Source organism: Homo sapiens, chromosome 6 (assembly GCF_000001405.40).
Source record: "Homo sapiens chromosome 6, GRCh38.p14 Primary Assembly".
Taxonomy (NCBI): domain Eukaryota; kingdom Metazoa; phylum Chordata; class Mammalia; order Primates; family Hominidae; genus Homo; species Homo sapiens.
The window spans coordinates 80,469,488-80,757,845 of NC_000006.12; the positions used below are offsets into that span (position 1 = coordinate 80,469,488).

The window sequence follows — 288,358 nt, forward strand, 5'->3', positions numbered from 1 at the left end:
CCTCCCAAAGTGCTGGGATTACAGGCGTGAGCCACCGCACCCAGCCAACAAAGTTAATTTTTTAAAAATAAAAAATAAACAATTAATATTTGTTGGAGATAATTAGATAGGTATATTTCTAAATATATATATGTGTATAGTATAAAACAATAATCTCATTAAATCCTATACAAATAATAATCCTGCTTCTGAAGCCTGTAGACCCAACCTGCTAGCTTCAGAAATAGAACATTACTGGTAACTTAAAAACCAGTTTCTAGTCATTCCCCACTGCCTTCTCCTCTCTAGGCCCCAATGATTACCACTATCTGGAATTTTCTGTATGTTATCTTTAAGCTTTACTTTACAATTTTAAAACATACGCTTACAACCCTGAGAAAGTATTTTTAAATTTTATATGGTTTCATTACTATAGAGGTGGAAACATGTTTTCTAAATGTTGTCAATTAGAATATTGCCTTTCACACTTAAATCTTTAATCTGCCTGGAATTTATTTTTGTGTGTGGTATGAAGCAGAGATTAAATTTTATTTCTGCTAACTGCATATCAAATTAGCATCATTGATTGAAAAGTTATCTCATTAACCAGAAGACGTATCTCCAGGAAAGCTGCCTGGATCTGGTTGGTGAAGGTTCCAGAAGTGAAGCATCCAGCAATTGGAGTGGCTCCAGTGGCAGCAGCCCGCTTCAGCACAGCTGCTGGCTGATATTCCTGGAAGATTTGACACTGACATCAGCTGGGTTTTCAATGGCATGAGCCACCAGCAGAACTCTTCCCAGGTCCTCTTCAGAGTTATAATTTAAATGCCATCACTTTTCCTCTTGCAGAGGTACTGTTCCATTTGCAAGTCAAGGCTGATACCACCTAAGTAAGTTCCTGATGTAAGGAATTTGAGAACATTCTCCTCCTTCATCTACAGAGCATCAAGCGCTTCACACATTGTGAAAGTTTCCCTTTGTGTTATGACAGGAACCCAAGATAAGTTGGTATGAGTTGCTCTCTGGTTAGCACAAACAGGCTATACCTTTTTTGTGTCTTTCCTTTCTTCATCAGTCATGTTAGAAACTTACTGGTCTTATTAGTCTTTTTGAAGTGCCAACTTTTGGCTTTGTTAAATCTTTACATGGTACATATATTTGTTAATGTATTAATTTCTATACTTTATGCTTTCCTTCACTTTTTGGAAATTTCTGTCCTTTTTCTAATATATAATGCTTAATGCTTCGCTGGTTCATTTTCAAAATTTTTTTTTTTTACTATAAGTATTTAAGGCTACAAATTTATTTCTAGAAACATTATTGTGTGTATTGTACTAATATTTGGTTGCTGTTTCATTCTAAATATTTTTATTTCCATTAGCGTTATTTTAACTTATAGGTTATTTACATTTCTTAGTTTCAAAAGCTTGGAGAGTTTTAGTTGTGTTTTTGTTATTAATTCTAATTTATTTAAATTGAAGTCTTAATGTATAATCTATATGATACTGTGTTTTGGAATTTTTTGAGTTACTTTATGGTCAAGTATGAGATCAAATCTCCTAAATGCTTTATGTGTCCTTGAAAGAATGCGTGTTCTCTACCTTGATGAAATGTTCTGTGTTTTTCCATTACATCAAACTTATCAATTGTGTTTGTAGCAAAGACTGGTTAAAGGTTCAACAATCCTATCTCTTTTTCTTGGATGCAAAGGAAGACTGCAGTTCTAAGTCTTCCTTCAGTTGAGTTAGGATTCTATGACAGCATTCTGTCCATGAGAATAACGGGCAGAAGTAACATAAGGCACTTTTGTCTTTGTCTTTACAATGTCATGAAAGTTCTTCCTTCTTTCTCATTTCTTTTTGGCCAGTTTAATGCAGAGGACCTAGTAGGCTCAATAGAATTCCAATGGGGCCTAGAAGATGACAGTGCCATAAAATGGAAGAAATCACAATTTCTTAATTCTTGATGACTAATATGAGGAGAAACAAACTTCTATTGTAAGTCACTGAGGCTTCAAGATTTACCTGTTTCTGCACTGTTTCTACACTGTAACCTATCATAGCCTGATTAATACAGTGTTGTTCAAGTGTTTTATGTCCTCAGTGACATTTTATCTGTTAAATCTAGAAATTACTAAAAAAATGCTAAATATTCCACTCTGTTAGTAAATTTTCCAAATTTCTTCTTGTATTTCTGGTGCTTACAAATATTTTCAATTCCTATTTTTTATATTTTTAGGTGCATATAAGTTTAGAATGATTCTATTTCCCTGGTAAATCTAGTCTCCTCTCATTGTATAGTGACTTTATATTTCAAATAATGTCTTTGCCTTATAGTTTATTTTGTTTGATTGAAATATAATTATTCCCACTTTATTTTGGCTAGTATTGAAATATATCTTTTTCTGTGCTTTAACTTTCATCCACTCTATCTTTTAGGTGTATACCTTCAGCATATAGATATATTTTAAAAATCTGTCAACTATTTGTGTCTAAATGGTGTTAAATTTATTTATATTTACTGTGGTTTAGATAAATTTGGATTTATTTATGTCATCTTAGTTTATCTTTTCATGTATTTCTCTTTTTCTTAGTTTCTAAAATCCTCTACTACCCTTAAAAATAGATAAATCTAAAGTTTTCTTTTATTTATATTCTTTTAATGTCTATGAGTTTGGAAGAAATAGCATCTTTTTTCTGCCTATAACACATTCTTTAGAATTTTCTTTAATGAAGTTCTCTTAGATTAAATGCTCTCAGGCTTTGCTTGTTTATAACTTTCTTAATCTTATTATTGTTTTAAAAGTATATTCTTGTTAGGTATCAAATTATATATTGAAGTCTCTATTTCTAGGAATTATGGATTGGGTTGTATAAACCCAATCTTCCCTCTGAGAGTAACTAAAAAAGCTGGGTAAAATATAAAACATGTGTTTGAAGGCATTAAAGAGGTACTGAAGCAGCCAAAATGTGAGTGGTCAAGATCCAGAAGAGAAGGGAATTGAATTGAGGTGAGCCAAACGTTACTCACTACTGTTCTCAAAGCATTTGATGAACCAAAGCTGAGAAGTTGAGCAAAGCTTTTGTTAGTCTCACAGTTCAGGGCTATGAAAATCATATACTTTAGAGTATTCATTAAAAGAATAGTAAATAAATGTGCCACAAAAAACAATAGAGGAAAGAAAGTGGAAAAATTTTTTTAACACAAAGAAGGCAAGAAAGAAGTAAAACAGGAAGACAGAACAAGAGGAATAAATAAAAATAAACAGTAATATGATAGATTTAAAATAAAATGTCAGTGTTTACATTAAATGTTAAGTGGACTAAATATTCTAATAAATGAGTAATATGCTGTAGAGAAAAACAGAATTCAATTATTGGCTGTTTTTAAAAAGATATGCCTTAAATATGAATACACAAAAAGGTTGAAGATGAAAGAATTTAAAACAGATGTAACACATAAACACTAATGATTCTAGTTTGACATTAATTTTTTATTAACATAGTGAAGTTATTTTATTTTCTTCTAACTTCCACTGCTGCTGTTGAGGAATCAGTTGTCATAATTGTTGTTCATTTGAAGATGATCTGTATTTCTTCTCTGGCTGGTCATAAGATTTTTTTATGGCATGCCTAGATGTGCTTTTCATTTCATTTATCTTACTTGATATCCATTACCCTTTCTGTAACTATTAACCAATTTTTAGTTTTGTAATTATTTTCCCCATGATCCCTTTAAATGTTTCTTCCATTTAATTTTTTGTCTCTTTTTTCTACAAATATTTAAGTGGATATTGAACTTTCCTACTTTATTTTCCATGTCTATTAGCTCTTTATCATATTTTCTATTTGTATATTTAGATGTGCTACATTATGGAAAATTTAAGATAATTATTTGGTTAATTTTATTTTTAGCTATAGCAATTGTGTTGTGCATTGAGTATTTTACATGTTGTTATAGTTGTTATTTTTAAAGTTTTATGTTTTTCATTGTATGTTCTCATAAGTCAGAGCTAACCTGTGAGGACTGAAAGGCATAGTAATTATACAATGGACTTTGGGAACTTCAGGTAAAGGATAGGATGAGGATGAGGGATAAAATACTACCCACTGGGTATGGTGTACACTGTTCAGGTGATGGGTGCACCGAAATGTTAGAAATCACCACTAAAGAACTTATTTGTGTAACCAAACACCACCTGTTCTCTAAAAACCTATTGAAATAAAAAATATAAGGCTGGGCGCGGTGGCTCATGGCTGTAATCCTAGCACTTTGGGAGTCTGAGGCGGGTGGATCATGAGGTCAGGAGTTCGAGACCAGCCTGGCCAATATGGTGAAACCCATCTCTACTAAAAATACAAAAAGTAGCTGTGCGTGGTGGCGCACACCTGTAGTCCCAGCTGCTCAGAAGGCTGAAGGAAGAGAATCGCTTTAACCTGGGAGGTGAAGGTTTCAGTGAGCTGAGATCGTGCCACTGCACTCCAGCCAGGGCAACAGAGTGAGACTTTGTCTCAAAAAAAAAATTAAAAATGAAAAAGTTTTATGTTTTTATTTTTCAAGACTTGTTTTTAATAATCTCTTTTTCTCTAGTCCATATATTAAATCTCAGATTTTGTTTCTTTAAACGTATAAAACGTGTTTAGGTGATTCTGTTACCTGAGTACTAAAGTAACAGAATTATCAATTCTGAGTCTCAGTAACCTTGCATTGAAATGACAAATTTCCACCATTCCCACAACATTCATGTGCTTCCTGGAACCTCAGAATATAATCTTTTTGGCAATAAGGTGTTTGCAGATGTAATTAATTAACTCAAAATGAGGTCCTACTGAAGTAGAGTGGGCCATAAATACAAAGTGATTGTTATCTTTATAAGAAGACAAGAGAAACACACACAGAGAAGAAGTTGTGAAGACAAACACGTGAGGAGAATGCTGAGTAAAAATGGAGGCAGAGATTGTATTCTTCTACAAGCCAAGGAATGCCAAGCCTTGCTGGCAACTACCAGAAGCTAGGAGAGATCCTCTCCAATAATCTTCAGAGAGACATGACCCTGCTGATACTTTGATTTCAGACTTGTGGCCTCCAGAACCACAAAAACAAATTTCTGTTATTTTAAGGCAAGTTTGTGGTACTTCATTATAGCAGCCCATGGAAACTAATGCAAACCTCATTTGTAAAATGATTAATACCAATTCATTCAAAAGAGCTAATATGAGGATTAAATGAAATAATATATTACACATAAAGTACTTTGTCTTGTCTGTCCAGAAAAAGTGCTCAATAAATGTTAATTTTTTTAAAATTTGATTTTCAAACACCTCATCCCTGTGACGGTCTTGGATCTTTTTCGTTTCTTTTCTTTTCCTTGTCTTTCCTTTTTGTTCTTGTTTTTGTTTTTTGTTTTTTGTTTTGAGATGGCGTCTCGCTCTGTTGCCCAGGCTGGAGTGCAGTGGCATAATCTTGGCTCACTGCAACCTCCGCCTCCCAGGTTCAAGCAATTCTTCTCCTGCCTCAGCCTCCTGAGTAGCTGGGATTACAGGTGTGCACCACCCCATCTGGCTAAGTTTTGTATTTTTAGTACAGACGGAGTTTCACTATGTTGGTCAGGCTGGTCTGGAACTCCTGACCTCAGGTGATCCGCCCGCCTCGGCCTCCCAAAGTATTGGGATTACAGGCATGAGCCACTGCGCCCAGTTGCATCATTTTCTTTATAGTGCAAAAACATACACAAATGCACAACACACACACATCTAAATATCTGCATATATACATCATACATATTCACATGCAACTTACTCTAATTGCCCTTCATTCATACCTTGTTCGATCCTCTCCACATGATCTCAGCATCTCAGCTATGCACCCATTGAAGCTTTCCATATTTTTTAAAACTATGTATCTGAGAGCTTCTCAGTTTCAAATCAGATTTCATGAAATGGAATATTGATATTTTTCCTTCAAATAAAAGAAAAAATACTTTTTTATAATAAAGCTACAGAAATAATAAGTTCTGGTGGAGGAAAAAGGTTTCATATATAGTTAGTGCTCTCTTGGCTATTTTTATTACTCAGAGAAATCTTGTCACAGACATTTTTTTTCAGAATTAAAAAAAAAAAAAAACCTTGAAGCAAGGAGCGGAGTATTATGAGAAAAGTTAATTTTAATTTTCTAAGTCCCAACATATTGAAGTTCCTGTGAATCTAAAATAAAAGTGTGCTTTGAAATAAATTGTAACATGAATAAAGAAAATGAATGGACATTTGGATTGAATTATGTTATTTTTAGAAAGTGGCTTTTTTCTTCCTTCCTGTTATTTCACTGTGGATTTTAGTGGGCAAAGCATGAAGAAAACCCTGTGTGCTGTCATGGAGCGTAAGTACTTCTTCACATCCCACCTCTTCAAAGATATTTTGATACTTTGAAGATAATTCTAGGTTTAGTATATAAATGAAGAGTAAAGTCCTAAGCTGGGCAATAGCATCTTAGTTTGAAGACAGATTAACTCTAGACTGAAATCAAATAGGAAAAGAACCAGAAAAATTATCATTTTAGTTATGTATTTTCTATCAAGAGCATAATTTTTTTCTTTTCTTTAAGGGCTCAATATCATCATGTAATTACATAGTATAGTCATGTACTATAGCTCAATCTACAGAGTAATATTGCTTTAATGACATCGATCTAGAAAAAATGACTCCGTTTAAATAATCAGATCGACTAATATTCACAAAGAATCTTTAGAAGAATGGTAGAATCAAATACTCTTTACTTGTAAATATATGACTCTTAGAAATTAATTAATTAATTTACTCATGTATTTATCAAAAACATATTTATTGCATGCTCACAAAAGAACCTGTACTAGGTGCAGGAATATAGATGGGGAGAAAGACAATATATGAAAGAAGTAAGTAAAATATAAAATGTGTTAGATGGTGATCAGTGATTTGGAGGAAAATAAATTTGAGAAGGCGGGTGGGGATTCTAGGAGTATGTTGCAATTTTTGAAAGGAGGGTCAGAGAAGGTTTTACTGAGAGATGTCCATTGAGTTACCATCTGAAAGAGGGGAGGACATTTTCACATGAAGTTGTTGATGAGGAATTTGAATTTCTAAATATGAGTTACAGAAGAGAAGCCTGAATTGGAGGTAATGCACACACATATATTTAGACAAACTTATTAGAGTGCCCTCTGTTGTTAAGCATTTTGTATTTATTTGCAGAAGATACTGAAACTCTAGACCAGCAATATAATTCCAGTTTATTCTGAAGGTTTTTCTTTACCAACCTATAGTTGTTCAAGAACTGGTTATAATAATTTAGACAAAGGCTTCAATCACAAGCCATTTAGATATATTAGGGTAAGTATGCCCTCAGATAGCAAGTATATAATTGTGTTGTGGCTTCAGGTGTAGTCTACACTTCATAGTCCTGGAAACTTTGTGACATGTCCTGGTTCACTCAAAATGACAGGAACCTTAAGCAAGGCACTGTATTACCATTGCTACTGAGGGACTCCATCTGCAACATAAAAGGATTAGACTAAATGTTTTTTACAAAGTCACTTTTGGTTCTAATATCCCATGAATATATGATATTTGCTTTAATTCCTTTGTGAAGTGTTTTAAATTGTTAGCACATTGCCTAATTCAGCAGATTTCTCATGAAGAATTTTCTTTGCTCTTGTTAGTAATGGATCTTCTTTATATACTTTGGTTACAGGGCTTCTCTTATTGAAAGAACAGTTACTTACAAATTTAAGTCTGGACTCAGCAAAAAATAATGCTATATTGGACGACCTCAGAATATTTTATAGAGTGCTTATGAGTTTTTCTGTCTTGTTCTGTCTTGTTTAAACCAGAATTAATGCAGACCTAACCCATTTTTAGATCGTAGACGTTCATTAAATTTAGAAAGATTTGAGGCTTTTAGGGCCTTGAAGATAAGTATTATTTTCTGGTTCATTCTAGCTGTTATCATTGTTAAAGTAGTCTCCACTTTGTCAACTTCTTGAATTCCATAAGGCAGACTATAATCTTTCTGCTTTGTTTGTTTCTACTTCTCATCACCACTTTGCAAGTGTATTTCTGTCATTTGAAAGTAAAGACATGTACACTTGCTGAGCTTTAGAAGTACAGGATTTTTTTTTTAGTTATCTCTGGTTATTGCTTTTCTTCGATGTGCTATCAATAATGCAACTGAATGGTGATATTCTTCTCTCTCTAACAAGTGATACATATCACTGGTTGAATCAGGAGAAGCTACGTTTAGGAAAACATGTGTTCCAAGTAGTATTGTGGTGGCCAGTCACATGCTTTAAATCCTCCCAGGAAGTTTACATTCCAGGAATTATTGAGAACAAGAAAACCATGTCTCTTAAAACATTAATGAAGTCAGGAAGCTCCTTTAACAGGTTGGCAAATGGTAAGTGCTTAATAAATACTAGCTGAATTTATTATTGAATGAAATAAATAGCATACTTTGTATACTTTTATCCACTGTTAATAAACGTGTCAGGGCAAACTCTTTTTTACATTAGATGTATTCCTTGTCACTCTATTGAATACATTTTGGTAGAATGGGTGACTTTAACTTGCTTGAAACTTTGTATTCACATAGCAATTGTGGTGGTGGCCACAGAATATTTTTCATCCAGAATGAATTCCTGAGATGTTGAATAAATCAAGTGACCTTCCATTTTACTCAAAGCCTGGCAAACTGAAATGGAGAGGTGTAGACACTTCAGGCTTAAAGGCTACAAACCTATCTTCTTGGACTTTGCAACCAAAATAGACTTGAAACAGAATAAAAATTCAAACAGTATGAATCACTGTGTTGTATTATAAACTCAAGCAGAAATGGGAGGAGAAAACCTTACAGAGAGAATACACTGACATGTAAAGAAACGATGACATAACAATAATGATGATTACAATAATCAGAAGTAGTATTTGCTGTTTATTAACTGCCTGGCACTATATTAAGCATTTTCAGAGATTATTTCACTTAATCCTCACAACAAACTTTTTAGGGAGGTACTATTGTTATCCTCTTCAAAGAAGGTTTAGAGAAAACTTGTATCATCTCTAACAACTTTTCCTATGGTTACATAGCTAGGAAGTAGTAAAGCTGGATTCAGAAACCTATGCAGTTATCCACTATAGATTTGTGACTTAAGGAAGAGTTCTAAAAAACTAGAAATCAAGAATAGAATTAATTATATGAATGAACACATTTATTGGAAGAAACAACAGAATTGATAGTGTTAAAAAATTTGAATCCCAGCACTTTGGGAGGCCGAGGCGGGTGGATCACGAGGTCAGGAGATCGAGACCATCCCGGCTAAAACGGTGAAACCCCGTCTCTACTAAAAATACAAAAAATTAGCCGGGCGTAGTGGCGGGCGCCTGTAGTCCCAGCTACTTGGGAGGCTGAGGCAGGAGAATGGCGTGAACCCGGGAGGCGGAGCTTGCAGTGAGCCGAGATCGCGCCACTGCACTCCAGCCTGGGCGACAGAGCGAGACTCCGTCTCAAAAAAAAAAAAAAAAAAAAAAAAAAAAAAAAAAAAATTTGAATCACTGATGTGGAGGACCCCTTGAAACTATTACTATAAAACAAAAAGGTAAAATATGAAGGGACATGCTGATGCAGAGGTCAGTTAATGGAGATCCAGCCTAAGAATTACATATACTTCTGAAGAAGTCACAATTGAGACAGAGGATAAAGAAAGATATTTGAGGTGGAATGTTTTAAGGGTAAAAAGACCTAGAAATACAAATCAAAAGGACCAGTTAAATTCCAAAAAAAAAAAAAAAAAATTAATGGAAATACACCTTATCTCATCCTGTAACATTTTGGATTTACAGAGTTTATTTTATTTTATATTTTACAAAAGGCTTTTACAAGCATCTTTGTATAAAACTGAGGCTGACATCAAACTTCACCACCCTGACACTAAATATCAGAAAACTATGAAGTAATCTCTATAGAGTCATCTATGAATGAAGACAAGAGAGAAACATCATTTTCCCATAGGTTCAAAAAACTGTATAAACTATATACCCTCTTTAAAAATTACTTGAAGCTGTACACTAACTCATCAATACAGGATTTTAAGATGAATGAACTCAATGAGCATTTTCTCCCCTCTATACATCTATTTGAATAAAACAAATCACAATGCTGGAAATAATATATGTGAAAATATGCTCACCATTGTATTATATATTACAGTCAAAAATTGAAAATAACCAAATATTTCCTATTAAAATAACATGAGATATCATTCAGTCATTAGACGATGTCAGAAAATACTTTTTCAGTTTTCATGGTGTGTGATCTCAATTATGCATGGACAAATGCATTGAGCAATAATTGAAATGGTTAATATTAATTATATCTGGGGTGGAGAATATTTGTCTGGTTTTTAACTTTTTTTATTTTTCACATATAAGACAATACATAACAATGAAAAAATAGAAGAAAGGAGTAGGGATTGGTACTCTCAAAATTAGTTTGGGATTTATTTAATAAAAAGAAAACCCAGACATCTATATACTGACCAGGATTGACATTGCACTGAAACTTTTTCAAACAACCTGCAAAAGTGTAAGTAATATAAATCTTTCACAGGCCACAGGTCACATGTCTCTGAGATCTCTGGAGCAAAGTTAGCTTTGGCTACCAAGCTTGGAAGAAAATGTTCTTCTTTTGAAATATTTGCTATATTCTTTCCTCTACACTTCATTGTTTTTCCTTCTAACTGAATTGGAACTTTCACTGTAGTTTCCTTCAACCTTGCAATTTCTTCAAACCGTTTGGAGGCTAACATCTCAAATAACAGTGAGATTCCCAATAGTTAACTTCATAGTAACTTTCTCAAAGGTAAAATGTGCTTTCATCCAAAGTCTTCGGGATTGCTCCACTTTCAGCAGAAATCTTTCCTTTCAGTGATATTTATATAACATAAAAATTTGCTTTTTTATGCAGAAATATTTTTCAAATGGACCAGTTTATATTCCTTTTTCTAAACTACTTATGCAAAAAATGTATCATTTGAATGAAGTATGCCAAAGTATCTGCTCTTCCCAGAAATATTGCAAAGGATTTGTTGAAATGATGCACTGTCATTCCAATCCTACTTCACATCCCACACATTCATAAAAGGTAATGACTGGGTGGAGGTCAGAGGCAGAGGAAACCAGACAATGCTTAGCCTTTATGTTGATCTATAGGGCCTTAAAGACATATGTGACTAAACAGAACAAATTCTGCAACAACAACAAAAAAAAAAAACCTCAGTATTTTCTGAGTATCTTTAAAAAATTTCTCAGTTTCTGTTATTTCAGTGAACTGTTTATATTTCTTCCCTAATAATATTTTTTGCCATGAATAGGTTTTTCTCCTTTTTATATCTTAAGTGTCTGGTTTTGTACTTTGCTGGTAAATGTCACATTTCACTTCTGTTGTATTCCTCTCAGTTTCACATCTTCTTTCTTTTCCTCTCTAACCTAGCAATCCTATATACTAGCAGCTAACAAAAACACTGAAATAGTGACTTGATGCTCTTAATAAACTCTGCCAAACTATCCCAAGGCAATGAATTTATGGTACTATGTAATTTCTTTACACTTATGCCATGTTAAAACAAAAACAAAAAGCAAAACTGAAGCCACATGTGAAGGTCTTTTTGAAGGACTAGAGGCATTTATTGTTAAATACTTGCTTTATTGTCCATGAAAGTAATAAATTGATATCTGTTTTCTTTGGAGTCTTTTCAGACGAAAATATCAATATTGCTACCAGTTGTAAAAGTCCTATGATTTGTATAACACTAAGACTTGAAGTTGATATTGAAGTAATTTGCTTTTTTAAGGCAGAATAGTATAGGGGCTAGATTCATCGACTCAGGACCCAAATTACTTAGATTTCAATCTGTCTCCCTTTCACTGCTTTCTAGGCATGTAAACTTCATACAGTTATTTACCATTCTGTGCCTGTTTGCTTGGTTATACAATGAAGATAACAATAGTTTCCACATGATGGTTAATTAATATAAGGCACTTAGAAGGTTGCCTGGTACATGGTAAGTTACATATGTCCAATACAAAATTATTATTAAAATTAGGATTTTCTTAGAATGCTCTAGGAATTAAAAGTGAATTAATTAATTAAATGAAATTAATAAAATCTATAGAAGAGTTGTTGCTATTTTTTTTCTTTTTTGAGACACAATCTCACTCTATGGCCCAGGCTGGAGCACAGTGGTGTGGTCTCAGCTCAGTGTAACCTCTGCCTCCTGGTTTCAAGCGATTCTTGTGCCTCAGCCTCCTAAGTAGCTGGAATTACAGGTGCATGTCACTATACCCAGCTAATTTTTGTATTTTTAGTAAAGATGGGGTTTCGCCATATTGACCAGGCTGGTCTTGAACTCCTGACCTCAAGTGATCCACCTGCCTTGGCCTGCCAAAGTGCTGGGATTACACGCGTGAGCCCCCTACAGAAGAGTTGTTGAGAGTAATACTACTCAAACTTTACGCTGAGAATTATGTAAAATGTAATACTACAATCATAACAGCTTACACTTTATTGTGTACTACTTATGACTTTAAAAAAATTTTCTTCTTTACAAAAGTGTTTTGATTTTTTTACATTGCACTGATTGATGCACCCCCTTCAAATACACAATTTCTAACAGTCAGAATTAGAGGAGGCAGTGTCATGAACAATGGTTTAATAATATGCAGGCACTGTACTCGTGTATCTAACTATACTGAAATTTGCTGACACTGCAAGTCAGCTATACTTAGGGCAATTCTGGGGGCATCTAGATAGTCTCTATCCTGATGAGAACAACTGGTTGTTCTAGAGCAAGTTTGTCCAACCCATGGCCCACCAGCCACATGCGGCCCACGACTGCTTTGAATGCAGCCCAATGCAAATTCCTAAACTTTTTTAAAGCATTATGAGATTTTGTTGAATTTTTTTTTTTTTTAAGTTCATCAGCTATTGTTAGTGTTAGTGTATTCTATGTGTGGCCCAAGACAATTCTTCTTCCAATGTGGCCGAGGGAAGCCAAAAGACTGGACATCCCTCTTCTAGAGTATAGATAGGATGTTTAGTTTATCCCTTTGGTCAGCTGAATGGTGCAAGAAAAGAGTATACATAGCCTGTATCTAACTACAGTAGGTATTCAAGCTTATTATCCTGTCACAAGTCCATAAAGATGAAGAATGGATCATTTGAGAGTCATAGGGTCAAAATGGCCAGAATGCAACTGTGATGTTGCACTGTGTAAAATCAGGTCAACTGTCCTGCAGGTCCTTGGGTGTCTATAAAATGAGACAATTCTTTTTTTTTTTTTTTTTTTTTTTGTGAGCAACATGGCTGTTTATTTCACCTGGGTGCAGGCGGGCTGAGTCTGAAAAGAGAGTCAGCAAAGGGAGATAGGGGTGGGGCCGTTTTATAGGATTTGGGAAAGTAATGGAAAATTAGTCAAAGGGGGTTGTTCTCTGCTGGGCAGGGGCAGGGGTCACAAGGTGCTCAGTGGGGGAGCTTCTGAGCCAGGAGAAGGAAATTCATGGGTTAATCACTCAGTTAAGGTCGGGCAGGAACAAATCACAATGGTGGAATGTCATCAGTTAAGACAGGGCAGGGCCTTTTCACTTCTTTTGTGATTCTTCAGTTACTTCAGGCCATCTGGACGTATACGTGCAAGTCACAGGGGATGCGATGGCTTGGCTTGGGCTCAGAGGCCTGACATTCCTGCCTTCTTATATTAATAAGAAAAATAAAACAAAATAGTGTTGAAGTGTTAGGCGGCAAAAATTTTTGGGGGTGGTATGGAGAGAGAATGGGCGATGTTTCTCAGGGCTGCTTCAAGCGGGATTAGGGGTGGTGTGGGAACCTAGAGTGGGACAGATTAAGCTGAAGGGAGATCTTGTGGTAAGGGGTGATATTCTGGGGTGGTTAGAAGAAACATTTGTCACATAGAATGATTAGTGATGGCCTGGATACGGTTTGTATGAATTGAAAAACTAAATGGAATAAGAGAAGGAGAAAAACAGGTATAAAAGGACTAAGAATTGGGAGGACCTAGGACATCTAATTAGAGAGTGCCTACGGAGGTTCAGCATAGTCCTGCCAGCAAAGATTATTTATTTACTTCAAGAGTTAAGAGTGGCAGTTTGAGGATAGCACGAGGAGATATCAGTTGTGATGGCTTGGAGAAACAGTGTAAACCGGCAGTATAAACAAGAGCAGGGCATATATGAGTAGTTGAGAACAGTGAATAGGAGTATGACTAGACAGAAGATAGTAGGGATGACAAGTTATTTGGGGGCACAGTCGAAGTTGGTCTGGTGTCTGGAATGAGACTGGGGCCTAATAAAAAGGAGCGTCTATACAGGAGCTCAAATGGGCTGTACCTTGTAGCATTCTGAGGACAGGTCTGACTTCTGAGAAGGGAAAGTGGTAAAAGTATTGTCCAGTCCTTTTTAAGTTGGTGGCTGAGCTTGGTGAGGTGTGTTTTTAATAGACCATTAGTCTGTCACTGAATACTAAGAGCCTGAAAAAATGCTCGGCTGATTTGACTAATAAAGGCTGGTCTGTTATCAGACTGTATAGAGGTGGGAAGGCTAAACTGAGGAATTGTGTCTGACAGAAGAGAATAAATGACTGTGGTGGCCTTCTCAGACCTTGTAGGAAAGGCCTCTAAAAGTATTAAAGCAGCGGCAGCCGCTGCAGGCAGACATGAGGGCTAGGCTAAAACAGTAAGGTCAAGTTGTTTGGACAGAAAGGCTACAGGGTGCGGTCCTGGCTCTTGTGTAAGAATTCTGACCGCACTAACCATGCCTAGGAAGGAAAGGAGTTGTTGTTTTGTAAGGGATTGAGGTTTGGGAGATCAGCTGGACATGATCAGCAGGGACAGCACGTGTGTTTTTACGAGAATTATGTCGAGATAGGTAACAGATGAGGATGAAATTTGGGCTTGACTGAAGTAATGGGGGTTGTCTGTGAAGCCTTGCGGCAGTGCAGCCCAGGTAATTTGCTGAGCCTGATGGGTGTCAGGGTCAGTGCAAGTGAAAGCGAAGAGAGGCTGGGATGACGGGTGCAAAGGAATAGTAAAGAAAGCACGTTTGAGATCCAGAACAGAATAATGGATTGTGGAGGGAGGTATTGAGGATAGGAGAGTATATGGGTTTGGCACCATGGGGTGGATAGGCAAAACCATTTGGTTGATAAGGCATAGATCCTGAACTAACTTGTAAGGCTTGTCTGGTTTTAAGACAGGTAAAATGGGGGAATTGTAAGGAGAGTTTATAGGCTTTAAAAGGCCATGCTTTAGCAGGCGAGTGATAACAGGCTTTAATCCTTTCAAAGCATGCTGTGGGATGGGATATTGGCATTCATCGGGGTAAGGGTGATTAGGTTTTAATGAGATGGTAAGGGGTGCATGATCAGTCGCCAAGGAGGGAGTAGAGGTATCTTATACTTGTGGGTTAAGGTGGGAGAATACAAGAGGAGGATGCAAAGAAGGCTTTGGATTGGGAAGAAGGGCATCAATGAGATGCGGCTATAGTCCAAGGAATAGTCAGGTAAGCAGATAATTTGGTTAAAATATCTTGGTCTAATAAGGGAACTGGGCAGGTGGAGATAACTAAAAAAGAGTGCATAAAAGAGTGTTGTCGGCCGGGCGCGGTGGCTCACGCCTGTAATCCCAGCACTTTGGGAGGCCGAGGCGGGCGGATCACGAGGTCAGGAGATCGAGACCATCCCGGCTAAAACGGTGAAACCCCGTCTCTACTAAAAATACAAAAAAAAATTAGCCGGGCGTAGTGGCGGGTGCCTGTAGTCCCAGCTACTGGGGAGGCTGAGGCAGGAGAATGGCGTGAACCCGGGAGGCGGAGCTTGCAGTGAGCCGAGATCCCGCCACTGCACTCCAGCCTGGGCGACAGAGCGAGACTCCGTCTCAAAAAAAAAAAAAAAAAAAAAAAAAAGAGTGTTGTCTAAGTTGGCACCAGAGTTGGGGAGTTTTAAGAGGTTTAGAAGCCTGGCTGTCAATACCCACAACAGTTATGGAGGCAAGGGAAACAGGCCCTTGAAAAGAAGGTAATGTGGAGTGAGTAGCCTCAGTATTGATTAAGAAGGGGATGGACTTACCTTCCACTGTGAGAGTTACCCAAAGCTCGGCGTCCGTGGTGGTCTACGGGGCTTCCGAGGTGATCGGGCAGCGTCAGTCTTCAGCCGCTAAGCCCAGAAGGAGTCAGTCAGAGACCCTTGGGCCAGAGTTCCAGGAGCTCTGGGAGTGGCTGCCAGGTGAGTCGAACAGTCCGATTTCCAGTGGGGTCCCGCACAGATGGGACACGGCTTAGGAGGAATCCTGGGCTGCAGGCATTCCTTGGCCTGGTGGTCAGATTTCTGGCACTTGTAGCAAACTCCTGGGGGAGGAGGTTCTAGAGGAATGCCTGGCCGCTGCGGTTCAGGCGTTTGGAAGTTCTTGTGTGCTGGAGATGTGGCTGGGGTTTGTCTCACAGTGGAGGCAAGGAATTGCAACTTTTTTCTATTATTGTACACCTTGAAGGCGAGGTTAATTAAATACTGTTGTGGGGTTTGAGGGCCGGAATTTAATTTTTGGAGTTTTATTTAATGTCGGGAGCAGATTGGGTAATAAAATGTATATTGAGAAAAAGATGGCCTTTTGACCTTTTAGGGTCTAGGGCTGTAAAGTGTCTCAGGGTTGCTGCTGAACGAGCCATGAACTGGGCTGGGTTTTTATATTTGATGAAAAAGAGCCTAAATGCTATCTGATTTGGGATAAAGAAAAAGGAGCATTAACCCTGACTATGTCTTTGGCTCCAGCCACCTTTTTAAGAGTAAATTGCTGGGCAGGTGGGGGAGGGCTAGTCAGAGAATGAAACTGTAAGTCCCACCAGGTGTGAGGAGGGGAGGGGATAAAAAGATTATAGGGTGGAGGAGCGGAGGCTGAGGAAGAATTGGGACCTAGCTCGGCCTGGCAAGGAGGGGAGAGGTCAGATGGGTCTGTAGAAAAGGAAGATTAGAAAGACTCAGCGACGCTTGGGGTTGGGACTGAGGGGACAGGCGGGAGGGAAAGAAGGAAGATTTGGGATGAGTTGCACTGGGCACAGAGACTAGGAAGGGACTGATGTGTAAAAGAATGCCTGGATGTCAGGCACCTCAGATCATTTGCCCATTTTATGACAAGAATTATTTAGATCTTGTAGGATGGAAAAATTGCAAGTGCCATTTTCCGGCTATTTGGAACTACTGTCGAGTTTGTACTGGGGTCAAGCGGCATTGAAGAAAATAAGGCATTTAGGTTTTAGGTCAGGTGTGAGTTGAAGAGGTTTTAAGTTTTTGAGAACACAGGCTAAGGGAGAAGAAGGAGGAATGGAAGGTGGAATCTTACCCATAGTGAAGGAGGCAAGCCCAGAGAAAAGAGTAGAGACATGGAGAAGGAGTTGGGGGTTCTTGCCCTCCAGAAAAGCAGAGAAGGGGTTGGGGCATGGAAATAAGGGATTGGGGCACAGAGATAAGAGGTCAGGGTGTGGAAATAAGGGATTGGGGTGCAGAGATAAGAGGTTGGGGTGTGGAAATAAGCGATTGGGGGGTTCTTGCCCCCTAGGGAAGCGGGACTTGCCGCTAAGGGTGAAGGAGAAGGGGTTGAGGGGTACTTGCCCCTGCCCCAGGAAAGGCAGAGAAGGGGTAGAGACAAGGAGAGAAGGGGTTGGGGTGCTTGCCTCTTCCCCAGAAAAGCAGGACTTGCCGCTAAGGGTGAAGGACCAAGGCAGGCGTCCCTGTGTGGTCTGACACCCTTGAAATGTGGATGTATAATCACAGAGGCATCCCTGCAATGATTAAACACCAAGGGAAGCCTGCCTTCCCAGTCCGTGACTGGCGCCAGAGTTTTGGGTCCACGGATAAAACGTGTCTCTTTTGTCTCTACCAGAAAATGAAAGGAATTGAAATTAAGATAAGGGAGAGACTGAAGTGTAGCGCCAAGATTGAAAGGAGAAAGAGGTTGAGGGATAGTGAGGGAAGTTGGAGAAGAGAGTAAAAAGAGGCCGCTTACCGGATTTGAAATTGGTGAGATGTTGCTTGGGCTGGTCAGTCTGAGGACCTGAGGTCGTAGGCGGATCTTTCTCACGGAGCAAAGAGCAGGAGGACGGGGGATTGATCTCCCAAGGGAGGTCCCCCAATCCGAGTCACGACACCAAACTTCATGCACGTCTGTATGAAGAGACCACCAAACAGGCTTTGTGTGAGCAACATGGCTGTTTATTTCACCTGGGTGCAGGTGGGCTCAGTCTGAAAAGAGAGTCAGCCAAAAGGAGACAATTCTAATAACAATTCTATAGATTTAGTTCATCTTATAATTATTTATCCTCATTTCATATACAGATATATAGAATGCCTTACCTAGTGGATTACTCTTGATAAAAATGGGATTAAAATTTTAAGTCTTCTACTCTTGATTTGTATTTATGTAATATTTTTTACACTTTTTGATGTCTTTCCTTTAATGATCACACTGCACCTTAGTTGGAAGTACCTGGAAACTCTTAGTAAATATGTGTGTTTTGTTACTGAAGCCTTTTTTGGAAAGATTAGATATTACAATTATTTTGTCTCCTTTGGAATAGAGTCTATTTCACCTGCAAGATGTAGCAAAGGAGGAAGAGAATAGAGAGAAAAAGAGAAAATTAGAGGGGAATGGAGGTGGATCTTAAAGAAAATATAGCAGGAAATTTCTCTTGTCTGTGGTTCCTTCTTTGTTCATTCAACCAACATTTAAAAAAAAAAAAAAAAAAGACCTGTTCAAGAAATGAGTTGTAAACCCTATGGACTGTCCCCAAGGGGGCTGTCATGCATTGAATAACTTGTGATAAACGTTACCATGGCATCTAACACTTTGTCAGAAATCAGTCTTGTTGGCTAGGTGCGGTGGCTCATGCCTGTAATCCCAGCACTTTAGGAGGCTAAGGTGGGTGGATCACCTGAGGTCAAGAGTTCCAGACCAGCCTGACTAACATGGTGAAACCACTGTCTCTACTAAAAATACAAAACATTAGCTGGTGTGGTGGCAGATGCTTATAATCCCAGCTACTCAGGAGGCTGAGGCAGGAGAATTACTTGAACCCAGGAGGCAGAGGTGGCAGTGAGTGGAGATCATGCCACTGCACTCCAGCCTGGGTGACAGAGCAAGACTCTGTCTCAAAAAAAAAAAAAAAAAAAGAGAAAAGAAAAAGAAATCAGTCTTGTTAAATGTAAAGATAGAATTATTGATTTAGTCCAGAGAGGAATTTTTCAGACTTGAACTTTATGAAATCCACAGAAGAGGTTGTTGGGAGTGATGATATCCAAACTTTATATTGAGAATTATATAAAATTTAATACTGTAATCATAATAGACAATACTTTATTGTGTGCTACTTGCCCCTGATTGTGTGCTAACAATTCTATAAGTTTATTTCATCTTATAGTTACTTAAATAGAAACACAGGAAAGAGAGGAGCTTACCTGGTGTCAGGTAGCCAGTCAGTGGAGTCAGGGAGGTAGGTCTTCCTAACCATGATATCTAAAGCATGTCTCAACAGGAACCCTCCCTCTCTGGAACTTGGCCTTGTTCTATATCCTTAATTTAAAACTCATTTATTGATTTATTTACGTATTTACTTTTGTCTCAGTGATACTATTTTGTAAGTCACACAAGAGCAGAACAGTGCTTAGTATCTAATAGGTTCTCAGTAAAATTTTATTAAGTGAAAGAGCATTTAATAGTTCTTTATATGATCCTTAAAATATTATATAATACACATGGGTTATATCCATTGTGATTGTCAATTAATGTGTCAACTTGACTGGACTAAGAGATGCCCAGATAGCCAGTTAAACATTATTTCTGGGTGTGCCTCTGAGGGTATATCTGGAAGAGATTAGCATTTGAGATAGTAGACTGGGTAAAGAAGATGCCCTCACCTAAACAGCTGGACATCATCCAATCCATTGAGGACCTAAAAAGAATGAAAAGCAGAGGAAGGGCAAATTGTCCCTGTTTTCAAGATAGGATATTCATCTTCTCCTGCCTTTGGACATTGGACCTCTTGGTTCTTAGGCCTTCTGACTTCAGAACTTACACCAGTGTTGCTATCTCTCCCTTTCTGGCTTAACTGATCGGATAATTTCTTGGCTTCCATAATCTGTAAGCCAATTCTCCTATTGTTTCTCAAGAACCCTGACTAATACACTCATGATTTTGTATTATTTTCTTTCAAATAGAGAAAAAGAAACGGATGAGAGAAAAGAAGAGACCCAAGGACCTAGTATAAACTTTGAATTCAAAGCTAGATTTATTTTTCCTGAAAGCCCATTCACTTCCCTCCATTTATGCCAATAATCTCTCCCAGGAAACATCCTTGGAGCTATGCTAGTAAAATATAGTAATAACAATTGAGGAGGATGAAACCAAAAGTTTAATCATCAATTAAAACATGTAAATAACTGGAAGGAACTGATATATTTTTGAAAAGTGTCATTTTTGTCTTGGTATTAGATCAGTCTTGTTCCTTTGGACTGCCAAACCAGTGATTGACACCATCCTGTGATTTATGCCTCTCAGCTGTGCTTCTGAGACACCAATCATGCAAAAACCACAAAACCCACATTTCTCATGCACACAGGTTGTGACCAGTTATTTGAATCAAATGACAGATTTATATTTAGTGGATTGCTCCTTATGCATTTCATACAGTTTGCCTGATATAGAATAAAAGGTGAAAAGTGTTGTATATATTTTTTATTACCTTTTCTTTAAACTTTAACTTCTTGACCTTTATTTTCTAGGAGAAGAAATAATTATTTAATATAATAAAGTGGCAATTTTCTCCCAGCCCCGCCACAAAAATAGGACATTTGGCAGTGTCTGGAGACATTTTTGGTTGTCAAAACTAAAGGAAATGCTACTGGCATCTAGTGGGTAGAGGCCAGGGATGCTGCTAAGCATCCTACAACGCACAGGACAGTCCATCTAACAAAGAATTATCTGTCTCAAATGTCAGTAGTGCCGAGATTGAGAAATCTTGATATATTACAGTGATTCTGAATCCATCTTCTATTTTGTCACCTTCTCAACTTTCATATATAGAAATTTGGAAGTTCTTTTTATTAGTACATTAGAAAATAAAGCATAAAATGAGTCTGGATTCTGATTTTTCTCCTGCTGTTTATTTTCTTCCTGTTTCTTAACTGATTTTGGACATAGAATTCAATTCTATGTAACTTCAATTTCTGTATTTAGAACACAGATTATTATTTTTCAAGTTTGTGCTATGATTGCTGAATTATATTTTAAAAAACCCTTACAATCATTTATATCTTGTTGAGAAAGAATGATACAAAGTGGATGGAAAGGGTTATTATATGGTAATACCTATTCAGCATTCAATGAATAAACTCTTTGATTAGTGAAAACTTAGTTTGAGAAATTTATAGCATTGAGGACGTATAGATGTTATTTATTTTTACCTGAAGATTTTTGAAGTAATATTCAAGCTGTATTAAAATATGGAACATTTAGTGTGATTCTATAGTCTCGTTTAAATGGCATTCAAAGAGAGATTAAAAATAAAAACATGAATAAACAACCTAATTAAAAAATGGGCAAAAGATTGGAATAAACACCTCACCAAAGAATATATAGGGATGTCAAACAATCATTTGCAAAGATACTCAACATCATATGCCCAAAGGGATTGCAAGTGAAAACAATAAGATACAACTACACACTTATTAGAATGGACAAAATTCGAAACACCGACAGCATCAAATGCTGGTGAGGACGTAGAACAGGAACCCTCATTCATTACTGGTGGAAATGCAAAATGGTGTGATCACTTTGGAAGACAGTGCAGCAGTTTCTTATAAAACAAAACATACCCTTATCATATGATCCAGCAATAATGCTCCATGATATTTATCCAAATAAGTCAAACATTTACATGTATGTATTAACTAGTACATGAATGTTTATAGCAGCCTTATTCATAATTACCAAAACTTGGAAGCATCCAACATGTCCTTTGGTAAATGAATGGATGAATAAACTATGGTACATTCAGACAATAGAAAACGATACAGAGCTAATAAGAAATGAGCTATCAGGCTAGAGAAAAACATGAAGGAATCTTAAATGTGTATTACTAAGTGAAAGAAGCCAATATGAGAAGGCTGCATGCTATATGTCTACCTATATGACATTCAGGAATAGGCAAATCAATGAAGACAGTAAAAAGATCAGTGTTTTTCAGAGGTTAGGGAGCGGGAGGAATGAACAGGTAGAGCACAGAAGATTGGGCAGTGAGCTGCCATGTAGAATATTATAATGGCAGATATGTGTTATTATGCAGTTGATCCTTGAACAACATGGGTTTGAAATGCACAGATCCACTTATATAGGAACTATTTTTTCAATAAATATATTGAAAACATTTTGGAGTTTTGTGACAATGTGAAAAAAACTCACAGGGGAACTGTGTAGCCTCAAATAAAACAATTAAGAAAACATTATTTTATGAATGTTTAAAATATATATGTAGATACCACTCTATTTTATGATTTACAATCATTAAATATACACAAACATATTATAAAAAGTTAAAATTTATCAAAACGTATGCATACAAACACTTATAGACCATACATGGTGTCATTCTAAGAGATAACAGAAGTAAAGATGCAGTATTAAATTATAACTGCATAAAATTAACTGTAATTATTTTATTTTATTTTATTTTTTTATTAATATACTTTAAGTTTTAGGGTACATGTGCACAATGTGCAGGTTAGTTACATATGTATACATGTGCCATGCTGGTGCGCTGCACCCACTAACTGGTCATCCAGCATTAGGTATATCTCCCAATGCTATTCCTCCCCCCTCCCCCCACCCCAAAACGGTCCCCAGAGTGTGATGTTCCCCTTCCTGTGTCCATGTGTTCTCATTGTTCAATTCCCACCTATGAGTGAGAATATGCGGCCTTTGGTTTTTTGTTCTTGCGATAGTTTACTGAGAATGATGATTTCCAATTTCATCCATGTCCCTACAAAGGACATGAACTCATCATTTTTTATGGCTGCATAGTATTCCATGGTGTATATGTGCCACATTTTCTTAATCCAGTCTATCATTGTTGGACATTTGGGTTGGTTCCAAGTCTTTGCTATCGTGAATAATGCTGCAATAAACATACGTGTGCATGTATCTTTATAGCAGCATGATTTATAGTCCTTTGGGTATATACCCAGTAATGGGATGGCTGGGTCAAATGGTATTTCTAGTTCTAGATCCCTGAGGAATTGCCACACTGACTTCCACAATGGTTGAACTAGTTTACAGTCCCACCAACAGTGTCAAAGTGTTCCTATTTCTCCACATCCTCTCCAGCACCTGTTATTTCCTGACTTTTTAATGATTGCCATTCTAACTGGTGTGAGATGGTATCTCATTGTGGTTTTGATTTGCATTTCTCTGATGGCCAGTGATGCTGAGCATTTTTTCATGTGTTTTTTGGCTGCATAAATGTCTTCTTTTGAGAAGTGTCTGTTCATGTCCTTCGCCCACTTTTTGATGGGGTTGTTTGTTTTTTTCTTGTAAATTTGTTTGAGTTCATTGTAGATTCTGGTTATTAGCCCTTGGTCAGATGGGTAGGTTGCAAAAATTTTCTCCCAATTTGTAGGTTGCCTGTTCACTCTGATGGTAGTTTCTTTTGCTGTGCAGAAGTTCTTTAGTTGAATTAGATCCCATTTGTCAATTTTGGCTTTTGTTGCCATTGCTTTTGGTGTTTTAGACATGAAGTCCTTGCCCATGCCTATGTCCTGAATGGTAATGCCTAGGTTTTCTTCTAGGGTTTTTATGGTTTTAGGTCTAATGGTTAAGTCTTTAATCCATCTTGAATTGATTTTTGTATAAGGTGTAAGGAAAGGATCCAGTTTCAGCTTTCTACATATGGCTAGCCAGTTTTCCCAGCACCATTTATTAAATAAGGAATCCTTTCCCCATTGCTTGTTTTTCTCAGGTTTGTCAAAGATCAGATAGTTGTAGATATGCGGCATTATTTCTGAGGGCTCTGTTCTTTTCCATTGATCTATATCTCTGTTTTGGTACCAGTACCATGCTGTTTTGGTTACTGTAGCCTTGTAGTATAGTTTGAAGTCAGGTAATGTGATGCCTCCAGCTTTGTTCTTTTGGCTTAGGATTGACTTGGCGATGCGGGCTCTTTTTTGGTTCCATATGAACTTTAAAGTAGTTTTTTCCACTTCTGTAAAGAAAGTCATTGGTAGCTTTATGGGGATGGCATTGAATCTGTAAATTACCTTGGGCAGTATGGCCATTTTAACGATATTGATTCTTCCTATCCATGAGCATGGAATGTTCTTCCATTTGTTTGTATCCTCTTTTATTTCATTGAGCAGTGGTTTGTAGTTCTCCTTGAAGAGGTCCTTCACATCCCTTGTAAGTTGGATTCCTAGGTATTTTATTCTCTTTGAAGCAATTGTGAATGGGAGTTCACTCATGATTTGGCTCTCTGTTTGTCTGTTGTTTGTGTATAAGAATGCTTGTGATTTTTGTACATTGATTTTGTATCCTGAGACTTTGCTGAAGTTGCTTATCAGCTTAAGGAGATTTTGGGCTGAGACAATGGGGTTTTCTAGATATACAATCATGTCGTCTGCAAACAGGGACAATTTGACTTCCTCTTTTCCTAATTGAATACCCTTTATTTCCTTTTCCTGCCTGATTGCCCTGGCCAGAACTTCCAACACTATGTTGAATAGGAGTGGTGAGAGAGGGCATCCCTGTCTTGTGCCAGTTTTCAAAGGGAATGCTTCCAGTTTTTGCCCATTCAGTATGATACTGGCTGTGGGTTTGTCATAGATAGCTCTTATTATTTTGAAATACATCCCATCAATACCTAATTTATTCAGAGTTTTTAGCATGAAGGGTTGTTGAATTTTGTCAAAGGCCTTTTCTGCATCTATTGAGATAATCATGTGGTTTTTGTCTTTGGTTCTGTTTATATGCTGGATTACATTTATTGATTTGCATATATTGAACCAGCCTTGCATCCCAGGGATGAAGCCCACTTGATCATGATGGATAAGCTTTTTGATGTGCTGCTGGATTGGGTTTGCCAGTATTTTATTGAGGATTTTTGCGTCAATGTTCATCAAGGATATTGGTCTAAAATTCTGTTTTTTGGTTGTGTCTCTGCCCGGCTTTGGTATCAGGATGATGCTGGCCTCATAAAATGAGTTAGGGAGGATTCCCTCTTTTTCTATTGAATAGTTTCAGAAGGAATGGTACCAGTTCCTCCTTGTACCTCTGGTAGAATTCGGCTGTGAATCCATCTGGTCCTGGACTCTTTTTGGTTGGTAAGCTATTGATTATTGCCACAATTTCAGCTCCTGTTATTGGTCTATTCAGAGATTCAACTTCTTCCTGGTTTAGTCTTGGGAGAGTGTACGTGTTGAGGAATTTATCCATTTCTTCTAGATTTTCTAGTTTATTTGCATAGAGGTGTTTGTAGTATTCTCTGATGGTAGTTTGCATTTCTGTGGGATCGGTGGTGATATCCACTTTATCATTTTTTATTGCATCTATTTGAGTCTTCTCTCTTTTTTTCTTTATTAGCCTTGCTAGTGGTCTATCAATTTTGTTGATCCTTTCAAAAAACCAGCTCCTGGATTCATTAGTTTTTTGAAGGGTTTTTTGTGTCTCTATTTCCTTCAGTTCTGCTCTGATTTTAGTTATTTCTCGCCTTCTGCTAGCTTTTGAATGTGTTTGCTCTTGCTTTTCTAGTTCTTTTAATTACGATGTTAGGGTGTTAGTTTTGGATCTTTCCTGCTTTCTCTTGTGGGCATTTAGTGCTATAAATTTCCCTCTACACACTGCTTTGAAGGCATCCCAGAGATTCTGGTATGTTGTGTCTTTGTTCTCGTTGGTTTCAAAGAACATCTTTATTTCTGCCTTCATTTCGTTATGTACCCAGTAGTCCTTCAGGAGCAGGTTGTTCAGTTTCCATGTAGTTGAGTGGTTTTGAGTGAGATTCTGAATCCTGAGTTCTAGTTTGATTGCACTGTGGTCTGAGAGATAGCTTGTTATAATTTCTGTTCTTTTACATTTGCTGAGGAGAGCTTTACTTCCAAGTATGTGGTCAATTTTGGAATAGGTGTGGTGTGGTGCTGAAAAAAATGTATATTCTGTTGATTTGGGGAGGAGAGTTCTGTAGATGTCTATTAGGTCTGGTTGGTGCAGAGCTGAGTTCAATTCCTGGGTATCCTTGTTGACTTTCTGTCTCATTGATCTGTCTAATGTTGACAGTGGGGTGTTAAAGTCTCCCATTATTAATGTGTGGGAGTCTAAGTCTCTTTGTAGGTCACTCAGGACTTGCTTTATGAATCTGGGTGCTCCTGTATTGGGTGCATATATATTTAGGATAGTTAGCTCTTCTTGTTTAATTGATCCCTTTACCATTAAGTAATGGCCGCCTTTGTCTCTTTTGATCTTTGTTGGTTTAAAATCTGTTTTATCAGAGACTAGTATTGCAACCCCTGCCTTTTTTTGTTTTCCATTTGCTTGGTAGATCTTCCTCCATCCTTTTATTTTGAGCCTATGTGTGTCTCTGCATGTGAGATGGGTTTCCTGAATACAGCACACTGATGGGTCTTGACTCTTTATCCAATTTGCCAGTCTGTGTCTTTTAATTGGAGCATTTAGTCCATTTACATTTAAAGTTAATATTGTTATGTGTGAATTTGATCCTGTCATTATGATGTTAGCTGGTTATTTTGCTCATTAGTTGATGCAGTTTCTTCCTAGTCTCAATGGTCTTTACATTTTGGCATGATTTTGCAGTGGCTGGTACCGATTGTTCCTTTCCATGTTTAGCACTTCCTTCAGGAGCTCTTTTAGGGCAGGCCTGGTGGTGACAAAATCTCTCAGCATTTGCTTGTCCGTAAAGTATTTTATTTCTCCTTCACTTATGAAGCTTAGTTTGGCTGGATATGAAATTCTGGGTTGAAAATTCTTTTCTTTAAGAATGTTGAATATTGGCCCCCACTCTCTTCTGGCTTGTAGAGTTTCTGACATGAGATCTGCTGTTAGTCTGATGGGCTTCCCTTTGAGGGTAACCCGACCTTTCTCTCTGGCTGCCCTTAACATTTTTTCCTTCATTTCAACTTTGGTGAATCTGACAATTATGTGTCTTGGAGTTGCTCTTCTCGAGGAGTATCTTGGTGGCATTCTCTCTATTTCCTGAATCTGAATGTTTGCCTGCCTTGCTAGATTGGGGAGGTTCTCCTGGATAATATCCTGCAGAGTGTTTTCCAACTTGGTTCCATTTTCCCTGTCACTTTCAGGTACACCAATCAGATGTAGATTTGGTCTTTTCACACAGTCCCATATTTCTTGGAGGCTTTGCTCATTTCTTTTTATTCTTTTTTCTCTAAACTTCCCTTCTCACTTCATTTCATTCATTTCATCTTCCATTGCTGATACCCTTTCTTACAATTGATTGCATCGGCTCCTGAGGCTTCTGCATTCTTCACATAGTTCTCGAGCCTTGGTTTTCATCTCCATCAGCTCCTTTAAGCACTTCTCTGTATTGGTTATTCTAGTTATACATTCTTCTAAATTTTTTTCAAAGTTTTCAACTTCTTTGCCTTTGGTTTGAATGTCCTCCCATAGCTCGGAGTAATTTGATTGTCTGAAGCCTTCTCTCAGCTCGTCAAAGTCATTCTCCATCCAGCTTTTTTCCGTTGCTGGTGAGGAACTGCGTTCCTTTGGTGGAGGAGAGGTGCTCTGCTTTTTAGAGTTTCCAGTTTTTCTGCTCTGTTTTTTCCCCATCTTTGTGGTTTTATCTACTTGTGGTCTTTGATGATGGTGATGTACAGATGGGTTTTTGGTGTGGATGTCCTTTCTGTTTGTTAGTTTTCCTTCTAACAGACAGGACCCTCAGCTGCAGGTCTGTTGGAATACCCTGCCGTGTGAGGTGTCAGTGTGCCCCTGCTGGGGGGTGCCTCCCTGTTAGGCTGCTCGGGGGTCAGTGGTCAGAGACCCACTTGAGGAGGCAGTCTGCCCGTTCTCAGATCTCCAGCTGCGTGCTGGGAGAACCACTGCTCTCTTCAAAGCTGTCAGACAGGGACATTTAAGTCTGCAGAGGTTACTGCTGTCTTTTTGTTTGTCTGTGCCCTGTCCCCAGAGGTGGAGCCTACAGAGGCAGGCAGGCCTCCTTGAGCTGTGGTGGGCTCCACCCAGTTCGAGCTTCCCGGCTGCTTTGTTTACCTAAGCAAACCTGGGCAATGGTAGGTGCCCCTCCCCCAGCCTCGCTGCCGCTTTGCAGTTTGATCTCAGATTGCTATGCTAGCAATCAGCAAGACTCCATGGGTGTAGGACCCTCAGAGCCAGGTGTGGGATATAATCTCGTGGTTGGCCGTTTTTCAAGCCCGTCGGAAAAGCGCAGTATTTGGGTGGGAGTGACCTGATTTTCCAGGTGCCGTCTGTGACCCCTTTCTTTGACTAGGAAAGGGAACTCCCTGACCCCTTGCGCTTCCCTAGTGAGGCAATGCCTCGCCCTGCTTCGGTTCATGCATGGTGCGCGCACCCACTGACCTATGCCCACTGTCTGGCACTCCCTAGTGAGATGAACCCAGTACCTCAGATGGAAATGCAGAAATCACCCATCTTCTGCGTCTCTCACGCTGGGAGCTGTAGACTGAAGCTGTTCCTATTCGGCCATCTTGGCTCCTCCCAACTGTAATAATTGTATACTTGCTACATTCATCTTGTGTGGCCTCCATGATCTCCTCATTTTCCTTAGTGTTCAGCAGCTCCTCAGGCAGCACCATATTAATGAGGCACAGGACTTTTGTTGGGTAGCTGCCTATCTGCACCTGGGAGCACATCTGGCATGGCACTTAAAAAAAATGTTTAATGAGGAAATTCATCTAAAAAAATATGAAACTGCCACAGACAGTAAGAGAGCGATGGGGCCATGAGGCTGGAAATGGGTCAGGGGAAGACTACAGAAGAAAGAATCAACTACATTAAGTAAACATGGAGAAGATCAGAGAGGTCCAGGGGCAAGAGAAATGGAACCATGATCCTGGTAAGGATAAGGATAAGGCATTGAGGGCCAGACAACAAAATTCAAAATAGTTTGGCTGTAAAATATAAACACACTATGTTTCTAGTGTGCAGAAGGAGAGGAGGAAGGGGATATAAGGGAGAAGGAGAGGCTGTTTTAGAAGATATGGGGGTCCTATTCTGTCCTTCTGTGTACCCTATCCCTATCCCAACCCTTTCCTTCTGTGCCTGTGTGGGTGCATGTGTCTGTGTGGTCCTGTGTGTACACTTCCCCAGTTCCCTCCCTTCCCTGACCCTCCCCAAATCCCTTCCTTTCACTTTTTTTTTTTTTCTGAGACAGTTTTGATCTGTCACCCAGGCTGGAGTGCAGTGGCACAATATCTGCTCACTGCAACCTCCGCCTCCTGGGTTCAAGCGATTCTCCTGCTTCAGCCTCCCAAGTAGTTGGGACTACAGGTGCACACCACCACATCCCCACCAACTTAATTGTTTTTATTTTTTTCTGTTAAAGAAATGCTTTATTAACACAAACACACACAAGACAATCTATAAAGAACTAAAATATTTAAATATCTGTGTCATAGTAAACAGGTGCTAATTCAACATCCAGGGTTGGTGAAATGCTTGAAAGAGACTACAGTGGATTGGACTCTCATGGTGGAGGCAGCATCTTCACAAGTGAAGGGGAACCCAGCTACAACAGCTTTTAAATTCCCTCTCCTCTTCAAGGATCATAAGAGGCATTCCATTCAAAGGAATGTGCAATCTGGTGCTCTTCAACAAGGTGAAAACTCTCAAAATCCAATTATTCCTGTTCTCTGATGATATGATCTTATAACTAGAAAAATCTAAAGACCCCACCACAAAACTCTTAGATTTGATAAATGAATTCAGTCAATATCAGAATATAAAATCAATGTACAAAAATCATTAGCATTTCTGTACACTAATAATGATCTAGCTGACAACCAAATGAAGAAACTAATCCCATTTAGAATAGCTACAAAAAATTAAAATAACTATAAATATATTTAACCAAGGAGGTGAATCTCTACAAGGAAAACTGCAAAACACTGATGAGAGAAATTGTAGTTGACAGAGAAAAATGAAAAAACATTCCATGCTCAGGGATTAGAAGAATAAAAATCATAAAAATGACCATGCTCCCCAAAGTAATCTATGGATTCAATGCAATTCCTAGCAAAATATCAATGTCATTTTCCACAGAATTAGAAAAAACTATTCTAAAATTCATACGGAATCAGAAAAAAAAAAAAGCTGGAGACCTCACACTGCCTAAGTTCAAATTATACCATAAGGCTATAGTAATCAAAACAGCATGATACTATAACAACAGACTCATAGATCAATGGAATAGAATAGAGAATCCAGCAATAAAGCCACACATTTACAGCCAACTGATCTTTCACAAAGCCAACAAAAACATACACTGGGGAAAGGACACGTTTTTCAATAAAGTGCTGGGAAAGAAAAATTGAATCACCATATGCAAAAGAATGAAACTAGACCCACATTTCTCACCATATATACAAGAATCGACTCAAGGTGGATTACATATTTAATTGTAAGACATGGAACTATGAAAATACTAGAAGGACACTAAGAATAAACTCTAGTAAACATTGGTCTAAGCAAATAATTTATTACTAAGACCTCAAAAGCACAGGCAAAAGAACAAAAATAGACAAATGGGAGTTAATTAAATGACAAAGCGTCTGCACAACAAAAGAAATAATCAACAGAGTAAACAGAATCTGCGAATAAAATAAAATATTTGCAAACTATGCATCTGACAAGGGACTAATATCCAGACTTTAAAAGGAACTCAAGAACAGCAACAAAAACCAAATAATCCCATTAAAAATGGAGAAATGACATGAATAGACATTTTTAAAAAGAAGACAAAGAAATAGCCAACAGGCATACTCAGAAAACTAATCATCAGAGAAATGCAAATTGAAACCACAATGAGGCCTCAACTTATATCAGTGAGAATGGCTATCAATAAAAAGACAAAAAGTAAAAGATATTGGCAAGGATGTGGAGAGTAGGAAACTCATATGTCATTGTTGGGAATGTAAACTGATACAACCTCTATGGAAAAATCTATAAAGATTTCTCAACTAAAAATAGAACTACCATAGCCAGCATAGATAGCCAGCAATCTTACTACTGGCTATATCCCCAAAGGAAAATAAATCCTTATATCAAAAATACATCTTAATCTGTATGTTTATTATAGTGCTATTCACAATTGCAAAGATATGGATTCAGCCTAAGTGTCTATCAACATATGATTAGATTAAGAAAATGTTATATATACATATATACATATACATATGTATATGTATACATGTATAGATCATGAATATGCATGTGATTTATATGTATATATACATATAGATACACACCTATATACATATATACACAGATATATATATATATCATATATTCTCACTCATAAGTGAGATTAAATAATGTGTATACATGGATGTAGAGTGTGGAGTGACAGATAATAGAGACTCCGAAGGATGAGGGAGAGGAGAGAGAGTGGATGATGAGTAATTACTAAATGGGCATAATGTACATTAATCAAGTGATGGATATACTAAAAACCCTGACTTCACCACTACACAATGTATGCATGTAACAAAATTACACTTGTATCCCCAAGTTTATACTAAATAAATAAATAAAAATTTGGGGCCAGTCACAATAACTTACACCTGTAATCCCAGCACTTTAGGAGGCTGAGGCAGGTGGATCGCTGGAGCACAGGAGTTTGAGACCAGCTTGGGCAACACGATGAAATCCTGTGTCTACTAAAAATACAAAAAATTAGCTGGACATGATGGTACGCATGCAGTCCTAGCTATTCGAGAGGCTGAAGTGGGAAAATCACCTGAGCCTAGGAAGTTAATGCTGCAGAGAACTGTGATCACTCCAGTCCACTCCAGCCTGGTCAACGGGAGTGAGACCCAGTGTAAAAAAAAAAAAAAAATTACCTACCGACTATTGCTATTTTGGTGAGCTCAAGTGTTGAGAGAATCCACTTAAAAATAATGTTTGTCACTAATCGTCTTTGCTTGGGCAGTTCGTGTCTCCAGTAAACTGTGTATTGTAGTAAAAAGTACCTTCTAGTCATTCTCATGTGTTTTTCATCATGTTTAGTGCAATACTGTAAACTTTGACCAGCACCATGGGACCCATAGAAAGTGCCAGTAGTAATGCTGGAAGTGCTCTCAAGAAGCAAAGCCATGACATTACAATAAACAGTTGAATTGCTTGATACATACTGTAGATTGAGGTCTGTGACTGCGTTTGCCCACCATTTCAAGATAAATGAGTCCAGCTTAAGGGCCATTGTAAAAAAAAAGAAAAGAAAATTTGCTGCACTGTGCCATAGGCATAAAAACCTTGCACTTTTTGCAAAATACCTTTTTATCTCATATTCAAAATGCAGCTATTATGTGGGTGCAGGAAAGAAAGGCATACCTGGAGACCCTGATATGATATGAAAAATGAAGTCATTGTATGGCAACTTAAAGCAAAAGAAAGGTGAAGGATCTAAAGTTGGAGAATTGAATGCCAGTGAAGGATGGTTTGATAATTTTAGAAAAAGGCAGCTTTAAAAATGTTAAGACAAAAGAAGCAGCAGCTTCTTCTGACTAAGAGGCAGCAGAGTTTTCAGACACCATTAAGAAAATCATGGAGGAGAAAGGATATCTGCCTGAACAGGTTTTTAATAAAGACAACATTGCCCTATTCTGGAAAAATAAATGCCAAGAAGGACATTTATTACTAAGGAAGGGAAGTGAACACCAGGATTTAAGACAGTCTGGGATAGGCTAAGTCTACTCTTTTAAACAAATGCATTTGTGTTTATAATCAGGACTACTCTTATCTATAAAGCTACTAAATCATGAGCCTCAGAGGGAAAAGATAAACACCATCCTCAAGTCCTTTGGTTGTACCTTGAAAAGGCCTGGACAATGAGAACCCTTTTTATGGATTGATTCTCTCCCAGAAGTCAGAAAGTACCTTGCCAGTAAGAGGCTGCTTGTTAAAGTTCTTTTGATATTGGACAATGCCCCTGACCATTAAGAACCACATGAGCTTAATACCGAAGTCATCGAAGTGGTCTACTTGCTCCCAAATGTGTCTAATTTAGCCTCTAGATCAGGGAGTCATAAGGATCTCTGAAGCTCATTACACATGGTCCTCTATGGAAAGGATTGCCACTGCTATAGAGGAGAACCCTGAGAGAGAGAATATAATGAAATTTTGAAAGGATACACCTTTGAAGTTGCCATTGTTGTTGTAGAAAAATCCATAAAGGCCATCAAGCCCCAAACAATAAACTCCTGCTGGGAAAAACTGTGTCCAGATGTTGTGCATGACTTAACAGGATTTATAACAGAGCCAATAAAGGAAATTGTGAAAGAGATTGTGAAGACAGCAAAAGAGGTTGGGGGACGGGGTGAAGAGTTTCAAGATATGAATCTTGGAGAAAATCAAGAGTGAACAGACATCACACCAGAAAAATAAACAGATGATGCCCTGATAGAGATGAATACTTCCAAACCAGTGCAGATGATGTGAAAGAAGATGTAAAAAAAGAAGCAGCACTATAAAACAAATTGACATTAGACAATCTAGCAGAAGGGTTCTGATTATTCAAAACTGCCTTTGATGTCTTTTACAGCACAGACCCTTCTATGACACTGGCACTAAATCTAAAGCAAATGGTAAAAGGGTTGGTGCCATGCAGAAACATTTTTAGAAAAATGTCAGAGAGAAATTATATGTTTTCATAAAGTGACACCATGTACCTGCCTCTACTGCCTCCCCTTTCACCTCCTCCACATCTTCTACCCCTGCACCTCCTTTGTCCTCTGCCTTCTCCTCAGCCTACTCAATGTGGAGGCAATGAGGATGAAGATCTTTATGATGAACCACTTTCACTAAATGAATAGTAACTGTATTTTCTCTTTCTTATAACTTTCCTCAATAATATTTTATTTTCCCTAGCTTACTTTATTGTAAGAATACAGCATATAATACATATAGTATTCAAAATATAGGTTGACTGTTCATATTATTGGTAAGGTTTTGGGTCAACAGTAGACTATTAGTAGTTAGGTTTTTGAGGAGTCAAAAGTTACACGTGGATTCTTCACTGTGCAGGGGCCCCATACCCCTAACGCATTGTTGTTCAAGGGTCAACTGTATATTTGGCAAACTCATGGAATGTACAGCACTATGGACTTTGGGTGCTGATGGGCTAATGTAGGGTTATTGGTGATAACAAATATACCACTCTGGTGCAGGATGTTGATAGCAGGGGAGGCTGTGCATGTGTGGGAGTATAGGGTATGGGGGAACTCTGTGCTTCCTACTTGATTTTTCTGTAAACCTAAAACTGCTCTAAAAAATAAAATCTATTTTATTAAAAAAGAGCAAAACATAGAGATCATTAAGGACAAGAGAAAATCATATTAATTGAAAGAAATTGAGACTGTTGAAAGAGGAGGGAATCTAGAATTTGGAAACTCTAGCACAACAAAATGCCAGCTAGACAGGTCTTCATCTTCCAGGTGATATATAAGCACTAAGTGACCATAGTGCCCAGCAGGCTCTGACACTGGCTAAAGGGTTTTCAACCTGATCCTTTGAAGAATTTTCTACTGTTTAATAGGTCTGTATCTCCAAATTTATAAGTGAAATCAATGAGTAAATTCTACATGTGTGTGTATATAATTTTAAAATTGATTTAAAAAAATTGTATAAAATCAGATAAATTCAATGTATTAGTTCTTACATTTATTAAATGATAAAAATCCACACATATTTTATGTTTTTATAATTGAACTATTATTATTTCCTCACATATGGATTCACCATGATAAAAATGACTAGATATATATTTTTGGAAAAGCAGTGGTTCTTACACATGGAGGGCTTTTTCAGACAGATTGCTGGGCCCCATCCCCAGAGTTTCTGATTCAGTAGGTCTAAGGGTGGGACCTAACAAGTTGCATTTCTAATAACATGTTGCTGAAATTACTGGTGCAAGATCTCACTTCAAACACTACTGACATGTAATTTTAGTGTTGAATAAAGTGATTTCTCATTCATGAGTTATTTAGTCTTTGTCACAACCCTGATCAATGCACATTATTATTCTCATTTTATACAAGTAGACTCTGAGCCTCAGAGGGTTAAACAGATTTCCCAAGATCACTCAAATGATGTGTCAAAAAGAACAAGAGGGAAGTCTTTTTTGTACCTACAGTTTTCTGGTATCCTTCCTTTGATATCTAGGGTTATCTCTAATATGGCATTTGATTGTACTTTATTTCAGAAGGCGGAGTTTTGGTCTACATATTATTTCCTCCATTATTTACAGCAAGTGCTATATTTATGCCTGAGTCGGCATTTTTACTACTTTTTCACTCATGTGTAAAACATTGTCTGTGAATGGAATAAAAGCCTTTATAATAATAGAATATAAATTTCAGAGAGGGTGTGGGTAAAATTTTTATTACTTGTTTTAGACACAGCGGCACTTGGCCCTGTGTCATATGTTCAATTATTACTAAGCTCTCTTTATAACTATGAACTTGAATGTCAGAGGTTGAAGCAAAAGAAATTTGGAGAATGAAAGTGAATTAACATTTATTCAGGACCTACCTGAGCTAGATACTTTATTAAGCCTATTCTCTCACTTTTAATAAGGACAGAGGGAAATTAGAATAGAGGAAGATATGAATATGCAGGTAAAATTAAAATATTATTTGTGACAAACTAAACAAATTTTAAGTTTCAATATATAAAATATTGTCTATGAATGGAATAAAAGCCTTTACAAAAATAGATCCAAATTTCTAATATACTATAATTCTGATTCAAATTAAATACTGATGGATCCACACTTTCTGCAATATCACTTTGCAAAGCAAAATTATGCCAGTTGACTCCTGTCTTCAGAGTTTGAGAGTTCTATTTCTTCAAGTCTATAGTTTTAAAATTTTAAAATTATATGTATATTCATATTTATTTCCAGGCACTCTGCCTACTTTTGTTCTGGTCTTTCCATGTTTTCTTCTTTTTCTTTTTCCCTCCTTCACTGCTTGAGTCCAACACAAACGATTCCCTTTCAACGCACGGTTCTGCTCATTATTTAAGACGGAAATATGGCTAAAAAGGCATTTTTCTCATGCTATTTCTAGGATACCTCAAATTCAGCCTTGCTTCTAGTCCAATTCTTATGGAAAACCCAACCAACAGCTTCTGGAAAACCTAACCAGCATCTCCAGCAAAACAAGTTTATATTCCGTGGCCCATTTACCATCTACTCCAGTGAAAAACAAATTGGTTGGACTGTATTGCCATTATAAGACTATTGTAGCAGCAAATTTTATGGAATAACTCAACCGTAATTACAAAGAAAAACCAACATAGCAATAAAGCAATTTTAAAGAGTATTTCTTATTTAGCCCAAATTTTCTATTCTCGGAAAATGGTCATCCTAAACCCAAGAAGGGTCAGCACTGGCAGGAGACAAGCAACAGACTGCTGATGTGTTTCTTAAAAAGTCACGGTCTTCACAGGAAGACTTGACTCTAGGCTGTAAAAATGTATTCTCAAATTTTACAAGAAAAAAAGTCTCTCCAGAGTGGTGAGAATGTAGAATATGTTCTCACAAGATGGATCTTCCAGGAGTATAAATGGGTGATTGCCCTTTATATGCAAGGTTGCCACTTGTCTTAGGCAGGCTTGTAGTTTACATATAGACACTGGAAACACAGAGCTCACTATTAAAACAAGAACTTTAGTCTACAAATAGCATAACTTCACCCCCATTTGGTCTGGTGGGGCAGTGAGTGTGTTGGCACCTTTTTCTTTCATCATTGGCTCATCCGAAGTTCATGACTAATTGCTTAAAAAAATGCAATCACATTTTTAATGTATTTAACTAATTTTCTTCTTTATTATTCTGATAACCTTTTATTAAATGCCTTTTTTGTGTACAGTTGGCATTATAAAAAAATTTTCATCATGATACCATTGAAGCTTATGGTTGAAATTTCCTGGTCTATGTTAGCTTTAAAATAAACTCACACTGCCTTCTCAATGAAATAGCTTTTTTTTGGTTTTGACTTGGCATTCATCATATATTCATGGTTTTCATATCCATTTTTTTAAATTTTTGCCTTTTAAAAAGTTTAGCACAGAATTAACTATGCTGAGATGTAAGGATGTGTTTGTTCTAGCAGTATGAAAAATACAACTAGACCTGTCTTTTAAAAGGAATACCAGTCTCAGATATTTCTTTATAGCAATGCAAAAACAAACTATTGTGAGTCAGTCGTGGAATTGCTGGATTGTCTGGCTTTGAATTCCTAGTTAGCCTCAGTTGCTTATTTTTTAAAAAATGGGATTATATAAATTGCTATTCAAAGCATCATTTTGAATATTAAATGTGAAAATATTTGTTTTGAGCAAGCCCTCAACAAAGAATAACTCCTTCGTATACAAGTTACTTGGTTCAGTGGTGGTATTGTTTTAATTTATATTTTAAAATTCTATGGCAATCAGAACCACTCTAGTATTGCCCTATTTTTCTCTTTATTTCTTTATTTCTCCAGACTTCTGATGTATTTCTGTCATGATGCAATTTGACAAGTAATTAATTTGTTGATGCCTAGGGAGGAAGGCAGTTTCCGAGCCCTCCCAGGACACATGGGTCTTCGGCAGAATTGGTCCCCACTTTGCTTTAAAGGGACAATAAAGGGAAAGCTGGGTCTTCAAAATCAGGTATGAAAATGTTAGGAGATGGATTAGTTTTGGTTCATGCATGTTAGTATGTAAGTGACATTGCCTATCCTCTCAGGGCATAGGATCCACCTATATAGAAATAATTGAGCAGTCCACCCAGTTTGTTGACCTAGCTAGACTTTGAGAACAGGACTGAATTTTGTCCAATTTAGGGGACAATGAGATTGCAGGCCATGAGAAAATTTCAGGGTACAAAAATGTTAAGGGAACTTTGCCATTAATCTGAGTCAATGTCCCATAAATGTATGGGCAATGTATTAGGAGGACAAAAGGGCAGTGTGGTGATTGGAAAAGTGGAAAGAATGTGTGCCCCTGTTTTTTTCCTCAGACCTCTTTGACTCTGCTGGCCCATCTCCTGTAGAGTCCTGTTCCTCTCCCAGAACATTAAACATGGGGATTTCCAGGGTTCCTTCCTTACACCACTGCTCTTCTCACTAAACACACTCTGGAATGATCTCATTTACTCTCAGAATCTTCATTACCACCTATATCTCCCTTTCAGATATTTCCCCTGACAAACACATTCTTCATTCCAACTGCTGGTTGTATTATTTCTGTCAATGAGTTTCATGGGCTGTTCAGTCTCAGTGCATGTCACATTAAAATCTTCATGGTACCAACTCAGCAAACTCCCATCTCTGTAGATTCTGTGTTATCACTGTGCATCTATTTCTCAACTTAGAATTATCTGTGGCTCCCTCCTCCCCTTCAGCTTCCACATCCATTAGGACCTGACAATTTTACTTTTTATTTCTTGAATCTTTGCCTTCTAGTATATGTCCAACTTCCATGCATTATCCTTTTTTTTTTTTCAGTAGCCTTCTAACTAGATCCATTCTCCACACAGCCACCAGAATGGTGGATCTGAAATGTAAATCTTATTATGTTTCTCTCAGCCATAAGGTAAAGTTCAAATCCTTAGGGTGACACAAAAAGCCTTCCATGATTTGCTACTGACTGAACACTCATGGTCCATCCTGGGTGCTCCAGTTTTATGCAGCAGCTTCTGGGCCTCTGCACATAGCAAACTACTTTTCTGTATTGTTTTTTGTTGTTGTTATCTCCTTGGACTTTTGTGCCATTTCTTACCTCTCCACCTACCTAAATCCTACAGCTTTTTAAAATCTTAGTTGAGATGATCACTTCCCCCAGGAGCCTTCATTGTATTGATTTGCCATTTAAGTTCTGTTATCATTTGTCATTCATTTGGGTTCTTCAGAAGCAATCTATCGGAGGAGAATTCATGGAAAATTGTTAAGAAGCATTCCCTGGAAAAACCAACTGAGAAATGAGGAAGCTGGACTAATAGGGAAAAGGAAGCAGACAGATAAAAGTGTGTTATCAAGCAAAATTCTACAGACGGTAACTTTGGCTCAGTCTCACAGGGAAGCTCTGAAAAGAAAAAAGTGTAGGTCACACCTCAGAGTTGTCTTGATTGGCATGAAGGAGATGAAGTAGTTATAGTTCTGCTCCCTGCAGTTATTGTTAAGGGCTACCCTCCAGTACAATGTAAATTCTCAGCCATTTGTGTAAACAGGCAAATGTGTACTGGCTTGTGTGAGTGAAAGCACATTTCACAAGAGTTGCACAATAATGGTAAAGAGGTCAAGGGAGTAAGACTGGAGCATCTGTTCCTGGATTCAATTCTTGATGGTTCCATAATATTGCCATATCAAAAAAGTGAGGCTTATTTGGCTTGTCACAGCCTGGGAACACATACTGCAAAAGGGACTGTGGGGTATTTCAATAAGAGAGGATGGGAAGGGGCTTTTTATAGGGTTCAGGCTTGTGCTGAATGGGTCTCAGGAGGGCTTAGGGAAGTGGTCATCAGGTTTCTATTGATGCTGTTGAGGAGCAACAGCAGTTCAGCAATTGGATACCTCAATGATCTTTGTTTGAGAGGCAAAAGAATGCAGTAGGGCTGAGATGTCATTGGTGGGAAAGCAACAGTTGACTCAGAAGATGTAGGTATAAAATGACTAACATTTGTGGACTTGGAGCTATAATGAAAACATTGTTTTCTATTGACCTTGCTCAGGTATAATTGAAAACATTCTATTAGGAGAAGCACAGTTTAATTATCAGCAATGTTTATTTTCACTTTCTTATCAATCATCACCATCATGAGTTAGTCCATAAATCCTACTATACAGGGAAGATTAAACAACTAACATACTACTTAACTTCGGGGGTTTATGGTTTAAAGTAATTTCCTCTCAAACAGAAATTCTGACAAGCTTGTAATATGTCACAATTGCTTTACCGGGTGCTAAAACACTCCAGTTTATATTAGGTGGTTACTTTCATGCGCGTCCATGTGAAGACACCACCAAACAGGATTTGTGTGAGCAACGAGGCTGTTTATTTCACCTGGGTGCAGGCGGGCTGAGTCTGAAAAGAGTCAGGGAAGGGAGATAGGGGTGGGGCCATTTTATAGGATTTGGGTAGGTAAAGGAAAATTACAGTCAAAGGGGGTTGTTCTCTGGTTGGTAGGTGTAGGGGTCACAAGGTGCTCAGTAAGGGAGTTTTTGAGCCAGAATGAGCCAGGAGAAGGAATTTCACAAGATAATGTCAACAGTTAAGGTAGGAACAGGCCATTTTTACTTCTTTTGTGGTGGAAAGTCATCAGTTAAGGCAGGAACTGGCCATCTGGATGTGTACATGCAGGTCACAGGGGATATGATGGCTTAGCTTGAGCTCAGAGGCCTGACATTCTTGTCTTCTTATATTAATAAGAAAAATAAAACAAAATAGTGGTAAAATGTTGGGGCAGCGAAAATTTTTGGGGGTGGTATGGAGAGATAATGGGCGATGTTTCTCAGGGCTGCTTTGAGTGGGATTAGGGGTGGTGTGGGAACCTAGAGTGGGAGAGATTAAGCTGAAGGAAGATTTTGTGGTAAGGGGTGATATTGTGGGGTTGTTAGAAGAAACATTTGTCATTTAGAATTATTGGTGACAGCCTGGATACGGTTTTGTATGAATTGAAAAACAACGGAATAAGAGAAGGAGAAAAACAAGTATTAAAGGTCTAAGAATTGGGAGGACCTAGGACATCTAATTAGAGAGTGCCCAAGGAGATTCAGCATAGTTCTGCCAGCAAAGATTATTTATTTACTTTAAGAGTTAAGAGTGGCAGTTTGGGGATAGCACCAGGAGATATCAGCTGTGATGGCTTGGAGAAACAGTGTAAACAGGCAGGGTAAACAAGAGCAGGGCATGTATGAGTAGTTGAGAATGGTGAATAGGAGTATGACTAGACAGAAGATAGGAGTTTTTTGAGGCACAGTCCAAGTTGGTCTGGAGTCTGGAATGAGACTGTGGCCTAATAAAAAGGAGCGTCTATACAGGAGCTCAAATGGGCTGTACCTTGTAGCCTTCTGAGGACAGGCCTGAATTCTGAGAAGGGAAAGTGGTAAAAGTATTGTCTAGTCCTTTTTAAGTTGGTGGCTGAGCTTGGTGAGGTGTGTTTTTAAAAGACCATTAGTCCATTCTACCTTTCCTGAACACTGAGGACGGTAAGGGATATAAAGGTTTCACTGAATATCAAGAGCCTGAAAAACTGCTTGGGTGATTTGACTAATAAAGGCCGGTCTGCTATCAGACTGTATAGAGGTGGGAAGGCCAAACTGAGGAATTATGTCTGACGGAAGGGAAGAAATGACCACGGTGGCCTTCTTAGACCTTGTAGGAAAGGCCTCTACTTATCCAGTGAAAGTGTCTACCTAGACTAAGAGGTATTTTAGTTTTCTGACTCAGGGCATGTGAGTAAAGTCAATTTGCCAGTCCTGGGCAGAGGCAAATCTCCGAGCTTGATGTGTAGGAATGGGAGGAGGCCTGAACAATCCTTGAGGGGTAGTAGAATAGCAGATGGAACACTGAGAAGTGATTTCCTTGAGGATAGATTTCTATGATGGAAAGGAAATGAGAGGTTCTAAGAGATGGGCTAGCGGCTTGTAAGCTACATGGAAGAGGTTATGAAATGATGACAGAATAGAATGGGCCTGTGAGGCTGGAAGGAGATATTTTCCTTGGTCTAAGAACCATTTGCCTTGTGTGGGAAGAGATTGATATGTGGAAGTTTCAGCGGGGGAGTAGGTGGGAGTGACCGATGTAAAGGAGAGAAACTGGCTGTGAGGGACAGAAGTTGGAAAGCTAGCTGCTTGTCTAGCCACCTTATCAGCATAAGCGTTGCCTAGAGCAATGGGATCTGATGCCTTTTGATGGCCTTTGCAGTGAATGACTTCAGCTTCCTTTGGAAGTAAAGCGGCCTTAAGCAGAGTTTTTAATTAAAGAGGCATTAATGATGGAGGACCCTTGCGTAGTGAGGAAACCTCTTTCAGCCTATATAACAGCATGGTGGTCCAGAATATGAAAGGCATACTTAGAGTCAGTATAAATATTGATGCGTAGTCCTTTTGCAAGAGTGAGGGCTTGAGTTAAGGCAACTGGTTCAGCTTGATGAGAAGTAGTGGAGGGAGGCAGAGAGGTAGCCTCAATGATAGATGTGGAAGATACTATAGCATAGCCTGCCTTTGCTGGTGAGTGGCGATTAGGCCTGGTGGAACTGCCATCAATAAACTAAATGTGATCAGGCTGAGGAACAGGAAATAAGGAAATATGGGGAAATGGGGTGAATGTCAGGTGGATCAGAGAGATACAGTCATGAGGGTCAGGTGTGGTAACTAGAATAACGTGGGAGGCCAGATTGAAGTCCATGGCAGGAACAATGGTAATTGCGGGAGACTCAACAAAGAGTGAGTATAGCTGAAGGAGCCAGGAAGCAGAAAGTATATGCGTCAGGTATGAGGAAGAAAATAGATTTTGGAAGTTATGAGAACTATAGAGAGTGAGTTGAGCATAGTTTGTGATTTTGAGGGCCTCTAAAAGTATTAAGGCAGCGGCAGCTGCTGCACGCAGACATAAGGGCTAGGCTAAAACAGTAAGGTCAAATTGTTTGGACAGAAAGGCTACAGGGTGGGGTCCAGGCTCTTGTGTAAGAATTCTGACTGCACTAACCATGCCTAGGAAGGAAAGGAGTTGTTGTTTTGTAGAAGGGATCGAGGTTTGGGAGATTAGTCGGACATGATCAGCAGGGAGAGCACGTATGGTTTATGAGAATTATGCCAAGATAGGTAACAGATGAGGATGAAATTTGGGCTTGACTGAAGTAATGGGGGCTATCTGTGAAGCCTTGTGGCAGTACAGCCTACATAATTTGCTGAGCCTGATGGGTGTCAGGGTCAGTCCAAGTGAAAGCGAAGAGTGGCTGCAAAGGAATAGTAAAGAAAGCATGTTTGAGATCCAGAACAGAATAATGGATTGTGGAGGGAGGTATTGAGGATAGGAGAGTATATGGGTTTGGCACCATGGGGAGGATAGGCAAAACAATTTGGTTGATAAGGCGCAGATCCTGAACTAATTTGTAAGGCTTATCTGGTTTTAGGACAGGTAAAATAGGGGAATTGTAAGGAGAGTTTATAGGCTGTAAAAGGTCATGCTGTAGCAGGCGAGTGACAACAGGCTTTAATCTTTTTAAAGCATGCTGCAGGATGGGATATTGGCATTGATCAGGGGAAGGGTGATTAGGTTTTAATGAGAAGGTAAGGGGTGCATGATCAGTCGCCAAGGAGGGAGTAGAGGTGTCCTATACTTATGGGTTAAGGTGGGGGGATAGAAGGGGAAGACGCAAAGGAGGCTTTGGATTGGGAAGAAGGGTGGCAATGAGATGTGGCTGTAGCCCAGGAATAGTCAGGGAAGCAGATAATTTAGTTAAAGTGTCTCAGCCTAATAAGGGAACTGGGCAGTAGGGATAGCTAAAAAAGAGGGCTTTAAAAAGTGTTGTCTAAGTTGGCACCAGAGTTGGGGAGTTTTAAGAGGTTTAGAAGCCTGGCCATCAATACCTACAACAGTTATGGAGGCAAGGGAAACAGGCCCTTGAAAAGAAGGTAATGTGTAGTGGGTAGCCTCCATATTGATTAAGAAGGGGACGGACTTACTTTCCACTGTGAGAGTTACCTGAAGCTCGGCGTCTGTGATGGTCTAGGGGGCTTCTGAGGCGATTAGGCAGTGTCAGTCTTCAGCTGCTAAGCCAAGAAGATCTAGGAAGGAGTCAGTCAGAAAGCCTTGGGCCAGAGTTCCAGGGGCTCTGGGAGTGGCTGCCAGGTGAGTTGAACAGTCCGATTTTCAGTGGGGGTCTGCACAGATGGGACGTGGCTTAGGAGGAATCCTGGGCTGCGGGCATTCCTTGGCCCAGTGGCCAGATTTCTGGCACTTGTAGCAAGCTCCTGGGGGAGGCGGGCCTGGAGGAACACCTGGCCACTGCGGTTTAGGCGTTTGGAAGTTCTTGTGTGCTGGAAATATGGCTGGGGTTTGTCTCACAGTGGAGGCAAGGAATTGCAACTTGGAAATACGTTGCTACTTGGCTGCCTCTACTCTATTATTGTACACTTTGAAGGTGAGGTTAATTAAGTCCTGTTGTGGGGTTTGAGGGCTGGAATTTAATTTTTGGAGTTTTATTTAATGTCAGGAGCAGATTGGGTAATAAAATGTATATTGAGAATAAGACAGCCTTTTGACCTTTTAGGGTCTAGGACTATAAAGCATCTCAGGGTTGCTGCCAAATGAGCCATGAATCAGGCTGGGTTTTTATATTTGATGAAAAAGAGCCTAAACACTGTCTGGTTTGGGATAAAGAAAAAGGAGCATTAACCTTGACTATGCCTTTAGCTCCAGCCACCTTTTTAAGAGGAAATTGCTGGGCAGGTGGGGTAGGGCTAGTTGAGGAACGAAACTGTAAGCCGGACTGGGTGTGAGGAGGGAGGTGATTAAAACATTATAGGATAGAGGAGTGGAGGCTGAGGAAGAATTTGGACCTAGCTCTGCCTGGCGAGGAGCAGCCTTGGGAGGAGGGGAGAAGTCAGATGGGTCTGTAGAAAAGGAAGATTAGAAAGACTCAGTGACTTTTGGGGTTGGGACTGAGGGGACAGGCAGACAGGAAAGAAGGAAGATTTGGGACGAGTTGCACTGGGCACAGAGACTAGGAAGGGACTGATGTGTAAAAGAATGCCTGGACGTCAGGCACCTCAGACTGTTTGCTTATTTTATGACAAGAATTATGTAGATCTTGTAGGATGGAAAAATTGAAAGTGCCATTTTCTGGCTATTTGGAACCACTGTCAAGTTTGTATTGGGGTCAAGGGGTGTTGCAGAAGAAAATAAGACACTTAGATTTTAGGTCATGCAAGAGTTGAAGAGGTTTTAAGTTCTTAAGAACACAGGCTAAGGGAGAAGAAGGAGGAATGGAGGGTGGAAGTTTGCCCATAGTGAAGGAGGCAAGTTTAAAGAGAAGGGTAGAGACACGGAGAAGGGGATGGGGAGCAGCCCTGGGCTGCAACATGGGTGAGCAGCCAAAGCAGGCGTCCCTGCAATTGACTTGCCACCAAGGGAACATGGGTGAATGATGAAGGCAGGCATCCCCGCAGAGATCAGATACCAATGAAACATGGGTGAATAATCAGAGAGGTGTCCCCGCAATGATTAAACACCAAGGGAAGGCTGCCTTCCCGAGTCCGTGACCGGCGCCTGAGTTTTGGGTCCATGGATAAAATGTGTCTCCTTTGTCTCTACCAGAAAATGAAAGGAATTGAAATTAAGAGAAGGGAGAGATTGAAGTGTGGCACCAAGATTGAAAGGAGAAAGAGGTTGAGGGATAGTGAGGGAGGTTGGAGAAGAGAGTAAAAAGAGGCTGCTTACCGAATTTGAAATTGGTGAGATGTTCCTTGGGCTGGTTGTTCTGAGGACCTGAGGTCGTAGGTGGATCTTTCTCATGGAGCAAAGAGCAGGAGGACAGGGGATTGATCTCCCAAGGGAGGTCCCCCGATCTGAGTCACAGCACCAAATTTCATGTGTGTCCATGTAAAGAGACCACCAAACAGGCTTTGTGTGAGCAACAAGGCTGTTTATTTCATGTGGGTGCAGGTGGGCTGAGTCCGAAAAGAGAGTCAGGGAAGGGAGATAGGGGTGGGGCCATTTTATAGGATTTGGGTAGGTAAAGGAAAATTACAGTCAAAGGGGGTTATTCTCTGGCGGGCAGGTGTGGGGGTCACAAGGTGCTCAGTAGGGGAGCTTTTGAGCCAGGATGAGCCAGGAGAAGGAATTTCACAAGATAATGTCATCAATTAAGGCAGGAACAGGCCATTTTCACTTCTTTTGTGGTGGAATATCATCAGTTAAGGCAGGAACTGGCCATCTGGATGTGTACATGCAGGTCACAGGGGATATGATGGCTTAGCTTGGGCTCAGAGGCCTGACAGTTACTATCAGGAGACTTTAGGCAGAAGGTTGGGACTGACAATCAGGTTGATGTGGCAGTCTGGTGCTCACTTAATACTCCACTACTCTGCGTGCTTGGAGGTGGAAAGAAAGCAAACAAAACATTTCTTTTTTCCAGATGGGCCACATTTCCAAAGTTATTTTCACTGGCTTATTGGAGCTAAATTATCATTAAGGTCCCTGCACAAAACAGATACACTCAAATTGAGTAATTGGAAGGAAGTATAATAAAGGGGTCAGTTGAAAAGATGTGGGCAAGGAAAACCATATGGGAAGTCAGGAACCCAGAACTAGTGGAGACTGTTATTCCTAGGCCCAAAGGAGTAAGGGAAGGAAGTGGTGATAGAATCTAGAGACAGAACAGAATGTCTGGAAAAGGCAGGCTAACAGAAAAATGATCTTCATTCATGGGATAGAGCAAGCTGAGGTGATCCTCCCTCCAAGAAGCCAGGGGAAAAAATGCTCAGCTTTCTCTATCCCATGAATGAAGATCATTTTTCTGTTAGGCTGCCTTCTATGAAGAGCTGCCTCCTATGTCTTACTGGTGCTCTCCACTGGCCAATACAACAGGAAGCCAGAAGGCAAGGGGACTCTTTGAAAAGGTCCCTTCGAATCAGCCTCCTGGAACACAGAGCAGGATGGATCAGGGTGGAAGTGGATCTGAAATGGTAGATGGAAGAAATCTGGCACAGCCCATCTAGAGTGATGATAGAATTTTCTTGGCTGTTATGGATCAGAGGTCTCTGAATCTGCCTTCATCTGAATTGTCATATTTATGTCAACAAAGAAGAATATGAACCAAGTTGGCCCATGGAAAGTTTGGCAGTGAATAACAAAGTTCTGGGATCTGTTGCCTTTGACTATAAACTGTTCTGAAGATTGTTGGAATAGCTTAAAGCTCACCAGATTGCTATGTCTCTAATTATAGGTAAAATAGTAGACTTGCAAAAAAAAAAAAAAAAAAAAAAGAAACTTAGATTGTACTCATCTGTGAATATGATGACAACAAATGTACCTATGCATTGCATCTAGTTATTTCAGCAATATTTGTATTTGGGCCATTTACAGTTGTTTATTAATATGCCAAGGGATTGCTCCACAGGTAATTCAATGATGTCATGGCACGTGAATTTGCCTAAAGTTTTTCAACAAACCTTGACATATCTAAGTAATGTCAAGATCTCTACAAAAAAGACACTTGTGCTCCACATACAAAATTTAGAGAATGCTGTTTTGAGTTGAGAGCTACATGAATGAAAAACACACAAAGAAAAAGCACTTAGCAGTTTTCTCATAGGCAAATTTCATTGTTAAAGTCTCAGAAGCAGTTGAGAATAACAGGAGGATGGTTGTTGGGGGGAGGGTAGGGTGCCATTGTGAACAGCTATTCTGGAGATCAGCGGTAGGTAAATTAGGCAAAAGGACCTGGGAGAACACATCTACCTGGAGCAATGTTGTCTGCATCAATATCAACATCACCTGTTTCTCTACCTATAGAGCAAAGGAGCAAAGACTATGCACATGAAAGAATGCTGATAAGCACAAAATGACTCAGGTGAAAGTCTCCTCAGTAACAGAGGGAATTTTTTTGAAGTCTCAGGACAAATACAGTTGCCAAATTTCTATAAAATGAATAAAATTCAATTTCAAGGAAAGATTGAAATAATTCAGTTTAGAGAGGTCAAGAATAAGGAGGAAAAATAAGTGTGACCAAAGCAAGCGATAATATGGAAACTGGAAAATAAATATTACTAAGAATTCAACAGTGTATCAGGCTTCTTTTTAGAAATATGTGGTGCATGAAATATATTATGGAGGCATGACCAAAGGATAGAAAAGCTTTCAACAATGTTAATCCATGTTAGCCTTTGAATGTCATGTGACCCAGGGCAACTGTTTGCATCTATTTGGTGCCAGTTTTCTTATCTGTGAAGGCCAGAGTTGGAATTGTTAACCTTGAGAGATTTTTTTTAATTCTTATTTTCATTTTTTACCGTGTAGTCCATATGGTCAGTAAAGATTTTTCCAATGTTAAATGTATATTACACTAAATAACCCTGTTTCCTGCTGAAGACTCTAATCTTTATTGATTTACTTAATTAGGTATAACTCACAAAGAGGAAGTTTGTAAGTGCACAAATCTCAAGTGGAGAGGTCAGTGAATTTTTACTTGCATCTCTCTAATCACCACCCGAATCAAGACGGAATATTTCTAGCACCTCAGAAGGTTTTCCTGTGCCCCTTCCCAGTCAATACCCTCTTGACTAGTAGTCACCTAGTCTGACTTCTATTTTATTTTATTTATTTATTTTTGAGACAGAGTTTTGCTCTGTTGCCCAGGCTGGAGTGCAGTGGTGATCTCGACTCACTGCAACATCTGCTTCCCAGATTCGAGCGATTCTCCTGCCTCAGCCTCCTGAGTAGCTGGGACTACAGGCATGTACCACCATGCATGGCTAATTTTTGTATTTTTAGTAGAGACAGGGTTTCGCCATATTGGCCAGCCTGGTCTCAAACTCCTGACCTCAAGTGATATGCCAGCCTGGGCCTCTCAAAGTGCTGGGCTTACAGGTGTGAGCCACCCTGCCTGGCCTGACTTCTATTTTAGTAGTTGATTAATTATTTGCCTGTTCTTGAATTTTATATTCATAAATCACAAAGTATTCAAACACACTATTCTTTAACTTAGTCGTTAGTGTTATTCAAAGTAGATAACCTTTAGGTGTAATTGGTATTAATAATCTTATCATGATGCTGTGTAACTTTATGGGCTCTTTACATTTTATACAACTAAGGTGATCCTCTCTAACTTTTATTTATTGTACAGCTAATTGTGTGGTTTTCTTTCAGATGAGAATAGTATCCATTCTCAAATACGACTGTCCAATTATCACTCAAATGTCAAAATCCATTTCAAGTCTACTACCTCTGGAAAATCTTTTTCTAACTATTTCAGTCCACATCACTGCCCCATTTTCTTATCTCTATGTTGTTCTTAGTCTATACTATTTACCATGTATATTAATTATATAGTACTTTATATTTTATTTATCTGTTCCACATATTTGTGGTATCTTCTGTCAAAAAAATTGCATGTGCCAATGAAAAGGCAGTTTCATCTGTTATTTTTTAAAATCCTGGAATAATAAAAATACCACAGAATAGAAATGGTTGACAATGCATGCGTGTGTGTGTGTGTGTGTGTGTGTGTGTGTGTGTGTGTTTCTCTCCATTGTATAGCCACAGTATGAAAATGTGAGCACTGGAGTCAAACGGCCTGAGTTTTGATTGAAGCTACCATTTATAAGCAGTGGATTTATGGGTAAGTTACCTAACTCTTCTAAGCTTTGATTTACCATCTGTAAAGTGGAGGTCATGGCAAAATTTAACAAACAGGTAAAGTGCTCAGGACTTTTTGTCTTAATGAGGCATTTAGTCTTATCATACTCTATTCCAAAATCACCTTTTATATGTGGTTCTGTCACATTTTCATGAACATCGCTCTGGTCTTAGAACTGAGCTAGTGAACTGTGTTTAAGTGCTTGTCTCTCAAAAAATTGTTTTAGAGTGACACATTTCAGATGATCAGTTAAAGAAATAACTCTTTTTCCTACTTTTAGGCCTGTATCAATTGGTTTTAATATAAGCTACTAGCAGGAATTGCCACTACCTTCTGATGTAACATTTACTAACCTCCTGTTAGGTTCCAGATTGGCGTGTGTGCATATGTGTGTGTTTTGGGGAACGGCATTAGGTTTTTAGTAGATGAAATATGTAATGTGTAACTAGTTAATGGAAATGACATGAAATATTACTACTTGAATTTCTAGAATAGCTTTTTCTAAAAGGATTCTTCAGTGAAATCTTTGAAACAAATAAAATTAGAAGTAAAATATTATTAAAATAGTGTAAAATATGTCTTTTTTTAAGTGACTTTTAGGCATAGACTCAAGGAAATGAGATATTTATTTGTATTCAAAACTGTAGTGCGACTATAATTTGGTTAAAGAACTCCTAGAGGAGTATTAGTCCAACATATGTTAGAAAATAAGGGAAAGCCATTCTTTTGAGGACTGTGATTCAAATGATTTACAGTCTTGTCTTCATGTATTCTATGTAAGTATTGACCATTTAAAGTTAAGCCTTGAAATGCAGGGAGGATGGAGCACACGCCATCACATACTGTTGTGGTTACAGTAGTGGGTAACAAGCCTGTGCCATAGATCTTCTCCTGTATCAGCCTTCTGTTCAAGTCAACATATCATTAAAAAGAAGATCCCCCAAAACAGCAAAAAATTTTTCATGGACTCCAAGATGAATGTAGCTTTCTTACCATATTAGAACTAATTGAATTCTAATATAATACCCTGTTTCTCTCATCTGTTCCAATTCTTGGGTATTCACATAGCAATTTTGGTCATATTTTGGTAATGATGTAGATTTATGGAGGCTCATAATAGATGACTCATACAAAATCTTTTTTTTTCATTTCTGGAATCCTCTTGGCATGACTGCCAAAACTCAGCCACTAATAGAACATAAATATAGAGTGGCTATGTTTCTATTTCTAGAAAAAAGTGTAGTAAACTATAGTACTTAAGACATGGGGGTGGTTGGATTTGGGTATTTCCAAATCAGCAAAACATACTCATTTGCAACTTTTTAGGGTCATTTTCATTCTGAGTTTATCTTGGTGTTTTGTAATAACATGGCTGGCTTTGGCAATTCCATTTATATACACATTCTATATTTTTTCTTTAATTTTTTTCCTACTTATTCTTGGAGAAACTCAATTGGGTTCTAAGAACATTTTGAGAAATTTGGAAGTGTAGAGCAAATATATAAAACTTTAAAATATCCTTTTTATTAAAAGGATTTATTTATTTATCCTGCTGACAAAATTTTAATAGCTCTTTCTCCAAAACATTTAGCACTTGCTGTTTAGTATGTTTGCTGGGCAATATGATATTAAAATTGGAATTAGGTCTCATTTTGATATCTTGCAATGAAAATAAATCTTTTGTTTTAAGTAAAAGGAGGATCTGTTTCAATCTGTGAAATAATACAGAGAGCAAGGAACGTATTAACCTAAATATGTAAATTCAAATTTGCCATTAAAATGTTTATTCTTAACTTTTTATCTAAACCCGAAAACAACCATGAACCAGATTCCTTCATTTTTGGAAATGGAAGAAAACTTGCTTTTTTAAAAACTGAGATTTATAATCCCTTCATTATTCACCAAATGCTTAAAACTGAGAGCCCGCTATGTGCCATATGCTTTAAGACCCAAGGATTCAGTGGTAAGCAAAACAGATGCAGACGCTGCCCCGGCCTCCTGGAGCTCACAAAAGAGTCACACATTTTCTTCATGTCTTCTTTTATCTTGCAATGCAATGTATACATTAATTACATGTAATTGACTATTCGATACAATACTATGTAATGCATTCTTAATCATATCACGTACATGATGATGATTCAAGTATACAGTTAATGAAAATATTATGCTTAGTCCTTATCAAATGCTATTTACAGAAAAAAATCTGTATAGAAACTCCCAGTGTTCTTGAATGCTTACATTTTATTGCTATCAAATAAAGATACAAATAATTGCTAAAAATGACATCTATAAATATTTATAAGTGAGACATTATGTTTGTGTATCCTAATTGTATTTTAAGCATACACAGTTTAATCAAAAGCAGACTCTAAAATGATAATTAATATAACTGACATTGCACTAATGCAAGACATTTATAGAAGGTACATTTATCAAGTTAAGCACATTTATAACACATGTGGATGCTGGATAATTAAAATAACCTTTGCATGGAAATTTACTTTAGAAACTAACACAGGAAATCTTTTAATTTTCATGTTTTGAATAATTATATTGGAATATTCTTTTCTTCCCAGAAGTGGTTATTTCATTTATTTTTCATGGGAATTTAATGGGTTTAAATTTCTTCTTTTTCCAGATATGTTAAGGAACTAATAGGTACTGTAACTCTGATCAAGTGCTTTATTCCCAGCTCCAAAATGTTTAATAATTTTTGAATAATATTGATTGTGTTTAGTTTTTGTGTTATATTCCCTAATTTCTATGACTTTTATTAAAAAGATGAGTGTTAGATTTTATACATATATACTATGGTGGACTAGTGACATACCACCCCAGTCTGTCTTCTGGATTACAGGAATTATTCTTTTAGCTGCTGATAGTGCTGCTGGAAGAAGGTCATCAGCTATCAATCCTCTTTGGGGATGGTATCACATCCCCTGTCTGAAGCAGCCCACATTCAAACATCGATCACTGTAGAGTAGGAAGACCTAGCCAGTCTCTGAAGGGCTTTTTAGCTTCAGAGCAACCTGTGGGGTCTGCTGAGGCTGTTGCTGTTGTTGGTATTTCAGGGCCACTGTTAAACTCTGCTCCTTACCTCTGCTTTCCACAGGTATTGATACTAAGAGCCCTCTCAAATAAACACTCCATTTCAGAGTGCGCTGTCTGAAGAAATCAAGCTTGGAATGTGCCCACTGACTCAGAAGTCAAATGTCATTGTGTATTGACAGTAAATTCAAGCAGCTATTATTGCATTGAAATGTATTCTGGTCAGTTAATCGATGTAAATATTAATGAAGATATAGAATTTTTATTTTACTAATATTTTTTGATTTTTTAAAACAATCAGCTTCTTCACTTAATCATGGTTAGCTAACGATTAATTAAAAGCAGATGAACAATATGGCAAATAATTGATCTCAACAGAAAAATAAAACAAATCCATAGAAGTCACGTTTTTCTTTTGTGAAAGCCTTTGTACTATTTTGACCTGCTGATTTAGCAGGCTGCAGTCTGATTTTAAACAAAGGAAAAAAAGATGAAACAGACGCTTGTTAATCATGCCGGAACTTCTAAAACAGCTGTTGCTATGGGAGATATTGTCCCAGTATTTCTTTTGAATTTTACATGAGGACATTTACTCCCTTTTCCTCATTGCAAATTACAGGAGTGATTTAGGTAGTTCTAAGACACACAACCCCCTTATCCTCTTTGAATGTAGAACATTGCTATTTGGCATCCATTTGAAGGTAATGCCTTTTCAGCAAAGCAAGGAAAAGTCTATGAACTATAATTGCTCACTGCAAACGTGCTTTATTATTAACACAATTTCTCAAGAAAGCTGTAAAGAATGGAGACTGTGCTAAGGGAGTTAATAGAGAAATACCACTATTTCCTTAGCCAGTTTTTCCAGGTGCTGCCCCTGTCAAACAAAATCTATAGTTTCAGAATAGCATAACCCCTACACATGTATCAGTGGTCAAAACCAGAGCGGTGAAGCTCATCCAAGAGAAACAAGATTAAAAATTCAGCAAGAGACAGAAATCTGGACGTATACCAAGCAACTTTTCATCAGCATGTCTGCCTGAGAGGAAACATTTTCCAGTGTCCTCCTTCCTTTTTCTTTGAAAATGAGCTCAACGGCCGTGTTCCCAGGCACTATAACAAATGAGTTGCTTCAGGCACAGAGAGGCATTAATAAATGATGTTATTTGTTAAAAGTAGCTTAGATGTCCCGCTCCCTCAAGTCAATGTCAAACCCAGTGAAACAACAGCTCTAACAAATTTCTCTGTGGTCCACATTGGGTCTTCGGTGTGTTTTCTTTTATGGCGCAGGAGGGTCAGGTGGACAGGGCAGATGTGGTGGGGTGCAGGAGCTCTACTATTTATGCGGACCTCTGTTAAGGAAATGGCAGAATTTCCGGAATTCTTTAGCTACTTCCTCTTAGTATTTGCCACTTTCTCTCCAGCTGTGGATGCCGAAGCCCTTGAACAAAGGCGCAGAAGGCCCAGAGCCAGGAGAGGGCGCATCCCTGAGCCCGAAGCCGAGGCGGCTTCCACCTGTCTACAGGAAACACAACACCGCTTGCAGTTGGAAGGCTTGTTCTCAACCTACTGTTATATGGCTTGAGCCGTTAATCCGCCCCTATCACACAGGAACATTCAGAAGTTAGGGACATTAAAAACACACAGGGTTCAAGTGTTTTGCACTAAGCTTGTTTACAGGAAAAGGAGAGCCTGGTGAGTCATCCTTCTATTTTCAAATGGAAACTACCAAGAATTTGTGAGTGCACTTTGCAACTCTATGCATTTAAATTGATCAAACATTAAATATTAATGTGAATGACGTGGGAGCAGAATGCCGTTTACCAAGTAACTACGATAGAATGATTTTAAAGGTATTATGAGAAGGTGGGGAATTAGAAAGATACTTTGCCTTAGCTGTTTTTATTTTTATCCACCTGGGTATAGGAGGACTATTCAGTATTTGGTAGGGAGCAGGGTAACAGAAAGGTTACCATCATCAGTGATTCTAAATTACAGCAAACCCATTGCAAGTGGCAACAGACCATGATACAGGCTGTAGCTTAAAACAGGAAAAGGAAGTGGGGCTGAAGGAGGAGAGAGGAAAAGAAGAGCATTAACACTGGTGGAGGATTCAAGAGAAGCCTTGCTGCCCTTCTCTGAACACTCTGTCACTCTCCTTCCAGTGAGGGTGCTACACAGTTATTTTAAAGCTATGCCATTCTACACCTTTGCAGAACCTTGCAGGTTGCTGTCATCAGCTAACTGGGTGAGCTTGTCTTCTGTGTATCCATTCAAGTGATGTAAATACTGAACAGAATGGACCTTGTGGTATGTGTCTAGGAACCTTCCTCTAAGGTAACACTGTTTAATTAATCAGTATTGCTTAACATAATTTGTTTAATAAAATATAAACCCTGCTAATTTGCTTCAATTCAATCCACACATCTTCTGTTGTCTTCAAGATCAAGACTTGCCAAGTGGCTTGCTGAATAAAGACACACTTTGCCATTTTCAAGTCAAGAGAGTAGAGAGCTAAAGCACAGACTTTCAAGCTAGCCTGCCTCAGTTTTAATCTTGGCTTAACTATGTACAGTTACTGTATGTCTTTGAGCAAGTTACTTTTCTGTGCCTTAGTTTTCTTATCAGTAAAGTGGGGATAATAATAGTTTACACTTCGAGGGTTTCTGTGCGGATGAGATGAGTTAGTGACAACTGTATATGCTTAGAAAGCATGGAGTCCATAGTCAGTACTGCCCAAGTGTTTGTTCTTATTGTCATTGTCATAATCATCATCGAGTGATCCTCCCCAAACAGTGATCACATCATAGTCTGTTGGTATTTAACCTATGTTTACACCCAGTGATTACTATTCTACATCTATATGTCCTTGGGTAGATTACCTAATCTCTCTGATCCTCAGGGTTTTTTTTCTGTATAAAATATAAATGAGAATATGTGCACACAAAATGATGTGTACACAAAATGAAGGTCTAAAAATCATTGTAGAGTTTTCCTGCAAATCTTCCCTTTTGAGGCATCTCTCTTTTAAAACATAGAATATATATATGTATATATATGCGTAGAATATATATATATGCATAGAATATATATATAAAAGCATAGTATATATAGATAGATATATATATGGGCTACAAAATGCTCAGCAAATATAATACATGCAGTGAATATGAGATATCTAAACTATGTGTTCTTCCAAATACAGCATTAATTTGCTGAAAGCTTTTTTCTCCAAGTAGCTAAATTTGTCAACACTTTGGAAAAAGCAAGTGAATCTGCCACATCATTATCTACATCTATATGTCCTTGGGTAGATTACTTAATCTCTTTGAGCCTCAGGTTTTTTTTTTCTTATAAAATAGGAATGAGAATATGAATTTGATATGCACAGCATATCGAGTAATTATGTTTCTTCCACAATCTAAGCACTAGAGATGTTTTATTCAACATGAATAAAACAAAGTCTTTGCTGTGATGATAAACATATGTAAAAAGTACGTAGTATGTTAAGTGATTTAAAAATGTGCCATACAAATGTAAAGCAGAAAAGAGGCCGAAGAGTGATATGGAGCAGGAGCAGCAGATATGATAGCTTTTCTAATAGTGGATGTTGGCATGTTTGAAAATTCTTGGTGTCACAGCTCTAACACTATGAATTTTTTCATCAAAACTGAAAGGTGAAGAAATCTCTTTAAAAACTGTTCACTGGCACATGAGGCTTTTCTCCAAGCAAAAAGCTTCTTTTTGAAGCTACCACAGAATGGCTTCTGACATTCTGGAAACCAGAGCACGGGCTTTTGCGGGACAATTGTTCCAATATGCCCCCACGTAAGGAGCATGGCTGGCCGTATCCTCAGGAAAAAGATATTTTCCCATGTGTTCATGGCTTCAGTATCTCTTCACGACAAAAGAAGATAATTACATTTTTATTTTTTTCAGTAATTAATTGTTTGCTCTGAAATCACTCAAACTTGTTTTGTTTTTTCTTTTTGAGATGGAGTCTCACTCTGTTGTCCAGGCTGGAGTGCAGTGGCACCATCTTGGCTCACTGAAACCTCTGTCTCCTGGGTTCAAGCGATTCTCCTGCCTCAGCCTCCCAAGTAGCTGGGACTACAGGTGTGTTCCACCATGCCTGGCTAATTTTGTTGTTTTTAGTAGAGAGGAGATTTTGCCATATTGGCTAGGCAGGTCTCGAACTCCTGACCTCAAGTAATCTGCCATCCTTTGCCTCCCAAAGTGCTGGGATTATAGGGATGAGACACTGAGCCTGGAAAATCACTCAAATTGAACACTAGAATTAGAATTACCAGTGTTTTTTATGTAGATACCTTCATTCTCATCTGGAAACTCTTGTAGCTGGAACATCAACAATGCACTGAATTACCTGTATTTCTCCCCTTTAGAACTTTTCCCAGAGAAGTCCAAATGTCCTTGGACATTTTCAGTTATCATAGCTTAGAAAAAAGCACAGTCCTTAAGAGACTGGTAACTGAAAATTATTTCTGGGCTATCAGATATGCTTAATAAAAGCTTCAGTAAAGTCAACGACTTCTTTACAGCACACGTGATCTTAATGTGGAAGACATTTTACATTTTTCATCTGGCAAACCCTATGCAACACAGTTGGAATTATTCTTCAAGAAGTGTCAGCAAGTTGCTGAAATGAATCAGGGCTAAGCTTTGGTCACAACTTGTCCATTTTTAGGTTCTCTGGGAACCAAGTTATCTATGACTGTATAGAAGAGCCATGAGTGACTCTTCCCTCAGTATTCTTGCTATTTCACCTTTTGCTCCGTCCTTACTCTTTTCCAGTTGAAGAGCTTTCCATGTATAAATCAAAAGTGGAGGTTGGTCCCAGAGATTGGACCTGAATTAAAATCTGTTTTCTATATTTTCCTTGTCAAATGGGATTGTCTGAATTTCAAATCATGTTAGTTTGCTTACTCTGGCTAAATTTCTTATTTCTTTTGTTGATTAATTTTTGATATTCGATCATAGTTGTACAAATATTTTCAATTATTTCCAAATATTTGATTTAGTTTTTGGGCAATACACTGGGTTTCCCCTCCAAATTTATGAGCCTTGTCAATATTATCCAGAACTTTGATGTCTGAACAGGCCTCCCATGAAGAATGTTCTCCTTGGCTTTACTTTTGAATGCACTCTATGAAATAGCATGCTGCGTTTTTAGATTTGTCACTCATACTAAACTCCACATCCACATACTAGTTAAGCATATATTTGGACAGTTGAATTATATACAATAATTGTTGTGAGCCTTATCAAGGTTAAAGTTCACTTGTGTAGAGGAAACATTTTAAAACACTCTAAGGTCTTCTTAAGTTTGAGCAACACGTGAGTAAGTCATTACCACCAATAGCCTATCTATTCAGTTTCAGTGCTGTTTTTATAAGTACTTTCTATTTGGGCTTTCAAAAATGTAAGTGGGATGAGAGAGAGTAAACAGTCGTTGTTTGTTCTCTTCCAGGATCAGATTACATGATAGTTGCTTAGTTACTGCTCTACACAGTGTACGTACCTTTATGTGTAAATACAGATTTCAAAATCTCTACAGATGTACCCTGGGTCAGAGAGGTTTTTAGCAGATCCAGAAAATGCGTGGTCTTGGTTTCTCACAAAAAGGTACCGCCAAACATGTTTGGTAATAGGAATGTAAATAGTGAAACAAATCTACCGAGAGTAATCAGAAAAGAAAAGAACTTACTTGATTCCTAGAACCCAACGTACAAAAAGGCAAAGCTAACTGGAAAATGCCTCAGGTGGTGCATCATGTCTACCAGGTGCATTGTGTGACACTGTTTGCTTCTCTTTAGTACTTTTTCCATTAACTCCATGAAATATTTATAAACAACCATCTCCCTTTTCAGTACTGCCAATTCATTCTGTTCAGAACTAAGTCATTTGGTGCTAAGTACCCAATTCTTGCCATGGTGCTCCAGGGGCCAAGAATGACTGAGTTTGGTTTCAATAATGCCTCTCTTAGTATTCCATTCCTACCAGTGATGTTGAGAGCCAGAGAATTGGGAGACAGAGCTTGCAGGGGATTTCCTTTCTGTTCTTGTTCCAGAGTGGCTACAATGAAGATAAGATAAACAAGCAACTTCTGTGCAAGGCACTGCCCACTAGTGTCTTGGTGAAAAGTGCTTCTGAAAGTCAGGGACAAGGGGGAGAACTGATGACTACATGTGTTCCTGGTTAATTTCCCTTAATTACCACCAGATCAGCCTTGTACCCTGTCCCTTGTTTGCACTCAGAAAAAAGTTTCCTTTACAAATGTTTAACCTGAAAACTTTTCAGGTATAAAAAATACCTACAGCACACCACAAAGGCTCAACTCTGCCAGCACCCACCGCCCAAGGGCTTTAGGGACTGCTTATAGATGTTTATTTTAAAAGTTTAACCAAATGGCTGAGAAACAACTATTTTGAACCTCACCTATTCTTAAACAGATTGTAACTAGATTACAAGTAAAAACCCCAAGAAGCTGTCTTTAAATTAGTTAAAACTTGTATAATATCCAAGAAATTTATAGAAGTTAATTCTCCATTTCTCTCTCAAATTCATTCATTTAATTTATTTTCATAATTGGAGAAATCAGCAATTTTCCTATTCTGTTAGAATATCTATGAGATAATGATAAAGAGAAAAAAGTTAATCAAGTGGAAGAATTTGCAGAGGGATATTAGGTTCAGAAATAAATTATTTCAACATGTGAGGTTTTTACTGGGCTGCCAAAGAAAATCTATGGAGTAGGTCACAAGAATAGAAGCAGTAGCTAGTAGGCTTAAGTTTCTTGGTTTAGAAAAAGTTAAGATGGGTGTTCAGATATTACATTTTCTAAGAAGTTGGGTGGTTTGGAGAAGAATATGTACTTACAAGTTTAATTTCAAGAAACAGATTTTGGAAAACTTGATTAGAAGTAAATTTAACAATTACTAATCTTTGTCATTAATAATGGCTCACATTATCTTTCACTATATTTTATTCCAATATTTTAAATTATAAGTACTGGGCTAGAAGGAAGAAAATTGGGTTATAGTTCGATTTTTGACACTAACAAACAATGCAACTTTGGGAAAATTCATTTAACTTTTAGAGGCCTCAGTTTTCACTAAATGTGAACATTGCAATGTCTAATTTATGTACTTTCTAGCCTTCCAGCTCTAAAATTTACTCAAAGAAAAGTGAAGATATTTTCACCATCACTTCAGGTGTGTCCTCTAATTATATTTGGTTAGAAATGGTACCAACTTCTCTGAATGCTCTGTAGTTATTGCAAATTTGTGCTATTCAGATAGTAAACTTTCGCTCCTTAAACAAAAGTTTGAGGGCCACTGGTTCTATGAACTAGATGCATGAATTTGCATGCTTCAAACTCGAGTGATTTCTCAAGGATAGCAAGGTTTTACAGCAAAATTTACATTTATTTCTTCTGTAGCCAGGAAATCCTTTCTGCAAGAGTCTGATTTAAGTGATATTTTTGTTGTTGTATATTCTCTAAAATTAAGTTTTGAAAATACAATAGGCTTAGAGGACAACTAGTAAAACAAAATGAAAAACTTCATTACATTCATCCTGGAAATCAAGTACCAAAAAAGAAGGCACTAAAACCTTGGGATAAATAATAAGTAGTAGTTTTTAATTATTTTTAAACTAATGAACTTAGAGACTAAGAAAAGCTTTTGAAATGTTATATAGGCTCACCTACCGACAGGCATTTGCACACACATATTTACATACAATCTGAAGAGGTCCAAAAGGGAAAAGAACTCTATTAGGGTATCAGAAAACCAAATAGGCCATCTCTAAATTTCAGTTTTTGAAGTAAGTTTTGTTATCTGCATTCGACATTAGAGAGAAAAAACAAAGCAAAACAATGACAACTCTTAATTGTCCAAATAAGGGAAGAGTTTACCGGCATAGATAAATACAATCAATGGATAATTCTCAAATAATTTTTCTTTGATTTTGTAAAACTCATTTTAGCTTGTTTTGCCTTATGCTGATGTTGAAATCTGGGCATCTTGAGAACACACCAGTTGTTGGTTAGCCATATATGTGGTAAGTTGCTGGAGCAAATCCAGCCTGAATATTCTGTGAATGGTCTACAAAGTGTGAGCAATATATGTGGATAATTACGAGCTTTCAACAGGTTTTTATGTATTAATAAACATTTACTCCGAGGAGAAATCTGAGCACATTAATAAAGGCTGCAGTCAGTCCCACAGAGATACATATATTTTACCACAGCATGTGAATAGACTTTGAAAGGTGGCTGCCATTTCTCCTTCCAGATTTTACAGATGAGAATAATCTACAGTTAGAGGCATAGTATTCTGCTCTGAAATGGCACAGGATAGAACACAAGAAAATGTCTGGCCTTTCTCTCTCTCACTCACCTTTTACTTTTCTCTCCATTTTGATGTGGTCACTTTCTCATCTCCGATTCTGAAAACAATTTTAGTGTGGGTCTTACTCAGTGTGTTGTTCTGGAGAAATCACGGGGGCACTCAAATGTAATGCTGAGTCTGATTCTTGTTGGGCTCATGGTCAAGCACAGTTTTTAAATAGATGAAACCATTTTTGAGGGTTTGTTTTGATAATACTTATATCAATAATTTCACCCTTACAACAACACTCCTTAGTAGGTATTATTAACAGTGTTTATGAAGTGCAAATCAGGTCCCCAAGAAGCTAAATTATCTGAGGCCACTAGGATTGTAAGTGACAGAGCCAGTCCCAACTAACTGAAAATTTACATTCCCCATATATATATTTAGTTTCAGCTTATTTCAGTCTTTGGGATATAGTAGATGCTCAGTTACTATTTAGTGAATGTTGTTTGAAGGATATAGGTAACTTCAAAACTACACTAGCTTCCTGATGTGGCATCTAGCCAAACACATTGCTGTTCATCCTCCTCCATTCCCAATTAGATATTGAGCTTCTGTGCTCTTTGAAGCAGTGTGATGGACTAGACAACTCTAGCTGGAAACTTCATGTCTTGGGATGTATACAATTAAATGACTTCTTCAGTAATAAACATCTTATTCTTTGATGTTGTAGATACAATGATTTAAGACCTCTACATGTGACTTTTAGATAATAACATGTCTTTTAATCAAACAATGGGAGATAGGTTTAAAATACACCAAAGAGTAGCTGAGCCATTTATATCCTGGCATTGCATAATCCTACTTGCTACTGATGTCTTAAATAATTAAGAAATATTAAATGTTGACACTTTATAAGCACATGTAGTTTTTTTTTGTACTAGTAATTATTTTTTAATCCTGGAAAACATTAAAGTGATTGCAACCAGCTTTCACGTATTGAGTTTTCAGTGAAAATTTAAAGCAGCGATCTTATGTCTGAACTTTACAATGGTATCTATGTTAGAAAGTTCTAGAATGACTTCCTGTTATGTTTTTAGGTAAAAACTTCAATAATGTTATAACTATTTTTAATTTAATAGGCATATTTAACAATGGTCATTTTTACTATTGCTTCAAATCTTTAATCTTCTGAATTTATTGATGTTTATGTAAATAATGGTGTACACTAAGGAAGTTACCAGGCTTGGGGTTCTTGAACATACTGAATCCTTTTTCACATTCTTCTTGCCTTGGTTGTTGGCGTTCTGCCTGGATTAAAAAGAAAAAGCAAAACCAGAAACCATAAGTGAGAGACTCTTCATAATTCTATAACTAGTTAAGTGTGTGTGTGTGTGTGTGTGTGTGTGTGTGTTTGTGTGTTTGGTTTGAATTTCTGCTCCTTAGTGAACTGGGTATAATCTTTGACTGCAGACTGAGTCTATACATTTCAAGCCTTTCTTCTCCCTATATGACTCACATAATTCCTGTGTTGTGTGACATGGGAATGCTTATATCCTATAAGCCTGCACGTTTGTGTCAGAATCATAATTGACTTGGCACAATGGATGAGAGGAGTATTTAGGGGAGCCATTTCTATGCTATGAAGGAGAGCAGTATTCTGAACAATATGTAGAAGTGACTGTGAATCACATAAATATAGCCTAGTAAGCCCAATAAATGCACCCCCAACTTCTTAACTGAACTGAACCACAAATACTCATGGCCACTACCATGAGGAGGGGAAGTTAGCCAGCGGGGAAACTAAGCAGAAAGAGGTAGAAGGCCTACTAATTGAGGTTAAAATATGCCATGTTTGCAAATTTTATTAAAAAATATGACTATGTGAACACACTGTTAATCCCCCCTGCCAGGGCCTTGGAGGGATCCTGTGTGTGTGTGAGGAACCCTGAGGTTTTGGTTTCATTAGCTTCACAGTAAATCCACTTCTCTACCCCCAGACCCACCCTTTTCTCTAATGATGTGGTCTTTTTTCTCCATAAAGACTTTCGTAGTATGTTGTTTGCACCTGTCTTACAGAGGAAATTAACTTACACTGCTTTCTTTATAATACTTAAGTGTGTGACTATACATACACACATACGTATATACATCAATTAACTATTTATATACCTCTTTTTCTAGTATTGATCTTTTTGAGCATAGCTACTGTGAAATGCTTATTTTTGCATTCTATGCAATAGTAGGCTTTTTGAATAAATCTTTCTTCATACATATAAATTTATCCATCATTGATGGGCAAAGACGTGGACATTTAAAAAGGCCTTTTGATATAAATTTCACTATCATCTTCCAAAAAGATTATTTCTATGTACACTTGTACCAGCGGTATATAAGAATTATTGTTTAATCACATTCTACAAAGTGACTGATATTACTTAGGTTCCAAAATAACCCCATTGTATACATTTATTTGGGATAATTTTTATTTTTGCTACATTGAGTTTTGCTATTGGGCATCATACTACATTTTTTATGACTTAAGTAATCTTTACATCTCTCAGGGAAGTTTAATAGTTTTATTTATGTTTTAAACATTCATATTAAAATTTTCTGGCTATTTTATATTTTGTTGCTATTGTGAAAAACATCTTTTTTCTCTTGAATTTTTTATATCATCATTGAGGACATATAAAAAATTATTAATTTTGTGTATTTACTTAGTAGTTACTTATTAGTTATTTTCACTTGTTAATTGTAATAGTTACTCAGTTAAGAGATATTATTCCAGGAAAAGATTATTCTTTTGGTTAAGGGCATTTGGATATTAAGCTTGACCAAAGCTTTTTTACCTTATATAATTGTAATCTGATTATTCTTTAAATCTCTTATATGATAAACTATATATTTATTCATATTGAGTCATTATTACATTTCTTAATCTTTTTTGGCCATAGTTTTTTATTTGTTTAATATTCTGCTGAACTAGCTCCTAAATATAATGTAGGCAGGGATGTAGCTACAAGAATGTTTGTTTATTGCAGAAGTGTATATGAAAGCAAAGATTTATAAACAACTTGAATGTCCCAAACTAGATATTACTTAAATAAATTAAGGCACATATCCCCAATGGAGAATAAGCAGACAAAATGATGTTATAAAGCTATATTTCCTAATATGTTTACATTATTTGGTAAAATAGTAGTAAATCTTGAATGAACTCATTAAAAGCACATTTGTATGTGTGTATGTAAGTGTTTGAGGTCTGTGAACACATTTGTGTGTGAATAAGTGGGTCTGTGTGTGTGTGTATGCATGTGTATACGTACACTTGGAAAGATCTGTGCTATAACTACAGCATGAGGTTTCTCCAGATAAAGATTATATTATGTTTTCATATTTTTTTTAGAAAAACTGATGTTATAGATTTTTTGCTAAAAATTGCATATACTCAATATGAGAAGTTCTTCTAATATCTCAACCCAGAAGTGAACATTGCTAACAATAAGTTAACATCATTCCATATATCTCTTCTGTATAGTAAACATATAATTAGAAAGATATATTAGCAGATACTATGGCTATATTGTATATGTCCCTCCAAAATTCATACATTGGAACTTAATCTCCAAGGCTGTATTATTAAGAGGTGAGGCCCTGGGAGGTGATTATGTGGAGCCTCATGGATGGAATTAATGCCCTTATAAAAGAGGCTTGAGGGAGCCACCTATCACCTTCCATCCCTTTTACCATGTGAAGACAAAGCTTTTGGCCCCTTGTTCAAGGTGCTGCCTTGGAAGCAGAGCCTGAACCTTCACCAGATACTGAATTTGCTGGTGGCTTGATCTTGGACTTCCCAGCCTCCACAACTGTGGAACAATGAATTTGTTTATAAATCACTCAGTCTGAAGTGTTCTGTAATAGTATCAGGAATAGAGTAAGAGAGTAGAAATACCTTTAAAATTTTGATCATATTCTATATGCTATTTAATTTTATTTGTTCTTTGCATTTAAGAAATGATGATAAATTAAGTAAAATTGAATGGATTGCTCAACATCAGACTGTGGTTCTGCATTAGGACTTCCAGGAAAAAATCCATGGACTGGGTGGCTTAAACAACAGAAATTTAATTTACTTTCCCACAGTTCTGGAGGCTGGAAGTCTAAGCTCAAAGTGTTGGCAGTTTTGGTTTCTCCTGAGGCCTCTGTCTTTGGTTTGCAGATGGCTGCCTTCTTGTTGTGTTCTCACGTGGTCATCTGTGTTGTATGTGCCCTAATCTTCTCCTTTTATAAGGACACCAGTCATACTGTACTGGGGCCTACCCTAATGACTCCATTGTAACTTAATTGCTTATTTAAAGACCCTACCATCAAAACAGTCACATTCTGAGATTAGGAGGAGGGGAAGGATACACAATTCAGCCCATAACAGGTTCTTTACCAAAATATATTATAATCCCTTAACCTTTGAGTTTCTTTCAAGGGTTAAGAAAAAATGATTGTGTAAACATTAGGATGTGGGAATATCTTTCTAAAAATTATATATTAGTCTTGTATGCTTACACTTCTTCCTACCACCTGTTAGTCATATATATATGTGTATATATATATTGCTTTTACACCGTCAATATTTATATTATTTTGCAGTAAGTATAATTCCTATAGTCATTTAAGTTTAGTTCTATATTTGGATTGATTTAGTGCTCACCAACAGTCTTATCATAGTTTCTCCATTTCATGTATTGCCCACTTTCTATCATCAAGTAGAATTTTCAAGGCAGGTCCATAAGTACTGCTATCTTTTGAATTATTTCACATTGGTGGCTATGGGTCTACTGTCTCTCTCCGAGTTAGACTGACTGGGAGCACCATTTTCGGGTCTTATTTTATTTTCCACAGGTGACAAACTGGTTACTTACCAGTTTCTCCAGCCAACAGAGAAATTTTTTCCCAATAAAATTGGATAACGTTAATTTTGTTGCTGGAATTCAAAAGTTGGGAGAATTAATACAAAAGTTTGGATTTCTGAATTTTCTTGAAAAAATCAATGATGTAGTAATATGACATCCTGTTAACTACATTTTTCATTTTCTCAACAGAAAATTGGCTGTGGCTACCTTGTTTTGATAGCACATGTATGCTCTCCACTTCACTGAATCCAATCTGTTTCAATAACTTTTATATCTTGTCTCATCCTTATAGGCATTAGAGTTGGCAACTCCAAGCTCAGAATTTTTTTGACATTGCACTATCATTTCATGGCACTGAGTACTGGACTAGTCATTTTGCTGTGGCTTTTCCAGTCATTTCTTGGTGGGCTTTATTTGCATTTTTTTTCCTCAGGAAGTTCTCATGCATAATGTTTCCTAAGTTCTCTTATATTTCAGAATGTCTGAGTGTTGCCCTTATTCCTAAACTAACATGTCTGGCTACAATATATCTTGAAAATTTTTTTTTTCTTCAGGATATTCTGTTAGAAATAGATAATTGGTGCTGTTAAGAAAAGTCAGCAGGGAGACAAAGGATCTCTCAGCAAGGCCATTTTTACTTTCTGCAGAAAGGGTGCTCCTTGCAGATTGAACAATGGCAAGAGCACACTTCAACAAAGGGACCCAAATGTGTATCCCTTACACATTTGGGTCATCCTCATTGCTGTGTCCTGCATCCATTGGCTGGAGCTGGACCTCACAGTCTTAAGCTGATACCCAATTTTCTAATAACCTAAAACTTTCCTAAATAGGTAAGTGCAAGGGAGAACAAGGAAGGAGAGGAAGTTGCTTATGAAAGGTTTAAGGAAGCAATAACATTTCCAAAAAAGGAAGGGACATAAGCTATGAGCCAGGACTTGCCTGGGCCTGTCCAGACATGTCTGAGTGAGGCAAAGCAACTAACTGGGCTAAAGTGTAAGAACTAATAGTTGATAGGAGGCTTTAGAGTAAGAAGCTATTATTTCTAGTGTCTATTATTTTATTTTTAAACCAAGACGAGCTTTGAAGAGGAACTTTTCTACTTTCTACATATTCTATATATTTGTTCTACGATTTTCTGGGTTAATTTCTTGCTGTGGGGAGATCAGCAACCAACCTGGTTTCCTCCCTTTTATTTGACTTGTTCTTTCTGTCTGGATGGCTGAAAAAAATATTTCCTTGTCCTTGAATCTTAATAACTTAATCAGATAGTCTGCAGTGTTGATGCTTCTGTATATATTTTTTTCCTAGGTGACAAGGTCTGTCCTCTACTGTGCTTCTCTTTAATTTCAGAGATTTTTCTTTTTAATATTTTTATTTCTTGTTTCATTTTCTTGGGTTACAATGATAAGGACATAAAATATCCTGTTACTTTGCCCTCTATAAGCTTAGTTCTAATTTGTTAATATTATCTCAGGCCTTTCCTCAATCCCATTAATATGACATTCAGCTTGTCTTTTTTCTTGCTATTTCTAATTTATCAAATAGACATGTAATGGTTCTAATGATGTTGTTGGACTCTCAATTTATCTCTGTCATCTTCCTTTATATCTACTCCTGTTGTTTTATGAGCTTTCATATTTTTGGCTTCCTATTCTAAGTTTTGCACACTGTGAAGCAAGTTCGAGGAGTTTATTCTGCTCTTAAATACAGTTTCTTTCCATCTAGAATTTTGCTGTCTCTTTTGTATGCCATGTCAGTTTTCCTCTCTGCATTTTTGTTGCAGTTATGCATAACTGCAATGCCATTTCTTTTAGTCTGGCTCATGCTTACTGGGGGCAGCTCCCAAACTCTCTCTTCGCTCTGTAAGTGTGTCTGAGTGAATTCTGTAGGATACTTTTGCCACTATGTCTCTCCAGTTTGTCCTCTCTCAGAGCTGTACTCTGACGCCTGAGTATTGCTATTACTCAATTTTTCTCTAGCCTCAAGTCATGACAGTGGAGAAGGCAGAAAGCTTAGGCTCTGCTTTTTCTTCAAGTTGAGTAAATTTTCTGTATTACAATCAACTCCATCAAACTAGGAATGTGTTCTCTTCCTACTCACTTCAGTTCAATCTTCTGATTTGTGCGTGATGCCCTGAAGCGTATGCTTCCAGCAAGGAGAGTTTGTTTAGGTTATTCATTTTCCTTGTTTTACTTACACATTCTTCCAGCAGCCTTTTGTGTATACACCTTAGTTCCCAGTCAGAACAGGAAAAGATAATGATTCCTATGGGGTTTACCCCCATTACAGTTAATTGGGGTAGAGGTGACATCACCTTCTGTTTAATTTGTCAGCTTTTGGTGCTCACAGGTTTTTTGTTTGTTTGTTCCTATTTATCTACTCTTTTGTTTTCATGTCTGCAACTTACTGCTGGTGTTTTTTAGAACCCTCTCTTTTCCCCTCCCTTGCTAGTAGAGCGTAGAATGACACTCACTGAAATTTTTTCTCTTCCTCTATTGAGTACCTTTGGTAGGGGTGCTTGCATAGCTGTTTTCCTGACTCTTTCTCCAACAGCCTACTTCTTCAGCTTCTCCTCATTTTTAGGAATACCATTAAGACTTTTGAGGTGTTGATTAATCATCTACTTTTCCTATCATTTCTTCTGAAAGATGCAGATTAGTTTAAAAACTTCCTGAACCAAAAAAGCAATTTTTATTCATTTGTTTGGCACTTCTTTTCAAAATTTGTGTTTTGTGTTTCTTGTTCCTTTCATCAAGTGTTGGGGTAGGAACATTCTCTTCTCAGGCTTATCTCTACTGTCTCACCTTGGAAGTCTAAACTATCTTTCCATTTGTTTTTCGTTTTATCTTTTTTTTATGAGACAGGCAGATATGTGTTTATTTGTTTAAAATTTTTTTCTACTGTGGATATATACTGCTTTGGTTAAATTGTTTAAAAATTTAAAACAATCTATCTTGAAATAGTTTTTATATCATTTATTTAGACTTGTGTAACCACTTTAATATTTTATATCATTTAGATTTATATAAGTATGTTTATAACACATTATATTATAATTTCTATTTGAACTATTTATAACAATTTTGCCACCAGAGTTATGCTAGTTTTATATAAAGATGTGGGAAGTTGAAATAATTTTATGTATTCTGAAAATATTTAAACAGCATGATACTTATTTATTAAATTTTATATTGAATTTACTGGTCTCAGTGGTTATATCAGAGGTACATTTTGATAACTGTTTCATTATTTTTCATGGTTCTTAGCATATTTTTGCTCCTTGAAATAATTTTGATAATGTCTTAGATAATCTTATATTTAACCTAGATTTTTCCATTTTTCCACTGTAGTAATCTTATTTCCATCACAGTAATTACATATTTCCTTTATAGTAATTTTCTTTTTTATTATTTGATTTCCATAAGTGCATATCAGAATACTTTTCCCCATATTTTTAGCTGGGTAAATGTTGTATTTGATTATATCTTTATAGCCTTTAGAAAACTACATTTTCACCATAGTTTTTTAGCTTTTTGTATTTTAGAGGGGAAATTTGAGGCAAGTATCATTTTTGTGCTTGTGTGTATTACGTATATACATTTTGTATCTAGACTTTTATACTTGCTTTTTTTTAAATAAAAATAGGTATGATATATCATTATTTCTCTTCTTGATGGCCCTTTTTTAAAATTCAGGAAACTTTTCTTTTGTAATATCTTTGATTATTGTTTTTGTCCAATTTATTTACTTTTTCTCTGAGTAACAATTATTTGAATGTTGGTTCCATAGTCTCTGTCTGCCATATCAATTCTCTTTCCTCCATCATTTTCCTCTTTTTTCCTCATATTCTACATATTAAGAGTGCTTCTTAAATGTGTTATTATATTATTATTATATCATTATTTTCAATTTCCAACATATATTTTACTATTTGCCACTATCAATGTGCCTGACAGTTTTCTACTATTTTTAAAGTTTTGTGAACCCTACTGTTTTAAAGTTTTTTGAAACTCTCATATTATGTTTATTTTAAATCTCATTCTAAAGTTTTTACAGCTTAACTTTTGCACTTTTTATAGCTTTCTGCTCCTGTGTCAGAGACTACCTTTTTTGTATCTTTTGGGTGATGTCAGAAAAACAATAGTATCACAACAAGAACAAAAACAACAACAGTAGCAACAACAATAAAACTAACACAAAAAACCCCCACAACAACAAAAAACCCAGCAAAGAAAGAAAAACAATTTGGTTAATTTTTCAGATATTTTTCTGTGCATTATAGTAAGTAGTTGTCAGAGGTGAACTTTTCTTTCCTGTCTTCAGACTCTGTATTAATAAGGGTTCTCTAGAGTGTCAGAACTAATAGGGTAGATGTATATATGAAGGGGAGTTTATTAAGGAGAATTGACCTACACAGTCAGGAAGTGAAGTCCCATAATAGGCTGTCTGCAAGTTGAGGAGCAAGGAAGCCAGTCCAAATCCTTAAAACCTCAAAAGCAGGGAAGCCAATGGTGCAGCCTTCAGTATATGGCCAAAGGCCAGAGAGCCCCGGAAAACCACTGGTGTAAGTTCAAGAGTCCAAAAGCTGAAGAATTTGGAGGCTGATGTTCAAGGGCAGGAGGCGTCCAGCACGGGAGAAAGATGAAGTCTGGAAGACTTAGCAAGTCAGCTTCTACCACCTTCTTCTGCCTGTTTTATTCTAGCCACTCTGGCAGCTGATTAGATGGTGCCCACCCAGATTGAGGGTGGGCATGCCTCTCCCAGTCCACTGACACAAATGTTAATCTCCTTTGGACATACCCTCGCTGACACACCCAGGAACAATACTTCGCATCCTTCAATCCAATCAAGTTGACACTCAATATTAAGCATCACAGACTCAAAGGTCTATTTCTTTCTTATCTCATGCATTGCTTTATAAGACTATAAGGCTGTTGGACCTGGTACACATCTTAATCTCTAGACTGTAGAAAGCCTTCACCTAACTAGGGTAATTATCTTCTGTAGATTCTATCTTCTCTTATCCTCACAACCTGAATCTTTTTGGAAAAGCTCTATTTTGTAAGATACATACTGCCATCAAGGATCTTTTTCCCTTTGCCTTGGTTTTGCTTGGAGTGGTGTGATGGTCATTATGATCACACATAGTTGAGCTCCCAGCAATCAGTCTACATTTGCTCAAACACCATCCCCAGAAAAGAAGAGCGTAATAACACATCATTGTTTTCTGGGGATGGTGTCTGAGCAAATGTAGATTGATTGATGGGACCTCAACTATGTCTGATATAAGAAACAGCACAGTGGTGGTAGAGGATTGGATGCCCAGATATCATGTCCATGTAGCTGGCCAGAGAAAGGAAGAATGGCAGAAGGCCATGAAAGAAACACTCCCAGTTGAGTCAGTTCCGAGGGACCTACTTAAAGTCTGACAAACATTTTCACTATATGTCATGAACAGAAATTAGCCCTCTCCCTACACCCAAGTGTAAGAGTGTCTGGGTATGTAGCCTTTTGTTTTGGGTGGCAATATACCCAGGGAAAAATAAGGGTACTGAGAAGGATGGGAGAGAACAGGTCTTTCTGTAGGCAACTGGCTATCTTTGTCATAACCTAGGTCTTAGTGAGTTGGGGCTGACAGCAGAAGGGATTAAAAAGTACTTTATGTTATTAACCATAAACTACAGGAAGGACCAGCATGATCTCAGTCATCATTTTATCTCAGGCTTACTTATTATATTCCTTATATTATGTTCAAATTTCTTCCTCCTCCTCCAGCAATGTTAGGGTGACTGCTATGTTGAAAAGAGACCACAAACTGTTAAAGTCTCAAATTGCATGCCTCACCTTTCCACACCCTCCCTTTTGCAGGCCAAGTTGTTCATTCTCTTCTTTTGGGGCAATACCTAGCAGATTACTCATATGAGGATTAGTCAGCCCTTGTTCCCTGATGCCACATCCTCCCCCAACCAACTACCATGTATCAAAGAGTCCTGGGACTCCCACTTTTGTCTTTTCTGTTACTAGCACACTTAATTTCCCACTCACCATCTTCCTTCTTGCCTCCCACTCTGTTCCTACTAATAGTGTTAATACTATCAACAGCAATGACTAGCATTTTTATTGTTCTTCTTACAAAGTTCCTTCTCATATTTTTATTTTTATCTCATGTGCACCTCACAGCCATCCTGCTATATTTTTTCAATTTTCACTAAGGCATGTATTTTAGAAGGTTGGCAATTAAACAAATCCGTGTGAGTAACGGGTAGAAATGTAAGTCCAACCCAGGTCTCCTAACCTCACATCTCATGCTCTTTCTATCACACTATGCTGCAAGTCACACCTCTTGTATATTGTCTCCCAACAGCAGCAGTACAAATGATAAAAAGTCCTGGATTAGTGGGTACATGAGAAGGAAGGTTACAAAGTGCACTAAATGGAAATGGAGGCCATGAGGCCCAAATAGTTGGAGATGATCCTTGCTACAAAGTAGGAATGAGCAGTGACTATTCGTGCTTAAGGACACATGGACTTCAAAATACTCTTTCCTCTTACCAAAATGTTCCTGGAACTGGACAATATTAATAGGACAAACACTGGAGAAGTTCACAAATAATGAACAGCTGCAATAGCAAATCTCTCTTCCACCAGAGTGTTTTATCAGAGCTCGTGTGCTCCTGGCTTAATGCTTAATGCTTCACCAAGGGAAGCAATTCACGGGTGGAAGCAACCATGCAGATCAGAGAAGATTAGTTTTCTTTCTTTCCAGTGGTTTGGGACCTCATAGAATAGCCTCAGATAAAAGAGGAAGCTGCAGGCAGAAAGCCATGAACTCCTGAGCCTGACTGTAGAAGACAGGCGAATAGGTGGTAGAAATACAGTGATAATTTTTCCCAAGGGAGTTAGACAGCTTTTTAGTGAATGAAAGAAGCACAGCACAAATTAGTTCAGATCAAGTTTTCAGCTTCTAAGCTTGGGTTCCTCAGGCTATTTCTTGACTTTCTTTGAAACCACTGAAATCTGTAATAATACCCTAAGCTTCTGTTTTATTTTAGCCACCACATAGGCTATACTCAGATGTAAACATATTTGTCTAATTTAGCCTCAGTCCAGTACATTCAACATTTTATCAGGAAGTTACAATTTTACTGCTGTGTCCAGGGAGTGGTATGGAGGGTAGAGCAAGTGTATTAGTCAATTCACACACTGTAGTAAAGAACTACCTGAGGCTGAGTAATTTATAAAGAAAAGAGGTTTAATTGGCTCACGTTTCCACAGGCTATACAGGAAGCATGGCTGGGAGGCCTCAGGAAACTTACAATCATGGTGGAAGGCAAAGGAGAGGCTGGCACGTGCTACATGGCTGAAACAGGTGGAAGAGAAAGAATAAAGGGGAAGGTGCCACACACTTTTGAACAACCAGATCTCTTGAGAACTCTATTATGAGAACAGCAAGGGGCAAGTCCTCCCCCACGATTCAATCACCTCCCACTAGGTCCCTGACCCGATACTAGGGATTACAATTCGACATGAGATTTGGGTGGGGACACAGAGTCAAACCATATCAGCAAGGAAGAGGGCTGGGCCCTTATGGATATATATATAGACTTGTGAGAGCTTTATATTTGGTCAGTGTGCCATTTACTCTTCTATACAATGTGGCATTTAATCATCAGTGTGATTTGCACAGACTAAAGATAGTAGGGCTGGATAATATTTTAAGACAATAATGTACTTGTTTCTGTTATGTATTCAGTTATTTATTCATTCAGCCATTCAGCAGATATTTACTGAGTGCATCTATAGTGTGCCAAGCACTGTTTTACCTGCTAAGGATACAACAGTGAAGAAGACTAGCAAAACAATTCTTGTCTTCATGAAAACAGAGCATGCACTATACTCAATTCCTGATGAATAGCCAAGAGGAAAGCATAAAACATCTTTGTTTTCCATTAACCTCAACTATGCTCACAAATGCGAAGCCTGCTGTACCATTGACCCAAATAAGTGTGTTGTTTGGCCTCCACAGTTAAAAAATTTTTAATATTAATGCTTTTTGAGGTTCTTTCCCTTCCCAGTGTACAGCACTCTCTATCAGTCTTTATTCTATTACAACTGTCTTGCTTCTCCTATTTATTCTGTTCCTATGTCTCCTGTAAGTGTCAGACTCTTAGGATTTGGGCCTAAATCCTAAAAATTGGAGAACTATGAAATAAGTAAAAGTGAGAAAAACATTTTTAAGTCCCAGAGAATTACATGTACAAGCCGGGGAGTTTGGGCGACCCCAGTCACAAACTGAAATGGGATTCCCCTCCAGCCTGTAGGGGGAGAGGAGCAAATAGTCTGTGAGCGCTCGAGCAGTGGCAACTCTGCTTCCTGGGATGGAGAACCCAGAAGAATCTAGCAGGGAGTTGCTCTGCAGTGCGTTTAGTCAGACTGAGCCATAGATGCTTCATAAGAAAGTCTCATAGTAACAGTGTGAGGAAGCAGCTGATAGGGACAGAGCCCACGGACATACCGAGGATGACTCATATGGGTTGAGGATTGACACTTGATGAACACAGAACATTGAACTCCACACTGTGTCTGGGACTAGTCTAAGATTTCTGAGCCATATCCCAACCCTGGGGGAGAGCGGAGACTTCTCAAATAACTGAGGTTGCATTTTCCCAGCTGGGATAGCGCTTGGATTCAGCAATAAAGTTAAGTACTGAATAATCGGGAGAATGGTGCTTCCTGTACACTACAGTCAGTGGAATGAAATTCACACCTGTTTTGCTAGCTTGTAGGGGAAGCTTCTACCACTTTCCATTAGGGTAGAGGATGGGAGGACTGGAAAATGATCATATTTTGAGATGCAGGATGGTTTTTCCTTGTAATCTATATGTCTCAGTTGTCATCTTTTAAAGGGCTTGGTATGTGACCTATCTTTCCCTTTTAAATTTTTCTGGCACTTTTTTCTTATCCTGTAGGCTCCTTCGTTCTCATATCTCTTGGTTCAATCTGACTGCATGGAGTATTTTCAAGACCATACTCTCCATAGATTAGCTATGGAGGCAGCCCTTTGTTTCTACAGCCTCACAGGCTCAGCACCTTTCCACAGATCTCTCTCCTGGCTCCTGTCCTCCTTCTCCCTCATGCTTCCAAGCTTCTCCACTCTGCTCCCTCTTTAAACCAGAGAAGTCCAAAGTGCAGTCCCCAGGCCAGCAGCTCAGTAATCCTGGAGTCTTGTTAGACATGCAATTTCCAGAACCAGCTCCAGACCTACTGAATCAGAAATCTGCAGCTGGAACCCAGCCTGCCAGGGGACTTGGAGGCTTGCTTATATTTGAGAATTTCTGTTCTGAAAGGAAACACTAAGAATGTAGCATCCTGTGACAGGCAGCAAGAAAGCCTCCCCCAGAAGTGAACAAAAGTGTCTTGTGAGGAGTGTTGCTGTCCTTTATAAAAAACAAATACACTGATGTCCATTATTAAGTTTTCAAGCTCTCTTTTATAAATTCCAACCAATTCTCTCCACATCTAAATCAAATTTAAATGTTTTGACATTGTGGGTAACTTTTCAAGAAAATCCTAAAATCTAGAGATTTCACTTTACTTTTAGTCCTCTTTGCAGTGTTGTTTCAATTGATTTTCCATTATGTCATGTGTATTTTCATGGCTATATATGGTGGATATTATTTGATTGTCTTATTGGCCTGAAAAAAAAAGAAGAAGAAGAAGAAAAGAAAGACTTGGCTTTGTAGAAAGCATGTGGAAAGTTAGATGGAAATTCTTATGTGAAGTGTTGCATGATTACTACAGGTTTTCTTCTGGTAATTATGCATGCTCTTTATGAAACTCCTCTTTTAAAAAGTGCAGAAAGTTGAGACTTAAAAAATCTGAAACCTGGACAAATTTAATATTTCCAACAAGAGAGTCAGTGATCAGCAATACTTTTTTTAGCTTCTGTGTTTGCATAACATGTAAGATTTGCTGCCTGCTCATTTACATTTTCACTCAACAGTCTAACATGAATGGAGTGTTTCACTTTTTCTCAGCCAGTAAAGTATTGATTCTGCATCACAAGGGGAAAATATAAATGTAGGTCTTTCAAAGATGACCTCAACCACAATGTTAGAAAATTGCTAAGTGTTAGAAATCTTAAGTATAGTATTGGCAGAGAACAAAGGTTCACAATTTGGGATGCATAGTGTAAAATCTTTAGGTTCTATTTTTAATAGTCAAACCAAATCAAAATGGTGGGGCCAGTTAAATCTCTGTTAAAAAAACAAGACCTTTAAACCTCCAGTGTCATACATTTGAAAAAAAAAAAAAAAAAAAAGCAGGGTCAACGATCTACATAGATAGTAAAACACAAATCCTGAACATTCCCAAAATTGAAAATAAAATTCCCAGTGGATCAGTTATGGCCTCCGAAACAAATCTGCTTCCTCAATTCCCCAAGAATACTGAATCTTATTGGAAAAAAATGAATTTAGTAGAATACTACCTCTGTAAATGTATTATGCAAAAATCTCACTCCTTTTTTATAGGTTCATTATGAAAAAGTTTCACTCCTATGGTATAGGTAGTTCATTTCTGATTACTATGTCCTTTTATTTTGTAGCAGTAACCACCCACTCAGTAATTTCCATGCTGATGTGAATTGTATTTTAACTTGTGGTGCTGTTTTATATTAGTGTGCACTGGCTCTGTCTTCTCCTTTCATTTCCTTGAGGGAAGTATAGTATTTAGACAGCAAATTATTGTTTTAAAACAAGGGATGGGGTTATTGTTAAGGCATAGTGAGAAGATTTACTTTATTAATCAGACTTGGTTTGTTCTGAAGCAGTGTGTCCAAAAGGAAGCCAAGTAGAAACATCCATGTTTTAATCATAGGAAACCTTGATATTGTTTGTGCATGAATAAATACATTAAAGGAAAACATGTGGAGTGATCATGTTTGAGTTTTTCCTTATGGTGTTTGCCAACATGAGTAATTATGTATTAGATGTTAAATCAGGTTGAATTTCCAATTTGACATTGTCTCTTTCTTTGTTTTCCCTCATTTCCTTCTTTCTTTCCCACTACCCCCACACCACTTTGTCATCTGATACATTTATTTGAAGGATGTGGGCATCATCAAATTAAAAAATGTGTTACCTACTAGCTGAATAACTGAGCTTGGTATAGAAATATGAAATTGAAGAGGAATGGGTCCCTATGAGTAAACAGAAGTGCAGTGCTCAAGGAGCTAACAATTTAGTGGTGGCACAGACATGGACACAAAGAATCATAACACAGTCAGAATGTGCTATAATAAAACTATAAATATAGTTTTAATGGAACCATTGCATGAAACAAGAGGGAAGGCATACGTTTCTTTATAGAAGAAATAGCTTTGAGCTTGACCTTAAAATCTGAATAATGTTTGAAAGATGAAGATGGAATAAAATGCTCTATCAGATGAAGGTAACAGAGGTGGGTAAGTGTGCAGATAGAAATGCAGATGTCATGAATTGTGGCTGTGGAAGATGCATTAATATAAAGAAAAACGTCAGACCATAATGAAGACTCTAATAAAGCGATTTTAACAAGACCAAAAACAAACTAAGTGAGTGACAGAATGCCTCAGTGAGGGAGGTCATGGCTCTGAGATGGTCACTTATACCCTCCTACCCAGCTCCTCCTCCATTCCAGTGACAATGGGGCTGTTCTGGTTGAGAAATATATTGTCTAACCTAGAGGCCAAGAAGCAGAGATGATAATAAGGTGGTGGGTTCCAGGAAGAGTCAGCTGTATAAATCTGTTTATAAAAAACCTGACATGGTTTGGCTGTGTCCTCACCCAAAATCTCATCTTGAATTATAATCCTTATACTCCCCATAATCTTCGTGTGTCAAGGGCAGGATGAGGTATAGGTAATTAGATCATGGGGGTAGTTTCCCCCATGCTGTTCTCGTGATAGTGAGTGAGTCTCATAAGATCTGATGGTTTTATAAGCGTCTGGCATTTCTCTTGCTTGCACTCACTCTGTCCTGCTTCCCTGTGAAGAAGGTGCTTTCTCTTTGCCTTCCGCCATGATTGTAAGTTTTCCGAGGCCTCCCCAGCAATGCAGAACTGTGAGTCAATTAAACTTCTTTCCTTTATAAATTATCCAGTTTTGAGTATTTCTTCATAGCAATGTGAGAACAGACTAATACAACACCAAAGCATCCCAAAATTTCAGGCCACTATTCATTAATCAATTAATCTGTTACTCAGAATGTTTGTTTTATATATTATTTGTCCAAAGCAGTTTACTTCAGGTTTAACATTTCTCAAGCAAAATAGCCAGATTATTGAGCTAAATTTTAGAATTAAATTTACTAGATATTTTGGAATCATGTAAAACCAGCCTATATAAAAAGCATCTTCATCAGTGAGTTGGCTGGAGTTATTGTTAAACAAAAGCCATAGCACTCTGTCATGGGGTTGAATTTAGTTTCCTACCACATTTTTTTTCAAGTGAGTCACTAAAGCACCATTCTGAACCCACAATATGTTACCAACAAAAGCACTTCTTTATTTTTCTCTGGTTTCTCTTTGCAGCCAAGCAAATATCATATTCATCAGCAAGAAATCCCCAAATACCAAGCAGCATACCAGCATCTGCTTGGGCCACGGATTCAGGACAGATTTCAAATCCTGGGAGAGAGACTTAATATCCTCTTCTTCTTGGGCATGATCTAGAGCAAAAAATGATTTCACTGACCCATGTCAGTCTTAACACTTTGTTTCTCAGAAACAGACAGGGATCTCCATCAGGTATTATTTGTTGAGGATGTCTGTATATAGAGCATGAAACAGGAAACTGGCCTTTGCTGTATGCAGAAATAAATTTCTGGCCTTGGAATAGCCTTGTCTAAAACTCTGAAAGTGAGCATTTCTGCTGAGGTTTATTCTGAGTGTTTACATGTTAAGATCAGATGAAACCATTTTCCTTTTCCAAGTCAAGACTACTCTTTTAGAGGGCCAGTAAACACTATTTATCTTTAGCAGTGCATATTGCAATGATAAAAATTTAGTCACTTACCCTTATCTGACAGTCCAAGTCTCCATGTGCATACACATTGATAGAGGAGTAGTTGCCAATTACTGAATCAGTTATCGATGCGCTTTGACGTCAAATGGCAGCAACATAGTTTCCTTTACGGTGAGCTTCTGAGCAGCAGCTTAGGACAAGGAGGAGACCAATAGGAATTCCAGGAGAGGGTGCGGCTGCACGCACATCCACAGTCAATGCTTAGAAAGCCTGATGCAGCCAGGAGTAACTTGCACAAGAGCAGATGTGGGCTTTTGTCATACTTAAAACAATAGCTTTGCTCCCTTCTAATAACAAAATAAGAAATCCCCTGAGTCTTTAGATGGAAGAACATAAATTATAGTCATATTTTCCATATTTTAATAGTTCACTGTTTAAATCAGGGTAGAATTAAAACTCAACATCTGGAGACAACATCCAAGAATATCCTAGATTATTTTTTTCCTGGCAATATTATGCTTGCTGTGTCTTTAAAACTTTCCTCACAGCATAAAGAGATCTATGATTTTCTGGAGAATACAGTTTTCATTATTTTCCCTTTAGAAAGGAGAAATTTTTAGCCAATGTTGACAGTTAAGGGTCCTTGGAAGGCTTTTTGGTTCATCCTCTTCTTAAATGACTGGAAGATCTAGATTTTCAAGTTCCACAAAACTAAGAACGTCCGACTTGCTTTGCTTTCTTATATTTTAGGCTAGAGCTCTGTCATGTAAATGAGATGGGCTGAGGTTCAAACCCAGGTTCTGTCTATCTAGCACAATCGTGTGAGGGCCTAAGTCTGTATGGGTGTGTTTATTGCTGCTCTTGATACATGAAGACAGAGAGATATAAGTTGCAGATATGATCATATTACTCCTTTTCTTAAAATGTGTCTTTGGTTCCCCTTTGCCTACAGAAAAACATCACAATTTCTTGGCCCAGTTTTCAAGCCCTTCTAATCTATGCAGCTTCACCCTCATCACATCTTCTGCTTAAAATTTTACTTAATAATTCTTAAACACTATGTGATTTCCCTTTCTTTCTGTGTCTTTCCCTCCATTTTCCACCCAATGCAACTTCATTAATCCTTTCAGGGTCACTTCAAATTTCTCTCTCCTTGGGAGCCTTCCTTACTTTATCAAGTAGAATTGACTGATGCTTTCTTTGGCCCACACCCTTAGTTAATATCACTATTCTTACCCTTAAAGAATTACTCTGTATTTATTGGGCCATGGTCTATTTAATCTAACTGATTGCTACTTGCTTGAGGGAAAAGATTGTCTTAGTCATTTTCAATGTCTTTGGCATGCACAGTGCCTAGAAAATGGTAGATTTTTTTTTTAAATCAGTGGTACATAGATTGATGCTGGTCAGGTTTTCTGACATTTAAGCTGTTAAATTTGCTTCATTGGCACATGGTATGATCAATGTTTCTCAATGCTGATTGCTCACTGCAATCACATAGATTTGGATTTAGTTAGTCTTCAGTGGAGCCCAGGGGGTCTGTAGTAATAATAGCAAGTACTTATATAGCTCTTACTATATAAGGCATTATTTCTGACACTATTTTAAGCACTTTATTTACATTAATTTATAAGCATTTTTTTGAAATCTATGGTTGAGAATCACTACAGTCTGATTCAATGACAAGAAACTATAATCACTGAGATTGAAGTAGAATTCTGATACACAGTGATAGAACTAAACCAGTTTCTTTTAGCAAAGCCAAATAAAAATATATTTACTTGTTTTTGTTTTTAATTAAAGGAGTAAAGTAGCAGTCTCAATGTGTACAGTGTGATGAGTTGTGATTAAACTAAAAATAATTTTTAGTGACTGAAGGAAGAATTGAGATTGACCAAGGAGATGTTAAATGTTTCCAGCTTAATGTCCAGTTCTCATGAGACAGCATTTTACTAACCAATTTGCCATAAACATTTGTCTTTGCTCACTGGACGTTTTCACTTTTGAAACAGGGGGCTAATTTAATATGACATCTTTGCAATTACTTGAAGCATAACATCTGGAGAAAAAGAAACAAACGATTTAAGTGAAGCAACATTAAAAGAGGTTTACTAAAAAATGGTCCTAAGTTAAAATAGTAAGTTTAGAACATTTAAGTGGGGATTTTATGTATTATATTTAATTATGAAAAGAGTATTTTCAAACTAAGTACATTAATAAAATAGTTTACATTTGTGTGAAAATGTATTTTTCCAGTTTTCTTAAGGAACGTTACTCATATGATTTAAGCCACCTTCAGTACTGTTCATAACCTGCTCTCTAGTCTTTTTTGTCATGGGTAGTAACTATCTGGGGCAAGTGGTGCAGACAGTAAAGGAATTTACCAAGACCGTTGTAGGTAAAGAAAAGCAGATTTATTAGAGAAAGTATGAAAATACGTGGCAAGATTGCAACAGGCAGGACAGCAGAGAAGAGGCTGCCTGCAAAGAGGCAGGGGCTGGAGGGAAGTTTTATTAAGGTCCTGCTGGAGGAGGGCTACATGCAAGGTTGTTGTGCCCTCAGAATGAGGTCCTTGTGCCCTCAGGTTATTTGTGGTTAGCCATCTCTCAAAACAATTGTTCATTGTTCTTCCCCACCTGGGGACCTCCGCCACCTGGGTCTCCTTCCTTGTTATTGCTTATTTATCAAGACTCCACATTCTTGCTGCTTTTTCTTTCTTCCCATCCATCTTTCCCACGTGCCCAGTCATCTGTCCTCATCTGTGTTTGGAGGGTTAACTTCAGTGAAGTAAGACAGACTTGTCAGTGGGTCTGGAATAAACCCCACCATTATATAATACATAGACTTTTGTGTATGATTGAATTTTCATGATATTCAGAAACTATTATAACATTATTTTTATGAGTTCAGAAGATAAGTTTATAACTTAGATTTAAAAATCCAATGGGTCTAGTCATTGTCTTGTGCTTTTAATATTGAGTATTAGCTGTTACTGAATGATTATGTATAAATGAGAAGGAGTAGATCAGCATTCAAAATTATTCTCTATAAACCAGTGAGTTGAAATCAACCAGGGTTGATTTCAACTCACTCCTCACAACTCACTACTCACTCCTCAGGGACGTCTGACAATATATAGAGACATTTGGTGTTTTCACAAATGTGGGGCAGTGCTAGTGGCATTTAAGTGAGAGACTAAGTGTGGTGATAAAAGTCCTGCAATGCACAGGATAATCCCCCACAACAGACTTATCTGGTCGAAAATGTCAATAGTGCTGAGACTGAGAAACTGGGTATAGTACATGGCTAATGTTTGGTCTATTGAAAGTAACTGAAATACAGTCATGCACCACATAATGACGTTTTGGTAAACAATGGACCACATAAATAACAGTGGTCCCATAAGATTATAATGGAGCTGAAAAAATTCCTCTCCCCTAGTGATGATGCCATTATGAAGTCATAACACGATGCATTACTTTTTCTATGTTTAGATACACAAATACTTACCATTGTTACAGTTGCCTGCAGTATTCACTAGAGTAACATGCTGTACAGGTGTGTAGCCTAGAAACAATAGGCTCTATCATGTAGCCTGGGTGTGTAGTAGGGTAGGGGTCCCCAACCTCCACACCCCCATTCTGCCAAGACCGGTAGTGGTCTGTGTCCTGTTAGGAGCCAGGCCACAAAGCAGGAAACAGGAGGTCAGTGGGCCAGTGAGCAAGCATTACTGCCTGAGCTCTGCCTCCTGTCAGATCAGCAGAAGCATTAGATTCTCATAGGAGCGCAAACCCTATTGTGAACAGAGCATGTGAGGTATATAGGTTGCTGCTCCTTATGAGAATCAGGGAGGTGGAACAGTTTCATCCCCAAACTATCCCTGTTCCTCCCCTTCCAGGTTTGTGGAAAAATTATCTTCCATGAAACCAGTCCCTGGTGCCCAAAATTTTGGGGACCACAGACAGGTTTGTGTAAGTACACTCCATGATCCCACAACAAAGAATTCTCCTAAATTTCTCAGAATGTATCCTTGTGATTAAGCAACTCATAACTATATATACAAGCTAAGTTCATTGAAAGTATTAGCCACAGAGATATATTAGCTTCCATGAATAGGCTAAAGTTAATCAAAGTTGAAATTACGTAGACAATTAAGATGTAGAATAATCTTTCAGAGATTACTGAGTCTTCTTATTACATAAAAATTTACTGTGTTGACTTTTGCTTAAATAAGTGAGTCCAATTCTCCATAAAATATAGTTTAATAATGCAGAAGCTTTTGTAGTGGTTGTATAAACGTGGTTGTTTTGGATTGGATTCACATGTGGTTAAGCTACATGTTTCTATGGTTTCACTGGATTTCAGGTTTTACCTTACGAAGTAATATTGGTAAATGGAGGGATAGATATAAGGTGATTAGCCTGCTAATCAGATGTAATGTTGGAACTTTTTTCTCTGCTTTTAAAGTTTTGTACAGATTGGACTCCTATACTTTAAATCAAACTACTTATAATCCAAATGATTTACAGAAAAACTCTGCAAGGTGAGGTCAGTATGTGCTTCAGGGCCAGGGCAAAAGACTTTACTCTGCCATTTATTTCCACTGTTTTGTTTGGCCTTGTCCAAAGAACCAGATGGATAAGCAGGACACATATGGTGTCTGAACTGGCTGGAGCTCCCAGCAGGCCTGAGCTGTAGACGCTGTGGCCTGCTGCTCTGCTTTTATGTTTGAGTTCAAAATTCTCATACTCTTTTGTGCAGGGGTAGAGGCCCGGCCCATTGAAGCTCAGCAGGAAACAGCCACTCTGAAATCCAGAATGCTCATCTAGAAGGAAAAGACCTTCAGCAACAAAAGCCCTCTCGTCTATAATCTGCTTCTTTTCCTTTGTGCCAATGATTTCCTCTCTCAGGATCAAAGAGCTCTGTAGGGACACAACTCCTGACTCAACCCTTCGAGCAGTTTCTGTTTTGAATCCAGGTTTGGGTCTCTGGGTTGAATTTCCTTCTGGCTAGCCTTGTGACCACTCCTGGAGACAGATAGAGAAACCGCTACAAGGATTTGTAAAGACCAGAAAACAAAGGCCATCTTTCATGTTGACAATAGTAGTTCTGAGCCAGATGGGAGGTTGGGCCTAGGACCATTGTCTTGTGATTAGTGTTGAAAAAATCCTGGTCCTGTCTAGGGCTGAGCCACCTCAGTGAGATGGTGTGGGTCAGGTCACTAATATAATTTGTTCCCTTTTGCTTGTATTGTTTTTGAGGGTCATGATAACTTTTGCATCTTACACAGTGGTCCTGCATTTAGGAGGCTGTAGTGGTTTTATAAGCTTATAATTGGCTATAAGCCAGACTTCGGAATCAGAAAGATTAGTGTTGACTCATGGTATCTATCATATGTTAGCAGAGGAAGCTTGAAAATTATATAATCCCACTGAGCCTCAATTTTCCCATCTGACAAATGGATATAATAGTCCCTATATAACTAGGTCAAATGAGATGTTATATTTTGTTGTGGTAAGACTATACACTACAGAGTCAGACTGCTTGGGATTGAATGCTGGCTGACCTTGGACATATGCTTCAGTCTTCTGTGCTCTGTGGACATAATAATAGGATAAAGTAAGATGGCTCCTATTAAGATTAAGAGACTACATATGTAGAACACTTAGAACAATGTCAGGCATCTTGTAGTGCTTAAGAAAGGCTAGCAAATTATTATTGTGTAGGTGAAAATACTTTTTTCAGTAGCAGAGAAACCCTTTTGTGAGTATGTATTTATTACATACATGCATAACATTTATAGGTGTATTACATAGAAACTCTTTTTAATGCCCTAAACGATTGTATTATCTGGATAATTTCTCAGTCTTCTACTATAATGGAAAGTTATTTCAGATATATATGGCCACTTGGAAAGCCAGATCGGAGTGTCTGGTATTGTTCTTTTTTTCATTGTTATTAAAAACACTTACTTCGCATTTTATACAGGGCAACCTGAAGTCTGCATCATGACCTGACAGTTACCAGGGGCTTATACTGTGTTCATCTCAACAGCGTAGTTCTGGGGATGGTAGATCTACAGAAACACAGGCAGGAATTTGGAGGGAAGAAAGGGGCACAGAAGGAATGTATCTTAATCCTTTCTTAAAGAAAAGGCAGCAGAGCATTCTGAGTTTCTGAAAACCTGTGCAAATGGGGCTTCTAAGACAAACACTGTACTGTGAGTGCTTGAGGTAGGACAGGAAAACGATATTGATAAATAAGGGAGCATTTTCTTGAGGCAGAGGATGAAGAGGAAGACTTACTATTTTTAATCCTCTCAACTCCAGGACCCAATAATCAGAGGAGACCATGTCCAATCTTGAATCGTTTTCTTGTTCCAAAAGAGGTGCTAATACTCCTGGGATCAGACCCTGAAGCTATCATGCTATCATTCCTGAGTCCCTGTTTATGCCCCACAGTACCTTAGAAGGGCAGGGGAAGGTCAGAGGGTAGTGGCTTGTGTTCTGTGGAAGTAAAATATTTAGTTCACATTAAGCACTGATAAAAACCCAATGACTGGGACCACATATCAGACAGAACTGTTGAAAGAGGTCTCTGGTGAGGACCAAGATGGGGAGGTCCCAAACATCCTTACCTTGAGGTGCAACAGGTGTAGAAATTCTGAATGGGGGTGAGTATTAAAATAATGGGAAACAGAACACTCTGAGACCTTAATTTTAATAGGATGGTTTTGAAAAGAGAAATCACATCAAACACTGGGTGCCAGTTACAACAAACATTCCTTTATGCTCACCTGGTAGCATAAAAAGTTGCCAAAGCATGTCCAGCTAATCAATAGGTCTTGCTAGGAGGTGTTAGTGTGCAGAGGAGAGGGCTGAGGGACTTGGTACAGCTGATTATCTAACATCATTCCTATGGAAACAGAAAGGGAAGAGTCCTGGCTTGCTGGCTTATTGTGCACTTGGCAGAGTAGAAGCAAAATCTCAGAAGTGACTGCACATTCTCTGCAACCAGCTTTGACCCAGGGAAAGAGGAGCCAGATTCTCACTCTGAGATGGTGTGGGGGCCAAACTTAACCCATTACACATGCATTAGTTGTGGTCATTCTGCAGTTGATGGGCAACTCATACCAGGCAAGTGAAGGGAGTTGGTTAGGTTTTTCATCTTTTAAGCTTTTAATTTACATTTTAACCTCAAATCTATTATCAGTGCCTCAGATACAATTTAATCTTAAGTCTTTAAAGACCCCTTAAAACCAAAGTAGACTTTTTTTTTAAAGTGTCTTCACTTTCTGGTCGTCACTTTTCCCCCAGTCTCCAGTTTTATCCCAACTTAGAGTCCACAAACTTATCAGACCATCTATGTCTTGGACTTGGGCCTTTCTAGAGGGAATCCTAGTGCATGACTTCAGATGAGCTGTGCCAGTACACCCAATGCCTGAGACACTCTGAACAGAACAGTGTAGTAATTCATTTCCATCATGCCATAGTACTGGAGCAGTACCCCAGGGTGTGTCTACATTGGGCCAAGGATTCTTGGCCTTGCCATTCTCTAAGAGGATATTAAGCACAATCTTGTGTAGTTGAGCAACCAAGTTAACATGGGGTCATTATGTGGTGTTTCAGAGCAAACTCTCACAGCAGGTACCTCGTGGATCAATCTTCTTTAGCACTACATGGCCATAGTCTGGAATAACTTCATCTTGGGTTGAGTGTGTTCCAGGTGTAGTCTCATAATTTCTCATCTGCCACATCTTTGCCAACTGCCTTCTGTAGTTAAATTAGCCAGACAAGCACTTCCTGATTTGCTAGTACATGTAGAGGGCCTGTCAATCCATTCATGGCTGTTGCAAAGGACAGATAAGGGCTTGAAGGGGCACTGCCCAACAAGTTGCTGATATAGGCACTTACATTGCTGCCCTCATGGTCACTGTGGATGGTTTGATACAGATGCATGAGCTCAGTGAACTAAGCATCAGTATAGCCTAACATGTTGGTGAAATTGTGGGGCCAGTGCAGCTTGGAGTCAATGTCCCCAACATTTTTGCCCTTTTAGTAGAGATTTTGGTAGATCTTTGCTGCAACACAGGTAGCTTTGTGATCAGATCCACACAGTCTTCATAAATCAGCTCCCAGTACTTGATACCCTCTGCATATGCTCAGGCAGTATTACTTTCACTGTTGAGGGCTGTAAAGGCTGCACTGAGCTGAGACATGGGATGTATATTGGTGGGAAAGTTGTCCAGCATCATGACCACGTGGGAGGGTAGAGCTGTCCTCTTTGCCCACTTTTTTGAAAGCCAAGATGCCTGTTTCCTCTGTTGGGATCTGTTCAGCCACCAGCAGCTGAAATAAACCCTCCAGCAGGGTTTCTTTCTTACCCTTAGGCTTGGGTGGCAGCTTTTGGCACTCAGGGACACTAAAGCCTCAGAAATGGATGCTTTCATTAGGATCAAGAACTGATGTTTCATATACCAATCCCTTCTTGCCTCTCAGGCCACCATACATCATGCCCACAGTGTTTTGGCCCACCACCCTCTTGCCACATTGCTGTCTGGAGATCTTAATTCTGGCCTGCTCCTTGGGTATGAGGTAAGCTGATATGTCTTCCAAATTCCTGGAGGAGGTACTGGCATGCCAGGCAGCAAGAACAAGACAAGATACGTCCTTTGTTCCCAAGAACTGGGTGACAGTAGTGAGTAAAGCCATGGTGGGCCAACTCTGGGCTCTGATGGGCAGAGAAGGAAGGAGAGAGCTGTGGCAGGAACAGGAGCCTATGTTGCTGCACCAGAGGCCATGCCAATGGGTAGACAATGTTCTTGTTCTTTAAAATGAGGCTCATGCCTGTAATCCCAGCACTTTGGGAGGCCAAGGCGGGGGTGGATCACCTGAGGTCAGGAGTTCGAGACCAGTCTGGCCAACACAGTGAAACCCTATCTCTACTACACATACACAAAATTAGCCAGGCGTGGTGGCAGCCATCTGTAATCCCAGCTACTCAGGAGGCTGAGGCAGGAGAATCACTTGAACCCAGGAGGCAGAGGTTGCAGTGAGCCTCTCGTGCCACTGCATTCCAGCCTAGGTGACAGAGTGAGACTCCATCTCAATAAATAAATAAATAAATAAATAAATGTGACTAAAGTTTGAGAAAAGTACAAATACACACAGGCACCTTATGATAGAAGTAGATGGAAATTAAGTTTGATGAATGCAGCAATTGAAGAAAGGCCATCACAACTCAGGACTATTAGAAACCCTTGGCTGTAGGTGTGCCTGGAAATTGAAGGTTTGCCACACGACTGCAAATCATCTGCTATACAATTGGCAACTTACACTGACATTTTCTTCTCTGATGCCATTGTGTTTGTCTATCCCAGGAGGAACCCCCGTGTATCGTCCCTCCCAACTCTTTTTCTCCCCTTGACCCAGCCGTTCATTTCTAATTCTTTTCTGGATTACTCTGGCAGAGACACTAAGCACATTTACATAATGCATATTTTAAAAAGCACCAAAAGGAAGATCTATTTACTCTTACAATAGACCCAATTCTACCATTTGGTTGTTCAGTCCACAGCAGGACATTTTCTGGTTAATATTCTGACAGATTAAACAAAAGGAACAGATTGCTGGCTTGTATTTTTACATGTATCTTACGAAATCTATTTGTTTGAAAAAATGAAAAAACAGAAATGCAAAAATGATTATGAAAACCAAAACACTTCATATCTGTATGCTACCAAAGTTTCATTTCAGATAAAAAGGCTACATGTTGTTGAATTGATTAAAAATGATTCACTGAGAAAATATACATATGATGGCTTAATATTCCTTCCTAAGTTTAATTGGGTTTAGGTTATAAACAAATGCTAAAATGAACTGCAAATATTTTAAAGATAATTTGTATAAAAATATATTTAAGGAGTGTAAAACTCAAAAAGATTTCATTTAAAGTTTAGCTGACGGATGTTGCTTTATGTTTCAGTAAGCTAAAGTAAAAAGTGGTTGATATCACAGATATTTTATAGTTCATTTATCAAAATAAATTCATAAAAAGTTTTACCTTGTTCTCATAGAACTGAAATGCTTTAGTTTTTTGTAGGAGTATGTAAATTCTTTCAAATCTAATTGTAGCATCAAAATTAAAGTATGATGAAGACCTGCAGAACTTCAAGACTTCTTTCAAAACAAAAAGCATATTTAAAATTGTTCTGAGTTTTTCAGTTCGTTTGGCCTGGGCAGCTTCCTGCATGTCTTGTCATAACTCCCATGTTAAATTTAGTCATATATTCAGAAAATGGAGAAAAGTACTCACCACTGGCAGGTGAAAACAGGAAATAAAAATATTGACTTGGGATGTTCCGACGGCCATTAATGAAAGGATTGTAGTTCCTAAGGCCACCATGATTAGGAAAGTGGGCATAATTACCTCATTGGGCACCCACTTTATTCCAATTCATGGTGCCTATAATTTCTGGTTATGTGAGTAACATGGCAAAATAGATTGTATTGTAGTGAATTTTTTTAAGTGTCTCTTAAAGATCTTCTGTTTTTAGAATCACAAAGAATCTTCACTCTTCCATTTCCTCTCTTTTGGAAACACCTGGGATTTTTTGGAAATGCCTAGTCTTTCATTCTGATGCTTTAGTTCTAAACAAAATGAGCACACACCTAATCACCGATGGTACTGTTTATCTGGAAGACCATGCTGTTTCGGATCTCATAGGACCCTGAACTAGAATTGCTATAAAAATGGATATATTTATATATTTGTTGTTGTTGTTGTTGTTGTTTTGTTGTTGTTCAGGTTCTGATTAGAACACTAAGATAAATTATTTGGAAAAAATTTCTTCAAGAGAAAGGTATTCGTCTAGGAATCATCTATCAGAGAGTTACCATGTATGAAGTACTGTGTGCTAAAAGAGAGAAAAATAGTGTTTACATGTTATCTTGGAAAGTTAAATTGATGGAATTTACTGAGAGGTGACGACTTTTGCTTTTAGAAAGATATAAAGGCAATTCGCCATTTACGTAGCAGTTTTCAAGGCTTATGGCAGTCTGCATCAGGCACTTACACTGAATGCACTTTGATTATGGTATAAATCATTCAGACTGTGTCCATTTTGTTTGAAAGTATTGTTTATTGAATACATTGCCTACAGATGATATCAGGGAAATAACTTTTGTTATAAACCATAACTGATGGATTAGATGGTAAGGCTTAGTTCCAGAGGAGGGGGTTCCAAGATGGAGTTTCAATTAACGCAAGAGGGTAAGACTTGGAAGTTCTTGTGAGCGAGGCATCTTAGGGGAACTATAAAATCCACCCCTACTCTGGCTCCACTCCTACCAGATAAAGAGATGCTTGGAACATGAGATCCTGGAGGATTTGTCTCTTTCCTGGGGCCTGAAAAAATGAGTATGAATACTGCCTGACTACATTGTAAGGCACCACTGTGCCTGAGCACGTTATAAGGCACCAATATATTTGGCTCTCGAAAGGGAAAATAGTTTATTTATAAGCCAGTTGTCCCTGAAGAGTTCTCCCCATTGTGATAAGGGGATGCTAGAAAGTGGGTTGGGCTAGTGGCTGCAGAACAGGTGGACACAGTGTCTGCCTGTGTTACCCCTAGTGGAGGGATGGTCCTGCCTGAGGTCAACCACCAACTTAACACCAGACACCTCCACCCACTTCTCATGACTAGACACCCCAGGGGAGGGAAAAGGCCAATTCAGAACTAACTGAGTTTATGCCTCACTTGACCGAAAAACTTTGAAGTGGCTGAGAAAAAAAAAATACGTGGAATTGACTTAATTAAGTTTCTGCCATCCAGCAACTAAGCTCAATTATAAAGACAAATATTATTTTACATATCTGATTTTTCTCAGCTAAAAATATTGTGCTGACAAAGATTGCTGTAATTTCAGTAAATGTGCTCTATTTCCTATGTGGATGTATAAAATGATTTTGGAGCATTTATTTGATACTAGGATCAGCTTCATAGATAGGATTGTAAACTATTTTATAAAGTCCCTTTAATGGATTAATAAGGAGAAATTAATTACCATATGTTGATATGCTCAGAAATGTTTACGTAACCTATTAGTTGATTGGAAATTTTAAAATAATTATGTTTCAAGTAAGAAATCACCAATAGCAGAAGTTCAACAATATCAATTACAAAAACCTTCAGGATTTTGCCTGTCAATTTCTAGAAATGCTCATTTAAGGGAGCAGATTCTATTCTGTGAATGCATTTAGAGTGTTTGGGGCTGATTGTATGACATCCTAACTTTTTTCATAATTGTAAGACCATTGAGAGAACCATTGAATTACATTTTTGAATTAAATACTTTTTTCTTTTTTTTTGCTTTTCTTACTTTTTAAAGCAGTTGAACTTAATCTTTTATTGCTCTAAAAGTATGGCTCAAGTAATTTGTAAGGATTTCCCTTACGGATGTATTTTTTTACATACCTGGTAATCAACTATTTCTCCAAGGGTTTTGGAGACATCAACGTTCTGAGTATGGCTAAGACTTGGGTGGTTTTACCCAATCACAGAACTCCCTGTGTTCACTATAATGCATATCATAGATCTAGGTTTATGTCTAGACAAATTCTTTACTCTGAGACCTCAGTGATTGAGAAGGTTGTTTTGGATTTATGTAGCCTAAAGTAACTAATGATTGTGCTGCATAATTTTTATTAGGAATCTGTTACATGTCCACTCATTATCTTTCTTACCTTTATCTCTTTTTATCTGAGTTGATTTTCAGATACATTCTTTCTTGGCAGGTATTATATTATGCTCATTGCTGAAATTCCTAAAGATTACTTCCTATTGCTTTTCAATTATCATTAATAAATTTGCGTGCAATGTTATAGGAAACTTAGGATGGGTGGTGTTTTTAACAGGTTGTAACCTAAGCCTGAAAAGGCTTGTTGTGGAAAGTTTTAAGAAAAGCTTATGTATTTTTGACATATAATAAACTGCAAACATTTAAAGTGTACAATTTGATATGCTTTGCAATAGATACATACCTGTGAACCCACCACTATGATGAAGATAATGAACATATTCATTATGTCCCAAAGTTTCCTGTGCCATGGTAATACCTCCTTCCTGCCTTTCCCTGTCCCTCTTTTCATCCCCACGCAACCACTGATCTGTTTTCTGTGACTATAGATTACATTTTCTAGAGTTTAATATAAATGGGATTGTACTGTATGTACTGAAGTTTTCATCTTAATTCTTTCATTGAACATAAATATTTTGAGATTTGTTACATGTATTGATAGTTCATTTCTTTTAATTGTTTTTTCCCCATTGTATGGCTATATGACAATGTGTTTATCCACTCATCTGTTGGTGGTTATTGGAATTATTTCCATTTTGTGGCTTTTACTAATAAAGCTGCTATTAAGTCATCATATGGACATATGCTTTTATTTTCCTTTGTAAATACCTAAAAGTGGAATGGCTGGATCTTATAGTAGGTGTAGGTTACACTTCTTAAGAAATGGCCAAACTGTTTTCTAAAGTGGTTGTGGCATTTTACATCCTATAAGCAGTGCATGAGAGTTGTAATTACTCCATATTGTTGACAATCGCTCACTTGGTATGGTAAGTCTTTTTAGTTTTAGCTATGTAGTGGTATCTCATTGCACTTTTAATTTATACTTCCTTAATGTTAAATGACATTGAAACACTTTTCCTGTGCTTCTTTGACATGCAGATATCTTCTTTTATAAAGTATTTGTTGAACAATTTTGCCTATTTTAAAATTTTTACATATATAACTCAGAGATTCCAAGCCCATTCATACATTTGGTTATTCATTAGAAATACTCACAGGACTCAGAAGCAGCCGTAATCCTGATTATATTTTTTTAGTGATCAGCAATGGAAAAAGATACGTCAGGTAGTCTGGAGGAATCCCTGCACAGACTTCCAACATTTTCTCTCTCAAGAGGGATCACACAGAAATGCTCCTCCTCCACCAGTGAAATGCCCCAATATATGTGTAGTGTTTTGGCCCAGGAAACCTTGTTTGAGACTCAGAGTCCAGAGTTTTTATTTGGGGCTAGTTATATAGCTACCCTTTGCTGGTGTGGCCAGCCACACGTAGCAAATTTCCAGAAGGGAAGCAAGTATTCACCATCAACCACATTTTCTTATACAATCAGTGTAGGCAAGCTGGTACAACAACACTACAGTAACTCATGTAGACAAAACAGACTTATTAACATAGAGAATATTCTGAAAGCCAAGTCCTCAGATGCCAGCCAAAGGCCAATTCTGCAAGCAGACCCATCTAAAGATAGTAACCCCCAAAATGCTACGTTATCTCTCTCTCTCTCTCTATACACACACACACACACACACACACACACACACACGATTTTATTTTCACCAAAATAATCTTGTTATTGTGGGATATCAAGAAGAAGTGAGAATATGGTAAACCAGAAAAAGTCATTATGTTGGAAAAAGTAAATAACATAAGATACAGGGAAGCACAACATCTGGGAATGTGGTATTTGCCTTGGTGCCATAGCTGCTGGGATTTGAGTCAGATGTAATTTATAATAATTTGGTAAGGAATCCAGTTTCACCCAAAGATAGAACTTGCTTGATCTGATTGGAAAGTGAGGCTGAGAATAGGATGAGGTTTATAAAAACATAAAACTTTCTTCCGGGTTGTTCTTCAGCATGACCTGAAGCCCAGGGGACATATTGGAGGCAAGTTAAGGAATGAATTCAGTGGAGGGGGGTTACCACTCTGGTAGCACCTCAATCCCAGAAAAGAAATCTTTGGGATGAACATGGCATGCTCCCTCTGGGAGGCTAGATGGGTGCCTTTGGGGACATGAATCTTTCTACATCAAGCAGTGTTGCCCTCTTGAGCTTATTTTGATTAGTGCTTATTAAACTGCTTGTCTTAAATTCTATGTCCCACCCTCTTTACCCATGAAAGCTTCTTGTCATATAATAAACAATGACCTCCCCAACATTCTGGTGGTAAAAAGTACTTCCCATGAGGCTGTTTTTCTTTTTCCAGAATGTTCCCCAGTGCAAGCCAATGGGGTATGAAGGAGAATGAGGATGTGTGTAAATTAATAGTTCAATCCAGGTGGGCAATGTTCTACTGGTCTATCTTAATCCAAGGACAGGTTTTAGAGTATGTGGTGGAACTGACTACTGGAATCCTTCAGGCTACATTGTATAACTGTTGCTTTTCTTAATTTGTTTTTTGATAGCCATGTAAAGCCTTTCCACTAGGTTCAAGATTAGGCTTCCTGAAAAGTACTTGAAGAATAGGTATCAGATAAGTTCTTGTTAATAGGTGAGAGGCACTGGCTTTGAATTTATATTATTATGTGAAAATGAAGGCAGTCGAGAAAGACAGTTGTCTAGTCAGGGTCACCCCTCCTTAGTGAGAGGATGTGAAGTTACATTAAAGGTAAAGTTACAGTAAAGGTAGTTAGTTAAGAATGGATAAAGGGACTAATTGAAATTTGTCTTTGATGAAAATAGTAGATATTTAGTTTATGGGCTGTCACCTGTAGTTTGATTATGCTGCTACATTTTTTTAGGTCAAATTATCAAACGTAAATTTTCTAATTTTACCTTCATGAGAGATATGGATTTTGTTATCTGTATCTTTTGGAATTGTGTTAAAAATCAAACAAACAATTCCTATAAAGCTTCTCACCCCTGATGCCAAACATTGGTTGAGGTAACCTTATTTATTGAATGCTAACTTTATTAAATGAATATAATTTCTATCAGTGCCATAATTATTATTGTGCTTATTGTGAGTTATTGATATGCTTAGTGCCTAAGGAGCAGAAAGCCATGTAAAGATATTTAAAAGCTTTCAGGTCTTCTACTAATACAACACTAACCATAGTCCTGAAATATTTTGATATTACATTCCAGATATGAAGAGAGTCTCCACACATCTATTTAGCATGTTACCATTTCAAATATTACTTTCATCTTTTTAATGGAGACAAAGATGACTCATCGGATTCATTTACTTTCATTAAACTACTTCATGCTTCTTGAGATCAACTGTGGCAAAAGTGGAGGAAAACAATTTTCAAAGACAAAGAGTTGATGTTAGCAGTGAGCAGCAACATCAAGACCATGTCTATATTGGCACAAAGTGAAGTAAGGATCTGGTAATCAAAGGATTAATTTGTTCTGAGTAAATAGTCATTTCTGATGATAATGTTGATGATGATGGAAGTGGTGGTGGTTGTGGTGAAGATACTAACCCAAACTACCACTTTTTGAGTACTTATCAGGTGTCAGGCAATGTTCTCAGCACCATTCTTGCATTAATTCATTTAGTTATCAAATAATTCTAAGAAGTAAGTCTTATTTTTACCCTCATTTTTACAGACAAGTAGATTGAAGAACAGACGGGTTAAGTAAATTGTTCGAAGTCACACACTAGTAGTGGTAGAGGCAGGATTCATCCCTAGGCAGTTTAGTCCTGATACTGTACTCTAAATCGCTATTTTTTAAATATGCAAAAGTGACAATGTTATGTAATCTAATGTTCTAAATGATAATCTAATGTTATAAACTCTCTAACCATCTCTAACCACCTCACATGATTGTCTTCAGACACAAAAAGGATTGGTGAATGGGAAGCACTTTTAAAACTCGGAATATAATAAGTAACACAAGGATGAATTATTTAACCAAAACCTTTTATTAAAAAAGTTTTTAACATTTTTAAAACCATGGTGAGCTTGCTTGACTTTACACACAGGTGTTTAAATCCAGGGCTAAAGATATTACTGTTTACTTTCTCTGGGAAGCCTAATGCATGAGTCAAAAAGAGGAGAGCCTATAGGGAATGTTTAAAGGTGTTGGATAGGCTGTTTTGCTTCAAAATCCTTCATAACACATCTCTTCTGGTTCTGGGAACTCCTCCATTTGAGGCAGAATGGTACAGAGAAGAACTAGTGCACACAAGATCAGGGCTGGTGTGGCTGGTACAGCAGGCCAGTGAGGTGCAGAGGGCAGAGGATGGGCCTGGCTTCAGTTTCTGGTACTTTTAAGGCCCTTTCCACATTTAACAATCCTTTGGGTGATGGTCATGCCTGTTAAAATGCACAGCCTCATAGGATCGACCTAATCAGTAATACCTAGTGAGAATTAATTAATTAGATTATTTTCAGGTAAACATACTAGGGAAGGGCTTGCATTAGGGTTAATGGTAGTTGGAGGTGGGTAGAGGGAAAAGTGAATGGCTACAGGAGGAAGTCCTGTGGAGCTGGTAGCATCAAGAGGGTGCTCTAGATCCTTGAGAGGGTCCTACAGATTCTCAACAAGTGGCCCGTAGTGGAAAATAACGAGAACCGAGTGAGATGAGGAAGGCACAATCGGAGCTTTTTGTTTCATGTCATTGCTTGTGTCTGTTTTTTATCATAGTTCCACTTCCCCTACTGCCCCTTTGTACCCTGCAGCCTTTCCCTTACCTCAGGAAAGATCTAAGGATTCCTTGACATGCCCACTCCCCACTCCCATTAATTAATTTCCTCATCCTCTGCACATACTAATGTTGAACTCTATTCCCTATCACCTGTTTTTTGATTTGACTTTCAAAATACACAAGCTATGGGAAGGAACTGAAAGGTGGAAAGAAAAGTACATCTGAGATTACTGATTTTTTAAACCTAACTGTTTACTTCTTCCTGTTGTGTGAAAAACTGCCTTCTGTGACTCTCTGCAGATAAAGTTCAGGAGTTGAAGCCTTATGTTTTGCATAGGAAATCATAAACTCACAGTTTTAGAGCTAAGTTTGACTGTAGTTCAGATCTTTTTCTTAAAGGGACAATTTAATGCATCCCCAAATATTTGAGACTCTCACAAGATATGGCAGGTCTTCTGATTGCTAGTACCATGAAATTTCCATTCCACTACATCAAAATACTGAGTACCCACCTGTGTGTGTACCAACCCCCCCAGTATATTCACACACACATGCACACTCTTATTGGTTCTAAGACCAGTTCCTGTGCCTGAGCCGTCAGTGATGGAAACAGCTTTGCTACTATTTTCCCTTACACTGTTATTAGGCCTATGATTTGCATGTGGTATAGAGAGGTGGTTACCATGTTGAGTACATCCAGTTTGTCTACATATCTAAGTACTGGTCTAAAGTGATTTATTACTATTTTCATGATGTCAAGATTCCTAAGTGGCACCAGATGAAATTTCAAACTGGGACATGGTTACCCTGGTTATATTCCATTTTATGTTTTGAGACTGCAAAGAGAGATGGATTTGTGTTTGTGTTTTGTAAGCATTATAATTAAAATCTCCTTAAGGACAGGGATTTTGTCTGTGTTATTCACCAGTGTGTCAGCACCCAGAACACTGTTAATAACTGTTGACTGAAAAACATTAGCCTTATCATATGTACTGATCTTTGCAGTAGAGTCAAGCCCTGGAAATATTGTGCCCTTTTTCTGGTCTTGTCAACTCATTTCCCTCACCCCAACCCCCAATTTATTTTCTACTATAACATTACTGAAATTGACCAGATATAATTCAGTGAATATTATTTCCATTGATTATTTAGCAAAATCTATATAAAGCTGTTTTTAAATACCCAGTAAGTTCTGGGTGGAAAACAAAATTAATATTGGCACTGAATGCTTTAAATAATATCTGGACTTGAATGGAGAATGTATAGTGTACATTATCTCTGCTAATGTCTCAGCATATGCCAATTTTGTGAATTTGCTTGGCAGATCAGTATATGTTTTTTCCCAGAAAGCTCTACTTCCATTTTATAGTTTGGCTAATCAAAGAACAAAAAGATTTTTCTTTTATTTTTGGCTTTTTAAGCTTTAAAAATGAAGGTGGACATAGGAAGTCAGACTTACCCATATCCCTTTATGAGGATAGTGAAAAAAGTTATCAATCAGCTAAACATGAGTTTAATAACAGAAATTATGGAAAATATTGCTGTCCTGAACAGTGGAAACTGACAAAATAATTGTGTTTACTTGGAGATAAAAGGGAACCTACTTCCAGTTGTTCTTTTAGAAATAAAATAACCAGTGATTCTGTAATACTTTACCAGATTTGAGCAAATATTCCCTAATATATGTCCTCTTGTTTTGAACTAATTTAGACCTGAAGTGAGCATACTTCTGGTCTCAGTCTGATTTTATTTTAAAGGTTAGAAATATCCTGAAATTTTGAAGCAATGATTAATGTATACCTTGTCATATATTGGACATCCAATTATTCAATAAGATTTCAACATATTACAAGTCTGAATACAAATGTCATAATTTTAAATTTGGTTCATCAGTATTGTATATTTATTGAAGGAAAGGCAAATTGACTTTTTACTTTTGTATTTTTTTCTTTTAAAAAATAGTTTTGTGAGATTTAATTTATATGCCATATAATTCACCCTTTTTTATTTATTTTTATTATTATACTTTAAGTTTTAGGGTACATGTGCACATTGTGCAGGTTAGTTACATATGTATACATGTGCCATGCTGGTGCGCTGCACCCACTATCTCGTCATCTAGCATTAGGTATATCTTCCAATGCTATCCCTCCCCCGTCCCCCCACCCCACAACAGTCCCCAGAGTGTGATATTCCCCTTCCTGTGTCCATGTGATCTCATTGTTCAATTCCCACCTATGAGTGAGAATATGCGGTGTTTGGTTTTTTGTTCTTGCGATAGTTTACTGAGAATGATGATTTCCAATTTCATCCATGTCCCTACAAAGGACATGAACTAGTATTCCATGGTGTATATGTGCCACATTTTCTTAATCCAGTCTATCATTTTTGGACATTTGGGTTGGTTCCAAGTCTTTGCTATTGTGAATAATGCTGCAATAAACATACGTGTGCATGTATCTTTATAGCAGCATGATTTATAGTCCTTTGGGTATATACCCAGTAATGGGATGGCTGGGTCAAATGGTATTTCCAGTTGTAGATCCCTGAGGAATCGCCACACTGACTTCCACAATGGTTGAACTAGTTTACAGTACCACCAACAGTGTCAAAGTGTTCCTATTTCTCCACATCCTCTCCAGCACCTGTTGTTTCCTGACTTTTTAATGATTGCCATTCTAACTGGTGTGAGATGGTATCTCACTGCGGTTTTGATTTGCATTTCTCTGATGGCCAGTGATGGTGAGCATTTTTTCATGTGTTTTTTGGCTGCATAAATGTCTTCTTTTGAGAAGTGTCTGTTCATGTCCTTTGCCCACTTTTTGATGGGGTTGTTTGTTTCTTTCTTGTAAATTTGTTTGAGTTCATTGTAGATTCTGGATATTAGCCCTTTGTCAGATGAGTAGGTTGTGAAAATTTTCTCCCATTTTGTAGGTTGCCTGTTCACTCTGATGGTAGTTTCTTTTGCTGTGCAGAAGCTCTTTAGTTTAATTAGATCCCATTTGTCAATTTTGGCTTTTGTTGCCATTGCTTTTGTTGTTTTAGACATGAAGTCCTTGCCCATGCCTATGTCCTGAATGGTATTGCCTAGGTTTTCTTCTAGGGTTTTTATGGTTTTAGGTCTAACGTTTAAGTCTTCAATCCATCTTGAATTGTTTTTTGTATAAGGTATAAGGAAGGGATCCAGTTTCAGCTTTCTACATATGGCTAGCCAGTTTTCCCAGCACCATTTATTAAATAGGGAATCCTTTCCCCGTTGCTTATTTTTCTCAGGTTTGTCAAAGATCAGATAGTTGTAGATACGTGGCATTATTTCTGAGGGCTCTGTTCTGTTCCATTGATCTATATCTCTGTTTTGGTACCAGTACCATGCTGTTTTGGTTACTGTAGCCTTGTAGTATAGTTTGAAGTCAGGTAATGTGATGCCTCCAGCTTTGTTCTTTTGGCTTAGGATTGCCTTGGCGATGCGGGCTCTTTTTTGGTTCCATATGAACTTTAAAGTAGTTTTTTCCAATTCTGTGAAGAAAGTCATTGGTAGCTTGATGGGGATGGCATTGAATCTGTAAATTACCTTGGGCAGTATGGCCATTTTCACGATATTGATTCTTCCTACCCATGAGCATGGAAAGTTCTTCCATTTGTTTGTATCCTCTTTTATTGCATTGAGCAGTGGTTTGTAGTTCTCCTTGAAGAGGTCCTTCACATCCCTTGTAAGTTGGATTCCTAGGTATTTTATTCTCTTTGAAGCAATTGTGAATGGGAGTTTACTCATGATTTGGCTCTCTGTTTGTCTGTTGTTGGTGTATAAGAATGCTTGTGATTTTTGTACATTGATTTTGTATCCTGAGACTTTGCTGAAGTTGCTTATCAGCTTAAGGAGATTTTGGGCTGAGACAAGGGGTTTTCTAGATATACAATCATGTCGTCTGCAAACAGGGACAATTTGACTTCCTCTTTTCCTAAATGAATACCCTTTATTTCCTTCTCCTGCCTAATTGCCCTGGCCAGAACTTCCAACACTATGTTGAATAGGAGTGGTGAGAGAGGGCATCCCTGTCTTGTGCCAGTTTTCAAAGGGAATGCTTCCAGTTTTTGCCCATTCAGTATGATATTGGCTGTGGGTTTGTCATAGATAGCTCTTATTATTTTGAAATACGTCCCATCAATACCTAATTTATTGAGAGTTTTTAGCATGAAGCATTGTTGAATTTTGTCAAAGGCCTTTTCTGCGTCTATTGAGATAATCATGTGGTTTTTGTCTTTGGCTCTGTTTATATGCTGGATTACATTTATTGATTTGCGTATATTGAACCAGCCTTGCATCCCAGGGATGAAGCCCACTTGATCATGGTGGATAAGCTTTTTGATGTGCTGCTGGATTCGGTTTGCCAGTATTTTATTGAGGATTTTTGCGTCAATGTTCATCAAGGATATTGGTCTAAAATTCTCTTTTTTGGTTGTGTCTCTGCCTGGCTTTGGTATCAGAATGATGCTGGCTTCATAAAATGAGTTAGGGAGGATTCCCTCTTTTTCTATTGATTGGAATAGTTTCAGAAGGAATGGTACCAGTTCCTCCTTGTACCTCTGGTAGAATTCGGCTGTGAATCCATCTGGTCCAGGACTCCTTTTCGTTGGTAAGCTATTGATTATTGCCACAATTTCAGCTCCTGTTATTGGTCTATTCAGAGATTCAACTTCTTCCTGGTTTAGTCTTGGGAGAGTGTATGTGTCAAGGAATTTATCCATTTCTTCTAGATTTTCTAGTTTATTTGCATAGAGGTGTTTATAGTATTCTCTGATGGTAGTTTGCATTTCTGTGGGATCGGTGGTGATATCCGCTTTATCATTTTTTATTGCATCTATTTGAGTCTTCTCTCTTTTTTTCTTTATTAGCCTTGCTAGTGGTCTATCAATTTTGTTGATCCTTTCAAAAAACCAGCTCCTGGATTCATTAATTTTTTGAAGGGTTTTTGTGTCTCTATTTCCTTCAGTTCTGCTCTGGTTTTAGTTATTTCTTGCCTTCTGCTAGCTTTTGAATGTGTTTGCTCTTGCTTTTCTAGGTCTTTTAATTGTGATGTTAGGGTGTTAATTTTGGATCTTTCCTGCTTTCTCTTGTGGGCATTTAGTGCTATAAATTTCCCTCTACACACTGCTTTGAATGTGTCCCAGAGATTCTGGTATGTTGTGTCTTTGTTCTCGTTGGTTTCAAAGAACATCTTTATTTCTGCCTTCATTTCGTTATGTACCCAGTAGTCATTCAGGAGCAGGTTGTTCAGTTTCCATGTAGTTGAGCGGTTTTGAGTGAGATTCTTAATCCTGAGTTCTAGTTTGATTGCACTGTGGTCTGAGAGATAGTTTGTTATAATCTCTGTTCTTTTACATTTGCTGAGGAGAGCTTTACTTCCAAGTATGTGGTCAATTTTGGAATAGGTGTGGTGTGGTGCTGAAAAAAATGTATATTCTGTTGATTTGGGGTGGAGAGTTCCGTAGATGTCTATTAGGTCTGGTTGGTGCAGAGCTGAGTTCAATTCCTTGGTATCCTTGTTGACTTTCTGTCTCGTTGATCTGTCTAATGTTGACAGTGGGGTGTTAAAGTCTCCCATTATTAATGTGTGGGAGTCTAAGTCTCTTTGTAGGTCACTCAGGACTTGCTTTATGAATCTGGGTGCTCCTGTATTGGGTGCATATATATTTAGGATAGTTAGCTCTTCTTGTTGAATTGATCCCTTTACCATTATGTAATGGCCTTCTTTGTCTCTTTTGATCTTTGTTGGTTTAAAGTCTGTTTTATCAGAGACTAGGATTGCAACCCTTGCCTTTTTTTGTTTTCCATTTGCTTGGTAGATCTTCCTCCATCCTTTTATTTTGAGCCTATGTGTGTCTCTGCACGTGAGATGGGTTTCCTGAATACAGCACGTTGATGGGTCTTGACTCTTTATCCAATTTGCCAGTCTGTGTCTTTTAATTGGAGCATTTAGTCCATTTACATTTAAAGTTAATATTGTTATGTGTGAATTTGATCCTGTCATTATGATGTTAGCTGGTTATTTTGCTCGTTAGTTGATGCAGTTTCTTCCTAGTCTCGATGGTCTTTACATTTTGGCATGATTTTGCAGCTGCTGGTACCGGTTGTTCCTTTCCATATTTAGCACTTCCTTCAGAAGCTCTTTTAGGGCATGCCCTGTGGTGACAAAATCTCTCAGCATTTGCTTGTCTGTAAAGTATTTTATTTCTCCTTCACTTATGAAGCTTAGTTTGGCTGGATATGAAATTCTGGGTTGAAAATTCTTTTCTTTAAGAATGTTGAATATTGGCCTCCACTCTCTTCTGGCTTGTAGGGTTTCTGCCGAGAGATCCGCTGTTAGTCTGATGGGCTTCCCTTTGAGGGTAACCCGACCTTTCTCTCTGGCTGCCCTTAACATTTTTTCCTTCATTTCAACTTTGGTGAATCTGACAATTATGTGTCTTGGAGTTGCTCTTCTCTAGGAATATCTTTGTGGCGTTCTCTGTATTTCCTGAATCTGAACGTTGGCCTGCCTTGCTAGATTGGGGAAGTTCTCCTGGATAATATCCTGCAGCATGTTTTCCAACTTGGTTCCATTCTCCCCATCACTTTCAGGTACACAAATCAGACGTAGATTTGGTCTTTTCACATAGTCCCATATTTCTTGGAGGCTTTGCTCATTTCTTTTTATTCTTTTTTCTCTGAACTTCCCTTCTAGCTTCATTTCATTCATTTCATCTTCCATTGCTGATACCCTTTCTTCCAGTTGATCGCATTGGCTCCTGAGGCTTCTGCATTCTTCACGTAGTTCTCAAGCCTTGGTTTTCAACTCCATCAGCTCCTTTAAGCATTTCTCTGTATTGGTTATTCTAGTTATACATTCTTCTAAATTTTTTTTAAAGTTTTCAACTTCTTTGCCTTTGGTTTGAATGTCCTCCCGTAGCTCAGAGTAATTTGATCGTCTGAAGCCTTCTTCTCTCAGCTCGTCAATGTCATTCTCCATCCAGCTTTGTTCCGTTAATGGTGAGGAACTGTGTTCCTTTGGAGGAGGAGAGGTGCTCTGCTTTTTAGAGTTTCCAGTTTTTCTGTTCTGTTTTTTCCCCATCTTTGTGGTTTTATCTACTTTTGGTCTTTGATGATGGTGATGTACAGATGGGTTTTTGGTGTGGATGTCCTTTCTGTTTGTTAGTTTTCCTTCCAACAGAGAGGACCCTCAGCTGCAGGTCTGTTGGAATACCCTGCCGTGTGAGGTGTCGGTGTGCCCCTGCTGGGGGGTGCCTCCCAGTTAGGCTGCTCGGTGGTCAGGGGTCAGGGACCCACTTGAGGAGGCAGTCTGCCTGTTCTCAGATCTCCAGCTGCGTGCTGGGAGAACCACTGCTCTCTTCAAAGCTGTCAGACAGGGACATTTAAGTCTGCAGAAGTTACTGCTGTCTTTTTGTTTGTCTGTTCCCTGCCCCCAGAGGTGGAGCCTACAGAGGCAGGCAGGCCTCCTTGAGCTGTGGTGGGCTCCACCAGTTTGAGCTTCCCCGCTGCTTTGTTTACCTAATCAATCCTGGGCAATGGCGGGCGCCCCTCCCCCAGCCTCGCTGCCGCCTTGCAGTTTGATCTCAGACTGCTGTGCTAGCAGTCAGCAAGACTCCGTGGGCGTAGGACCCTCCGAGCCAGGTGCGGGACATAATCTTGTGGTGCGCTGTTTTTTAAGCCCGTAGGAAAAGCGCAGTATTCGGGTGGGAGTGACCTGATTTTCCAGGCGCTGTCCGTCACCCCTTTCTTTGACTGGGAAAGGGAACTCCCTGACCCCTTGTGCTTCCCAAGTGAGGCAATGCGTCGCCCTGCTTCGGCTCGCACACGGTGCACACACCCACTGACCTGTGCCCACTGTCTGGCACTCCCTAGTGAGATGAACCCGGTACCTCAGATGGAAATGCAGAAATCACCTGTCTTCTGTGTCGCTCACGCTGGGAGCTGTAGACTGGAGCTGTTCCTATTCGGCCATCTTGGCTCCTCCCCAATTCACCCTTTTAAAGTGTATGATTTAATGGCTTTTAGTATATTCTCAGAGTTGCACATTCATCATCACAATTTTAGAAGATTTTCATTACTCCAAAAGGAACTTCATGCTCCCACACCTCTTAACTGTCATCTCCTTTAGGTCAAATCCTGACCCTAGGCAACTGCTATCTATTTTCTGTCTCTATAGACTTGCCTGTTCTGAACATTTCATATAAATGGGATCATACAATATGGTCATTTGTAACTGGCCACTTTCCTTTAGCATAATGTGTCCAAGGTTCATCCATGTGATAGCATGTATCAGTACTTCATTTCATTTTATTGCCCAATAATATTCCATGGCATGAATATACCACATTTTTTTTTTTTTTACCTATCCATCAGTTGATGGACATTTGAGTTTTTTACACTTTTTGGTTATTATAAATAATGCTGTTATGAATATTTATGAACCATTTTTTGGTGTATGCTTCCATTTCTCTTGGGTTTAAGTACCCAGGAATGGAATATACCTAGAAATGGAATGGCATGGTAACTGAATATTTAACCATCTAAGGAACTTACAGATTGGTTTCCAAAGTGGCTCTACCATTTTACATTCTCACCAGCAATCTATGAGGGTTTCAGTTTCTCCATATTCTCATCAACACTTGTTAGTCTCTGTCTTTTTTTAATTATAGCCATTCTAATGGGGATAAACTGCTATCTTGTCATGGTTTTTGTTTTCATTTCCCTGATGGCTAATGATGTTGAACAGTTTTCAAGTGCATATTGGCCATTTTAATATCTTATTTGGAGAAATGTCTAAAATGTTATAATTTTAACTCTATATTCATGATGCATCCCCATCAACTTCCATTTTAGGAAATAAGTTTGAGCTGGTGACTTGAGAATTAAGGAAAAATCCAGTTACAAAAAGCTACATGTTATGTAATTTCATTGATATAAAATGTTTGGAATAGCAAATCCATGGAGACAGAGATTATTGGTTACTTAGGGCTTTGGAAGGGGAGGAATGGAGAATTACCACTAATGGTTGAAAGGTTTCCTTTTGGAGTGATGAAAATGTTCTAAAATTAAATCGTGGTAATGGTTATACAACTCTGTAGATATACTAAAAATGATTTAATTGCATACTTTAAATAGGTGAATTTTATTATATATAAATTATATCTCAATACAGCTGTTTCAAAAAGAGTAAAAAGAAACAAAAACAAAAACAAGAAGTAGGCAGCTAGTTCTTTTGGGTATCTATCTGTTGAACTCACAATATTATACTTTCTTCTTGATAGTTTGCATAGCTCCTAAGCGATGCTTAGTTAGAATAGAGAACAAATAATATGACATGCACATTTGTTAACCTCTTTATTCCAAAACCAGGTGTCATTTAGTTCTATAACAGAGTATTTATCTTTTCTTTCTATTTCAGAGTAATAATTCAGATAAAGTTAACATTTCCAATAAAAATTTGGGTTTTTCATTTTCGATGTATTCTATTTTAAGCTAATAACAATGAAAACTTCAAAGTATAGTAAATTAATGCCTTCCTCATTTGGCACTTTTTCAAATAACTTTTACTGAGAGGCTGCCATATGACAAACATTGTGATAGACAATTTTACATGTTGTTTTATTAACTCCACTTTATAGTTGAAAAGACTGGGGTTTCTGTGTTTATTTCATTTAATAGCATAATTAGAATAGCATACTTTTGACTGTGCTGATAGGCAGAGCAATTCTGCATTAATGTCATTTCCCTTGGAATATCTTCAGAATATAATAGTTATAGGCATTCTGGTTCAAAGGAGAGTAGAAGATAAGAAGGGAAAAAAGTCACTGGTTCTAAGCAATTGTGAAATCCAGCCAAGCATGTTTCCATAAGTAATGCTTAGATTCCTTTATTAGAAAAATAATCTGGGCTAGGCGCAGTGGTTCATGCTCATAATGCCAGCACTTTCAGAGGCTGAGGTGGGTGGATTACCTGAGGTCAGGAGTTCGAGACCAGCCTGACCAACATGGTGAAACCCTGTCTGTACTAAAAATACAAAAAAATTTAGCTGGGTGTGGTGGCAGGTGCCTATAATCCCAGCTACTTGGGAGCTACTTGGGAGGCTGAGGCAAGAGAATTGCTTGAACCTGTGAGGCGGAAGTCGTGGTGAGGTGAGCTGAGATTGTGCCACTGCACTCCAGCCTGGGTAACAGAGCGAGACTCTGTCTAAAAAAAGAAAAAGAAAAAAGAAAAATAATCTGCCTTCTTGTTAAAGTATTTGATAAAACAAAATCCACATGGATTCCGAAAGTGACTAAATAGCCAAATATATATATATATTTGTTTTTTTTTTGAGAATGGGAAAAAATTGGAAATCAATTCTTAGTTTGAAAATTATCCAGAAAACTTGACCTGGAATTTTTTTTTAGTTAAAAGGTTTTCTCATCAAGGTAGATTATTTTAATCCACATTTGAAATAAATGAGAATTTTTAACTAGAGTCTAATTCTTTAGACTTCTCTATCCAGTGAAATTATATTCCAAAAATTAAGAAAAATTTCTGCCAAAAGATGCCAAGAGAATTCATTGCTTTCAGAACTGCATTAAAATAAGAGAGTTCTTCAGGCAGAAGGGAAGTGATATCAGGTAAAATTTAGACCCTTCTTATCTTTACCAATCTTTTATCATTTCTGGCACTCTTCATTCTTTTGACTAAAAGAATTAAAAAACATCTTTAAAAGATACTTCATTGCTTAAGGCCAAAATAATTAGAATTGATTGTGGGGTTTATAACATGTGTAGAAGTAAAATGCATGACAATAATAGTATAAAGGATAGGAGAGGGAAATGGAGGTGTGCTGTTGTAAACTTTTTTATAGCTTATGTAATGACATATCACTTGAAGTTAGCATGAGATACGTTAAAGATGTATGTTGTAAACCCTGAGCAATCACTAAAAAGGTAAAACAAAGAGGTATGGCAAATAAGACAATAGTGAAGATAAAATGGGATACAAAAATACTTAATCCAAAACTAGCCAGGAGAAGAGGAACAAGGTGCAAAGAACAGATGGAGCATTGAGCACTATTAGAAAGATGATAGATTTTCAACCATACCATATTAATAATTATATGTTGATAAATACATAAATAGGCAATTATATTACACATAAAATGCAAATTGTTAGACTAAATAAAAAGCAAGACCCATCTTTGTCCTGTTTATAAGAGATCCACTTTGAATATAAAGTCACAGGTGAGTTAAAGTAAAAGAATGGAAAACACAATATTAAGCAAACACTAGTCAAAAGTAGCCAGAAGATGCTATATTAGTGTCAAACTGGACTTTAGAACAAAGAATATTACCAGGAATAAAGATATTACATATTAATAATGGGATCAATCTACTATGAGGACATAAACAGTTCTAAATGTTTATACAACTAACATCTCAGCTTCAAAATACTTGAGGAAAAACTGACACAACTGAATCCTTTTCTTTGTTAGAAACTTTTAAGCTCTTCAATAGCAATTCTATTAACTATTAGAATTTTTAAGATCTAAATCCCATGGATGAGATTTTTAGATGTTTGATACAGCAGCATCCTACTACCAATTACCAAAATCTGTATTAGTTCTACAGGTCTTTCCTAGATAAACCAATCTCTATTTTTGCCTTCAGCTCAGATGGATAAGAAGGAATTAATGTATGACATCTAAACAATTAATATAAACACTGTTTTTGTGAAGACAAAATTCTAACTCCAACATGGGCACCTTAAGCATATTAATTAAAATGTTTACTATATTGCACATAAGGAAACTGGGCCTTAATGAGATTGTGTACCTGCTCAAGGTCACACAGGAAAGGGCAGAGCTGAGATTTGAACTCAGATCTGTTTGTTGTTTATTGTTGAGTCTGTGATCTTCCTACCATATCACATTCTTTCTCTCAAAAACACATAATTACTTGAAATAAAATAAAAAAACTTGAACTGGAATTTGGGTGTGAATGTAAATGACAGTCATTCTCTGAATCATCAAAGAGATTGGAAAAGAAGGGAATGCCATTTGTTGGTTAACTGCTTTTGTTCTAGAGAACTACTAAACATAATTGCAGTTAGTTTAGGTAGAGACTCCCTTCTATAGGAGCCACACATACTAGTATAGTCTAAAGGCTGATAAGAAACCATGCAAAATTTGCAGTAATGTATACGCTGTAATTTCACAAATCTATATACAGCACTGCTACATTAATATTTGTTGAATGACTGAATGGATAGATATATTTCTGCAGTCAAATTATAATATCATGAGGTTTTAGTGTTATTAATTCACCAGTTTAAAAAGCATGTGGACCAAAGTAGTGGGATTTATAGAAACTGTTATTTTTCTGAAATTGATAAAATCTTCCTATTGCAATATTTCCATGATCTTATTAATTAACCAAGTCTTGCAAACTTGTTTTAGCAAAGGAAGTAGAACTGAATCAAGATACAGAGAAAGCGAACTGGTTGAAGAAATAAAAGGTGGAATTAAAAAATATCTTCTTCTGATTGCTACCACAATTTACAAACTATTTTGGAGATTCAAAATATCACAATCTATGACAATTGTCTTCATATTCACAGCTTGGACATGTTCACTACCTACATCTCATGTAACAGACAGTCAGCAGAATCAATGTGTTGCTAAGGAAACACATCTAGCACAAACATAAAAGACATAACAGGTTCAAAGGGCTCCAGGGAATTATTATAAAGCCATATAACCTGCCAAATAATTGGAACAATAAAAGTGGAAAATTAATTTCAAGCAAGACTAAACATTTCAACTGACTGCTGACAGGCTTTTAAAGAGTATATACATAGACAAGGAAAGAGGTGAGGACTTTTAAAGATCCAAGTGGCTAATTAATGGAGACTGAAGTCAAATGCAAGCATTGGGAGAATAGCAGAAAAAATTGGTTTCTGGTTTCACAAAAGAGGATTTACCTTAATCAAATTTATTAGTAAGAAGGATGAAGGTTCAGGGAACAGGCTCCTTGAAGCAGTTAAAAAATGGACCAATATTCTAAGCGTTGCAATTTGATGTGTTTCTTGGTCCAAGTAAAATATAACTAGGGTGTTAAAGGAAGTAGAGACAGAAATAGGAGACCTTTTTATGAATAGTTTTACAAGTGCACTTAGTTCTGGAGAGACCCCCTAGGATTAGCCAATGTGATGGAATTATTTTTAAAAGGTCTGGGAATGTACCAAGTGACTTGCATGCCAGTTGACATCACTCATAAGAAAAGTGTTAAAAGGTGTTTTGAGGGTCAAATGAAGAAACACTTGGAAGCTTACTTGCTTGATGAAGGAATGCCAACTGATTTTTTCAGATGGGCGAGAAATGCTTCATTAATTTGTCAAAATGTCAGAAAGGTATTATTTCTGCGGAAGAAAAGAGGTGTTGTAACATATCCTTAGCATTTCTATAGTGGGCAATTTACTGAAATGCTCCACTGGGGTTAAAACAATCTCCTCTCTTAAAAGTGGCATAATGAGAATATTGGTAGATTGAATTGAAACTTGCTAAATTGTAAGAAACAGAAGTTATTTGGCAATTGAATCATTGCTAGTTCAGAAAATCACCCTCCAGAGGACTTAATTTTGGCAGCCATGTGGATAGCTTCCTCTTTTTAGACAAAATCTATGTAAAATCCCCCCTTAGGCACTGTGTGCATAAAAAGTCATATAATACATGAGGTGTGACAAAATTATTTTTTAATAAAACTTATTTTGAAATAAAACTTAAAAACTTACACACTAAGGAAAAGTTAGTTCCATCAAAGTCATCAGCTTGGCAGGCTTCATACTCATTTCAGGGATGCCGCCTTTGGACAACTCATTCTTGGAATTTCTCTTGTGGAATTGTCCCACAAGACCATGCAAACTTTGAAAATTGTATTTCACAGTAAAAATTTTTCATGCTTTGAGCAAAAATATTGTATTTGGGAAAGGTCCAAAGAAATCAGAGGCTCATCTGGTAAAGAAAGTGAGTGATTAAACCGTTATTAATTTTTTTAAAAAATGAGGTGTAACTATTAAGTAAAGAAAGTGATATTATTTTGTGGCTTGTAACCTGATTTTCAAAGTAACTCCTAAAACATTTTAAACATGTTTTGATCAGTCAGTTATGCTTGTAATGGTACTAAAGATTTTCAAGGTGACTGCTTTGAAGGACAGTTTTAGAATTGGTAGCTGGTATGCTGATTAGAAAGCCAGTCTCATGGTGTTTTAACTTATAAAGAGAGAGAAGTAGAAATATATTGATGTCTAGTAAAAATTCCTTGGTGATTTTAAGAAATGAGAGCAATATATTTTAACGTTTTTATAGAAAAGGGAAAAGTCAAATTTCTGTTGTGGTTTGCTGTGGTGAGAAGAGCATGGTACCTACCGGAAGTCCAGAAGTGAAGCTATGTGAATTTGGGTAAGTCACTTTGACATCTTTTAGTATCTGCTTTTGTCTTAAAAATTGGATTATTTTTACTTTTGGACAATGACCGAAATATTATTGTCCCATTTGAAAAACATATGCACACACACCCGTTAAAGGGTGATTGTGAAGTTCAAATGTGATACTGTATGAAAATTCATTTTGAGAATGCTAATACACAGTATATATAATGTATTGTAATTTCAGAGAAAATATTGAGCAAAAATTAGAAGCGTATAATGATATCAGACTTTGTTCTGCATCCTGACTTCCTTCCATCATTAAGCTGTTGCTTTCATTTTTGCATAAACAGAGGCATGGACTTTGTCACAGCTTTTTCATACATAAAAGAAAGAGAGATGATACTTGCCTTTGAGTCATCACATTTAAATATAATGGAGTATTAGTAGAAACACTTGGAAATAAAGGCCTTGTATAAGTGTAAATTTACATTGCTAAGTGAAATGACTTGGCAAGTGCCTGGCACACAGTCAGTTTACAATACATTCTATTTATTATCGATATTCTTAGGCTTCATGGACAATGGTTTGTCATTGAATGTCATACTTTTGAATTTACATATCCAGAACTCAGATTTGAGCAGATTTTCTAGTAAAAGTACTGATATTTTATTTTTTTAATGCCTTAATTGTAGTCCAAGAGATCCTAGAGATAGGAAAAATAAAGTTCCCTTTAGCAGTAGAAAAATTCACCACGTCATGGAAAATTTGACTTGAATAACAAGAATTACTGTGGACACAAAAGATTGAGAACAAAAGACCTTAGTTTAGCTTCAGCTTCAGATTTCTAAATTACATTTTAAAATTGGGCATATAATAATAGAAACATCATGCAAAATGCTTGGAACTTGAGATATTTTGCATTTGGCATGAAAAAAATCATTGAGACCTCTGAAATAATGAAATTTTGTCATTATTCTCTCTTTTCTACTAGTGGTCCAGGCTGATATGTGTTGTAAATGATCCCTTTATGCCCAGGAAAAGATATTGAATAGTCTTGACGTAGTGAGGAAAACAGCAATAATACAACTTCTTAGACAAGAAGTCATCCCTTTCTCCAGTGTTCTCCACTGTGCATACAATAATTCTCTGAGCTTGATTTTGCCATGTGAAAATTCAAGCTCTGAGATACAGTGAGAAAGAAAGTGAGAGAATGTTTGGGACACAGGGTGATACCTCAGTACAGCTATTATACTTTTGTTTAACAAACTCTGAAATCTATCTTGGCTTCAGCACATCAAGGAGCTAGATATACTATATCACATGTTAGGAGTTCTTCCTCTACCTCATGAAATGTTTCAAAAATGAGTCCATGTTTTCTGAATCTAGTGGTAAAGAATGGGAATGATTGTTTTATGGGCTGAGAGCTCATACCTCATTTCACAGACGTTTCATGAAGTGCCCAGCTAGTTATCATAAGACCCAAACTCTACTTCTTGCTCCAGGTAGAGATATTGTGAATGGACATATATAAGAGAAATAGCTTTATCTAGGTATAGAATTTGGGGAGGGAGGAGATATTTACTATATGCAACAAAATTAGGGAAATTTTTTTAGGTAGAATTCAATCCATCAAGATACCAGTGTGAAACCATAAACAGCGGTCTTTGAATTTGGGATTAATGAAGTGATTTATTTAATATGCCTAAATCTTAAAAAAGACTAATACCTATGTTAGTTTCATTATAAATTAATTTAAACACACAATTAAAAAAATAGATACTTCTTCATGGACTAATGATATTGCTAGGTACTGGAGATAAGACTAGAGGGGCCAAGAAGGAGGCTTTTCTGATCAGTTGGGACTCTCATTTTTTGTGTTATCACTGTTCTTCCTTTTTTTTTTTCCTGGCAATCCCATAGAAATCTTGGAATTGTCTCTTTTCAGTTTCAGGTCTTTATTCTAATTTTTTAATGCACTTGATCAAATTATAGTCTTTATCAATTAATTTATACAATCACTTTGCTTCACCCTTATATACTCTGCAGAAATCCTGACTGCTCAACCTGATAAATCATTTTAGTGTGTTTAATTGACCCGGTAGCTCTCTGAACAATTTTTTATCTATGTATCTATGTCAACATATTTTCTGCTGTCTACTTTCTCTGGTTCACTATGTGAAGGTAGGGTTTATAATTCATTTTCTTTAGCGGGAAAGTGATTTGTGTTTGAGATCCATGCAGAAAACAGATGCTCAATAAATAAAAAAGACTGCTTTGACTACAGGTAACAGAAAACTAAGGATGTCTTAAACCATTAGGATGTTCAAGTTGATGAATAGGAAGCCCAGAAGTAGGCTGTATGGGAATACTTAATTAGCTTGGTGATGCCAGCGAAGAATCCAGACATTTTCAGCCTCTGTCAGGATGCTGGCCTTGTCCTTTGGCTCAAGTGCAGTCACAGAGGACTGCTGCAGCTCCTGACATTAGTCCCAGTGTGATGGCATCTAGAGAAAAAAGAAAGAGCAGGGGTTAAATGGGATCACTCAACGTGTATATCTCTTTTTTTAAGGCTGGAATATTTTCCAGAAGCAATCAGATATTTTCTACATAGTAATTTCCAGAATCATGTCTCATGGCCCCCTGAGCTACAAAAATGGCTGGAAAAAAATTTCTATTATTCCTAGACTCCCTGAACTAAGAGCAGGTTTAGGCTATTGAATGGGTAACTAAGGATTCATATCAATTACAGGCCAGGCACAGTGGCTGATGCCTGTAATCCTAGCACTTTGTGAAGCCAAGGTGGGCGAATCACTTGAGGCCAGGATTTTGAGACCAGCCTGGCCAACATGGCAAAAACCCATCTCTCAAAGAAATAAAAAAGTTAAAAAAAAGAATTATATCAATTACAATAATTGTGTTTTAATTTCCTGTTATACATAAATGTCCCCCTTCCCGCCACAGCAGGACACTTCTAATATCTTTTAATATCATAAGAGCTACATATACCCTTGCCTCTGTTCTCTATTCATTTCTAAACTGTGTCATAAATAACAATAACAATTCTTAATTGCACAGTTATGTGGATAAACATAAATTTTCATATACTAGAAATGGGTGTTTTGCTGTATCTCACATATACATAATGTGTGCTGAATAAATATTTAAAAAAATTAAGAGCAGAAACTGATCCAACACTAGAATTTCTCTGAATATCACTGGATATATGTTCATTGCTACAATTAAAGCAAAAATTAAAGTCTACACTTGATTAATGTAGAAACAAAAATGTTCTATTAATAAAAATAGCTATTGCAGTAATATATGTAAAATATATATAAAATAATATATATATAAAAGTAATAATATAATAAATAATGAATTAATTCAGGAACTGTTCAAGGAAATGAAGACACAGGAATGAACAAAACAGGTAAGATTTCATAGACCTTGTATTCTGTAGGTGAAACAGACAATAAACAGATAAGTAAATACACAGTATGTCAGGTGATGTTAGGTGCTTGTGAAGAAAAATAGCAGAGAATGCTGCTTTGGGTGGGTGGGTGTGTGAGGACTGTTGCTATTTTATACAAGGTGATCATAAAAGCGCTCATAGGTGAGATTCCTCACAGATAAATATTCTGAAGGAAGTGAGGGAACACGGGAACAAAGGGAAGTGACAAAGACAGAAGTCAAGAGACAACTTGGCCTTTTTAACACACAGGAATACATAGTAACTTCAAAAACTGTGCTGAATGGAGTGTTGCATAAATGAATGAACATATATAAATAATACTTAGGTATGCTTGCCTATTGGTCTGTTGTTAAACACCAATTCTTCATTATAAGGGCACTGGTGAAATGAATTTTTTTTTTAAGTTTTTTTTTAGATTCAAGGGATTTGTATGTAGGTTTATTACATGGATAAATTGCATGATGCTGAGGTTTGGGCTTCTAAAAGATCCTGTTGCCTGAGTAATTAATGTAGTACCTGATAGGTGGTTTTCCAACCCATTTCCCTGCTCCCTTTTCCCTCCTCTTTAGGAATCTTCAGTGTTTATTTTTCCTATCTTTGTATCCATGTGTACCCAGTGTTTAGCTCCCACTTACAAGTGAGAACATGTAATATTTGGTTTTCTGCTTTCAGCATGAATTCACTTAGGATAATGGTTTCCAGCTACATCCATGTTGCTGCAAAGAACATGATTGTGTTTTTTTATGGATGCATAGTATTCCATGGCATGTATGTACCACAGTTTGAAGTGGAATTTTTAAGGGAAAGTCTGTCCTCATTCAATCTAGGTCATTTTCTTTGCCTGTAGACCCAATTCTTTGTTACCTACTGGTTTTCTTATTGTAACAGTTACTATGTTGAGTACTTACTATGTGTTAGATAGAGTGTAAAATGGTTAAGACACAAATCTTACTTAATAATTTTCTCAGTCTTACAGGGTGAGATACATCAAGATTAACTTTTCCAATTTCAAAGCCAATGAGTGGCTAAAACAGAATTAGAACTTTGTTCTTAAATGATACCACATTTCAAACTAATTCACTAAAACTCAGAATGAACTTATAATTTTCTTGTACTTTGTATCACATGCAAATTGAAAAAGGTATCTCCATGTCTGTAGCTGTTAAATATTTAGAATTTAGGTAAACATTAATTTCTCTAGGTACATGATTTTAAAATTATATTACTTGGAGCACTATTGCAAAAGGTATTAATACTTTTTATATGAAAAAGTAGTTCCATGGTCAAATAATTTTTTAAGAACACCAGATTATAGAAAGGTAAACAGGCTACTTGAATATAGGGCTTCCCAAAGCCTTTACAATGCTAGTGATATGAATGCTCCATGAAATGAACGTCTCCAAATTATTGGATTATGGAAGGGCTGTTTATGAAAGACCTCTAAGTGTCTGAATGAACTAGTTTATGTGGTACACAGTTCTTGAAATTATACTTTGGTTATGTCAGTTTCTATGAGATACTATTCAAGTCTATTCAATGCAGGAGGTTTACCATGTGATATGGTTTGGCTGTGTCCCCACCCAAATCTCATCTTGAATTGTAGCTCCCATAATTCTCATGTGTCCTGAGAGGGACTCACTGGGTGATAGTTGAATCATGGGGGTGGGATTTTCCTGTGCTGTTCTTGTGATAGTGGTTGGTTTTATAAAGGGCAGTTCCCTGCACATGCTCTCTTGCCTGCTGCCATGTAAGACATGCCTTTCCTTCTCCTTTGCCTTCTGCCATGACTGTGAGGCCTCCCCAGCCATGTGGAATGTGAATCCTTTAAACCTCTTTTTCTGTGTAAATTACCCAGTCTCAAGTATTTCTTCATAGCAGTATGAAAATGGACTAATAGAGTAAATTGGTACCAGAATAATGGGGTGCTGCTCTAAAGATGCCCCAAAATATGGAAGCCACTTTGGAACTGGGTAACAGGCAGAGGTTGAAAGAGTTTAGAGGGCTCAGAAAAACATATAAAAATGTGGGAAAGTTTGGAACTTCCTAGAGACCTATTGAATTGCTTTGACCAAAATGCTGATGTGATATGGACAATAAAGTCCAGGCCAAGGTGGTCTGAGATGGAGATGAGTAACTTGTTGGGAAATGGAGTAAAGGTCACTCTTGCTATGCAAAGAGACTGGAGGCATTTTGTCTCTTCCCTAGAGATCTGTGGCACTTTGAAATTGAGAGAGATTATTTAGGGTATCTGGCAGAAGAAATTTCTAAATAGCATAGTATTCAAGAGGAGGCAGAGCATAAAAGTTTGAATTTTTTTTTTTTTTTTTTTTGAGACAGAGTTTTGCTCTTGTTGCCCAGGCTGGAGTGCAATGGCACGATCTCAGCTCACTGCAAAACATTGCAGCCTGATGATGCATTAAAACAGGAAAACCCATTTTCTGGAGAGAAATTCAAGCCAACTGCTGAAATTTGTATAAGTAACAAGGAGCCAAATGTTAATCACTAAAACAATGGGGAAAATGTCTCCAGGGCATGTCAGAGATCTTCACAGCAGCCATCACAGACCTGGAGGCCTAGGAGGAAAAAATGGTTATGTGGGCTGGGCTCAGGGCCCCCCTACTGTGTGCAGCTTAGGGACTTGGTGCCCTGCATCCCAGCTGCTTCAGCCATGGCTAAAAGGGGCTAAGGTACAGCTTGGGCTGTGGCATCAGAGGGTGAAAGCCCCAAGTCTTGGCAGCTTTGTTGTGATGTTGAATCTGAGGATGCATAGAAGTTAAGAATTGAGGTTTGAGAACTTCCACCTAGATTTCAGAGGATGCAGGGAAATGCCTGATGTCCAGGCAGAAGTTTGTTGCAGGGGCAGGGCCCTCATAGAGAAACTCTGCTAGGGCAGTGTGGAAGGGAAATGTGGGGTTGAAGCCTCCACACAGAGTCCTTGGGCACTGCCTAGAGGAGCTGTGAGAAGAAGGCCACTGTCCTCCAGACCCCAGAATGGTAGATCCACTGACGGTTTGCACTGTGGGCCAGGAAAAGCTCAGACACTCAATGCTAGGCTGTGAAAGCAGCTGGGAGGGGGTCTGTACTCTGCAAAGCCATAGAGGTAGAGGTGCCCAAGGCCATTGGAGCCCACTTCTTGCATCAGTGTGACCTGGATGTGAGACATGGAGCCAAAGGAGATTATATTGGAGCTTTAAGTTTTGACTGCCTCACTGGATTTCAGACTTGCATGGGGCCTGTAGCTCCCTCATTTTAGCTGATTTCTCCCATTTGGAATAGGTGTATTTTTCCAATGCCTGTAATCCCATTGTATGAAGGAAGTAACTAACTTGCTTTTGATTTTACAGGCTATTAGGTGGAAGGGACTTGCTTTGTCTCAGATGAGACTTTGAACTATGGACTTCTGAGTTAATGTGGGAATGAATTAAGACTTTGGGGGACTGTTGAGAAGGCATGCTTGGTTTCGAAAGGTGAGGACATGAGATTTGGGAGGGGCCAGGGGCATAATGATATGGTTTGGCTGTGTCCCTACCCAAATCTCATCTTGAATTGTGGCTCCCATAATCCCCTTGTGTCGTAGGTGAGTTCTGGTGGAAGGTAATTGAATCATGGAGTGAGTTTTCGCCATGCTGTTCTTGTGATAGTGAATATGTCTCATGAGATCTGACAGTTTTATAAAGGGCAGTTCCCTTGCTCGTGCTCTTTTGCCTGCCACCATGTAAAATGTGCCTTTGCTCCTCCTTCACCTTCTGCCATGATTGTGAGGGCTCCCCAGCCATGTGAAAGTGTGAGTCCATTAATCCTCTTTTTCTGTATAAATTACCCAGTCTCAGGTATTTCTTCCTAGTAGTATAAAAATGGAAAAATATGCTATGCTTCAGTCAGAATGCATTCTAGCTATTGCTTATATAAAAAAACTTTCTTGCCCTTCCTTAATTTGGAAGAGCTCCTATAACTTGAATTTAGATGGTAAAATAATTACATCAAAGATGAGTATCATCTAGAAGCTTTCCCCCCTTAAGCACTGATTTGTAAGTTACATTTAGAAATACCCATTTCTTTAATTCTTTCCTACCCATTTTCAGTTGTTTGGAATAAAGAGGAGATAAAGATCTGTCCACTTTATCCTTTTTTATAGGTTGCTGTTTAACTGTTTCTTGCCTATTTGTGTGCAGTTTAGGTCTTCTCCACCTGATACAATAGTCTTTGGCCAGCTTCAAGTAGGGCTATTTTAATCCCACATGTAACATGTCACAATTTACTCTGAGAACAAATGCTTTCATATTATATTTGGCTTGTAAATGACACTTCTGTTCATTAGTGGTACCTAGTTGGGGCTTTGAGGAGTAGCTAATTTTGATGTAATTTATCAATGACAGAAAGGAATACACGGGTGAAATTTCCAAAATTCAGCTACATCCTGACCTTGGGTTTCTATTTTCTGGAGGTACCAATTATCTTGGGAACTTTTAATTTCAAGAACATCTTTTCATCCTGCAGAGTTTCTTCAACCACAAGGTCAGCAGCAGAACATAAGATGTTGCCTTGAATCATTTCTCCATTTATTTTCATTCTGTTACATATTGTCTAGAAGTTAAAAGAGTTCCCTGGAATTAATACCATTTGTTGGAACAAGCAGGGGAAACTCCTACTTTTTTTTCCCCAGGCCCTTCTTTAGGAAATATGACAGCTTCTACCACCCCTGGTTTTTCTGGCAGTACTGTGCCATGGTTGTCCAGTGATCCCCCATTGTGAAGAGAGCTCAGTGACACCTGGGCACAGCATCATGGGATCCCAGAGAGATTTTCACCAATTCATCTGTTTTCCCCTGCTCATATCTCCTGGGAGTGAAACCCATGAAGTTTACTCACAGGAAATTTCTGTTTATTTTCCTCAAAAAATATTTGCCAGAGCTGACGATGTGTTTTCTTCCACAGAGTTTAAGAGTAATTCACATTAAGGTGACAAAATCTGGATACCACAGAGTCATAAGGTCACCATAGGCTGACACCTTTCTAGAAATAGCAGCTGTTAGCAGGACCCAGCACAGGTTCCAAGCAGGAGTCCCTTTGGGAAGCCACTTCAGCCAGCATAGATGTGGACTTGGACTGTGGCAGCTGGTCCTGGGGATAAAAGCTCTTTTGGGTAGCAGCTTTCAGCATGTCAGCTAATAGCCAAGTCCTCTCAGTGGCCATGGATCAAAGTGCCTACCAATTCTTTCACAAAAGTTCCTTCAAGAGCTCTGATAATTATATTGGCAAAACAAGTCTTTGCTAAATACTACACTCCTAGTCTCCAACTCAATTCCTTTTCATTCATAAAACGATAGAACTTTTGAGTTAGAAAAACCATCTCTGAGCTCAGCCTCTTATTTTATACTTCTGAAATATTGGCCTCAGAGAGGTGCTCTGATTGTCTAATTCTGCATTAAAAAAAATCAGGGTTACACCAAGATTGGAAGAAGTTTATACCATCCCCCGACCAAGTCCAAGGCTATTCTTACAAGTTATATTGGTCTCAAAATGTTCTAAATGTGAGCCCTGCCACATCAAGTGAGTTTCTTGGCTCAAAGCAAAGGAAGCTGACTCCAACTTAAGCCAATGGAAAAGGTATACACTAGAGATATAATGGGATGCCCAGAGAATTAAAGGAAGCTTGGAAAAATCAACCCTAGCAGAGATGAAACCTGGAAAGCTGCAAGCACTCCAACCCCAGAAAATTGGGATACAAATTTCTAGGTGCTGCTTCCTGCCCCTGTGAGCATCCTCTCTGTTGGCTGTACAGGCATGACACCAACATCTGCTTCTGGGGAGGCCTCAGGAAGCTTACAATCATGATGGAAGTCGAAGGGGGAGCAGGTGTGTCACATGGTGAGAGCAGTAGCAAGGGAGGTACCAGGCTCTTGAAACAATCAGATCTCACAGGAACTGATAGAGTGGGGACTCGCTTATTATTATTGACAGTTCTACCAGAACCACATGAAATAAGGGAGAATCAGTTTGCCCAGAAAAGGGATGGGGTGGGGTTCTTTAGCCTGATGCCTGATGCTCAAAGGAGAGGAAAAAATGCTGTACTTAGCTCGATAATCCTGAAGAAACCAAAGAAATGCTACAGACATGTAAATAAAATTGTAACACTGGATTTCTATTCACTAGAAAGAAATGAATAATTCTATTAATCTATAACTATTAAAAGTAAACCAGAGGGATGTTTTGGCCTTTGTTATTGAATTGTTGAGTAATCACCATTATTGTTTTACTAAAATACTATATACAGTGACCATAAGATAATCTTTTAATGTTGAATTCTTTATCTTAGTAAGATTTAGAAAAATCTAATGAAAGAGTCCTTTATAAAAATAAAATAAAGGAGGAAACTGGAGGGTCCTACTTAGAAAATACTCAACTATAGGGACAATAGTGACCAAATATATTAGATCGATATAAAATTAGGCTGTAACTTTTCACCTTTCTAATCTGTTTTCTGAGACAGTATGTAATATTAGAGGAAAAGTTTTCTCTCTGCTAAAAAGAATCTAAGAACCAATGGGGGAAGAATATTATCATGTAAGTAAAATGTTCAACTTAGTCTAAAATTCCTTTAAATACTTTATAAGGTTGTGTCAAATAGAATGTATTCATTTGGGAATTGAAGCATTTTGAAATATTCAGAAGAAATCCTCTTGGTCAGATCGAACAGTTCAACATTTATTCACTTTTTGAACACAATTAATTATCTGTGGGGGCATTCATTACACAGGAGACTTATAAAATAAAGCATGGAAACAAAATGCACATATACTGGTTTCTTCTTTTTTATAAAGATAAAATTCACATGACATAAAAGTCACCATTTTAACCATTTTAAAGTGTACATTTCATGGCTTTCTTATGTTCACAATGTTATGCTATCATTACCACTAATTCCAGAATAGTTCTATCACCACCCCCGCCAAAGAAACTCTATACCCAATTCTCCCATCCTCTATTTCCTGGCAACCACAAATCAACTTTCTGTCTCTATACATGTGCCTACTTTGAAGATTTCATATAAATATGGTAATGGGATAATAAAAATATCATGTAATAGGCAGCCCTTTGGTCTGGATTTTTTCAATTAGCAAAATATTTTTAAGGTTTATCCATGTTGTAGCATGTATCAATATTTCATTCTTTTTTTATGGCTGAATAATATTTCATTTTATGTATCACATTTTGTTTTCTCATTCATCAGTTGATGGACATTTGGGTTATTGCCACTGTATTAGTCTGTTTTCACACTGCTATAAAGAACTACTTGAAAATGGATAATTTATAAAGAGAAGAGGTTTAATTTACTCACAGTTCCACAGGGCTGGAGGCCTCAGGGAACTTATCATGGTGGAAGGCAAAGGGGAAACAAGGCCCATCTTACATGGTGGCAGGAGAGAGCAAGAGCGAAGGAAGCCACAGACTTTTAAACCATCATATCTCATGAGAACTCACTCGTTACCACAAGGTCAGCATGGGGGATCTGTCCCCATAATCCAATTACCTCCCACCGTCCCTCTCCCTCGACACATGGGGATTACAATTTGAGATGAGATTTGGGTGGAGACACAGAGCCAAACCATATCAGCCACATTTTACTATTATGAGAAATGTTGCTACAAACATTAGTGCATGAGTGGTTGTGTAAACATGTTTTCAGTTCTCTTGGGTATATACTTAGGAGTGGAATTGCTGGATCATATGGAAACCTTGTTTTTAACTTTTGGAGGAACTACTAAATTCCATAGTGGCTGCACTATTTTAAATTCCCATTAGCAATGTATGAGGGTTCCAATTTCTTCATGATCTCACCAACATTTATTTTTCATTTTTAAATCTTGTAATCATTATAGTTATTCTGGAGGATATGAAGTAGTATGCTATTGTGGTTTCAATTTGCATTTCCCTTAATAACAATAATGTTGGATATACATTAATTTTCAACCTATATCATTATATTAAAAGAAGAACAGCAACAAATAATTGCACAAAAACTCAAGCAGTATATATAAATTAACCATCATGTCAATATGTGGCAATTTCTAATCTGTCAAATTCATGTGCATATTTTCTATAGACCTTCAATCACACAGATGTATAGGAATGTGTGAAAATAGTCTAATAGGAAATTCAGTTGACCATGAGACAGAATCTTCTTGAGACTTTTTTGATGAGAAGAAATTGATCTTTCAAAGATTGTTATTATATCTGAATATTAAAGTGTCCTAGCTATAAAAAGTAAAATGGACAGTTGCCTTCAATAACTTCAACCTAAAAATCATGAACAATTTTTATCTTCTGTAGCATCCCATTTCTCCCTCTTTTCTTGAGATCCTCAAGCATAGAGTGTCCCTGGCTTTTCTAGCTTTTTCCTTTCTGAACTTACTCTCTTAAAAATATCCTATTGCTACTAGCTACATGCAAGTGTGGATGTAATTCAGTGTGTTACAATTGCAACAAGAACAAGAAAGTCAAGGTTAACGAAATAGTTTAGTTTGCTGCTTGAGCTGAGTGGACTCCATCTCTCATACTTGTATTCTTTGTGTTATTTTTTATGGCTTTTCTCTCATTCCTTTATTCCTGACTGGTCATCGTCTGTCACCTGACTTTTTTTTTTCTGTTCTGAGTGTAACTCCAATTTCACATGTGGACTCTGAAGCCATATTCTAAAAATCTGTTGAAAGGGTGTTTAAATAATAGTAGGCAGATGCTGAGTTGTTTCCTCTATAAGATAACTTCAGGGCATTAGGAGATAGATTATGTGATGGCTGTTTTGTCTGTTTAGTTATTTTTCCCTTTCTGTTACTTGATTACTTTTGCATTATGTGATATCTGGTATTTGATGGCAAATATTCAATGACCTCAGTTTTTTGAAACATCCAAATTGTGTGAACTTTTGACGCTTAACACTTTTATGAAGCAGTCAATTTAGATGCTAAAACAGCAGAGTTTAACTATGCAAACTTTCAGACAAGCCTAAGTTGGTCTAATGTCCCAGCAAAGCATTTATTGTGCTGCAACATGGCTGATGTTAACATCTACTCTGTGTTTCATGGGCCTGGTGGTGTTAACTGTTTCTTTGAGCAGATGTTTGTCGACAGTTAATGTACTATACTTTGTTGCTACCTGTTCTTTTCAGAAGCAATTATAGACCTTGGATTGCACTCTTAAATTAACAGCACGCTTGGCAGATCTAATAGAAGGGCTGTCCTCATCTTTTAACCACCTGCCCCGAAGAGATGCATCTGAGTTGTCAGAAATGCTACCTCTGGGCTTTAGAGTAATGTGCTTCTTATCTCTGCACTTATAACTACCATATTGAAATAGAGTACAACACCTTTTATCTTCTCCCACGCAGATGTACACCATTAATTTATATAAGTACAACTGCTCATCTTGGTTATCTTTGCTATGGATAGTGTATGATATCTATAATGTCAGTTTTGAGGAAGTCCATTTGTTTTGAAAGGAAAAAAAAGGTGCTAATAATTGATTTAAAGAAAAATTTTAATTATCATTATTTGTAGTAAAGCTATTTTTTTTATCCTACACTATTGTCAGGCTAATACTGGCTGGTACTTTGTTTCTATCTCTTATTCTCTTATCCAGGAAACTACTTTTACTTTGATAAAAAGAAATGATAATGGCTGATTTGACTAATTCATTCTTTTTTATTGAATTCAGATAAAAATTATGATTAGCCTAAATATATCACATCTGAAAAATTTAGAAAGTGTTATCTCCAAGGAAAATAAGGTAAAATTATTTGACAATACTTTGCTGGTTTTGTTGAGACCTCACTATGAGTAACAGATTGACATGTAAAAATTTTATGTTCCCAAGAGTTGTGCCTCCTCCCAGATTTCTACACATCTGTATCGTTCTCTCTCCAGTTTATTTGATCCCATGCACAGGTGTCAAAGTGTGTGTGGTTACTAAATCATGTTTGATCTTAAAGCATATTTCCAAACATGGTCAAGGATTGATGGACATCTCAAAGATGAAGGGTCTAAACAAGGAGTGAGGATGACTTCAGAAGGCCTGGGAAACAATAAAGTCATGCAAAAATAGTGAACTCGAAATGAAGAATAGAAAGAAAGACAAAAGCATTGGATTGAAGAAATATTGTTACCAAGAAGAGAGAATGAAAAAACTAGGGGAATTGAGATGCAAATATATTATTATACATGTATGGATATAGGTGAAAGATGAGAGAAAAAGTGGTTTTTCTTACCTGAGCTGCCTGTCCGTGGCCTAAACTGGTCCTTGGTCTTTTTTAATAGTGAAGGTTTACTTCCTAAGGGATTTTTTTTTCGGTGTGTGATGTTTAGACTCTACAATCTATTTTTTTCTGGTCTTTTTATTTATCTTCTAAGTTCACGTAAAATTCATGACTAGGATGTGTTTTCTTCATAAAGGCTCTAAATCATTGGAAATAACATTTCCTTTTATAAGTTAGATATTAATACAAAAATAAGTAATGAGACAAACTGTTTTAAGTCTTAGGAAGATAGTTTTTATAAAATATGAAAGTGTAATATTATAGAGGTAATATAAATAGATGTTTAATATAACCCAGATATCATTTGTGATCTTTGATTTTACTGAAATGGTATCATTCGTAATATTGCCTTCTAAATTTACATCACGGATTATAAGTGCTAGAACTAAGAATATCTATAAGGGTTTATTAATATTTTGGTAATGCAATACAATATAGTGGTAAAAGCACATACTTTGGTATCAGACATGTTCAGTTCAAAATCTGACTCAGTGCAGTGGCATGACATCTACCAGGAATCAGAGACCTAGATTCAAGCCTTGATACTAACATCAGTCAAATCGTTTGAATCTTTCTGAGCCTCAATTTTCTAATAGGGAAATGGGGATAAAAATACTTGCTCTGCTTAATGTTTAGGCTGCTTAGGGAGCTTAATTGGGGTAACCTGTGCAGTGCGGATAGCTGTGAGACATTGTTGTGAGCACAATTGTGAACTTGCTTTTTAACACCTGCATAATCCTGGCTCATGTACACTTAGTGGCCCTCAGATACTTTTTACTTATTCATCAATCTGATATTTTTTTATCCTGAATCTTTTACAGACAGGGCTCAAGGAGAAACTGCTATGAGGAAACTCAAAGAGCCATACCCTTAATTTTGGGCCTCTTACATCCTCCCGAGGGGAATTTGAGGATTTCAAACATGATAATTGTATCAGGATGCAATTTCTACTCTGACATATGCTTTAACATTTAATAAAGAAGAAATGGAATTTTAGTTTAAAAATTAAAATTCTTGACCAAATTGAATTTTTCAAAATGTAATATTTTTCACCTAAAAACGGGTTTTCCATTTGATTTTGTTTTTGGAGAGAAACTGGTTTTCTTATACAAAGGTGATAGAACTCTTTTTGTGTGGTTTGTCTTTTTAAAAAGTTTTTTGTTTAGTGAGGAAATTTCTCTGGAATGAGACGATGTTACTAGAACAGGCATTTTTAACACGTGAGAAAATTATAGGACTATGTGAAATTACAGTTTTAAGATTTAGAGATGTCTGAAATTACATAATGTATTCATATTATATGTTAAGGACTTGCTAATTAAGGTGGGCCTTTTAAAAATAATTAAGCACCGTGAGTGTTATTTAGCAGTGATTTAGTCATTTAAAAACAACATAAGCAGTATATCTAAGTTGTGTGTAAGTTTTATTAGGGATCTTCAGAATTACAGTATTGGAGACCAAGGAATTGATATTCTTTTCAGGAATAGCACTAATTTCAATATAATTAATGATATGGTGGCATATAAGCACAAGAAAATTATATAGAATTTCTTATTTGTTGTGGCCAAGATATTAATATTTTGTTTATGAGACTTTGTATCTGAACATATATAGAGAAATATTTTATTCAGTATTTGAAGCAAAAGACTTCTTCCCACATTTCTCTATGAATCAGTGTATATTTCATGTTCTGTTAAAACCAAACACCACTGTGAAAAAGTTTTCACTCTTTAAAAAAGTGTGACTATTTTATTTGTTTGTTAAATTCCTTAATATACTATAGGCAAATTTGGTGCTTAAAACATGACAGATAAGTTTTCTGTTATGGATGTGATTTCCTAATCAATAGTAAACTGAAAAAAATGTAGTAAATGTAGGCAGGTCATAAGGAAAGAAGGTATTACAAGGGATTGTCCTAGTGTCAGGCTGGCAGAGAACCACAGGGCAGTGTAGAGTGTGGTAAAGTGGGATCAAAGGGTTTGAACACTTCTATCTGTTTACTTAATGTCATTTTATTCAAAGCACCTAATCTGATCTCCCCCCATGTAAAATTATACACCCCAATGCTTCTAATTTTCCTTGTCGTGCTGTTTCCTTCTGGAGTGCTAATTACCTTCAAATGCACTATATATTTTAAAATATTTATTTGTTTTATTTTCTTCACCCTTCTCCCATCAACTGTAAACTTCATAAAGTCAGAAGTTTTGTTTGCTTTATTAATGCTTGCAATATCATCTGATAGCCTGCAAATGCTGAATAAATCCTTGTTGAATGAATGCATAAATGCATCAATATCTGCAGAAATAGATAAGTAGATTCAATGCACTGCATCAGCTTGTGCACCTGAAAGTGGTTCTAATTGATCATTTGGTTGTTTGTCTGAAGCCTGGACTCATCAGTGGAATGTATCAAATGAAGTTGAAATGACAGAAATAAATTTGTATCTTGTAGAAAGATAAATCTAAAGAATTTAGGGAGACTGGGTATCCTCCAAGTTTATTCCTCAAGAGGATACTGAAAACACTTCCTTCAGGTAGCGTGATGCCTCCAGTTTTGTTCTTTTTGCTTAGAATTGACTTGGCTATTTATTATTTTATTATTTTGCTTAGGATTGACGTGGCTATTGATTGGCTCTTTATGGTTCCATATGAATTTTAAAGTAGTTTTTTCTAATTCTGTGAATAATGTCAATAGTAGTTTGAACGGGAATAGCATTGAATCTATAAATTACTTTGGCTAGTATGGCCATTTTCACAATATTGATTCTTTCTATCCATGAGGATAGGATGTTTTTCCATTTGTTAGTGTCCTCTCTTATTTCCTTGAGCAGTGGTTTGCAGTTCTCCTTGAAGAGATCCTTCATGTACCTTTTTAGCTGTATTTCTAGTTATTTTACTGTAGGTATTTTATTCTGTTTGTAGCAATTGTGAATGAGAGTTCATTCATGGATTGTCTCTCTGCTTGTCTATTTCTGGTGTACAGGAATGCTTGTGATTTTTGCACATCGATTTTGTATCCTGAGACTTTGCCTAAGTTACTTATCAGCTTAAGGAACTTTTGGGCTGAGACGATGGGGTTTTCTAAATATAGGATCATGTCGTCTGCAAACAGAGACAATATGACTTCCTCTCTTCCTATTGGAATACCCTTGCTTTCTTTCTCTTGCCTGATTGCCCTGGTCAGAACTTCCAATACTGTGTTGAATAGGAGTGGTGAGAGAGGGCATCCTTGTCTTTTGCTGGTTTTTAAAGGGAATTCCAGCTTTTGCCCATTCAGTATGATATTGGCTGTGGGTTTGTCATAAATAGCTCTTATTATTTTTGAGATATGTTCCATCAATACCTGGTTTACTGAGAGTTTTTAACATGAAGGGATGTTGAATTTTATTGAGACTTTTTCTGCATCTACTGAGATAATCATGTTGTTTTTGTCATTGGTTCTGTTTATGTGATGGATTACATTTATAGATATATGTAAGTTGAACCAGCCCTGCATCCCAGGGATGAAACAGATTTGATTGTGGTGGATAAGCTTTTTGATGTGCTGCTGGATTCAGTTTGCCAGTATTTTATTGAGGATTCTTGCATGGATGTTCATCAGGATTATTGGCCTGAAGTTTTCTTTGTTTTGTCTGTGCCAGGTTTTGGTGTCAGGATGATGCTCGCTTCATAAAGTGAGTTAGGGAGGAGTTCCTCCTTTTTAATTGTTTGGAATAGTTTGAGAAGGAATGGTACCAGTTCCTCTTTTTACCTCTGGTAGAATTTGGCTGTGAATCTGTCTGGCCCTGGGCTTTTTCTTCTTTTCTTTTTTTGTTAGTAGGCTATTTATTCTGCCTCAATTTCAGAACTTGTTATTGGTCTATTCAAGGATTCGACTTCTTCCTGGTTTAGTCTTGGGAGGGTGTATGTGTTCAGGAATTTATCAATTTCTTCTAGATTTTCTAGTTTATTTGTGTAGAGGTGTTTATAGTATTGTCTGATGGTAGTTTCTATTTCTGTGGGGTCAGTGGTTATATTCTACAAGGCTACAGTAACCAAAACAGCATGGTACTGGTACCAAAACAGACATATAGAACAATGAAACAGAATACAGACCTCAGAAATAAGACCACATATCTACAACCATGTGATCTTTGACAAACCTGACCAAAACAAGCAAGGGGGAAAGGATTCACTACTTAATAAATGGTGCTGGGAAGACTGGCTAACCATATGAAGAAAACTGAAACTGGACCCCTTCCTTACACTTTATACAAAAATTAACTCAAGATGGATTAAAGACTTAAACGTAAAACCCAAAACCATAAAAACCCTGGAAGAAAATATAGGCAATATCATTCAGGACATAGGCATGGACAAAGATTTTAGGATGAAATTGCCAAAAGCAATTGCAACAAAAGCTAAAATTGACAAATGAGATCTAATTAAACTAAAGAGCTTCTGCACAGCAAAAGAAACTCATCAGAGCAAGCAGGCAACTTAAAGAATGAGAGAAAATTTTTGCAATCTACCCATCTGACAAAGGTCTAGTATCCAGAATTTACAGGGAACTTAAAAAAATTTAAGTTCCCTTTAAGAAAAAAGCAATCCCATCAAAAAGTGTGCAAACGATATGAACAGACTCTTCTCAAAAGAAGACATTTATATGGCCAAAAAACATGAAGTAAAGCTCAATATCACTCATCATTAGAGAAATGCAAATCGAAACCACAATGAGATACCATCTCATGACAGTCAGAATAGATTATTAAAAAGTCAAGAACAACAAATGCTGGTGAGGCTGTGGAGAAATAGGAACACTTTTACACTGTTGGTGGGAATGTAAATTAGTTCAACTATTGTGGAAGACAGTGTGGCAATTACTCAAGGATCTAGAACTAGAAATACCTTTCACCCAGCAATCCCATTATTGGGTATTATAAGGAATATAAATCATTCTATTATAAAGATACATGTACACATATGTTTATTGAAGTACTATTCACAATAGCAAAAACATGGAACCAACCCAAATGCCCATCAGTGATAGACTGAATAAGGAAAATGTGGTGCATATACACCATGGAATACTATGCAGCCATAAAAAGGAATGAGATCACATCCTTTGCAGGGACATGGATGAAGCTGGAAGCCATCATCCTCAGCAAACTAACAGGAACAGAAAACCAAACACCACATGTTCTCACTCATGAGTGGGAGCTGAACAATGAGAATACATGGACACAGGGAGGGGAACAACACACACTGGGGCCTGTCGGTGGGTGGGGAGGGAGAGCATCAGGATAAATAGCTAATTCATGCAGGGCTTAATACCTAGGTGATGGGTTGATAGGAGCAGCAAACCACCATTGCACATATTTACCTATGTAACAAACTTGCATGTTGTGCACATATATCCTGGAACTTAGAGTAAAATTTAAAAAATAAAAATAAAAAGGAAACACTTTCTTCATTAGATATTAAGAAATTCATTGAGAAGGGGAGTGCAACATTCTTGAAAAAGACTGCAGTGTTTGTTGTATCTTTGCTGGGATGATACCACCATATACAGTAGCATCCCATATTGACTGATGCCACACAGCAACACTTAATTGGTCAAGCTGGGTGATGCGGTTTTCATAATAATCAACTGGGTGAGAGTGATGATAATAAAATTTGACATTGAGAAAACCTTTGGAAGTGACTAACTGATCATGAGGATCCTAGAACTGAAACTGATAATAGCCCATTAAGGTCCCACTTAAAAACTTTCTAGGTTTGGCAGTGACTTGGGTGATGCACCACATTGGAAATTCATGGTCCCTCCCAACTTGCCTGCCTGACCTAATCAAATAATAGACTCAGAGCTCCTTAAATAAAGGGAAAGATTTACATCATTGAGAAGGGCCCCATAGTAATCTCTAGTATGTCTGTCTTCTAGTCTTCCTCTAGTATATTAGAGAGAGCATATTACTGGTTATTAAATTTATGTGATCCATAAATAGCAGGATATCAGAACTAGCCTGTGATGGCACTAAATATAAAAGGACTGAATATTTCTCAGAGATAATTATGGTGACTGAATGTGGATATTCACTTTGAGGAAGAGGATGCATACATTTTCATTTGGAGTATAGATAATTTCATTATGTCAAGTTTGAGTATGCTGTCATTGCTATTGCTTTGTTTTGAAGTTATATGTATGAGTAGAAGGTGGTGTTGTGGGGAGAAGTCAAAAGGCAGATTCTTTATTTTAAAATAGTTGGCTGACTTCTCTTTTATTTTTATTTATTTTTAATTTTTGTGAGTACATAGTAGGAGTATATGTTAGGTACATGAGCTATTTCAATACAGGCATACAGTGTGTAATAATCACATAAAAGTAAATGGAGTATTAATCATCTCAAGCTTTTATCCCTTATTTGTGTTATGAACAATACAATTACACTCTTTTAGTATTTTACAATGTACAATAAATTATTGTTGACTGTAGTCACCCTGTTGTGCTGTCAAATACCAGATTTTATTCATTCTAGCTACATATATTTCAGTACCCATTAACCATCCTACCTTCCCCACTACCCTAGGACCCTTCCCAGCCTCTGGTAACAATCCTTCTACTCTCTGTCTCCATAAGTTCATTTGTTTTAATTTTCAGTTCCCACACATAAGTGAGAACATGCAAAGTTTGCCTTTCTGTGCCTTGCTTATTTTACTTAAAGACCTCCAGTTCCACCCGTGTTGTTGCAAATGACAGGATCTCATTCTTTTTATGTTTGAATAGTACTCTATTGTGTAAATGTGCCACATTTTCTTTATCCATTCGCCTGTTCATGGACACTTAAGTTGCTTTTAAATCTTGGGAATTGTGAATAGTGCTGCAATTAACACAAGAGTGCAGGTATCATTTTGATATACTGTTTTCTCTTCTTTGGGTATATACCCAGCAGTGGGATTGCTGAATTATGTAGTAGCTCTATTTTTAGTTTTTTGAAGAACTTTCAAACTGTTCTTCACAGTGGTTGTACCAATTTATATTCCCACAAACAGTGTAAGAGGGTTCTCTTTTCTCCACATCCTTGCCAGGATTTGTTATTACCTGTGTTTTGGATAAAAGTCATTTTAACTGGGGTGAGATGTCACATTGTAGTTTTGATGTGCATTTCTCTGATGATCAATGATGCTGAGCACCTTTTCATACAACTTCTTACTATTTGCATGCCTTCTTTGAGAAATGTCTGTTCAAATCTTTTGCCCATTTTAATCAGATTATTAGATTTTTTTCCTAAACAGTTGTTTGAGCTCTTTATATATTCTGGTTATTAAGCCCTGTCAGATGGGTAGTTTGCAAATATTTTCTCCCATTCTGTGGGTTGTCTCTTCACTTAGTTGATTGTATCCTTTGCTGTGAAGAAGGTTTTTAACTTGATGTGATCCCATTTGTCTATTTTTGCTTTGATTGCCTGTCCTTGTGTGGTCTCAAGAAATCTTTGCCAAGTCCAATGCCCTGTAGAATTTCCCCAATTTTTTTTTTGGAGAGTTTCATAGGCTAAGGTGTTAGACATGTCTTTAATCCATTTGGATTTGATCTTTGTGTATGACAAGAGATAGGAGTCCAGTTTCATCATTCTGCATATGGATATCCAGTTTTCCCAGCACCATCGGCACCATTTATTGAAGACACTGACCTTTCCCCAGTGTTCTTGGCATCTTTGTTGAAAATGAGTTCACTATAGATGTATGGATTGGCTTCTGGGTTGTCTATTTTATTCCATTGATTTATGTGTTTGTTTTCATGTGAATATCATGCTGTTTTGGTTACTATACCTCTGTGGTATAATTTGAAGTCAGGTAATATACCCCCAGTGTTGTTTATTTCTGCTCAGGAGAGCTTTGGTTATTGTGGGTCTTTTGTGGCTCCATATAAATTTAAGGATTTGTTTTTCTATTCCTGTGAAGAATGTCATTGATATTTTGGTAGAGATTGCATATAATCTGTGGATTGTTTTAGGTAGTGTAGACATTTTAACAATATTGATCCTTCCAATTCATGAACACGGAATGAATATGTTTCCATTTTTTAGTGTGTCTTCAATTTATTTCATCAGTGTTTTATAGTTTTCATTATAGAAATCTTTTATTTCTTTAATTAAATTAATTCGTTAATATTTTATTTTATTTGTAGCTATTGTAATTGGGATTACTTTTTTAATTTCTTTTTTAGATTGTTTGCTGTTATCACATAGAAATGCTACTGATTTTTAGATATTGATTTTGTATCCTTCAACTTACTGAGTTTGTTTATTAGTTCTAATAGTTTTTTTTTGGTGGAGTCTTTAGGTTTTTCCAAATATAAGATCATATCATCTGCAAATAAGGATAATTTGATTTCTTCCTTTTCAACTTGATTGTCTTTTGTTTCTTTCTCTTGTCTAATTGCTCAAGCTAGGGCTTCCAGTACTATGTCGAATAACAGTGGTGAAAATGGGCATTCTTTTCATCTTCCAGATATTAGAGGAAAGGCTTTCAGTTTTTTTTTTTCCATTCAGTATGATACTGGGCCTGTTAAATATGGCTTCTATTGTGTTGAGGCATGTTTTTTTTATACCCACTTTTTTGACGGTTTTGATCACGAAGGCATGTTGAACTTTATCAAATTCTTTTTCAGCATTAATTGAAATGATCATATGGGTTTTGTCCTTCATTCTGTTGATACAATGTATCACATTGATTGACTTGCATATGGTGTACCATCCTTGCATCCCTGAGATAAATCCTACTTGATCACAATGAATCATCTTATAAATGTGTTGTTAAATTAGGTTTGCTAGTATTTTGTTGAGGATTTTTTCATCAATGTTTATCAAGAATGCTTGCCTGTAGTTGTCTTTTTAAAATTTGTCTTTGTCGGTTTTGCTATCAGGGTAATACTGGCCTCATAGAATGAGTTTGAAAATATTCCCTCCTCTTCTATTTTTTGAAATAATTTGAGTAGTACTGGTATTAATTCTTTTTTAAATGTTCGGTAAAATTCAGCAGTGAAACCCTTGGGTCCCGGGCTTTTCTCTGCTGGGATACTTCTTACTATGACTTCAATCTCATTAGTTGTTATTGATCTCTTCAGGTTTGGGATTTCTTCATGGTTCAGTCTTGGCAGGTTGTATGTGTCTAGGAATTTGTCTATTTCTGCTAAGCTTTCCAGTTCATTGGGATATAGTTGTTCATAATTGCCACTAACGATCCTTTGAATTTCTGTGGTGTCATTTGTAATGTCTCCTTATTCATCTCTGATTTTATTTAGATATTCTCCCTTTTTTCTTCATTGGTCTAACCAAAGTTTTGTTGACTTTAATTTTGCAAAAAACATTTTTTTTGTTTCTTTTATGTTTGTATTGTTTTCTTCATTTCAGTATCATTTATTTATTCTGTGATATTTATTATTTCTTTTCTTTTACTAATTTTGGCTTCAGTTTGTTCTTGCTTTTCTGGTTAACATGAATCATTAGGTTATTTGATATTTTTCTACTTTTTTGATGAAGGTGCTTATAGCTATAAACTCCCCCTTAGTACTCCCTCTGCTGTATCCCACAGGTTTCAATATGTTGTGTTCCTATTTTCATTTGTTCCAAGACATTTTTCAACTTTCTTCTGAATTTCTTCATTGACCCACTGGTTATTCAGGAGCATGTTTTTTAATTTCCATGTGTTTGTATAGTTTCCAAAATTCCTCTTGTTGTTCATTTCTAGTTTTATTCCATTGTGGAAAGAGAAGATACTTGATGTAATTTCAATTTTTTGGAATGATTTAAGACTTATTTTGTGACCTAACATATGGTCTATCCTTGAGAATGACCCATGTGCTGAGGAGATGAATATGTATTCTGCAGCTGTTGGATGAAATGTTCTGTAAATATCTATTAGGTTCATTTGGTCTAGGTGCAGATTAAGTCCCACGTTTCTTTGTGATTTTCTGTCTGGGAGGTCTGTCCAATGCTGAAAGAGGACTGTTGAAGTCTCTAGCTATTACTGTATTTAGGTCTATCTCTTACTTTATCTTTAATAACATTTGCTTTATATATCTGGCTGCTCCAATGTTGGGTGAATAAATACTTAAAATTGTTATATCCTCTTGCTGAATTGATCACTTTATCATTATATAATGACCTTTGTTTTCTTTTTTTGGAGTTTTGGCCTTAAAATCAATTTTGTCTGATATAAGCATATCTACTCCTGTGCTTTTTTGCTTTCCATTGGAGTGGAATCTCTTTTTCTATCCATTTATTTTCAGTCTGTTTGTATTTGTAGGTGAAGCGTGTTTCTCGCAATCAACAGATCACTAAGTCTTTGTTAAAAAATCAATTTAGCCACTTGATCTCTTTACTGGATAATTTAGTCGATTTACGTTCAATGTTATTATCGGTAAGTCAGGACTTCTGTTATTTGTAGTTTCCTGGTTGTTTTGTGGACTTTCTCTTTCTTCTTTCTTTCCTTCCTGTCTTCCTTTTAGTGAAGGTGGTTTTCTCTGGTGTTATGTTTTAATTTCTTGCTTTTTGTGTGTGTGTATCTGTTGTATGTTTTTTATTTGAGATTATCCTGAGGCTTGAAAATAATATCTTATAACCCATTATTTTAAACTGATGACAACTTAACACTGATGGCATAAAGAAACAAGCATACTAACAAAAAGCAAAGAGAGAACTAATAACAATGCCACACTTTAATTTTGTCCCTCTGCCTTTTAACTTTTTGATCTTTCTATTTATATCTGATTGTGCTGTCCCTGGTCTTGAAAAGCTCTTGTAGTTATTATTTTTGATTGACTCATCTTTTAGTCTTTCTGTTTAAGATACAAGTCATTTACACTCCACAGTTACAGTGTTTTTTTTATTTTTTTTGTTTAATTACAGTGTTTTTTAAAACACAATATTCTGTATTTTAAATCAGCATATTATTGATCACACTGTATCTTGCTCCTTCAACAACTACTCCTATTGCTTTTGAGTTTGTGTTCTATAACAGTCATTTTTGAGTTTCAGCCCAACTCCTGCCTCTTGTTTATGAATTTTTTCAAATCTTTGAACATGCAGTTGATACCATACAATTTAGTCCTGAATTATATACTGCCTCTTTGTTGGGTAATATTATATACGTGTGTCTTTTTCTTCCTTGAGATCATATTACTTTAAGACGAGGATGTCATATGTTCCCTTCTGAGTCATGCTCAATAACTGTTGGACTGTTAATCTAATGGAACTTCCATATTCATGTTCTCCTATCTAGTCATTTATACTTCAAACAAGTAGAGATCCAACAACTCAATTACAGCATTAATCAACTAGAGAAGTCCTGATACCCAAATCCTTAAAGTCTGGGAAAAATTAAAATATATTAGCATTTTTGAGGCTGATAATGGGGCTGGCAAAAAGGAGAGTTCAAAGCACCCACTCTTCATTCTATGAAACCAACCAGCAGAGGGAGCAAAAGAGATATTAAAGTTTTTCTGTTTCTGCTTGCGGACCTTCCTTGATGGTTGCTGTCTAAAGCTAGGCTATACTTTAAAAATATATTCCTTTAATCCCAAGGTAGAAATTCTGCCATATAATTACCATGTGTCTGTAAAACCAGTTCTAAAAGATTCTACGTGAAGGATTTCTTTCCCCAATTTTGAGTGGAAACCTTAAAATCTGCTGTTCAAAATCTAGGACTAAAATTCTAGGCTTCTAGGTGGCTTAGGAAGTAAGGCAAAGAGATTTTGAATGAATAAAAAATTTAGCTTTCTAACTGTTGCTTAGGTAAATGATATTAATAAATTTCTGCTATGTTTGGTGTTATCTGAAATCTTTCAAGAGATTTTTTCACACTATAATGGAGTTTTTACTACATTCAGAATCAATGTATATTTTCTATACAATCAGGAATATCACAGAGATGGTCACTCGGAAAATAATGTTTTAAAATATATATACATGCAAGTATCTATGTGTACACATTTAACACATATACTATACATAATATGTGTTCATATTTTCATATGAAATGTCTTTTAAAGATTATAGGTCAAAGGAGCTTCTCATTATCCTGGATATTTGGGCTTAGACAATTTTGTCAAATATAATCATGATGATTGCCAAAGACTCATGTATGATTTACGGCACCCTTTGCAAAGCTTTAAGAATGTCATTTCTTGCATTCTTCAGATGAATTCAGTATAAAGTTTTCTTGGATGTATCATATCTTGTTTCCAAAAGTGTCCCCTAAATTCAATAAAGTTATATTAAAGTATTGCCACAAGGGAAGTAAAGAAGCAAAAAATAATAAAAATATGTGATGATGCAAAGCTAATATGAGTTTAATATGAATCATTTTATTCCTCTGCTAAAGGATATCAAGAAAAAGAAGGATTTATAGCATATTTCATTTTTAAAGAGAAGACAATTTTGTTTCTTTTGTGTTGGGCTTGTATAAATTGTTACACTAATGAAATATAACACAAACTCTGGGAATTTCCAGATATCATAGCACGGCGGGCATTCTCATCACTTGTAATTTCTAATATTAGGTAGAATTATATTAGATTTAGTTGTTTCAATTGATCATTAAAAACATGTCATATGAAGAGTCCTTTGATTGAGACTATTAAAATTATTTTATGAGGAAGTAGATTGGACACATTGTGTGTGTCTGTATGACTGATCAACAATATAATATTTGCCTTCCCTAGGAAGAAACAATCTATCTGTCATAAAAATCGTTTCTTCTATTATCTATTTCTACTCTGTAGAAAATTTTTAACATAATGTGGTTATTCCTTGTGCCAAAGGCATAAATTCACAGAGTAACTGGAACTCTGTGTGGGACACCTTTTCTGTCCTCTGGCTGGGTGGTTGGATTATGCTGTGGAAAGAACAGCATTACAGCTTGGAGAAGAAAACGCTCCACCAAGTGTTTTGTAAGAACATCCAGAAGAGAAACAAATAAACCAATGTTGGCATTCATTTCATGAAAGACACTAAAAAAGTAAAGTTTGAAAACTCAAAGTCTAAAAGCACCTTGTATTTTAAAAGAATTAAACCTTTAGGAAGATTTAACTGTCTCATGCTTCTTGGTAATAGCAGTTTAAAGAAGTCCATTGTTTTAGATTTTTGGTTGTGTGAATATGGGTAATGTTTGAGTTTGTTGAAGTGATTCACGGATTGGGAGAAAGTGCTGAAGAGAAGGTGGAGTGGTGTGGTTCAGTGAGCTGGCTTGAATTAGCAGCCCAGACATGTCAGTTGTATAGACCCAACTTTATCATTCAGTAATTGCTTATCCTTGGCCAGTTCAGCAAATTTTTTCTCATCTGCTCTTCTTATAGGGTCCAATAATCAAATGGAGAAACTGAAAAAGCCTGGCATGTTATAAAAATGTGGACTATCTTTATGAAAATTATTTGTTGGTATTAAAAATACTCAAGTAGATGATCATTATGGTAGTTTTGAATGATTTTTAAAATTATACTCTAGAATACACAGCTTGGAAATAATAAATCTTAACTAAGAATAAGCCAAAGTGCCCTGATCTTTGGAAATCAGATGAAAATAATGCAGTATTCTTGAGGACATTCATGGTGATTAGGGAGATGACCTTGACCGGTTATCAAATTCACAACCTCTTACAATGGACCAAACCTAAGCCAATTTGATTAAAAGAGATTTTCCATTGTTTATAAAGACTACCATGGCCAGCCAGCACTTCATTCCAATACAAGCAGTTTAAATATTATGCAATCCTTTCTTATGTAATTCTTGATTCTCAGGCCACACCAGCATGGGGATAAAAATAGAACATTATGATTGCTGCAAACTGGTATTTCTCTGGCCATGCTCCTATTCACCATGTGAGAACTCTGGATTACCCTTACATTTTTATTAAATAATTATAGCATTCTTAAGATGTATGTCATCTACAATCAGAAAATTTAGCCTTTTAACTACCCAGTGGCATCCTATGCTCGATTTTCTCTATCTTTTATCATATGCCAGTGTAATATGTCTCCTGCCTTCTGGTATAAAAAACAGCAGCTTTGCTGCCAATGCCACCCTATGGAGATGATTCTAGAAGGAACAGTGTCTGTTCCCAGGCTGCTAGTGCTGACTGCCAAATGTGTCAACGAAGTCTTAGCATTAGTCACCAGTATCTCCTGCTGTGGGGGATGAGATTAACCCCAGCGCTGTAGTTGTCTTGTGTTCTGTATATCTGTGCTGGTCGCCCTTGGTTTTACTTGTTCTTCAGTCAATGCTATTCTGGTATTTGGTCAATACCATTCTGGTATTTGGTCATGAATCTGCAAGCTCTGAAGTAAGGGGAATATGAGTGACTGACATTGTACTGCCCAATAATTTTGTCTTGCCTTTTATTTTGTAGTCCTTGAACCAAACCTGTGTGTCTCAATTCAATTTTGCTGTAGTTTTACCCAGGAGGAGTTTCAGTCTCTTCTCTAATACTCCCTAGCAGGCACACCTTATAGCCCTACCAATCACAGGTAGTTCTTTAGGCTTAAACTGATATACTATACCCCAAAATATTCCCTAATAAAATCTATATCATGATAACTTCGAGGCGTTTCCTTTAGTTGGGGTCTTAGAGGCCTCTCTCATTTTTATAGAAGTACTTCATATACTAACAGATCATAGACAGCCTTCCCAAATATCACTTCTGCAAAAAGAACCTCAATTTTTTTAAAGTAAGGGTGTTATTTTATAGACTATTTCTTGTCTTTTTGATTGTAGGCTTGAAGTTTTCTTCAACTTATTGAAAAACTGGGATACCTCATTCTAAAATATAACTCCTCTCTTTCACAGCATTCCTTTGTTTATCAAGCCTAAATGATGAGATGAAGCATCATTTATGGGGTCCTAACATAACCCCCATTCTCAGTATGTCCAGTGTTATTGGAATCACACAAAGAGTGCATGCCTTTTAAATGACACATAAGAATGAAGTGTTACAGCAGGCTCCTGCTTTACCCTGGCTTGTAGTTTCCTGAGAGATGCCAGAATTGGCCAAGGGAATTCTTTTTGAAAAGATGGAAAAAGGTTCCATGGAAGACAAACATAGATCACTTTTAAAAAATCATTTTCTTCCATTTTTATTCCCCTCGTCAGTTCATAAATACTAAAGCCCACTTTCAAAAGGTACACATAACCTATTTGTGTTGGAATATAATTGGAGGGATTTTGAGAGCCATTTAGACATTTGACAAATGTCATTTTGAAAAAAATTTCATTATTGGCTGAATAAAATCTAAAGCAGATGTCACATTTGATTGTATCTATTAAAGATATATGTCAATTTATTAGTGCATATCAAAGAGCAAGTTGACATGTTTTTTCAATATATTCATTTCTCTAATTTATCTCAGGCAGTAAACAGTATAGGGTTTTTTTGTTTTGTCTTTTTTTTGTTTGTTTGTTTTTTAACACTGATCCCCATAAAGTATTCTGGGAAAGAAAGTTTCCATGGTGAGTGAGTTTGGCTTTATACCTTGTTTTCAGAGGCCCTGCAGCAAAAAATTTTTGCTTAACTTATTTAACTGACCCATTTCCAAACTAACTTGACCACAATAACTACCCTTTCCCTTTTGTTTCAAACAGGGACACAGGAACACATTTAACTCTTGTGGAACACACTTTGGTAACTGCCCTGGTTTAAACTCTCTAGTACTTTTGACTTAATGAGTAATTTATTTCAATTTTCCTCTCAATAAATATTTCAGGTATTGCGCTAGTTTTGTTGAGTCAACCAGGGTTTTTGATATGGCATACATATATAGCTTTATTCTACTCACAATTTTATATGCATTTTTTGAACATACTTGTTTGCCAAAATAATTGTTTGCATTAGGTTCTCATCATATGGTAAGGCAAATGCAAGAGGATCTAAACATGTATTTTTATTTTATTTCATTTTTTATTTTTAAATTTTTATCTTTTGCCTGGAGGCCACCCTAAGCATGTATTTTTAAAGTAAGGTCTAGGCAGTTTCTTAGGACCAGGATGGTGCTGAGCCTAGCTGTCTCCTGTTTGGGAAAATACCAAAGGTGCAGGACATTCAGTGAATGGGCAGACAGCTCAGAAATGCAATCAATTCAATAGCTGCAAGAGACCATAGATATCATGTAGTGTTAGCCTTTCATTTTGTGTTAGTAATCAGAGGCCCAGATTACCAATATGACTGGCCTCAGATTAGGCAGCAGTTGTGGTATAGTTGCATTTAAACCTGGCCTTATAACTCTTAGTCCTCTAAGATTTCTGCTATACTTAGGGCTTCTGCTATTTCTTATGACTCTGGTGGAATAGTCAGACCTTGCCTCAACTTCATTTCTACTATTTTCACCAAGATCACAAAGCCACAGCATTGAAAACATTGACCTTGGTTTTGAAAAGCACAGCTATAGAGCTGACAATGTATACCATGTGGAAAAAATGCCTTAAAATATTAAACTGCATCAATATATTTCTAAGTAAAAAAGTGAGTGTGGTGCCTCTGTGTGTGTGTGTGTGTGTGTGTGTAGGGTGATGGTGGTGGTGGTGATGGTGTGGGTGGGGAAGGGAAATGCACAATCTGCTTGACTTACCTAGGCTAGAAAAAAATTATTGGCTTGGGGTTTCAGGAAAAAACAAAATAAAAGTAAAACTGTCATCCCATTAAAGTAATTGTTGAATATTTTTTCTTAATTTATTTTTTGAAGAGCTATTAAATAGGCTGTGACACTTGTTGGTGGTAAAAAATGAGCCAGTAGCAATTATTTCCCCATGTCCTTGTTGACTTGAATAATACCAACTTTGCTTTGCTATGTACAACCTAACTGAAAATGCAGACCCAATGACTAATGTCTCGGGTGTGTCAAAATGGCATGCAGGCAGTGTTTACAACTCATCTCTCTATTTAGCATTTCTCTCTGTTTCCAGATTAATGTTAGTTTCCTCTTAACTCATCAAGCTAAGTCCTTTCACAGGGGAATACAGATTCTATTGCAATTACCTGGAAGAATCTCTACTCAAGTACTTGTTGGAAGTTCTTTGGGTGGAGTAGGGGTTTTAACAGGGAAATAAGCACTGCAAAATTATGTCCAGCTGTGTACAAATATTTATGGGAACAGCCACAGCAACTAAAATAATCGGTACAAAGAAAAACAATTACCAAACAAACATGACATTGTTTAGATGCAGCAGAATATTCCATGGCATCCCTCTCAATTCTCCATTATGGCTGTATTTATTAAATCTCAAAAAATTAGAAAAATTTCTGAAATTAGAAAGTAGTTGGCAAGAACTGGGTAGGCACTAATTATCATCATTTTCTAGAATAAGGACATTAATTAAAGAAAATATAAAGAAAGGGTTGTATTCTAGCCCAGGTACCAAAACATGACTTAGAATACTTGGCAATTAAAAATATAAGTAATAATAAAAGGCTACATTTCAGAAATTTCTGTGTAAGAATTTGTAATTTATTGATCAGTGCAGCATTGACACAAATTAGAAAGAAAGTAGTAAAATATACAAGGGGAATCATATTGATTTTATTTAAAAATATAGGTTGGAGTTCATATAGATTTACATATCTCTTAGGATAAATCTACTTCTGAGAGACTCAGAGCCCAGTGTCTAAGAACAGTGGGTTTTAACATAAATACAATACTTCATGTAGCACTCACTCAGGCTCAGCTCAGAACCACCTGCGTGTGCCCCTCCCACCAGCTTCAGGCTTCCCACAACCTTGCCCTGTGACAGCCAGTAGCCTCAGCCACTCCTGAGGGCATGCTGGGCACCCAGTGCATAGGCTTGCCCGTGGAGGTCGCCACGGAAGTCTGGACTGCTGAGGCATGTGGCTCATCTGCCGGCAGGTATTCTTTTGATCACAATGGATAGTGACTCTTCTCTTCTGCCTGAGAGTGGTTCAAAATTGAGTCTTCCAACTTCAAAATGACCAGGAAGCTTTCAGAGCCTGTTGAGGAACAGAAGAGTCCCCAGGAAGAGCTCCAGTCTACAGCTGCCAACGAGATTGACACAGAAGATGGGTGATTTCTGCATTTCCAACTGAGGTACCTGGTTCATCTCACTGGGACTGGTTGGACAGTGGGTGCAGCCCACAGAGGGCAGGGCATCGCCTCACTTGGGAAGTGCAAGGGGTCAGGGGATTTCCCTTTCCTAGCCAAGGGAAGCTGTGAGTGACTGTACCTGGAGGAGTGGTACACTCCTGCCCAAATACTGTGCTTTTCCCACAGTCTTCACAACTGCCAGACCAGGAGATCCCCTCCCATGCCTGGCTCAGTGGGTCCCATGCCCATGGAGCCTTGCTCACTGCTAGCGCAGCAGTCTGAGATTGACATGGGATGTGGGAGCTTAGCAGGTGAGGGGCGTCTGCCACTGCTGAGGCTTGAGCAGGTGGTTCTGTGGTCACAGTGTAAACAAAGTGGCAGGGAAGCTTGAACTAGGTGGAGCCCACCACAGCTCAGCAAGGTCTACTGCCGCACTAGATTCCACCTGTGGGGGCAGGGCACATATCAACAAAAGGCAGCAGACAGCATCTCCAGACTTAAACGTCCCTGCCTGACAGCTCTGAAGAGAGCTGTGGTTCTCCCAGCGTGGCGTTTGGCCTCCGATAAAGGACAGACTGCCTCCTCAAGTGGGTTCCTGACCCCGTGTAACCCAACTGGGAGACACCTCCCAGTAGGGGCTGACAGACTCCTTATACAGGCAGGTGCCCCTCTGGGATGAAGCTTCCAGAGGAAGGATCAGGCAGCAATATTTGCTATTCTGCAGCCTCCACTGGTGATACCTAAGCAAACAGGTTCTGGAGTGGACCTCCAGCAAACTCCAACAGACCTGCAGCTGAGGGACCTGTCTTTTAGAAGGAAAACTGACAAACAGAAAGGAATAGCATTAACATCAACAAAAAGGACATTCACACCACAAAACCCCATCTGTAGGTCACCAACATCAAAGACCAAAGGTAGATAAAACTACAAAGTAGGGAGAAACCAGAGCAGAAAGTCTGAAAATTCCAAAAACCAGAATGCCTCTTTTCCTCTAAAGGATCACAACTCCTCACCAGCAATGAAACAAAACTGGACAGAGAATGAGTTTGACGAGTTGACAGAAGTAGGCTTCAGAAGGTGGTAATAAAAAACTTCTGTGAGCTAAAGGAGCATGTTCTAACCCATCACAAGGAAGCTAAAAGCCTTGAAAAAAGGTTAGATGAATGGCTAACTAGAATAGTCAGTGTAGAGAAGAGCTTAAATGACCTGATGGAGCTGAAAACCACAGTATGGGAACTTCGTGAAGCATACACAAGCTTCAATAGCCAATTTGATGAAGTGGAAGAAAGGATACCAGCGATTGAAGATCAAATTAATGAAATAAAGTGAGAAGACAAGATTAGAGAAAAAAGGGTGAAAAGAAATGAACAAAGCCTCCAAGAAATATGGCACTATGTGAAAAGACCAAATCTACATTTCACTGGTGTACCTGAAAGGGATGGGGAGAATGGAACCAAGTTAGAAAACACTCTTCAGGATATTATCCAGGAGAACTTCCCCAACCTAGCAAGGCAGGCCAATTTTCAAATACAGGAAATACAGAGAACACCACAAAAATACTCCTTGAGAAGAGCAACCCCAAGACTCATAAGTGTCAGATTCACCAAGGTTGAAATGAGGAAAAAATGTTAAGGGCGGCCAGAGAGAAAGGGAAGCCCATCAGATTAACAGCGGATCTCTCGGCAGAAACCCTACAAGCCAGAAAGGGTGGGGCCAATATTCAACATTCTTAAAGAAAAGAATTTACAACTCAGAATTTTATATCCAGCCAAACTAAGCTTCATAAGTGAAGGAGAAATAAAATCCTTTACAGACAAGCAAATGATGAGAGATTTTGTCACCACCAGGCCTGCCTTATAAGAGCTCCTGAAGGAAGCACTAAACATAAATAGGAACAACCACTACCAGTCACTGCAAAAACATGCTAAATTGTAAAGACCATCTACGTTATGAAGAAACTGCATCAATTAACAGGTGAAATAACCAGTTGGCATCATAATGACAGGATCAAATTTACACGTAACAATATTAACTTTAAATGTAAATGGGCTAAATGCCCCAATTAAAAGACACAGACTGGCAAATCGAATAAAGAGTCAAGATCCATCAGTGGGCTGTATTGAGGAGACCCATCTCATGTGCAAAGACACACATAGGCTCAAAATAAAGGGATGGAGGAAGATCTACCAAGCAAATGGAAATAAAAAAAAAGCAGGGGTTGCAATCCTGGTCTCTTATAAAACAGACTTTAAACCAACAAAGATCAAAAGAGACAAAGAAGGCCATTAAAAAATGGTAAAAGGATTAATTCAACAAGAAGAGCTAACTATCCTAAATATATATGCTCCCAATACAGGAGCAGTCAGATTCATAAAGCAAGTTCTTAGAGACCTACAAAGAGACTTAGACTCCCACACAACAATAATGGGAGACTTTAACACACCACTGTCAATATTAGACAGATCAATGAGACAGAAAATTAACAAGGATATCCAGGACTTGAACTCAGTTCTGGACCAAGAAGACCTAATAGATATCTACAGAACTCTCCACCCCAAATCAACAGAATATACATTCTTCTCAGCACCACATCACACTTATTCTAAAATTGACCACGTAATTGGAAGTAAAGCACTCCTCAGCAAATATAAAAGAACAGAAATCACAACAAACTGTCTCTCAGACCACAGTGCAATCAAATTAGAACTCAGGATTAAGAATCTCACTCAAAACTGTACAACTACATGGAAACTGAACAACCTGCTCCTGAATGACTACTGGGTAAATAAAGAAATGAAGGCAGAAATAAAGATGTTCTTTGAAACCAATGAGAACAAAGACACATTTAAAGCAGTGCGTAGAGGGAAATTTATAGCACTAAATGCCCACAAGAGAAAACAGGAGAGATCTAAAATCGACACCCTAACATCACAATTAAAAGAACTGGAGAAGCAAGAGCAAACACATTCTAGCAGAAGGCAAGAAATAACTAAAATCAGAGCAGAACTGAAGGAGATACAGCCACAAAAAACCGTTCAAAAAAATCAATGAATCCAGGAGCTGGTTTTTTGAAAAGATCAACAAATTGATAGGCCACTAGCAAGACAAATAAAGAAGAAAAGAGAGGAGAATCAAATGACGCAATAAAAAATGATAAAGGGGATATCACCACCAATCCCACAGAAATACGAACTACCATCAGAGAATACCATAAATACCTCTATGCAAATAAACTAGAAAATCTAGAAGAAATGGATAAATTCCTCGACACATACACCCTCCCAAGACTAAACCAGGAAGAAGTTGAATCTCTGGATAGACCAAAAACAGGTTCTAAAATTGAGACAATAATTAATAGCCTAACCAAAAAAAGTCCAGCACCAGATGGATTCACAGCCGAATTCTACCAGAGGTACAAAGAGGAGTTGGTACCATTCCTTCTGAAACTATTCCCATCAATAGAAAAAGAGGAAATCCTCTCTAACTCATTTTATGAGGCCAGTATCATCCTGATACCAAAGCCTGGCAGAGACACAACAACAACAAAAAAATTTTAGGCCAATATCCCTGATGAACATTGATGCAAAAATCCTCAATAAAATACTGGCAAACCAAATCCAGCAGTACATTAAAAACCTTATCCACCATGATCAAGTGGGCTTCATCCCTGGGATGCAAGGCTGGTTCAACATACACAAATCAATAAACGTAATCTATCACATAAACAGAACCAATGACAAAAATCACATGATTATCTTAACTGATGCAGAAATGGCCTTCGACAAAATCCAACAGCCCTTCATGCTAAAAACTCTCAATAAACTAGGTAACAATGGAACGTATCTCAACATAATAAGAGCTATTTATGACAAACCCACAGCCAATATCATATGGAATGGGCAAAAACGGGAAGCATTCTCTTTGAAAACCGGCACAACACAAGTATGCCCTCTCACATCACTCCTATTCAACATAGTATTGGAAGTCCTTGCCAGAGCAATCAGGCAAGAGCAGGAAATAAAGGGTATACAATTAGGAAAAGAGGAAGTCAAATTGTCTCTGAGGATGACATGATTGTATATCTAGGAAACCCCATCATCTCAGCCCAAAATCTCCTTAAGCTGACAAGCAACTTTAGCAAAGTCTCAGGATACAAAATCAACGTGCAAAAATCACAAGCATTCCTACACACCAATAACAGACAAACAGCCAAATCATGAGTGAACTCCCATTCACAATTGCTACAAAGAGAATAAAATACCTAGGAATCCAACTTACAAGGTTTGTGAAGGACCTCTTCAAGGAGAACTACAAACCCCTGCTCAAGGAAATAAGAGAGGACACAAACAAATAGATAAACGTTCCATGCTCATGGATAGGAAGAATCAATATTGTGAAAATGGCCTTACTGCCCAAAGTAATTTAGAGATTCAATGCTATCCCCATCAAGCTACCACTGACTTTCTTCACAGAATTGGAAAAAACTACTTTAAACTTCATATGGAACCAAAAAAGAGCCCATGTAGTTAAGACAATCCTGGGCAAGAAGAACAAAGCTGGAGGCATCACACTACCTTACTTCAGACTTTACTACAAGGCTACAGTAACCAAAACAGCATGGTACTGTTACCAAAACAGATATATAGACCAATGGAACAGAATGGAAGCCTCAGAAATAACAATACACATCTATAACCATCTGATCTTTGACAAACCTGACACACACAAGCAATGGGGAAAAGATTCCCTATTTAATAAATGCTGTTGGGAAAATTGGCTAGCAATTGCAGAAAATTGAAACTGCACCCCTTCCTTACACCTCATACAAAAATCAATTCAAGTTGGATCAAAGAGTTAAACGTAAGACCTAGGACAATAAAAATCCTAGAAGAAAACCTGGGCAATACCATTCAGGACACAGGCATAGGCAAAGACTTCATGACTAAAACACCAAAAGCAATGGCAACAAAAGCCAAAATAGACAAATGGGATTTGATAAAACTAAAGAGCTTCTGCACAGAAAAATAAACTATCACCAGAGTGAACAGGCAACCTACAGAATGGGAGAAAATTTTTGCAAGCTACCTATCTGACAAAGGGCTAATATCCAGAATCTACAAAGAACTTAAACAAATTTACTAGAAAAAAACAACCCCATCAAAAAGTGGGTAAAGGATATGAACAGACACTTCTCAAAAAAGACGTCTGTGCAGCCAACAGACACATGAAAAAATGCTCCTCATCACTGGTCATCAGAGAAATGCAAATCAAAACCACAATTAGATATCATCTCATGCCAGTTAGAATGGCAATCATTAAAAAGTCAGGAAACAACAGATGCTGGAGAGGATATGAAGAAATAGGAATGCTTTTACACTGTTGGTGGGAGTGTAAATTGATTCAACCATTGTGGAAGACAGTGTGGAAATTCCTCAAGGATCTAGAACTAGAATTACCATTTGACCTAGCAATCCCATTACTGGGTATATACCCAAAGGATTATAAATCATGCTACTATAAAGATGCATGCACATGTATGTTTATTGCAGCAGTATTAACAATAGCAAAGACTTGGAACCAATCCAAATATCCATCAATGATAGATTGGATTAAGAAAATGTGGCACATTTACACCATGGAATACTATGCAGCCATAAAAAAGGATGAGTTCGTGTCCTTTGCAGGAACATGGATGAAGCTGGAAACCATCATTCTTAGCAAAGTATCACAAGGACAGAAAACCAAACACCGCATGTTCTCACTCATAGGGGGAATTGAACAATGAGATTACTTGGACACAGGGCAGGGAACATCACACACCAGGGCCTGTTGGGGGGTGGGCGGCTGGGGGAGGGATAGCATTAGGAGAAATACCTAATGTAAATGATGAGTTGATGGGTGCAGTAAACCAACATGGCACATGTATACCTATGTATCAAACCTGCACGTTGTGCACATGTACCCTAAAAGTTAAAGTATAATAATAATAAAAAAAAATAACACTTATAAATACAGTACTTTAAGTAGCCTTCACTGGCTTTGTCATCTTATCTTCCAGAAATCTATAGAATATCCTCATGATGAAAGCCACTTTAGATTTTTCCCTGCATTTCACTACCCCCAGCACTCCTACCACCACCACATGCCAGTCAACTCTATCTCTTCAATGTCTCTCAAATCTGTTTTCTTTGGGGGGAGTGGGGTGTGTCATCTTTTCAGACCAGGATTACTACAATGACCCTCTTACTAGTTCCTCTTCCTCCATTCTTGATCTTTTTAAATCTGTATTTAAAACAGCTACCAGAGTAATATGTGTATAATAATAAAATGTATTGAGTGACTACTATATACCAGGCACTTTACATTGATAAGGCCATTTAATTCTCATGGTAATATCATTACTCTACTTTGTTTGATAAGGAAATTATGGCCGACAGAAGCCAAGTGGCCCAGGTGTCACATGGCAGTAAGAAGCAGAGCCAGGAGTTGAACCCTCAAGGTCTGAAACCCAGTTTGCTTTTCTATTACACTATGCTTCTTCTTCAAGCCAATCAGATCATGCTGCTCTTTGTATTAATTTTGCTGTTCTGGTCATTTGTGAAATTGTCAGTTTGGGAAGGCAATTATTTTTCTTTGCGTGCTTTTGTTCTGCTGAGTAAATTGAAAAACTACATGATATTATTTTTATGTCTATTTTATGGTATTGTCTATCAATTAAACCTATCCATAACCAAAAGCGTTTCAATGATGCAGACCGACAATGAATGGATTGATTTGTAAGTCAGAGGTGCGCGAGTGTTAGAGAGATGTAGATCTTTAATTAACTGTGGTTGTTTAATTTGGGTGATTCACACACCATATGAATGAAATCACGTTCATGAATTCAGTTCTTGTGTGGGCCACATTATTTAGTCATGCTTGCACTCTTAACCTCAGCCAACCTCCTTACTAATGCATATTATTAGCTGAAAGCACAGTGCAATGTGAGTGGAAAAGTGCAAATCCCTTCCCACACTTGGAAAAAATTACACAATATGTATGTCCTAATGCCACTGGCAGAGAAACAGGGCACATTATTAAATCTTTGATTGTTTTTAGTTCTCCTGAAAAATTCATTATGTGACAAAGTGTTATGAATCATAAATAAATTTGAATCTCCTTAGAAGATTACTTTGACTGCATTTTAAACAAGTTAAACATTGAGATACAACAGATTTAGGTAAAAATAGAAAAGAAAGTATAATGATACCCTCAGTTTTAAGAAAAACATTCACTTATCTACATAGGAATAGTTACTAGTCACTTGAGCATTTTTACCTGGGGTATTCACTTTTTTCTGTTTCATAATAAATTCTTTTCATCTGAGTGAATGATGGTGATCTACGATACTACCTTCATTTTCATAGGCTTGAAATAGGCCTTCCAAAATTGTAGAAAAATATAGAAATTCCAACTTAATATTTCTCAGATTCTTTATCTTCCTTTCTAATCAAAGCAATGAACAGCTGACATAAATGAACCACCATCACCTTTTAGGTGCTACAGCCTATTTAATTCCCATTTATAATATTATTGCTCTTATAGTGCAATCTTTTCAACTATCCTAAAATACTGATTCTTTTCTTTGTGTTACCTACTATAGAGGGATGAATGTATTTATTTAATACATATTTATTGAGTTTTCACAAAATAAATTCATATTTTTTTAGCACTAGTCCTTGGAAATACATTTGTGAGCAAAAACAGTACATGGCCCTTTCCTCATGGAGGTTTAGAACATAGTGGGGATGAGAGACACTGATAAAATAATACCTTATTAAAATATTTATTAAATATTTCTATATAAAGAACTCAAAAATATCCCTGGCTGAGTTTATATTCCTATGAGAGGACAGAGTCTTAAACAAAATAAGAAACTAAAAATATATAATATTTCAGATGATAATAAATTATATGCAGAAAAATAAAGCAGGTGTGGGGTGAGATATATGGGTACAATTTTAAATAAGGTGGTCAGCAAGGCACCATTGAAAAATGTGACATTGTAGCAAAGAACAAAACGAGGTGAGGGCAAGAGTCTCATGTGTATCTAGGGGAAGAGAACAAGGGCAAAGCTCTCAGACAGAAGAATACAGAGTGTGTTCTCAGAACAAGACCAGAAAGGCTGAGGAAGAATAAGCAAGGGTGCAACCAGTATGAGCTGAAGTCAAGGATGTAACAGGCGGCCAGGACAGGTAGGACCTTAGTGGGACACACAGAGAGGTAGGTGGGGAGCCATTGATGGTTTTTATTATCCTTTTTAGATCTTAATAACATCATTCTGACTGCTGTATTGAGAATAGACTGTAGAGGGGCAAGAGGGCAGTGGTGAGGCACATCTATGATTTAGACTAGAGGTGATGATAGATTCGACCAGGACGCCAGTGGTGAGATGGTGACAATTGGTTAGTTTCCACATATATTCTATTATTTCTAATCAGTGGTACAGCATAATTGATTATATATAGGGGCAAAAATGTTAGGTTCATATACCATATCAAATATTTTCTAGTTTTCTTATATTTGAAATGTATAAAAAAGAATCTATAAAATTACCAGTAGATAATTTATATGTTATTACCCTTAACTGAAACTCACTCAACAGATTCTCATTCTATTTAAATTCCAAACTTTACAATGACCAAAAAGGCCAACCTAATCTACTGCTTTGCTGTCCAATATAGTAGCTACTAACCACATGTGGCTATTGAGCATTTGGAAGAAGGCTAGTGCAAATGAGATGTGTATATATATATATATATATATATATACACACACACACACATATATATGTATACATATATATGTATATATGTATATATGTATACATGTATATGTATACATATATATGTATATATGTATATATGTATACATGTATATGTTTACATATATATGTATACATATGTATACATGTATACGTATATATATGTATACATGTACACGTATATATGTGTATGTACACATGTACACGTATATATGTGTATGTACACATGTACACGTATATATGTGTATGTACACATGTACACACATATATGTGTATGTACACATGTACACACATATGTGTATGTACACATATACACATATGTGTATGTACACATGTACACACATATATGTGTATGTACACATGTACACACATATATGTGTATGTACACATGTACACATATATGTAAACATGTGTATGTACACATGCATACATATATGTAAACATGTGTATGTATACATGTATACATATATGTAAACATGTGTATGTATACATGTATACATATATACATATATATGTATACATATATGTATGTGTATATATGTATACATATATGTATGTGTACATATGTATACATATATGTATGTGTACATATGTATACATATATGTATGTGTACATATATGTATGTATACACATATATGTATATGTATATATGTTTACATATATGTATATGTATATATGTATACATATATGTATATGTGTATATGTGTATATGTGTATATGTGTATATATGTATATATGTATATATGTATATGTGTATATATGTATATGTATATATGTATATGTGTATACATGTATATGTATGTGTATATATGTATATATGTGTATATGTGTATGTGTATACATGTATATGTATGTGTATATATGTATATATGTGTATATGTGTATATATGTATATATTTACACGTATATACATATATATACATGTACACGTATATACGTATATACATGTACACGTATATACATATATATACATATATACGTGTACATGTATATACATATATATACGTGTACATGTATATATTATATATATGTATATATAAATGTATGTGTATATATGTGTATGTATATATATGTATATATATGTATGTACATACACATATGATAGAACTCAAAGCTTAGTAAAAAATGCAAAATATGCCATTAACATGCCATTAATAATTAATAATTTTTCAAATAGTTTTTCCAGTTGAAAGGATAATACCTTTGATACATTTCTTCAAACAAAATATAGTTTTATTATTAGCTTCATGTATTTTTTACTTTGAAAAAATGTGGCTAGTAAGACATTTAAAATTAGACATTTCTGGGAGTGGATCAAGATGGTAGAATAGAAGCCTGCACCATTAGTCTCCCCCACAGGAACACCACATATTAATAACTATCTGCACACAGAAAAGCACTATCACAAGAACCAAAAATCAGGTGAGAAATAATCTGAAATCAAAAGTATGCGGTTTTAACTTCATGTCACTGAAAAAGACATTGAAGAGTGTAGGTACGAGAGAGAGTCTTGAATCACCAACACCACTTCCTTATCCCCCAGCAGTGGCTGCACTGCGCAGAGAGAGAATGTATCCTTCTGGGAGAGGGAGAGCACAATGACTGGGAGATTTTACGTTGAACTCAGTGCTGCCTTGTCACAGTGGAGAATAAAGCCATGCTGGGCTCAGCCAGCACCTGCTCATAGAGAGAGCATTTGGACCAGCCCTAGCCAGAAGGGAATTGCTCATCCCAATGGTCATAATTTGAGTTTCTCCACAAGCCTTGCCACTACAGGCCAAAGGGCTCTGTGGTCCTAGGTAAACTTGAAAGGCAGCCTAGGACAAAAGGACTGCAATTCCTAGGCAACTCCTAGTGCTAGTCTGGGCTTCGAGCCAGTGGACTAGGCTGGCATGTGACCTAGAGGGATACTAGCTAGGGCAACTAAGGGAGTGATTATGCCATCCCTCCCCCAACCCTAGGCAGTACACCTTGCAGCAACTAAAGTAACTCCTTCCTTCTGCTTAAGGAGGGCAGAGCAAAGAGTAAAGAGGACTTTGTCTTGCATCTTGGACACCAGCTTAGCCACAGTAGGATAGGTCAGTGGGCAGAGTTTTGAGGACCCCATTCCAGGCCCTCACTCATGGATGAAATTTCTAGACACACTCTGGATGAAAAGAAAACATGCTGCCTGGAAAGGAAAGACCCAGTCCTGGCAGGATTCACCACCTGCTGACTAAAGAGTCCTTGGCCCCTGAATAACCAGCAGCAATACCCAGGGACTATGCTGTGGGCCTTGGGCTCTGAGACATGCTGACTTTGGGAGTGATCAGCACATTCCCAGCTGTTGTGGCTACAGGGAGACACTGTTTCTGTTTGAGAAAAGCAGAGGGAAAAGTAAAGGAGACTTTGTCTTGCACCTTAGGTACCAGCTTGGCCACAGTGGGGTAGAGCAAAAATCAGGCTCTTGGGGTCCCCAAGTCCAAGCCTAGGCTCTTGGACCTGCCCTGGGGCAGAGGGGAGTCCACTACCCTAAAGAGTGAGTCCCAGGCCTCATAACATTCACCACAGCTGACTGAAGAGCCCTTGGGCTTTAAAGTAAACATCAGTGGTGGCCTGGCAGAACCCTCCATGGGCAAGTGGTGGTGGAGGCCACAGGGAGAGTCTTCTCTGCCTGTGGAAAGGGATGGGAAGAGCAGGCAGTACTTTGTATTGTGGTTGAGTACCAGCTTAATTGTAATAGAATAGAATGGCAGGCAAATTTCTAAGGTTTTTGACTGCAATCTATGGCTCTCAGATAGGATCTCTGAACCCACCTGTGACCTGGGGGAACTTACAGCCCTAAAGGGAAGGACACAAACCTGTTTGGCTTTACCACCTCCTGCTGATCATAGAGCCATAGGTCCTTGAGTGAACATAGATAGTAACCAAGTAGTGATTACAGTGAGCCCTGGGCAAGACAGAGTTCTATGCTGGGTTCAGGTCTGATCCAGCACAGTTCCAGTGGTGGTGGCCACAGGGGTGCTTGCATCACCACACTCCCAGTTCCAGGCAACTCAGCATAGAGGTAGAGACTCCCTTTGGGAGAAAGTAAGAAAAAGACAAGAGTCTCTGCTTTGTAATTTAGAGAATTCTGCAACTTATCCAGGACCACCAAAGAAGTACCTTTATGAGTCTGCAAAACCACATTGTTATTGGACTTGGGGTCCATGTCCCTTTGAGTACCTGGAATGTCTTCCCAAGAGGGATGGGCACAAACAAGCCTGGACTTTGAAGACTACAATAAATACCTAACTCTTCAATGCCCAGACACTGACAAATGTCTAAAAGCATGAAGACTATCCAGGAAAACATGACCTCACTAAGCAAACTAAATGAGGCACCAGAGATCAATCCTAGAGAAACAGAGATATGTGACCTTTCAGACAGAGAATTCAAAATAGCTGTTTTGAGGAAACTCAAGGAAATTCAAAATAACACAGAGAAGGAATTCAGAATTCTATCAGATAAATTTAACAATGATATGGAAATAATTAAAAAGAATCAAGCAGAAATTCTAGAGTTAAAAATGCAATTGACATACTGAAGAATGCATCAGAACCTCTTAATAGCAGAACTGGTCAAGCAAAGAAGTAATTAGTGAGTATCTCTGGACACACTTGGGGCCTGGGGGTACACGCAGCTCTGAAGGGAAGTGCACAAACATGGCTCTGAAGGGAAGCACACAAACCTACTTGGCATTACCAGCTATTTGAGAAGACAGGCTATTTGAAAATACATGGTCAGTGGAGACAAAAGAAAAAGGAATAAAAAAGAGTGAAGCACAACTACAAGATCTAGAAAATATCCTGCAAAGGACAAATGTAAGAGTTATTGGCCTTAAAAAGGAGGTAGAGAAAGAGAAAGTGGTAGAAAGTTTATTTAAAGAGATAATATCAGACAACTTCCTGAACCTAGAGAAAGATGTCAACATTCAAATAGAAGAACGTTATAGAACACCAAGCAGATTTGACCCAAAGAAGACTACCTGAAAGCACTCAACAATCAAACTTTCAAAGCTTAAGGATGAAGAAGGGAAACTAAAAGCAGCAAGAGAAAAAAACAAATAATATGCAATGCAGTTTTACTATGTCTGGCAGAATTTTCAATGGAAACTTTTCAGGCAAGGAGAGAGGGCATGATATATTTAAAGTGCTGAAAGAAAAATAATAAAGTCAGGGGATGGAGTTAAAGTGTAAGGTTTTTATCAGTTTTCTTTTTGTGTGTTTGTGGTCAGTGTTAAGTTATAATTAGTTTAAATAATAGGTTATAAGATAGTATTTTCAAGTCTCATGGTGACCTAGATTGAGCAACATATAATGGATACATATACAAAAAAATCCCAAGAAATTAAATCACACTACCCAAGAAAATTACCTTTACCAAAAGGAGGATAAGAAGGAAGGAAAGAAGAAAGAGAAGCCAAAAAATAAACAACCAGAAAACAAGACAATAAAGTGGCAGGAGTAATTTCCTACTTATTAACAATAACATTGAATGTAAATAGATTAAACTCTTCGATAAAAACATATAAAGTGGTTGAATGGATGAAAAAACAAAACCCAATGATCTGTTGCCTACAAGAAACACACTTCACCAATTGATACACATAGACTGAAAATAAAAGGATGGAAAAAGATTCCATGCCAATGGAAACCAAAAAAAAAAAAAAAAAAAAAAGCAGGAGTAGCTATACTTATATCAGAAAAAATTGATTTCAAGACAAAAACTCTAAGAAGAGACAGAGAAGGTCATTATATTATGATAGATCAATTCACCAAGAGGATATAACAATTTAAAATATATATTCACCCAAAATTGGACCACTCAGATATATAAAGCAAATATTGTTAGAATTAAAGAGAGATATGAACCTCAGTACAAAAATAGCTGGAGACTCCAACAGTCTACTTTCAGCATTGGACAGATAATCCAGACAGAAAGTCAACAAAGAAACGCTGGACTTAATCTTCACTATAAGCAAAATGGACCTAATAAATATTTTATGGACCATTTCACTCAACGGCTGCTGAATACACATTCTTCTTTTAGCACATGGACCATTCCCAAGGATCGATCATATGTTAGGTCACAAAACAAGTCTTAAAACATTAAAAAAATTGAGGCTGGGTGCGGCGGCTCACACCTGTAATCCCAGCACTTTGGGAGGCTGAGGTGGGCGGATCATGAGGTCAGGAGATTGAGACCATCCTGGCTAACATGGTGGCACCCCATCTCTATTAAAAATACAAAAAAATTAGCTGGGCATGGTGGTGTGTGCCTGTAGTTCCAGCTGCTGGGAGGCTGAGGCAGGAGAATTACATGAACCCAGGAGGCAGAGCTTACACTGAACTGAGATCATGCCACTGCACTCCAGCCTGGGTGACAGAGGAAGACTCCATCTCAAAAAAAAAAAAAAAATTGAAATTACCTCAAGTATCTTCTCAACCACAGTGGAGTAAAACAGAAATGAGTAACAAGAGGAATTTTGGCAATGATCCAAACACATGGAAATTAAATAATATGGTCCTGAGTGACCAGTGGGTCAATGAAGAAAGAAGGAAATTGAAAAATTTCTTGAAACATATTATAATGGAAACACAACATACCAAAACCTATGGGATACAGTGAAAACAGCACTGAAACAGAAATTCATAGCTACAAGTGCCTGTATCAAAAAGAAGAAAACTTCAAATCAATAACTTAATGATGCATCTTGAAGAGCCAGAAAAGCAAGAGCAAACCAATCCCAAAATTAGTGGAAGAAAAAAAAAATAGTAAAGAGCAGAGCAGAAGTTCATGAAATTGAAATGAAGAAAACATTACAAAAGATCAATGAAATAAAAAAGTTGCTTTTTTGAAAAAGTAAACAAACTTTACAAACTCTTAGATTAATGAAGAAAAAAACGGAGAAGATCCAAATAAATAAGAGATGAAAAAGAAGACATTACAACTGATACTACAGAAATTCAAAGGATCATTAGTGGCTACTATGAACAGCTATATCCCAATACTGGGAAATCTAACAGAAATAGATAAATTCCTAGACACATATAACCAACCAAGATTAAACCATGAAGAAATCTGAAACCTGAACAGACCAATCACAAGTAATGAGATCAAAGTAAAGACAACTTGGGACCTGAGGGCTTCACTGCTGAATTTTATCAAACATTTAAAGAAGAACCAATACAAATCCTACTCAAACTATTCCAAAAAATAGAGGAGGAGGTAATATTTCCAACTCATTCTGTGAGGCCAGTATTGCCCTGATACCAAAATCAGACAAAGACAAATTAAAAAAAAGACAACTAAAGACTAGTATTCTTGATAAACATTGATGCAAAAATCCTCAACAAAGTACTAGTAAACCTAATTTAACAACACATTTAAAAGATAATTTATTATAACCAAGTAAGATTTATCCCAGGGATGCAAGGATGGTTCAAAATATGCAAGTCAATCAATATGATACATTATGTCAACAGAATAAAGGAAAAAAAAACACATGACAATTTCAATTAGTGCTAAAAAGTTTTTAGTTCAACATACCTTCATGATCAAAACTGTCAAAAAACTGGGTATAGATCAAATGTACTCAACACAATAAAAGCCATATTTAACAGACCCACAGCCAGTATCATACTGAATGGGAAAAAAACTGAAAGTCTTTCCTCTAATATCTGGAACATGAAAAGAATGCCTACTTTCACCACTGTTATTCAACATAGTCCTGGAAGCCCTAGCTACGGCAATTAGAAAAGAGAGGCATTTAGTTGGAAAGAAAGAAGTCAAATTATCCTTGCTTGCAGATGATATGATATTATATTTGGAAAAACCTAAAGACTCGACCAAAAAACTATTTAAACTGATAAACAAATTCAGTAAGTTGAAGGATACAAAATCAATATTTCAAAATCAGTAGCATTTCTGTATGATAACAGCAAATAATCTAAAAAAGAAATCAAGAAAGTAATCCCAATTACAATAGCTACAAATAAAATAAAATAATTAGAAATTAACTTAATTAAAGAAGTGAAGGATTTCTATAATGAAAACTATGCAATGCTGATGAAATAAATTGAAAAGGACACAAAAAATGAAAATACATTCCATGTTTATGAATCAGAAGTATAAATATTGTAAAATGTCTATACTACCTAAAGCAAGCCACAGATTAAATGCAATCTATATTAAAATATGACATTCTTCACAGAAATAGAAAACACAATTCTTTTAATTTATATGGAGCCACAAAAGACCCAGAATAGCCAAAGCTGTCTTGAGCAAAAAAAGCAAAAATTAAAAAACAAACAAGGAAACAAAAAAACTGGAGGAGGTATCACGTTATCTGACTTCAAAATATACTACAGAGCTATAGTAACCAAAATAGCATGGTACTCACATGAAAACAGACACATAGGCCAATGGAACGAATTAGATAACTCAGAAACAAATCCATATAACTACATTGAACTCATTTTCAACAAAGATGCCAAGAACATATATTGGGGAAAAGTCAGTGTCTTCAGTAAATGGTGCTGGCAAAACTGGATATCCATGTGCAGAAGAATGAAACTAGACCCCTATCTTTTGTCATATACAAAGATAAAATCCAAATGTATTAAAGACTTAAGTCTAACACCTTAAACTATGAAACTACTACAAGAAAACATTGGGGAACCTCTACAGGACATTGGACTAGGCAAAGATTTCTTGGGTAATACCCCATAAGCACAGGCAACCAAAGCAAAAATGAACAAATTGGGATCACATCAAGTTAAAAAGATTATATACAGCAAAGGATACAATCAACAAAGTGAAGAGACAACCCACAGAATGGGAGAAAATATTTGCAAACTACCCGTCTGACAGGGCTTAATAACCAGAATATAGCTCAAACAACTCTATAAGAAAAAAGTATAATAATCTGATTAAAAATGGACAAAAGATTCCAATAGACATTTCTCAAAGAAGGCATACAAATAGTAAGAAGTTATATGAAAAGGTGCTCAACATCATTGGTCATTAGGGAAATGCAAATTAAAACTACAATGTGATATCTCACCCCAGTTAAAATGGCTTTTATCCAAAAGACAGGTAATAAATGCTGATGAAGACATGGAGAAAAGAGAAAAGAGCAAAGGAAACAACCAGCAAAATGAAAAGACAACCCACAAAATGGGAGAAAATATTTGCAAACTATCCATCAGAAAAGGGATTAATAACTAGAACATATAAAGAGTTCAAACAAATATATAGGGAAAAAAATCTAATAATCTGATTTAAAAATGGGCAAAAGATCTGAATAGACGTTTCTCAAAAGAGTACATACAAATGGCAAATAGCAATATGAAAAGGTACCAAACATCATTGATCATCAGAGAAATGCAAATCAAAACTACAATGAGGTATCATCTCACCCCAGCTAAAATGGCCTTTTATCAAAAGATAGATAATAACAAATGCTGGTGAGGATGTGGAAAAAGGGAACAGTTGTACATGGTTGGTGGGAATATAATTTAGTACAATCACTATGGAGAACAATTTGGAGGTTCCTCAAGAAACTAAAACCTGGAGCCACCATATGATCCAGAGTCTCACTACTGGTTATATACCCAAAGGAAAAGAAGTCAGTGTATGAAAGAGATATCTGCACTCCCATGTTTATTGCAGCACTGTTCACAGTAGCCAAGATTTGGAGGCAACCTGTGTGTCCATCGACATAAGAATGGATAAAGATAATGTGTTACTTACACACAATGGAAAACTATTCTTCCAGCAAAAAATAAGGTCCTGTCATTTGCAACAACATGGATGGAACTTGACATCATCATATTAAATGAAATAAGCCAGGTACAAAAGACAAACATTGCATGTTCTCACTTATTTGTCGGGTATAAAAATGAAAACAATTGAACTCATGGAGACAGAGAGTAGAAGGATTGTTACCAGAGGCTAGGAAGGGTAGTGGGGGTATAGAGGGGAAGTGGGGATGGTTAATAGGCACAAAAAAAAAAAAGAATGAATGAATAAAACCCAATATATGATAGCACAACAGGGTGACTATAGTAAATAATAATTTAATTGTAAATTTAAAAATAACTAAATGAGTGTAATTGGATAACTTGTATCACAAAGGATAAATGCTTGAGGGGATGAAGACCTTATTTTTCATGTTATGATTATTACACACTGTATGCCTATATAAAAATATCTCATGTACCCCGTAAATATATACACTTACCATGTACCCACAAAAGTAAAAAATTAAAAATAAAAAAAACCATTTTTTTCCTGTTCTTAAAAAGTGTGATTAGAGGAGAAAATTAAGTGGATATACATTTCATCCTGTGCTGTACACTGCCTATGTGGTGCAGCACATATAGTAGACAGTATTGTCACTTTTCATGTTAGGGAACTGAGGTACAGCAAAGTTAAGAAACTCATGCAGTCATACATCTAGCAAGGGCAAAAGAAGAGGTTACAGCACTGGATTGTCTGATTGTAAAACTATAACTGCAATATTTTATGCTGCCTCTAACATCCACAAACTTAACATTTATGAAAAATATACTTACTAGATTTTGGAGTTTTGAATTGTTGGCTTTTCAACAATCAGGGTATTTGGTTGCAAGCAACAGAAACAGCTATCTAAATAAAGTGAAAAAAGAATGTTGTTAGAAGTAAAGTGGGTAGCTCATGAAAGCAAGAGGACTTTGGAAATGGGTAGGCGCAAAGAAAGCCCATTAGCATGCAAGATCATTCCACAGCTATGCTCAGGACAACACTGGTACTGTTGCATTGGAGTGCAGCTGTCATGACTGACTATCAATTCTGCCATTCCTGGATACTTGCTGCCATTTGGGTGTACTTTCAACTCTGCTAAACTTACAATGGATAACCTGTGCTTTTTCCTCAGGTTTTGGATCATGATCTCCACATCCCAAGTCTTAGGTGGCAACACCTGACTGGCTGAGCCTAGGCTTATGGACTAGTTGTCAGGGATCTGAAAAAAAGCCTCTTTGGCTTCCATTTTGGAAACTGGAGTCTTGATTTCCATTTGTTTTAGGATTGACACCAGACAGAAACAGTGTTGCTTTCTGGGCTTTGGAAATGAAAAATGTTTACCGCAGTCCAAATATTTGGCTTCCCCAAGCAACATAAACATTTTTATCTTACAGCATCTCTTGCCCATTCAAAAGCTTTCATCTAGCCTAATATAATTTGGGTCATATGGTCACAAATATCTCATGATCAAGTGTTCAGTCTTGACTAGCCCAGTTAAAAAGCATGAGCATTTTCTTAAAAGGAGAATAATATGTGTTAAGCAGTTCTCAAAATTGATGAGAACTCTAACGAACTAGACTAGGAAACTAGCCAGGAATTAATGGACATAAAACTAGCCAAGGATGCGACCATAGGAGTAGCCTGTCTGTTATTTCAACACTGGTGCCATCACAAATGGCCACTTACTGCAGCCAACACTGGACCTTGCTCCTCGTTATGGCACAGCACTTTCAATTCATCAGCAGGCACTAAAAATTATGTCAGACTGTGTTGAGGCTGTGGGTCACTAGCAGCAGAGATGAAGTCCTAAGTTAGAGCACAAGACTTGCCAGGTCTAGGAGTTGAGAAAGAGAACGTCTATGCACTTTGGCTTGGCTTCTTTAGTCAGTTTGGAATTCTCTCAAATAAGAGAATAACCAGAAAACCCAAAATGACAAAGGTCAAGTATAGCATATTTTTTTCTTGCATCAATATATAAAGAGTTGTTATGTAAGTCATTGTCTTTTTCTTGTATTTTATACCTTCTTGTTAAAAACAAAAGATCTCTGGACCTGTGAATCTATGAATTGAACTTTTTTTGTATTTAAGTAATATTTATACTATATTTGCTTATTGTTAATTTTCTTACTAGTAAATATTTTTCAAAGTAGACATTCAAAAGTGATTTGCAAACTATGCATCTGACAAAGGTCTAACATCCAGAATCTATAAGGAACTTTTAAGAAATTAACAAGCCAGAAACAAACAATCCTATTAAAAAGTGGGCAAAAGACATGAACAGACAATTTTCAGAAGAAGACATACATATGGCCAACAAGCATATAAAAAATGCTCAATATCACTGATCATTAGAGAAATGCAAATCACAACCACAATGAGATACCATCTCACATCGGTCAGAATGGCTATGACTAAAAAGTCAAAAAATAGCAGATGCTGGCAAGATTGCAGAGAAAAGAGAATGTTTATGCATTAGTGATGGGAATGTAAACTACTTTAGCCATTGTGGAAACAGCATGGCGATTTCTCAAAGAATGTAAAACAGAATCACCTTTGGACCCAGTAATCCCATTACTGGGTATATACCCAAAGGAATATAAATCATTCTACCATAAAGACACATGCACGTGTATGTTCATTGCCACACTATTCACAATAGCAAAGATATGGAAGCAATCTAAATGCCCATCAATAGTAGACTGGATAAAGAAAATGTTGTACATAGACACCACGGTATAATATGCAGCCATAAAACAGAATTAAATAATGTCCTTTGCAGCAACATGGATGAAACTGGAGGCCATTATCCTAAACAAACTAATGCAGGAACAGAAAACCAAATACCACATGTTCTCACTTATAAGTGGGAGCTAAATATCGAGAACACATGGACAGAAAGAAGGGAGCAACAGACACTGGTGCCTACTTGAGGGTGGAGGGTGGGAGGAGGAAGAGAATCAAAAACTATCTGTTGGGTACTATGCTTATTAGCTGGGTGATGAAATAATCTGTACTCCAACCCCCATGACATCAAATTTACCTAAATAACAAACCTGCACCTGTAACCCTCAGCCTAAAAGTTAGGGAAAAAAACCCAAACCCAACTGTTTATATGAAAAGATTTCTTCAAATATTTTGAGATAGTATTTTTTTGTAATATTCCTTTTCAACATTATGTTAAAAATTTGTAGTATAAATGCATTTTTTTCTGAAACAAGCAACTACCAATAAGTAATCTTAGTGCTTAATAATTGCACTAATGAGTTAAATAAACTTTTAAGTGACTTTTGGTGCCTAATTAAATTCTGGTGTAGCAATTTTGTGTTCAAATATAACATAGGGTTGTAATTTAGCATATAGCTTAGAAAATTAGATAAAATAATAATGATCCAATTTTTAAAGAAAGCATTTTTTACCATGTCAGATACACATTTTTTTTACTCCTTATGCCTTCAAAAATGTAGTGAACAAATTTAAATTAACTAGTCTTTAAATGGTTTTATTGGAACACTTAATGTATTGGTTCATTGTAAGAATTAAATTTACATTTAATGGGAAAATATAGCTAGAAGTCCCAAATTCTATTTGGCTATTAGTGTTGTAAGTATAGTATCTTATAACCACCAAATAGATTTTAAAATATGTTTTCATTTACTTTTCTATTATTAATCTCATATTTAGGATAGAAATTTAGAAAATCCAGAAAAGCAATGAGAATAAAAAAATTACTTAATGATTCTAGCTTTCAGAAATAGCACCTGTTGACGTTTTGATGTGTCAGCTTTTCCTGTGTCTGTGTCTATGTATGTACATGCATCTTTATGAGTGTGTGTTACTGTGTACATTACTTAACAATCAATTTTTTAAAAAACTGAGTTTGTAGAGCGATATGTTTGTGAAGCCACAAAGGGGTCTTGGACTGCAAACATATTCAAAAGATACATTGCAAATGCTGACTTTTGAATTTTAAAAGCTAATTTTTGAGTAGCTTTGCTTGGTCTAAGAATATACAAGTGAAATTTATAACAGGGCCTTCATGGCAAAACTCATTCCTGGGTCATTTTGAGGCTGTGTTCCTCAGCTACATTTTTCTGTTTCCTAAAGATCTTCAGATCCTCCTCCGTGATACCAAAATATCTGATTCTTGCAACACTGTGCCTCACCATTGTCGATACAATCTGTTGTAGTGAACTTATTTTTTCTTGTGTTCCTCAGGATTCTTAATCTCAGTTTCTTTTTCCTGAATCATAGACATTTAATTTTGGTTTCAAGTTAATTTTCCATCTGTTTTGTCTCAATGACTCCTGAGTATATTCAGTGGTGAAAGCCCTGGATTGTTACATTTCACTCTTGATAACAATTTAGAATGGCAGATTATTTACCTGGTCTGGATTCCAGGTTTCTCATGATTAACATGAGGATTTTGATTGTATGCTTTCTGAGTTCTTTTACAGATTTAACGCAGAATGTTGGTATGTCTATAAAAGTAGTATGGAAGAGTGGAAAGAACATGGGCTCTGCATCGAAGAGAAAAGTTGAGGGCAAATCTGGGAGCTCTGTGACTTTGGGCATGCTGCTTAATGTTTCCAAGCTTGTATTCTCTTACATGTAAAAAGGAAATATAGAAGAGATTATTGTACTTGGCTACATGTAACAGAAATATGACTACACTGGCATAAACAAACAAGGGGTTTATTTTTCTCTCTTATTGAGAAGTCTGGAGATAGGTAGTTCAGAGCTGGTTTGTTTGTCTGTTCCTTCATATTAACTTTATACTGGGTTTCTTCCACTTATTTCCTCCACCATCCTTGTATTGTTTTCATTTTTACGATCCTACCACCAAGCGTTGTAGGGAAAAGAGAGAGATCAGACTGTTACTGTGTCTGTGTAGAAAGGGAAGACAGACTCCATTTTGAAAAAGACCTGTACTTTTAACAATTGCTTTGCTGAGATGTTGTTAATTTGTAGCTTTGCCCCAGCCACTTTGACCCAACCTGGAGCTCACAAAAACATGTGTTGTATGAAATCAAGGTTTAAGGGATCTAGGGCTGTGCAGGACGTGCCTTGTTAACAAAATGTTTACAAGCAGTATACTTGGTAAAAGTCATCGCCATTCTCTAGTCTGAATAAACCAGGGGCACAATGCGCTGTGGAAAGCCGCAGGGACCTCTGCCTTGGAAGCAGGGTATTGTCCAAGGTTTCTCCCCATGTGATAGTCTGAAATATGGCGGAAAGGCCTGACTGTCCCCCAGCCCAACACCCGTAAAGGGTCTGTGCTGAGGTGGATTAGTAAAAGAGGAAAGCCTCTTGCAGTTGAGATAGAGGAAGGCCACTGTCTCCCGCCTGCCCCTGGGAACTGAATGTCTCGGTATAAAACCCGATTGAACATTTGTTCAATTCTGAGATAGGAGAAAAACCGCCCTATGGTGGGAGGTGAGACATGTTTGCAGTAATGCTGCCTTGTTATTCTTTACTCCACTGAGATGTTTGGGTGGAGAGAAACATAAATCTGGCTTACATGCACATCCAGTCATAGTACATTCCCTTGAACTTAATTATGACATAGATTCTTTTGCTCACATGTTTTTTGCTGACCTTCTCCTTATTATCACCCTGCTCTCCTACTACATTCCTTTTTGCTGAAATAATGAAAATAATAATCAATAAAAACTGAGGGAACTCAGAGGCCGGTGCTGGTGCAGGTCCTTGGTATGCTGAGCGCCGGTCCCCTGGGCCCACTGTTCTTTCTCTATACTTTGTCTCTGTGTCTTATTTCTTTTCCCAGTCTCTTGTCCCACTTGACTAGAAATACCCACAGGTGTGGAGGGGCAAGCCACCCCTTCAAGTGTAGTATCCATGTTCTAGACAAGAAGGATGGAACTTCAAAGGAGCATGAGAGCCTGTGAGGAAATCAGTTTTTCAACCACTGACTCCCTCCTACCTTGCCCCTCTGGTAGTCCCCAGTGTCTGCTGTTCTCATCTTTATGTCCATGTGTACTCAATATTTAGCTCCCACTTATAAGTGAGAACATGCAATATTTGGTTTTCTGTTCCTGCATTAATTCACTTCAGATAATGGCATCCAACTGCATATATGTTGCTGTAAAGAACATGGTTTTGTTCTTTTTTATGGCTGCATGGTATTCCATGGTGTATATGTACACATTTTCCTTATCCAATCCACCATCGATGGTCATCTAGGTTGATTTCATATCTTTGCTATTGAGAATAGTGCTGCAGTGAGCATATGCCTGCATGTCTTTTTGGTGGACTGATTTATTTTCCTTTGGGCATACACCTAGTAATGGAATTGCCGGGTCAAATGGTGGTTCTGCCTTAAGTTCTTTGAGAAATCTCCAATTAATGCCTCACTTAAAAAGCACACAGTGGCAAGCTGGATAAAAAAGCAAGACCCATCCATCTGCTGTCTTCAAGAGACCAATCTCATATGTAATGACACTCATAGACTCAAAGTAAAGGGTTAGAGAATGATCTGTCATGCACACAGAAAACAAAAAGAGAAGGGGTCACAATTCTTATATCAGATAAAATAGATTTTAAACCAACAGCAGTTAAACATGACAAAGAAGGGCACTATACAACGATAAAGGTTTCAATTCAACAGGATGATTTAACTATCCTAAATATATACACACCCAACATTGGGGCACCCAGATTCATAAAAAAAATACTTCTAGACCTATAAAAAACTTAAACAGCCACACAATATAGTAGTAGAATATTGTGAACAGGTTGCTGTGAAACTGGGCAGAGGCCAGGTCCATTATGTTGGTTGAGAAAGGGAAGATTTGATGCTTAGTGGGAGGTCAGCAGAATGAGGAGACTAGGAGGAACCAAAAGAGGGCAAGTTAGGGTTAGGAAGAGCAAACACAGTAGAGAACCTAGGCCTGTCTCCTTTCAATGCGCTGATGTTCAATACTAACACTATAGCACTTCATTATCATTACCCAGGATTTATAGAATAGAAAGTAATGCCTGACTTAAATCCAATTTAAATTTTGAAAGGACTCTGATATTTGACAGGAGCTGTGAATCATAGCTCCATGAAATACTTTCAGTGATATTTCAGATATTAGTAATACCTCAGAATTCCTTAGAGCCTTAATCCATGCTCCCATGCCTCTACCACTGCCATTAAATACTATGAAGGTGGGAATGTTTTATAGTTCCATGTATGTCTTTATTAATAATCAGAATGGTACCCTTTTGACTACTTGAATGTTCCCATTTAAGAAGATTTTCTCCAGGCTGATTGAAATAGGAAGATGTAGTTTCTTCTGTTTAGACTGTTAAATTTTTTACCTGTAATTCAGTGTGCCACATTAGCATTAATTTGCATGGTCAGGGAGTGGGAGCAATATTGAGTCATCATGTAATTATTCGGTGAAATTACACTTTCTTCTATAAATCAGCTCCCTTGAAAGGTTTAGATTTGATCTGTAATTCATTTTTTTTTAGTCTTTGAAAATTCTCCTTTAAATTTATTTAGCAAACACTTATTTGCCTATAAAGGCATTCTATAAATACTGACAGAGCTAATCCTTACTATAACCCAGTGAATTAGGTATTATTATTGTCCCCACTTAACAGTGGAGGAAACTGTGGTGGGGAGGATGAGCTCTTGAGCAACCTGCCCAAGACCACACAGCTAGTAAGTGTCAGAACTGGCATTTAGACCAAGCAGTCTGGCTCCATGAGTCAAACTCTAACCCACTGTTCCAGGCCTACAACTAGACTGCTTCACAATCTTTATTCTTAGATGTCTTTTGTCTTAAGTTCCTGTGCATTCTGGAGTTTTAATATATAATATTTTGGTAGTACTTTAGCTGTAGTCAATTTAGTTTTTTACACAATAGATTCATGATTTGTGGCATTAAATTGATCAGGTGTTAGACTTTCATTCATTTAAATAGCAAGATTTTCACTTCACTTTCCAAAGGTAAGTATAGACATAGTCCCAGAAGCTTTCAGAAAAATCATCACCACTAAAAGCGTTAAACATTTGGATACAAAACAGAATTCTGAAGAGATTACAATGGCAAGCAATAAGGTACTCTACATGGTTAATGTATCAATCATTTTGTGCCATAGTGCAAAAGTCTTCCTATGCAAGGAAATTTTTAAAAAATTGCGTAGTGTTAGATAATACTCCAGTTTTTATTTTTAGTGAGTTGGCTATTCCTATGACATTTCAAATATTACTCCTAGGGCCACTAGAAAAACCCAAGAGAACTGAATGAGCCAGGAATGAGAATAAAAAAAGCAGAAGCTAAATAAAATTACATAAATACATATATATGTGGCATGCAGCCTAACAGAATCATGCTTTGATTTGGGGTACTCTGTGAAAAAAGGATGGTGCTTTTTCATTTTACATGAAGATGAGCCCCCATTTGCATTTAGAGGAGTGGCAGGGCATGGTGAAACTGGTGCTTACTGGCTTAAAGGAGAGATAATTGTTTCCATTTTTTCCCAATTCCGCATTCAGAGGCTCATGTTGTAGCTTGACACTGGCTGTGGTAGGAGTATTTACACCATGGGAATCAGCAAACAGTGGAAATCAGGGCCTTTTCTTTTTACCCAGAGACTGTTGTCAAACATTTACCAACACACCACTGGATGCTTGGACACATAATGAATACATGGTATTTTAAAAATTCCCTCTAATAGTTTTAAAAGAAACAGAAAATAGAGATAAATATAACTCTCTAGCTTAGCTTCATTTATTTCACACTTTGTGTGTGTGGGGGCGGGGGTGCGGAGATTGAAAGCCTATTTTAAGATGAAGGTAATCAGTCCTAAGAACCTGAAATTCACCACTGAACCCTGTAACCAGACCTCTCAAAACACAATCTCTATCAGTCTTGGAAAGCTTTGTCAGGAAGCGAGTGCTTATTGGGTTTTCATTTCCATTTTTTCACCAGACATTTACAATGAAAAATTACTTCCTACTGAGTATCCATTAGCCCCCAGCACCAATGCTAATGAGCAAACTGCAGTGAGCTGGAGAGCAAATGGATATGAGTCACCAAATACACTTAGCGGGCACTTCCTGCTCAGCCTCCTGCGTCACTGCAGAGATACTTGTTCCTTAGCAGCCTGGGTCAAAGTCACAGTCACACAATTGTACGTTGCTGGGAGAGATGCTGATCTGAAGACGTGCACTGATTTGTACTTATGAAATCTGCGCACATACATTCCCTTTCTGGGGGTTTACATTCAGGTTGAAATACTTGCTCTTAAATGAATATTACACTAAAAGCACTCTTTTAATACATATTGCTTTATCAAGACCAGAAAGCCCAACAAAAAGGATTGAGAGAAAGCCTGCTTTTCTGTCCAAATGTAAATAAACATGCCCTTGGGAGTCAGGTAATGACAAGAACCACTAAGCAGCCAAAAGTAGGGAAACATTGAATGCTGCCCCATGGGAGCCTGGCTCTGTGTGGTTTTGTTAGTTTATTTTTGTTTTGTACCTTCCTAATCATAGATGCTACAAATGGGAAAAGGGAGAAGTTTGTGGCTTCAAGGCTTTCCTGGGAATGCTTCACAGCATCAAATAAATAGTCAAAAGCAGCAGATGGAAGACAGAATGATTTCTGATTAGCCCCTGGGAAGGAGGTGACGCACTTTGTGTACGTGGGCTACTGATGGGAACAATGTTAATTTCAAGTTTATGTTGCTTAACAAATGATGCTGATGCCTTGATGAGTGGCTAAGAGTTCACTGAAGGACATTTTTATTTTTAAGAATGATTTTTGTCAACCAGTAGAAGGTGAACATAATGAGGCAAAACTTTGGTTCAGTGGGAACTCTCTCAATGCTCGAGTTTAATGAATTAATTTATATTCTGCTTAGTCCCCACAATTATTTAAGACACTCTATGAAAGAGTATGTGATACAACCAAGTAAGCAAAAGAGGAAATAATAATGAAAAAACAACAAATTTACGATGAGGTTAGTTCACAGTTTGCATGACTGAGGTTTCCTTTACAGATCCTAGTGGTAGGCCATAGATTTGGCTTTGAGCTTTTAGGTAATAAAGGTAGAGAGGACAATATGATTAATTATTGGTTCAGTGTCTATAGGACGAAAACAAATCAGTTGCTCAGGAGAATCACTGCTATTTTACACTGTGTAGTGAGAAAAATTTGACTGAAAAAGCCAGTAAACCTTTACAAGTTGGGAGGAGCACTGAGTGATAGGTATTTGGGTCTGATGGACATCATTTTTAATTAATTTCTTGAAGAACGTTACATTTAAAAATTTAACAACATTTTAGTATTAAAAGTGCCAAAAATTAGAATTCAAATACCTATCAAAGAAAAAAAGGGGAGTGGGTCTAAATGGAAAACATTTTAAATGTTTAGCAGTTAATGGAAATAAACTTTCTATTTTTATGGTAGTAAAATGATATATCAATCTAAATTAAGTAGTAGAAAAAATTACTAAATAGTGCAAAGACAGGCAGGCCTTAGAAGCAGGTCTTTTAATATTGTGAAACCTCTCTGGCAATTGCAACTGTGGGCATTCAGAAGAATCAAAACAAAGGGACATTGAACCACAGCTCTTTTCACAGTTTCTATGAAACTTTCAAGTAGCAGGGTAAAATTGCAGACTCTTCACATTTTTTTGACAGACGATTTTATGTTACAGATAATAAAAAATAAAACTGCTTCTGAAAAGTGTTTTCAGCCTAGATGGCATATGAAATAATTAGTTTATTAACTTTCTAAGCACTTTTATAAAATATTATTAAAAACTAAAGCAACAGAAAAACATTCAAATATGAACATATAATTTACATTTTTAAAAGATGGAGTAGGCTTATAAATAATATAAAGGATATGCCTTATTCATAATCAAATAATGCAAATAAAACTGAGTTTTTCAAATTTATCTGATGAGTGAAATTCTTAAGCTTGTTTATGTGCAATACTGATGAAGCTTAAGGGAAAAGTCATGCTTATTCTAATTGGGAATAGGATTTAGAGTAAATATTTTGGAGAAAAATTCAAACATTCAGAAGTTTTTAAATACACATATTCTTTAATCCAATAACTTGTATTTCTAAAATTTTACTGTATGAACATATTGTCTATGTTCATCAAGATCTGGTACAAGAATGTTCATTGCATGGTTTCTTGTAATAGAAAAAATAGAAAAAAAAATCTGAGGTTATATCTCAAAAGCAATGGTGAAACAATGTTTGATGCGTCCAATTATGTATTTATATGCAGCCAATGAAAAGAATGGTCTCTATATATACCATATATATATATACACACCATATATATATACACCATATATATACCATATATATACACCATATATATATACCATATATATACTATATATACCATATATATACACCATATATATATACCATATATATACTATATATATACCATATATATACTATATATATACCATATATATACTATATATACCATATATATACTATATATATACCATATATATACTATATATATACCATATATATACTATATATATACCATATATATACACTATATATATACCATATATACTATATATATACCATATATATACTATATATATACCATATATAGTATATATATACCATATATATACACACCATATATATACACCATATATATATACACCATATATATATATATACACCATATATATATATATATATGCTATTGTAGAAGGAACTCCAAGATCTATTAGTTAGTAAGTTGGGAAGAGAAACAAATCATGGTATAGTGTATTTTCTGAAAATAAAAGAGCAACAGAGACAGATGTGGTTAGACAGAAAGGACATATAAGATTCGTGTTTGGGATGGTGAAAGAGTGGATGGCACAGGCAGGCTCTGAATGGACTGAGTTTGGAATCATAAGCAAACATTTCTGTGGTCATTCACATGCGTGATAATAGAAGGGAAAAGAATACAGGAACAAGTCATATCTGTGAATCATCTGTATCACTTATACTTGAGGTAAATCTCAAAATAATATTTATATGGTCCATCTCTTCCACTCCACCTCAGCCCTGCCCTTGCCAGTCATATGATTCAGAATCTCTGGGGCCCAGGGCTCAGAGATTGGCACTTATCACAAGCTTCCCCAGTACTCTTGGCCTCACAATTTCTGAAAACCAATAGGGCAACTCTCAGTTTTGGGATGTGGAGAAACTGTAGCTGGAACCTCTTGATCTTTCTTCCTCCTAGCTGCACTTTCCTCTCTTGGTCAAAGTATGGTCAACCTCTTCCATCCCTCCTGTGTAAAAGGAACACTCTTTGCCAAGGTACTCCTAATCACCACCTGTTCTTGATCAATACCTCCCTCTCTCCTTCCCCGGTCCACACCTTTCAAAGCCAACATAAAGAACTAATAGGTCATTTTTGTGGGCCTAAATGTGTGGTTGAATCCATCTTTCAAATAGTCTGAAAGTATTTATCCTCCATAGGATAAAGAACATTACTATCTCTAGCTCTTGATCTTTACATCCTTCATTCTCCACTTCAGAGCTAGGTTACCTTCCTTTTGATCTCACTAGGAAAGTCTCTGGAGAATAATCCTAATGGGGTTGGCTTGGCCAGCTGCCTATACATCACACTTTCAACATTTGGCCTGAAATTTAGAGTCATGAAATAAGTCAGACTTTTGGCCATCTGTCTTTGTACTTCTGGACCATTCTTGGTGAAAGGAAAATTATTATAACCAATGCACTCAGATAATTTTCATTTAAAATATTTTGTGTCTGAAGTATCTAACATCTTTAGCCTCTGTAATTGGAACATTGCCTGACAACTTAGTCATTCAATAAATTCTAGTGGGATGAGTTTCATTTAACAGATACTTATTGAGTGAGTACTATCTGTATTAGGTTCTGGAGATAAGGAATAAGACAACACACTCATTCCTGGAACCCATATATTTTGTAAGAGATAAATGGATGAATATGTTGGATTTATATAAAGAAACCAATAACTTCCATGGAAACTTGATTTGTGGATGATTTAGATTGCACAATTGTGATCAATCACCCAAAATCATAATTGACCCTTTTCTAGATCACATAATGACGGTGGTATTATTCAAAATGTAGATCTTCTGTGAGAGACTTCTGTGATACTGTTTACTAATTTTCACAAAGTGCTTGTTCAAGTAAAACAAATCTTGTCATGCTTAAAGCACAGTCATTAAATAAATTGAACTGAAGTTGCTTTTCCTCCTAAAATAAATGTATATATATATTATTAAGAACCCACAATTTAAGGGGGGTACATAATGTTTTTTAAAAATCATTGCTTCCAACTGTGCTCTATTATATTATTTACTTCCAATCCTTTAATTAAACAATAGCAGATTCCATACTTTTTAAAATTACTTTTAATTCTTAGGAATCCATCCATTCCAGTTCAAACATCAATTTCAAATTAAATGAAATATTTTCCTCTGTTTTGTTACTGGTTACACATATGTCTGAAGGCAGTCTATTTGGACACTCTGCAGAGACAAAATGGATCCTCACCAAAAATCTGATTCATATGTCCAGAATAATGATAGCACACATGTACCACAAGTTATAAAAAGCTTAACTGCTTATATCATGAGGCTTTATAGGGACAGCAGTAAAACTCCCAAGGATGTTAAAAAATGACTTGAGAGATCTGGGAAAGGAGACTGGCTTGGGGTGCTTACTGGGTTTAGAGTGTAGGGCCAGTTGAGGGTTCACAGGAAGACAGAGACTTACCTGGTTTCAACTTCCTACAGGTAGCAAATGAGAGAGAACCCAGGCTTTCTTTGCTCGACAATTGTAGGGCAGAAGGGAAAGAGGAGTGGGTGGGATTGACAGCTGTCGGTAGTCAAACATTAGAAATTGAGTCAGAGTTCATTAGAGTCAAAACAAGCTTCCCCCTCTCCCCCACTCCCACACCCAGCCGCCTTTTTTTTGTATCTGCTTCTTCATTTGGGAGGAAACGCAAAGAGAAAAATATTAGCTAATTATTACAAAGCATCAATACTCATTATAAACCAGTCACAGTTTTTCTTTTGTATGATTGCACAGTTGTATATTATGTAGATATATTTTACTAAAGTAGTAGATATTTTACTTGATTCATACAGGATGTGGTGGCAGATGAGAAGATCAGTCTCTGAAAGATTTAAAATCATGCTCCACGCTCCACATTCCACAGTCTTTCTGCTCCAGGTGTGGCTGGTGTACCAGCAGCATCAACACCTGGGAGCTTGTTAGGAATTGTAGGCTCTCAGGCCCCCCCCAGGCCTACTAAATTGGAATCTGCATTTTACCGAGTTTCCCACAATAAAGCTATCCTTTAGTCCTGTAAGCAGTTCCACATGGAAAGTGTATTTTCCACACAAATAGCTGTTTGATAAAATTCAGCTTTAAAACTAAACTAACCTCTCAATTGGTTCTGAATTCAGAAAAGCAACTGGATTTTAATTTTTTTATCTGATACCAAAACAGGTTTTAACTAAAATTTTCAGTTATCAACTCATTATTTGAGTGTCATGGCTAGTCTTTCTGCTCCAGGTGTGGCTGGTGTACCAGCAGCATCAACACCTGGGAGCTTGTTAGGAATTGTAGACTCTCAGGCCCACTGCAGGCCTACTAAATTGGAATCTGCATTTTACCGAGTTTCCCACAATAAAGCTGTCCTTTAGTCCTGCAAGTAGTTCCACATGGAAAGTGTATTTTCCACACAAATAGCTGTTTGATAAAATTCAGCTTTAAAAATAAACTAACCTCTCAATTGGTTCTGAATTCAGAAAAGCAACCAGATTTTAATTTTTTTATCTGATACCAAAACAGGTTTTAACTAAAATTTTCAGTTATCAACTCATTATTTGAGTGTCATGGCTAGTATACAGGAAGGCATTAATATTTTTGAGATGAAAATGTCACGTTATGCAAAGTTTTTTTTTTTTAAATCTTGTCCAGATGCTTAGACTATGACCCTTGACAAAACATATACAACAAAAGCATATGTTTGTGTGTGTGTGTGTGTGTGTGGGGGTACTGGTTTGTTTTAAAAGAGAAAACACTCTGCTCTGATAAAGCAATAAAAAGCAAATAGGGTTAGATCCACATCTGAGACATGTTACCCTTTGTGATGAGATATGTTGCCTTCTGTGGGGTTCAGCATGTAACCTGTGAGGTTCAGAGGCATTCCCTCTGAGAACTGGAACAAGACAAGGATGCCCACTTTCAGTGCTTCTATTCAACATTGTACTGGAAGTCCTAGCAATCAGACAAGAAACCAGAGCAATCAGACAAGAAAAAGAAATAAAGAACATCCAAATTGGTAAAGAGGAAGTCAAACGGTTCCTTATTGCTGATGATATGATCCTATGCCTAGAAAACCATAGACTCCTCCAAAAGGCTTCTAGAACTGATAAATGAATTCAGCAAAGTTTCAGAATACAAAATCAATGTGCACAAATCAGTAGCTCTTCTATACACCAACAGCAACCATGCTGAGAACTAAATCAAGAACTCAACCTCTTTTACAATAGATGCAAAAAAAAAAAAAAAACAAAAAAAACCTAGGAATTCACCTAACCAAGGAGGTGAAAGACCTCTACAAGGAAAATTACAAAACACTGCTGAAAGAAATCACAGATGACACAAACAAATGGAAACACACTCCATGCTCATGAATGGGTAGAATCAATATTGTGAAAATGACCATCCTACCAAAAGCAATATACAAATTCAATGCAATTCCCATCAAAATACCACCATCATTCTTCACAGAACTAGAAAAATAATCCGAAAATTCATATGGAACCAAAAAAGAGCCTGCATAGCCAAAGCAAGACTAAGCAAAAAGAACAAATCTGGAGGAATCACATTGCCTGATTTCAAACTATACTCTAAGGCTATAGTCACCAAAACAGCATGGTACTGGTATAAAAATAGGCACATAGACAAATGGAACAGAATAAAGAACCCAGAAATAAACCCAAATACTTACAGCCAATGATCTTTGACAATGCAATCAAAAACATAAAGTGGGGAAAGGACACCCTATTCAACAAATGGTGCTGGGATAATTGGCAAGCCACATGTAGAAGAATGAACTCGATCCTCATATCTCACCTTATACAAAAATCAACTCAAGATGGATCAAGGACTTAAATTGAAGACCTGAAACCATAAAAATTCTAGAAGATAACATCAGAAAAACCCTTCTAGATATTGGCTTAGGCAAAGACCAAGAACCCAGAAGCAAATGCAACAAAAACAAAGACAAATAGATGGGACTTAATTAAACTAAAAAGCTTCTGCATAGCAAAAGAAACAGTCAACAGAGTAAACAACCCACAGAGTGGGAGAAAATCTTTGTAATCTACGCATCTGACAATGGACTAATATGCAGAATCTACAAGGAACTCAAATCAGCAAGAGAAAAACAAACAATCCCATCAAAAAGTGGGCTAAGGACTTGAACAGACAGTTCTCAAAGGAAGATATACACATGGCCAACAAACATATGGAAAAATGCTCAACATCACTAACGATCAGGGAAATGCAAATCAAAACCACAATGCAATACCACTTTACTCCTGCAAGAATGGCCATAATAAAAAAAATAAAAAAATAATAGATGTTGGCATGGATGGGGTGAACAGGGAACACTTCTATACCGCTGATGGGAAAGTAAACTAGTGCAATCACTTTGGAAAACAGTTTGGAGATTCCTGAAAGGACTAAAAGTAGAACTACCATTTGATCCAGCAATTCCACTACTGGGTATCTATCCAGAGGAAAAGAAACCATTATACGAAAAAGATACTTGCACATGCATATTTATGGCAGCACAATTCGCAATTGCATAAGTATGGGTCTACTCCAAATGCCCATCAAGCATTTGCAGCAATCTGGATGGAACTACAAGGAATGGAAAACCAAACATTGTATATTCTCACTTATAAGTGGAGGCTAAACTATGAGGATGCAAAGGCATAGAATGATACAATGGACTCTGGGGACTCAGGCAAAAGAGTGGGAGGAGGTGAGGGATAAATGACCACAAATTGGGTTCAGTGTATACTGCTTGGGTGATGGGTGCACCAAAATCTCACTAATCACCGCTAAGAATTTACTCATGAAAGCAAACACCACCTGTTCCCCAAAAACCTATGGAAATAAAAAATTGTTTTTAAAAAGTGTGTGGCACCTCCCTCTGCCTCCCAAAAGCAAAACAAAACAAAACAAAGTGGACCCCATGGCTTTGCATTACAATGACAAAACCTACTTAATTTGCTTCAGAATAACTTGTTCAAATCTGAACTGTTTGGAAATGTCTCCTGCAGAACGTTTGTCATGGTCTGGGCATCTTTTTGTCACTGTAAACTCCTTCTTAAGAAAACATGCGGAACATTTAATTTGATTATCTGGTTTCTAGGGATTCCCAGGACTATCTTCATTTACATGAATGTACATTAGCTCTGGCATGGATCGCCTGCAGAAGTGAGTGCATTCAAGACATCTCATTAAGCACTAAATTTAGTCCCTGAAGACTGAAAGAGGAGAAGAACAACCAGCTGCAGAAAGTCTTGGGCTCTGTGACTGGTGAGTTGTAGAAGACAGAAGGAGGTTTGTACGCTTTACTCTAGAGTAATAGAATGGTCTGTAAATCAGGAGCTGGAAAAATGGTAAATGAAGATGTTGAATAGGAGATTCTCTAGCCTATTGTAAGAGTGTATTGAAGGAAACCTTAAAAAATTATACAGTAGTTCAGACCTTTCTTTCATATATCTTCTCCTTTTTCCATTTCCCTAATTTTATGCCATATTGATAACCCACAATAAGATTTGGGTAGGTAAAGGAAAAAGGGGGATTCTTCTCTGGTGGGCAGGGGTGGGGGTCACAAGGTGCTCAGCAGGGGATCTTTTGAGCCAGGATGAGCCAGGAGAAGGAATTTCACAAGGTAATGTCATCAGTTAAGGCAAGAACAGACCATTTTCACTTCTTTTGTGGTGGAATGTCATCAGTTAAGGCAGGAACTGGCCATCTGGATGTGTATGTGCAGGTCACAGGGGATATGATGGCTTAGCTTTAGCTCAGAGGCCTGACATTCTTGTCTTCTTATATTAATAAGAAAAATAAAACAAAATAGTGGTAAAGTGTTGGGGTGGCAAAAATTTTTGGGGGTGGTATGGAGAGATAATGGGCGATGTTTCTCAGGGCTGCTTTGAGCGGGATTAGGGGTGACGTGGGAACCTAAAGTGGGAGAGATCAAGCTGAAGGAAGATTTTGTGGTAAGGGGTGATATTGTGGGGTTGTTAGAAGAAACATTTGTCATGTAGAATTATTAGTGATGGCCTGGATATGGTTTTGTATGAATTGAAAAACTAAACGGAATAAGAGAAGGAGAAAAACAGGTATTAAAGGACTAAGAATTGGGAGGACCCAGGACATCTAATTAGAGAGTGCCCAAGGAGATTCAGCATAGCCTTGCCAGCAAAGATTATTTATTTACTTTAAGAGTTAAGAGTGGCGGTTTGGGGATAGCACCAGGAGATATCAGCTGTGACAGCTTGGAGAAACAGCGTAAACCAGCAGTGTAAATAAGAGCAGGGCATTTATAAGTAGTTGAGAATGGTGAATAGGAGTATGACTAGACAGAAGATAGTAGGATGACAAGTTTTTTGGGGCACAGCCCAAGTTGGTCTGGTGTCTGGAATGAGACTGGGGACTAATAAAAAGGAGCGTCTATACAGGAGCTTAAATGGGCTGTACCCTGTAGCATTCCGAGGACAGGCCCGACTTCTGAGAAGGGAAAGTGATAAAAGTATTGTCCAGTCCTTTTTAAGTTGGTGGCTGAGCTTGGTGAGGTGTGTTTTTAAAAGACCATTACTTCATCCTACCTTTCCTGAAGACTGAGGACTGTAAGGGATATAAAGGTTTTACTGAATACCAAGAGCCTGAAAAACTGCTTGGGTGATTTGACTAATAATGGCCAGTCCGTTATCGGGCTGTATAGAGGTGGGAAGGCCAAACCGAGGAATTATATCTGACAGAAGGGAAGAAATGACCGCAGTGGCCTTCTCAGACCCTGTGGGAAAGGCCTCTACCCATTCAGTGAAAGTATCTACCTAGACCAAGAGGTATTTTAGTTTCCTGACTTGAGGCATGTGAGTAAAGTTAATTTGCCAGTCCTGGGCGGGGGCAAATCCCCGAGCTTGATGTGTAGGGAAGGGAAGGGCCTGAGAAACTCCTGAGGAGTAGCAGAATAGCAGATGGAACACTGAGAAGTGATTTCCCTGAGGAAAGATTTCCATGATGGAAAGGAAATGAGAGGTTCTAAGAGGCAGGCTAGTGGCTTGTAACCTACATGGAAGAGGTTATGAAATGACAACAGAATAGAATGGGCCTGTGAGGCTGGAAGGAGATATTTTCCTTGGTCTAAGAACCATTTGCCTTGTGTGGGAAGAGATTGATAGGCGGAAGTTTCAATGGGGGAGTAGGTGGGAGTGGCCAGATTAGAAGGAGAAAAACTGAAAGTGAGGGATAGAAGTTGGAACGCTAGCTGCTTTTTTAGCTACCTTATCAGCATAAGCGTTGTCCTGAGTGATGGGATCTGATGCCTTTTGGGCCTTTGCAGTGAATGACTCCAGCTTCCTTTGGAAGTAAAGTGGCTTTGAGAAGCGTTTTTATTAAAGAGGCATTAATGATGGAGGACCCTTGCGTAGTGAGGCAATCTCTTTCAGCCCATGTAACAGCATGGTGGTGCAAGATATGGAAGGCATATTTAAGAGTCAGTACAAATATTGACACGTAGTCCTTTTGCAAGAGTGAGGGCTTGAGTTAAGGCAATGAGTTTGGCTTACTGAGAGGCAGTGGAGGGGAGCAGGAAGTATATGCGTCAGGTGTGAGGAAGAAAATAGATTTCAGAAGTTATGAGAACTATAGAGAGTGAGTTGAGCATAGTTTGTGATTTTGAGGGCCTCTAAAAGTATTAAGGCAGTGGCAGCTGCTGCACGCAGACATGAGGGCTAGGCTAAAACAGTAAGGTCAAGTTGTTTGGACAGAAAAGCTACAGGGTGCTGCCTGGGCTCTTGTGTAAGAATTCTGACTGCACTAACCATGCCTAGGAAGGAAAGGAGTTGTTATTTTGTAGAAGGGATTGGGGTTTGGGAGATTAGCTGGACATGATCAGCAGGGAGAGCATGTTATCATGAGAATTATGTCGAGATAGGTAACAGATGAGGAAGAAATTTGGGCTTGACTGAAGTAATGGGGGCTGTCAGTGAAGCCTTGCGGCAGTACAGCCCAGGTAATTTGCTGAGCCTGATGGGTGTCAGGGTCAGTCTAAGTGAAAGTGAAGAGAGGCTGGGGTGAAGGGTGCACAGGAATAGTAAAGAAAGCATGTTTGAGATCCAGAATAGAATAATGGGTTTGTGGAGGGAGATATTTAGGATAGGAGAGTATATGTGTTTGGCACCATGGGGTGGATAGGCAAAACAAGTTGGTTGATAAGGCGCAGATCCTGAACTAACCTGTAAGACTTGTCTGGTTTTTGGACAGATAAAATGGGGGAATTGTAAGGAGAGTTAGAGGCTTTAAAAGGCCATGCTGTAACAGGCGAGTGATAACAGGCTTTAATCCTTTTAAAGCGTGCTGCGGGATGGGATATTGGCCTTGAGTGGGGTAAGGGTGATTAGGTTTTAATGGGATGGTAAGGAGTGCATGATCAGTCGCTAAGGAGGGAGTAGAAGTAGAGGTATCCCATACTTGTGGGTTAAAGTGGGGAGATATAAGGGGAGGATGTGAAGGAGGCTTTGGACTGGGGGAAAAGGCGGCAATGAGGTGTGGCTGTAGCCCAGGAATAGTCAGGGAAGCAGATAATTTAGTTAAAGTGTCTCCACCTAATAAGGGAACTGGGCAGGTGGGGATAACTAAAAGGAGTGCTTAAAAGAGCATTGTCTAAGTTGGCACCAGAATAGGGGAGTTTTAAGAGGTTTAGAAGCCTGGCCGTCAATAGCCACATCAGTTATGGAGGCAAGGGAAACAGGCCCTTGAAAAGAAGGTAATGTGGTGTGAGTAGCCTCTGTATTGATTAAGAAGGGGACGGACTTACCCTCCGTATTGATTAAGAAGGGGACGGACTTACCCTCCACTGTGAGAGTTACCCGAAGATCGGCATCCGTGATGGTCTAGGGGGCTTCCAAGGCAATAGGGCAGCGTTAGTCTTCAGCCGCTAAGCCAAGAAGATCTGGGAAGGAGTCAGAGAGCCTTGGGCCAAAGTTCCAGGGGCTCTGGGAGTGGCTTCCAGGTGAGTTGAACAGTCTGATTTTCAGTGGGGTCCCGCACAGATGGGACATGGCTTAGGAGGAATCCTGGGCTGTGGGCATTCCTTGGCCCAGTGGCCAGATTTCTGGCACTTCTAGCAAGCTCCTGGGGGAGGCAGGCCTGGGTGAATGCCTGACTGCTGTGGTTCAGGCGTTTGGAAGTTCTTGTGTGCTGGAGATATGGCTGGGGTTTGTCTCATGGTTGAGGCAAGGAAGTGCAACTCAGAAATACATTGCTACTTGGCTGCCTCTACTCTATTATTGTACACCTTGAAAGTGAGGTTAATTAAGTCCTGTTGTGGGGTTTGAGGGCTGGAATTTAAATTTTGGAGTTTTGTTTAATGTCTGGAGCAGATTGGGTAATAAAATAAAATGCATATTGAGAATAAGACGACCTTCTGACCTTTCAGGGTCTAGGGCTGTAAAGTGTCTCAGGGTTGCTGCCAAACAAGCCATGAACTGGGCTGGGTTTTTATATTTGATGAAAGAGCCTATACACTAACTGATTTGGGAGAGGTCGGATAAAGAAAAAGGAGCATTAACCTTGACTATGCCTTTAGCTCCAGCCACCTTTTTAAGAGGAAATTGCTGGGCAGGTGGGGGAGGGCTAGTCACGGAATGAAACTGTAAGCCGGACCAGGTGTGAGGAGGAGAGATGATAAAAGGATTATAGGGTGGAGGAGCAGAGGCTGTGGAAGAATTGAGACCTAGCTCGGCCTGGCGAGGAGGAGCCTGGGGAGGAGGGGAGAGGTCAGATTGGTCTGTAGAAAAGGAAGATTGGAAAGAGGAAAGACTCAGCAATGCTTGGGGTTGGGACTGAGGGGACAGGCGGAAGGGAAAGAAGGAAGATTTGGGATGAGTTGCATTGGGAACGGAGACTAGGGAGGAACAAGGTGTAAAAGAATGCCTGGATATCAGGCACCTCAGACCATTTGCCCATTTTATGACAAGAATTATTTAGATCTTGTAGGATGGAAAAAATCGAAAGTACTGTTTTCTGGCTATTTGGAACCACTGTCAAGTTTGTATTGGGGTCAAGTGGCATTTGCAGAAGAAAATAAGGCATTTAGGTGTTAGGTCAGGTGTGAGTTGAAGAGGTTTTAAGTCTTTGAGAACACAGGCTAAGGGAGAAGGAAGAATGGAGGGTGGAAGTTTGCCTATAGTGAAGGAGGCAAGTCCAGAGAAAAGAGAGGGTAGAGACACGGAGAGAAGGGGTGAGGGGTGCTTGCCCCCCAGGAAAGTGGAGAAGGGGTAGAGATATGGAGAGAAGGGGTCGGGGGGTTCTTGACCCCCAGAAAAGTGACACTTGCCACTAAGGGTCAAGGACCAAGGCAGGAGTCCCCGCGTGGTCAGACACCACTGAAACATGGGTGAATAATCAGGCAGGCATCCCTGCATGGTCAGACACCTGTGAAATATGGGTGAATAATCAGGCAGGCATCCCCCACAATGATTGAACACCAAGGGAAGACTGCCTTCCCGAGTCCGTGACCTGCGCCGGAGTTTTGGGTTCATGGATAAAACGCATCTCCTGAGTTGTCTTTACCAGAGAACGAAAGGAAATGAAATTAAGAGAAGGGAGAGACTGAAAGCTGGTGCCAAGATTGAAAGGAGAAAGAGGTTGAGGGATAGTGAGGGAGGTTGGAGAAGAGAGTAAAAAGAGGCTGCTTACTGGATTTTAAATTGGTGAGATGTTCCTTGGGCTGGTCAGTCTGAGGACCCGAGGTTGTAGGTGGATCTTTCTCACGGAGCAAAGAGCAGGAGGACAGGGGATTGATCTCCCAAGGGAGGTCCCCCTATCTGAGTCACAGCACCAAATTTCATGCATGTCTGTGTGAAGAGACCACCAAACAAGCTTTGTGTGAGCAACAAGGCTGTTTATTTCACCTGGGTGCAGGCAGGCTGAGTCCGAAAAGAGAGTCAGCGAAGGGAGATAGGGGTGGGGCCGTTTTATAAGATTTGGGTAGGTAAAGGAAAAAGGGGGATTGTTCTCTGGCGGGCAGGGTTGGGGGTCACAAGGTGCTCAGCGGGGGAGCTTTTGAACCAGGATGAGCCAGGAGAAGGAATTTCACAAGGTAATGTCATCAGTTAAGGCAGGAACAGGCCATTTTCACTTCTTTTGTGGTGGAATGTCATCAGTTAAGGCAGGAACTGGCCATCTGGATGTGTACATGCAGGTCACAGGGGATATAATGGCTTAGCTTGGGCTCAGAGGCCTGACACTCAACATTAAGTGACACCTGACTCTATATCACTATTGTTTGAGATGAAGAAATGAAAGCTCAATAAAAAGCCACATTTTGTTTAAGCAGGATGGTATTATATTCACTAGCTTCTATTTTAATATTATTATAATTTAATTGTTTTCCATCTGCAATGCCTTCTCCCCATACCACATTCTTCTCAGGCTTCAAAGTTTAATTCTAGTCTCACCTCTTCCAAAAATTATTCCACTTTGCAGTTTCACACTGATTTCCTACTTCTCTACGTACTTTTTCATATACAATTTGAGTTACTTTAACATTTTATTGTACACTTCTTCAGCAGTTGTTTCATATGTCTACCTTCTCCTCCAAATTAGACAAAGTCCTTTAGGGTAATATGATGTCTTAGCAATATTGTATTCCTAGTGCTTCCAATGGACTCAGAACATATTAGCTGCTTGGGAAGAAACAAGTTATTTAGATCAATTTACTCAATTGCCTGCAAAATGAAACCTAAGAGAGTTAGATTTTTTTTAGGTACATTGAATGAATCAGAAGGTTCATCAAAGCTATAAAGAAGGTTATAAAAACAGAAGTAGGCTGGGCACAGTGGCTCACGCCTGTAATCCCAGGACTTTCGGAGGCCGAGGTGGGCAGATCACTTGATGTCAGGAGTTCAAGACCAGCCTGGCCAACATGGTGAAACCCAGTCTCTACTAAAAATACAAAAATTAGCTGAGTGTGGTGGCGGGCACCTGTAATCCCAGCTACTTGGGAGGCTGAGGCAGGAGAATCACTTAAACCCAGGAGGCAGAAGCTTCAGTGAGCCCAGTTCGTACCACTGCACTCTCTAGCCTGGACAACAGAGTGAGACTCTATCTCAAAAAAAAAAAAAAAAAAAAAAAAAAAGAAGAAAGAAAAAAAGAAAAAAAATGATGGTAGAAAGCAAGTTGAGAGTGTTTGCATTCAAACTTCATGAGCTTCACAGATTTCCCAATGCTAACTCGATTCCAACTTGACTTACCCAAATTTGCCAAGGTGAAGGTTTGTAAAAGGTGGGTGAATGATATAACTGAAGCTTAAACTAAACCGTGCAAACTCTAGCACCATTATCTTGGCTTATGTTTCTGGCAATGGCATACTCCCTGCTGTTGAGGTAATTAAGCACAATTATTAGAGGCTGTGGCAGATCCTAGTTTTTAGACTAAAGGCTTAATTGATCTTTCTTTCACCAGAGTCTCTCCTAAGGAGCCCTAGATTAGTTCATCTACTCTACTCTTGGATTATGAGGGAGAAAGTTGCTGGTAACCAGAAAGGCACCATTTTCTAGAACATTGTTCTAACCCCTGAAATCTGGCTGTGATTGAATTATCACATTCAGATGTGGTGTGGGGTTTTATGACATCGTATTATATGTAGGTGTTCTCTGGGCATTTTTGTAACCCAAAACATCATGGAAAGTCTGTTGAAATCTTTGTCTGTGGGGATGAGTATGCACAGAGTTTTACTTTTTCATGTCTCTTAGGTACATGAATACATTTGCTAGGCTCTGGCCGATTAGCATTTTGGACCCGAGGAAGATTTGTTTGCTAGTTATCATGCAAGAGGGATAATTTTTTTCCAGTTCTCCAATATGCAAAATTCACTCAGAAAAAAAATTAAAGGCTTTAATTACCTGCTAATTTCCTTTATGGGAGACAAGAAAACTGCCAAACATGTGTTCTGAGGGATGGTATTTATAATTAATTGCATGTACAGTAGTTTCCCCTTATCTATGGGGATAACTTCCAAGACCCCCAGTAGATGTCTGAAACCTTGGCTAGTACTGAACCATAAACAGACAGTTCCTGACTTATGATGGTTTGATTTACAGTTTTTAAACTTCATGATGGTGTGAAAGTGATATGCATTTAGTGTGCTCTTTGACTTATGAGGGAGTTATGTCCCGATAAACCCATCATAAGTTGAAAAATACTGTAAGTTCAAATGCAGTTTTGACTTATTATATTTTCAGTTTATAATTGATATAACAGTTTGTAACCCCAGTGTAAGTTAAGGAGTATCTGTATATACAGTATTATTTTTCCTATATATACATACCTATGATAAAGTCTAATTTATACACTAAGAACAGTAAGAGGTTTACAACAATAACTAATAAAGTAGGACAATTACAGAAATAGGCTAGTATTACTTCTCTTGTTCTTTGGGGCCATTATTAAGGGTTACTTGAACACAAACAATGTAATATCTCGGCAGTCAACCTGATAACCCAGACAGCTACTAAGTGACTAACAGGTGGGTTGTGTGTACAGTTGTGTATACAGGACAAAGGGATGGTCTCATCCAGAGCAGGACTCAGGGGACAGAGTGAGATTTCATTATGCTAGTCAGAATGGCTCACTATTTTAAACTTCTGAATTGCTCACCTCTGGAATTTTCCATTTAATATTCAGACTGCAGTTGTCCTCAGGTAACTGAAATTGGATAAGTGAAACCGTGGATAAGAGGGAACTACTGCAATTCTTCATTTTCTATATCCATGCTGATGAATATGTGCTAATAATTACATTAAATGCTTTTTCTATGTTTTATGTAAAAGGGCACAGATATCCCTTGTAGCATTTATAGTTATATTATTACCAAACATGGATTTTGTAATCATAGTTCATATATAAGATCTCATACTGAATTAACAGAAGTTGAATGATGACTCTGTTTTTAAGGTCACATAGCCAGTTATCCAGTTTTAAAATCAATGTTGGCTTCATATAATCTGCAAACACACAAGTATCTTGCACTTAGAACATATTTGCTCAGGCAAGACACTCTCACATTATTTACTCAGAAACTACCTAAATTGTTTTGATTGTCAATTCTATTAATCACATTACTTCCTTGGTCACTTTCCTGCATTGTTTTATCTTTCAAACTTCTGTCTTTTCAATGTCCACTTTTGTGCACCCTAACTTAAATCATCTTGGTTAGTGGAAAGAAAACATTATTATGCATTCCCAAATTTTAACTAATCATTTAAAATGAATATCCTCCGATGTGTTGGATAGGCATCGTAAAAACAGGATAAAATGCCATAATTTGCCAGTGAATGGCCAGAATATTTATTTATAAATTGAGATATGAAGAATGCACATTTTCTGAGCATCTTCTATAGCTTAGGTATCGTACTAGGAGTTTTACGTTCATTATCTTGCTTAACCTTTACCCTGAGGTGGGTAGTCTTATTATTCTACAGATAAAATTGAAAAAGGGTTTCAGGGAGGGAGAGAGTTAGTACCTATCTCAACCACCTGGCTGGTAAGAGTTGAAGCATGATTTAAACTCATATATTTGTAACTGTCTTGCCTCTTTACCGAGAAACAGAAAAAGTAGAAAAGTTGCTCGCTCTTCAACATGACTATGACCCAGTAATTCCTTTGGAAAATGGCAGTCTGGGAAACCTCACTGACCCAGGTTCTACTTCCATGACTTTTGTACTCAGGATGCCTGTCTTTGTACTGGATAGGATGAACTAGCTCTGTCCAGGAGAGTTTTTGGTTACAACCTGATTTGCAGAAACTAAGTTGTCTACTTACGTCGCTGTGGTATATAAAATATTCACCAGTCAACTGTCACCTGGCTTGAGAAAGTTTTTAATGATCTAAGGTGCTGGAAAGATAAATTTTATTGAAACTAAAACTCTAATAATAAACTGAGAAGACCATATCTCATAGAATCATTATGCTGTGACATCAATAGACTCAGGAGGGAAAGGGGAGGGGGTGGAGGTAGTGATGGCAGTCAGAGGCCTACTAGAAGAAGGAGAGGACCCACCACGGTAAAACTGTCTACCATTTTGTAGAACTTGTTTATTTGCATGTACAGAGTATGTAGCATTTAATATTTGAGAAAACAGTGTTAGCACAATGGCTGAAGGCATCATTAAAAGGAGCATAAAGTTTTTAATCTGTTAGACTTATGAGATGTGCCTGTATTAGTCAGGGTTCTTTGGAGGGACAGGACTAACAGGACAGATGTATATATGAAAGTGAGTTTATTAAGGAGTAATGACTCAACACAATTGCAAGGTGAAGTCCCACAATAGACTCTGTGCAAGATGAGGAGCAAAGAAGACAGTATGAGTCCCCAAACCTCAAATGTAGGGAAGCCTACAGGGCAGCTTTCAGTCTGAGGCCGAAGGCCCTAGAGGCCCTGGCAAATCACTGGTATAGGTCCAAAAGTCCAAAAGCTGAAAAACTAGGAGTCTGATGTTTGAGGGCAGGAAGCATCCAGCATGGAAGAAAGATGGAGGCAAGGAGACTTAGCCAGGCTAGTCCTTCCACGTTCGTCTGCCTGCTTTTATCCTAGGTGCACTGGCAGCTGATTAGATGGTGCCCACCCAGATTCAGGGTGTGTCCGCCTCTCCTAGTCCACTGACTCGCATGTTAATCTCCTTTGGCAACACCCTCATAGACACACCCAGGAACAATACTTTGCATCCTTCAATCCAATCAAGTTGACACTCAATATTAACCATCACAGTGCCATTAGAAATTTATAAGACCATTGGAAAGCTCTTTAATTCCTTTGAAATTGGACAACCCCATCTATTAGGGCTATGTGGTGTGGATATTTGTACTAATTTTATGAGTGTCATCCTTGTTTTCTTTTCTAGAATGTAACATTTTTAATGTTGGTTTTGAGTCATCAAGGTTTTATTTAAAAAGTGTCACAGTTAACTTGCAAATTGATTTTCTTTCCTTGGCTTTCTTTTTTCTTTTTCTTTTTTTGAGATGGGGTCTTACTCTGTTGCCCAGGCTGGAGTGCAGTGGCCCGATCATGGATAAGGGGACGCTACTGTATTATCATATACAGGAGCTACTGAATTAGGCATATTTAAATAGAGATTCACATTCTGTGATGAAAACTTACTCTGTGGCTAATGAGAATCTCCCTGACTGGATCACCTTTTTCTGTCAAAGAGAGCTAGTATAACATAGTGAAAGCAAAAGAGAGCTTTGGAATAAAAACCTTGCACTTCAGTTGGCTCCATTCTTAGCAGTTGATTTAGTTTAGATACCTACCATTCCATAAGTCATGGTTCATCATCTATAAAATGTTGATGATTAAAATTCTAACTGTTGTTGTGAGGCTAAAATATATATAAAAAATATTTACACAGAAGCATTTAATATTAACACTTGTTATTATTATACCCATCCAAAAGACCAAAGTATCATGAATTTTGATGAACCAAGGTAATGGTGGCATCAAGGTAGGATGAAGAGGAAAAGTGAGGGATAATGTAAAATAGATTTTAAAACGAAACAAAAGGCAATTCGATGTCATCCTGGGTTGATTAGCTTCACCCTCAGCCTGAGGACTTGACTAGGTAATAAAGCTGATTAGCACTGATGGTAGAAGAGGCAAGCAAGCCTCGTGGCTGGGCTGGTGGGGAGATGAAGGAGGAGCCTCTTCTCACGTTGTCTTCCCTTCCCCTACACTTTTTTTTTTTTTTTTTTTTGAGACGGAGTCTCGCTCTGTCGCCCAGGCTGGAGTGCGGTGGCTGATCTCGGCTCACTGCAAGCTCCGCCTCCCGGGTTTACGCCATTCTCCTGCCTCAGCCTCCGTAGTAGCTGAGACTATAGGCGCCGGCCACCACGCCCAGCTAAATTTTTGTAGTTTTAGTACAGACGGGGTTTCACCATGTTAGTTAGGATGGTCTCCATCTCCTGATCTCGTGATCCGCCCGACTCGGCCTCCCGAAGTCCTGGGATTACAGGCGTGGCCACCGCGCCGGGCCCCCCTATACCTTTTTAACAAGAACTTCCACCCTGATAGTTCAGAACGTTTCAGGCTGCTTAGGTGAGTAATTAGGCATTAACTAGCCCTACTTAATTATTAGGCAGTGCTTGGATGGTGAGTTTTCCCAGCTTCTTATTATGGTTTACTATTATTTAAACTGGTTAGTATGGTTGACAGCCTCTTCCAAATGTAAGGCAGATCATTGTTTTTATGAAAACCTCAACTCAAATAATGGCATGCATATCACTTTCACATACAACTCAGAAATACCACTTGGAAATCTTAGCTTCTTTGGCCAGTCTACAGAGAATATGTGCTGGGAAGATGAGTTTGTAACCATGATGACAAAAGAACTTGAAGGAAGAGCTGCTATTTGGATGTTTAATAGTCTTCCCCATCTTAACTGTCAGTGAAATTGCTGTATAAGGACAGCTATGAGAAAGACATTTGTAAAAAGGTTTTGAAGGGGCAATCACAAATTGCTGATGAAAGTAGATGAAGCTATGAAAAAGATTTATGAAGACTAATTTAGAACTGAATAGTGTTATGAGACACTTTTGGAATTCCACAGTGTGGCTGGGGCCAGGAGGGAAGGGATGAGAGAAAGTAGAATACTGAATACCGTTTGCCAGCAGACACATTAGGCCTACAGCTCAGATCTCAGCTGTAAAATTTCATTGCACTCTGGGCATATTGGTTGTGGGAAATGCCTGTGATTTTCCCAGCTTGCTTCTCTTAGCAGGCTTTGAGTGCAAGTTGTCTCAAAGGCTATAAGAAACCAATAGGAAAGGGAACAGTAAAAGCTAATAATTGAAAAAAAAAAAAAAAGAAATAGCAATTGTTAATTGAAACAATTTTTTTTTCAGTATGCTGTGAATCATCTTATGATGATAGTTGCTCACTTCTTAAGGCGGGTGGCATGGTGTGTGCAGCTCTTGGTTGGCTGAGAGTCTCCCATACATATAGGAGGAATAAAGCCAAATAGCCTCTGTAGAGATAAGAGGGACTCCTTCAACGCATGTTCATTCTGGTGCGAGCCAGCAGTTTCTGCCCCTTAAACTAAGACACCCTTTAGAGAATACATCAGTCTATTGAATTTTTCAACCTTATACCTTACAAACTGACACCTAATTTTAGTCTATGTTCAGATTTTATATAACTTTTACTCTCAATATAGTTTAATTGTGATAATGAATCAAAGTGATACCTAGGTTAAACACTTGTTAGTTTTCCTATTCATTTTATTAATGAAAACTTTAACGGTGACAAAGATTCTAAAATTTTAATAGAGCAGAATGTTTTTGAAGACTACCTGTATTGGTTTGTGAGTGTGCACTTTGACCTTTTTGTTTTGTAGAGATGGGGTCTTGCTATGTTGTCCAGGTGATCCTCCCACCTCAACTTCTCAAAGCACTGAGATTACAGGCTTGAGACACTACTCCTGTCCTTTCATCTTGAATAAATAAACAATATTAAAATTTCTAGTACACATATTCCTAGTTCCACATGAAAAGTACTATGGAAATGAGTATGTCGTAGTAGAGATGAGATGTATAGATTTGGAATCTGTTAGATTGAGTTTAAGTCACCAGCTGAGCACTCTCAAGCAATTTACTTAATTCCTCTGTTTCATATTGCTCATTTGTAAACTGAGGTTGCCACCATCCTCACAAGGTTTCCATGACATTAAATGATGTGCATAGAAAAACAAAATATTGGCACACAGTAAAGATACAAAATGTAGTCTTCCATTTCCTTCTCTAGGGGAAAATCCATATATAGTCTCAATTCGCTAATAAGGAATGAGAAAAGAGTATAACAATTAAGAGTTACTGTGTGCCACTGAGAACTAGCCCATCTGCCCCTATATATTGTATAGGATAAAACTCTTAGTGTTTTTCTATATAAATATTTTCAATTGAAAACTTCAATGTATGTATATGTCATGTTATAAAATCTCAGAAGTGTTACTGATTTTTAAAAATGTAATCATGATTTGTTTATCTCCACATATGGGATGGAACACAAAATTATCATGAGTACAAATGTGTCAGGAATCCATGAATAAATTTTTATCCCTTTATAAAACACAAGAAATATTTTAATGAGATTTAAGAATTAAGTTAGCAAGAGAAATTGCAACTGAGATATCAGTCCCAAAATGAGACATGACATTGTACATTCATGAATCTGGTATCTATGACCTTTTTCTGGCTCCCTCATTATTTTATCAATAAGAATTAGAATCTGCACATTTCATTTTACACTTCCTGAGGCATGCTGTGGAGAATGTTAATGATCAAAAACAGAAATAGAGCAACCTTTAAAACCAATGTTTCCATTGCAACATTTAATATCTAGGGAAATTGGAGTAAAACGATGAAAAAAAGACATAGTTATTGCAACTCCTTGATCATTGTCAAAAACTAAGGTCCTGAAAACTAAAGGAAAGGAAATAAAGTCCATGCCCTCCGGTTATTTTTTCATTAGGACTTAGCAAACCAAGCTTGTGCACATGGCATACATTAATATTGCTGCCTGTCCATTCATTGCTGCTCATGCCTATTATAAAAGACAAAAGATTTACATGATCTCAAGAAAAACCGGAGTATGTGCTCATGCCGATTTATGCTTGGTTCTGACACTTCTCTCTATAATCCTGGGCCATTAAAGAGCTCACTTCAACTTCTCTGACTGCTTCCGTAGATGCTATCCGTTTTGATGGAACAGAGTGGCTGTGAGTGCCACTTTTGTTCTCTTAACCACAAATGAGTGCACATTTCTACTCTTCTACAATACCGGACCTATTTATCTTAGGGTACCTGAGAGAAGAGATGGTATCTGGGATAGACCATGATAACCCCCTTTCTATTGTTGGTCAGTTTTTCTTTTTCCACATTTCCAAGAAACATATTCATTTGAATAAATTAAACTTAATAAAGAAGCTAGTGACAAAGTACATGCAAGCCTCATGATGACTATTTTTAAAGTTATGGCTAGATTTTCTAAATGTACAGTAATGCTTAAAGTAGACTGCAGTTATCTTAACATGAATGTAGACATAGGCTAAAAATTTATAATTTAAGAAATATTTAAAACTGATGCCCAGTCCCAAAAGGTTCTTTATACTAAAGTCATCTTTTTAACTATAATTTTTACTATTGACTTTCTTTGGCAGGTTCAATTATATCTTTCTAAAATATCACTTAGAATGATTAACCATTTTGGTGACTTTTAAAACACGGTGCTTTAAAATAATGCTTATGCACGGGAAACAAAGTGCAAAATGATAGACAGTAAATAAGATATCTTTTTTTCTACCCCAGACCACCTTTGCATGATTTTGATATTAGTTTTTGATACCTTTTTATAAGTTCTTAATTGCAACGATGAATACTTCACTTATTTTCATTCTTTTCTTCAACAATGCTATATTTAATATCTGCATAAGATTTACACAATTATGTAACATTTCAAATAGAGAGTGATAGTATAATATACCCACATATACCTATTATTCCACTTACATAACAAACCTTGTTTCCTCCATTACTCCCTCCAAATTTAACCCTTGTTTCTGGATTTCTTTGACGATAATTCTGGGCAGTGTATTCTTTCACCAGTAAATATTTTAGTACTGACTATATCTCTAAAGCATAAAGAGTCTTGTTCCATAACATTTTGTATAATTTTGAGCACATCTGGTAAGAGCACTATTTTCAATTTCATAAATTATTTCAACATGAGCGATGCTAAACAATGCCATTACTGGCACCCTGCCCTGCTACACTAAACTTGTTTTGATAGATTTATCAAACAATTAACACTTGGGGTCACAGAAAGTGAGTTAAAAATTTTCAAATTCAATTTCATTATATATCCACCTTGATATTTTCTTCCATATATATTTTAGAAAAAAAATTATTTGTTTATTAACTGTTCAAGAAAAGACAGTTTTGTGGGTGGCAGGGCCAGGGAAGGTCAGATAATATCTTCAAATTTCTTTGTTCTATAAAAAGAACTCATGTTTTTACATGTTGATTTTCAACACCAGCAAGCTAAAATTCATTTGAAAATTTCAAATTTAAAAATTCAGAATGCATCAGAAACTTGTTAATACTTATTTCCCCCAGATTAGTATTGCAATGTTTTTAAAGTCTTATTTATTTACCTTAAGAGCTAGTATTCTTAGAGGGTTTCTTCAATTAATGGTTAAGAATTCTTCTTTTCATTTCTCTGATGGCCAGTGATGATGAGCATTTTTTCATGTGTCTGTTGGCTGCATAAATGGCTTCTTTTGAGAAGTGTCTGTTCATATCCTTCACCCACTTTGTGATGGGTTTTTTTTTTTCTTGTAAATTTGTTTTGAGTTATTTGTAGATTCTGGATATTAGCCCTTTGTCAGATGAGTAGATGGCAAAAATTTTCTCCCATTCTGTAGGTTGCCTGTTCACTCTGATGGTAGTTTCTTTTGCTGTGCAGAAGCTCTTTAGTTTAATTAGATCCCATTTGCCAATTTTGGCTTTTGTTGCCATTGCTTTTGGTGTTTTAGGTATGAAGTCCTTGCCCATGCCTATGTCCTGAATGGTTATTGCCTAGGTTTTCTTCTAGGGTTTTTATGGTTTTAGGTCTAACATTTAAGTCTTTAATACAGTGTGGCGATTCCTCAGGGATCTAGAACTAGAAATACCATTTGACCCAGCCATGCCATTACTGGGTATGTACCCAAAGGATTATAAGTCATGTGGCTATAAAGACACATGCACACGTATGTCTATTGTGGCACTATTCACAATAGCAAAGACTTGGAACCAACCCAAATGTCCAAAAATGATAGACTGGATTAAGAAAATGTGGCACATATACACCATGGAATACTATGCAGCCATAAAAATGATGAGTTCATGTCCTTTGTAGGGACGTGGATGAAGCTGGAAAGCATCATTCTCAGCAAACTGTTGCAAGGACAAAAAAACAAACACCGCATGTTCTCACTCATAGGTGGGAAATGAACAATGAGAACACTTGGACACAGGAAGGGGAACATCACACACGGGGGCCTGTTGTGGGGTGGGGGGAGTGGGGAGGGATAGCATTAGGAGATATACCTAATGTTAAATGATGAGTTAATGGGTGCAGCACACCAACATGGCACATGTATACGTATGTAACAAACCTGCACGTTGTGCACATGTACTCTAGAACTTAAAGTATAATAATAATAAAAAAAGAATTCTTTTCACCTACTGAAAGGAAAATTGAGAGTTTGAACCTATAAACGATGTAGACCTTCACTGTATACTTTTCTTTCTCCTCATCATTTTTCTGTTTCCAAAATTAATGACTTTTAGGGTTTGTCTTTTCTCTGCTTGATGGGTAACTAAATGTGAACACTCTCAGGTCTAAAGTATGCAGTAAGGTGCAGTGGTGGGCTCTCCAGGGTCTGATAGCATTTTTAGAAACAAGAAAGAATTTCAAGGTAAGTAATTTTATTAATAATGTTTTCAGCCAGAAGATTTTAGTAAATTCTAGGCTGGGATTCAAGCAGAGCTATTAAAACCAATCAATATTCTATAGGGACTGAGTTATTGCTTTTCCCTTTGTATTGACCCCACCCACACATGAATTTCTGTGACACTTTATATGAAACATATTCATGCAATACACCTAGAGAAATGCCCATAGAATATTTATAGATGCACATTTATATTCTTTTACTCAAAATATGGATTGTACTATATTTAATATATAAATATATACAAAGAGACGTCATTCTGATATGTTATAAACCTTGCTTTTAGTTGTCAACATGAGCCCAGCTGAGTTTGAAGCTTTTTTTGCCCTTTAAGTCACACATGTGCTCATTGGGTATCTTCCCTTATTTCTGCATATGTGTGAATTTGGGGAAAGCTGTGTGTTTAGAAACACACAGAGTAGAGTGTAGAGAAAGGCCAAATCCAATTTTCTCAGAGCCCATTCTTTTTACCTGCTTTCTTTGGTTGCCAGAAGCCTCAAAGCTTCACAAATTAATGTGGTCCGCAGGTGGTATCTCTTGTGATGCACATCAGTGGAAGAGCTGAACCAATTTCCAGAACCTTCCACCTTTCACTAGGCTACGTGGTCACAATACTTTAAAATAATTTCATTTCATTTATCTTAATTGCTTGATTAATTAAGTCTCCTAGGATGGATCTAAGATAAACTTTACCTGCAGTGATTTCTGCCATATGTTAAGCCTTAGAAATAAATTCTGGTCTAGACTGGGACTTCTGGGATCATTTAGCATCCAAACTCTCCTTTGAGTAAATGGTGAGAAGTGGTGAATATTTTTACAATCCAAATAGAGACGTCTATTAATCCTAAAATGAAATAGTCAGATATAGGAAAAAATAATCAAATGCTTTAGATGTTAAGTGGGAATACAATTTAAATGTATCTTGAAAATTAAAGGAGGTTAAATGTAGTTATGGATGTTAGTTTTATTATATTTACTTGAAAATTAGTATTTTTCTGAATAACACATGGTTCCTCCAGTATTTAATGAACTAGTATTTACTAACTGCTGGAGACAGATGACTTAACGCAAACATTTAGGTAAATTATTTGTAACAGTCTTCCATTATCTCCATTTTAAAGACTTGAAGCTCAGATATATAAAATGACAAATCAGTGTCTCCTGGTTACACAGCAGTAGAGCTGGGTGGATCCAGAGGTTTCCTGACTCTGTCCAGTGCTCTATTCACCTTTCTACAGAAACTCCTAACAATACTGAAAGAGTAAAGTGAGTATTATGTTAAAGTTACAGGTTAAGTGTCATAGAAATATGGGGAATTAGTCACGTCTGAGAGAGGGGAAAAGCCTCATAGATATAAGGCTGAAAATATTAGACCCGGTCACTCATATATTTTGTTAAAGTGTTTGCATTTTGTTCATTAGGCCATTGGGAGCCATTAACAGATTTTTAAAGAAGCATAAGTCATGATTCAAGTGTGTATTAAGAGAATAACTTTAGCAGCTGTGAGAATTAAAGACTACAGCAGTGTTTGTTTTCCCAGCTTTTTGGATTTTTTCATAATATAACATATACTTTTTGTTTATAAGTCACATTGCTAGTGCCATAGTACTAAAGTTATGTATAAGATTACAACAAAGGGGAAAATAAAGATAAGATTCAACTCTTAATTCTTTTAAATTTTATTTTATTAACAGTAAAAAATACTTTTGCTTCCTAATATAAAGTTAAGATAGTAATACAATTTTACTACTATATAAAATTTATGTATGCTTACATTGAGAACAATGTGAATAAATATATTTCCTAAAAAGAAAACAACTCTGTAGTTTATTTACCCTTTGTGAAAAAGCTATATTATGTGCTTATCTTAGTTCAGTTTATTTTGATTCTTTAATCATATTACTTTCATAGTTGTTATAATATTTATTCAATATTCATGATTTTATTCAATTTTAGAATATTTCTTCACTTTCAAATCTTACCCTTCAATTATGCAAAGTTTTGTTTTAAAACTTAGGTAATTCCCATCTTTCCTGATGACAGACAGTAGTTACAAATTAATTGGAAGTTGTCAGATTTTTAATAAATCAGCTCTATATCTACTAATAGAATTTGCAAACACTTTTAACAGGTGAGCAAAATGTATTCCTGAGTTTTTAAATGTGTAGGTAAGAAGTTTTGTAGTTGCTGATATTAATATTGGGAGAAAATTACATAACCATATTGGATTTGATTAGTTCATCATGTTCTGCCCTAGAATGTGGCTGATTAAATGCATTGGTGTTGTGATTTTCTTGGCTTTTTAATGCTATCTTAAATTTAGTGTTTTATTTTACTATTTTGTTGCTGAAATCTTTTTTTAATTACTATTCTATGATGACCAGTTTGATTAAAATGAAATAATCAAAACCTGGCTTCAACTGCTTTGTAAGACAATATGCTGAAACTATCAATTATTCTACATTGTTGAATGTCCTCTTTGCCCTCAGGATTATTACCATATCAGAGGAAATGGCTGGCATACTGCCAAAGGAGTGGGCTAGCATTGACTTACATATTAATAATTACAGCTAATCTTCATTTACAACTTACTTTTTTCCAAGCACTGTTCTACCCTAACTAATCTTCACAGCAGCTCTGTGGAAAAAAGTACTATATTATCTGTCTATTATATACAAAGAAATAAATTATTTTTAATTTTATGTTCATTGAATTTTTGGAGTAAAAATAAATATAAATGGACTGTCTAATATTTCTTCCAATACTCAGGAGATTGACTTTACAGCTCCTAGGGCATCTGTACCTCACTTTAGAGATCTCTAGATGAGAGATGTGATGGAGGGAAGGAAGGAGATAGATTAGAAGGCCATGGCAGTAGGCAAATGAAAAACAATGACATCTTGTACTAGGGCAATGGAAGTGCAGTTATATAGAAGGTAGAATTCATAGAATTTATGACTCTTTAACATAAACTTCAGTTAACACAGAAGAAATATAGGCAGTAATAACACAAAAGGCATATTTCCAACACCCTCAGAATTAATTGAACATAAACTTTTGGTTGATTCCAAGCTATGTGTTACTGTTTCAACCTTTTCCAAGTCTAGTGATTCAATTTTCCCCTTACCAGTTTGTTATGAAGTTGGTCACTGAGTCAGTGCCTTCCTCAGCTGCCCTGGTAGTATCAGAGGACTGCAGAGAATGGCTGCCACTTTGTGTTTTGGTAAAATGATTTATCTTTCAGGAGACAGAAGGATTATGAGAAAAGCACTAGCTGTTCCGGTTGTTCTGTTTCATATATGGTAGTAGTTACATGGTCAGTGGTACATGGACATATTTTGAACCTACAGATCAACCTGTGATCACTCAGTGCCAGACTTCCCTATTCCAGTCGTATATTTAATGAATCTTTTGCCCCCAGCTTATTTTCCTTCTAATGTTTTTATTGTGTTTTTTAATACACAGAACTATAAAACTTTTGTAAAGAACTAGTAAAGTTTTGTTATTTTGCTTCAAAAGTTTTTTCTTTTTCCAAAATTATACAACTATTTACCCATAGTTTATTCCTCTTTGAAAAATGGTTTCAATTTTTACAATTACCACTTTAACCTCCTAGAGATCTTTGGCAAGTGTTGTGAAGGCTATTATTTTTTAATATTATTAACCAGTTATTTTAACTGGTTAGAATATTTATTTACTAGTCGTATTGATTTATAAAAATAAGTATTTTTATGTTTAATTCTATTTTCAGCATTCTCTTTTATTTCAGTGTGTATTATTTATGGTAAAATATTATATTTTAAAATACGAAAGTGCTAATATTTCCTTGCTCATTTCACCACAAAATTTCTCTTCATTTTGTCTATTTATTTTTCTAGGTAACTTAGAATTAACTCAATACATCCAAAAATTTTGTTTTGACTTGTATAGAAATTATTTTAGATAACTGTATAAATTAATGTTAGAGTGTCAACATTTTTGGAATATTGAGTGTTCTTACACTGAATGTAATTTGGTTCAATATTTATTCAAGTGTTTTTAAATCCCTTAGTAAAATATTGAACTTTTACTTTTCTAAGTTTCCTAAAATTCATGGTTTTTTGGTTTCTGAACACTTTATGTAATTTTTTTTAAAATTTTGTGTTTAATTTTAAAATTTGTTTTGTATGTAGTTCCTGATATATGGGTAAAAGTTTTATTTTATTTTTATATTTGGTATTCAGTCTTTGTAGAGAAAGGGTTTCCCTACGTTGCCCAGGCTGGCCTCAAGCAATCCTCTCACCTCAGCCTCCCCAAGTGCTGGAATTTACAGGCATGAGCCACTATGCCTGGCCACATTTTCTTATTAGGTCTACTGATTTTTATGTTGATTGTCTGGAATTATTTAAATAATTCTATTGTCTTAAAATGATCTTTTTATTTCTGACTTTTAATTTTTAAAACTCATTCTATTTTATTGCAGAAATAGTACCGGCAATGTATTCTTGAATTATTTTAGCTCCAGTATATATATAGTATGCCAAATTCTCAGTAGAAAATGAGATTCAGCTTTAATTATTGCAAAGGCCTGTGTGTTTTATCACCTTTTTAAGAGTTACAATGGCACATGAAAATCAAACTGTCATTAGCTGCTTTTTTTTTTTTTTTTTTTTTTAATCAAGGGCAGTGTGGACCTACTTATTTTGAATGTGTAGCTGCAGGCATCAATTCCCATATCCTCTTTATTTCTCAGAAGATTTTGCTTCCTTATGACCACTTTGTATGCTGCGATCCATTAAGAGACCTATAGTGGGAACTGTTTTTCTTTAGCTCACTTGTTTATTGACACTGTTTTAACTCTTTACTAGCCATATATATATATGGCTAGTATATATATATACAGTTAACCTCCTGGTAAGTATGGTTTGGAGAGTGCATGTTATTTTAATCTGATGATGCAAGGATCAGTAGATCTGGAAGATGTGTGAACCTAAAAATGTGGCATTAAATACATTTCTGTAATATTATTCCAATTTCTCATCCTTTCTTTGTAAAGTTGGAAATAAGAATTTTCAACTGGAGATAAACATGCTTTATAATGCTATGGAATCATAAATACACAATCAATGTGATTAAGTACAAACTTACTGGAGAAAATCAGGAATTGGCTAATGGGACACCCGGAGGGAGCACTGTTTATTCTGACCATGATGTCTGCTGGTGTATAACCCATAGGATTGGCGAGCATACTCAGAGGTCTGTCTATGAGAACTTTTCTTTGTCTCTTTGCATAGCCGAGCTTAAGAACTCAAACAGGTAAGATTCATTTTGATGATTAGCAGATCAGCATCAGGAGAAGCCAATGAAGAGGATTTTGGGAAGATGCCGGTCTATGAGCCATCTTGAAAAATATAGGAAGATAGGGATTAGAAGGAATTAGGACAAGGGTATATAGTATGGGCCCACAGGTTTCTGATCAGAGTTTTGATGTGACCTGTGGCCACAAGAAGCCTTTGCACATCTTTGGCCTTCTGTGACTCTGCTGTTCCTATAATCTAGGCTTCTTTGTTCTTTCTTCCATTTGCCCCAATTAGATTTAATATTGAGGATCATTCTGAGACTTTCGTGATGCTACCATTTTATTTGTCATCTTGAACAATTTGCACATGCCTCCAACATGGCAACTGTCATGTCGCCGTGTAATTATCTGTTAATCTGGCTCCTCCTTATGGCACTACATATGGTCAAGAATAATGCTGGAGTTCTGTTGGGGCTGCATTTAGGGATCAAGAGGTGAATTCAGGTAGAACTGTGACATAACCCCAAATTTGGGGGAAATGGCAGGCATACATTAAAAAGAGAGAGATTGACAGGAGAATAGAATAGGCCCTTTGGAGGGTATATGTTGGATATTAAGGACAAGACTGGAAATGATGTTATTTGTCCTGTTGCCTTTTATCCTCCAACATGATTTAAAGGGATAATTATATCTGAATCACCTAGTTCAGAATAGTTATCTTATTGAAAACAAGAAAAATAACTTACAGCGTCTCAAATTTACTCAATGATCAAAATAACCTGAAATGATTGTTAAATGTTCAGCTTACCAGGCCTCTTTGAAATTCTAGTTCAGAAACACAGTGTTGGTTGCCTAGGAATTTGTGCTTTGAATAAGCTGACTACTGATGAATCTGGTACATGCTAACATGTGAGAACCAGTGATAGAGGCTATAATCTTAAGAAAGCTAAGCAGTTTATTTCCTTCTTCCAATATGTATTCCCTGCTTTCTTTTTACGTTAGAAGAACCCACAGATGAAGGCACATTTATAAAGATTGTATGTGTGACTAGGTTTGGCCAGTGAGATATGTGGAACTGATGGGTACAAGTTCCTGGTGGTGTCCTTGTGAAGAAAGTCTGTGCTGCTTTTCCGACCCTGCCTTTATCTTGCTACATGGGATGTGGACATGGTGGGTGCACCATCATAAGCCATGCAAATAAGGACCAGACTGCAGATTTGAGGGAGCAGCAAGATTGAAGGAGCCGGAATCCCTGGACATTATCCCTTTCACATGAGAGAAGTACTTTTTACCTGGCCATTCAGATCTGTTATATATAATCCAGCTCATATCTTAAATAATGGAATACAATAAAAGAGTAAAATAGTTAAAAACATAGCTTAGTGAAATGTAAATTAATATATGAAGACAAAAAGAGGAAACAGAATCTTAAGTCACAAAGTTGTTTATAGTGGTTATCTCTTAGACATGCATTTGGTTTCAAGTTTCTAGAAAGTAGAAGTAAAAAGGGAAATATGATTAGATATACTTTCTCCAATATCACAAGGTAAAACTTTGCTTATCCTTTACCTCTAAAGTTTTTTTTCAAGTGTTGTTACATATGTGGGGCATTATTGAACAATGAGAACACATGGACACAGGAAGGGGAACATCACACACCGGGGCCTGTTGTGGGGTGGGGGGAGTGGGGAGGGATAGCATTAGGAGATATACCTAATGCTAAATGATGAGTAATGGGTGCAGCACACCAATATGGCACATGTATACATACGTAACTAACCTGCACGTTGTGCACATGTACCCTAAAACTTAAAGTATCATAAAAAAAAAAAAAAGAAAAAAAAGGTAGGCAGTGGGAAGAGAGCTCAATAATTACTTACAGCAATTGCATTAAGAGTTTCACAGTGTAGTTGCTGGCTGTGTCTCTTAATAACAATAATCAGGCCGGGCACTTTGGGAGGCCAAGGTGGGTTCAAGACCAGCCTGGACAACATGGTGAAACCCTGCCTCCACTAAAATTACAAAAATTAGCTAGGTGTGGTGGCAGATGCCTGTAATCCCAGCTACTCAGGAGGCTGAGGCATAAGATTTGCTTGAACCCAGGAGGCAGAGGTTGAAGTGAGCTGAGATTGTGCCACTGCACTCCAGCCTGGGTGACAGAGGGGAACTCTGTCTCGCTCACACAAAAAACAAACAAAAATAATCAATATTATTACTGTCCTGGAATCAATACGATATTGTGTAATCATGAAGAATTCCAATGCTTAATGCTCAGGATTAATTTAAGTATAAAATTAAGTATAAAGTTTAGCATTATCACAGCAGCGAATTTTATAGTTTTTAAGTATCAGAATCCCCTTTTCTTTTCAACTGAAATGTGTGGCCGACCCTGATATGTAAAACAACTCTCTTGATTTAGGTGGGAGTGATAGGCTCTGACATCTTTCAACTTGGCCTGCCCTTGTTCTTAAGGATCAGTAGATCTGGAAGATGTGTGAACCTAAAAATGTGAACTGTAGAACCCAAGAACTCAAGGTAGAAGTCCCTAATTTGAGGAATGAGTGTCTTGCATATTCTTCAAACCGTATGTCATAAATATCACTTTTTGTCAGTGGAACTTTGATAAGATTCAGACAGCTTGATCACTCAAGGCTGTATATATATATATGTATATATATATATATATATTTTTTTTTTTTTTTTGCAAAACCCCACATATTTATATAGATTATGAAGGCTCACAACAGCACGTTTCAAAAAAATTATGGAATCTTTAGATAATTTCTGGTGTATTTTGCTGATTTGTATAGAAATATGACTCTTGTTGCTTAGTGATTTAATTTAAAGTGATAATTTATTGACCAGAATAGATTGGTATAATCCTATCCTTCTGAATTAACTTAAGAACTTGAATTTACTCATTAAAAATTTTAAACATCTGCCAGCCTGGAAAAAACAGAGGCATATATGAAAATAAGTGCTGAAACAGTGAAAAGGAAAATGGAAAATTAATTCAGAGGATTTGGAATTGTTCTAAAGTAAAAGTCATTTTTTAGATGGAAACACTTATTGGAGCTAACAAGATTTTTAGGGAGTGATTTCTTGATTGATCCCAGATTTTGGAGGTGTTCATTCCAAATCTTTGTCTGAGGTATTTTTTTAAAACCATAGAAATAGAGTTGGTAGCTTAGTAACTAATACTGCTTTGGAGGTTAACATTTTCAAGCAGGGCACCTTTGTGTTCACAAGAAATACAGAACCTACCAAAAAAAATGCAGCTTGAAATACAAAGCAGACATTTTGGCTAGTTATATGGGGTTAATAAGGTTAATAGGGGATAAAGACGTGGATGGAATTTTGTCACTTAAGAGTTTGTTTCTGTTACAGTGAAAATAGTGTCATGTCACAGGACATGAGAAAGGCTACATTAGCAGAACTTATTTTGAAGGTTCCTAGATAATTGTTTTGTGCACAATCCTTAAACATAGTCTACTTTCTCAACTTTTGAGTCACAGAAAGTCACAAAAAACTGGTGGCTCACAGCTTAATCTAGTCTATTGATGTTTAATTTTTGTGTGTGTACATGTGTGTCTAGGAATGTGCAGAGTCAACACTTTTTTTTTTTTTAAACTGACTTTAAATGCTTTTTGCAGTAGCTTACACTGCCTCTTTGGTTCATCACTGGCCCCACTATTTCTACTCTCTTCACACTTTTGCCCATCTTACATGCATATTAATTGTCTTCACTCTGATGGTATTTATATCTACCAATTTGTAACCATATAGAATAATTCTTGCCTCTGGCATCTGAAGGGAAGCTGGGTTGCTATTCTCATTCTTTTTTTTTTTTAACTGCCTTTTTCTTTTTAATGAACAATTTTTTCAGCACTTTTAGGTAAATAAGAGAACAGAACATGCTTATAACACTCTTGCCATTCACAGCATTAAACAGAGTGGTCATGAAAACAAACAAAAACCAGCTAACTTTAGAAGATTTACGGATACTAAGATTAAAAAGCAAACAAACTTCTCAAATATTTAGATACAGATGCCTGAATAGAATAACTGATTTCCTGAACTGTATGTTTGTGTACACATTGAAAGTTTCAAGAGTATGGCTAGACATCATGTTCAGACCATCCAAGCAGACTCAGGAACTGGGTTCAAAAAACTTTGAGGAGCATCTTACTGTGAGGGTCTTTGGCTCAGAACTCAAACTTTTAGCAAAAAAGGCAGATCAAGTGCCATAACTAAAATAAGAGCAGTTAATTTTTTCTTCTCCCCTCAACCCAAATCTAGACTCATTTCATGTTGACTTTATCAAATGATTTGATGTTGAGGATTTGAATGAAGCAATGTTTATACTTGTACTTGATTTTTCTAAAATGTTGTTTAAGAATAATTATCCAGATTGAGGACTCCTAGGAATTTTATTCACCTTGTTTACCATCCTATGTACATGGTGGTTCTATTTTTCTCCAATTAAACTTTTATTTAAAAGGGTTTCTAGAAGAGATCTTTAAAATGCAAACATTGTAAGAAAGTTTTAAAACCACAGGACTTAAAATCTTCCTAACAACTAGTTTTAATGACTCACATTTGCCAATTTTGTTACTTTTAAACATTTTAAATTTTGTGGTGGTTTTTATGATAATGTTACTCTCATTCTTTTGACTCTTTCTAGACGTGAGTAGTCTCATTACTCAGTGGGTTTAAGGCAATGGTGTGTTGGAGCAACTCCTAGCAATCCACTGTACTTTCCAATTTCTTTCTAATCCATGATCAGGGACCCTTCAGTTGGTAGCTTGAAATCAGCCCTGGCGATATTTACACAATAGAAATCTGCAACTGCTACAAATGGTCTTGGGGAAGGGAGGTGAGTTAGTTGTTAAATATTTACCAAGATACCAGTGGTTGGAGAATATACCTGAGTGCTACAAAGTCTTATCTTAAAAGGATAGTAATTAACTCTTTGCTTTCATAGTAAACATTCATTTGGTACATTTAGCTTGCCAGGCATAGAGAGTGATTTTCTCCTGAAAGTAAATATTTACTGGGCTGAGCACTATAAGAATGGAAATGGGGTGAAGATGCCAAGTGCTAGAATTAAGATTATAGGTTCTGAGTTGAGACTTCTAGCGGATGAGCCCCAACTGTCCCAGTGGTTCTCACTGTGTATCTTTGGGAAAGTTGCTTAAACCCACTAAGCCTCAGTTTCCTCCTATGTAATAGGGATTAAAACAAAATGTTTCCCATGGGTTTGCTTTGAGCACAGCGGCTGGCACATAGTAAACCCTCAATAAATGCTAATATTATAATTGCATTACCTACTAAATGTTTTTCCACATAATTTTATGAAATTATAAAACAGCACCATCATGCAGATAGAACAATTTTCATATTTTGGATGAGGAAACTAAGGCTCAGAGAGGTCAAACAGCATCTCCATGATTGCACAAATGTTATGTGGCAGAGATAGACTTTTTCTTTTTAAATCTAGGTCCACTAGGTTCTACAGCATTGGCAAATCTTTAGAAGGCTTAGAATTTTCTCTTTTTAGTTATGGAATAATTGCCATAAACAACAATGTAGGCTTAGGTTTGGCTGTAAGTACCAGAGGCAAAAAACCGTGTCTAACATAAATTGTTGCTGCAGAACAAATCACCCCCAAACTAAGTGACATGCAGCAATCAAGCGTTTATCATGCTCACAGGTCAACTGGAGTGATTCAAACCAAGACTGAAGGTCTGTGGGTCAGCTGGGGTGATTCTTCCTAAATTGCAGATTTGAAGGAGAGCTTCAAATCCACTTATTACCCATTCTTCAGGAATCAATAGGCTACTAGGCTAAATTTTTTCTTGTGGCAATGACAGTAGCGTAAGAGGACAAGCTCAGCTATAAAATACAAACACACTTCAAGCTTTTGCTTGTGTATTATCTGCTGGCATTCAGTTGGTCAGGGCCAAAGTCAAGGGATAGCGAAGTGTACTGTGCTTTTTGTTGGAGTAACTGTAAAGACACATAGCTGGCAGGATATGAGGAAGGGTGAGGAATTGAGGGCAATATTCAGTCTATTACATTATGGAATAGTGGCTTTAAAATGTAGGAATTTATTTTTCTTTCATATGAAGATCTGGGGGTACTGGATCCAGGATTGTATGACAGCTCTTCTCCATGAAGCTTTGAAGAGTTGAGATTCCTATTTTATATATCATTGCTATGCCTAGCCTGGCCTCCATTGCTAAGATTAGGAGTTAATGAAATATTTCTATAAATGGCCAAATAGCAAGTATTTTACATTTTGTGAGCCATATGGTTTCTGTTGGAACTATTGAACTCTGCCACTATAGTATGAAAACAGCCATAAACAGTAAGATGAATGAATGTGGCTGTGTTCTAATAAATTTTTTATGGACATTGATGATTTGAATTTTGTATTATTTTGATGTGTCATAAAATATTCCTTTTTTGATTTTTTTTTCGCATCTAGAAAATGTAAAACTCATTTTCTTCCTGTCAGCTATATAAAAACCGTCAGTTGGTTGAATTGTTCCATGGGCTATAGCTTGCTGACTCCTGCCCAAGATATCTCAAGGATCAAATGATTGCTAAGTCATCACAGCTGTATTAGTCAGCAGGCAGGAGGAAGGGATGAAAAAACAGGGGGAAAAGGGCATATTACATGCTGGTTGGATTTTTAAGAAAAACTGCGAAAAGCTGCCACATGGCATTCCCACTTATATCTCATTGGCTAAACTTAGTGACATGGTCACACCTAGCTGCAAGGGAAGCTGGGATAAGTAGTAGACTTTACTGTGATCAGTTAAACTCCCTGGTTAAAAATTGTGAGTTCTCTCTCTGTAAAGAAAAGGTAAAACAAATGCTATGGGACAACCAGCAGGCTCTGGCATCCAGTGTACAGAGTTTAGGGGTGAAGGGGCAGAAGAACTGAGTTCACTAACTACATCATTGGACATGAATAAATGTGTCACTAAATTATCTTTTTGTCATAGAAAATAGATACAATGCCTACTTTGAGAACAGTATCCTATAAGCCTCCTCCTTGAGAGAAAAACAAAAATCAGAAACATTTTTTTTATAAATGGGAAACTTAAAGTAAACATGAAACAAATTATTTAACGCAAGTTTTTTCTTCTAGTTCTGTACATAAAGGCCCTATTCTGTGTGTCTACATAAACTGAATTTTTCATGCAATGAACATATCCCTTTAATTGTCAGACTTCTTAATCGTGTTTTGTAACTATCCACAATTATCTAAGCCATATTCTTAAACCTTGACTCTCATCTAAACTTGTCTGGATGTTGAAGTTGGTGAAACATGTGTCAGATAACCATAGTTAGTTATAAAACATGGCTCATTTAAGAAATGGTAATTGTTCATAAAGTTTGCCTCTTATCAGTCACTTCAAATATAAGCAAAAGTGAAATTACTGTGAGTTAAAAAAAAACCCAGTAACTTGACAATTTTTTCTTTCCTAGGACAAAGCCCTAATATTTTGCAATATCAGAAGCATTTAGTGCCCAGCATTCAAATGCCTCAGCCCAATATAATAACAATCCCAACTTAGGGGCCAGGTCTGTGTACAGGGAGCACCTGCCTCAAGTGCCTCTCATCCATCATTCTACTCTTCTGCCTCAGGGCTCTCTCCAGAGCTGTAGACCACAGTTTCATGCTGGTGCAGCCCACAGTGCAAGGGCAAACCCTCAAATAATGGTAAACAGGAATTAGTGGATAAGTGTTCCACCCTCCTAGATTTGGATGAAATATTCTGGGTTTTTTTTCTGTACTGATTTGAGAGTACAAAACATTTGAACTGCTGCTGCTGATGATAGTGACCCCAAGGATTCATTTGTTTTCTCCTACCTTGTCTCATTGTCCCTGCCTCCTCACTCTTGCTTCCTGGTATTATTCCCAGAAAAACTACATTTGCATTTCTAACAATTTCTTTTTTTAGGCAGAGACAGGAGTTTTATTATTACTCAAATCAGTCTCCCTGAGCATTTGGGGATCACAATTTTTAAGGACAACTTGGTGGAAGGTGGGGAAGCCGGTGAACTGAGAGTGCTGATTGGTCAGGTCAGAGATGAAATCATAGAGTCTTCTTGCACCAAGTCAGTTCCTGGGTGGGGACCATAAAAGCGGATGAGCCAGTTTATCAATCTGGGTGGTGCCAGTTGATCCATCAAATGCAGGGTCTGCAAAATGTCTCAAGCACTGGTCTTAGGTTTTACAATAGTGAATTTTATCCCCAGGAGCAATTTGGGGAGGGTCAGAATCTTGCAGCCTCTAGCTGCATGACTCCTAAACCATAATTTCTAAACTTTTGGCTAATTTGTTAGTCCTACAAAGGCAGTTGAGTCCAGGGTTTGTTTTGGGAAAGGGCTGTTATCGTCTTTGTTCTAAACTATAAACTAAGTTTCTCCCAAAGTTAGTTCAGCCTACGCCTAAGCATGAACAAGGACAGCTTGGAGGTTAGAAACAAGATGGAGTTGGTTAGGTCAGATCTCTTCCACTGTCTCAGTTATAATTTTGCCATGGCAGTTCAATCCCTTCCTTTGGGTTTTATACCACCCTAAATGTGCCTGATCTCATCTGCATTTCTAACCAATTTCTAGGTGATGTTTATTCTGTTGGTTCAGGGACCACACTCTAAGAACCACTGTAATAGTGTGCTTTAAGATTCAAGCAACACCTTGATGGGAATGGGATAGAATACCTAGGGACATGGTGGGACACAGGTTTATAAGCAACCCTCAGAAGGGAGTAACCTAAGGAGAAAATAAAAGGAGCATGAGTATTGTCTATTAAAGTAAGAAATAGAGACCCAAGATCCAGAACATCAATGTAAGCCTGAGCAGGCTAGTCAATGATTAAAGAACACAGATAGTGTAAACTCACATGGAGCCAATCGGTAACTAGATGCAGGGTCACACCTCAAGCCATAAGAAAACAAAAGCCATGATCAGGAAACCCACTGATAGACAGTGCAGGATTGAAGTCCAAGAGGTGTCTTTGTCTGTGTAACAGCTGGAACCCTAAAAATCAATGAGATGTGAGGGGCGCAGACCAATGCTACAATATCCAGATGTGGCTGGAATTAAATTATTACAGTGGCTTCTATTAGGTGCCTTCTTTTCTTCCTCCATTCCTCTCTGCCTTCCTTCCTTTCTTCAACAAATACTTGACATACTACTTGTTACTTGAGACTCCTGTGGATATTCAGAGAATTAATTTAACCTGATCCTCATATGTGTACTTCCTCACTTATCCCAATAGTCAGCATTCATTCACTTATTCATTAATTCATGGATATTGACTGAGTGCCTCCTAGGCAGCTGCCCTTGTTGAAGGCTAGAAATGCAGTCTCAGGGCTGAGGTGAGCTCAAGTCTCTTGAGGGTTTATGTTACTGTACAGGTTATAGTATGTGAAGTTGTCAAACTCTTCATCACGGTGTGTCAGGGTTTATCAGGCATCCCCCAAGATGTTTCACTAATACTGCTCTTAAACCGTCTCTTTCTTTCTCATAGCATTGACCTAGTTGCTGTGAATATTTTTCTTTTTAAATTGACAAATGAAGAGTACTGAGTTGATAAGTGTTAGAGTTAAAATGAAGTTAAAGTCTAGATTATTTTGTCTCAGGTAGCATTAGTTTTGACCTCCAAGCTTGCTACTTAGTTTGGCATTGTGATGGGACTGAGCCTCCTAGCCCCAATTTTCTCATCCATTGAAACAGGCTTGAATATCTCCCTATGGGGTTGTTTTAAGAATAAAATGAGGTGATGCATATAAAGTGTTTAGCAGAGCACCTAACACAAAGTACAGAACACTCAGATGAATGTCAGTTAATAGGAATTTGTATGGTCTCACATCAGAAATCCAGAACTGGAAGGCCCAGACTTTCAGTTCTCAGTCTGCTGGCTCTGTGTGTTGTCTTTCATCCCCAGCATGTTTGTTCCTTGTTGCAAGATGACTACTGCTGCTCAAGAACAGGACTCATGGAAAGACAAAAAGGGAGGGGATACTGAGTGAGAGGAACATCCTTGTGGATCTTGCTTTTTAAATCAGGGAGTGAAAATTGTTACCCAGAACATCTCTATGGAATCCCTTTTTGGCTCCTCTACTGGCAAATGAAGCTGGTAAATTGGACAGCTAGCATTATCAGATTGTCATGGGGAAGGTGACTAGTAGAACGGGGGAAGGAAATGGCATTTGCTTAGCAACACACAGTATTTGCCACATATGCTGAAAGACAAATAGATTTTTTTTCCTTTTAGATTTCCTGAGGGGGAATATTTAATTAAAGTGTTTAAAGTGCCTCTCTCTCTTTTCCTCATTTGTTTCAATGCCTCTACACATGCATCATTTAGCCAGTGGAAAATACAATACCCGGTGGGCTTACTGTGCACACAACATTATAGGAAATTCAGTACAAACACAGAGGTTTCTAATAGGGACACTATACTATTAAGACCATGTATCCTTCTGAAAGTAATTTTTTCTTTCCCTCTTGTTTTATTCTTTTGATACTGTCTGGTTTCCCTTTCATTAGTGCAAACTCTATATAATAAGGTCAGCATTTATGTGCAAAGCATGGTGCTGGACAACTTGGGGGAGACTCAGAAGAAAAAGGAGACACCATTACAGCCTTAATAAATTTAGCATATAGTGGAAATGAAGAAAGGAGGGACAAAACAGGCAGTCAGGGTAGCATGCACAAGGAAGATGAAAGGTTATGGGTAGTAAATCAAGTACAGACTCAAGCCATGGCCCAGACATCTTCCTCATCCCTAGGATGCCAGGGTTCAGACAAAGGAATGTGCTAGTGGCAATGGCCTGTATACCGTTTTCTTAATTTCATTCCCTGCCATCAACCCAACTCCTCAGCAAATTGAGGTAGATATAGAGGCAGCACAAGAATGTTCATGCCATTGAAAATGTTGTTTTTTGACTAAAAAATAGCGAAGTAAACTTTCAAGCTCTGGGCCTGGTGTTTTATTTACCTTCTCAGGTTTTGTTGGGACATAATAGGTGTTTATTATATTAAATCATGAATAGAAGACTGGATCTGATCCCATGTTCACTGAATCAGATCATGTTCTTAAATATTACTCATATTACAAAGATTGTGTTTCCAGGGGAACCATACAACACTTTAACATGGGGGGAAAAGAGAAAAAGGGCAGAAAAAAGAAAAATGGAGACTAATAACTTAGTGGATAGGAAAATGTAAAACAATCCTCGAAATGGAAAGATTCAAAATCATAAATAGGATATCTTGATTTTTTAAAATCTTCAGCCTCCTGGTCCACATCCCAGTTTGCCACGTATTCTGCATGTTAGACGTGACTACTATGTGTAGTGACTCTTTTCAAAACTGTATTATTTAAAGCTACTTCTGTTGCTCATTCTGAGTTTGCAGCTGATAGAGATTATTGTATAGTGGTCAGACCATAGCTGCTGTCATGAATCCCACAATGAATAAAATACCACTAGTATGTCTAAAACCAATTTTTTTGGGAGGGAGATGGTAAAAAAAAAATATGGACCAAAATATTTAATCGAATTACCTGCCAATTTTTAAATTTTAATTTACAAAGTTTTCATGGAAAATAAGTCTTTTTTTTAAAGTTACAAAACATTTGTTTGCATTTATTCATAAAATTACATACAATCTTTTCTGTACATTATATGTAAGGAGTAGATCTAAGCCTCCTTTATTTTTAGAAGATTGTGGGCATTAACATTTATGCATAGCTTGATTTTTTTTTTTTTTTTTTTTTTTTTTTTTTTTTTTTTTTGAGATGGAGTCTCGCTCTGTCACCAGGCTAGAGTGCAGTGGCACAATCTCGGCTCACTGCAACCTCTGCCTCCCGGGTTCAAGCGATTCTACTGCCTCAGCCTCCCAAGTAGATGGGACTACAGGCACTCACCACCATGCCCAGCTGATTTTTGTATTTTTAGTAGAGACAGGGTTTCACCATGTTGACCAGGATGGTCTCGATCTCCTGACCTTGTGATCTGCCCGCCTTGGCCTCCCTAAGTGCTGGGATTACAGGCGTGAGCCACCTTTCCTGGCCAGATTGATGTTTTTGTGTTATTTTTAATAATGGATAGTCTTGAACCCTTTGGCATTTTAGAATGAAAGGTATAGTTTCAAGGTCTATAGGAAAATACTAGGTTTTCATCATTGCTTTATTTTGGTAAGACTACCTGTTTGGTCCTATGGTATCAACAGTACAGTACCCAGTTTCCATGGTAATTGAACATCAGTTTATTTCTGCAAAATCTAGGTTATTTAGTCTTAAGTGAGACCATCTGTGGGACATAAGCTGTCTAGTTCATGTGGGGCTACATCAAGCCCAGTCCAGTTCCTTGTTAGTCTTTTCTAATAAAGAAAGAAATTTCTTAAGATACAAACTCAGCCAGGGCTTCCTTGGTACAATGTAAAGCCCCTGGCATGGAGTGGGTACTCAGGAAATAGCTGCTGTATTAAGGAAACATGGCCAAAGAAGGATTAGAATCTAAGTCCTTAGGATAAATTCAGAATTAGCATTCCTTTTGATGAAAAATTCATCTAAAAAATGTGTTTAATTGAGTACATTTTCTAGGCATTAACATGCTTTTATAAACAAATCCATCACTAGGAACCTTCCACATGAATCAAGCAATTCTAATAAATAATGCTTGAAATTCATATGGGCTTAATAAATAATGGAAAAATTCACTTTAGCTTTTGCCAAATTTCAAATATTGGCAAAAAAAGTTGCAGAACATTTGATCAACAATCTAGATATTTCCACATGTAACAAACTACAAACATGATATAAATATGTAATGAATATATTTAGAAATTATGATAATTGTTTGTACATAGTCTATCCATAGCTTTTGTTTATATGTCACAGAAACTTTTCTGTGAAGTATGGTTCATATATTTTGAATTCGTTTTTCTCCCATGTACAGTAGGCAAAAAAATATTTGTTTGTGGTATGTCTCATTGCCTTGTACTTTTTAAAACTGTTTTCAGATGTCAATCTGTGTAATGTGATAACTCACCATAAGGATTTCATGAAATGTTTTTAGTTCTTTTAGAAGACCAAAGCAGATTTATAAAAATAAATATTTGTTAAAAACAGTGTTCTCTGTGAAAAATTTAATGGTTAAAAAATAGAGAAAAACAGAGCCTTAATCAATGTATTACCTCCCCTGAAGATGTTGAAATTCAGTGAAAGAATATAATCCAGGTTTGAGATGTCAATCTGGTCCAACTATTGTGTACTCTCTATATAAATCCCACACCAGTATCTCTTGAAAGTAATTTTCCAGACTTTATACGGATATTTCCAGAGACAAAGAACAAAGTACTTTATTCCATTTGGGACAACTATAATTTCATAGAGCTCATTCTTATAATGTGAGTCAAAAACTGCCTCTCTGACTCTTCTTAGCATTCGTTGACTCTTGTGTTCTCTAAATCATTTAGAAATGAGGTTTCTTTCTTACAAGACAGTTCTTTAAACGTCTTGAGAAAACTATCATATTTTTAATGGCTTCCCTTTAGAATTTAATATTCTTTTATTTTTTTCCTTTTTTTTCCTCTTCCTTTTCTCTCTCCTTTCCTCTCTTTCTCCTTTCTTCCATTTCTACCAGATTTTCATGGTAGGCGGGGATTGACATGATCCCCTTTCTACAAGGAATCATGGTAATTCCTTTAGTAGCCAGTTAAATAGAGTGCTGTGAGGGCTCACAAAATGAGCAGAAGTCATGTGAGGCTTCACAGCAGGATGGCACCAAGTTGTAGAGAATGAGTGGTAGGAAAAACCTGGCCAGCTGGGAGCTGTCTTTGGGGAATGTCTTTCTAAGCAGAGAAAATAACATTCCTGGCCCTGAAGGAACCCTTTTACTCCTCAAGGAACTTCATTTATATTGTTTCTTCCATCCTGGTTGCTCCCTTCATATCTGTCCCAGTCTGGCTACACTTTAGGACTGTTGATAGGTAGGTTAAAAAAATTAACCTAAAAAAATTAACTATTTCAGCAACAAACAGTACACCTTATTTCTACACATGTTTAGGTGCAAGAAAGACAGTGTACTAAGTTGGGTTTTAAGAGAGTGTTCATTGTTAGGAAGTGAGTTAGGACATTGGAAATTAGGGAGGGAGAAAATGTAGTGGCAGTCAGGCAGAAAATAAAGACACTAAGTGGAAAAAGAGGGATTAACGGTCATTAAAAAATGAAAAGTATGAAAGAAAATGAATAGGATGCTTCCTGTATGGATGAACTTAAAGTGTGTTATAATCACGGCTTTGAGTATTAACATAGTTGTAAATGTGGAAATCCCTTGTCAATGTTGTGATTATTTTCAGTATTCTAAACTACTGTGTCCACCTATGTGAAGGAAAAAAGAGATGTTTTCCTCATGAATTCTTCACATTAAAATACATTCAATATTCTAACCCATCGCAAGGAAGCTAAAAACCTTGAAAAAAGGTTAGATGAATGGTTAACTGAATAAACATTATAGAGAAGATCTTAAATGACTAGATGGAGCTAAAAACCATGGCATGAGAACTTCGTGATGCATACACAAGCTTCAATAGCCGATTCAATCAAGTGGAAGAGAGGATATCAGTGATTGAAGATCAAATTAATGAAATAAAGCAAGAAGACAAGATTAGAAACAAAAGAGTAAAAAGACACACACAAAGCCTCCAAGAAATATGAGACTATGTGAAAAGACCAAATCTATGTTTGATTGGTGTACCTGACAGTGACAGAGAGGATGGAACCAAGTTGGAAAACACTCTTCAGGATATTATCCAGGAGAACTTCCCCAACCTAGCAAGGCAGGCAAACATTCAAATTCAGGAAATACAGAGAACACCACAAACAAACCTCGAGAAGAGCAACCCCAAGACACATAACTGTCAGATTCACCAAGGTTGAAATGAAGGAAAAAATCTTAAGGGCAGCCAGAGAGAAAGGTCAGTTTACCCACAAAGGAAGCCCATCAGACTAACAGTGGCTCTCTTGGCAGAAATCCCACAAACCAGAAGAGAGTGGGGGCCAATTTTCAACATTCTTAAAGAAAAGAATTTTCAACCCAGAATTTCATATCCAGCCAAACTAAGCTTCATAAGTGAAGGAGAAATAAAATCCTTTACAGACAAGCAAATGCTGAGAGATTTTGTCACCACCAGGCCTGCCTTACAAGAGCTCCTGAAGGAAGCACAAAACCTGGAAAGGAACAACTGGTATGAGCCACTGCAAAAACTTGCCAAATTGTAAACACCATCAATGCTATGAAGAAACTGCATCAATTAATGGGCAAAATAACCAGCTAACATCATAATGACAGGATCAAATTCACACATAACAATATTAAACTTAAATGTAAATGGGCTAAATGCCCCAATTAAAAGACTGGCAAATTGGATAAAGAGTCAAGACCCATCAGTGTGCTGTAATCAGGAGACCAAGCTCACATGCAGAGACAAACACAGGCTCAAAATAAAGGGATAGAGAAAGATCTACCAAGCAAATGGAAAGCAAAAAAATCAGGGGTTTCCATCCTAGTCTCTGATAAAACAGACTTTAAACCAACCAAAGTCAAAAGAGACAAAGAAGGCCATTACATAATGGTAAAGGGATCAATTCAACAAGAAGAGCTAACTATCCTAAATATATATGCACCCAATACAGGAACACCCAGATTCATAAAGCAAATCCTTAGAAACCTACAAAGAGACTTAGACTCCCACACAATAATAATAGAAAACTTTAACACCCCACTGTCAATATTAGACAGATCAATGAGATGGAAGGTTAACAAGAATATCCAGGACTTGAACTCAGCTCTGCATTAAGTGGACCTAATAGATGTCTACAGAACTCTTCACCCCAAATCAACAGAATATACATTCCTCTTAGCACCACATCTAACTTATTCTAAAATTGACCACATAATTGGAAGTAAACCACTCCTCAGCAAATTTAAAAGAACAGAAATCACAACAAACGGTCTCTCAGACCACAGTGCAATCAAATTAGAAGTCAGGATTAAGAAACTTACTCAAAACTGCACAACTACATGGAACCTGAATAACCTGCTCCTGAATGACTACTGGGTACATAACTAAAGGAAGACAGAAATAAAGATGTTCTTTGAAACCAATGAGAACAAAGACACAACATACCAGAATCTCTGGGACACATTTAAAGCAGTGTGTAGAGGGAAATTTATAGCACTAAATGCCCACAAGAGAAAGCAGGAAAGATGTAAAATCGACATGCTAACATCACAATGAAAAGAACTAGAGAAGCAACAGCAAACACATTCTAGCAGAAGGCAAGAGACAACTAAGATCAGAGCAGAACTGAAAGAGATAGAAACACAAAAAACCATCAAAAAATCAATGAGTACAGGAGCTGGTTTTTTGAAAAGATCAGCAAAATTGATAGACCACTAGCAAGACTAATAAAGAGGAAAAGAGAGAAGAATCAAATAGACACAATAAAAAATGATAAAGGGGATATCACCAATGATCCCACAGACATACAAACTACCATCAGAGAATAGTATAAACACCTCTATGCAAATAAACTAGAAAACCTAGAAGAAATGGATAAATTCCTGGACACATAACCCTCCCAAGACTAAACCAGGAAGAAGTTTAGTCTCTGAATAGACCAATAACAGGCTCTAAAATTGAGGCAGTAATTAATAGCCTACCTGTCAAAAAAAGTCCAGGACCAGATGTATTCACAGCTGAATTCTACCAGAGGTACAAAGAGGAGTTGATACCATTCCTTCTGAAACTATTCCAGTCAATAGAAAAAGAGGGAATCCTCCCTAACTCATTTTAGGAGGCCGCCATCATCCTGATACCAAAGCCTGGAAGAGAAACGACAAGAAAAGAAAATTTTAGACCAATATCCCTGGTGAACATCAACGCAAAAATCCTCAATAAAATACTGGCCGACTGAATCCAGCAGCACATCAAAAAGCTTATTCACCATGATCAAGTGGGCTTCATCCCTGGAATGCAAGGCTGGTTCAACATACACAAATCAATAAACATAATCCATCACATAAACAGAATCAATGACAAAAACCATATGATTATCTCCATAGATGCAGAAAAGACCTTCAACAAAATTCAACAGCTCTTCATGCTAAAAACTCTCAATAAACTAGGTATTGATGAAATGTATCTCAAAATAATAAGAGCTATTTATGACAAACCCACAGCCAATATCATACCAAATGGGCAAAAACTGGAAGCATTCTCTTTGAAAACTGGCATAAGACAAGGATGCCCTCTGTCACCACTCCTATTCAACACCGTGTTGGAAGTTCTGGCCAGGGCAATCAGGCAAGAGAAAGAAATAAAGGGTATTCAATTAGAAAAAGAGGGAGTCACATTGTCCCTGTTTGCAGATGACATGATTGTATATTTAGAAAACCCCATTGTCTCAGCCCAAAATCTCCTTAAGCTGATAAGCAACTTCAGCAAAGTCTCAGGATACAAAATCAATGTGCAAAAATCACAAGCATTCCTATACACCAATAACAGACAAACAGAGAGCCAAATCATGAGTGAACTCCCATTCACAATTGCTTCAAAGAGAATAAAATACCTAGGAATCCAACTTACAAGGCATGTGAAGGACCTCTTCAAGGAGAACTACAAACCACTGCTCAACAAAATAAAAAAGGACACAAACAAATTGAAGAACATTCCATGCTCATGGATAGGAAGAATCAATATCGTGAAAGTGGCCATACTGCCCAAGGTAATTTATAGATTCAATACCGTCCCCATCAAGCTACCAAAGACTTTCTTCACAGAATTGGAAAAAAACTACTTTAACATTCATATGGAACCAAAAAAGAGCCTGCATAGCAAAGACAATCCTAAGCAAAAAGAACAAAGCTGGAGGCATCATGCTACCTGACTTCAAACTATACTACAAGGCTACAGTAACCAAAACATCATGGTACTGGTACCCAAACAGATATATAGACCAGTGGAACAGAACAGAGGCCTCAGAAACCACACATCTACAACCATCTGATCTTTGACAAACCTGAGAAAAACACGCAGTAGGGAAAGGATTCCCTATTTAATAAATGGTGCTGGGAAAACTGGCTAGCCATATGTAGAAAGCTGAAACTGGATCCCTTCCTTACACCTTATACAAAAATTAATTCAAAATGGATTAAAGACTTAAATGTAAGACCTAAAATTATAAAAACCCTAGAAGAAAACCTAGGCAATACCATTCAGGACATAGGCATCGGCAAAGACTTCATGTCTAAAACACCAAAAGCAATGGCAACAAAAGCCAAAATAGAAAAATGGGATCTAATTAAACTAAAGAGCTCCTGCACAGCAAAAGAAACTACCATCAGAGTGAACAGGCAACCTACAGAATGGGAGAAAATTTTTGTAATCTACCCATCTGACAAAGGGCTAATATCCAGAATCTACAAAGAACTTAAACAAATTTACAAGAAAAAAACAACCCCATCAAAAAGTGGGCAAAGGATATGAACAGACACTTCTCAAAATAAGACATTTATGCAGCCAACAGACACATGAAAAAACGCTCATCATCACTGGTCATCTGAGAAATGCAAATCAAAATCACAATGAGATACCATCTCATGTCAGTTAGAATGGCAATCATTAAAAAGTCAGGAAACAACAGATGCTGGAGAGGACGTGGAGAAATAGGAATGCTTTTACACTGTTGCTGAGAGTGTAAATTAGTTCCACTGTTGTGGAATACAATGTGGCGTTTCCTCAAGGATCCAGAACTAGAAATAACAATTGACCCAGCCATCCCATTACTGGGTATACACCCAAAGGATTATAAATCATGCTGCTATAAAGACACATGCACACATATGTTTATTGTGGCACTACTCACAATAGCAAAGAGTTGGAACCAACCCAAATGTCCAACAATGATAGACTGGATTAAGAAAATGTGGCACATATATACCATGGAATACTATGCAGCCATAAAAAATGATGAGTTCATGTCCTTTGTAGGGAAATGGATGAAGCTGGAAACCATCATTCTCAGCAAACTATTGCAAAGACAAAAAACCAAACACTGCATGTTCTCACCCATAGGTGGGAATTGAACAATGAGAACACATTGACACAGGAAGGGGAACATCACACACCGCGGCCTGTTGTGGGGTGGGGGGAGAGGGGAGGGATAGCATTAGGAGATATACCTAATGTTAAATGACGAGTTAATGGGTGCAGCACACCAACATGGCGCGTGTATACATATGTAACTAACCTGCATGTTGTGCACGTATATCCTAGAACTTAAAGTATAATAAAAAAAAATTCACATTGGTACATTTCACATCTTTATGGCCCTTGTTTTTTCTTTTTCTCAATACTCTGTGATTTCCTAATTTAGTCTGTATATTTAGAATACACGTGATTCAATGGAATCAGTACTTTTTAAAAAATTACCATCAACCCATTATTTGAGAATTTTTAAAAAATTTTACACAATTCTGAATCGTACTATTTGAAAGGAAAATTCCCAGTGGAAATGTATTTTCTGTTAAGCAAATAAAATTTTATTCTCTTTCTTGGGATAGTTTTCTTAAAAGCATAAAATTGTTTTCCGCAGTTATGGAAGTATATGAATAAGAGCATGTTTTATCTTCTCAGTTATTGAGCACAGCTCTAATTTCACCCAGTTTTAAATGAATGATGTAGCTCCTGAGTAATATGCTGGTTGTGGTCCCATTTAACTCCAATGCTTGTGATGTCTACAGTCTTTTTCCAGATCCCAATCCTGCTCTTTCTTCAAGGTCCAGCCTTCTGGACCTTTTGTTTCAGTTTCCTTTCGTATTTCTGTTTCAGTTTCCTTTCTTATTTCTTGGCCATTATCATACCTGTCAAGTTCACTGTTTGTTTTCCATTTCATTAGGTTCCTTTTCATACTTAGGGTCTCTGTTTGCATACCAGCATGTTTGTGTGTATTAGGAAAAGACATCCTTCCTCAAGCAGACAAATTGCTAATAGATGCTACCAGTGACTGGGAAAATTAGCAGAAGTCTCTTCATCTCGGGAGAAGCCACTATAAGTAGAGCTTGCCTAGATTTCAGCCCCCACTTGCCTTTTGGCTGGGTATCCACGTGAACAACTGCACTATTATGTACAGTTTTTTTCCACTCATCAAATTTATCACACATATGACTAGTAATGGGAACTTAATAAATAGTTGCATTTATTTCAATCTTTGTTAAATTAGGAGGAACTTTTTTAATCATAAAAAGAATAATGCCATAAATCTTTTTTTCCCCAAAGTAAAAGATCATCCTGATGATATAATGTTTATATTTCTGGCCAAATAAGAGCAGGAAAGCACAGGAGAAGGGAGGCAGAAATTAGACAATTTAGTGAATAGGGTTGTCATTGAAACTGTGGTCACGATGGGACCAATTTTCAATGGATTTTTGGCCCAAGCAGGTTGTGAAGTAAGGGTCTAATTTTTTCAAAAGCTGTTCTCATGCTCACACAAGCTTGTTTTAATACATCTCATTTAACTTCATGTTTTTCTTGGATGCTATATCAAAGTTGTTACATTTTCACACAATGGTGTAGTGCCAAGATGCGATTCTACGCATGGATCATGTGGTGTGTGCTTTCCCTGGAGCAACTGCATGATCCTGTCACAGACATTGAAGAAAGACTGCATCCCCTGGCTGGATTTCCTAAGCTCCTGGAATTTAGAATCTTAGCCAGTAGCCAGGAGCAAGCCATCTATGTTTATTAGGTTACTCTTTAGTATTCAGAATTTTACAAACAGTGCCTCTTTCGAAGTTGCATCAGTTCTCTCATTATGCCTTATGCACGTTAACATTTGCAAAAAGCATTGCAGAAAATCAGGTGCTGTTGCTATACTTCTTACCATCTGTTGTGCAGTTATTTTTAGTTCTCTTCTTCATCAATCACCGTGGCTATGAGGGAAAAGGGACTACAAGTGTTGCCCGACTGTGTTTATACTGCCAGTGACTTCTGAGTCAGTTTTTCCTCTTTTTCATTTGAGACATCACACTGGGTTATGCCTGGCAAGTTTATTTTAGTGGAGAGATTATTTAATAGATTGGCATTAGATGAAATAGTTTATCATGATTCTGGTGAATAGACATAGACTAATAAGTTTGAGTATAGCTCACAGAAATAAGACTCATTCAATTTACTTGGATTCCCTTACTTACCACTGCTTTTGCCTGCCATTTCTGGGAATGTGGAAATTTCCTGGCAACTACTGTCCTTTTTGTAAAAATGCTAATAAGTAAAATAAGCACTGTTAGAAAATATATGACATGTAGTAACTGTTTTGGATAATTTAAAAGTGTATGGTATTTTCTGAGGTGAGGAGAGAACAAATCACATTTACAGTTCAGAAGAGTAAACTATTTCTCTATCCTTTAATGAAAGTGGAAACACTTTTTTATTCTTTTTGTGGTATACTGATGGTCATTTACATTGAATAAAGATAGTTGCGCATTAACAGGGAAGTGTCAATTTGTGTGATCAGATGCATGATGGTCAAATCTCCACAAAGATGTGCATTACACTGGATCACGTTCTTCTATTCCTGAATGTCCACGAATCTTTCTAACCATTAGCATCACTGCCCTCACATAATCTTTACTGATCACAATTCATAGCACTTTTCGCTGTATTAATCATTGCCATAACTTGGTGTACACATTAGAAATGCCCATGGGGACTTACATTTGAGATGAAATTTTGAACTTCAGGCTCTCATTATACTTGGACTGATAAGTACTATTTTATTGCGATGCATACTGCTGACAGTCTTTATACTCAAGCAATAAATGTTTGCTTTTAGAGTCATTCAATAAATTTACTATTTCTTGGTGAGACTGCATTTACTCCATATCAAGCCAGTTTATAGAAATAGCCCCATATTTTATCTCCTGAAACCATGTGTTTCATTTAAATGGTGATGGACATTGGGATGTTTTCAGTTTTTGGTGTATTATTTATAAAAATGCCTTGAACATTTGAGTACAAGTCTCTGTGTGTATATATGTCTTCATTTCTCTTGACTAATTCCTAAAAAAGATTAATATTCTCACCTGGAGATAAATCACAAATTAATATTTAATATTATTTTTAGAATATTTTGCATTATTTTCCAAAATGGTAGTATCATCCAATGTATGAGAGTTCTTATTGCTCATAGTTGTCAACATTTTTAAGTTTTTAAAATTATTTTTCTATTTTTTTACTATTTTGTTTTATTTTTTGAGACAGGATCTGGCTCTGTCACCCAGGCTGGAGTGCAGTGGCACCATCTTGGCTCACTGCAACCTCTGTCTCCTGGGCTCAAGCCATCCTCCCACCTCAGCCTCCCAAGTAGCTGGGACTATAGGCGCATGCCACCGCACCCAGCTAATTAAAAAAAAAAATTTTTGTAGAACCAGGGTTTCACCATGTTGCTCAGTCTAGTCTCAAACTCCTGAGCTCAAGTGATCTGCCAACCTCGGCCTCCCAAAGTGCTGGGATTACAGGTGTAAGCCACTGTGCCAGGCCACTCTTTTTAATTTTAGCCTTTTTGGTAGAGTATAGTTGTATGTCATTATAGTTTTAATTTGCATTTCCTTGATGACTAATGATGATAATTTTTCATGTGAATATTTAACATTTATTATATTATATTTGTTATTATATTCTATTAAAATTTGCTGCCCATTTTTTTCTTACTAATGAGTTTAAAGAGTACTTCTTATGCTTTAGATGACAATGCTTTAACAGATATACATATAGCTAATTTTTTCTCCAAATATAGAGTTTGTTCTTTTATTTTAGAAACAAAGTTTTAAATTCTGAATAAGTGCAATTTATGAATTTTGTTCTTTTATTATTAAAACTTTTGGAGTCCTAGCTAAGAATCCCTGCTTCCCCTAATGTCACAAAGATTTTCTCCTCTGTTTTCCTTTTAGTTTTATATTTTTTGCTTTAGATTGAGGTATATAATTGATCCCATGTTAGTTTTTGTGCATACTGGAGGCGAGGATTCATTCAGATATCAGATTTTCCAGTACTATTAATTGAAAAGATTATCCTCTCTCTTTAAATTGATCCTTTTGAAAATCAATTGATCATGAGTGTGTGTATGTGTATAGACTTTATATTCTCTCATTTACCTATATATCTCTGTGTTAGAGCCACACTATCTTGATTACCATAGGTTTATCAAGTACCATAAGCCTTACAGTTTTCTTCTTCTTTTCAAAATTGTTTTGGCATTTAGGTTTTTTGTATTTCCATGTAAATATTAAATTCAGCTTGTGAATTTTTGCAGTCTTGTTGGGATGTTGATTGAGATTGTTTTGAACTTATAGATAATTTTGAGGAATTTTATATTTTACTAATATTGAGTCTCCCAATTCATTATGGTATATTCCTTTTTTTAGGTCTTTAGTCACTTTTAAGAATGTTTTGTAGTTTTTTTTGTGGAAGTTTGCACCAATTTCTGTTGTTTACCTAAGTATTTAAGGTGTTTTTCATGCAATGATAAAATATTTTATTTTCGAATTGTTTATTTCTAGTGTATGAAAAATAATTTTTGTTTTGTATATTGAACTTGTATTCTGTTTTCTTGATAAATTCACTTCTTAGTACTAGTAGGTTTTGGTTGTATATGCCTTAGTTTTTTTCAGGCATAACATTTTTTCCTATGCAAATCAATAGTTTTACTTCTTTCTTTACAATATGTATGTCATTATTTGTTATTCTTGCCTACAGCATGGCCTAGGATCTCCAGTACTATGTTGAATAGAATAGAGAAGAGCAGACATGTTTGCCTTGTTCCTATTTTTAGGGCAACAATGTTCAGTCTATCATCATTAAGTAAGATTTTAGGTAGTTGTTCCATAGATGCTCTATATAATATCACAGAAAGTCTTTTCTGTTTCTAGTGTGTCAAGTTTTTATTTTTTGTATGAATGGATATTGATTGAATTTTGTGATGTGATTTTTCTGTATTTATTAAGATGTTCATGTCATTTTCTTCTTCATTCTTTCAAACTGAATTAATACATTGAATACTTTTCAAATGTTAAACTAACCTTTCATTTTTAGGGTAAGCCCTACCTCATAATAATACATTTTTTAATGTATTGCTGGATTTAATTTGGTAATGTTTTGTTAAGGATGTTTACATCTATGTTCATGCGTATCTCTCTCTCTTTTCCCCTGCATCTCTCATATTGTGTTAATGAAGCCTATGGTTTTCTTGTGTTTTTGTCCAGTCTTGACATCAAGGTAATATTGTCACAAAATTATTTGGAAATGTTCTCTTCTCTATATTACAAAAGAGTTTTTAGTGGCTTGCTATTATTTCTTTACTGTTTAATAGAATTTGCTAGTAAAGCAAACTGGCTCTGTAGTTTTCTTTGCTAGAAGGCTTTTAATTACAAGTTGAATTTATTTAAAGATATATGAATATTTTGTATTCCTGTGTTTCAGTTCTTTGTATCTTCCAAAGAATTTGTCCATTTTCTCTAAACTGTTGAATTTGTTGACGTAGTTATTGATAATATTGCCTTAATACCATTTAATATTAGTAGGAGTAGAATGAGTTCCTGTTTATTGTTCTAATATTGGTCATTTCTGTGTTCTTTGTTCTCTTTTTTATTGCTAGGTCTAGATAGAAATATGTCAATTATATTGATCTTTTCCAAAAATCAGTTTTGATTTTTGATTATTATTCTCGTTTTTTAATATCATTGATTTTGTTCTCTTTATTTCTACCTGCTTTGCATTTAATGTGATTTTAATTTTCAACCTTCATTAAAAAGCTTCAGTCATTGATGTTAGACCTTTGTAATTTTCCATTATAAGCATTTAATGATGTAATACTTTCATAAGTACATCTTTAGCTCAAGTCAGCAAAATCTAGTAAATTTAGTCTTCATTATCATTCAGTTCAAGATATTTTCTAATTTACTGTGTGATTTATTTTTTGATCCATTGATTATTTATAACTGTATTGTTTAATTTCCAAATGTTTAGAGATTTTTTAGTTCTTTTTCTGTAATTGATTTCTAATCTACTTACCTGGTGATCAGAGAATGTCCTTTTATAATTTTAATCCTTTCAGTGCTATTGAGATTTGTTTCATGTCATCTATTCCACCTTGGAGACTGTTCTATGTCCGCCCCCCACCCCAACCGGCTTTTTTTTTTCTGTTTGAGATGGAGTCTCGCTCTTTTGCCCAGGCTGCTGGAGTTCAGTGGCACAATTTCAGCTCACTGTAACCTCCGCCTCCCAGGTTCAAGCAATTCCTGCCTCGGTCTTCGAAGTAGCTGGGATTACAGGCATGCGCCACCGTGCCTGGCTAAATTTTGTCTTTTTAGTAGAGACGGGGTTTCTCCTTATTGGCCAGGCTGATCTCAAACTCCTGACCTTGGGTGATCTGCCCGCCTTGGCCTCCCAAAGTGCTAGGATTACAGGAATAAGCCAATCTGTATTCTTTACAGGAGATTAGGCAAAGGAATTTTGGGAAAGAAATATTAATCTAAGATTCCTCATGATTTACTGAATATAGAAGTAGCATTTCCAAGTTGATTTATTTAATCTTCTCAGAAATACTTATTTATGTACAGATGAAGTTATACTGGTGTTAAACTATACGCATAATGGGTACTTCCTTTGTAGTGTCCAGAAATATCAAGGAGAAATTGTTGATAATTTATTTTTACCTGCAAACAAAAACAGACTTAAATTTGTATAAAATAATTTTAGAAAAATTTTTTATAAGCTCTAGCAATTCAATTCAGGTTGTATAAAAGATAGTAATAGCAACATGAGGGATGTTTCTAGAAAAGTAAAATAGTTGTAAGTATAATACAAGTAATTATACAAACTAAATTTCATCTGTTAATATTATAGCAGGGAGCAACCAGTTCTTGTTTTGAAAGTAAATAGTAGGTTAGTGCAAAAGTAATTGCTGTCTTTGTCACTGAAAGTAATGGGAGAAACCGCAATTACTTTTGCACCAATCTAATAATTGTAACAGTATTCTTAATGGCAACAAAAAGTAATTCTAAGATCATTGAAATAATTGGCATAAGGTGTACTTTTCCAATGAAAATAGGTGCCTTATTAAAAACATCATTACTTACCTTTTAAAATATTTTCACAAACAAAGCCAAGCAATAGTTCTTCTTTGCTTAAGATGTAGAAACCCAAAACAATATGTGATTTTACTCTAACAATGACAGCCATATAATCTACAACATTTTAAATTCCCTTAGAAAACTGAGCTTATAATGCAACCAAGTAAGCTATATACTCAAAATTCAAATGCCTCAGGAGGAATAAAACATTGTTTGTTTTGCAGTTGGCAGAGTGCAAGGGGAAGAAGTGGTCATCATAAAAGTAAATAAAAAGAATACAGCTGATATTTTAACAAACTCTCAAAGGCTGAATGTAGGCCAGCTTGACAGTTTAAAATAACTGGGAGCTCCAGGTCAAAGGGAGTCCACATTTACTTACAAGTACTTTTCCATGAGTCCCAGCAGGTTCTCACAAGAAAGGTCAAAGACAATTTATTACCCTTAAGAAAAGGCCCCTCAAGTGAGTGGTATAGAAACAAACTAACCTTCCTCTAGAACCCCGGGTAAATACCCACTAGTTCTGGAAAGAAATAGAAGCAAAAATGGTCTGCATCTGTGGGGAGGGACAGAAAATGCTCTTACACTCAAGATTCTAAACCAAGCAGAAACTAAGCAGAAATCTCCCTCCACTGAGAGAAGGGCAGAAAACTCATTCACAGAAGAACAACTACAGATGCAAGGTAAAGTTGGGAAGTGCAGGGATACTGACAAAGCTCCATTATCGAGGCCCAGGCTCATATGTCCTTTCTGTGACCAACGCTGGACAAACATAGCTGAGAATCCCCCAACTTCCAAAAACAATTCTAGCAGTGAGTAACAAGAAATAGCAGTTATTTTTTAGAGGGGAAAGAAGAGCATGGAGAGGGCATCACTATGGGGTCCAGCAGTGCAAAGATGACTGAAAGCTTAGAGTGACACACAAATAGTGAAAAAAAGAAAAAACAATCAAACACTGCAGTCTTTACCCTAGGCACAAGAAATAGCAATTCACTTCTAGAAAGATGGGATGCTTGTGTTGCACTGGAGCTAATGACAGAAACACAAAACTATAAACTAACTCAACCCCTGGATAGAGTGAGTGAACCTCCCAAAGAAGATGCATACATATACATAAATATGATTTAACTCAGTTTCTACTGTCCTATACACAATGAACTACATTCATTAAAAAATTGACAGACACAAAAAGGATGAAAAATTAACACATTTTCAAGAGATAAATAATAAACAGAACTAGACACAGAGATGGCATTAAAATAGCTATAAGTAATGTATTAAATAATCTAAGAGACAAGATGAACAGAATCCACAAACAGAAAGGATGTTTGAGCAGAGACATGGTGATATGGTTTGGCTATGTGTCCACCATCAGTCATAGCAAGAAGTCCTAAGGTAATATCAAAATCTGATCAATTGAGAAATAGCATTCAAAATAATTCTTATGTATATTGAATAACCACTGGAGGAAATAGTTAAATAATTAAAATTTAGTTGTGTTAAAGTATAATTTTCAAAAAGGTAAAATTATGACTCTCAAACAAACATAAAATAAGGATGTGTCAAATATCTTATTCAATTCATTAATTAAAAAGGGAACCTGTAAGGTACAGTACAAAGGGCATTTGAATTGCTAAACAGTGTTAGGAAATTTATGAAAGAAATGTTAGGATCTGATTGCTGGATCAGATATAAAACTGGGTAATGTCCCACAGGACAATAAACTGTATCTATTATGTTTTCCACTGGATCAAAATTGGTTGCATTCTCTATCAGAAAAAAATCTACTAGTTAATATGTAACCTCACTAAGTTTAGCTTTTATCCTTGGCCTAAAATGTTGCTTTTGGTGAATTGGTCTACAAATAGAACAGAACGTTTAAAAAATGTTGTTTAGCCATGTATGATTACTACTTAGGTAAAAAGAAAACAGAAAATAAATTAAAATATTTGTCTATTAAGGTAAGGTCAGCCAACATTTATTTGAAGTTTGATATGTGCTGAGCACCTTGAAAATATTTAACATAAATTACATTGTTTAATTTTGCCACATCCCCTGAATCACATAGATGGTCTTTAAAAATTTGCTACATCCTGTGAGATATATAATATTAATTTGTGCATCATACATATGAGGACAGAAGTTCTAGGTAAGTTAAGAAACTCGGCCAAAGTTACATATATACTGAATGGCAATTGCTTGTGTGTGATTTTGACTATGTACTAATCATACCAGAGAATGAGGAGAAGCTGGCTGTTTCAACATTAGAATAGAGCACATTAGGATGTGGAGATTATTCTGGGATTTGAATAATTCATTAGGAAAATAAAACCCATTTCTGATTTGATGCTATTTGTGTTTAGGAGTTTCGAGAACAAGTACGGAAGCAGACAACATTTAAATGTTTCCCTACTAAGAACAGCAGAGACCTATCGTTTGAATAGCCTTAGCTTTTCTCATGCACAATTTTAGCCTTGTCAGCTCATTTAAGCAGATTAGGTTTTTGAATGTTAATAATACATAATTTTTGCCATCTTCAATGAATGCCTTTTTTTATTTAACTACAGTTTTCTCCACATGACTAATCAGTGTACCAAACTATTTTACTGTTCAGATTTCCTTTTTCAATTAAAATTTACATGATTATCTTTTGAATATGAAATATCTACTTGTTGCCAAATAGTTTTGTTTTGTTTTTACTATAATAGCTAGTGTCTTAATATAGGTGTGCTTGAGAATTTCTCATTTATTTATTTCACGACAGATTTTTTTTTTAGTTTTGCTACTTAAAACACTATGCTAATGATTAAGCCTCTGCTATTTCAATGTTTTTGTGCTTCTTCAAAATTCATTGTTAGACTATATATATATATATATATATATGCTAATTAATGGTTATTGCCTAAAGAACCTAATTCCTACCACTGCTGCATGTGGAAAAGGAAACATTGAAAGAATAGTGCTACCAGAGGGATATGATAGGGCAATGTGTGTGTGTGTGTGTGTGTGTGTGTGTCTGTGTGTGAAGATTCCCATAACCTACTAGCTTTAGCTGAAACCCACCTCACACCTTCCCACCCCAGAGGACTTGCTTTCCAGTTGGTTTGTTGAGAAGCTTATTTTTTTCTCACATCACACAGACCATACTTATGAGTGATGTCCTCCTTGCTTCCCTTCAGGGCTCCAGTCCCTAACTTTGTCACTGTCCACCTACACCTTTGGGGCTAGAACATTCTCTTTCTCTTCTTGTTGATGTCACCTTCTCTTCTGCTATCATTCTTCTACACCCAGTGGAGACTTTAGATTCCGGACCTTCATCTCCTCTCAGATGCTTTTCATCCTTCACTGCCATGTTAGGGGAGAAAATATCTAACATCGCAATTTGTTCATTTCTTAAAGTTTTCATTTTTAGTAATCATTTTCCCCATACTCTTTACCACCTACCCTGATGGTCATATGCTAGATTTTGCTTTCAATGTCTTATGTCTTTTTTGTTTTTCAGTTTCTCTATTAGTGCCTTATTTTATATTAAATATATATTTTCTTTAATTTCTTTGTCACTTCTTTCACTGAATTTTTTGAGTTATTTTCTTAGTGGTTCCTCTGGAGATTAAAATATTCATCTTAATTTATAGCAATTTAGTTCAAATGCATACCAATTAATTTTAATAATATAAAAAATTTGCTCATATACATATAGCATGCATCCCATCTTTATATTGTTATTGCCATAAATTACATCTTAATAGATTGTATGCCCATCAACTTAGATTTATAATTGTCATTTTTATGTAGTTCTCCTCTATATCAGATAGAAAAAAGAGAGTTAATGATAAAATACAGTTGGCCCTCATATCCATAGATTCTGTACTTGTGGATTTAACCAACTGCAGATCAAAAATATTCAGAAAAAATATCCAAAGAGTAAAGTTGCAAAGAGCAAAATTTGAATTTGCTGTGTACCAAGTACTATGTTAAATCCTCACAAATAAAGGGATGTGTAGGCTTCTCTTGGGTATTATAAGTAATCTAGAGATGATTTAAAGTGTACGGGAGGATGTGTATAGGTTATATGGAAATACTGCACCATTTTACGTAATGGACTTGAGCATCTGTAGATTTTGGGATCCGCAAAGATTCCTGGAACCAATCCCCCATGGATACTGAGTAATGACTGTATACATTTATACTGTTCATTATATTTTCCTATGTAGTTACATGTCTCAGTGTTTTTTTCATGGCTTGAGGGTGAAATAAAAGAACACTAGACAATAAGTAAGCTCTACATGAGTTATTGTCTAGTGTTCTTTACTTCAGGTTAAGGACTCCCTTTAGCATTTCTTATAGGACAGATATGCTAGTGATGAATTCTCTGATATCATTTATCTGGGAATGTCTTAATTTTTCTTTCATTTTTGGAGGATACTTCTGCTGGATATAGAATTCTTGTTAGAAACTCTTTTTTTGTTTTTCTTTTAGCACTTTAAACAAGTATGTAACCCAATGCCTTCTGGCCTCCATGATTTCTGAAAAAATAAACTGTTAATCTTACTGAAGATCCCTTGTATGCGATGAGTCAGTGCTTTCTTGCTTTCGAGATTCTCTCTTTGTCTTGGGTTTCTAACAGTTTGATTAAAATGTGCTTGGTGTGGATCTCTTTGAGTTTATCCTGTTTGGAATTTGCTAAGCTTTTTGAATGTGTAGCAAAATGTTTTAAATCATGTCTGGGAAGTTTTCAGTCATTATTTTTTCAAATGTTCTTTCAGCCTGTTTCACCCTGTCCTCTTCTATTATTCCCATGATGTGTTTCTATGTGTTACCTATTATTATTATTTTTTCTTCCTCAGACGAGGTAATCTCAATGAACTTATCTTAAAGTTTGTTGATTCTTTCTTCTATCTGTTCAAATCTCCTTTTAAGCTGCCTAGTAAATTTAGTAAATGTTTTACAAGAAATAATTATTTTTAATACAACAAAGAAATGAACTTTCTCAAGAATATTTTGATAAATTCTTGTCATTTTGAAAAATGTTAAACGTGGTTTTGTCATTTCATTAATGTAGACTTTATAAATAGATTCATAAATGTATTATTCTTGAATATTTTCAATCACTATTTGATATGGTTTGGCTGTGTCCCCACCCAAATCTCATCGTGAATTGTAGTGCCCATAATCCCCAGGTGTCATGGGCGGGACCCAGTGGGAGGTAATTAAATCACAGAGGTGGGTTTTCCTGTGCTGTTCTGGTGATAATGAATAAATTTCATGAGATCTGATAGTTTTATAAGGGACTTTTCCCCCTTTTGCTCGGCCCTTCTCCTTGCTACCACCCTGAGAAGAAGGCTGTGTTTGCTTCCCCTTCCACCATGATTGTAAGTTTCCTGAGGCTTCCCTAGGCCTGTGGAGCTGTGAGTCAGTTAAACCTCTTTATTTTATAAATTACCCAGTCTTGAGTATGCCTTTATTAGCAGAATGTGAATGGACCAATACAGTAAATTTGTACCACAGAGAGTGGGGTACTGCTGTAAAGATACCCAAAAATGTGGAAGCAACTTTAGAACTGTGTAATAGGCAGAGGCTGAAACAGTTTGGAGGGCACAAAAGAAGACAGGAAAATGTGTGAAAGTTTGGAACGTCCTAGAGAATTGTTGAATGTCCTTGACCCAAATGCTGATAGTGATATGGACAATAAAATCCAGGCTGAGGTGGCCTCAAATGGAGATGAGGTACTTGTTAGAAACTGGATTAAAGGTCACTCTTGCTATGCAAAAAGACTGGTGGCATTTTGTGCTCATCCTAGAGATCTGTGGAACTTTGAACTTGAGATAAATGATTTAGGGTATCTGGCAGTGGAAATTTCTAAGTGGCAAAGCGTTCAAGAGAAAGCAGAGCATAAAAGTTTGGAAAATTTGCAGCCTAACAATGCAATAAAAAGAAAAACCAATTTTCTGGGGAGAAAATCAAGTGACTGCAGAAATTTGCATAAGTAACAAGGAGCTGAATGTGAATAACCAAGACAATGGAGAAAATATCTCCAGGATATGTCAGAACCTTTGTGGCAGCCCCTCTCTGTCATAGGCCTGGAAGCTTAGGTTTTGTAGGCCTGGCCCAGGGCCCCCACTGATGTGTGCAGCTTTGGGATTGGTCCCCTGCATCCCAGCTGCTTCAGTCATGACTAAAAGGGGCAAAGGTACAGCTCAGGCTGTGGCTTTGGAGGGTTCAAGCCCCAAGTCTTGGCAACTTTCATGTGGCGTTGAGCCTGTGGGTGCACAAAAGTCATGAATTGAGGTTTGGGATCATCCATATAGCTTTCAGAAGATGTATGGAAATGCCTGGATGTCCAGGCAGAGGTGTGCTGCATGGATGAAGCCCTCATGTAGAACCTTTGCTAGGGCAGTGTGGAAGGAAAATATAGGGTGGGAGCCCCCATACAGAGTCCCCAATGGGGCTCTGCCTAGTGGAGCTGTGAGAAGAGGGCCACTTTCCTCCAGACACCAGAATGGTAGATCCACTGACAGCTTGCATCATACACCTGGAAAAACTGCAGACACTCAAACCAGCCCATGAAAGAAACTGGGAGGGGCCTGTACCCTGCAAAGCCACGGGGTGGAGCTGCTCAAGGCTATGGGAGCCCACCTGTTTCATCAATGAGACTTGGATGTGTCACACATGAAGTCAAAGGAGACCATTTTAGAGCTTCTAGATTTGGCTGTCTTGCTGGATTTCGGACTTGCATGGGGCCTGTAGTCCTTTTGTTTTGGCCAATTTCTTCTATTTGGAACAGGTGTAATTACCCAATGCCTGTACCCCTATTTTAACTTGGAAGTAACTAATTGCCTTTTGATTTTACAGGCTCACAGGTGGAAGGTATTTGCCTTGTATCAGATGAGACTTTGGACTGTGGACTTTTGAGTTAATGCTGAAATGAGTTAAGACTTTGAGGAACGGTTGGAAGGGCATGACAGGTTTTGAAATGTGAGGACATGAGATTTGGGAGGGCCCAGGGGTGGAATGATGTGGTTTGGCTCTGTCCCCACCCAAATCTCATCTTGAATTGTAGCTCCCCTAATCCCCATATGTCATGGAAGGGACCAGGTGGGAGGTAACTGAATAATAGGGTTGGGTTTTTCCATTGCTGTTCTTGTGATGGTGAATAAGTCTCATGATATCTGATAGTTTTTATAAATGGCAGTTCCCCTGCAAATGCTCTCTTGCCTGACACCATGTAAGACGTGCCTTTGCTCCTCCTTTGCCTTCTGCCATGATTGTGAGGCCTCCTCAGCCATGTAGAACTGTGAGTTCATTAAACTTCTTTTTCTTTATTAATTACCCAGTCTTGGGTATTTTTTCATAGTAGTATAAAAATGAACTAATACACTAGTATTTTAAAAACTATAACCAGGTTATTTTAAATGGGAACTTTTTAGTTATGTTATTTTCTTTCAAATCTCTTTTAAAGTCATTTTTTTTGGTTTCATGAATTTCCAAATTTGGGGGATTCTCTGAACATCTTTTAGGTTAATCAATTTGCCAAATTTATAAATTACTGTTTTATAAGATCATTTTTTTACCATTTAAAAAATTTTATAGGTGTTTATAGTAGATAGAATGATTTTAACAACTTTTTATAATATATCTATAAAGTTTTAATCAGTAAGTTTTTATTATGTATTGAAACATATTTTACGTATTGTCTTATTTTACCCTGTGCATGGTCTAAGCTCCCTCTGCTTCTGAAGCTATAGAAATATGCAGTGTCATGGGGATCCTCTGATACAATAAGTATGATAACGGAGATAAAACTAAAGGGATACAGATAATAGGATTATGTTATAGGGCTGTCAGAGAACTATAGTCTGAAGAGATACACATTAGTGGAAACATAGAAGATGAGGAAGAGGCAACTATGCAAAGAGTTTGGAAAACTACCTTATAGAAAGAAAGAACAGCATGTTGTGTCTTTGAAGACCCTATAGCAGAAAAGATCTTGGGTTAATTTGTTAGCTGGGAGGACTAGTGATTGTTATGTAACACTTTGCATATGCAATTACTAGATGCATACAATTGCACGCCACTGTTAATATGTGCATTTATAGTCAATCCTAATTATTTATGGATTCTGTATTTGCAAATTTGCCTGCTTGCTAAAATTTGTTATGTCACTTAATACTCCTGGCATTTTGTGGTCATTCTCAGATATGTACAGAGTAGTAAAAATAGGGTCATCTGGCATGCATGTTACTAGCTAAGCTCTAACAGGGTGACCCTCTGCCTTCTTGTTTCAGTTCTCATTAGGTTTTAAAAAAGTATCTTTTTTGTGGTCTCTTTAGTACCAATTTTTTTTTCCATGTTTGTGCTTTTTGTTGGGAGATTTTGCTCCTAATAATGGTCCCCAAGTATACTGCTGAAGTGCTGTCTAATGTTTCTAAGGGCAAGAAGGCTGTGATGCACCTTATGGAGAAAATATGTGTGTTAAATACTTTCATTTAGATGGGAGTTATAGTGCTATTGGCTGTGAGTTCAATGTTACTGAATCAACAATATGTATTAAAGTGTCTTTAAACAAAAACAAATAAAATATAACTTGTTGATGATAATGTGATCAAAGACTGAATCTAACCCTTTTTCCCCCTAGCAACAATAAATCAGTATTTGCTAAGCCAGTGTTCTCAACAATATAGAAGATAACTACCACAAATAATGAGACTTGATTATATAATGCGGTGCTGATGCTTACATGACTATTTCTCAGGTTTATAGACTGCATTTGTCTATATGTTCCCAGCTTTTACCTTTGTATTGGCCCTTGAAGCAGTGTTTGATAAATGTTTATTGTGGTACATAAAATAATGAACTATCACTGCACATTATATTCAGCCATTTGTACTGCATTTGCTTTGCATACTGCCAATTTAAGCCAGGATTTATTCTAGAACAACACTTTAGCAAACCTACAACACAAAAACTGACAACCTTATTATTCTGATTGAAAAATAATATTACTTATGAATTTTTAAAACGAAGACTGTAAGTTTCATATGTCTGCTGCATAATTCAACATGATTTTTTATGAAGCCATTTCTCCAAGGAAATTAGTAGATTTGAAAATTTAAACACACTGGATGCATGTTGAGATGCGTTAAGTCTAAGTGAAATTTCTGAAACTGATAGTTAAGGACTAAATTATAATTCTGATGTCTGTTAGCACAATACTTTCCCTCAAATTATTATCAGTTACTCAGAAGATGACATATACCTTGAAATATTTCACTGAACTATAAGAGAAAGGATTTCCTTTTTTTTTTTTTTTTAGATGGAGTTTCACTCTTGTTGCCCAGGCTAGAGTGCAGTGGCGTGATCTCGGCTCACGCAACCTCCGCCTCCCAGGTTCAAGCATTTCTCCTGCCTCAGCCTCCTGAGTAGCTGGGATTACAGGCATGTGCCACCACGCCCAACTAATTTTTGTATTTTTTTAGTAGAGATGGGGTTTCACCATGTTGGCCAGGCTGGTCTCTAACTTTTGACCTCAGATGATCCACCCACCTCGGCCTCCTAAAGTGCTGGGATTACAGGCGTGAACCACCGCACCCAGATTTACATGTTTTAGACAGCTGATGTGAAACACATTAGTGATTTGTCTTTGTTGCTACAGGGCCCTTGCTTTCACATTTGTGGAAATGTGCCATTGATTATGCATCATGGACTGAATTTATCATTACATAAATAGATCTCTCCCATGTTCTTATTCTTATTTGTATCTTAGGGAGTGTACACATAACTTCCTTTTTCACACCTGGAGTCACATAGATAAATGAACTTAGAATAGTGAGGAGGACAATAATTTCCCTTAATTACTCCATAACAGGGAATTCTAAGGTGATTTCTCTATGTGTAGATTGTCTCTAATTTTTTTTCAAGAAAGTGACTTTATTAGTTGAATCCAAGTTTGTAAGGAAATTGCAGGCTCCTTTAAAAAAAAAACAAAAACATTATCTTGTCCCAAGTGATTAGTCAATTTGGTCTTACTTTGAAGTACATGAAAATTTCTGACTTCTTTTAGAAAACGTATTTTTTTAACAAGTTTTCTGAGATGGGCCAATATGTATGAATCAGTGAGGTCTCTAGATCGTGTCTTATAATTTATGGTAATTTAAGATATTGATTATTAATGATATAATTACAATTACTAGCAAAGTGAGGAACAGTCTTTCTAATTGTGTCATTTACTATATATCAGTTGCTATATTAAGTGATTTATAAGCATAATATAATTTAATTCTTGCAGTATCTTATGAGACAGGTACTATTACTTTTTAGATTAAAAAAACCCTGAGGCTTATTTAATATAAGTAACTTTCCCAAAGCCACAAAGTAAACAAGTAAACCTTAACTCCTCTCAGATCTCATCTTCTTGGGAAGCCTGCTGCAACCCCCCTCACATGGGGCAGGGCCTCCTCAGATACCTATGCTTTCATGGTATCATGCATCTTTACTTATTTGAGCATCCATTTGACTGATAGATGATTCATTAGTGTATGGACCATGTATATGTCTTCAAACTCGGCATGATGTCGGCATGTAAAAAACTCTACAATTATTTGTGCAATAAATGGCTGAAATGGAAAAGCCACTGTTTGATTCAGAAAATTTGTTTTAGAACTGTTGCTCTTCACCAAAACACTTATATTTAAGAACCACAATAAATTAATTGGTAAAATCTTGAGTATAAACATGTGAATTATGGGTTTTATTGAGTTTGAATAATTGCTTCTGGACTGTCTCATGTATGTTGAGAAAAAAATACCAAAACATTTTTCCTTCTCAAGGTATAGTTAGATGGGAAATTTGCTACTTAATTCCCCAAAGTTCTAAGCAGCAAAACTAGTCATCTTTAAGATAATCTGCTATTCTAATTATCCACATTATATTTCCAAGATAGTTAATTGTGTTTTCTGTATGTCATTAAAATAAGTTGTAGAAATGTCTGGCTGAAAGTATATAGTAAGGAGTCTAAGGTGTAGAAATTGTCTCACAATTTACCTTCTAATTAAATTCTTTTGTAAATTGGTACTTTGGAATATGACAAATTATAGTCAAGTAGAGTTCAAATTAAATATCTTAGTAATCATTGACCCTATTTTACTTTGCTAGAATGTGAGGTTATTACTTGCTTTTAAGGACGTTTTTCAATAGCTTGATTCCACTGACAAATTTTTATGTATTACAAATCAAAATAGTTATAATCAACATTAAGACATTTTGAAATAGGTTACAAGAAAACTATATTTTATGCTTTTATATCCTACTACTTCAAATTAAAACATTTTACATTCAAAGGAAATCATCGTATGCACAGGGAGGAGTAAAACTGCTTTTGTTTGCTGATAAAATTTCCTCTGAAAAAGTACTAAAATAAACATTTTTGGAAACTTTCAAGGCATATTTTCATTGTTTATATTCAATAAATGGGAAATGATTTATAAATGATAATGATACTTCATGCCTTGAAGGACATCTTCATATTTATGGAATAAAACACATCTAGGTAGTACCCACAGTTTTTTTAGCTGTAAAACAGCAAGACAAGTTACGCCAAAAAGTATAACCTCATACCTCCCATTTTAATTACTCTAATTTTACATCACTCTGAATTCTAGTGTTTCTGTTCCATTAATAGTACTGTAAAATAGCTCCTATCTACAAATCAAGTCTATAGCAACATCATGTTTTGGAATTCCACCAAGATTCTAAACATTAGCAAAGGAGACCTTTGGTAGCTATATTAAAATGCTCCAAACCCAATATGCCCAAAATTCTTGTAGTTTGTAGAAGTAGTATTTCGGGCCCACACTCATGTCTCATTTATGTACATATGAACCTCAAGTTTAAAAATCTGGTTATTTATTTTACAAAATAACCAAAAATTAGAAACACTATTAGCAGATGAGACAGCTGGCATACATAGCCAGGCATACCTAAGGCAGTGATGATAGATGTGGAAAGCAGTATAAGAAAATGCAAATCAACCCAAAAGTCAGGACTAATTGTGTCACCAAACCAAACAACAACAAACACAACAACCACAACAATGAAATGAATAATAATAGGGTCACAATAAAGTGATTTAGACTTATTAGTTCAGTAGCAAAGTTCTGTGTTTTAGTTTCTGCAAGTGTTTCACTATAACTGTTGTTTGTAGTAATGACAGTGTCAAGCATAATGTCAATAAAGTTAAAATGAATTAAATATATTCCAATCATTTAACCAAACTGATTAATAAAATATATTGTTGCATAAAGGAGTTAACCAGGAACTCTTAAATTTTTAATCAGCCTTACCTATTTTATATTGACTTCCTGTAATCATGAAATCACCTTATAGCGATTATTAATAGGATACATAAAGGGAGCCCAAAATAGAAAAGGAATCACTTATTGAGTGTCTACTCTAGCTTAGATACTCTCGTAGACTTAAATACACTACTTTATTTAATAAAAATATTTTTCTTGCAAATTTGTCCAGGAAATTTGCAAGAGAAAATTGGAAGGTAAACTACATATACATGCCATGAAATCTACTGCACAGGGCCTTGAGTAGTGAAGCATTCTAGGAGCTCTCACCAGGGAGGAGGTAGTGAGATGATTAGGTGAAAACTCTAGAATGTCAAATCTGAGCAAACATGGAAAGCTCATGTTGGATCGAGCCTGAGGTTATTTGCAAAGATATATTTAATATTTGAAGGAAGGAACAGGTCTTTGGAGCAGAAGTGAGCATTATACAGCTTTCCAGCTTAACTGTTACTAAATGTCCAGCTAACTTACAGTCTTGAGGAAGGGGGAATATTTCAAGGTGCAGTTAGCTTGGAAGTCATTCTTTTTCCAGAAGGATTGTTTTTGTGTTGGGCTTGTGCCTTTCTCATATATGAACTGACTAGTGCATCCAAAGCTTTTGCTCGTGGAAAATTTTTCTGTTGAATTTTAGTAAGTGTAATGATAAAAGCAATAAAGTCATCTCTTGATATATATATATATATATATATATCCGTGGATATATATATATATCTCATATAGATAAAGGTTTTATGTTTATTCTTTTATGGTTTGGTTTAGTTTATTGTAGGATTTTTACATGACTTAGTGTACTGCAGGATTTCTTAGAGATGCTATTGTACTATGCTATTGTATACTGTAACTCACCAAAATGGAGATTAAAGGGGAACAACAATAATAAGTATTTTTATTGAGCCATTTCTAAATATCAAGTGCCGTGCTAAGTACTTTAAACTCATTGTTTCATTTTACCGATAAATTAATGGGTAAAATTTTGTTTCCATTTTACAAATAAGGAAATGGAAGAATAGTTAAATTGCTTTTCCAAAGTCATGAAGTTAGATAGGAAAGGGTTTTTAGTCTAACTTCAGAACTTATGCTGTTACTTAATAGCATCCTACGTTTATTTGATCAGTAGGATTTTGTTCACATAAAATTCATTGACATTTCCAAGAACAAGTGTGTGTGGAAAGACATTTAAGAACTGCCTGGGCTACATTGTAAGCAAGTCTGGATTAGAAACTATGTCCTGCTCATCTGCTAGTGTTTCTAGTGCCTCAAACAGCACTTACTACTAAAATAACTAATTAAACCTTTATAGTAATCACCATGGAAATAGTATTTGAAAAGCTACAATTTAGAAAATTATTTGAGCAAAGACTAATGACAGAACTCTAGTGGAAACTAGTGTGAATATGGAGTCTATTAGAATGACTATACCCTAAGTATGAATCACTTCTGGGGGTATATTGGTGCTTATATGATAAAGTAGTATTAATACATCCTTTATGTTTGTTTTATTAATCGCTCAAAACTCATTGTATAGAAGAAAAAATAAAAAAATAGTTTAAAATATATATTGTGTTATTTAGTATACTTTAAAAGGTGTAAGATAATAATATCTATTTGGCACCATTTATGTTTTCAGAAGGGAATGCAATTTTCTTTTGAACAAAATAAATTTTTCCTTACTAGCAAAAATAAGTTAACTTCTGTAACAATGCCCAAATATGAACAATATTTAATAATCTTAGCTTACAATAGAATTTTCTTGTTCTAGCAGTATTCGATGGGTGAAAATATTGGGGCATCCCTGCTTTATACAGTTCTTCAGGTATATAGTCTCTTCCCTCTTTAAAATGCGTCTTCTAAGATTACTCTGGGGAGTCCTTTTCATTCTAGCCTGCCAACAAAGGAAAAGACCAAAAAAGAGCACGATATTGAAGAATGATTTAGATCTGCAAGTGGCACTCATTACTTCCATTCACAATCCACAGGTTGGAACTCAATGATATGGCCATGCTTAATTCCAAGTAGACTGGGAAATGCAGGATCTGGGTGGACAACCACTTTCCAGTCTCAAGTCTAGCATATTTGAAGATAACCAAGTATTTTTGGTGGGCTGATAGTCACAGCATTTGTTTTATATAACCTAAACACCAATCCATACATTGATTAGCCACTGATGACAATGACAATTTGCTTCTGGATTCTGATTCAGTGGTATAAAAAATATGAAAATTGAGAATTTAATCAGAATCTGACCACTAAGCATATGTATTTTTTAACATACAATGCAAAGACACTGTTGCAGTACAAGATAATTCTGCCTTTGACATTTAACTATGCCTGATGTTGAAGGCAAACAGGTACAAAAATGTTTGGAAATGAGAAAAAAATTAAAATATTTTAGAGTGACATTAAAGCTAATAAAAAGATATCCAATGGGCAGTCACAAGACATGAGTTTTTGGTATTTTGTAGAAGCTGAGGCTATCAAGATTTCTAAACTAGATTGGACTTGGATGCAAATTCCTGGGCTCCACAAGAGAATCAAATCTGACAGAAGTTCAAGCATCTTATTATTGCCTCATCTGAAGCATGACCTCCCAGTCACTACAGCAGAGAAGAAAAGAGACTGGATACTCACAAACAGGCTTTTCGCTGCCTCAGTGAAAGTGCTTGTGCTTGGAAGTGATAGTGCTTCAGTGTCACTCTCATTTCATTGGCCAGAATAAGTCACATGCTACCCTTATTGCAGCGAAGCTGGGAAATGTTGGAGAATAATTGCTGGGCATATTTGGTGGTAATCCAGCGTCTGCCAAAGGCACATGCCCAGGGATTGATACATTTCCTCACTCATCTAAAAATAAATCAAAGTGATATTACTGGTCATAATTTAAAACCCTATTCAAATATTGTTACGGAATATGAAGTAATAATTTTCCAGAACCCAGTATAATCAGAAAGTAGATAATAGATCTGTGTCAATCCCAAACTAAGATAGTCAACCTTCCAGCCTTTAAATAAGAAATAGTCATCCATTTATCAGCTAATGGATTTTCGAAAAACATTTTTCTGCTATTTCTGAGTCGATGTTTATCCAGTTATGCAACACTATCTCACAGAGACCATATGCTTTGCTTTTTTCTAACTAAATGAAACAGTTATTAAAATTTAAAATTAGATGTTATTTTAATTTTTCTAAATTGTTATGGATTTTTCTGCGTGAGAACCAAAACCCATTAAGTGAATCAAGGATGTCAAAACTTTGGAAAAAAGGTCCACTGTGTGGTCAAGCTCCAGAGGATCCTCAGAGCACTTGAAATTATATGTGAGAATTTTTGTGAATGGATTTGTGTATATATGTATATAGTATATATATGCACTTAGTGTATGTGTATACACACACACACATACATATATATATATATATATACACTTTTTTTCTGGGAAGAATTATTACATTTTCGAAGGATTAATGAACATCAGAGGAAACAAATGAATAATCAATATTTCATATATTTTTTTTTTGACAGAGTCTCCCTCTGTGACCCCTCGGCTGGAGTACAGTGGCATGATCTTGGCTCACTGCAACCTCCGCCTCTTAGTTTCAAGTGATTCTCTTGCCTCAGCCTCCTGAGTAGCTGGGACTACAGGCATGCACCACCATGCCTAGCTAATATTTGTATTTTTAGTAGAGATGGGGTTTCACTATGCTGGTTAGGCAGGTCTCAACTTCTGACCTTAAATAAATGATCCACCCGCCTCAGCCTCCCCAAATGCTGGGGTTATAGCTGTGAACTGCTGCACCTGGCCTACCAATATTTCTTTATTAAATTAAAAAAATGCTTACAGGTGTTATTTAAAAATTCCTTAAAATGTGAATTATACAAAATTGAATGTTTCGGAGCTATTCAGGTTGCAAAGTATAATTGCAAAGTAGCTCCTAGAGTCTTTTAGCACAGTAGGGTACATAAATGGGAGGGCATGTTTGGTGAGTTTTGTACTCTAAAACAAATAAGGAAAGGAGGATCCTAGCAGATTTGAGTTCTATGTGAAGATGGGAATCAGGATATTGACAAGGAGAAAAATTATTAAGATATGTAAAAGTTTAAAACTTTGTCATGTATCCAACTATGTTTTTTGTATCCAGCAGATAAGAAAAAATTACTAAAAAGACATTCAAAATTCTGAGCCACAAACTAATCAGGAAGAAAGATGTCTGTTCTTCTCCCACTTAGCATTTACCATGGAGCAGTACTGGAAAGCATTCCTTTTGGCAGTATTTTAAAGGAGTGGTCAGAAGGCACTTAGTGGATGAATGTATAGTTCTAAAGACCTCAGGAAACCTTTGGTAAAAGGATTAGCTGGAGCTAAGAACTAGACCACAGCTTTCCTGTTGGAATAATGCACCTGGGCTTGAAATCTGGGGTTGAGTTTGAGACCTTTTTGGACTCTTCCACCCCACAGCTATCACAGACTGACAAAAATAGGCTGAGCTTTTAGGCACTTTGTTGTGACCCTGCATGAATTTGGATATAGGATTCAGGTCATATGATACTAGAAACAATGGTAATTTCAGAAGGCCAGCCAACACATTAGACATATTTACATTAAAAGGACCTTATTTACTATAAAGGTATTGTATGGACATACTATCTAGGTGGGTATTGAATATAATTTAGGTTAATTAGCTCATGGGTTTAAAAATAATTTGAAGATGAAAATTCAGTTGCTTGCAGTTTTAGTAGATTATTATTTTTCTCAGTTTCTATCACTTTTTGTTTGTTTCCCTTAGTAGGTGTTACTTAAGAACAGTCTTGATAAAATATTCAATTTGGTTTATTCAGTTTAGTGTTGCAAATATTTGTTAAATATCTACTTTGTCATATGTTATGGGCTATGGGAATGCAGCCAATTGAATAAGATCCTGCCTTCTCTTAGTTCTTCGTGAAGAGTGTTTTAAATGCTATAGTTAAAGATGTTAAGGGGTTTGGGAGAACAGAGGAAATAAAATGAATTCAGAAAAATAAGAGGACATGAAAGGTTTTATAGAGAAGAGCTATCTGAGTAGAGTTTTGGAAAATAAGCAAGAGTTGGAAGGCAAAGATGAACAATGGAGAGAAGGGCATTACAGAGAACAGCAAAGTATGAGCAAACAGGGCACATTTGATGTATGACAGAAATTTTAGTAGATTATGGGTGTAGTGCATACAGAGTAGGGAGAGGCAGGAATGAAAGCTGAGAGTCAGGCATAACCATATCATAAATCAAATGTACTGTGAAGGGATAAGATAATCACATTTTAGCTCTAGAGCTATTCTATTGGGGGACAATATAGACAATGGAAGGGATGGGGGGAATATTGGAGGTAGGATGAAGGCTTAGGAGGCCATTCAATGGTCCAAGGGATAAACTGATTTCATGCTGGTTGGTGAGGATGAAGACAGGAGAGATCTTAGAGATCCTAAGGAGGGAAACAGGCAAGACTTCATGATTTGCAAAAAACAGATGATGAGAGAAAGGCAAGAGAATGGGATGACATCCAAATTTCTGTCTTAGGTGGTTGGGTTTTATTAAATACGAAAGGCAGTATAATCTAGTAAATAATACAGTTTAGAAGCATCTGACAAATTATCTTTCATTAAAAGGTAGAATATAACATCTGCCAGACTGTAAATTATACACAGCAGATTCTGTAACATGAAAATACTGTTACGCTTTTCTGGGTAAAAATATGAAATCTGTAACTAAACATCAATGAACAAATTGTTTCAATATGGGACTCCTGACAGGTCCAGCTTTTCCAGGGGCTCTGGTGTAAGAATATGCTGTTGTGTATTTTGTAAGAGGGATGCAGAGCCCTGTTTAGTTAAGAAATTTGCAGAAAATAATTTTGCATTTAAAAAAATCTCATTCTAGCTCTTGTCATGTGAGAGTATTTTATAAAGTGTTTTTCTGTCCCTCTTACTACTCAAAATTTTTCTAGATGTGTTTTCAAGTCATACAGATCAATAGGAGTCAACACTAGTAAACATAGTTCTACTAATGTCATGCGTTTTCCAAATGGTAATTTCGGTTTGTCTTTTTGTTAATCATTTTTTTTTTCTGTATCAAAGGTGGAATAATTAAGTTAGGGAAATTTGCTATTTCGGCCCGCAAGAGATTTTGGGATGGTCCTTACATGACGTGAAATTTTGATGATGTCATCTCTGTTTTGAATTCTTAGCAAGTATCTCATGGAGTGACACAAGGCAGGGACTTGATGTAGTGATGATTGTAGTCTGGCAGATGCTTCACCCTTTGGTGAATATTTTGCTATGAGTTGCTGTGTCCCTTCGGGTCTTCCATCTTGCCATACTTGGCATTTCCAAACTCTCTCTACATGAGTTACCTTTGCTTTAGCCATGATTTCAAGAATTTGGCACTTGAAGGTTAAAAAAGATTATTTGGGTCATGAATTAGCATCAGGCAATTAATACTAAACACCTGATTTTATACTCAGCTCTGTTCATAAACTTCTAAAATATAAATTAAGTAGGAGTAGGGGAAGAAAACATCTACAGAAGTTTGCCTTAACTGTGGCTACTTTTTCTTAGAGAGTATATAATTTTCTTTTATATTTTTGTAGACATAGCAAACTTATTCAAATTCATAACATTATTGAAATCAGCAATCTATCAGCAGTAGTCTAACATGGCATATATGTTTTACATTTCAAATAATTCACAAGCTGGATGAGGTGATAATGCTGTAAATAACTGATGTCATACTTTCTTTTTCATGGATGTAATATCATCTGTGGGGTTTCCTTATGAAAGTTAACAACGGAATTATGCGGCCATGGTTCATGCTTTTTAAATTTAAACTTCCAAAATGTGTAAGAAAACAGTTAAATTCTACAGTAAATTTTTGTTGCCCTTTAATGTTCTTCTTTATATAAGCTTGACAATGACTAACCCATGCAATTGTTAATTATTAAAATGTAATGTATTTTGGAAATTTTCAGAAAAGTTCTAGGTGTTAGAGTAAAATAATGAAAAGATTAAATTGATTCAGATCACATAGTGCCTTTAAAAAAGTATTCAATAGAGATTTTAGACTCTATCCTAGATCTTTATTTCACCTACTGTAAATCCTACATTAAAAAAATCATTTTGATTGTTAACTTACATAGAAACCTGCTGAGTTTGGAACTGAGAAAGATTGTAACTCGTAGTGCTTATTGAGGCGGGGCATAGGATCGAGGCATTTTTAAGTTAGTGTTGTGTCAGGCACATTTGCCTTGCCAGGCCATGGTTAGCTTGAAAGACATGTGGTAGATGAGAAAAAATGATGGAGGTGAAATGCCAGCCGTGGCATGCAAGAGAGAAAGAGGCCTTTCAAGGCACAGTTACAGAGAATCCCTGGCAAGGAGATGGCTGGTAAAGGCTCTGAACCTAGTCAGATGCTTTCACATTAAACAGACACTTACTATTATGTATTTTTACTTTGATTTTTCCTACTAAATATAACTCATGTATTACTAAAGAAATGGAAGACACAGAACATAGAAGGAAATAAAACTATAATATGTATTATTGAAGAAATAAAAAATGCAGAAAATAGATGGAAATAAAACATGCTATGAGGGTAAAGAAAAGGTTGTGAGTCTGGACATAGGAATATCTGTGTGGGACTGGTGCAAGTTTGGATTTCTGAGCCCACTGTGAGTTTGAGGCAGCTAGAGCTTCCTTGCAGTGAGAAAAGACAAGGAAAGAAAATAAAGGCACAGGGGTGGGAAAATGTGGATCCAAATAAAAGCAATTACCCTTGCAAACTTTTGTGTATGAATGTGTTATTTTAAAACATATGGTTCAAGAATTGAGAACCATAGGAGGAGGACTCATTGTCTACAGCACCGAGGTTTTCAAAATTATGAAGAAACCACCTGGGTTACAATGACAAGATGTGTCTCTTTATAAAGAATACAACATGCCCTCTGCAGCTGATTTTGAGACTGAAGTATATAGAAGCTAGAAGATTTCCTCCAGTTCACTGTACATTTTATGAGAGATGAGTGCAGACCAGAGGCCACTTCAGTCAGTTTTAGGTACAGTTTGTACTGGGCTTCCTTTTATTCCTCACACAGTGCTTCAGTTTTTCACAAAGCTCCACCCTGTTCTTCCTCTAGCCACAAGACTCTGTTGACCCATTCATTTCTTTATTCCCACGAAGTCCCAAATTACTCTTCCTCCATGAGCACTGCTGTAGTTTCCAGTATCCTCAACCTCACCTTTCCCACAGGCAATTATAGACATTCAGAAATAGACATTATTTGTCAGTGTAAAATATTAAAAAATATGGCAAATAAAAAAGAAAGTTGGGTAAGTACTCCCAGCAGTGCTAATGTGCAGTGACATTGCACATATATGGCTTTTTTTTTTTTTTGCCTTTGTGGGTCCAGTCACCACTTTTACCAAGTACAAGTGGGCCATCTTCAGTGTGCTATGATTGCATTCAGTGCACAGAGACCTATCTTAAGCCACGTCCTCTGTCCTTCTGACTACCCACCTATTTAACATCTTTGCTATGTTCTGGGATGTAATCACAATGCAAAAAATCTGGTGGAGAAAGGGGAATGTGTAAGATTTAATTGAATGATCACACAAATATAAACTTCCAACCATGCCAAATGATATGAGGAAAGCTATAGTGAATGATTATTAAGTTTATTTTGATGTAACAAAACATTTCTTTCACACATGGAACCTAATATTAAGGAAAGAGATGAATCAGACCCACTTACCCAGATTGGATTTGGTATTTTGAATCACGGTTAGAAAAAAAAAACTACAGTAAATATAAGTAATGATTACTTCAGCTACAACCCATATACCTCTAGTGTGTTATTTAACAACTTTGTAACTTCTCTTGAGTTTCTATAAAAACGACTTTCTGCAAAAATGGGTGGATTTGGTATCACTAATTGTCTGGTATTTACATGGGTTTCTATATATTCTCAATTTACTTGCCTCAATTTACTCTCACATATCACCTGAAAAATATCATCTGGCATATAAATGAAGAACTTTGTTTATGTTCAAAACCAGGAGACTGAACATTCAGTCATAACCTCAAAATCATGATAGGTACATAGTGTATTCAGTACATAGTAAAAGGAGTCATTGAACATTTCACTTTTGATAAATGTGTTTCTTAGTTCCTATGGTCCGGTCACGCCTGTGGTAGGACAACCCAGCAATCTGAGCCAAACCATGTCCTCAAATTATATGCTGGAATTCTCTAAAATTCAACTGTAGCTATTTATGTGTTGACTGATCACTACTACTATAGAGATATATCATTTTAGTTTAATGGAGTTATTTATAGGGCTAGATTTGTTTTCAAGTAGTATCACATGTAAATATTATATAAAATCCTCTCCATATGAAAAATGTGAATATTCAAGAAAGTGTCTTTTGCATCATTAATATTTTATTACCTTCTTTACTGGCTGATATATAGTATATTACTACTAGTTTTTTTATTAGTTATACAATGGTTAAGTTTTATGGCCTGACAAGAAAGCAAATGAAGGCATTTGAAAGGTAAAGAATTTACTTCACGTCATTTTTGGTGCTAGTAAAAGTATATTTTTCTGGGAAGCTTTTCTCTGTGCTTCTGTCAATGAATTCTATCCATATTTTCACAGGAGAGCATACATTGTCACTCCCCTCTTCTTAAGAAACACCACATTGGGAGTCTGATATCAACTTTATTTTTAACACTTTTGGCTTCAATCTTGGCTACGTCTTTTGCTATACTCTAAGGCAAACCCATTCTCTCTGAATTTTAAATTTCTCATCTAAAAATGAGCATTATGTTGTTGTCATTGAATACTCCAAAGGGTTACTGTGAAGAGCAAATAAAATGACACTTGTAAAACAATTATGTAATCTGTGAAATGCTATGCAAGTATATTATTACTTAACTAATTTCTTATTTTTAATAGGAAAACTGGCCTCAGATAGAAAACTGCTGAGAAAGTGATGCTGAATTTAAGATGAGTGATTTTAAACTTAGACTGAGTTTGGAAGGAGTAGAGTGGGAAACAGGCAGGAAGAGGTTAAGGGAATGTTCGCAACATAAAGAAACCTATAATAAATTGTCTTGACCAATCTCTAAAAATTTATTAGGATATTCTTTCTCGTAATGAATAAAAGTTTTTCTTATTTACAGAATTTTGATTTCTAAACACATACTTCTCCATACTTACTCAATATTTCCTAAATGACAGAACTTTATTTAACAACATTTCATCTTACAAGATTTTTTCATCATTCCATGACATTCTAGGACCTCTTTGTATTTTATTTTAGTTAGTTAATCAAATAAGTGGTCCTCTTGGTTCTAGGTTTTTAAAAATTTGTTAACCACATTACCTATATTTTATTGCATTTTTAAATTAGTGGTAGGCACATGTTAGCATGTGCTAGGTCTTGTGCAAAGTCTTGGGGGAAATACAAAGATGAATAAAAATCATGGTACCTAACATCAATGTAGACCTCCTCATAGTCTACTGGGAAGAGAGAGATATAATATACTATAGTAACTAAAAAATAGTGATTTTTATATGATATAAGGCTAACATTACCCCATAAACATCTATGTCAGCAAAGCTCATGGTTTTAAAGAAAGCCAACTAAATGTAAATGAAATTAGGATATGATATCCAAAAATTTTGCTATTACTTTTTAAATTTTTTCTTGGATCCAATTTATGATTTTGGAGAGAATTTTAGAGATTTATTCTGAGAAAGATATTTGTGTTCCTTAAAAATTATAGCGTTTATATTTTCTGAATGTAAAAGTCAGCATGTTCTGGATTGGCTAAGAATAAACATAGTGAAAAAAAAAGAGGAAGTCAGTTTGGGAATTTCTATGAGAAGCAGAAGAAACTGGTAAAACAGAGGGACAATATAGAAGGTAAAGGGAGGAGTGGACAAGACTCTTGGTCCTGTGTTGGATATATATTCCTAACTCCCTCACATTCCTCCCTTTGTGGAAATATGTGTCAGCCACATTGCCAAAGACTATACATTGTTAATTTTCACAAAAAATATATGTTGGAAGAACTCTTATTATTCTCATTTATGGATGAGAAATCTAAGACATTGACAGATTAAATATCTTGCCTCAAATCTCAGCTACTTAGTGATGGGTATGAGATTCTAATTTAGAATCTAACTCCAAATTATTTACCCTAGCAGAGAGGGAAAGAGAGGAAATATGAAGGAGTTAGAGAAACAAACCAGAACTAAGAGATGGAAAGAGACAGCCTTTGTTGTACTTGGCCAAGCTGTGTCTGAAGACAGACCTCCCTTGGACTTTTAATTTACTCTGTGGTTATCATTAGAATGACCATAGAAACTGTAACTGAAGTTTACAGCCTGGACAGCCTGGACGCCATCCCAACCCAGCACTGGTGTGCCTGCACTGGGGGCAGTGCTGACATGCCAGTGCTCCTTGCCACCTTGGCCCACTCTGAAACTTTGGCAATGAGGAGCACAGAGAGAGAGGCCGGGTGGGGCTTGAGGGCAGCTTGTTGTGGGCCTGCAGGTGCCCCTTGACATGAGCAATCTGGGTGCCATGGGTGGCATGTTGATGGTGGGAGGCAGACAGGTTCCTAGGTGGAAAAGGGCAGGTCCCTGGTGAAACCCCACCTTCAAGCCAGGGATTGTCTAAAGCCTGTGGGCCAGGATGCCAGTTCTGTGTGGAATCCTTGGCCTGGAGTGAGAAATTATGGTGCTTTTTCCAGGCCCAACCATGGCCACCCACAGACCAATCAGCACATACTTCCTCCCTTCTGAGCCCATAAAAATCCTGGACTCAGCCAGACTCAGACAGATATCCAGACAACTTGCTTGTGGAAAGTAGCTACCCACTGTGGGTCTCCTCTCTGCTGAATGCTGGACACTCCTCAGGATTACCTGCCTGTAGAAAGGAGGTACACACTGCTGGTCTCCTGAGAGCTGTTCTGTTGCTCAAAGAAGCTCCTCTCTGCATTGCTCACCCCCTGGTTGGCTGTGTACCTCATTCTTCCTGGATAGGGGACAAGAACTCAGGACCTGCTGAATGGTGGGACTGTAAGAGCTGTAACACAAACAGGGCTGAAACACCCTGCCATCCCCCACCCCCACCGCCACCCCCACCACCACATTGCAGGTGATGAGGAGGAGAGAAGAGCTGTGGCCCTTTGGGGCTCCCTGATCCGGGACTGATTCCCTCTTTGGGGCTCTGCAGTTCCTGGTGTCTCCAAGCTTCTGGGCACCACTGCATTCCCCTCGTCCAGACATAGGTGTCCACAGTGGAAGCCACATGTGGTACATCTGATCCAGCTGCAGCCTTGCACAGACTTGGCACCTGTGCTGGTGCCTGGAGCTGCCCACCCTGCCATAGCAGCCAGTGTGCCTGGCTGTGGACAGTGGCTGGACCCCGTGCTTGCTTGCCCACACACAGCTCTCTGCTGTGTGCCTGGCTCACCCTTGGCAGGTGTGAGATCTGGGCTGGTAGCACAAGCTGAGCACAGCCTGCCAGGCCAAGTGGGTAGTATGAGCCCAGCAGGCATGAACAATACTCAGGCAGAAGGTGGGGCTGGCCACAGAGGTTTCCGGCTGGCCAAACAACACCCCAAGGATGTTGTGACACTAGGATAAGGTGGAAGAGTTAGAAAATAATAGCTGTGAACTTTGTGGACATATAGCAAACCTCACAATACACTAATCATAAAAATAAGTTTTGAATGGCCTCTAGGGTCACGACAAGAACTATTCTGGAAGTGTACAATTCCGTATTTCATACCCAAGTCAAAACCTCTGATCCTCAAGCAAAGCCAGCCTCAGCCAACTGAGAAGGTAGATGCCTCCTAGGGGTTAAGTGTCTTTAACTCTAAGGAAAATTAAAATCATAGTTCTGAAGTGATGAAGTAAACCAAACCACAGTACTTCTATTTTTTTGTGTGATAAACTATAATTTGTGCAGATTTCAGCATTTTAAGCTTTTTAAAAGCTTATGGAAGATTTTATCTTATTAGAATAACAAATTGAGTAATTTGTTTAAACTTTGGTTTTTAGTTGAAATCCTACAGCATTTTAAAATATTAGAACAAGTAGGAAATCCCAAAGCTCATTATATTTATTAGTATAACTTTCTGAGAATTTCTGAAGTACATAGGAAGACTTCTTTAATCATCCTGGTGTACTTCAAAAAAGAATGTGTACAACATTTTTAACCACAGTTTAAAATATTTAAGGGAGTAGACATAATTAAACTGTAAAACCTCTGTTATAAATCATTATTAAAATTGACAATTGATAAATAGAATATAAGATTTGTAAATTGAGCTAAAAGTGTGACAAAAAAGTATTTCAAATTGGTAACTGTTAAAAATAAAATATTAATATGACAAAATTCTCAATTAATAATTGTTTTGGTTCAAAAAATTATACCCTCTAGGGCATGAAAAATATTCAACTTGACAAGATAGCTGGCTATGCCTGAAGTCAAAACCATCCTTGAACGTTTTAGTTATATAAACCAATACACTTTCTTTTTCTTTTTTTTTTTTTAAGTATAACTTATTCCAAGTTGATTATCTAATTATCCAAGACTTGGAACTAAAAGTGTTTTGACTATGCAGTCAGGTTTGAGGATATTTTGGAGTTTGGAGGAAAAAGAAAGACTTTGGGAGATGTGTTGGATAACTGAAAGTATTTGGAGAAACAGGATTTTAAAACATTTCTCCTGTATATTTGGATAAAATTCCATGTTGACATTGGGCAATATTAGGAATTTGCTTTTTGAGGGTTGTGGTAAAAATTTGGGAAATGCCAAAATGTCTGAAAAAAATTCAGGCATGGTTTCACCACTCGGAAATAACCACAGTTAACATTTTAATGTATTTTCCTCTAGTCTTTCACTATTTTTATGTGTGCATATGTACGTGTTTGTATAAAATGTATACAAACACATAAAACATACAGAAATATATGATTATATGGATTAATATATAATCCATATAGTCTGGAGAATATATTGATTCTCTCTCTTTTTATATATTATCACATACAGTTTTGTATCCTGCTCTTTCAGTTAACTATTTTATTTTATGTTATTGAGACAGAGCCCTGCTCTGTCGCCCAGGCTGGAGTGTAGCAGCTGATCTCTGCTCACTGCAACCTCTGCCTCCCGGGTTCAAGCGATTCTCCTGACTCAGCCTTCTGAGTAACTGGGATTATAGGACCTGCCACCATGCCTGGCTAATTTTTTTTTTTATTTTTAGTAGAGACAGGGTTTTGCCATGTCGGCCAGGCTAGTCTCGAACTTCTGACTCAGGTGATCTACCTGCCTTGACCTCCCAAAGTGCTGAGATTACAAACATGAGCCACCTTTATATTGTGAAATATTAACTATTCTACAATATAACATTAATGTCTAGATACTACTCTATTATATGGAAATATGTAAATGTATTTAACTCATCTGTTATTAATGATGATTAGGAGGTTTTCAATATTTAGCTTTAGTAAATAAGGATAATAAATGAGGGCTTGAAATAATGGCAACTCTAGGAAGTATGCAAATTCTGGTAACCAGAAAGTTTTATCTCAAAAAACATTGAAAACACTCCTTGGGGCTCAATAAGGAATGAATCTACCATTAAGAAAGAAAGAATCATGAGATTAGGTTCTAGTTGGCTTGTGTGGCCGGAATCAAAAGTTCACTCAACAGAGTTATGTAACTAGAAGAGCACCCATAGTAACTTATGGAAAGAATAGCATTCCATAAAACTACCTATTCTTCACATTTTTCTCCTCCCAACAAAGCTTGACAAGAACTTAATAACATGTTAATTCCTAATATAGCTAAGGGCTAGGGAAACAAATAATTTCAGGTATGTGTGTGTGTGTGTTTGTGCGTATAGATATATATATATATACCTATATATCCATAAAACTTTCTAGAGGTTTTGTCATTTTGACAAAGTTAATTAAACTAATTAAAAATACTTATATTCATCAAATTAAAAATTCCCATTTAAAGAATTAAATTGAGAACATATTCAGAACATATACAAAATATTTATACAAAGATGTTCATAGCAGCATTATTAAAGCTAAATATTGAAAACCTCCTGATGTTCATTAATGACAGATAAATTAAATACATTTACATATTTCCATATAATATAGTATCTAGACATTAACATTATATTGTAGAATAGTTAATGACTTAAAAATGTTCACAATAAATTATTCAATCAGAAAATCAGTTCTAAGCCTCGTGTGGTGGTTCACGTCTATAATCTTAGTGCTTTGGGAGGCCAAGGCAGGAGGATTTTTGAGGCCAAGCGTATGAGACCAGCCTTGGCAACAGTGAGACTCTGTGTCTACAAAAATTAAAAAGTTAGCAGAGCATGGTGGCATCTACCTGTAATTCAGCTACTCAGAAGGCTGAGGCAGTGGGATTGCTTGAGTTCAGGAGGTCGAGTCTGTAGTGAGCCATGATTACACTATTACGCTCTAGGTGACACAGCAAACCCTGTCTTTAAAAAAATCATTTATAAAATATTATGCTCATGGTATTCTTTGTAGTTTTCTTAAAAATAATCCATGTATAAATATTCATAGAAAAATAGACCAAGCACAGCAGCTCATGCCTGTAATCTCAGCACTTTGTGAGGCCAGGGTGGGCAGATCACCTGAGGTCCAGAGTTCGAGACCAGCCTGGCCAACATAGTGAAACCCTGTCTCTACTAAAAATACAAAAATTAGCTGGGCATGGTGGTGCATGCCTGTAGTCCTAGCTACTCGGGAGGCTGAGGCAGGAGAATTGTTTGAACCCGGGAGGCGGAGGTTGCAGTGAACAGAGATGGCACCACTGCACTCCAGCCTGGGTGACAGAGCGAGACTCTGTCTCAAAAAGAAAAAATAGTAAGGATATGAAATAAAATGTTAATATTAATTATTTGTGGTAAGATTACCTGTGTTTCTCATTTTCTTCTACCTACCTTTATTTTCCAGTTTACTACAAATATCATACATTATCTTTGAAATTCAAAAACATGCCATTTAAAATATATAAGCATTTAACAAAAATTAAGGAATAGTACTGCATACCTTTAAATCTTGACTTAATGGTGGAGAGAAAACCCTATTAAAAACATTTGCTTATTGACTTAAAAAACTGAAAGTAGACTAGCAGAAAAGAATTCAGTTTTTTAAGCCTAACCTTTTTGCATTTGGAGAGGTGATCTATTTGAGTTCATTTAATTTTGTCTAAAGATGACTTCCAGCTTTTAAGGATGTCTTTTAAATGCGTCTCTAAAATGCAGAAAAGATTTTTTGAAAATAAAAAATTGCTCTTTAAATAACATTTGATGACTTGTGTGTAAAAGAACTAGACACATGGATTTAAAACTTAAAGGCAAAAATGCTTTGCAAAATAGCTTTTAGGTTATATTCTGACCATTTGAAAAATAACTTTAAAAAGTGAAACTAACCTAAGATGAAAGTTACCGTAACTCATAACTTCATGCAAGGTGTTCAAAGCAAAAGTTGACCATTTTATATTATTGACATTGACCAAGTAGATTCCACATAGGTCTATTTTGTCTTAAGTCAAATAAAAATGCTCTTAAACCAAACTATGACAATTCTTAAAATAGAAACTTTCTTGAGGTTATAGGGAACCACAATCTTACAGCCACCCAAAAAGCATTCTACAAGTAGTAATAGGCATCTATTTTGGGTGAAGTATTTTGAGTTCAGTTCTTAGTGACAATGCTGAAGTCATTTGGGCATTTCTGGGGTTGTGTGAGGAAGAACCAACTTTGTGTGTGGTCTGCATTCTTGTAATAATGACATATGACCAAAAAGATCTCAGAAGGCAAGCAGTTAATGCACCCAAATTTCAGTTAGGTCACTGTTCTCTGGATAATGAAATCTTCAAGGGATGACACAAACTCACTTACTTGGATTTATTTTTTTTAATTTTAGTGAGTGTCAATGTGATATTATCCCCCTGAAGTCTTTTAAGGAGAACTGATTACTCATTTTAAACAACTGCTTGCCCAAGGAGGTTATTCTTAAACAACTTAGTGCATTGTTCACTATTTACCATTGCCTCGTTTTATGTTTGCACATGATACTGCTGATTCGGTGTTTCTGAGCCAGTCTTCCTGTTAACAGAAGGGCTTATGTTGAGCTGTTTCTGGAGGAGAAGACTTGACACATGGCTTCAATCTCCTTTCTCTGGCGGCATGTGAATCCAGCCAGTTGGCAGATTCCAGGTCTGTAGCAGAAATATAGGCTGCTTTTCTTGCACTGAGCTTGGGTTCTGCTGTTATAGCAGAAACGAGCTTCTCACAACACGTGAAATGTAATCTAATAGGAGAAGAAAAGAAATAAGGCAGGAGTGGCAGAGGTGAGGAGCACATGGAGCCATATGTAGATTACAGATAATATAATATCAAAATAATACAGAGCTAATATTGCCAATTGTTATACAGGTAGCTATCCATAAAAACAGGAGCTTTCACCATTTCAGTTGTTCATGTAATGTAGCATCTGTTCAAAACCCAACATTGTTGCAATATTTGATTCTTTCAGGCTTTAATAATTTTTATCTAAGATGGCTATGATCAAAAATACATTATTTCTTATCCTTTTTTTTGTATGTGAATTGAACTGGATGGAGTCAGATATCTGGGAATTCTAATATAGTTCCACTGTCTGTTAGTTATATGGTATTAGACAACTAACTTATCTCATTGGACATCAGGCTTCTTATCTGTAAAATAAAAAGTATGGAATAGATAATCTCTAATATCTGTATCGACTCTTAAATTCGAAATCCATCATTCACAGTTGCAGCTGGTCCCTCCTGGAGCAGTAGTTCTTTGTTAGACTTCCCAGGAACCTGAAAGACTGAGTTGAAATGTTTGATCATCCTTTAGGTCATTATCCCTCTCCCAACTCAATCTTATCTTTAGGATTTAAGGATTAAGCTTGTTAGTTCAAATATATCTGACATATATAAATATAGCCTAAGAAGAGAGTGTTGTATTCCATATATTTAAAGAATCATTGGATGAGAAATTATGATACATAAATCATAGTATAAACATTTTCATTAAATAATTGAATGATTTGGAGCAAGCCATTTTACCTCCTAGGAAGTCAGTTTTATTTATTGAAAGAACATAGTATATTTCCAACTTTTTCACAAAACTTTGTAAATATTGAAAGGGAGAATGTTTAAGGTAAGAGAATTTTTAAAACATTAATTTCTATACATGACCATCTTGATATTATATATTATGTTTATTAAAATGACTAACAGGGCAAACTGTTGAAAACCTTAAAGCAATTACTTCTTAGAATAAATAAAGTCAGAATTGGTAAAAGAAAGAAAATTAGCTGGTTCAGCATGATTTGTTTTTCTATTTAACAGATATTTATTATTTACTACGTACCAGGCACTATTCTCAGTGGAATATATCAGTAAAAAGCAGACAGTGCTCTCTGAGCTCATGGAATTTACATTCTATTAATTTTATTGGCTCTTAAGGAACATGAGTTACTTTTTGATTTTGAAATAAATTTTAGCACAAATTAATAGCTAAAATGTAATTTAAACTACTTCTCCAATTTATTACTTTTTGTGTGTGCGTGTGAGACAGAGTCTCGCTCTGTTGCCCAGGCTGGAGTGCAGTGGTGTGATCTCGGCTCACTGCAAGCTCCATCTCCCCGGTTCATGCCATTCTCCTGCCTCAGCCTCCTGAGTAGCTGGGACTGCAGGCGCCCACCACCATGCCTGGCTAATTTTTTTCTTTTTTTTGTATTTTTAGTACAGACGGGGTTTCACCGTGTTAACCAGGATGGTCTCGATCTCCTGACCTCGTGATCCGCCTGCCTCGGCCTCCCAAAATGCTGGGATTACAGGCGTGAGCCACCACGCCTGGCCTTTATTACTTCTAAAAAATATTGTATGTTATTACTCAACCATATAACTTGCTAAATAGCCTGCAAATGAATTTTATTAAATAATACAACAGATAGAGGTATTCTCTTCCAGTGAATTTTAACAGGTCTTAGTGTCGCAAGAAGATTATGTTTGGGCAACTAGAGGATAGAGCTACAGATATTTCCTTAAAAACATAGGGGTAGCATTAGGAGAAATAACTAATGTAGATGACGGGTTGATGGGTGCAGCAAACCACCATGGCATTTGTATACCTATGTAACAAACCAGCATGTTCTGCACATGTATCCCAGAACTTAAAGTATTAAAAAAACTAAAAAAAAAAAAAGATAAAATTTATAATGGTTGGCATCCCATTAAAAAAAATAACACATCACAACAATAACAAAAACATAAAGCAGCAAATAAACACATAGGTATAGAAAGAAACTTTTTTTTAATGTGGAATTATTAATTTGGTAATAGTTCTATCCTATCTAGTAAATAAAGTAATTTGTCAATCCTTTGGATGGTATCAAACTAATTAGCACATTTCATGTTATGCTTATTTCATTTGATTAGTTATGATAATTATGTCATATACATGCAATACATAATTACCTCAGTTTCATGACTTTTTAAATGACTGAATATTTTAATGCTTTATTAACTTTTTTTAGCTGATAGAGAGCTGGTAACTCATTTTTTAAAAATTTGTGGATAGATGTTTTTCCTCCTAAAATTCTGACACACATTCTCATTTATCAATTTCTTTGCCAAGAGCTAAGCAGCTGTACATGTTTGAAAATAAAAAGTAGAGTAACTTCCTTTTACAAAAATTCTGGAAGTTGAAATTTACATAGCAAGCTCTGTGGTTCATATTGAAAATAAAATTCAATGGCTCTTTTTAAAATTCTCCTTGTTTTGTTGGTGTTTTAGCACCTGGTACTAATTGCCTGAGACATTAATTTGTTGATAGCAGTTTGTTTGTGGATTGATGACCTAGAGTTAGCCAGAATCTAGTCCTGTCAGGAAGTATTGTGAAATATTTGTAAAAGTACTCCTAAGGGAGTACTTTTTCCACCTCAAAAAGATTCCCTCATACAACGACAAAAAAGATGTGAAAACTAGGCTGTGGCAGGAACCATTTTTTTCTAACCTAAAGTAAATTAGAGATGAATCCAACTTAATACATTTGTGATTGTACATTCTAAAATTTTTGCCCCAGTATTTTAATATAGCCTTTGCAAAAAAAAAAATAATGTGGAGAGAACATGGTAGAGTTATGATTTGCTTAACTCGTACAGTTATGGGGAGCAGTAAGTATCTGCTTATCTTTTTTCCTTTCCTTCTAAATTTTGGCATAATCAATAAAGATTCCTTGATTTAGGACTTTTGTGATTAATGATTTATTTTTCCCAGGGCAGTCATAGGAACTCAATCATGATTAATCAAATTATATCATTTTTAAATAAATCTTGGTCATACAATTGGAATGTACAAACAACTACACATTGCCATAGAGACCCATCACGTGCCATGAGCACATGAACCCTATGAACTATGAAGATCAACAAGGACTCATTTTTAAAGATCTGTGATTATTTTTCTTCTTTTCAGAAATTTTTATAGATTAAGGAGAAACTATCTCTTAGAAATTCTCTCAGATAATCAGCTCATTTTGTGTTTGTACTCTGACAACTTTTATGGTATCCAGATATTAATATAACTAACTAGAAAAATAATCAACTGATCAATCATCAATGTATTATTATTTTTTCTACTGAATGTCCAAATATGCAGTTTGATAGATTACTACTTTGACTAGTTTGGTAGTTTACTAATGGAACTAAACTTTGCATTTCTCTCCATTAATATTTATCATGGAGGAGCCATTGTTTCTTATTATAAAGCAAATACAATATCGCGATTATTCATCATTTGGGTAAGTCTGCCTGAAGAATATACATAGTCACAGTAGGTATTAGTCTTATATAATGTGAAAAATGTTAGATCAAAATATCTGGATAAGCCTTGATATTTCTGTCATATCTATGAACCCTGTGCCCAATCTGACCTTGAACAAAAAAATTTCCACCAAAACTGGCTATGGAGTTCACAAGCAAGCAGTTAATCACAGGGCTCAGACAACCCTGTAGCTAGCCAGGCTGGGCCTGCAATGGAAGAGAAGACTTTGATGAAAAACTCTTTCTTTTTTGTCATTCTTTGATAACATTTATAGGCTCTCTGTAGTCTTACAATTGTCACACTTAGAAGTTTTCTATAAGAAAAAGGCATAAGAGGATAAAGGAGTGAATATAGGACTGGGATGTAGCAATGGCAGATTCAGCAGTGGCAAGGTAGATCTTAACAGGAGAGCATCATGAGGAAAAAGTGATTCTGGGGTTAAATAAGGAGAAAAGATGCAAAACAAATCAGGAGGCAGAGATTATGAGAAAAGGATAGACTTTGGGTTTAGCAGACTAGGGAGCGGAAGAGGTAGAACTCTTCCAGAGAGTTCCAAACTTTCTTCAGAAAAGTTTGGAAAAGCAGTCTTGGTTTGAATAGGAGTCAGGAACTTGTCTTGAAGCTGCATTTTTAGAGCAAATAATTTTAACTAGTTCAATGGTTTAAAACTTGAGCGTGCAGCAAAATCACTTGGAAGGCTTGTTAAAACACAAATTGCTGATTTCCACCTCTAACTCTAGCACTTTTAATTCAGTAGGATTTTGGGGGTGATTCTGAGAATTTTCATTACTTACAAGAGCTTAGGTAAGAATTCTCTTGCTGGTCTGAGAACCACTGATATGGAGAATATGTTCACCTGAGGGTACTGGAGGGTTTAATGTTGATTTTGATGTAGATAAACCTTGCCTGCAAATGGCTGAATTTTGCGTAGCCTCACTTCTCTCATTGACAAAGTGGAGAAATAATACCTTGAGTGTTGAATGAGGCTTAGAGATAATAAATATAGAGTTCTAAAGGCAGTATCTGATTCCTATTAGGAATTCAAAAAATGGTAGCTATGGTAAGAAGAATGATATAAATAAATAATGCAAACAAGAAGACCCAACCATAATACTGGAATTTTAATCACCTTTGGGAGTGCTGAAGTTTCATGAAAACCTCATTATAATCTCTGACTTCATTCCTTTCAAGAATGAATTTTCAGATTTTAAGTTTTTCTTGAGTCTAAAAATTTTCTAAATTTTAAACATTTAAAAATTTCTTGATTTTTTATTCAGATATACCTTGTGTAGATGATTGTTTCTTATAATGCTCAAATCACTTAACCTGATAGTTAAAGTATGTGCAGTTATTTGAAAATATAATCTAAAAAGGGAAAAATAAATGTCAAATTTTCCTGTGAAACCAGTAGAGAAAAAGTATGTTTTTAAGATGAGGTTAAGGCTAATGGGCAAATGTAACATTTGTATAATTTTATTTCTTCCCTAACTTAAGCATTTCTATGTTTTATTTTTATAATTGTAGTTGTTTTCTAGAGGTTGATAATTGCAGTTGTTTTATTATGAACTGACCTTTTATTAAGCCTAGCATATATGGTTCTAATCTTGATTGCCCCATAAAAGTCCATTCCAAAATGAAAGCACGAAGGGACAATTACTTTCAATCAAAACACATGTTTTACTTTTTAAAAAATAAACTATTTATAAAGAATGCTTATTCTTGCCCTCACACCCCTCCCAGATTCAAATTTCACTTTCAGATTATGAGCTTGTTATCAATAACTTAGTTCAAAGAGATTCTTTTCATTGTTCTGAATGACAACTGAAATGATTTAGAAATTTTTATGATTAAAGAGCATGCACTTTTCAGCAACACTCCTTACCAAATTAGTCTGTTTTACTTTAAAAATTGTTTTTGAGGCCAGACTTTTTAACTGAGTAACATTTTCTGAAATTATAGGCCATTCTTATATAAAGACCCAGATGTTTTCTGATTGTTTTATATGTAAGAAGAAGAGTAAACATGAATACATGAAAGGCGTTGGTCTTTGAATGAGAGATTATAACTAATAGCACACAACTAAAACTTTATCTTGACATGTTCTGATTTCTTCTTTAGTTTTCAAGTTTCTTCTTTAGTTTCCAAGTTTGTAAGTTCTGGCTTATTTTGGATATTTTAAGGTACAAGTGCAGCATGAAGAATAGGTGATCTATATGCATACTATGTTCATTTATTTATTCAATGAAGATTTATTGAATACCTTCCATGTTGCATTCCATGCACCATAGAAAGTATTCCATAAATGTACTTTGTGCATATAAAGATGCTAACCACATTTTAAAATATAATCTTTTATTTATTTTTTTCCACAGTCATTTGTGGACAATTTACCTTATGCTAAGCACTTTTCTGGACTCTGGATTACCAAGGTAAATAGGGCACAATCCTTAGTTTAAGGAGTTTACAGTGTAACAGAGAGGGAAAACTATAGTCATTAATTAATTATTTAAATATTTAATGAGCATCCACCAAGCATCAGATAGTGATGGAAGGGTGCATCAGCATCGAATCAGACAAGGTTCTTACCCTCATGAAGCCCTCATATTCTGTCACATTGTATTCGGTATATATAGGAAAATGGGGGGAGGAAGAGGCTACTTTATATAAGAATGATGGACAATGCTTTTTGGAGGTGACACTTGAGCAGAGACCTGAAGAATGGCCATGAGAATCCCACATAGGAATTAGAAGTTATAGAGATCATCAAGGGGGTAAGTTCTGAAGTGGGAAAGGATACATAGTGTCTGAAGAGCAGTGTGATAATCCTAGTGTTGGAGACTAATGAGGAATTGAGGTGAAAGGTGATGTGAGATGAGGTTAGAGAGGCAGGTGGGCCCAAATCATATAGGGCACTGCAGGCCATGGAGGAACTTTAGATGTGTATCATAAAGTAATAGGAACATATTAATATGCAAATCAGCGTGATCTAGCCTGATGACCTTTTAAAAAGATCGCTCTACAGGCTTCAGGAAATATAAGTTGGAAAGAAGCCAGAGTTGAAGAAGGGAGATGGGTTAGGAGAGTATTGTAATCAGTAAGACCAGAAATTATTTTGGTGTGGATTGAGATAAGTGATGGTAAAGGATATAAAGAGAAGGTACATTTCGTCTATATTTTAGAAGTGAGACCAATGGGGTTTGTTGATGGATAGAATAAAAATTGTTATATGTGGTAATGTGTTATACATGTTATGCTAAATGGCCCAGATGAAAAAGTGATGACTCCTTCTGGGGTGTACATAATGCCAGGGAAGCCATGAAGAAAGATGCTTGAGTTGAGTCTGTGGGATGAATTTATGTTCACAGGCAGTCAGGGCATGTGGAAAGGCAGAGGAAGGGTAATTCAGACAGATGCACTAGCGTGAGTAAAGTCATACAGAAGACATACAGAAGAGTAGTGGGTGGGAGCAAATGGCAAGAGTCACAGCAGGAGAGGTGAGTCAGGCCATGCAGTTCCTAATGAGAATTAAGGTGTTATCTGGTAGTATATGGAGAGATTCATTATCTGGAAGAAGAGGTAATGCAGCGTAATTAGAGAGTGGAGAAAGTAGTAAATTATCCTGCTTGTAGGAAATCGACCAAGTTCATCATTTAGTTGCAGCTTAATCAGTTTTGAATACCATTAGTTTAAATATTCACAAATTTTTATAATATGAAAACTTTAAGTTCTCTAAATTGTTAATGTTCTCTAAGCCTGTTGTTCATTACTAATGAAAAACATGTTCCCTAGGAAGAAAATTAACTTTGTTATTTGTGGCAAAGCCTATAACACAGGAAGTGTATAGATAATTTATATGTAATTAAAATATATTTCTTTCACATCTTACTCTCAAGTTTCATCCTACCAAGCCAGCTGCTAGTTAAAAATAACAATGGTTAAATCATAATTTATTTCATTTTCTCTTCTGTGATCTGTAGGTATGGTAGTAATAATTGAAATGAACACATTAGTCTGGAATCTTCAAACCATGTAACTAATCTCTGATTTTTTAAAGGCTTCTTTTTTGTGAAAGATGTTTTGTTCATTTTTTTAAAAAATGCAAAAGGTAAATTTAAGTCTGTTTCTATAGTGTGAAAGTTTCTCAGTGGAGAATTTTGAAGGTAATTGTAAGTGAAAATGGGATTATAACATAAATTATCTTGAGACTATAATGAGATGAAAGTGTTTTATACCACAAAAGCTACGGAATAACATTCATTTCAGCATGACCAGCATGTCAGGCACTCTCAAGGTAATGAATGCATTCCAGAAGATTGTCTGTATTTTTTCCACACTTTAAATAGCAGGAAGATGTTTGAAACAATTTACTGTGGCATCAAAGGCATTGTGATGGGCGTTACCCTCACAATTCTGAGGCAGAATTTAGCTTTGGCAAAGAGTGAGTATTTTAATGAATACTAGCTTACATTTTTCTTGGCATTAGGTTTATATAGGGCCACATTTCTTCCTCTTAGGAAAAAGATACAAAAATGCAAAGAATGACTATAATGGTTAACCAAAATGAATGTCCATTGCTGTTAGGTATTATAAAGAACACCAGGTAGCATTTTGTGAAAGATTTAGTGACTTGTTGGTACCCTGTGGTTGTTGTTTAAGTGAAATAAACCATTTTTGAAGATGTGAATGGATTTTTCTGAGGATTTTATTATTTGCAACAAGGAAAAATTCAGAATCATATGTTGGCAAAAGTTAATGAAAGTAGTCAGTAGTTTGACTTGCTGCTATTCTGATATGTGCCATTTGTGCACAAGAAGAGTTACTGATGTTTAAGTGCTAAATAATTGAGTTTCCTAAGATGAAACCCAGGGAAACCTGGTTGACTCCACAATTTCACCTGGAATTATGTTTGTGTGATGCATAGGTAGATTAAGGAAACAAACTAAGTTGGACAAATTCAGTTTATGTAAAGCTTTGATAATAAACTTTAGAAAGCAATTGATGCAGAGAGACTGAGTTGTCTTTACTTTTATGAGAAAATTGAAGCATATATCTTAGTTTTTTAGAGAAGCAAATGTCTCTCAATACATGCCATATGGGGATAAGGGGCAAATTTTTTTCCAAGATTATGGAATTAATTGTACAAAAATCTCTTAACATTTGTGAGAATTGTTATTGCCTTTCTGTGAAGTATCCTCCTTCCACAGTCTTCTTACGTTCAGCCCTATCGTATGCTGATTTTTGGTATCACTTTTCAAATTAGTTGAAGCTGTAATTTTAAGACATAGTTTTAATTATTCTTAATAATTTATTTGAGAGTTTTTTGTGAGTCCAAGTTACACAGGAACCTAGTTCTAAAATAGAAGTAAGAATATGTTTTGCTATCAGGATGAAAATTATGGTATTTTAGTCCACATTGAGTACATATAATTCAAAGGATATAAATATAATTTGAAGCATATTCACATTTTATCAGGGGTGCAATGAGGTATGTGGTGTACAATTATTATGTTGTAGCACCTCCCTCAGATAGGAAAAACATAAACAAACCAAATAATCAGATATTTTCTTGGGCACCTTCTGTGTGCCTTGACTGTATTAGGTGTCATTGGAAAAGAAATTATCATTGAGATGTAGTTTCCTCTCTATGAGCTTCTGAGGTAGTAGGGTCAAGTCATTTTTTGTAGGAAATTTGAAAGATTCAGAAAATTTTAACCATCAGATAGAACAAATATCAAATGGCTAAGCAAAGATGTAAATGTCTGGGGCATATTAGAAAATAATGAGCAGAGCAGTTTGGCAAGAGAAAGGCTTTTGTAGAGGGCATGAGACTGGGGCATAGGGCTGGGTTTCCTGCGGAAGACTTTGACTAGCAGACAGAAGGGTCCTTAGTTCTCTAGTAATTAGAGTAGTGGGTCCTTAATTCTCTAGTAATTTTTGAAATTAAATCAAAAATTTTTGAGTAGGGTAGTGACATAATCAATTTTTTTAGACAGATACAATTTTCCATAGTGTTCAAGACAAATTTGATTTAGAAAAATATTCAGGGCATTAAGACCATGTGGAATTTTCTGCAATAATCTTGGTAACAGTAGCAAGGATCTAGTCGTGGTAGGAGAATGGAGAAGCGAATGCTGACCACGGCGGTCCTGGGAAATTTGACTATGGAAAGCTGGGGATCACAAAGGCTATAACATCTTTTCTTTTTATGTCAAGAATTTGTCTTTTACTTTAATAAACATATATCTATAAAAATTTTACACCCAAATGAAATTTTACTCCTTGTGAAATAAATTGAATTCTCTTGTTTGTGCATAAAACTTAAAAAGGAAAATAGAAAAAAGGTGCTATCACTTAGCAATTTAACCTGTTTATTGTTGAGTATCCAGCAAAGAACAATAAAAGTGCTAGTAATGAGGATAATTAATCTAATGAATGTGTTTTTGTGCCATTATGTCTATTGGTTTAAATAAAAGTTATTGAGGTAGTGTTGATGGCTTGTTTACTTAGTAATTTCTCAATATTTATGATTTTCTTCCTCAATATGAACATCGTGACACATACGCTATTAATAAAAATTTCAAGCACAGATGGAGGTGAGGAGCATTTCTCAGTTTGTATTGAACAGTTGGAGAATTATCAAGAAGAGTAAATAAAATAAAGCTCTACTTTTTATTAAAGAAGGTTTGCCAATGAAGTAAAAACTTACGGAAAAGGAAGTTCAGGGTTTTTTTAATCGTTGTGAACCAATAAGATGTAAATGCCATCCATATTAAATCCAAAATACACATTGTGTTTCCCTGTAATTTCTTCTCTGAACTCTGTTTATATCTTTTGGCTCATATGTGGATTAGTATTTGCTGTCTAGAATGGCAAGCCTTGATTATTAGCAAATAATATTATTTCTCAAATTACACCTTGACATTTATTCTGATGTATTTACCCCCAGTCAATCTATTTCATAATAAAAACTTGGCAAAGGCATCACAAACAGTTGGAGCTTTTGAAAAGTACATTGCAATAAAAATATGAGACCATGTTTTTCCAACAATTCTCAGGTTTCAAATAGAAAGTAAGCTGAGTGTAAATTAAAATAGATAGTATTTAATTACTGAAAGCACAGTAAACATTTGTGTGAATATATAATATGATTATAGTGGTAGATCTTTAGAATGATATTGGCTATGTGGCACATTTTCCATTACACCATTTAATCTCATTTTATCTTTGAAAAGAGCAAGCACATGTTAATAAGGTGTCAGCCCACTATCCTCTTACTTCTCTTCCCTGCGTTTTAGCCTCCATGTTGCTGCCTGAATTTAAGGCAGAATTTACCTTTACAACATTGTACTAGTTTCATGATATAATCAACACCTCTGAAACTAAGGCTTGTCTTACTACCTGACTTTGAGTTGACTTGCTACATGTGCGAGATCTAACTGCTACCGCCTTTCTCAGTTAATTTTTCTGAACTTGCTACTTTGTGCACTCAGCAACAGCTGAAAGATCATTTATGTTTATCTACTCTCATTCTGCTCCTCTTGATAAGTTCAGTTCGTTGGCTTGTGTATCCTGGATATAACTGTGGAACTTTATGGACTGATGGTGCCATTTCCTTATTTTCTGTTTTTGCTAAATCAGTAAAAATAATAATGAAATTCCTAGACTCTAAGATATTGTTATCTTTGGTTTAGAATCTTGCTGTGAAATATATGCAACAATTTATTATATGCCTGCACTAATATATATTGATTCATTCTAAAAAAGCTACTATGACTAGTGCCATAATCATAGTTTTTGTCTATGCCTTCTTTCATAATGCATACCAGATTCATTATTTATGAGGCTTAATAGTTTGGAAGATTATGAAAATATCTTCTTAGCTTAATATATGAAGTATTGATAGTGATTTCTGACAGACTAATACTTTGAGGTCTTATGTAGTACATAAGCTTCCTCTGCAATGACCCTCCCACAAATCAGAATGAAGACATTAAATTTTCATTTGGTGTGGTCATCAGAAACTGAAATCTGCAAGATTCTTGATTTGAGATTCAAAACCTAGTATGTGGATGATGGAGAAAATTTCAAAGTGCTATTAAAATGAGACAATCTGATAGGTTGGCCTGAACCCTTATCTAGTGTGGTCAACCATTCTAGTTTGCCTGGCACTGGGGCTTCCAGGACCTGGAATTTCAGTGCTAAAATTGGGAAAGTGTAATTGAAAAGTGCGGGAGTGTCATTTAGTTTTTTTCCTCTCTGCCGTGTTTTTGCTGTAGCCCAGAAATAAGGTGTAAAGCCTTAATTAGGATTCAAATTAAGTATTTTTTGTGAGATTTAGTAATGCTGTCTACTTTACACCTCATTTTAAAATTATATCTCAAACTGTCTTATTGAAACATTCATAGGCTACTTTATAATATTTTCTGAGTTATACATTTATAATTTTTATAATACAGTTATGTCTTGCTTAATGACAGGTATGCTTGCTGAGAAATGCCTAGTTAAGCGACTTCCTCATTGTGCAAACATCATAGAATGTACCTACACAGAGCTAGATAGTATAGCCTGCTAAACACCTAGGCTGTGTGGTATAGCTTATTGCTCCTAGGCTACAAACCTGTACAGCATGTTTCTGTACGGAATACTGTAGGCAATTATAACATAATGGTATTTGTGTGTCTAAAAATATCCAAACATTTAAAAGGTATAGTAAAAAAATGGTATAAAAGATAAATATGGGTATGCCTGTATAGGGTAGCTCCATTATCTAATGGGCTCACCATTGTATATGTCTGTCATTGACCAAAACATTGTTGTGCATGACTGTATATTAGTATCATCTCTAACATATGGACAAAGAAAAAATTCCATAATATATAAAAGAAGTCAAATTATGGTTCTAAAACCAAAATTCGCTCCTTTTTTGTTGCATTCCCTCCCTCTCTCTGTCCCTCCCTCCCTTCCTTCCCTTCCCTTTCCTTCCTTCCTTTTTTTTTTTTTTCAGTACTGAGGTTATCAATTGTCTGTTCTATGAAAGTTACTCATGTAAAGTCTTTAGGATAAAAGGATCATTCCATCCAGGAATAAAAATGTCTAAGTGGATTCTTGACTTAAATTTATTTTAAAATGCTTTCTTTTTGTTACAATACTATATTAAGTGTTGGAATATATCAGTTCTATATTGTATTTTTTAGATTTAGTCAAACCAAAGACCCTGATACAGCAAGAATAAAAATATATCATGTTCAACAAAAGCCAATTTTTGACCTGAGTCACCTATGATGTGGATGGCAGTATACAAAGGGTTTATATTTTTTTAATTTTATTTTCTGGTTGATAAAAAATAATCATACATATTCACATGGTTCACAGTGATATTTTCACACATAAAACATATAGTAATTAAATTAGGATAATTAGCATATCCATTATCTTGAACGTTTATCATTTCTCTGTGTTGGGAACATTCCATATCCTCTTTTGAGCTATTTAAAACTAATAATACATTACTGTTAACTATAGTCAGACTACAATGCTGTAGAACACTAACTTATTCTTACTATCTAGCTGTAATTTTTTATCCTTCAATAAATATCTGCCTATCTCTCCTTTCCCCATACCCTTCTCAGTCTTTAATATCTTCTGTTGTACTTTTTACTTCTAGAAGATCAATTTTTTTTAGCTTTCACATATAAGTGAAAACATGCAGTATTTAATTTTTTACTACTGGTTTATTTCACTTAACATAACATTCTCCAGTTCTAGCCATGTTGCTGTGAATTATAGGATTTCATTATTTCGTATTACTGAATAATTTGTATTCCCTTACGTATATATACCACATTTTCTTTATTCGTTCAGCTGTTGCTGGACACCTAGGTTGATTCCATATCTTGGTTATTGTGAATAGTGCTGCAATAAACATTGGGGCACAGATGTCTCTTTGATATAATGATTTCCTTTTGATCATTCTCAGTAGTGAGATTGCTGGATCATATGTTAATTCTATTTGTAGTTTTTGAGGAACCTTCATACTGTTCTCCATAGTGGTTGTACTATGTATTCCCACCAACAGCCTTTAAAGGCTCTCTTTCTTCCACATCCTCGCCAGCATTAATTATTTTTTTCTTTGATAATAGCCATTCTAACTGGAGTAAGATGATATGTCAGTGTGGTTTTGATTTTCCCTTCTCTGATGACTTGATTTTCATATAGCTGTTGGCCATTTTTATGTCTGTTTTTTGAGAAAGGTCTATTCAGATCATTTGCCTATTTTTATTCCTTTTTTTTTTCAGTTGAGATGTTTGAGTTCCTTGTCTGTTCTGGATGGATATTAATCCTCTGTAGGATGAGTAGTTTGCAAATATTTTCTTCCACTTTTTAGGTTTTCTTTTCACTCTGTTGATTATTTCCTTTGCTGTGCAGAGCTTCTTAGTTTGATATAATCCCGTTGTTTTTGTTTTTGCTTTTGTTGCCTGTGTTTTCGAGGTCTTATTAATAAAATGTTTTCCCAGACTAATATCCTGAAGTGTTTCCTCTATGTCTTCTTTTAGTAATTTTACCATTTTGGATTTCACATTTAGTCCTTTGATCCATTTTGAGTTGATTTTTGTATAGGTTGAGAGGTGGAAGTCCAGTTTAATTCTTCAGCATGTGACTATCCAGTTCTCCCAGTACCATTTATTTAAGAGATTTCCTTTTGTAAATGAGTATTCTTGGCACCTTTGTCAAACATTAGTTGGCTGTAGATAAGCTGATTAATTTTTGGATTCTCTATTCTGTTCCATTCATCTATGTGTCTGTTTTTATGCCAGTACCATGTTGTTTTGGTTACAACACATTTGTAGTATGTTTTGAGGTCTAGTAGTGTGATACCTCCAACTTTGTTATTTTTGTTCAGGATTGCTTTGGTTATTTGGGGTCTTTCGTGGTTCCATTCATGTTTTAGAATTGTTTTCTGCATCTGTGAAGGATGTCATGGGTATTTTGATAGGAATTGTGTTGACTCTCTAGATGAATTTGAGTGTATTGTCATTTTAATAATATTAATTCTTTCAATCCATGAGTATAGAATGTCCTCCTATTTTTTGTATTCTGTTCAGTTTCTTTCATTAGTGTTTTGTAGTTTTCCACGTAGAGTTCTTTCACCTCCTTGGTTAAATGTATTGCTAGATATATTATTTTTTGGAGGTAGCTATTCTAAATGGGATTACCTTCTGGATTTCTTTTTCAGCTAGTACATTGTTCATGTATAGAAACACTACTGATTTTTGTATGTCAATTTTGTATCCTGCAACTTTACTGAATTTGTTTCTCAGTTCTAAGAGGTTTTTGGTAAAGTTTTTAGGTTTTATTATATATAAGATCATGACATCTGCAAGATGTTCAACATATGCAAATTAATAAACATCATACATCACATCTATAGAATGAAGGACAAAAATCATATGATAATCTCAATAGATGGAGAATAAGGTTTTGATAAGCTTCAATATCTCTTTATGATAAAACACTTAATAAATTAGGTATGGATAAAAATACTTCAACACCGTAAAGGCCATGTATGACAAATCCACAGGTAACATCTTATTGAATGGAGAAAAGCTCAAAGCTTTTCTTCTAAGAACTGGAACAAAACAAGGATACTCACTCTCACAACTCTCATTCAAATAATACTGGAAGTCCTAGCCAGAGAAATTATGCAAGAGAAAGAAATAAAGAATATCCAAATTATAAAGGAGTAAGTATTCACCTCTGACCTCTGAGGATTTGATGTGATCAGAACTAAAAATACAGATTTCTTGGATGCTAATAATATTAATTGTTTCCATAATTGGGGAGACTTCTCAGTATTTTTGCTTCACTTTAATTTACAAATTACAGTTTAAGGTGGTTTTCCACCTGAAGTTAGGAAATATCATTGGTGATCTTCCTTATTGTAATTGGGATGCTTAAAAGATAGCAGACTTTTCTCTAAAGAAGACATATAAGTGGCCAAGAGGTGTACAAAAATTATCATCATCACTAATTATTACAGAAATGCAAAAAAATTACAATAATATCACCTCACACCTGCCAGGATGGTTATTACCAAAGAACAAAAGACGAGTGTTGGCAAGGACATGGAAAAATTGGAACCCTTGCCTTCTGCTTATGGGAATGCAAAATATAGCAGCCAGTGTAGAAAATAGTATGGAGATTCACCAAAAGTTAAACATAGAACTTTGATGTGGTCTGGAAATCTCACTTCAGAGTGTTTATTCAAAATAATTAAAATCAGGATCCCAAAAACATATTGGCACTCCCATGTTTATTTCATTTCAGCACTATTAATAATAGCCAAGATGGAAAAACTACCTGCTCATTGACTGTTTAATGGATTAAAAATGTGATAGACACATAATGATATACTATTCAGCCTTAAAACGGAAAGAGACCTAGCAATATATTTCAACATGGTCGAATCTTGAGGACATTAAGCTAAGTGAAAATAGCCAGGGACAGAAAGACAAAAACTGCATTGTTCCACTTACATGGGGTATCTAAAATAGTCAAATTCACAGAATCAAAAAGTAGCACAATAGTGCTTGCCAAGGGCTTGGGGCAAAGGAAATGGGGAGTTGAGTTACTTATCTAAAGGCATAAAGTTTCAGTTAAGTAAGATAATTAAGCTCTAATAATCTGATGTACAAACATTATGTCTGTAGTAAGCCATAATGTTTTGTACATTTGTACATCATGTTTTGTACATTTGTAAATTTGTGAAAAGGATAGATCTCATGTTGTGATTTACTACAGTAATAAAGATTACGAACGTTAAAACTCTTTTATTTACTAATATAGTAGGAAAATATTTATATTTTTCTTTTTATATAAGTATGATTTACTAGTCTTTTAGATGGGATATAAATATCTGTCTATGCCAACCAATCCAAAGTTTTTTATTCTTTATTTTAAAAGCATTTTTCAGCATAGTGTAGGTGTTTTCAAAAATTTGTTCTATATGCCTAGTCTAACTATATATCTAATCTAAACTATTGGCTTAGAAAATTGAAGTTAATAGGTCAACTAGGGCCTTTGTAGGAGCTAAATGGCTCAGAACCTAACCAGTAGACTGTGGCGTCATTTCCTCTTAACACCAAAACAGTCTCTTTATTGAAAAAGATCAGTCACCAAGAAACATGTTATTTTTCTCACACATAGATGGCGCTGACCCATCACCATAAACACCTTTACTGAGTTTTCACCAATGAGTGGAATTTACTGAGTTTTCACCAATGTATCCATGTCTGGTCCCCAGATACTTTCTATTTCTAGAACTCTAACTGGGGTTTTGGGTGGAGTGAAGTCCTAAACAAGAAGCTGTTGTTATTGTGTATAACCAAGCATGTTAATATTTAGAAACGAAACATGTTGGCTGACCGGACTTTTCATATTTCAACTGAATAATTAGTTGGTATTGTGAGTGAAGACAATGGAGCCTGACTTGGACCCTTTTGCTTGCTCAACATCCCATGAACATAATCATTCTGAGCTACTGAGGATTTCATTGCATCACCTTCGCATCTGTTTTCCTTTTTTGAATGGAAGGGAAGAAACCAAAATTTACTGACAATCTAGTATATGCTAATTATTGGGTTAGTCATAAATGATATATTATTTAATCCCCTCATCCCAGTGGAAATTGGATTATCTTTATTTTACACAGCAAAAGGATGAAGGTCAGATATGTTATATGACTCTAGATCTCATAAGTAAGTCACCAAGTCAGCATGGTCTTGTGACTGATGCCTAGTTCAAAATTATTTAGGATTTAAGTCAAATGTTCTTTATATATAAACTTGTTATGAAATTAATAGTTACTTTTCTGTAATCCCAGCACTGTGGGAGGCTGAGGCAGGTGGATCATTAAGGTCAGGAGTCCAAGACCAGCCTGGCCAATATGGTGAAACCCCATTTCTACTAAAAATGCCCCAAATTAGTTCAGTGTGATGGTGCACACCTGTAATCCCAGTTACTTGGGAGGCTGAGGCACAAGAATCACTTGAACCCAGGAGGTAGAGGTTGCACTGAGCAGAGATAGTGCCACTGCACTCCAGCCTGGGAAACAGAGCAAGACTCCATTTCAAAATAAAACAAACAACAGAACAGAACAAAACAAAACAAAAAACTAACTTTATAATAGTCTTAATACTAATGTTATACTATCGTGGCTGCCACAGAGAAAGGTAAATATTATTTCTTTGGAAGGACAGAATACATATAGTAGCTCTCTTAAAAGATTGTCATACAATGAGTCATGAGATTAACCAATGTTCTCTTTGGTTTTAAAAAATTATTTATTAAATTAATTAATTAATTTGAGTAGGGGTATTGCTGTTGCCCAGGCTAGAGTACAGTAGCATCATCGTGGCTCACTGTGGCCTTCAACACGTGGGCTCAATTGATCCTCCCATGTCAGCCTCCCTAGTAGGTGGGATTACAGGTGTGTGCCAACATGCCTGGCTGTTTTTTGTTGTTGTTGTTGTTGTTGTTAATTTTTGTAGAGATGGGGTCTTACTATGTTTTCTAAGCTGGCCTTGAACTCCTGGCTTCAGGCAATCCTCCCATCTCAGGCTCCCAAAGTGCTGGAACTACAGGCATGAGTCACTGTGCCTGGATTTTCCTTTTGTATAGAACATACTGACTTGTGTAGGTGAAGATTTAGAAATATACAAAATATACTCCTTCTGTTGTTTATATTATTTAGTGAAAACCTATTATCTAGAATTGATATTTAAAAGTTATAAATATATTTTTACAATTTTATTAAGGACTACATGAATTTGAAAACTTCAAGGCCCATGGAAATCATAGGAAAAAGTACATAATTTTGATAGGTTTAAGAGAATGCAGTTTTATTAAAAAAAAACTTGGCTATTTTTGATGATTTGACAAAATTAATACAACACAGACACTTTACTACATCATTTATACTGGCTGCTTCTGAAGATCATCAGGACCACTCTCTTCAGAGACAAGAGGAAAAAAATCTGCTACTCATTATATGAAATTTGAAAACATCTGGATATTCCTTCCAGGGTTCTCTCTCACTTACCCAGTTTGACTCAATTACATCAGATATACCTACTTTTGCTCTCTAAGACCATGTTGGTAAAATTTCATGAGACATAATTATTTTTATATAAATTATCTAAATAAGAAAGGTGCTTATTTCTTCAATTTGGCATACTGTAACTAAGTCTCTATAGTTTAGATTATAGGATCTTCTCAAATCTTTGCATTTAAGGTACTTGTCATAAGCATTTGGTAAAGAAATCCCATGACAAAATTTATGGCGACCCGTAAAGAAGGACATTCAACAGAAGGATCAACATAAAAACAGAAGCAGAGGCCAGTGAACATGTAGGCACAGAGGCATGAAGACTTTAGGACTAAGGAAAATTTGAAGGTCAATATGCTGCAAGAGAAAAACAGTAGTTCTCGAGCCTTGACTTTCAGCTCCATCAGCTCCTTTAAGCACTTCTCTGTATTGGTTATTCTAGTTATATATTCATCTAAATTTTTTTCAAAGTTTTTAACTTCTTTGCCTTTGATTAGAATTTCCTCCTGAAGTTCGTACTTTGATCATCTGAAGCCTTCTTCTCTCAACTCGTCAAAGTCATTCTCCGTCCAGCTTTGTTCCATTGCTGGTGAGGAACTGCGTTCCTTTGGAGGAGGAGAGGTGCTCTGCTTTTTAGAGTTTCCAGTTTTTCTGCTCTGTTTTTTCCCCATCTTTGTGGTTTTATCTACTTTTGGTCTGTTGATGGTGATGTACAGATGGGTTTTTGGTGTGGACGTCCTTTCTGTTTGTTAGTTTTCCTTCTAACAGACAGGACCCTCAGCTGCAGGTCTGTTGGAGTTTGCTAGAGGTCCACTCCAGACCTTGTTTGCCTGGGTATCAGCAGCGGTGTTTGCAGAACAGTGGTTTTTCGTGAACCGCGGATGCTGCTGTCTGATCGTTCCTCTGGAAGTTTTGTCTCAGAGGAGTACCCGGCCATGTGAAGTGTCAGTCTGCCCCTACTGGGGGGTGCCTTGAGAACTATGTGAAGAATGCAGAAGCCTCAGGAGACGATGCGATCAACTGCAAGAAAGGGTATCAGTGATGGAAGATGAAGTGAATGAAATGAAGCGAGAAGGGAAGTTTAGAGAAAAAAGAATAAAAAGAAATGAACAAAGCCTCCAAGAAATATGGGACTATATGAAAAGACCAAATCTATGTCTGATTGGTGTACCTGAAAGTGACGGGGAGAATGGAACCAAGTTGGAAAACACTCTGCAGGATATTATCCAGGAGAATTTCCCCAATCTAGCAAGGCAGGCCAACATTCAGTTTCAGGAAATACAGAGAATGCCACAAAGATACTCCTCGAGAAGAGCAACTCCAGGACACATACTTGTCAGATTCACCAAAATTGAAATGAAGGAAACAATGTTAAGGGCAGCCAGAGAGAAAGGTCGGGTTACCCACAAAGGGAAGCCCATCAGACTAACAGTGGATCTCTCAGCAGAAACTCTACAAGCCAGAAGAGTGTGGGGGCCAATATTCAACATTCTTAAAGAAAAGAATTTTCAACCCAGAATTTCATATCCAGCCAAACTAAGCTTCATAAGTGAAGGAGAAATAAAACAGTTTACAGACAAGCAAATGCTGAGAGATTTTGTCACCACCAGGCCTGCCCTAAAAGAGCTCCTGAAGGAAGCACTAAACATGGAAAGGAACAACCAGTACCAGCCGTTGCAAAATCATGCCAAAATGTAAAGACCATCGAGACTAGGAAGAAACTGCATCAACTAACAAGCGAAATAACCAGCTAACATCATAATGACAGGATCAAATTCACACTTAACAATATTAAATGTAAATGGACTAAACGCTCCAATTAAAAGACACAGACTGGCAAATTGGATAAAGAGTCAGGACCCATCAGTGTGCTGTATTCAGGAAACCCATCTCACATGCAGAGACACACATAGGCTCAAAATAAAGGATGGAGGAAGATCTACCAAGCAAATGGAAAACAAAAAAAGGCAGGAGCTGCAATCCCAGTCTCTGATAAAACAGACTTTAAACGAGCAAAGATCAAAAGAGACAAAGAAGGCCATTACTTAATGGTAAAGGGATCAATTCAACAAGAAGAGCTAACTATCCTAAATATATATGCACCCAATACAGGAGCACCCAGATTCATAAGGCAAGTCCTGAGTGACCTACAAAGGGACTTAGACTCCCACACAATAATAATGGGAGACTTTAACACCCCACTGTCAACATTAGACAGATCAACGAGACAGAAAGTTAACAAGGATACCCAGGAATTGAACTCAGCTCTGCACCAAGCAAACCTAATAGACATCTACAGAACTCTCCACCCCAAATCAACAGAATATACATTTTTTTCAGCACCACACCACACCTATTCCAAAATTGACCACATACTTGGAAGTAAAGCTCTCCTCAGCAAATATAAAAGAACAGAAATTATAACAAACTATCTCTCAGAACACAGTGCAATCAAACTAGAACTCAGAATTAAGAAACTCACTCAAAACCACTCAACTACATGGAAACTGAACAACCTGCTCCTGAAGGACTACTGGGTACGTAACGAAATGAAGGCAGAAATAAAGATGTTCTTTGAAACCAACAAGAACAAAGACACAACATACCAGAATCTCTGGGACACATTCAAAGCAGTGTGTAGAGGGAAATTTATAGCACTAAATGCCCACAAGAGAAAGCAGGAAAGATCCAAAATTGACACCCTAACATCACAATTAAAAGAACTAGAAAAGCAAGAGCAAACACACTCAAAAGCTAGCAGAAGGCAAGAAATAACTAAAATCAGAGCAGAACTGAAGGAAATAGAGACACAAAAAAACCTTCAAAAAATTAATGAATCCAGGAGCTAGTTTTTTGAAAGGATCAACAAAATTGATAGACCGCTACCAAGACCAATAAAGAAAAAAAGAGAGAAGAGTCAAATAGACGCAAAAAAAATGATAAAGGGGATATCACCACTGATCCCACAGAAATACAAACTACCATCAGAGAATACTACAAACACCTCTATGCAAATAAACTAGAAAATCTAGAAGAAATGGATAAATTCCTCGACACATACAACCTCCCAAGACTAAACCAGGAAGAAGTTGAATCTCTGAATAGACCAATAACAGGATCTGAAATTGTGGCAATAATCAATAGCTTACCAACCAAAAAGAGTCCAGGACCAGAGGGATTCACAGCTGAATTCTACCAGAGGTACAAGAAGGAACTGGTACCATTCCTTCTGAAACTATTGAACTCAATAGAAAAAGAGGGAATCCTCCCTAACTCATTTTATGAGGCCAGCATCATCCTGATACCAAAGCCGGGCAGAGGCACAACCAAAAAAGAGAATTTTAGACCAATATCCTTGATGAACACTGATGCAAAAATCCTCAATAAAATACTGGCAAACTGAATCCAGCAGCACATCAAAAAGCTTATCCACCATGATCAAGTGGGCTTCATCCCTGGGATGCAAGGCTGGTTCAATATACACAAATCAATAAATGTAATCCAGCATATAAACAGAACCAAAGACAAAAACCACATGATTATCTCAACAGATGCAGAAAAGGCCTTTGACAAAATTCAACAACCCTTCGTGCTAAAAACTCTCAATAAATTAGGTATTGATGGGACGTATCTCAAAATAATAAGAGCTATCTATGACAAACCCACTGCCAATATCATACTGAATGGGCAAAAATTGGAAGCATTCCCTTTGAAAACTGGCACAAGACAGGGATGCCCTCTCTCACCACTCCTATTCAACATAGTGTTGGAAGTTCTGGCCAGGGCAATTAGGCAGGAGAAGGAAATAAAGGGTATTCAATTAGGAAAAGACGAAGTCAAATTGTCCCTGTTTGCAGACAACATGATTGTATATCTAGAAACCCCATTGTCTCAGCCCAAAATCTCCTTAAGCTGATAAGCAACTTCAGCAAAGTCTCAGGATACAAAATCAATGTACAAAAATCACAAGCATTCTTATACACCAATAACAGACAAACAGAGAGCCAAATCATGAGTGAACTCCCATTCACAATTGCTTCAAAGAGAATAAAATACTTACGAATCCACCTTACAAGGGATGTGAAGGACCTCTTCAAGGAGAACTACAAACCACTGCTCAATGAAATAAAAGAGGATACAAACAAATGGAAGAACATTCCATGCTTATGGGTAGGAAGAATCAATATCGTGAAAATGGCCATACTGCCCAAGGTAATTTATAGATTCAATGCCATCCCCATCAAGCTACCAATGACTTTCTTCACAGAATTGGAAAAAACGACTTTAAAGTTCATATGGAACTAAAAAACAGCCCCCATCACCAAGTCAATCCTGAGCCAAAAGAACAAAGCTGGAGGCATCACACTACCTGACTTCAAACTATACTACAAGGCTACAGTAACCAAAACAGCATGGTACTGGTACCAAAACAGAGATATAGATCAGTGGAACAGAACAGAGCCCTCAGAAATAACTCCGTATGTCTACAACTATCTGATCATTGATAAACCTGAGAAAAACAAGCAATGGGGGAAGGATTCCCTATTTAATAAATGGTGCTGGGAAAACTGGCTAGCCATATGTAGAAAGATGAAACTGGATCCCTTCCTTACACCTTATACAAAAGTCAATTCAAGATGGATTAAAGACTTAAACGTTAGACCTAAAACCATAAAAACCCTAGAAGAAAACCTAGGAAGTACCATTCAGGACATAGGCATGGGCAAGGACTTCATGTCTAAAACACCAAAAGCAATGGCAATAAAAGCCGAAATTGACAAATGGGATCTAATTAAACTAAAGAGCTTCTGCACAGCAAAAGAAACTACCATCAGAGTGAACAGGCAACCCACAAAATGGGAGAAAATTTTCGCAACCTACTCATCTGACAAAGGGCTAATATCCAGAATCTACAATGAACTCAAACAAATTTACAAGAAAAAAACAAACAACCCCATCAAAAGTGGGTGAAGGAGATGAACAGACACTTCTCAAAAGAAGACATTTATGCAGCCAAAAAACACAAGAAAAAATGCTCATCATCACTGGCCATCAGAGAAATGCAAATCAAAACCACAATGAGATACCATCTCACACCAGTTAGAATGGCAATCATTAAAAAGTCAGGAAACAACAGGTGCTGGAGAGGATGTGGAGAAATAGGAACACTTTGACACTGTTGGTGGGACTGTAAACTAGTTCAACCATTGTGGAAGTCAGTGTGGCGATTCCTCAGGGAGCTAGAACTAGAAATACCATTTGACCCAGCCATCCCATTTCTGGGTATATACCCAAAGGACTATAAATCATGCTGCTATAAAGACACATGCACACGTATGTTTATTGCAGCACTATTCACAATAGCAAAGACTTGAACCAACCCAAATGTCCAACAATGATAGACTGGATTAAGAAAATGTGGCACGTATACACCATAGAATACTATGCATCCATAAAAAATGATGAGTTCATGTCCTTTGTAGGGACATGGATGAAATTGGAAATCATCATTCTCAGTAAACTATTGCAAGAACAAAAAACCAAACACCGCATATTCTCACTCGTAGGTGGCAATTGAACAATGAGACCACATGGACACAGGAAGGGGAACATCACACTCTGGGGACTGTTGTGGGGTTGGGGTGGGGGGAGGGATAGTATTGGGAGATATACCAAATGCTAGATGATGAGTTAGTGGGTGCAGCGCACCAGCATCACACATGTATACATATGTAACCTGCACATTGTGCACATGTACCCTAAAACTTAAAATATAATAATAATAAAAAAAAAGGAAAACAGTAAATTTTGTGGGATCACCTTGAGTCAAAAGTTTAGAATGAGTTAAAGAGTTTTTATATTCATTTAAGCAGAAACAGGCCAGATTATTGGTGGATGGCTCTAGAGCAAGTGTTTGGCCATGATATTAGCGCTGGAAATGGAAAGGTAGATAAAGAATTAGGCTTCATACATGGAGAGAGGGTGGTGGTGGAGGAATGGAATTTCTAGTTAATGGGAGAACTGGGTCTTGGGAAACTTGAAAATTGATTAGAATATTGAAAACAAATATTAGAACTCAGATAACATGTCAGGGGAATTCTTTCACCTGGGAAAGGAAAGTTCCACATATTATCCATTTTATTTTATCCTTATCTTTATTCTTGTCATATACACTCTTCCACTTATACAGTGGATCGTATTAATTTTGCTTTTGCAAACATTCTACCCCTGTATTTATTCTCCTTTTTTTCTACCTTAATGATATCTCCGTCTTCCCTGGATATTCCTATCAACATTCAAAGTTTCAAACAAAATCTAGGATGTTTCAATATAATCAAAGCAAAAAACTTCCTTCGTCACTAGTCTGCGTCCAGATTCTACCACACTTCAATATTTTCCTTAATAGGATGAAACAAAGAAAGAACAACAACAAAAATGCAGCTCAAGAGTTGTTTAATTTCCAGTCCTCACTTCTCAACTTCCCATTTACTCTCTAGTGGTCCAGTTTCCACCCCCATTCCTGTCAAAAATTATTACTTCATGGACACCAGTGATTTCCATATTATCAAATACATAGGGTACTTCTGTCTTCATTTCCCTGTGCTTAGTAGTATCCAACACAGATGATCACTCACTCGGTATTGAAACTATTTTCTCTTTTGGCTTCTAAGACAGTATATTCTCTTGGCTATCCATGTAAAGAATAATTTTACTTTGGAATAAGTGAAGGAGATTACTAGATAGATGTCTTTTCAATGCAATACTGGATCTTCTGGGATTGTTTGGTTCTGTGGGGCTTCTGAGCTACTTTACAGTTGGGATTTATGGATAACTGAAAGCAATATAAATAATTCTTATCTGTAGACATGAAAATAAATTCTATATAATGGGGGATACAATTCTCACCTTTACCTCCCTCCAAAATTGTATTTTGGGTCCATTTGTATATTTATTTTAACATTCCTTTCTTTACACCATATGTACTTTGACTTCTTTAGATTAGTTGTAACATCTGCATGAGTCTTTGTTGATTAATGAGTTAAATAAAATTTTATATGTATTTATTTTATGTCTACATAAGAGTGATAGTTCTAACTTTTTACTTTTTAAAAATATTTTTTAACACACACTCTCCTTGATATGACTCTTCGATATGATCACAGCTTCTAGGTCTCGTTGGCTGGCTTCTACTTCTACTGATAATTTTTGCTCTGTCTCTGTTTTTCTCTGTAAGTGATCTCATTCAGTGATCCTCAGTTTTCAGTCATATCTTTATGCTGATTATTCCCAATTATTTATTTATAGCCCTGACCTCTTACTTGAACTCCAGAATTATATATCTAATTCCTTATCATATATCCAGGTCTTATCAATATTTGCTCTTACAGGAAGCAAATGGACCTCTTGATTTCTGTTCCCCTTTTATCCATAAAAAATGGCAACAATAATAAGCAATCCAATGAAAAGCAAACAACCTGCTTCTCTCCCATTTCCTCGTTTCAATAAATCAGTATCATAAACAATTGCTTAAGTAAGAAACTCAAGTACCCACATCACCTTATCCATCAATAAGCTTTGTCTTTTCTACTCTAAAGTATCTCAAAATTGTTACTTGGTTTTGTTTTCCTTGTAACTACCATATCATCTCTTCCCTGGACCATACTAATAACAGTAGCTTCTGTTAATACTTTGTCTTGCTCATTACTTCTATTCTTGTCCTTTCATAGTCCTTTACTACCAAGCAGTCAGATGGATTTTTAAAACATAAATCTCATGAATTCACTTTAATACCCTTTAATACCTCCCAATTTCATTTGGACTAAATTTCAAATTCCTTATTTTGGTTTACATAGTTCTTTTTCTACCTTCTCAAATCATTTATCTTACTAACCTTTGTCTCATTTACTATATTCCAGCTATTCTGGATTTGTTTCTTTTCCTTGAATTATCACACATCTTTCCCACCTCTGGGACTTTACACTTGATTTTTCCTTTATCTAAAATACATTCTATCTGACTTTTCATAAGTTTGACTCTTTCCTGTTTGAATCTGGAAAAAGCATCTTCAGATTCCAAACCACTCTCTTCAGAGAGGCCTCCTCTTACCCTACCTAAATGAGCCTCATGTCTTGTTACTTTCCATTATACTACTCAGTCTTTTTCTCAGGATTTATCACAAATCAAAATATCTTTCCTATAATTTTAGAAGCTGACCTTAACTGTTCATAGTCTGCTCAATTCTGCCTTCCCCCTCCCCAATTCTATCCCTTACCCATAGAATGCCATACTCCAGGGAGGCAGGTAGGTGCCTGCCCTTCTCATTTTGTATTTCCTATACCCTGGATTCTCCCTGAATCATGAAAGATACTTAAAATACTATAAAAAGTGAATTAATAAATGAAGTACTAATCCTAAACTTTTGATGTAATTATTTGTTGATATCAACCTTCTTTCTCTGCTATAGGAGATGAAATGGAATGCAATTGCATTTACTTGCTATTGTATTCCACTAGTATCATGCCTGGTCCATAGTTGGTGCTCAATAAATATTTTTAAATAAATTAGTGAGCAAACTAAAAACAAAATCTCAAAGTCAGAACAGATTCTCAAATGCCACTTTACTGCCATAGACTGGCTGGCTTATTGTTTCATTATTGGGGGCTAAATAAATGCCAAATTCTGGGGTAGAACGGATTCTGAAGATGTGAAGAATTAGGTGTAGTAACTGGTTAGAGGAGAAGTTGAAAAACTGGCAGGCTGCAATACTACGTTTAGTTTCTAGGTCACCTTTTAATGTCTAGGTTTTTATTTTAACTTTTATTTTAGGTTCAGGAGTTCTTATGCAGGTTTGTTATATAAGTAAACTGCGTGTCTTGGGGGTTTGGTATACAGATTTTTTTTGTCACCCAATAAGCATAGTAATGAGTATATTAACTAATAGGTATTTTTTCTGATCTTCTTCGTTCTGCCACCCTCCAACCTCAATGTCTGCTGTTAGCCTGTGTCCATGTGTTCTCATTGTTTAGTTCCCACTTATAAGTGAGAACACGTGGTATTTGGTTTTCTGTTCCTGTGTTAGTTTGCTTAGGATAATGGCCTCCTGCTCCTTCCATGTTACTGCAACAACATGATCTCATTCTTTTCTATGGCTGCATAGTATTCTATAGTGTTATATATACCACATTGTCTTTTTCCAGTCTACCATTGATGGGTATTTAGGTTGATTTCATGTAGTTGCTATTGTGAATAGTGTTGTAATGAACATAGGCGTTCTTGTGTCTTTGTGACAGAATGATTTATATTCCTTTGGTTGTATACCCAATAATGGGATTACTGGGTCCGATGATAATTCTGCTTTAAGTTCTTTGAGAAATCACCACACTGCTTCCATAATGACTGAACTAATTTACACTGCTACTAGAAGTGTATAAGTTGTTCCCTTTTCTGCACAACGTTGCCAGCATTTGTTATTTTTTGATCTCAATACTAGCTATTCTGACTGATGTGAGATGGTATCTCATTGTGATTTTGATTTGCATTTTCTTAATATCAGTGATGTTGAGTATTTTTTTCATATGCTTGTTGGCCACATGCATGTCTTCTTTTGAAAAGTGTCTGTTCATGTCCTTTGCCCACTTTTTAATGGGTTTGTCTTTTGCTTGCAAATTTGTTTCTTATAGATTGTGCATATTAGACCTTTGTCAGATGGATAGTTTGCAAATAGTTTCTCCCATTCTGTAGGTTGTCTGTTTACTCTATTGATAGTTTCTTTTGCTGTGCAGTTGCTCTTTAGTTTAATTAGGTCCCATTTGTCAATTTGTGTTTTTGTTGCAATTGCTTTTGGCGTTTTCATCATTAAATCTTTGCCAGGTCCTATGTCTAGAGTGGTATTTCTTAGGTTATCTTCCAGGTCTTCATAGTTTTAGGCTTCACATTTAAGTCTTTAATTCATCTTGAGTTGATTTTTTATATATGGTGTATGAAAAAGGTTAGTTTCAATCTTCTGCATATGGCTAGCCAGTTATCCTAGAACTAGTTATCGAATAGGGAGTCTTTTCCCCATTGCTTATTTGTGTTAGCATTGTCAAAGATCAGACGACTGAAGGTGTCTGGCCTTATTTCTGGGCTCTCCATTCTGTTCCATCGGTCTATGTGTGTGTTTTTGTACCATTATCATATTGTTTTGGTTACAGTAGCCTTGTAGTATAGTTTGACATTGGGTAATGTGATACCTCCACCTTCCTTCTTTTTGCTCAGGATTGCCTTGGCTATTTGAGCTTTTTTTTGTTTTATATGAATTTTATTTTTTTTAATTCTGTGAACAATGTCACTGGTAGTTTCATAGGAATAGCATTGAATCTGTACATTGCTTTGGATGGTATGGTCGTTTTAATAATGATTCTTTCTATCCCTGAGCATGGAATGTTTTGCCATTTGTTTGTGTCATCTCTGATTTCTTTGAGTTTTTTGTAATTTTCATTGTGGAGATCTTTCACCTCCCTGGTTAGCTGTATTCCTAGGTATTTTATTTTTTTCTGTAGCAATTGTGAATCAGATTGTGTTCCTGATTTGGCTCTTGGCTTGGGTGTTGTTGGCACATAGGACTGCTACTGATTTTTGTACATTGATTTTGTGTCCTGCAACGTCGAAGTGGTTTATCAGATGATGAAGTTTTGGGCTGAAACTATGGGGTTGTCTAGGTATAAAAGCATATCTTCTGCAAACAGGGATAGTTTGAATTCTTGCCTCCTTATTTGAATGCCTTTTATTTCTTCCTCCTGACTGATTGCTCTGGCCAGGGCTTCCAGCACTGTGTTGAACAGGAGTGGTGGGAGAGGGCATCCTTGTCTTCTGCCAGTTTTCAAGGGGAAAGCTTCCAGCTTTTGCCCATTCACTGTGATGTTGGCTGTAGGTTTGTCATAATGACTCTTATGATTTTAAAGTATGTTCCTTCAATACCTAGTTTATTGAGAGATTTTAACATGAAGGGATGTTAAATATTATTGAAAGCCTTTTCTGCTTGATTTTTTGCCTATTTTAAAAATCAGATTATTTGTTTTCTTTTTATTAAATTGAATTCCTTATATATTTTGGATACTAACTCTTTATCAGATGTATAGTTTGCAAATATTTTCTCCCATGCCGTTAGTTGTTTCATCACTCTATTGCTTTCTTTGCTTTACAGAAACTTTTTATTTTGATATAATGCCATTTATCTATTTTTGTTTTTGTTGCCTGTGCTTTTGAGGTCATCTTTAAAAAAGTCACTTCCCAGATCAGTGTCAAAGAGCTTTACCTCTATGTTTCCTCCCAGTAGGTTCATAGTTCCTAGTCTTACATTTAAGTCTTGAATCCATTTTAAGTTGATTTTTGTATATGGTGGGAGATAAGAGTCTCTTATCTCTCTTTATTCTTTTTCATGTGGCTATCCAGTTTTCCCAACATCATTTATTAAAAATATTCCCCTATTTTCATTGTGTGTTCTTGGCACCTTTGTGGGAAATGTATTTGCTGTAAATGCATGTATTTGTGGACCCTCTATTCTGTTCCATTGGTCTATATGTCTGTTTTTATACCAGTAGCATGTTATTTTGGTTGCTAGAGCTTTGTAGTATATTTTGAAGTCAAGTAGTGTGATGCATCCAGACTTGTTCTTTGTGATAAAGATTATTTGGGCTATTAGAGGTCTTTTGTCATTCTACATGAATTTTAAAATTGTTTTTCTACTTCTGTAAAAATTCATTGGAATTTAACTTGGAATTACATTCAATCTGTAGATTACTTTGGGTAATATGAATAGTAACAGTATCATTCTTTCAATTCATGAAAACGGTATATTATTCTATTTATTTGTGTCTTGAACATTTCTTTCATTAGTGTTTTATAGTTTTCCATATAGAGATCTTTTACCTCCTTAGTTAAATTTATTCCAAGGTATTTTTCGTAGCTATTGAAAATGGGATTTTTTTCTTTATTTCTTTCTCAGAAGTTTGCTATTAGTGTCTAAAAATTCTATTGATTTTTGCATGTTGATTTTGTATACTCCATCTTTACTGAATTTGTTTATTAGATCTAACAGGTTTTTTTATTTTTTAAGCTGGACCCTCTAGGGTTTTCCACAAGATTATGTCATCTGCAAACATGTATAATTTAACTTCTTACTTTCCAATTTGTATGCCCTTTTCCTTTCTCTTGCCTAATTGCTCTGGCTAGGACTTCCAGTACTATCTTGAATAGAAGTGGTGAAAGTGGGCATCCCTGTCTTGTTCCAAATATTAGAGGAAAGCTTTCAGCTTTTCCCCATTCAGTATGATGATAGCACTGAAGTTGTTGTATATGGCCTTGCTGCATTGAGGTGCATTCCTACATACCTAATTTGCTGAGAAATATTTTTTTTTGTCATGAAGAGATATTGAGTTTTGTCAACTGCTTTTTCTACATCTATTTAAATAATCATATGCTTTTGTCCTTTCTTAATTTGAGGTATTATGTTCCTTGATTTGCAAATGTTGAACCATCTGTACAGCCCTGGGATGAATGCCACTTGACTATGGAAAATGACCTTTCTAATGTGCTATTTAATTTGTTTTGCTAGTATTTTGTTAAAAATTTTTACATGTATGTTCATCAAGGATATTGGCCTTTAGTTATTTTTTTCTTTTGTATCCTCAACTGGTTTTGGTAACAGGGTAGTGTTGGCCTCCTAGAATGAGTTTGGAAGTATTTGCTTCTCTTCACTTTTTTGGAACAGTTTGAGAAGAATTGGTATCAGTTCTTTGAATGTTTGGTAGAACTCAGTAGTGCAGCCATCAGATCCTGAACTCTTCTTTGATGAAAGACTTTTTATTACTGATTTAGTTTTCTTAGTTATTTGTTCAGATTTTCCATTTCTTCATAATTCAATCTTGGTAGATTTTATGTGTCCAGTAATGTATCCATTTCTTCTAGGTTATTCAATTCGTTGGCATGTAATTGTCATTACTAGTCTTTTATAATCCTTTGTAGTTCTGTGGTAACAAATGTAATGTCTACTTTTTCATTTCTAATTATAGGTATTTGAATGTTTTTTCTTTTTCTTAGCTTAGCTAAAAGTTTGTTAATTTTGTTTATTTTTCAAAAAACAACTTTTTATTTGTTGATATTTTGTAGTTTTTTAGTCTCAATTTCATTTATTTCTGTTCCCTTCTTTACTTTTTCCCTCCTTCTAATAATTTGGGTTGAATTTGTCTTTGTTTTTCTAGTTCCTTGGGGTAATTAGA

The 288,358-nt window shown here is 36.7% G+C and overlaps 2 long non-coding RNA genes and 2 pseudogenes across 2 annotated transcripts, besides 7 other annotated features; 1 reads left to right on the forward strand and 3 right to left on the reverse strand.

The window, feature by feature from the left end:
• Positions 579-1,012, reverse strand: RPSAP72 (ribosomal protein SA pseudogene 72; annotated as a pseudogene).
• Positions 14,068-14,685: an enhancer, noted in NCBI's record as "H3K27ac hESC enhancer chr6:81193272-81193889 (GRCh37/hg19 assembly coordinates)". NCBI's record gives its function as "activates a minimal SCP1, AML or CMV promoter by ChIP-STARR-seq in primed H9 embryonic stem cells {active_cell/tissue: H9 hESC(primed)}" and the evidence as "EXISTENCE:reporter gene assay evidence [ECO:0000049][PMID:30033119]".
• On the forward strand, positions 15,489-177,993 carry LOC112267962 (uncharacterized). The gene is made up of 3 exons (XR_002956360.2): positions 15,489-15,578; positions 110,826-110,918; positions 177,787-177,993. It is a non-coding gene; the product is annotated as an uncharacterized LOC112267962 (long non-coding RNA).
• Positions 45,900-46,419: an enhancer, noted in NCBI's record as "NANOG hESC enhancer chr6:81225104-81225623 (GRCh37/hg19 assembly coordinates)". NCBI's record gives its function as "activates a minimal SCP1, AML or CMV promoter by ChIP-STARR-seq in naive H9 embryonic stem cells {active_cell/tissue: H9 hESC(naive)}" and the evidence as "EXISTENCE:reporter gene assay evidence [ECO:0000049][PMID:30033119]".
• Positions 54,125-54,419: a silencer, noted in NCBI's record as "tiled region #6183; K562 Repressive non-DNase unmatched - State 13:Ctcf". NCBI's record gives its function as "represses a minimal TATA promoter and a strong SV40 promoter by Sharpr-MPRA in K562 cells {active_cell/tissue: K562}" and the evidence as "EXISTENCE:reporter gene assay evidence [ECO:0000049][PMID:27701403]".
• LOC105377869 (uncharacterized) lies at positions 60,353-79,190 on the reverse strand. The gene is made up of 3 exons (XR_942720.3): positions 79,043-79,190; positions 62,320-62,389; positions 60,353-61,193 (listed from the first exon to the last, which is right to left on the reverse strand). It is a non-coding gene; the product is annotated as an uncharacterized LOC105377869 (long non-coding RNA).
• Positions 66,397-67,596: an enhancer, noted in NCBI's record as "MED14-independent group 3 enhancer chr6:81245601-81246800 (GRCh37/hg19 assembly coordinates)". NCBI's record gives its function as "activates an origin of replication core promoter dependent on BRD2, BRD4, P300/CBP and CDK7 cofactors, and independent of MED14, by STARR-seq in HCT116 cells {active_cell/tissue: HCT116}" and the evidence as "EXISTENCE:reporter gene assay evidence [ECO:0000049][PMID:35650434]".
• Positions 78,363-79,562: an enhancer, noted in NCBI's record as "BRD4-independent group 4 enhancer chr6:81257567-81258766 (GRCh37/hg19 assembly coordinates)". NCBI's record gives its function as "activates an origin of replication core promoter dependent on BRD2, P300/CBP, MED14 and CDK7 cofactors, and independent of BRD4, by STARR-seq in HCT116 cells {active_cell/tissue: HCT116}" and the evidence as "EXISTENCE:reporter gene assay evidence [ECO:0000049][PMID:35650434]".
• On the reverse strand, positions 86,120-87,811 carry LOC648934 (citrate synthase, mitochondrial-like; annotated as a pseudogene).
• Positions 103,566-104,136: an enhancer, noted in NCBI's record as "OCT4-NANOG-H3K27ac-H3K4me1 hESC enhancer chr6:81282770-81283340 (GRCh37/hg19 assembly coordinates)". NCBI's record gives its function as "activates a minimal SCP1, AML or CMV promoter by ChIP-STARR-seq in naive H9 embryonic stem cells {active_cell/tissue: H9 hESC(naive)}" and the evidence as "EXISTENCE:reporter gene assay evidence [ECO:0000049][PMID:30033119]".
• Positions 104,137-104,707: an enhancer, noted in NCBI's record as "NANOG-H3K27ac-H3K4me1 hESC enhancer chr6:81283341-81283911 (GRCh37/hg19 assembly coordinates)". NCBI's record gives its function as "activates a minimal SCP1, AML or CMV promoter by ChIP-STARR-seq in primed H9 embryonic stem cells {active_cell/tissue: H9 hESC(primed)}" and the evidence as "EXISTENCE:reporter gene assay evidence [ECO:0000049][PMID:30033119]".
• Positions 177,994-288,358: the final 110,365 nt, after the last annotated feature.